The following is a 288,358-nucleotide window of genomic DNA, read 5'->3' as shown; positions in this document are numbered from 1 at the left end:
GTCCTTGCATCAAGCGGCTCCCCGAGGTAACCGTGAAAGTTGTGACAACATTTTATGAGCAACAAAATATTGAAACATTCATGCTTGCGGGAACGGTTAGTATCATCCCAAATTAGATAAGTCCTGAGTGTTTGTAGGTTACGAGGATGTTGAGAAGCGGGCACCCCAAAGCAGAAATACAGGGACAGATTTACAAGCCCCTTGCAACACTTTTACGCTGCCGTTGCGTCACTTTCGTGACTCAGCGGCGTTGTAAACAATGCGCCACGTTGCAAAACATTTGGGAGATGCGTCATGTTGAAATGCCCTGCGTCACATTATACCTGCATCAGGTATAATGAATGCAGGGTGGGCGTTCCCACGCAAGAAAACCTCGTAAAAGAGACGCAGTGAAATCTACAAGGTTTCACTGCATCACTTCTACGCCGCCACTGGCCCAAAACCTTGCACCTGCTTGAAGCAGGCGTAAGGAGTGATGCAGCACAATAGGAATAGGCATTCCTGAGCATTGCTGGAGTTGCTTCACACTTGTGACACGACTCAAGCAATGCTTTACCTTTACCCCAACAGATGCGTGACGCATCTGTCAATCGTTGCGCCACGGTGCGCTGCATTGTAAATGCAACATATCCATGGTGGCGCAAGGTTTTTTTGCTTGATGCAATGGAAGTGACGCATCTCTGTTAAAATGCAGAGTCTCTGAGTCCAACCTCCTCCAGTCTCCTGAGCAGTATCTGATGGGAACCGTGTCGAACGTGGCGGATAGGTCCAACAGCACCAGAATCGTAGAACGGCCCCTATATAGGGTCATCCTGATGCTATCGGTGACCACTAGTAGGGCTGATTCTGTGCTGTATTTAGGCCGAAAGCCTTACTGGGAAGGGTCAAGGCTACCCGTGCGCTCGACATGATTGGAGAAATGTATGTTTATATGCTTGTCCAATAACTTGCTCAGGAAAGGAAGGAGAGAGATGGGACGGAGATTAGAAAGCTCAGTCAGCGGGGCTTTGATGTTCTTGTGGATAGGCATGACCTGTGCTGCTTTCCATTCTAAAGGAACAAGGCCCTCTTTCAGGGAGAGATTAAGAAGATGCACAATGGAAGGGGACAGTTGACAAGCAAGGGAAGTTTTGATCTTGGCCGGAATGGTGTCCAGAGGGGAGCCTGATTTTACAATGCGAATCAGTGACTCTACCTCTACCTGTGCAGCTATCTGCGCAGGCACCACAGGAGGTGTGATGATTGTGGAATTTCTCTCTGACAAAAATATTTTGTCATAAATAAGCTCTATTTTCTGTGTAAAAAAAAATTCCGATGTCATTACACAATTCTTGTGTAGGAGCAACTGAGTTCTCACAAGCTTTGGGGTTAGTAAAGGACTGGAGGAATCGTTATAACACTTTAGGGTCATTATGATCCTGATCCAGTTGCAGTGCTATATGGGCTTTACGTGCCGCCCTGAATTTCCCATGGTAATCGGCCAGAGAGGCATAGAACCAATCTCTGTCTATCTCATTATGGGTAAGACACCATAATTTTTCGTTCTTCCTACAAAGTCGTTTCTGAACTCGATGTTGGGGGGTGTACCAGGCATTCTGGGGTTGCTAGGCAATGATGGGGAGAGATGTCAGTGGTGCTAACTGATCAATAGCCAGATTGTATTTGGCGAGGGCATCCTCTATGTTGTCTGATACCGAGATCTGTGGATCTACAAAAGAGGCTTGGAAGCCCTCCAGGGTGACTCTCTTCCATTGCCTGCACAGATGGTAGGTAGCAGGGCTAAGGCTATTTGTCTTCCTTGGTATCTGAATAGAAAATTCAATTGACGCATGGTTGGACCATGGCGGTGGCTGCGGGGATTCACAAGAAACATTGGAAGAGTTGGAAAAAATAATATTCAATGTGTGGCCGGCTATTTGCACAGGGCCCTCATTGAGCTTGGCTAAGCCCAATAAGGCTAGATCCGCGAGGAGTGTTCCTGCGTCCACATTAGAGGTGCACTCACTATGTATGTTGAAGTCACCCAGCAGTAAAGGATTGCTGCTCGCGATCACATGGGGAGTGATTAATTCAGTAAGTTGTAGAGAAAATTCAGTTCAAGGGCCAGGGGGTCGATATACAAGGGCCCCCTTCCAGCTCATTTGAGACAAGAGGTCTATGCGAAAGACCATAACTTCCACGGTCGTGTCACTTCGTTGTTCTAATATGGTGACCTTGATGCTTTCTCTATGTACTATCGCAATTCCGCCCCCCATCTTTAGTTGTCAATCCATTCGAATAAGCCTATATCCCTCAGGCAAAGTGAGGGTGATGGAGGGGACGGAGTGGGGCTTCAGCCAAGTTTCGGTCAGGAACCCAAGATCAGGCTGCACAGAGGAGAGGAGATCCCAAACCCCGGCAGAGTGCTTGGGAAGAGATCTTACATTACAAAATAGACTTCTCCACTCCAGCTGGGAGTTGATGGAGCGTTTACCTGTGTTGGTTATGGGGAGTCCTGAATTAAAACATTCAGAAATAGCAGAAGGAGGGGTAGAGGTTTGTATATTAACAGAGGCATAGTGAGTTGGTACCTTCTCGTCAAGAGTGCCCTGAAACCGGCAATTTAGGCATGAGAAAGGGCCCTCTGGGGATGGTCAGGTGTCAGACCAACCAGCGGGGCAGGGATTGGGTCTCATCTCCAACAACTCTTCAATAGAGTATACCAAGCTCAATGGGGGGCCATGGTCTGTCACAAATTGGCTAGGGTATCTGGTTCCTGGCGACTCTTGGGCGTGGACGGGCGCAGACAGGAGCAGACGGGCTTGCCTTTAGCGCGCTGCCGTCGCGACCTCTGCGCGCGTCGGCTGCACGTCGAGAATAACATCCGGTTTTATAGCGGGGGTTGTGCCAATAGAGTGCTAACTCCCTCTTTGTCGGAAGTGAGACCTGCCTCCCTCCACGCAAACGTGCTAGCCTCGCGGTGGACCGGTGAGAAATGGTCAAGAACAAGAGTGCAGGTAGGTGAACAGTTTAACTATAAAACATTAAGGCATAAAAATTTGTGCAGTCACTAAAGTTAAAAGGACAGACTTGTCAGCATTACATTCATGCCACACTGCCAGAGCACATCCGCTTTTACGTGTCCATTTTAAAAACCAGCACGTAAATAAAAGGCATTGTCATTTACAATGCCAACAGCCCAAACTCCTGCAAATGCGAGACCTATTGCATTGCAAATGCTTGTTTAACATTCTTTGTAGATAAACTTCTAACATCGGTATTTATGAGCCGGTTTACCATGCGTAAAAGTTATTTATGGCCTCACAATAGCTCTGCACCTAAATCCGCATTACTAGTAATCAGGGTTCAGAGGCAAGCACCACTTTTGATTCAGGTGGCGACATGCGGATGAAATGCTACGTAATATGTGAGTAACCTCCCCATCTCTTCAAAGCAGTCCCACCTGTGCTGAGCAGTGATGTCAGTTAGTAACTTGAGTAGCAGTTTTTGAGTAATCCATTTCAGAAAATTACTCAGTTCTCAGCTTTCTTGGTAAGGTTCAATCTACAGCTTCCCTAAAACCAGCAAGTTGACTCCAAGAAATTGTAGGCTGTAGTTTTGATAAAAAGTGGTACGTTTACTTCCTAAATCTGTAGGGTTGGCAGAAGTGCGCCCAGTGAAGTGAAATGTTTTTCTTGGTTCTCTTAAATTGGACATGCAGTCCGGAGTTCCTAGGTAGTGAGGAGAGCTTAGAAGCAGCCTGTGACCTCCTTGCTGCAGAACAACAGCACTCCCCATAACCACAACTGCACTATTTAACTTGGTCTGGAAAGTGAGCAAAGTTCTACCTTCTGACAGTAGATGGGCGTCAACGGCATATTTATCAACGTCTTCTCTGTGTCTCACTGAGCCCGCTTTCCCCTCCGTGACATTTCACCTCAGAGGCCGGGAGTACCACGGATATGCAGTTATTGGTGACGAAGCAAGAGCGGTGATCATCGAGTAACGGGAACCATAGAGAAGAGCAAAACAACTCAGCTTTGATGGGGTTTTATTAGGGATGAGGCGAGGCGGGCCGCCCTAGCAACGCAAAAAACACAGTGACTGGATGAGGCATATTGTTGACTTTGAATAGACAATAAATTGTCCATTGTTGGGTGAAAGTTGCTCAGCCTGTGGTTTTTATAATGCTGGTCTTTGTAGTTTGTCCATTCTTTATTTGTGTGTTTTTTGCAATTTAAAAATTTTAAACAGGGTATTAAACAGGCCTCTATATCGCAGAGGAGCTCAACACCCTAACGCTCTGCAAATGTTATAGATACCACGTACAAAGCACACCCTGGTGTTAAAAATAGCAATGTGTATGTACATAAGCGGCGTTCATTTGTGTTCATAGCACCCCTTGTTGTAAGCAGAACGGATATCGCTAAAGCACTGACTGTGTTATCCCGCTAGCATAGACCCATGCACACACGTACACGACAGCCATTCTAGGTATCATGGTCTCCTTGTTCACGATCAATCATCAGCCCCTTCCCTGACCCTGCAAGCTTCCCCCATGCACTCTGACCGCCCCCCCCCGCTCTCACATGTACAAGTCATGAGCCCTCCCTTCCCGCATGACTCTGACTCTGAGAATCACACCCCGCGCCGGACCAACACCTCCTTTCCTCCCATGAATACCCCTCCTTTGATGACCCCGACCTCTGAGCCTGAACGTCAGCACGGACCGCTGGTCATCCCTTAGCCCGAGGATACAGTTTATTGCCCACTACTGTATGCACTCGTCTCTCTTGAAAGAAGCCACTATTGATCATGGCCACCCCACCCCCTGAGATTCGATCAGGCACACACATTCCAATGGAATCAGCAGAACACTCAGCTGCGTGACAGCCCCTCCTATTGCATGGAGGATAAGGGCCCCTACTGTAGCCACGTGTTGGAATACCTTCATACTATACAAAGTGTTGATTGTAATAAAGGATGCCTGTGTGCCACAAACCTGTGTATAAAAGACGAAGCCTCAGAGAAACTTGTTAGAGCACCTCCCGAAGACACTATGCGAGTGTCCCAAATGACAGGCTCTCCTCATGAGAAATAAACCTTTTTCTTTGTCTTCCTGCTTCCAGTGCCCGTCTCTTTATTTGGTAATTATTCAAGATGGAAACGAAGAGTCGCCCTGCACCAGCAGCCTGGGCATCGGGTGCGATAGGGGCTGACTTTTCTACAATTGGCGTCCCAAACGCGGGGCCCATCAGCGACACGTGGATCCAGTGGGAGAGGTCCCGACGATAGAGTGAACGACTGCAACGATCGGAAGAGCTCCTGTCCGATAGACCCTCGTCTGACAGCCGATCATCTGAACTTCACTGATTCCGAACAGACCTCTCCCGAGTGATCTACGGTCCTGACTGGGAACCACCAGGAGTGCCGCGATAGCAACAGAGAGTAGAGGACGATCGGGCGCTGGAAAAGGGAAGGCGAAGAACTGTCCACATGGTCCGGTCCGGGTAAGGTCGTGACAAACAACAAATTGCGAAATTGATTGATTGATTGCTTGAAAATACTAATATTACTTATTGACTGTTTCTGAGAAATTCTCTATTTGCAAACAAACACAGAATCGCCATACTCTGTTTAGTCTTTGCAGATTGTGAAGGGTAGGCAACGCAAAACTTTAACACGTCGTGCCTATTCTTTTTTTCTCCCCATTGATTGATTGATTGAATCGAGCATTGAATTGTTCGAAGTTGGTTCTCTTAAAGGATCTTCTCTGCCTGCAAACGGGGAAGAATAGGAATATTCTCTCTCCCTTTTGCCGATAGTGAAGGGTAGGTAACGCAAACCTTTAACACGTCGTACCTATTCCATTCCTCATTGATTGATTGTTTGTCCAAACATTGACTGTTTGGAAGTGGTTCTTTTTGGAGGTATTCTCTATTTTGCAAACAAGCACAGAAGTCGCCATACTCTAGTCTTTGCAAGTAGTGAAGGGTAGGTAATGCGGACCTTTGTCCCCCGTTGTAATCTGTCATGCCTATCTACTCCCCACTGACTGATACGCCAGTCTCACCCGGACTATTTACTAGAGGTAGGTCATCTGGCCCGACCAGAGAGCACCCCTAGTGAAAAGGACATATACACTAATAACGAAGTGATCACTATAACCTGTTAACAGAAAACTTTAGCATGAAACAACCTGGAAAGAAAAGAATAGGAAAACGAAATCAGTAGGCCACTGATGAACATGAACTTTTATTTAAATAACGAACAAGGAAACGATAACAATACTTAATGATAAAACCTATTAATGTCCTAGAAACAAGAAACGTTAGAAATAAGCCCGTAATAAGAAACCTGAAAACAGTAAGAGAAACCAAGCGTGGCATTGCAACGGCCACAAGGCAACGAGGCTTCATCGCCCCTCACTGCCCCAAACATGTCTGTCCCACCGCCTGCCACGCCCAAATAACGGCAACCTGAGAAAGATACAAGTCAGCAGACATCCGCCCCCATTCTGGAAACTTCCAAAGTGCAACAAGTTTACGGCTACGCCCAGCCGGAAGCAACACATATAGGGCGGGTCCTGCTGCCAACAGTCGGCCAGGAGATCATCACGTAGGGTGTAGCGGGAGGAGAGGCCGACGGGATCCGGCCGCGGTGGCGGTAACCCTGGAGAGTCGCAGGTTCGACCCGACTCCCCTCTCTCTCCCGGGCTGGACCAACATCCATGAAGGGCCTGAAGAGAGGTCGGGGCCAAAGAGATCCGGCCAAAGCGGCTGCTATGACAACCCAGGAGAGTTGCAAGGGGGGGGAATGTCTATGTCCTCGACCCTTCCCTCTCTCTCCCAGTCCGGCCGCGGTAACACTGGAGAGTTACAGGTTGTCCCCCCCCCTCTCTCTCTCTCCCAGTCTGGGCCAGCATCCATGGAGGGCCCAGGAGTGGAGAGGCCACTGCACGAAAGGCCCAGGAGAGGCACCACACGCCAAGGCCTGCCCCACCGGATGAGCCAAGGAACCCGTTCATGGGGCCAGAGCAAAGGGCGTCCGGCCGCCATCCACCGGAGGCCCGCCCCCAAAAGACGGACGGGACATTTCTTCTTTCTTTAATAATGGTTGTGACAACCCTGGGGGGGGATGTCTTGCACATGCCTCCGACCCCCCCCCTCGTCCTCATCGCCTGGTCCGGCCATAACAAACGTCAAGTGAGATGCCGTGGGGTGCACTGGGAGGGAGAGGCGGTGCGAACAAGCCTCTCCCGCCTCCCCAGGTGGAGGCTTCCCGGCTGCACCCTCAGCACTCCAGGCGCCCGGAAAAGGGTTCTTCCACTGTGGCGATGCTGCAACGCCTCGCCCGGCAGGGTGGAGCCCGTCCGCTCATTTGACCCCGCGATCGCCGGTAGCCGCCGAACTTTCAAAATGGCGATCGACCTGACAAGAGCGGGCCCAGCATGAAGGAATGGTCCGGTCTGTTGTTGACTCCACCACCATAGTTCTCCACAACCTTGAAGATTCTAGAGGAGCCGCGGGAGTCCCCGACTCCCGCAGATACCCCCGATGGGGAATGACTGCCGTGATTGCCCACGAAACGATGGAAATGTAGCCGCAGGACGTCGGCGCTCCCATGCTGGCGCCAGCTTCAGTTTGAATGACTAAAACCCTGCAGACTACAGCTCGGATCAGTTCCGGTGAAAGCACAGTGTGACCCGGTAGGAACATTGTTGCCTCCCTCCCCTTTTGATTGATGGTTCAGACCACCGATCCTTTCTTTTGCCCTTTAACGGAACTTTTGGACTGCCAAAGGAAGCTCTGGGCCAACCACGAGTTAGTAGAGATTTAGACTATGCCTGATCTGCCTGACTGCACCCAAAATGGCGCCGATGCAAATGAAACTCTCAACTCCTTGTTGTACCCCGATTGTTCAGCCCTGGTGTCATGAGATATGTATGAAGGGTTTTTTTTAACCACATGAATTGATATAGGATGTGTACTGATTACATGTTCGGACAATTAATGGATTCAGGATGTGTACTGTCAGTTCGGGAAATGAATTGATATGGGACGGGTACTGGTTATAGGTTCGGACAATGAAGTGATATTGGATGGATACTGATTATGTGTTCAGACGGTAAATTGACATCAGATGGGTATTAATTGAACATTCGGACAATGAATTGTTGTTTAAGTTTTGCACATCTTGATTATTGAAAGTTGGAAGCCCAACACTTATGACACTCGCTCACACCGAAGTCTCGACATGATTTCATTGAGCTTTTCGCACTTTTTATTATGAAATAAACGACCACCGACTCCACTAAAGTTTTTACTAATAAAGTATCCCCACCTCTACAGTTCCAGTCTGCTCCGTGGCCGGCCCACGGGGTTGTAGGCCCATATTTATGCACCGACATTCTTATTAAAGATTTTTGAAAAAGCAAACATAGTTGTCACGTGTGAATTGGTAATTTTTGAATAAATGACCACTGTTTAAAGGATTAAAAAGTATAGTACGTAGAAATATTGCAAAAATGAAGGGTCCAAGTTTTCGTTGTGTGCGGTTTTTTTTTCCTTTTTGGACAGCCAAAAAGCAACCACTAAAGATCCTGGTGTTTAGCCTATACTTTATGTGCTGCCTGTATAGAAAGAGTCACACTAACGGTCCACCGGGGCTTAAAAACGCCCAGTTGGCAGGGACTGCATCCCGTGGAGATAGGCAGAGTATGCAGTAAGTAAAAGCCTTTCTGGGCTTATGCACGTTAATGTGTCTATCAATGTAGCCCCTGCCCCCCTTCTTTTTCCCTCTCTCTGCAGGTCACATCGGAATATCGATCAGTGCATGAAAACGATGATCTAAATAGACGAAGAGACGGGAAAAAGGGTTTGATTAGGGTACCTAACCGCAACAAGCAAACCATGACTATTTTCTCTCTCTGAACTTAGCACCTGGGAGGACAGCCTGAAGGGGAAACCGCAAAATATAACTTCGCTTGACACCCCGAATAGTACAACTAAAAATGACGTGCGCTAATGAATGAGCATCCTACAATTAATTAAATAGGGAAAGTTTAAGCAATATTTTGAGGTGAGGTACATTTAAAATCTACTGCATCCTTCTTCGCACCCTCCTAGACACGTAACTTCAAGCTGCCCCATTGCTCTCCAACTGACACCAACCATTGTCTCAGCCTGGACATGCATTTGCTGAAAATGACTCGAATAAACCACCGCAATCAGTAGCCCGACCAGGTTAGTTCATGACCAATTGCCAAAGGCATAAGTGTGTACAATCAAAGCCACCAGTAAGGGCAGCCGATGGTTAAAAGAGGAGAAAAAAAAGGTAAAAAGAGCTTAGGATGCCAAAAAATGCACAGCATACAGAAAAGGGATAATTTTGGCCAATAACTGTTTTATGTTTTGTCTTGGATTTTTGTGTATAATACATATACTGTCTTCCCCGTCTGAGTTTGTGTGTGCGTGAGGCATGAATCTACGTCATCCCTCTGCCTGTGTTTTCGTGTAACTTAACCCCTGTTGTTCTGTGTTGTGCACGCACTGAACGGTCCATTATTGTACACGTCTCTCTCTCTCTCTCTCCCTCTCTCTTTCTCTCCCCATGTCATACGTGTACCGAATGGACCATTTAGGGTGCGGTTTCTCTCTCTCTCTCTCTCTCTCTCTCTCTCTCTTTCTCTCTCTTTCTCTCTCTTTCTCCCTCTTTCTCTCTCTCTCTCTCTCCCTTTCTCTCGCTCTCTCTCTCTCTCTCTCTCTCTCTCTCCCTCTCTCTCTCTCTTTCTCTTTCCAAAAACCCCGTTTTCTCTTTTCATGTATAAAGACGTTGTGCCCCTCCGGCACAACACATTATTGGGTTTTCTCGAACGCAAAGGTGTTCAGCAAAAATTGACCAAACCCAAAACGATTGTAACTTGCCATATTACTACCTCTCCTTTCTGCAAAACGATAGAACCCGAGTTGGTAATGAAGGAAAGGACAGGTAAGACGACGGATGTCCCCTAATCTGGCCTTTTATAAAGGGAACTATAACGTCAATGGTCTTCTGTTTCTCACTTCGCTAAAAATGCAATTCCCAATGCACAGATTACTTCGCTCCTCTGCACTTAAATGTGGATGTCCAGAATACCCTACTTCTCCCGATCGACCCCAGCTCCCTGTCCAAAACGTCCCCTTTCCCCCGATTAAACACCAGCGTCATGTCATCTACCGTCGAAAGCGAAATTGATGACTTTGATTAACGTTCACTCCCCAAGAAGAGCATGTTTTACGTCCACCCCCTCCCCCCTTCTTCATGACGATAACGCCCCACTTACAAGTGTTAGCCGACCCCGAAGGGAAATGTAAGATTGTCGATACTTGGGTTAAAGGGAAGGGCGAGTCTCTACATGAGGACTCGATTTTGAGTTTGATATAATACACTGTGTATAAAGGTCCAATTTCTCTCCACGTCCGTCACGAATGAGCACCGAACAGAGTTATGAATTCCATAAGCAATGCACTCCTACAGACTCCATAAGTAACGACTTCTGACTGTGACCGATGAACTTATTCCCCACCTACATGGGATTGGGGACGGAATTGGGATGTATAAATGTCTTCTCCTGCCAGTTTTTCTAAAACTTGTTTTCTACCCATTCAAAGATTCAATCACCGGAGGAGAGGAGCTGGACGTGACGCACAGCCTGGCCACAGATCATGGAACACGTGGGACAGCAACCAAAGGTGGAGCCGCAGAGCAATGAGACGCGGGACGAGGCATAACTTTCAAACTCAGCAGATGGAGGAATGAAGGGCTGTCTTGAAGCCCTCGACTCGCTGACCCACTCGTGCCTGAAGTCCCCCGTCCCCTTTTGAGTCCGACTGTTGGGCTCGCCTGCTCGTTGTCCTTTGCTCCCTTGGTCCCTTGGTGTGTTCAAAGATCTGGCCCCACTCCGCCCTCTCTTCCCTCGGTTATTCAACAAACCCTTTCATATAAACTTTGACTATGGACTGGGATTTTGCCACGGAAAAAGAAAGACACGCAGGTGTCCAGCATGAGGCACCCCTAAGAAAATGAGTTAGGAAACAGGACTGTGATCTAACCGCAGAGGACTGATCGCACCCTGCAACGCGTAAGGATGATTCCGAGCTGGACTTATAGCTCCACCGCCGGTGCTCAAAAGCGCCAACGAAAAGAAAAACGGACTAACAGAGTCTACCAGTGGTGGCTCGTCGTTGAAAAGGGCACTTTCACTAAGACCCCCCTTTCCTGAACTTTCTACCTACCCCTTGAATAGTTGTTTACATCGAACTGAATTCCTCCCTCAATTCCTATTGCTTTCAAAAATGTTTTCGGTCACTCAAGTCCAAAAGTCTTATATAGCGCCTTTTACTGTATGTTGATGTTGTCGGAGAAAAAGTCTGAACTTGAATCTATAATGTTTCGGAAACCTCTTTCCTTAGACTCTGACTAAAAACTACGCCGATCTTTAGGTCTGTATTGAGAACCCAACAAATGTAAATTAACATGTATTGCATTCTGCCTATCGCATCGACTATGTAGAAATTGAACTTGCTTATGTAAAAAAGCGGCGACTGTTAAAAATAGCAATGTGTATGTACATAAGCGGCGTTCATTTGTGTTCATAGCACCCCTTGTTGTAAGCAGAACGGATATCGCTAAAGCACTGACTGTGTTATCCCGCTAGCTTAGACCCATGCACACACGTACACGACAGCCATTCTAGGTATCATGGTCTCCTTGTTCACGATCAATCATCAGCCCCTCCCCTGACCCTGCAAGCTTCCCCCATGCACTCTGACCGCCCCCCCCCCGCTCTCACATGTACAAGTCATGAGCCCTCCCTTCCCGCATGACTCTGACTCTGAGAATTACACCCCGCGCCGGACCAACACCTCCTTTCCTCCCATGAATACCCCTCCTTTGATGACCCCGACCTCTGAGCCTGAACGTCAGCACGGACCGCTGGTCATCCCTTAGCCCGAGGATACAGTTTATTGCCCACTACTGTATGCACTCGTCTCTCTTGAAAGAAGCCACTATTGATCATGGCCACCCCACCCCCTGAGATTCGATCAGGCACACACATTCCAATGGAATCAGCAGAACACTCAGCTGCGTGACAGCCCCTCCTATTGCATGGAGGATAAGGGCCCCTACTGTAGCCACGTGTTGGAATACCTTCATACTATACAAAGTGTTGATTGTAATAAAGGATGCCTGTGTGCCACAAACCTGTGTATAAAAGACGAAGCCTCAGAGAAACTTGTTAGAGCACCTCCCGAAGACACTATGCGAGTGTCCCAAATGACAGGCTCTCCTCATGAGAAATAAACCTTTTTCTTTGTCTTCCTGCTTCCAGTGCCCGTCTCTTTATTTGGTAATTATTCAAGATGGAAACGAAGAGTCGCCCTGCACCAGCAGCCTGGGCATCGGGTGCGATAGGGGCTGACTTTTCTACAATGGGATCTTTGATGACAAAAGAGGAGGCCTGCAGATCACAGGAGTAACGTGTATAAGGACACATCCACCGTAGGCCGCATCGATCGCTTATCTTTATGGGGCCACGTGTTTCTAATTCGCGTGGAGGTACGCACTGCCCCCGATCTCTTAAAGGAAATAAATTTTGACGAAACCAAGATTTTTTTCCTTGGAGCAGTCGGTGGCAGTGCGCTCCTCCATGCTAATTATAAACACATGGCCCCATAAAGATAAGAAAGTGCTTTGCGACAGCAGCAAAGCAGTTGAACCAGTCCTGATCGGAGGCGAAAGGGTGTCAACAAAAAACCCTAATTTCTAATGGCAGGCCACCATTTGTTTCATAAACAGTGACACAAGCCAATGGAAATGAGGGGCGGAGCTTCGAGTCCCTTTCTGAAAACTCCTCATTCACAAAATCTCTTGTCAAGCGAGCAGCGCTTTGCGCTGCAATACCAGGCAAGACCTAACAAGTCCCGGCTTCGGCTCAAAACCTTGTGATTTTGGGCAAGTCAAGTAATGTACCAGAGCTAGTTTGCTCTAAAAAAAAAATTGCCCAAAAAGTTCCTCGAGGTATAAAAGTTGTGTGCCTTCTGTGCTGTGCTTTCCACTCATTAAGTATTGGACAGTTAGTAACCAGGCAGGCCTTTTCCTCTGGGCTGTTGCACCATCTTCTTTCATTCCCTCAGAAGCTTCCCAGTCATGGCTACTTGTCTTCTGCCACAAGGACGACGAGAACCTCGACAGATGCCACTACGGTCGGTACCACGGAAGTCACCTCTTGAGCAGCCTGCTGACGCGCCCTGGGTCCAGGGCAGGCCCGCGGTGCACCGGGACACCTTTCAGCTGCAGCGGGCTGGGCAGAAGGGTTTGTTGCGCCGGACCGGGCGCTCCTGGGGACATATTTACAAGAGGGCGTTAAAATTATCGCCGCTTCGGCGGCAGAAAACTGCAGCTATAGCGGCGATAATGGGCTTGATAATAGGCTCTTGAGAATTCCAATAGAAGCCCATGTTCTGGTGTAAACCTGGGCTTCTATTGGAATTCTCTGGAATTCTCAAGAGCCTATTATCAAGCCCAGTATCGCCGCTTTAGTGGCAGTTTTCTGCCGCTAAAACGACGATAATTTTAACGTCCTTGTAAATATGCCTCCTGGCGTGTAGCAATATGCGGCTGCTCCCATTCCGATTTTTGTTTCAAGTTCATGATATTGATAGCTGTGTAGAAATCCAGCGCCCGAATAGTGTAGCAGAAAGAAATATCAGATATACCCTCCTGAACACCTATTAAACCTGTTGCTTTTTAGCCCATTTGGAAAGTGTGCTTTACTGCACCGCTTGGCCATGTTTCTTCCAACATGTTCTCGGCGGTACATCTTGCAGGTAAACATTTTTCGGGTCTGATTGCGGTTCCTCCTGTGGCTTCCGCATGTGCCAGGCTGGGCTAAATTCAAACTGGTTTACTGATGTCCCCAATTTTTGGCAGGTAGGAAGAAAAATGTTTTAATGTACTAAGTCGGCTTTGGTGATGATTTGTGCATTAACGTAGATAATGTAAATAAACAAATAATGAAGCGCACCTAGCATGTCACAGGCAGCACTGACATAGCTGCCAAGGTTTCAGATTGCTTATGTGTGACATTTTCATAATTTCTGTGTATTTATGAGTGACAGTCAACAATTATGAGTGACACTTTCTAGAGAGCTAAATCAACCAATGAAGAAACATATAAATATCAGAAATTACACCCATTTGTGTAATGATGATACGAAGTCGGAGCTGATAAGTAAGTCCGTACTTTATTGAAGTGTAGAGCAATGACACCGCAGGCGTCAGAACAGCACAACAGCTTTTCGCCAACCGTCACTCTCGCCAAGGTTCTAAGGTAGAACATATATACGTCATAGAACCTTGTGCGAGGGCTCGCGGTCAGGGACAGCTGGGGGCAGGTCGCGAGACCCAATAGGTATGTTAAGCATGGAAATATAAACACAACAATTTGAGCAACGAGCAGCTCTAAGATCATCTTAAAACTGCTGCAAAACACCAGCAATGGAAGGGCTGTAACTTCGCAGGAGTGCCGGGAATGATACATGAATGCCAAATTGCCGGTTTATTGAAGTTTAGAGGTGCACCACAGTTGCAGACTAGGGACCCCAACTATGGGCTCTATGGCGTCTCTACTGGGTATGAAGAGCAAACCCTGACCTCTCGAGTGAGTGGACATGTCCCTAAGGGTTACTTGCACTGACCCAGCTGTCCGTCTGCCGTCACATGCCAAGCTTCTTTTGTGGCACTCCTGTCCATGGTTGTTCAAGAGCTGCTGCACGTGCACCACTAACAGCAGTGACAAATCACCGACAGGCCAAGTCACACACAAACGAGCAGAATGGGGAGACTGGAGGAGGAACCACAAGGGAAAGAGACCGGGAAACGAAAGATTGAGCGCGGAAAGGAAAGGCAGAAACATATAATAAAGTATATGACATTAGGGTGTGAAAGTGCAGAGCATGAAAAAGGCAGCAAATAAAGAGAGAAAGGGCAAACAGCATGAATTGAAAAACAATTACAGATACATAAACCAAGGTCAAGAGATGGAAAAAGAGGATGGCGAAGAAAAAACAAAGGGAACAAAGCTAGAGAACAGAAAATAACAGCAAAATGAAAGAGCAAAGAGGTACAAATCACACAATACAAATACATGAAATGAGAGATTACAGTCATAAGGAAACCACGTTTAAAAGAGAGAAAAGGGAAACGAAAGGACATAGCAAGTGAAAAAAATGATACATCAACGTTGCAGGTTAAAATGTGAGTGGGAAACCACAGAAAGTTTTATGCAAATATTGGAGACTGCTGTAGGCACTAGGCCACCAGTACCTGGACGGATAAGGTACTTGGAGGTTATTTGTCGACTATAGATTTGTATATCTTGAGAATCACACGTTCCATTACCAGCCAAAAAGTTCACTGGAGTACTTACCACATGTTTTTTTTTTGCAGCTCTATGATGCAAGACTGTAGGGCCTGAATATCACAGGTTTTAATACCAACTAGAGTGCTCAGTGGGGTAACTCCCCTATTACAGCGATGTTTGTGCAACTTTGGACTGCAGGGCTGTAGTGCTTGCAAATCACAGGTTCTAATACCATCCAGACTGCTCCGTGGGGGCGATGTACCTTTGACAGAGATGTGTGAATAACTCTGGGCCCAATCACAGTAAGAGAGATCAAACCCTGCCCAGCCTCCGCCTCGCCCCTGCTCCACATCCTGCTCACAGAGAGAGGTCTTGTCAATCTTGCCTACCGTGCCCGACACCTGGAGTCTGACTGGACTTCAGTACAACCCGCGGCAGAAGCTCAGACTCTGTCACTACTCTTCATTCAGGTTGGTGTGGTGTAAAGATGCTGACATGTTCACGCATGTACCAGCGCTGCTGCTAGTCGCTTTCTGTTCCTCAAAACGGCACTGATACGAATGCAGACATGTATTATTCTCCCTTCTTCCTGGCTCTTACACATTTGTTTACTGGGCCAAGAAGTCAGCTCTGCCTGCTTTGTGAACAAGCATAAGTGCAACCTTAAGTGCTTAGCTAACGCCATTCCAAACACCAGTGAATTAATGCCAAGATGGCAATGAAAAAGCAATGGAGTCTCGGTACAAATGATGTCGATCAGAAGAACACTTTTCCACAGGGTAAACAAGCCCCTGGTGGGAAGGCTGGACACAAACTATAAAAATGTAAAATGTCAATGCCCCTCAATCTCCCAGTCCAGGCACACTATTCCTCACTCAGATGAATGCAGATGCAACTTTGTTACACCCACTCCTCTCTGTGTGATGGCTGTCTGGAAAGTATGCACAAACCCAATTGACTGTTCAATAAATTAAAATCATTACTGTAAAAACAAACGACGTATTAAAAAAAAAGAGACATACCAAATGGAGAAATTCAAGTTTTGGTTTAGTAAAATTCTCTCCCCCCCCCCCCCCCCCCGCACCCACTCGATCAACCAGCACCTAGGTTTGTAATCATTATCACGTGCCCTTGCGCAAGTTTATGGAGCCCCCAATAAAACATGTTCTATTGAATAAATCTATAAATCATTCTACTTAACATCTCATTAGAAACTTTTAAAAGCACAATCTTGATAGGGCTAATAAGGGGGGCAAGTTCCTCAGTGTTTATTGGGGGCCAGACTGCTTGCTTCCGCTGGATTTGCCATGCCCGTCGCTAGATTTTGGTTGCGTTCATTATCATCTTTTAGGGAGACCCTGATCCGATGCATGAATTTCCCCAGTCTTGCTAAGGTCATAGTTTTATTTTGGAAAAGCACAGCACTGATGCTTTGCTACAAGTCTTTATTCCGTTGGCGATGAAGATCGGACGCAAGAGCCGCCAACGTTCGTTGTACGGGTTGGGGCAGCGGCATAGGAGGTGCAACCAAGATTCCCTCATGTAGGAACACAGCCTGCAATTTTTGGTATCCCCCTGCGGACCCATGCGGGTTTAAAGTTAGCAATTCCTAGTGTAATTAGTCTCATAAAAAGTATTTTGCTTCAGACTTGTGGTGTGAGGGCCTCGCTTAGGTAGGGTTGGGCTTTTCCTGACATGTAGGAATTGTTCAATGGATCTAGGTGGGAGCTTGAGCGGAGAGACCTGGTGTCATGCTCAAAAGATATTTCATGCACTTGTCTATTGATCGCTTTTATACAAGCGTTCAGTGGGCTTACCGATGACTGTAGACTCACTTCCACACTCTTCAGTATATTGATAGCATTACCAAGGCTGGTGTGCCAGGCCGAACCTGGCCCTTCGAAAATGGATCTCAATTGATGTCTTAAGGAGTCGGCTGGAGCCCTTAAAAATCCTAAGATGTAGCTTTATGATCTCCCCTGACACATCAAATCTGGCCTCGCCAGACCTAGCTCCAATCTCAGCCTTGATTTCCTAGCTGACCTTGGGATGAGGAGCCCTGATTTATATGCTTTGACTTGGACTGAGTTTAGGAAGGCATCCAGTGACCCAGGGAAGGCCAGATGGCCGTTGCTGATAGCTGTGAACAATTTTGCTTTTAGGATAGCCAGTATTGGTCCAGCAGAAGGACGTATCAGGTGTTGGCTCAGTTGCTTTAACAAGTGTATAATATTGTTGGCCTTGGAGGTTTGATGTTTCAGATGGACGTTCTCCTTGGCCAGTTCTGAGAGCCAAACCCCCAGTAAGCTGTATGAAGCCACTGTGCTGATTTGCAAGTCTCCCATTTGCCAATGTGCTTTCCTTTTAAGATGGTAGCTCCAAAAATGATTACTTTGGTCTTCCCCTGGTTGACTGTCAAGCAGTTATCGTTATTGAAGCAATTCAGCGCAATTGGGGCTCTTTGTAGGCCCACCTTCGTATGGTCCATTATGGCTGTGTCGTCAGCATATTGTAACACCGGCAGCTTCACACTTCCTAGCCTAGGGGCAATTAAGTTGGCACCTCCCAGAGCATCCTCCAGATCTGCAGCACACAGGTTAAAAAGGATGGGGCCCAGCACACATCGTTGTTTGAGCCCATTATTTGTTGTCATTTTGGGAGACGCTGTGCCAGCGCTTGTTTTAACCCACACCCAAGTGTCTTAGTATAGGGATCAAATTGCCTTCAGGAGTTTAGCACCAGTGCCCATAGCACTGTGGGATCCCTAAAGCCAACAGGTGTCACTCCCACTGCAGACCTAAAGCTGCAGCAGCAAACACTGACAAACAGATGCACTTTAAAGAACAGGGCAAACCTCGGCCTCACAAGGCACAGTTATTTCGTACTGCAGATCCATATATTAGGCCACACACATCATACTGGTATTGCTTTCAATAACACTGTGGTCATAATTCACCAAACAAGTTTATAAAAGCCAATTATGTAACCATTAAGCCTTTCTTCTTAGGATAATTTCAGAAACCATTCGGCAATGTAATCACTACCACACGTGTTTATACTACAAATGAACCAGAGTGATCCATGAAGATGCCCGGTGACAAGCTCACCTGAAATCAATAACTTGTAACAGGAAAGCACCGCTCTGGAACCTCACAGCTGGATTTGGCCGCTGCAGTTGCCCTGATCAAGGCCCAGCAGTCAGACCATTTTCCAGATAACCTGATCACGGTGTCCAGGATGTTTACCAGGCTGGGTGCAGGAGATGGAAAACAAATCATTTACACAGGGTGGGAGTGTCTCATGGCTTTCTGTTGAACTGCAAGAACAGGGGGGGTTGGGTGTGCGACAGTTCCTGGGCAGAAATGCAGGCTGCAAGATGACTGTTGTCATGTTAGTTAGATTTTCCTCAGGCATCAGCAGAAATGACCAGGTGGTCGTGTGAAAGTGTTTGACACAAGATGGCAATGAAAAAGCAATGGAGTCTCGGTACAAATGATGTCGATCAGAAGAACACTTTTCCACAGGGTAAACAAGCCCCTGGTGGGAAGGCTGGACACAAACTATAAAAATGTAAATTGTCAATGCCCCTCAATCTCCCAGTCCAGGCACACTATTCCTCACTCAGATGAATGCAGATGCAACTTTGTTACACCCACTCCTCTCTGTGTGATGGCTGTCTGGAAAGTATGCACAAACCCAACTGCCATCCTACCTTAGACGTTGATTCGACTCAGGTTGCAAAGCACATAGAGTTATAAGCACAGAGAAATGCCCACTTTCTAAAAGTATTCAACAACAAAAATATTTTAATTTAAACTTTTTTAGGAAATACCTCATTCAATTTTTGAGTCAGAGCATAGGAAAGACCTCACATTTCCCAGCATTCAACATACATTGGAATTAGATTATTACAAAACAAACATAAAACGACTCAGTTATACACAAAAAAAATTAGAACAACATAAATTATATACATAATTGAACCAGCGTTCTTTTTAAGACAAGCAGCAACCAATGAGCGGATTATACGAACAATTTCTTTATCAAATATCGCTTAGGTAGGGTTGGGCTTTTCCTGACATGTAGGAATTGTTCAATGGATCAAGGTGGGAGCTTGAGCGGAGAGACCTGGTGTCATGCTCAAAAGATACTTTCTAAAAGTATTCAACAACAAAAATATTTTAATTTAAACTTTTTTAGGATATACCTCATTCGAATTTTTGAGTCTGAGCATGGGAAAGACCTCACATTTCCCAGCATTCAACATACATTGAAATTAGATTATTACAAAACAAACATAAAACGACTCAGTTATACACAAAAAAAATTAGAACAACAAAATTATATACATAATTGAACCAGTGTTCTTTTTAAGACAAGCAGCAACCAATGAGCGGATTATACGAACAATTTCTTTATCAAAATAACGAAGCTGCTTAACCACAGGGAACAATATTGCTGAAACTGGTAGGTGACAGACAATTAGTACTATTCCCTACACTGGACAAAATAATTCATTAAGTGTCCCTAGTGTGAATGGTGCTGACGCGTTTCGAGCCCCAATATAATTTTTAGAGTGCTCTTCAGGGCTTAGACTGGATACAATCTAGAAGGAAGGTCAAGACACATTCAGTATGAATTTCTAGCCTCTCCTGGATTTAATATATATATATATACATATATATATATATATATATATATATATATATATATATATATATATATATTACCTACTGGCGGTCGCCAGTAGGTATATATAGTTAGGATTTTTTCTCTATGGGTTTTTTGAAAATTCTATGTCTAATAACTTTGCCGTTTGTGGACGGAATTGGCTGAAATTTTCAGGAAAATGGCACATTTTGTTTCTGAGCAGCCTTTGAAAATTTGGGGGGGGTTCGTCAAGGGGGGGCCGAGAAAAAAGGGGGGTCCCAAAACGCGTTTTTCCCATGTTAATTTCCATAGGGCGGTTGGCCTCACTTTTAGCCCGAACGGCTGAATGGATTTGCACGAAACTTGGCAAAATTGTAGGGACTGGTAGCCCGATGTGCCTTTTGTAGGTCTCAATATATGTGCTCCAGTGGATTTTGAGAAATTAACGTTTAAAAAAAGATATATATCTGTAAGCGCGGACCAGGCAGCGGTCTGGTTCGCGGACTTTTCGCGCAACGGAGCTTTGTGAAGCGAAGGTGATTGGTTCTCCGGCGTCTGTCAACATTCCAAACAGTCCGTAGCGGCCGCCATCTTGTCTCTCGGTAGGATCGAGAGACAAGAGGAGGCGAAAGCGAAGGGGCAAATGACCATAAGGGGGAATAGTAGATCCTCGCTGACCCCCTAGGTTTGATGTGGAGGTTTTAAAAGGGCCCCGCGGGGCAAAAAAAAAAATAATAATAATAATCGAACGGCTGAATGGATTTGCACGAAACTTGGCAAAATTGTAGGGACTGGTAGCCCGATGTGCCTTTGCTAGGTCTCAATATATGTGCTCCAGTGGATTTTGAGAAATTAACGTTCAAAAAAAGATATATATCTGTAACAGCGCTCCGCTTCGCGTACTTTTCGCGTTACGGAGGTTTGCGAAGCTGATTGGTTTTTCGGCGTCTGTAAACATTCCAAACAGTCCGTAGCGGCCGCCATCTTGTCTCTCGGTAGGATCGAGAGACAAGAGGAGGCCAAAGCGAAGGGGCAAATGACCATAAGGGGGCATAGTAGATCGTCCCTGACCCCCTAGGTTTGATGTGGAGGCTTTGAAAGGTTCTCGCAGGGCAAAAAAATATATACCGTTTTTTTAGTTTTTTTGCGTGGAGTGCGCTCGGTTCGCGAACCGGGAAGCGTTCTGGGGAGCGTACTTTCTTGAAAATTAGTGAAAAAAGTTAGAGTACAATAATAATTGTGAGTGATCAGATGTAGGGTAGCTCTGAGAAGAGCTTTTGGGTTTATGGTACATTTAGGTACTTATAAGTAGGTACCAATGCACATTCTTAAATTCAGAGTGAAAACTCTGTTGCCCTCATCTGAGAAGTGAACTCCATCTCCTCTGTAGATATCTTGCATGTAGTAACGCAAGTTATTGTTGTACAGGGAGCCCATTCCATGGTCTCTCATGTAAGCTGAAACAGATTTGTTTACATGCTTCCTCGATTTCTCAATTTGTGGACAAAATTGGTTCGACCACCTCCATTTCTGTCTTTGGCATATATTTGAATATACCAAGGCAGTCTGAGGAAAAAGTGCCATCAATTGCTCAAAGGTGTCCTTTAAAAGCATTTCCAGACCTACCCCAGTCAAAGTGCCCAAATCATTACCTCCACAGTGCACAATTAACAGGTCAGGTTTTGGCAAATGCATAAAGGTTTTCACCAATGGTATCAATTGGTGACATTTTAATCCTCTGTGGCCAAACCACTTAATTTCCACATCTTGTAAATTGAGGTTAGGTAAATTCCTGTTTTCAGCGTACCTTTGAGCCCAATAGATGTAGCTATGTCCAACAATCCAGACAGAAAACATGGCGAGAGAAGGTTCTCCTGCAGTCAGATGAAGTGTGGCAATGAAATGGCAGTTGAAAAAATGAGAGTGTAAAATGAAAAAAACTGAGGAGTTTCTGTGTTAATGAAGCAGTAAGAGTGATTGGTGGATTTTGATTGCTGAAAACAGAAAGTTAGTGTGCATGGATGAGTTCGTTGAAAGATGTATTTTGAGTGGCGAAGAAAAAATCATTAAATGAAAGAATGCTTTGGATATGCAGGTGCACTGAGAGTTCAGAGTTCAATTGCAACATTGTTGTGTGAGAGGTCTTGCAAGAGGTGGTTGCTATGCAGAAAAAGCAGAGAGGGGGCAGAGGGGGGAAGGGTTTTGCTTTGAAAAAAAGTGAGGGAAGAGTTTTGATTGGGTGACATGAGAGATCTGTGTGAGGAATTACAGCATTTCTGTGCTTTTGATAGCTGCAGACTCTGGAGTGCATACCTTTTGCTCTGCTGAAGACAAATTGGTGTGTTTCTGAGACTGTTTTGAAACTGAAAGTACTTGCTAAGGTGAGAAAAAATTTCTTTAATTTAGATAGAAAATAGTGTGCTTTAAGGAGAAAATTATGAAGAAAGTTGTGTTTTTCAAATGTTGCTTTGTCTCAAGTGTTTCACAAATAGATTTTGTTTGTTTGAGAAATTGTAATTGGAGAAAATGTGAAGTATTAGTACTGACAGGGCTTTTATGTGCATAGGAGCTGTGGAGTGTTTTCAAATTATGACTTGTAAATCGTTTTTGAGAAAAAGCAATGGTTTTAATATTGATGAGAAGGATATAATGGTGTCTGCTTCTTTATAAGGTAATTGAGAGTCTTTCCCATTTCAATGTAAGAAGTTTGTCTGTGGAGCAAATTGCTTGTAAATATGCTCCCACCTGTGCATGGCAAATTTAGATTTTGAATGTTTCCGTTACATAGGCATGTTAAAGGTGACTGAAACATGCTGCAAAGGCAATCAAAAAATGCTTTTATGTGTCTTAAGGACATTTTAAGTCATTTCCCCATGTGCAGTGTTTTCAAATTATGAGTTGAAAATCGTTTTTGAGGTAAAGGAATGTTTTCAAAATTTATGTGCGCCATATGACCCCAAATTTTTTTTCAGGGGTGCAGCAGGGTGTTCTTGAGATACCCCTGCACCGTCGGAAAAATTCGTAATTTGCGATGAGGTAATTGCTAATCGCAAATTGCACCTTCATTCCTATGGGCCTCCTGCTGCATGGAAATGAATGGGTAATCTTGCTGAAATGCAAAGTCGAATCTGTATTTAAAAGGGTCTGCACCTCTGTACGGGTGTTCGCTATGTGAAGCACGAAAGTTTCACGGGCCGAACTCAAGGCCACCTCTCTCTGAGACAAAAGAGCTCTTATTCTTGCCATGCTGTTGAAATGTGCTCCCAAGGTTGGTATTTGTGGCCAGATTGAAAACTCCCTATGTTCATGTGTGGGAGGAAATAGAACATTTCTGCAGCAAATAACCCGTTCATTTACTGTTACGATAAAATGAATACTTTTAATTAACCCAGAACAATCTTCATTATTGAGCATCAAATAACTACCATTTTCCAAAAACTTGAACGTGGGGATGATAGCAGGAACTGGCGTGCCTTGCAACACGCAAGCCATATTTGGTCGGTGTTTGTTGCATGAACCGTGTAACTGTCTGTGCCTACACATTAGTGAATGATCTGGCGTCTCAGTGCATTCCTCTCCATTCAGATAAAGTTCTTGATCATCTTTGAAAATCTGTATGTGTATGGAAGCGACCAGACTTGATGAAGAAAACCACTACCTAAAGGTTAATAACGACCTATTGGTATATATTTCATACAATTTGAAAACTTATATAAAGCAAAAGGCAGCGTTATTAAACCGTGGATAAGGCACGTTGCCAAAGCAGTCAACCTTTTGGATTTATACTGGAAATGTTAAAGGAAGAATTACGGAGTAGGGCCTGTAAATCTTTAATAGACAACGAGTAAAATTACTCCAACCATCGTATTCCTCTAACTCCGGGATAGTAGGGGTGTTTAATTTTTTAGAAGTAGCCAATCCAAAGCATTTGGTCTGGGAAATTGTTTCATTCACAAACAACATATGTTTTGGGATGAGACATGCACGGTGGAAAGCCTCAGTGCCTTGTACCTGCCAGGTTCGTGAACCCCAAACTGATGTAGATCCTGGATATTTTTACTCTGTATTACGTTAGCATGGTCTCATTACTGGTTTAAACGCCATTTTTCCTTTTTTGTAACTTCTGCACACGACACTTAGTTGTTGCTTTAGCTTTCAGCCTACCTGCGTCAAGATCTATGCCTGCTTCAAGCAGGCGCAGGGTTTTGATGTAGCTTTGTCCTATCTGATTGTAAATGCGGCACACCGTGGGTGGCAGAGCAGCGGTGCACGTTAACTGGTGCATCCCTGGGGATGTGCTAGTTAATATAAATCTGTCCCTTTACATTTAATTATGTGCAGGGGACACAGAGTAGGTGAGGTTTATCCAAGGTTAAGAAGAGATGAGTCCTGTTCAGTGAAAAATTGGAGATAGGCTTCAGTATATTATATACTTAAGTAGTGTGTTAAGTTTTTGATGACTGTTATTAATTTACTGTTGGGTAATAGTGGTTAATAACATTTTTTATTATATTTTACCACAGATTCAACTGCACATTATTTCAAGATTTTAGGATGCCTAGCAAAGAAAGAGTAAGAAAGGCTGGAAAACGTCAAAGACAGCAGGAGCATGGAATATTGCAGCAGTCCTCTAACAAAAAGATTTGTCAAGTCACCAAGAAAGCACCGGGTAAGAGTCGAAAAACAGTCATAAGAAATATGTGTAGTAAAAAAAATATTACTACAGAAAATGTTTCACTCCAGAAAAGGAGACCGAATTCAAATGGTAAGGAAAGGCCAATGAGAAATGTTACTGCTAGAGTAAGAGATAACTCTATGCATGAAAGTAGAAGGAAACAACAGTTTAGGGATATTCGTAAACGAATGTTCCGCAACAGGATAATTGGGAATTTGTTAAAAAATATTAAGAAAGGTCAGCAGAAAGTGGTTTTTTATAAGAGAAAAAAAATAGTTGAGAAAGTTATTGATCAGGCATTTGAATTTAAACGTAAGTTATTTATTTTGACAATCAATAGAATTAGGAAGCTAAACAAGGTAATTTATGATTTCAAAAGAAATAGTAGATGGAAGAGAATAGTTAATCGTAGTAATTTTTGTGAAGTTTTTTCTGGAGAATGGATGCATAGTTCAAGCTCTGAGGCATTTTTTAATGAGGAGAGTTATTTCCAGGATAATGATTTGGTGCATGCAGTTGACACCAGTGGTCGAGCTTATGAAGTGAAAGATGGTTGTCCAGTTGAAAAAGAAAAACTTGTGAGAACAGAGATAGAAGAGGTGTTAGGTAATGAGGTTTTAGGGAGACGTCCTAAGGGTCCTGTGTACACCTGGAAGTGTAGTAGTATTTGCAGTGTACGACAGGATTCCATCAATTTGCTTTGTGATTTTATACGGTCATTTAGTAAGAAAAGTTTGAAGCAGAAAATGAAGTTGTTGCAAGAATTAGATCCTTGCAGAGTGAGAGAAGTGATAGGTTTGCATGGTCATTCACTGGCTTGTCTTTCCAGGAGAGTATGCCAGAGTGTTTTTCATCATTTCAGGATGCTAGCAGTGCATCATAATAAAGTGAGGAAATTAGTTAGAATGTTGTATTATGCTAAGAGTCCAGCAATTATGCTAAAACAATTATGCGCTGCTCTTTTGCATGGTTCTGAAATAGATGTGAAGAATATATGTGAAGAAATTGAGTTTTGTTACTTTGGAAGTAAAGAGGAGAATGTTGAAATTGACCAAGAAGAAGAGAGTAATGTGGAAGATAGTGTACAGGTTTCCAGTACAGATAATTTCCAGAGGGAAATTGCGACGTTTGAGGTGAAATCAAGTGAGAGGCCAAATTTCACTTGTGTGTGTTGTCGACGCACTTATTATAAGAATCAGACTAAGTTAGTGGATTTATATGGAAAAAGTGAAAGGGAAAATAATAGTGAATGGAAGGATTTTACAACATACTTGATGGTAGAAAATTGTTTTGATTTGGGATTGGATCAACGTGTGTGTACTTATTGTTGTAACAAATTAAATCAAAACCAGATGCCTGCTAGAGCAGTTCATAATAATCTGGAATTGGTTGAAATTCCTTCTGAATTGAAGGATTTAAATACTTATGAATCTATTTTGATTCAAAGTATCCATCCCTTTCAGGCTATTGTAAGAATGGAGCCAAAGACAGGGAAATTGCCTCCATCAGATTTACAGAGAGGATTAAAGGGAAGAGTTGTTTATTTGCCTCTAGATTTGAAGAAAAACATTAACACAATTGGAGTAGAAAAAGTGGAAGAGGAACCTCTGGTTATCTTAGTTAATGGGGTTCCGACAAAGAATAAGAAAATATGGCAAGATTTAGTAGATGTTAGGAAAGTCAAAAGGGCAACATTGTATTTGAAAAAATATAATAAATACTATAAAAATGTATATGTTGCAGAAGAGGAAGTAAGTGAGGAAGAGGATAGCGATTTGTGTGCTGGTCAAATTGAGAAAGTAGAACCCTGTACTAGTGAAGAAATATATGAACATTATAGTGTTCATCCTTTGCATTCCAAGGAAGTCATGGGGAATGCTATTGAGTTGTTTCAAATGAAACAAGCGAAAGGGAGTCCCATTAGTGTTTGGGAGGAAAGTTTGGAAGCTCGGTGTTTCCCACAGCTTTTTCCAACAGGTCAGGGAGGAAGATATGATGAGCGACCTCATCAAATTCCTGCTTCTGAATACCGGACTTTGCGATTGTATGCAGGAGATCCTAGGTTTCGACAATGCATTCCTTATTTGTTTCATCTCCTGTTTGAAAGCGATCTGTCTGGACTGTCATATGCAGTGAACCACATCTTGAAAAGTGGTATACACATGCAAAACATCTCGGCAAGTGACTTTATGGATAAAGTCAATGTCCAAGACAGTATTTTGGATTCTCACCTGATTAATCTCATGGCGTGTCAGCGTGGTACTAATGAGTACTGGTACCGTCGTCATGGTGATTTAAAATGTATGCTGAGGAACTTAGGAACTCCCACATGGTTCCTCACTTTGAGCTGTGCTGAGTATGGCTGGGAAGACTTACTTGAATTTCTACGAGAGGCAAATGCTAACGTAGAAAACATCGAATTCAAGACAACCGGAGAACTGTGCTCTTTGGATCCAGTCAATGTATGTAGGTACTTCAATCATAGATTTGAAGGTATGATGTCTTTCATCATGAATAAGAAGAATCCACCTCTTGGAGAGGTGTTGGATTTCTTCTGGAGGAAGGAGTACCAAGCAAGAGGTGCTCCTCATATACATATGTTGCTGTGGATCAAGGATGCACCTAAATTTGGAACGGATGCAGACGACTCAGTGATGAGTTTCATAGAACAGTATTCTACGTGTGCTGTTCCAAACGCAAAGGAGAAAAAAAGCCTAAGAGAAAAAGTTCTACGTTTCCAAAGCCATCGATGTGGAAAGTACTGTCGTCGTAAATTCCGGAACAAAGACAAGTTCTACACCAAATGTCGTTTCGGCTTTCCACGATCGGTGATTTCTAAAGGAAGAGTGAACAGTTTGATGTCTTCGCTGCGACATAATGTGATGAAGAAATCACCTAAAAACACATACAATTTGAAGAGGAACGAAGAGTCTAAGTACATCAACGACTACAACCCGGTGATTTTGTCCATGTGGAATGCTAACATGGATATACAGTTTGTGGCTGATAACTGTATGGCTGTGGCTAGGTATGTGACATCTTACATCACCAAAAAAGAGAAGACAGAATTGAAGGATATGTGGGAGGACATTTCCCATGAAAAGAGCCTCAGCAAGAAGTTGTACAGTTTCAGTCTGAAGATGTTGTCGCATCGAGAAATCGGAGCTTACGAATGTTCTGACCGGTTGTCTTCAGCAAGTCTCTATGCCAAGTCCAGGAGTATCGTTTGGGCGAGTGTTGGTCTTGCTGCAACGCGTAATCGAGTTCTGAAACCTGTGCGGGAAATTGAGTATTTGGCGGAAAAGGAGCCAAACAGTACCGACATTTTGAAGAGCAACATGTTGGATACATATTATCCAAATCGAAGCAGTCACCTCGAGAATGTTTGTCTGTATGAGGTTCTGCAAAATTACATATTCAAGAGGAACATCAAAGAAGATACTGAGAAAGGAGTGTATGCTGTAATAGGAAGTGAGGGATGTCTGGTCAAGCAAAGAAAATGCCACTTGATAAACCATCGAAAATTGAGTGGCGAATCTCGTGAAAAAAAGGAGTTTTTCTATTTAGCACTTTTGCAACTTTTTAAGCCTTGGCGTGCAGAAGAGGAACTGCTTGGAGATTTCCTCTGTTACGAAGACTCTTTCAATGCTGCCAAGGAGACCATAGAATGTCCTGCTTTTCCCAAATATGTAGAAATGTTGAATGTGGAAATTGAGCAGGAAGCAACGATTGCAGCCGAGATTGCCAGAGACAGTTCTCAGGACAGTCAGAGTTCTGCTTCATTGAGTCAGGATCCACTAGGAGGACCTCTTATCGAAAATGAAGCTGCCACTGCTATGAATGAAGTGGAAAGAGCCATGGCACATGCTCAGGAGGATGCGGTTAACTTAGAAGAGTTGGAAAGACAACTCAACGTTGAGCAGAGGAAAATATATGACGAACTTACCATGCAAATTGATCATGGATTAAGTCATGATAAGAAAGAGTGCTCATGTACGTCGTTGAAGCCTGTCCGACTGTACGTGAGTGGAGAAGCGGGAACTGGAAAAAGTTTCCTTATTAAAGCAATTTCATGTTATTTGCAGGAAAGGACAGAGTCATCGCTGTCTTGTGTTGTCACCGCTCCAACTGGACTGGCAGCACATAACATTAAAGGGATTACTTTACATCGTTTACTGATGCTGCCAGTGGAGCATGACAACAAATTAGAATATCACAAGCTATCTGGAGATGCTTGTTTTGAAGTTTCAAGAGTCTTGAGGAAAATGAAACTTCTTATCATTGACGAAGTAAGCATGGTTTCCAATGTTATGCTTGCCTTTGTGCATTTGAGAATGCAAGAAGTTCTCAAAACAGAGTATGATGTGTTATTTGGTGGCAAACACATCATTGTTTTTGGAGATCTTCTGCAGCTGACACCAGTGAAAGGGCAACCTGTGTTCAAAATGCTCACGCATGAAGATACCAGGAAGTGCTTAGGGAGTATTGGCAACGTCAATATATGGTTAAACTTCAATTATGCTGAACTGCATGAAAATATGCGTCAGGCAAAGGATGAAGTTTACAAGACTATTCTACAAGATGTTAGAATTGGAAAAGTGACCGAGCATGGGAAAGAAGCTTTACATGCACGATTACTGACAAATTTATATCCAGACGAAGATGTTGTGCCTGAGAATATTTTTCAGAAAGTTACTGAGAAAAAATCTGGAATATGTTTGATGCCAACTCTTGCAGAATGTGCCAAATTCAACAACAAAATGTTGCATTTAGAAAAGCAAGAGATTGTGAAATTGGAAGCTATTGACAGAGTAGAGCATATGGGATCAACAATTATTTTGTCTGAGAATCTGAAAACAAAATTGGATTCATTAGAGAAGAGTATATCTAAAACTGCGGGTTTTGAAAAGACTCTGAATGTGTGCTTGAACTGCCGTATAATTTTAAGAAGGAATTTACATGTTGAAAGAGGTCTGGTAAATGGATCAATGGGTAATGTTGTTGATTTTGTGAAATACAGAAATAGAGATGGAATTGAATTTTTAAAAATTAAATTTGATGGCATTGAGGAAGTACAGCTAATTGCTCGTTGTTCTGCTAGATTTTTGCTTGTAAAAGACTTATATGTTCGTCGTAAGCAGTTTCCTGTTTGCTTGGCATATGCGGTGACAATCCATAAATCGCAAGGTTTAAGTGTAGACTGTGCATTGGTGAATATTGGCAGTTCTGTGTTCAAGGAGGGTATGGCATATGTGGCATTGTCACGAGTTAGGACTTTATCGGGATTGTACTTGATTGAGTGTGATGTCACAAACATTTGTGCGGATCTAGATTGTGTTAAGGAATACAATAGGTTGAGAAGAGAGTATGCGCCACATTTGCCTCAGTATCCTTTGTTTGAGAAACGTGTGGTAGGCCGGAAACGAAGAAATGTGACCAATACTGGGGAGGTTGTAGCAAAAAGACGAAAAGTTGATGAACCTGAAATTATAAGCAGAAACAAAAAGGATTCTGTTGAAGATGTTGTTGGTTTTCAATTTGAAAACAGTTCTGGTGTCAACTGCTATGCTAATGTAGTGGTTAATGTTGTCTTTTCTCTAGAAACTTTAAAAGAACAGATTTTGGTCAATTCGGATCAAAGATTTTGCAGTTTGTTAAATTCTGTGTTAGAGAAATGTAGCACTGATAGAACAAACATAGAAAGTGTGTCTGAAATTCGAAATCTGTTAGACAGATGTTCAGGCCAAACACAATTCTCTCAAAATAGTCAGCAAGATTGTCAGGAGTTTTTAATGTATATGCTTGATGTATTGCATGATGAAGGTGTAGATGTAGATCACCTGTTTGGGCTTTCTTATCAATGGCAGCATGACTGCGAGAACTGTAGGGTATCAGCTACTACTAGTGTAGACTCAGAAAGATTTATATATTTAACTTTGCCAGACAGTAAATCAGTCTCTTTTAATAAGCTAGTAAAAGCCGCTGATCACAACATGGAGTGTAGCCAATGTAAATCTGAAATGATGTCCACTTTATTTATACGAACATATGGCCAGTATGTCATTTTAATGTTCCAACGATGTAGGCCTGATGGAACAAAATTGACAACTTTAATTAAAAATTTTGTGGCTTCACAGTTGTCAATATCAGGAAGGACTTTTGTAACTGTAGCAATTATATATCATGATGGTCCTTCAATAACATCAGGACATTATACAGCTTATTTAAAGTGTAGAAATGGCTGGTCATTCTGCAATGATTCTGTTTTAATTTTCAAAAAAAAATTGCCATATGACCTTAAAAACTCTTACCTGGTGTTTTTAAAACCAAAATTTTAGGGAAAGAATCTCGGGATGTGCTCTGAGGAATTTCAAGAAGTTCTCATGGCTCCTACACTATTTGGCTTTGAGGATAAGTGTAGTACAGAGACATAACTTTTTACCATAACACTGGACGTTATTGAGAAATACGTGCACTTTGAATGAGTTCAGAAAAACTATTTCTTTTTATAAGCTAATTGAAGCAGCGAATCAAAACATGGAGTAGAGGGAATGTAAGTCTGCAATGCTGTCTACTGTTTTACATTGCTTTGTGATTAAAAGTGATGTAGAGAATTAAATAATTGTACTAGTCATAAAGGTAGTGTAAGTCTGCTTCATAGTAAGCAGTATCAGTGTGATAGGAAATGTAGAACATGATTGAGCAAGAAGGGGAAGATATTACTAGTCCAGGATTGTGTAAATGATCTTCAACATTTTAATTCTGAAAGTTGCGGAAATGCGAAAAGACGGGATTGGCTTACAAGAAATCCAAGAGTTATACATGGCTCTGACACGATTTGGCCTTGTGGAATCGTGTGGTAGAGAGCGAGAAGTCATTTATTGTATGTAACATGTTTTTGAAAACGATGGAGGTTTTCTTTCAGAAAGTGGCGGGTTGAAAGTAATAACAGCACAACAGAGTGTAAGCTGTTCATAGGACATCCTTGGCAGTCATGGAAAGTAAGTTAACTTTAAGGAGTTCTGAATTCTGATTTGTAATGTATGGGTTTTTTAAACACAATCATTTTGATTGTGTTTTTTTTTCCCCGCTGTTATATGATGAATACCTTCAAGTCACTGTTTTAGTGAAATTTGATACATTCTGAGAACAGCAAAAATAAACCATTTAACATGTATAATTAATTCTGTTCTGTTTGCATTTATGATGTACATGTAGAACTGTGTAGGAGGCATGGAGAAGGTGAGGCTTCTGTCAGTGTCAAAGTTGTTGCATACAGTGCTCATATTCTACGTAGTCTTTTATATTTCATTACTTTCACTGTTTCTGACAGATCTAAAAAAATTTTTTTTAAAAGAACAGTAAGTATAAGGGAAGGAAACAGACAGTTATGTTAAAAGAAACACAGCTATAGGGAATAAACTAGGGATACTGTTACCCGCAATCCTCTGCTGATGATGTCACTGAGCATGTCATGAATGATGTAATATGTGACATCATCAGCAGTGGATTACGGGTAATAGTATCTCTAGTTTACTCCCCTATAGCTGTCTTTCTTTTAACATAACTGTCTGTTTCCTTCCCTTATACTTACTGTTCTTTTTTATAAAAAAAATTTTTTGGTTCGCTTCCGGTTCGCGTACCGGGGAGCGAACTGGGAAGCGAACTAAGAGAAATAGAGGTTGGCACAGTTGCAAATATTGTACCAATTTTTTTATAACGGGGAGGTAGTTCTGAAAAGAACTTTTTTTTAAATTGTTTTTGTTGTTTTATATTTTTTTTATTATTTTTCTGAAATTTTTTTTACTTTTTTTGAATTTTTCTGAACAGTTTTATATTTTTTTTGTTTTTTTTTCGGAGGGGGCAACGAAAACGATTCATTGTAAAGGGCTCAACAGGAGGAAGAAAACAAAAAAAAGAATTTATTGTTTGGGGAGTTTCGGACAAACATGAGCATGATTGTTAATAGCTCTGTTGATCAGAGTGATGCTACTTTCTGCGTAGCAAATGATTCCACTGCAATGTACGCAGACTTGTTTTACTTCACGAAATCTCGTTTGTATATTTGGCACCATCTCCCTGCCCTCTGGTCCCGTTACTTCCGGTACAACAGATCTTCTGGCCATAATAGGGAGATTATCTAGGTCGTCCTGTTCCTCTTCTTCCTCTTCTTGCTGAATTATAACTTTAGCAGGTGGTCCACTCTTCCTTGGATGTGGTGGAGGTGGTGGGGAAGCACCAGCTGAAGCTAGTAAAGAAGCCATTGCTCACTGGTAACAAAGGGTCTTTCTCTCACAATGATGAAAGTCAGAGTGAGGAAAGAAGGAGGGATTTTCACCATTTGGGAAAAAAAATAGTTCTCAACCAATGAAAAGTGTTCATTTTAGATCATATGACCTAGTCTTACATCATTAGGAAACCGAAAGTGAAATGAACCAATGAAAAGTGTTATTACCAAGTCACATGACCTGCTGTGTTTACGTTACGCGCTTTGCAGGGCCTCCCGGTTTGCTTCCAGAAACCTGTGCTTTGCGACTCGGTAAGCGTACGAGTTCGCTAACGTAGCACGTCATATGACGTATCACGCGACAACGCGAAACGTCATGCGGACGGGAGGCGTCACGATGTTGTTTTCTAACGCGGCAGTTGCGGGAAAGAAACGTTTACCGGCTCGCGGTCTATTTCGCGGCATCAAGGTCAGCTAACGGGAAGCTTCCCGATTCGCGAAGCGGGAACGAAGAAAAAAAAATATTAAAAAAAAAAAATTATTCATAAACATATAAAATATATTTTTGGATTTAAAGAAGAATACATTTTACAGCTACAGATATTAGCTGTTAAAAAACCAATGAAATTCACAGAAAAAACCATAGGTTATAGACCATATATAGTTAGGAATTAGCATTTACAAAACCTTGAAAATTCACTGAAAAAACCATAGGTTATAGACCATATATAGTTAGGAATTAGCATTTAAAAAACCTTATTTTACACACACAAAACCATTGAAATTCCATATATAGTTAGTTGCACTAACTATATATCGCGCACCCGTAATCCACTGCTGATGATGTCACATATTACATCATTCATGACATGGTCAGTGACATCACTGATGACATCACTGATGACATCTCAAATGACATCACTGATGATATCTCATTTGACATCAATGGTCACATCAATGATGATATCATTAATGTGACAATACAATGCATCTCCTCACACTTTAATATAACCTCTGTTACACCCAGTGTTAAATACAGAGTATAATTTTTGAAACCATTGACACACCAATACTAGTTACTACATACCCACTCACTGATTCCTACGTCTACACACACATTCACTCATTCACCCATACAATCATTCATACATACAATCACTCATCTTTACAACACTATCATATGCACTCATACACCTATACAGACACTCACACTCTGCCACTCATCCATGGAGTTACTCACACACCTAGTCAGTCCTGTAAAGAATCAATCACAGTTCCATTTTCTAATCTACACAGTTAAACATAGAGTACCTTACATTTTAAAACATATACTAACACATACTTACTCTCTTATAGAATCACTGATACAAGTACATATTGATCTGCACAGAGTCACACACCTCCCAGCCAGTCATACACACACTCAGTCTCCCATACAAATACTTGTGCAACCAATCAATAACCCATATAGCTACTTATATAGCTACTGATCAACACATGCAGCAGCTTGCACAACAACAGACATGCTGATGCACACTTTCAGACAGTTTAGTCACTAACCCGTGCATTTAGTAAGACGCATTTAATCACTCACTCATACAGTCAATCACGCACCTACTAAAACCTTCATTGAGACACTTATACATCCACTCATTCTTCAATATGTAAAACATATTTAAACTTTACAGAAACACATAATCACTGGATGTTGTCATCAGTGATGTCATCAGTGATGTCACTGACCATGTCATGAATGATGTAATATGTGACATCATCAGCAGTGGATTACGGGTGCGCGATATATAGTTAGTGCAACTAACTATATATGGAATTTCAATGGTTTTGTGTGAGTAAAATAAGGTTTTTTAAATGCTAATTCCTAACTATATATGGTCTATAACCTATGGTTTTTTCAGTGAATATATATATATATATATATATACAGTTACTAGTTGTACTTTTGGTACCTGTTTGTGTTTTTTCTCTTTATCGTATAAGGGCTGGGTCTTTATTCAAGAGAGTTTCAAATCTCTGTCTGTAAGAAAAAATGATACAATTATGAGTTTAAGCGCCCCTCATAATGGGTGGGGTAGCGCCCCTGATGTATAAACAAGCTAAACAACTAACATTGTGGCGCTTCTACCAACAGTCTGATTGATGATGAAGCCTCATAGCAAAAAGTTAAAGTGATTTGTTGCTCCCTTTTCCTTTCTCTTTCCAATAGGTTGTGTGTCCTTTCATGTTACATTCTAGAAACAATGAAGCAAACGGTTTGAGTCACGTAAAGTGATCGAGCGATCCACAAAAGCTTTTGACATAATCGCTTATGGACTTACTTTCACGAGCGCTTGTCCTGACTTGCTTCTGGTCCTCGCTTCCAACGGTTGTCACAATGACTTGCGGGTTCCAAGTAGTTTTGTACTTGACGCTGGTTATGTTGTATTCTGGGCCTTCGACATGTGGGAATGTCTTCCAATTGAGTTCTTTAGCTAGTTGAGCACTCAGTTCTGCCTATTTCTGACATCTCGTTCAAGCCGTTAACAGTGCTGTTGAATCTTGCAATTAAATACGCTACTTTTCGTCACAATACCGCCTCTGTGTCTCCTCCTTTGGGGCTCAGTTTAATTACACATAGGACAGTCCACTTGAGATCTTTCTTGCTATGGTTTTTTTCAATGAAATGACTCACCATTGGGGCAGTCAGTACGTTAGTTTTGATTCTGGAACAATGTTGCACAATCCGTTGTTTAATTTCTTGATTTGTTTTACCAATGTACATTCTTTCGCACGGGCAAATGATGGCATATATTACGTTTTTCGTTTTGCAGTTAGAAAAATGTTTCTGTGCCTGTTTTTAGTTGTCATGTGTGAACTCTGTTCCTTCTAATGTTGAGCCACACACCGAACAGTTTCCACATTTATGATAACCTACTATAGGTTTCAGATTCCATTGTGCACTTAAGTCCTGTTTTTTTTTTGCACAATAAGCAATCTCTGCCCGTACAATTTGTTGACCAATACTGGTATTCTTCTTCATGGCAAACAGAGGTGGTTGTAGCAGATGTTCCAGGTTCCGCACGAGGTGCCAGTTCTTCAAGGTAATCTGATGAAATTTCTTCGTATGCGGTCCGTAGGTGGATATGCAAACCAATTTATCTGACTTTTGCTTTATTCTTTTAGTTAGCAGACTTTCCCCTGGCGTGTACCACACTCGCTTCATTGCGTGTTTCCATAGTTTTTTGGGGTACCCTTGATCTCTCAACTGGTCACAAAAGGCCTTGGCATGTACTACAAAGTCTTCTTTTCGGGAACAGTTCCTTCTGATCCTTAATAGTCGTCCATAAGGCAAGTTTTCTTTAAGATTTCTAGGGGGGTTTTCCACCCTAGGAATCTTAAAGAAAACGTGCCTTATGGACGACTATTAAGGATCAGAAGGAATGCAATATGGTATTTTTATCTGTCGGTTTCTTATGCAGAGTAGTCATCAATTGATGAAGGTTTGGTTTACTTTCACATCGAGGAAGGTTAAACTTGTTTTACTTTTAGTAAGAGTAAATTGAATATCAGGATGTCTGCAATTTAGCCGTATGTGAAACCTTACCAGATCTTTGTCTGAACCATTCCAAAGACACCAGACGTTATCAATATATCGGTATCATTAGGTGAGATGTTCCAGATACGGCTTATGGTTATAGACAAATTTGTCCTCCAACGGGCCATGTACAGTATGGCCATTTCTGGAGCGATGGTACATCCCATTGCGTTCTCCTTTGTTTGCCAATAGTATGCATCTTCAAACTAGAAAAAGATCTTCTTAAGTGCTACTGATGCTAGTTGCACTATAAATTCTGTAAGTACAAGATGAGGGCATGTTCTTGATTCCAAATAGAATTCTATTACTTCCAATGCTTCATCCTGTGGAATTTGAGTATATAATGAGACCACATCAAAGGAGGCCAACCAATCCCAGCAATGATTGGCCTCCTTTGATGTGGTTTCATTCTCATTTGTGATAATCTAATTTCAATATATGTTGTTTGCAGGGAAATATGAGGTCTTTCCCATGCTCTGACTCAAAAATTGAATGAGGTATATCCTAAAAAATATTACATGAATAGTAAATAAATACTTCAGATCCTATGATTCACTGAAGGGCATGAGTCTGTTAAAATTGGGGGCAGCAATTTAAAATGACGGGCAGTTAAATTTTGTTGTTGAATATTGTGAGGCCTTTTCTAGCCGTCTTGGGCCAAATCCCTTTAACAATTACACTTTCTGAAAGTGGCATTTCTAAAATAGTAATAAAAAATCCACTTAAGTTTTTATTACCATTCTAAACATATCGAACATGACAACACTTCTCCTTTCTGATTAGAAATTACCACTGAAAAAACATATCAGGGAATTCCCAATGCAAATCTATAAAAGGAGCAGGCCTCACAGCAGTGAGGAAACAAATAGGCTGTTAGCCACTACCAGGAAATGCCACACAATGAAAGAACATGTCCTACCTTTTACCTACAGAGCACCCTGTCCATAGGGCTTCCAAAGGACTACCTTAAGGATGACCTATTTGTAGAAAAAGGGGTTCATGCATGTCAAGTAACTTTAAATGGCAATCAAGGTGGGAGTAAACTGCTCACGCAGGTGGCAGAGGCCTGAGACAGGTTTTAAAAGCAACTTCTGTGGGTGGCGCAGGCAGTGCTGCAGGCCCACTAGTAGCATTTAATTAATATGCCCTGGGCATATGAGATACCCCTGTACAAGAGACTTGCATGTCAATTAATTATGCCAAACAGGTGTAAGCCAATCATTCCAATTTTTAAAGGAGAGAGCACAAGCACTTTAGCACTGATTGTCAGTGGTAAAGTACCCAGAGTCCTAAAGCCAACAAAAATAGAGTCAGAAGACACATTGTTGGTGTCTAAAGCCCCAGGGGGTTACAGTTACTTTTACATCAATTTAGAGACTTCTGCTATATGCAAGGACTAGAGATCAATACCACCAAAATGGAATTTATGACCATAAACCCCCATAAATAATACAGGGGAAGGCTATCTTTGGAAGGGGCATCACTGGAAAGAGGAAATACATTTGATTATCTAGGCGTGAAATTATCTGAGAAAATGTGTTGGAAGCCCCATGTAACAAAGATGGCTCTGAAGCACAGACAGATAACGGGGACACTGGGGAAAGAACATCATTTCTCACTAAGCAAGTCGGTTGCTGCTGCTCTGCAGGTATACGATTAAAAGGCAGTTAGTTCCGCCTTGTATGGGTCAGAATTATGGGGCTTCAATAAATTAGAGGAGCTCAAGAGATCAGAGCACACATTTCTAAAAAGTCTGGTAGAGCTGCCTCAGAGCCCTCCACTCCATACCCTTATGCACGACATGGGTAGACGATCTATCTTTGACAAAGCCACCCTTCGCCCATTGTTATTCTGGGCTCGAATAAAGTCGACTCAGGAACTCGCTTCATACCAAAATGCTATGGCGGAACTAATCCCACTGGATATTAGCTGGTTGGGCAACATAAAGAGGCTTTTAACAGACCTAGGGTTGCAGGGCGCCTGGGACAATTCTAACCCATTTGTGCTTCATAAAAGTGTTTAAAGAGGCATTATTGGGAGTGGGTCACAGAGGTAGAGTGGCAGAGATCCTCCTGGGGGAGGTTAACCACAGAAGTCAGACTCAACAAACAAATCAGCCTTTTGGCACCCTACCTCGACTTAATACAAATACCACACGACAGAAAGCTATACATTCAGTCTCGGTTCAGTTCCCTCCCTCTGAACGACTCTCAATGTAGATGGCACAGCAATGCACAATATCAGCAAAAGGCGCCCATCGAATCTGTGGCACATATTATGTTTGCTTGCCCAGTTTACGCATGGCCTCGAATAAAATGGCAAAAATCGATTTGTAAACAAGTGGGCACACACAATTATCAGGAGGGCATACAAATTCTTAAATCAGATACAAGACCATTGTATGTCTGTGCTGTGGCCAAGTTTCTTGGCCTTTTGTGGGGTATCAGGAAAATGATTTAAGGTGGAAAAGTATGATGGGCAATGTTATTTCCCCTTGCATGTATATTGCACACTGTTTAATGTGCTCTTGATCCTATACTAACATCAGAGTTATGCCACATTTGACAGTTATTAATGAGCATGAGGCAGCACTGATTCAATTAGAACATCCTTTGGGCAGCTGGTTTTTAATATAGAAATTGAACGAATCAAGGAGATCCTATTATAATCGTAATATTGATGTATATATGTATTTTATATTAATATTTTGTAATACTTTTTTTATTCATAGACATACTGTTTTTATATAGCTTTATATATTGGGCATTGGTGTTAAACAGTGAATGTGGAAAACGTTTATGGCATGCATGCCGGAATAAAGTATATTTGACTTGACTTGAATATCTAGTAATGAGTTAGACATCACAGTAAAGTAAAGTAAAGTAAAGTCCACATTTGTAAAGCGCACAATCACCCGTAAGGGTCTCTAGGCGCTGGGGGGCCGTCGGGAAGATTAAGCGAGCTATTGCCCAGAGTCACATGGTGCTGGGCTAACCTGCCGCCGGGGCCGGGGATCGAACCGTCGTCCCCAGATTCCAGCGTCAGTCGCCCTGGCCGCGGCGCCACACCTCTCCACAGTGGCACATCTGCACAGGCAGATATGTCCTCACATAAAATATAAGCCTGATGGCTCAATTTAGATGTAGGGGGACTTACATATATTAGATGCAGTGACTTTGGCATGAGACACAGGAGTGTGTCATGTCGTATTTTTGCTCACGGTTTTTGCACCAAGTCGCGCAGTTTGCAATGGCAGTGTGTGTGAAATTTGTATGTGGGCCCCTTAGGGTGGCATAAAATATGCTGCAGCCCTTAGGGATCCTCTCTAGTACCCCTGTTCTAGGTGCCATTTACTAAAGACTTACAGGGGTGCTAAAGTCCTTTCCCAATTGTAGCACAATTAGACAACACCTTGTTTTTGGGAAGAACACTGTAACTGAGGCCAATACATCCTCAGTGCACTGTCAGAGTCGAAAATCAGCATCTAGTATCCAAAAGGAGGGCAACGAGTGTGGTGGGGGTAACTGCAACAAAAGATCAGTTCTATACACCTCCTTCCCCCAGCCAATAGAACAGAAGACTCACCCACAACCTGAGAGAGTCTTACTAGACTGTCAGGTGACGAAGAAAGTAAGGGAACCGGCTGCATTGTTGCAGGACCTTTTCTGCCACAGACACTTCTGTCCTGGTCACTGCCTATAGGAAATTGCCTTATTTTGCATGGTTAGCCCCAACTTTTTGCCTTATTCCTGATGTAATTTCGAACTGTACAAGCTCTGGATCCCTGCTCACCAGGTCACCAGTGTCAGCTCTCTTTCCCAAAACACTGTACCACGATTGGCACAACTTCAGCTACCTCTGTAAGTCCCAATTAAATGCTACCCCTGGTACCTAGAGCAGGGGTACTGAAGAGTGTCCTCTGGGGCTGCAGCATGGTTTTGCCACCCGAGGGCCCCTCACCAAGGCTATACACTCTGTTACTGCAGGCTGTAGGTCTTGGTGTAGGAAAATCTGAAGAGTCGACATGGCACACAGCGCTGTGTGCTATGCCACCCCGAAACTGCATAAGATATAGGTAAGCCACCCCTACTGCAGGCCTTTATCCCTAAGGCAGGATGCATATACCTTGTGCGTGGGCATGTCAGTCTAATCAGATGTACCCCTACAATGGCCAGTCCATACTGTGCCATGGTTAGTGAACAGGGAAGCCATAAAGAATACATGGGCTGGATAATTATCAGCACGAGATTCCCATCTCCACAATGGCATCACTGATTTCTAAGATGTTTGGTACCAAATGTCTTGCCTTAATAAATCCTCACTGATGCTAGTTTTGGATTTATTCATAAATTCACACGGAAGACCCTTTTAGAGGTTCCCCTAACACTTAACCAAACACCAGTGTGGTATCTGGCTGGAGTCCCACCTTCTCCAGGACAGGATGGTCTTCCTCGGCAGGAGGCTACAAAAGTGATGCTTCGTTTGAAATCCAACCCAGGAACACCCAGATGGGTGGGGGAGGCCAAGTCCCCTTTCCTGCTCCACTTTTGGCTGGAGGAAAGATGGGAAAATGAGTTTGATGATGAGGAGAGACCCCCTCAGCAAGCTCCACCCCCTAGGGCAGGGCACGGGAGGAGAGCTCCTCTCCTGAAATTTCACCATCTTAAGATGGTGAGAATACCTCCAATCAGGGCTAAGTAAATAGCCCATTGGCTGCTACCTGTCCCCCTTGTAACACCCCTAAATTCAGTATTCATGTGGCTTCCCGAGACCGTAATTTCAAATTCCCTGGAACAAAAGAAGACAAAGGAAGCAGATATGCTGTTGAACCAGGAACTGAGCCCTGTTGCAGAGGAAACTGGTGCCAAACCCTGCCAACTGTGAAAGGACTCACCAACTGTGGCCTGCCATCCCTGCCTGGCACCTCTGCAGCCTCCAAGAACCCCTGAGCCCTGCCACCCTTAGCCAATTGCCAGGGACCTCACTTTTGACTAGTGGTATTAGTCCCTGGCACACTGCAGTTAAAGACCGCTGGGGTGAAGACTGGCACAGACTGTGTGGATGCCATTCACCCCACCAACCAAAAGTTGCAGCAGCCAAGGCTTGTTGCCCACCAGACCGGTAATCTACCCCTACAACATGCGACCGGCATTGGAAACAAGCCTGATCTTTTGAGCCTGTATTCACTTTTTCGTGGCATCCAGTGCATGATAGCAGCAACTCAGGCATGACCACACCTTACCGCTGCCCTTACCACACCTGTAGCTGAATGCGGCTGGTGAAGAACCAATTCTGTATCACAAGACCTCCGTTATTGCTGATCCAGGTAACCCAGAGCTGCCTGCTGTGCCTGCGCCATGGGAATTCCAGAAATCTAACTCACCTGAATAAAACTTCCCCTGAACTCTGAGCAGCCGTTGTCCCACAAAACTCTGAGGCAGAGTGTTGCTTCCATCGTCCACGATGGTAAATGTGTTGGCGGCACTCTGCTACCTAACCCTATACTTTCTTCCCCTTGACTGCAAATGTCTCGGCCTGATGGTATTCACTGCTGTTGCTTAAAACCTGTAAGCATTTGTGTCTTGGACTGCATTTGGTTAAAAATCGACATACAACACAATTATTAACTGTGGACCAAAGTTCTTAGTTTATAAAAACAGATATATAGATATGAGTTTATTTTCTTTTAATTAGTCTAGGATTTATTCTTGAGAGTATGTCTCATTTATTGCTTCAGTGTGTGAAATCAAATGCTTAGCATTAACCTAATATGCGCCTAACTGGTGAATGGGCTACACACAGGCTTCTTTGGGTTCAGGGGGTCCTACTGCTGTTTTATAGTGGGGGCTACCACATTCTGTAGCAAACACCCTCCTTCTACTCTTTTTTTTCTTTTAGCTGAGGAGCCACCATCTCATACTTAACAGCTGCCTGACTAGTCAGGACTTCTTGTGGGGTAGGTTGTACTTCACCAGTCCCAACTATGGAGTCAGGTTGTCCTTGCCTAACTAGAACGTTGGCTAAAAATTGCCCTCCTTTCCTACACCTTTTCCTTCTTCTCTTCCTTTGGGGCCTACTTGGGCTAGTACTGGGCCAGTGGACCAGTACCTCTTTTGGGCCTAGACCAACCACTGGGAGGTCATTTCCAAGGAGACAATCAAGGGTGAGGTCTGTACTGACTACCACCCTCTGCCAACTAAGAGACCCAGCTATTTTTAGGGGTACTAAAGCCACAGGCTTACAAGTAACCTCCCCTGGGACATCCCTTACATGTCTAGTCTCCCCCGGTAAATACTGGTCTGTGGATACCAACCTGTCACAAACAATGGTATGACTGCCACAAGTATCCCTCAGTTATTTACAACAAGGGGTGGTGATGGACAGAGTCTCTGAATTAAGCAGAGTACTCTCACCCAGTCAAGAGATCAGGGCTAGATCCAACACCGTTTTTTAGCTCATTGCACCATCCCAGTTTCAGAACCCGGCTGTGAGCTAAAAAACGGTGATGGATCAAGCCCTGATCTGTTGACTGGGTAGGAGTGTTCTGATTAACTCAGATACTCTGTCCATCACCACCCCCTTTTTGAAATATTTTGGCCACCACAAGTGTGGAAGGGTATGCTCAGACATGAGTCCCTTGCTCACTGCACCATCAGGATTCAAGCAAGCCGGGCCGAAGACGGCTGTAATGCCAGAAACCGGTCCCCGGAAGCTTGTTTCCTTTCCAGTGAAGAATTGGCTTGGTAGTTTGGTCTGCCCTGTTCCCATGATGCACTGGGCCAGGGAAAGACTAATTTGCATATAGCCAGGTTCTGAACTGGGATGGTGCAGTGAGCTAAAAAACGGTGATGGATCAAGCCCTGATCTGTTGACTGGGTAGGAGTGTTCTGATTAACTCAGATACTCTGTCCATCACCACCCCCTTTTTGAAACAAGTATCCCTCAGGGCAGTGATTGGGATTCCATTTACCCCCGTGGATTGAAGTGTTTACTCCTTTCTGGAACCACCAGCTTACCATCTGGCCTAACTTCCCAGCATGTCCTTATCTGAGGACTAATCGGCTAAAGCTCCACTTACAACCCCAGTCCCTACCTTTTTCTTGGGACAAGCTGAGTCCCCTCTGTAGTGCCCAAACTGCTGACAATGATAACAGGGCCTACAGTGCATGGCTTTTTAATTGTAGGGTGCCTACTACTCTGTTTATACCTGGTAGTGGGGTGGGAAAGTACTATCCATCGTTTTAGGACCTGAGTCTTTGAAGGAATTTCTTTGGAGGACTTACCACCTCCTTCCTTCCTGCACCCACTTTCTTGGAATCTCCTCCTGATGCTTTTTGGGAATTCTAGTTCTCACCCATTTTTACGTTTTCTTAGCCAGCTCTCTGGGTCTAGAAAGTGATGTGTCTAGTAGATGCTGATGTAACTTTTCTGATATACAGTTTCCTAATATGTGCTCTTTCATAATAAAATTGTAGAGCCCTTCGTAGACCTGCAGAATGTTACCTTTTAGCCAGTCACTTAGAAGTAGAGAAGTTGAGAAGTCCACAATTTCTCCTCTGATCTGACTCAAGGTTTCATGAGTCTCCCTGAACATAATCCTGTACTCCTCAGTCAGGGTACCTTCATGAGGTCATAGGACTCAGCCTCTGCCTCACTCAGTGTCGGCAGTCTATCCCTGCACTAACCTGAGAACAGCTTCAAGAGTAGAGAGCCCCTGTGTTTCTGGTGTAACCTCCTCATTCTATAAGCCCTCTCAAAGGCAGAGAACCATTTGCATATATAAATATTTGGCTACTATCCCTTTGGGGATTTTAGGACCAAAGGTTTTACATCTCTCCCTGTTTAAGTTGTTGCTTCCACCAGAGATGGGATCTAGGCCCATTGCAATTATTTCCTTTTCTATGGCCAAGAGTTTGGCCTCTAGAGCTAACCCCCTTCCCTGTTTTTGAAGATCTGCAACTTCCTCATCTACTTCATCTGGGGTACAACCAGAAGTACTCCAAGTAGAAGTACTGTCAGTAAGCGAATTGGAATTTCCCTCTTCATCGTCACTGACATTTACTCTTCCTGTATTGTCTATATTTTCTTCACTAGCCATGGTCCTCTCATTCTCAGCCAGCAGGTTCTGTAGGCGAGATTCCGTAGGGTAAGGCCTCATGGCAAGGTCCCATGCTTTGCATAGTTCTTTAAGTTTGTACACCTTAATGTTTTTGTAAGGACCCAGGTTGAGCACCTGGGAACTACCCTCTGTATCAGACATGGTGTTTTAGAACAGTTGGAACCTTTTGACTAAGCTAGAAAAAATCTACCAGACTATATTTTTAAAAGGGCCTCACTACCTAGGATATGTTTTACATTTCTAAACAACAAGGACTTAACCAAGGCCATAGTAAACCAGATCAGAAATTTGGAAAAAAATAAAAAATAAAGCACTTCTGACAATCTAAAGTCAGTTGTGGATTCTTTATTGGAATCACAATACTGACAGACTGCTACAATAAATGCAAAGTTTGTATCCCATCGCTGCCACCAATGTGAGAAGCTGGCTGTTTATATAGTGGACCAAAAAGAGGTACACAGTCTTAAGAGTCCAGGCAATCCCCAAAGGAATTACAGAGGGACAAATGATACCACAAATGCTCCCTTTTGTGGTAGTGTGGGTGAGCAGTTAGGCATTCCAAAGGGTAGTGCTACCCATTTATTACACAAATAAGCAGTAAGTGAGACCACACACAATAAAGAAATCTGACACCAATTTATACAAATAACACATACCATTATATAAATTTAGGTACCAAGAGCATCAGAATCGGATAAGTACATTTCGAGTTATGAATTTGTAAATTTTTCAAAAATGGACAGATTTCAATTTTAGATGGGTAATGTTATCATATTGAGAAAAAACATGTAATTCATTCGAGCACTTAGCAGCAACTTACGGGACTGTTCTTCCGGAGATAAGGTGAGTATGAGACAAGATCCAAGGCCACAGCAACAAGTCAACTCGGAAGGCCTCTGGGGCATTCGGATGCAGCGGTGTTTCAGGCGTTGGATGTCCTATTCACTTCAATAGGAGAGCGGTCCAGTTACAAGGAGGCTGGAAGCAGGGACTGGGACACCCAACCGGGGGTACCCACAGGGTGCCCGACCCTTGGGATCCTCGGACATGTGGGGACATCGTTGGTCCACTTCTCCTAGGGCTATGGGGCTTGGGTACAGTGGTGTCTTTTGACATTAGGGTCTGGCACAGGTTCTCTCGTGGTTGGAGGGGGCCAGCAGAAAGAGGCTGCATGCATGCGGCAACTGTAAGTCCAGTTTGTGAAAACCCAAGCATGGGTTTGGCTTTTGTGGGTCTGAGGACCCTGTTGGCACCATCACCTCCTTTGGACTCGGGTTCTGGAGCACAGGTGGATAGGTGCTTTGAGGCGTCAGGTTGCAGCGGTCACAGACTCACATCTTGGTCTTTGTTCTGCAGAAGAGGGGCAAACAGGACAGATGGGCCACTCATGAAGTGGGTCTCACAGTCCTTAAAGTCGCTCAAAGTGCAGGTCAGTCTTTCTTGTCATTGGTGTCCGAGTTGGACACAACAAGCTTTGGCTGTCGCAAGGGGTGCAGTACCCCTGGTATCGGTTCTGTGTATCTCCGGTTTGTCCTGGTATCCTCTCACTCAGGGAGGGGACAGGTCTGCCCTTCAGGAGCACAGGCTCCTCTTCCTGGGGATCTGCTGCGTCGGCCTGGCCGGGAAGCGGCAACTCGGTGTACCGCACTTTGCATCTTTGGTGAATGTAGCTGCAGGGTGGTAGTCCTTTACTCCAAGGGAGTTTCTTTGGTAATTTGTGCAGCACTGGCAGCCCTCTGGGTTATTTGAGGTCTGCACAGCAGCAGGATGAGTCAGATGCTCCATGAGGGTGGGTGCAGCAGGCATGACGGCAGGGTTGGCACCAAGTCAGTCCTGCTCCTCAGTTCTCTAGTCAGCAGTCTTCTTCCTTGCCTCCTACTTTGGTTTCCATTGAAATCTGAAATTCTGGTAATAGGGGGTCAATTTAGATGTTAAGGGGAGTGAGGGGTAGTAGCCAATTGCCTACTCACCCTGGGCTCACTACGCCCCCTTAGATATGAGTTTATTTTCTTTTAATTAGTCTTGGATTTATTCTTGAGAGTATGTCTCATTTATTGCTTCAGTGTGTGAAATCAAATGCTTAGCATTAACCTAATATGCGCCTAACTGGTGAATGGGCTACACACAGGCTTCTTTGGGTTCAGGGGGTCCTACTGCTGTTTTATAGTGGGGGCTACCACATTCTGTAGCAAACACCCTCCTTCTACTCTTTTTTTTCTTTTAGCTGAGGAGCCACCATCTCATACTTAACAGCTGCCTGACTAGTCAGGACTTCTTGTGGGGTAGGTTGTACTTCACCAGTCCCAACTATGGAGTCAGGTTGTCCTTGCCTCACTAGAATGTTGGCTAAAAATTGCCCTCCTTTTCTACACCTTTTCCTTCTTCTCTTCCTTTGGGGCCTACTTGGGCTAGTACTGGGCCAGTGGACCAGTACCTCTTTTGGGCCTAGACCAACCACTGGGAGGTCATTTCCAAGGAGACAATCAAGGGTGAGGTCTGAACTGACTACCACCCTCTGCCAACTAAGAGACCCAGCTATTTTTAGGGGTACTAAAGCCACAGGCTTACAAGTAACCTCCCCTGGGACATCCCTTACATGTCTAGTCTCCCCCGGTAAATACTGGTCTGTGGATACCAACCTGTCACAAACAATGGTATGACTGCCACAAGTATCCCTCAGGGCAGTGATTGGGATTCCATTTACCCCCGTGGATTGAAGTGTTTACTCCTTTCTGGAACCACCAGCTTACCATCTGGCCTATTTTCCCAGCATGTCCTTATCTGAGGACTAATCGGCTAAAGCTCCACTTACAACCCCAGTCCCTACCTTTTTCTTGGGACAAGCTGAGTCCCCTCTGTAGTGCCCAAACTGCTGACAATGATAACAGGGCCTACAGTGCATGGCTTTTTAATTGTAGGGTGCCTACTACTCTGTTTATACCTGGTAGTTCGGTGGGAATGTACTATCCATCGTTTTAGGACCTGAGTCTTTGAAGGGATTTCTTTGGAGGACTTACCACCTCCTTCCTTCCTGCACCCACTTTCTTGGAATCTCCTCCTGATGCTTTCTGGGAATTCTAGTTCTAACCCATTTTTACGTTTTCTTAGCCAGCTCTCTGGGTCTAGAAAGTGATGTGTCTAGTAGATGCTGATGTAACTTTTCTGATATACAGTTTCCTAATATGTGCTCTTTCATAATAAAATTGTAGAGCCCTTCGTAGACCTGCAGAATGTTACCTTTTAGCCAGTCACTTAGAAGTAGAGAAGTTGAGAAGTCCACAATTTCTCCTCTGGTCTGACTCAAGGTTTCATGAGTCTCCCTGAACATAATCCTGTACTCCTCAGTCAGGGTACCTTCATGATGTCATAGGACTCAGCCTCTGCCTCACTCAGTGTCGCAGGCTATCCCTGCTCTAACCTGAGAACAGCTTCAAGAGTAGAGAGCCCCTGTGTTTCTGGTGTAACCTCCTCATTCTATAAGCCCTCTCAAAGGCAGAGAACCATTTGCATATATAAATATTTGGCTACTATCCCTTTGGGGATTTTAGGACCAAAGGTTTTACATCTCTCCCTGTTTAAGTTGTTGCTTCCACCAGATATGGGATCTAGGCCCATTGCAATTATTTCCTTTTCTATGGCCAAGAGTTTGGCCTCTAGAGCTAAACCCCTTCCCTGTTTTTGAAGATCTGCAACCTCCTCATCTACTTCATCTGGGGTACAACCAGAAGTACTCCAAGTAGAAGTACTGTCAGTAAGCGAATTGGAGTTTCCCTCTTCATCGTCACTGACATTTACTCTTCCTGTATTGTCTATATTTTCTTCACTAGCCATGGTCCTCTCATTCTCAGCCAGCAGGTTCTGTAGGCGAGATTCCGTAGGGTAAGGCCTCATGGCAAGGTCCCATGCTTTGCATAGTTCCTTAAGTTTGTACACCTTAATGTTTTTGTAAGGACCCAGGTTGAGCACCTGGGAACTACCCTCTGTATCAGACATGGTGTTTTAGAACAGTTGGAACCTTTTGACTAAGCTAGAAAAAATCTACCAGACTATTTTTTTAAAAGGGCCTCACTACCTAGGATATGTTTTACATTTCTAAACAACAAGGACTTAACCAAGGCCATAGTAAACCAGATCAGAAATTTGGAAAAAATTAAAAAATAAAAAATAAAGCACTTCTGACAATCTAAAGTCAGTTGTGGATTCTTTATTGGAATCACAATACTGACAGACTGCTACAATAAATGCAAAGTTTGTATCCCATCGCTGCCACCAATGTGAGAAGCTGGCTGTTTATATAGTGGACCAAAAATAGGTACACAGTCTTAAGAGTCCAGGCAATCCCCAAAGGAATTACAGAGGGACAAATGATACCACAAATGCTCCCTTTTGTGGTAGTGTGGGTGAGCAGTTAGGCATTCCAAAGGGTAGTGCTACCCATTTATTACACAAATAAGCAGTAAGTGAGACCACACACAATAAAGAAATATGACACCAATTTATACAAATAACACATACCATTATATAAATTTAGGTACCAAGAGCATCAGAATCGGATAAGTACATTTCGAGTTATGAATTTGTAAATTTTTCAAAAATGGACAGAGTTCAATTTTAGATGGGTAATGTTATCATATTCAGAAAAAACATGTAATTCATTCGAGCACTTAGCAGCAACTTACGGGACTGTTCTTCCGGAGATAAGGTGAGTATGAGACAAGATCCAAGGCCACAGCAACAAGTCAACTCGGAAGGCCTCTGGGGCATTCGGATGCAGCGGTGTTTCAGGCGTTGGATGTCCTATTCACTTCAATAGGAGAGCGGTCCAGTTACAAGGAGGCTGGAAGCAGGGACTGGGACACCCAACCGGGGGTACCCACAGGGTGCCCGACCCTTGGGATCCTCGGACATGTGGGGACATCGTTGGTCCACTTCTCCTAGGGCTACGGGGCTTGGGTACAGTGGTGTCTTTTGACATTAGGGTCTGGCACAGGTTCTCTCGTGGTTGGAGGGGGCCAGCAGAAAGAGGCTGCATGCATGCGGCAACTGTAAGTCCAGTTTGTGAAAACCCAAGCATGGGTTTGGCTTTTGTGGGTCTGAGGACCCTGTTGGCACCATCACCTCCTTTGGACTCGGGTTCTGGAGCACAGGTGGATAGGTGCTTTGAGGCGTCAGGTTGCAGCGGTCACAGACTCACATCTTGGTCTTTGTTCTGCAGAAGAGGGGCAAACAGGACAGATGGGCCACTCATGAAGTGGGTCTCACAGTCCTTAAAGTCGCTCAAAGTGCAGGTCAGTCTTTCTTGTCATTGGTGTCCGAGTTGGACACAACAAGCTTTGGCTGTCGCAAGGGGTGCAGTACCCCTGGTATCGGTTCTGTGTATCTCCGGTTTGTCCTGGTATCCTCTCACTCAGGGAGGGGACAGGTCTGCCCTTCAGGAGCACAGGCTCCTCTTCCTGGGGATCTGCTGCGTCGGCCTGGCCGGGAAGCGGCAACTCGGTGTACCGCACTTTGCATCTTTGGTGAATGTAGCTGCAGGGTGGTAGTCCTTTACTCCAAGGGAGTTTCTTTGGTAATTTGTGCAGCACTGGCAGCCCTCTGGGTTATTTGAGGTCTGCACAGCAGCAGGATGAGTCAGATGCTCCATGAGGGTGGGTGCAGCAGGCATGACGGCAGGGTTGGCACCAAGTCAGTCCTGCTCCTCAGTTCTCTAGTCAGCAGTCTTCTTCCTTGCCTCCTACTTTGGTTTCCATTGAAATCTGAAATTCTGGTAATAGGGGGTCAATTTAGATGTTAAGGGGAGTGAGGGGTAGTAGCCAATTGCCTACTCACCCTGGGCTCACTACGCCCCCTTAGATATGAGTTTATTTTCTTTTAATTAGTCTTGGATTTATTCTTGAGAGTATGTCTCATTTATTGCTTCAGTGTGTGAAATCAAATGCTTAGCATTAACCTCATATGCGCCTAACTGGTGAATGGGCTACACACAGGCTTCTTTGGGTTCAGGGGGTCCTACTGCTGTTTTATAGTGGGGGCTACCACATTCTGTAGCAAACACCCTCCTTCTACTCTTTTTTTTCTTTTAGCTGAGGAGCCACCATCTCATACTTAACAGCTGCCTGACTAGTCAGGACTTCTTGTGGGGTAGGTTGTACTTCACCAGTCCCAACTATGGAGTCAGGTTGTCCTTGCCTCACTAGAATGTTGGCTAAAAATTGCCCTCCTTTTCTACACCTTTTCCTTCTTCTCTTCCTTTGGGGCCTACTTGGGCTAGTACTGGGCCAGTGGACCAGTACCTCTTTTGGGCCTAGACCAACCACTGGGAGGTCATTTCCAAGGAGACAATCAAGGGTGAGGTCTGAACTGACTACCACCCTCTGCCAACTAAGAGACCCAGCTATTTTTAGGGGTACTAAAGCCACAGGCTTACAAGTAACCTCCCCTGGGACATCCCTTACATGTCTAGTCTCCCCCGGTAAATACTGGTCTGTGGATACCAACCTGTCACAAACAATGGTATGACTGCCACAAGTATCCCTCAGGGCAGTGATTGGGATTCCATTTACCCCCGTGGATTGAAGTGTTTACTCCTTTCTGGAACCACCAGCTTACCATCTGGCCTATTTTCCCAGCATGTCCTTATCTGAGGACTAATCGGCTAAAGCTCCACTTACAACCCCAGTCCCTACCTTTTTCTTGGGACAAGCTGAGTCCCCTCTGTAGTGCCCAAACTGCTGACAATGATAACAGGGCCTACAGTGCATGGCTTTTTAATTGTAGGGTGCCTACTACTCTGTTTATACCTGGTAGTTCGGTGGGAATGTACTATCCATCGTTTTAGGACCTGAGTCTTTGAAGGGATTTCTTTGGAGGACTTACCACCTCCTTCCTTCCTGCACCCACTTTCTTGGAATCTCCTCCTGATGCTTTCTGGGAATTCTAGTTCTAACCCATTTTTACGTTTTCTTAGCCAGCTCTCTGGGTCTAGAAAGTGATGTGTCTAGTAGATGCTGATGTAACTTTTCTGATATACAGTTTCCTAATATGTGCTCTTTCATAATAAAATTGTAGAGCCCTTCGTAGACCTGCAGAATGTTACCTTTTAGCCAGTCACTTAGAAGTAGAGAAGTTGAGAAGTCCACAATTTCTCCTCTGGTCTGACTCAAGGTTTCATGAGTCTCCCTGAACATAATCCTGTACTCCTCAGTCAGGGTACCTTCATGATGTCATAGGACTCAGCCTCTGCCTCACTCAGTGTCGCAGGCTATCCCTGCTCTAACCTGAGAACAGCTTCAAGAGTAGAGAGCCCCTGTGTTTCTGGTGTAACCTCCTCATTCTATAAGCCCTCTCAAAGGCAGAGAACCATTTGCATATATAAATATTTGGCTACTATCCCTTTGGGGATTTTAGGACCAAAGGTTTTACATCTCTCCCTGTTTAAGTTGTTGCTTCCACCAGATATGGGATCTAGGCCCATTGCAATTATTTCCTTTTCTATGGCCAAGAGTTTGGCCTCTAGAGCTAAACCCCTTCCCTGTTTTTGAAGATCTGCAACCTCCTCATCTACTTCATCTGGGGTACAACCAGAAGTACTCCAAGTAGAAGTACTGTCAGTAAGCGAATTGGAGTTTCCCTCTTCATCGTCACTGACATTTACTCTTCCTGTATTGTCTATATTTTCTTCACTAGCCATGGTCCTCTCATTCTCAGCCAGCAGGTTCTGTAGGCGAGATTCCGTAGGGTAAGGCCTCATGGCAAGGTCCCATGCTTTGCATAGTTCCTTAAGTTTGTACACCTTAATGTTTTTGTAAGGACCCAGGTTGAGCACCTGGGAACTACCCTCTGTATCAGACATGGTGTTTTAGAACAGTTGGAACCTTTTGACTAAGCTAGAAAAAATCTACCAGACTATTTTTTTAAAAGGGCCTCACTACCTAGGATATGTTTTACATTTCTAAACAACAAGGACTTAACCAAGGCCATAGTAAACCAGATCAGAAATTTGGAAAAAATTCAAAAATAAAAAATAAAGCACTTCTGACAATCTAAAGTCAGTTGTGGATTCTTTATTGGAATCACAATACTGACAGACTGCTACAATAAATGCAAAGTTTGTATCCCATCGCTGCCACCAATGTGAGAAGCTGGCTGTTTATATAGTGGACCAAAAATAGGTACACAGTCTTAAGAGTCCAGGCAATCCCCAAAGGAATTACAGAGGGACAAATGATACCACAAATGCTCCCTTTTGTGGTAGTGTGGGTGAGCAGTTAGGCATTCCAAAGGGTAGTGCTACCCATTTATTACACAAATAAGCAGTAAGTGAGACCACACACAATAAAGAAATATGACACCAATTTATACAAATAACACATACCATTATATAAATTTAGGTACCAAGAGCATCAGAATCGGATAAGTACATTTCGAGTTATGAATTTGTAAATTTTTCAAAAATGGACAGAGTTCAATTTTAGATGGGTAATGTTATCATATTCAGAAAAAACATGTAATTCATTCGAGCACTTAGCAGCAACTTACGGGACTGTTCTTCCGGAGATAAGGTGAGTATGAGACAAGATCCAAGGCCACAGCAACAAGTCAACTCGGAAGGCCTCTGGGGCATTCGGATGCAGCGGTGTTTCAGGCGTTGGATGTTCTATTCACTTCAATAGGAGAGCGGTCCAGTTACAAGGAGGCTGGAAGCAGGGACTGGGACACCCAACCGGGGGTACTCACAGGGTGCCCGACCCTTGGGATCCTCGGACATGTGGGGACATTGTTGGTCCACTTCTCCTAGGGCTATGGGGCTTGGGTGCAGTGGTGTCTTTTGACATTAGGGTCTGGCACAAGTTCTCTCGTGGTTGGAGGGGGCCAGCAGAAAGAGGCTGCTTGCGGCAACTGAAAGTCCAGTTTGTGAAAACCCAAGCATTGGCTTGGCTTTTGTGGGTCTGAGGACCCTGTTGGCACCATCACCTCCTTTGGACTCGGGTTCTGGAGCACGGGTGGATAGGTGCTTTGAGGCGTCAGGTTGCGGCGGTCACAGACTCACATCTTGGTCTTTGTTCTGCAGAAGAGGGGCAAACAGGACAGATGGGCCACTCATGAAGTGGGTCTCACAGTCCTTAAAGTCGCTCAATGTGCAGGTCAGTCTTTCTTGTCATTGGTGTCCGGGCTGGACACAACAAGCTTTGGCTGTTGCAAGGGGTGCAGTACCCCTGGTATCGGTTCTGTGTATCTCCGGTTTGTCCTGGTATCCTCTCACTCAGGGAGGGGACAGGTCTGCCCTTCAGCAGCACAGGCTCCTCTTCCTGGGGATCTGCTGCGTCGGCCTGGCCGGGAAGCGGCAACTCGGTGTACCGCACTTTGCATCTTTGGTGAATGTAGCTGCAGGGTGGTAGTCCTTTACTCCAAGGGAGTTTCTTTGGTAATTTGTGCAGCACTGGCAGCCCTCTGGGTTATTTGAGGTCTGCACAGCAGCAGGATGAGTCAGATGCTCCATGAGGGTGGGTGCAGCAGGCATGATGGCAGGGTTGGCACCAAGTCAGTCCTGCTCCTCAGTTCTCTGGTCAGCAGTCTTCTTCCTTGCCTCCTACTTTGGTTTCCATTGAAATCTGAAATTCTGGTGTAAGGGGGGTCAATTTAGATGTTAAGGGGAGTGAGGGGTAGTAACCAATTTGCTACTCACCCCTGGGGTCACTATGCCCCCTTAGATGACAATTTTCTTTGGGGAAAGGGCATCACTCTGTCTCAGAATTCCTAATTCCACCACACACAATATGGTGAAATGTCTAAAGTCAAGTTCATGTCAGATTTGGTCACCTTAGAGGTGTGCCCAGCCTGGCTGTGCAACACACCTTCTGCATAGCTAATGTTTCTGTCTGTCTAGGTGCCAAAGGGCTCTTGACAAACTCTATGAGAGAAGCCAGATTCACATTACAAAGGGAATGCACTCTTTAAAGCTCCCCTGCCTTGAAATGTTAATCTGCAGATCATCCTGGAGAGGCTGGGAACACACTCTGCCCAAGCAGGCTTGGTTTTTGAACACCTGAGAGCAAAAGCCCTCACCACACGGTGTCCCAAACTTGTCTCTGGTGGCAGCCTGGGGAAAACCAGTAAGTCAGCCACCGGTGGCTGGAATATTTTCAGCTGGCACCTCTAAGGTGCCCTCTGGATGCATGTATTAATACATCCAACACTGGCATCAGTGTGAGTTTATTAATACGAGATGTTTGATACCAAACATCCCTATTTTCAGTGAAGCCATCATGTAGCTGGGGAACTCGATTTCACCAGTGACCAGTACGATGGCTTCCCTACTCACCTGCCATATCTAGCAAGAGAATTAGACATCACAGGGGCACATCTGCTCATGCAGATATGTCCTCAAATAAAAAATAATGCACCCTGCCTTAGGACTCAAAAGCCATCTGTAGGAGTGCCTTACATATATATTAGATGTACTGACTATGGCATTATACACAGGAGTGTTTTGTCATGTCGTGTTTTCGCTCATGGCTTGCACCATGTCATGCAGTCTGCAATTTCTATGTTGGTCCCTTAGGGTGGCATATAATGTGATGCAACCCTTAGGGACCCTCTTTAGTAACTTTGCCCTAGGTAACTTGAGTACCATTTACTAGGAACTTTCAGGGGTGCTAAAGGCCATTGCTAATTGTAGTGCAATTAGGCAATACCTTGTTTCATGGAAGGAGCATCTGGCACTGAGGTCTGGTTAATAACCTTAGTGCACTGTCACAGTCGAAAATCAGCCCCTAGTAAGTAAAAAGATGGCAAACGTGGGAGGGGGTAACTGCAACAATTTAGGGTTAGGGTTCGGGTTCTCATTTGTTGATAGGACTAAAGCTGTGATTGGTTGATAATGATAAGCCTTCAATTGACTCTCTGGTTTAGGGCTAGAGTTGTGATTGTTAGAGTTAGGGTTAGTGCTAGAGTTCCCACTGATCAAAGGTCACCTGATCACTAAGGCTATTTAAACGTAGGGCTCATGGCATCTCAGTACGGATGTCGAGGCTTTGGACTGAGAGGACGAATACTACACCTTCTTGGTTCGGGTTGGGTCTGGTCCAATTATCCGCCACCACCAAACCCCATTCAGACCATTAAACATACAAACACAATCTCAGCAAATGACAAAACTCATTTCCAACAAAACACTGAATACACAATTAAATCTCCCAATAAACACTTCAAAACACCACAAAACACATCTGTATACCATTCTACATCTAATGCCTCACAGTGGCACCTTTACTCTCACTCAAACCCCTACTCTGACCTGTACTACTTTCAAACACGCAAACACACACACATCAGGAACACAGTACAAAAACACATTATATATAACCTTTATCCCCTCAAGCACACCCTCCATTTTCATACAAAACACAGCTCTACCCTCTACTTACTCCTACCACACCCTATCCCAGCACAATTAACCCTCTCTGATATCTCCCCCTCCTCTTTTTACCAAAAACACTCCTTACACTCCAATGCACCATAAATACTACCTCTTCATGCAACCAAATCAATTAGACACATTCATAACTCCTATAATCTCCTCTCACACATCACACACACACTCCACCAACACACATCACCACACCCTTTCCCCTGCAACATACACTCCCACCAGTACTTCAGAACCAAATCTTACACACAAAGTCACTACACAATATCCAAACATCACCCACCCACACAATTTCTTACTACTTCTACCATAAAATAAAAACACCCACTCCCCCTCATACCCATAGAAATAATACACATCCTAAACCGACTCTGCATACATATTTTCAAACATTTACAACATCAAACAAACTCCTCGAATGCATAACAATACCCATCCACTCGCCTTTCCTCCTTTGCACAATTTAGAGCATCATGCTTCACCACCACCTCTCACACATACACTGTGCACCCTCAACAAATGCAAACAGCATAAGCAGCACACTACGTGTTCACAACTTTGCATCTCCTTCTCTATTACACAAGACTACACCACAAAAACTAATACACAGCCCACCACATCAATCTCAACCACTATCACCACCTCCTGCACAGACAGACAAACAAAATGGTTTCTAAACCTGTTGGGCAAGGATAACAATATAGACAAACTCTACTGCTATTCCAATACTGTTAACAACATCACCAGTAGTCCACTTTTTACAAGCCCAAATGATACTTTTCGCTCTCTCAGAAAACAAACTCACAGAACCACCAAACCACAATCTACAAACTACCTACTAATAAATACACAATCTCTTTCTAAAAACAAGCCCCAAATCTACGACCTTTTCACTGACACACAACCTGACTTGCTCTTCATTACTGAATCATGGTTAGGGGATGACACTGCTCCAGTATTGCACAAAACTGTTTCTCACACATAATCGCATAGTCTGAAGTTGATGACAACAAAGAATTCCACGCACTTTGTAGAAATAAAAATGAGTATATTGCACAGAAGAAAAGTCCAGCCACAGTCTCTGCAAGATAGTCCAGAATAACTGTAGTCACAAACTCAGCTTTAACAATAAACACTCTAATGAGAACACTCCATGTGGGATGAGCTTGTCATGGAAACTACAGTGTTTCAAGCAGACACATGGGAAATGTTAAAGCATAACAAATAGAGATAATAACTCTAACTTTGCATGACCACATACCATTCCCCTTTACAAATAAATAAAGACTATAAACGCTGCACACAAACTATTTGTTATTCACTACGATTGTCAAATTGCAATTCCAAATGCGAACATCATCCTTTTTGGCCGGCCCTCTGGACACTTTTGTCACATTGCATGGCCTGTGCTGAGGATAATGTAGACAATAATACTGACAAAGAAAAAGGTAAGTAATCTACAGTGTAGTTTATTCCTTGATAGATTTATTCAAGGAGCCCATATCCCAGCGTCCCTCCAACTGTGCTGTCCTGTAACTGACTGACCAAACAGACAACGGTATGTCAGCACACAGGAGAACAGAACTTGGAACGGTGCTCAGAAGATGCACAGACCCATAGCACATGGAAAAGAATACATGGGGGCAGTTTTACAAGCCCCTTGTGACACATTTATGCCGCTGTTGCGTCACTTCTGTGATGCAGCGGCGGCGTAAACCATGCGCCATGTTGCGCCTTATTTACTACGTGATGCACCTGCATCAGGTTTAATGTATGCTGGGTGGGAGTTCCGTTGGAACAAGCCTTGGAATAGTGACGCAGTGAAATCTACAAGATTTCACGGAGTCACTTTTCCGACGCCGCTGCGTCAAAACCCTGCGCCTGCTTGCAGCAGGCGTAAGGCGTGACACAGCATGTTAGGTATGGGCAACCCCTGAGGATTGCTGGAGTTGCATCACGCTTGTGACACGAATCCAGCAACGCACCACCCTTACGCCATCAGATGCGTCACGCATCTGTTTATCCTTGCATCACGATGCGCCAAATTGTTAATGCGGCGCATCTGTGGTGGCGCAAGGGTAAACTTGCGTGACGCATCTTACCTGGCACATCCCTGTTGATATGCAGGGATGGGCCAATCTGCCCCTTGGTGTCCACCAACACAAAGCACAGCAACATGCACATGCAACTTCATATCATTACAACACCCAAGACACAACACATCTTCCCCTTTTTCAAAAAGATACCTAAACAAACAAAACAAAGCAAACCTTCCAAACTAAATTAGAAACAATTATGTGAATATGCAGGGGGTTTTAGACTCTCTACACCTGGTAGTAACTCCATCATTACAGACAGCCACATTTCAGTCCTTGAATTCAGAATACAGTTGCCCATACCAGTATGCATTACTATCTGCCCACCTTGACTGGTTCAGGCCAATTACAAACATCACTAGCCTATGCCTGCACATCACCTGCAGTCCTAAGCTGAAACTGCTGATTACCAGTAACACAAGGCTGTGACTGGCCCACATCCACAGAGATGCTATCCTGGATGGTAGAAATAACATCCCAGGTTGCTGTTACAGCATTTTGGCCCTTACAACAGTGCTCTGAAACTCATTTCAGAGCACAATATTTGTGCTTGCCCATTAAAGACCTTCCAATTGGGCAATAGAAAGTGGCACTTTAGACATTTTAAAATGACCATTAAAGTTAAACTCCACTTTAGACTTCTGAGGTCTCTTATCTTTCAACATGACCAAAGACCCCACACAGACATCCTCCGTATGCTCATATCTTGCCTTGTCATGGTGAACTACCATTCTTCTCTGGGCCTTGGTGACATTGGCTCAATTCTCCTCAAATCCACCGAATCACCCGAGAGAATATCGAAGGTCCGAATATCAACCTACAGAAATATCGACGCAAGAATATCGAAGTCAAGAATATCACCCTCCTATCTACATTGTGGTAAGTACAAAAATATTGTTTTGTTTTCTATTTAAGTTAAAAAAATAATGTAAAATAAAATGAATAATACATATAATTAAAATAAACAGTTACAAATATTTTAAAATGTTTAAAAGTTATAAATAATATGTATGTAAGGTAAAAAATAACATACATATAATATATAATTTATATACTTACTAATATTTTTAATAATTATTTTAACAACTTATAAAAAATGTAAATATCATCTAAATTATAAATACATCTATACACATAAAACAATAATATAATTAAACATTAAATTAATATATATAACAAATAAAAAACTGTATGTGTAATCTTTTTTAAAATTCATTATATATTACATTAACTAAAACAATACAAACAATATTACATAGCATTGGTAATAAAATTACTATTCCAACTCCAAATAGTGTAACAGTAGGGAAAATGTTGGATAGAGTAACGGTAAAAATTACTATTCCCACCCCAGTGGGTGCAACAGTAGGGAAAGTGTTGGATAGCGGAGGGTAAACATTACTATTCCCACTCCAGTGAGTGAAACAGTAGGGAAAGTGTTGGATAGCGTAGTAAGTTTAGGATTTTGTCTTAAGTTAGTTCTGTGAATCGGGCCCAGCATACCCAGCAACCAAAACACCAGCTTGAATTCTGGAACAAGAGCCATCTACAAAGTACGTTAGTTCACAGTCAGTTCCAGGTATGTCAGTTAGGCCAATAGCTTATTAACTTGTGCGATTGTGAAATCATGTGGCTTTCCTTCTGACTAGGAGGCATCAAAGAAGTAGCTTCAGTGTGGACAAGTGAGTAATATGAGAAGCAATCAACAAGATTACATACCATGACAATTGGACAGCAGACAAATGTTACAATTGTAATTGTGTTATATAGCAGTTACTGTCCCTGACAAGGCCTTGAAGTGCTATTTGGTGAGTAGCACGCTACTACATAACCCAAAAATGGAATGGTGGTGGATTAGTAGAGGAAACATAAATTGTTACTGCGAGTGGTGGGAGCAGCAGACTTTGAGTCTGTTAGCTGGGCCAATAGGAGAAAGGATGGATTGAGGATAGAAGAGTTTATAAAGGATTACTTGGGAATTCATATTCATATTAGTAAAAGAAGTTTGGGATGAGTGGGGCAACTTGTTAGTTGGATGATTATTATAAAGGATGAATAAAGGAGGGAGGAGTTTAGATTAAGTCTGAGAGAAGGATATTTTGGAAGAGGAATATGATGAGACATAGGGTAATGGTTTGAGATGGTTTTGGGAGATTAGGTGGCTTTTTTTCTTCTCTACAATGGGAGGAAAATATGTAAATATGTAGAAACATAACCACACTTAGGAGGTATACATAGATAGAGATTTTAATATGATATGCATATGGAAAATAATCAGGAAATTAAAAGTCCTATATTTTCATGTATGGATAAAGATTTACAAACTCAAGCTTTTCTGGTTTTGCTGTAAATTATGGTTTATTATTTTATTTTATTATTATGTTTCTGTTAATTTTCATTTGTCCCTCGATATTTCAATAGTGAAGCACTTATAGATACAATTGTTATAATCATATTTAAACATTGTGTTAGATATGTGTTATAAACATACACTCGTCATATTCTTATTTGTTATTGATATAATGATTTCTGTCTTAGAAAGCAACAGCCAACGCGTTTTGTCCTATAACATAGGACTTTTTCAGGGCATTTGTCAGTCTGAGGCGACCGAAATATAAGTAGATTGGTTTGAAGTGTTGTAAATTAGACGTTCTGAGCGTAGATGTATTTTAAAGCGGCATTCAAATCAATTGTCCGGCATAAAGTTCAGATGTCAGATTTCCATCTATGCTCAGAACGTCTTACTTACAACACTTCAACCCAATCTACGTATATTTCTGTCACCTCAGACTGAAAAATCCTCCTTAGTTATAGGACGAAACCTGTTGGCTGTAGCGTTCTAAGACAGAAGAAATAAAGAAGAAGAAAAATTTCTCATTCTGTGCTGCACTGAGCAATGATTGGACTTGTTCATCTCATGGTGGTGCAGCTCTGATTTAGTTTGTATGTACATTTTTCCCCAGTGAGGGAAGGGTCCTTGGACAGAGGCATCTTTGGAGATCTGCACACAAGATAGCTCAATACTTTGATTTCACTGGGGATTATTTGTGATTGGTGCCGCAAGTGCTCTTGTTTGGTCCACTGTCCATTTGTTGTGTTTCCACGTATATGCATCACTGGTGTCTTGTACATACTATTGCTGTACATTTGAATTTTGACTATGGTGATCGTGTAAGGAAAAGCCAGATCTTGAGTAATCTTTTGAAGATAAGAAGATCTGTGGATTGTATTTTGAATTAATTACATAGTTTGGCTGCTTGAACAGAGAGAGATGTTCCACCCATTTATTTTACTTGTATGCTGGAAGTTTGGTGTGGTACACCACTCTGAAGGGGAAGTCTCTTTATTGTTTGTGATTTTCTTTCTGATGAAAAGTGGTTCTGTTCCATGTATTACTTTGTGGGTAGTGGTTGGCAAAAGTTTTTATTCCGCTGCTTGTTTAGAGGAATTTAGTAATTCCGTGTTAGTCTGTGGAATTACTAAGAAATACAGGCATTCCGCTAGTGGACTTAATCAGCACTGCTGTGTTGCTATTATCTGCCTATCACCTGATAACTCCTTGGCCTATAAAACCCAGGAGGCCTCCTACACTCCAGCTTCCGCATTCCATTGTATCAAGACATTCCTTGAAATCTATGTGACCCCCATCAAACGTATGGCAAAAGATACTCTATTGGTCAAGTGGCTCTATCAGTCAAGTTCAGCAGGGAGTGGGCGGGAGTAAGGATGGAAGTGAGGCAGGTTCTAAAAGAAGCATCCAAAGGCGGTAGTGGAGCCCAGCCCCTGAGAGCGGAGAGTGTGGTGAGACCAGAGAGGAGCAACCCGGCTTCTAGTGGCGGTAAGTGTTGTTTGCGCAACAAATTTAACTGATTGCAGTGATGCTATGGCTTTGTGAAATTCCATCTACCCTTCAGCCAGCAACCATTTTGGTTGGGTCAGAGACCTAGACCGAGCAAATGTCGAAGCTGTCTCCCACACCTGGTATAGGCCACTACACACCTCTGGAGATGCTCCCTTGACTTGAGAGGTTTTGTGTCCCATTCTCCAGCGCCAAATTCAGCTTCCTTCCTCCCATAGCATCACTGATACATTAAAAGACTCCAGTGTCTTATCAACTACCTCTTTCCACCCCAGTTTCTCCACTGTTGCTTCTATATCGTCTTGGCTAAACATCTGCTGATGAGCAAAAGGTTGTTTGATACCATGGCTGATGGCGAAACATACTCCAATCCGCCAGCTGAGCCTGATACAAAATCTTAAACAAAGATCCAGGCAATCAAAACATTCTTAATGTCAAGAAAAATGTTTTCATTTTTTCCACCACATCCTCTTAAGGGGCTCCGTAAGAGTAGCAAACTGGCAAACAATCCAGGAGTAGTAATTGCTTTGCCCCGGGAAGAATCTTAATTCATCCTTATAACTATTTATTTATTTATTTTGCGGTATTTATAAAGCGCGACACTCATCCCAGGGGATATCACGGCGCTATGAACCAAGAAGGACTACTGAAGGCATATGCTGAAAGGTTATGTTTTGGGAAAGAGGTGTGTTTTCACTTTTTTCCGGAACTGAAGGTAGTTTGTGGTGTGTCTTAGGTCGGTAGGTAGGTCATTCCACCTTTTAGCTGCCAGGTAAGAAAAGGCGCGACCGCCTGTTCTGACTTTATAGATTCGTTTGGGTTTGGCTAGAGCTGATTGACTCGACCGTAGATTCCTGTTGGGAACATAGAACTCGATTATCCCTTGAAGAATTGTGGGGCCAGTTTTATGTAGAGCTCTGTGCGCATGGCTGAGCAGTTTGTAGGCAGATCTCTGGCGCATCGGGAGCCAGTGTAGTTTATTTAGGCATTCCGATGCTGAGTCTCGTTTGCCTTTATTGCAGACCAGTTTGGCCGCCTGATTTTGCAAGGCCTGTAGGCGGGAGAATAGTTGTTCATTCATCCCATCGAATAGTGCGTTGCCATAGTCTAGGCGGCAAACCAGTAAGGCCTGTGTGACTGAGCGTCTACAGTCCAAGGGTATCCAGGGAAATATCCCCGCGAGCAGTTTTAATATAGCAAAACCCTTGCCCCAGAGAGAGCGGACATGATCCTTCATGGACATGGCGTCATCCATGATGATTCCCAAATTTCTAGCGTGTTGTTTGGGAGTGGGGGCCAATCCCAGTGAAGGTGGCCACCATGTGGCATCCCACATACGTTTGGGTCCACCTAGGTTTAAAACTAGGAGCAGGCACTTCTCTCAGAGCTCTAACAATATCCTCCTTGGGTTTGATCTCTTGGGGAGTGTTACAGTGTCCCAGATGGTCAACAAAGTCTGTGAAAAACTCATGCCAGCGGTCAGAAATGCACTTTACCAGTAGATGCCAGTGGCGTAGGTTTGGGCGCAGTTTTGTTTCACAGGGTGTGTGGTACTGAAGCTACATTGGCGTTTGCTTCTAGAGGTCAATCATCCACCAAAAGAGTACAGTTTTAAGGTGAGGTACATACCTGGTAGAACCAATACCACAGACTGTTTGTCCAGACTCTCCATTAAGGAACAGATAGTGGAAGGTGTGGTGGAAATGTTTGGCAGTGACTGTGTTGTTGCTAGTGCAAATATGGTAACCAAGTATTGTAGTGTCGTGGGGATGAGCCTTGCATTCACACTGTGTTAAGTTGACATGAGCTTATTAGAAGTTTAAATGCCATTTTTCCTTTCTGCTGCCTTTTGCACACGGCACACATTATAATAAATGTTTAGAGTTTAGCAGAGTGTTTTGCTTCACACGAGATTAACATGTTTTTCTGTACTAGCAGCCTTGCTTGGTAAGCTTAGTCTGAACAGTGAGTGCCGAGGCCTTCAAGGTTATTTCAACACAGTGGTTGTTGTTCGAACTGACCAGCGCAAGTTCTAGACATAACATATATGCAGCTGTGGCCACCTCTGATTTTGGCGTGTTTAATAATGCACTGAGTAGGCATGCTCACACACACACTTGGAGAACATTCGTATGCTGAGAGCTTGTGCAGAATTTGATGTGATCCATTCCTGCTAATACAAGAGGTATGGGGCTGCCTATGTAATCCCAAAGAGCCATTCTGTAGATATAGAATAACCTACTAGCAAGGGAGGGTGAAATATAGGTATATTTTAAACCTGTTTCCATTTAGCATTATAACATGCTTTCTCCCTTTGTATTTTATGAAATAGTAACTATGCTGATAATCTTGTTGCTTATAATATGTCTGCTTGTATTATCTACGATACTGCGCATGAGAACACGGCATTAGAAATAAATATTTTAAACTTGCACGTGTCTTCATTTACTCCCTGTTTTGGACTGGTTTGTTAGTATAACGAAAGAGTATTCATGTGTTGCACCTTTCCTGAGGTAATCTAAGTTCCATGTTCTGGGTTGTCTAATCAATGGTGTTATGGAAGAGTCAATGAGACACTGATGCTAGTCTGGTAGGGGATGTTGGGTACTAAGTTGGGTTTTGGCACACCCTAATTCACTAAAGTTCCAAGTCTCTATGCACAGTTCTGTGTAGGAGCAGAATCCCTACTACATGGCGCCCCACGTGGGGCGGTCTTATTACATGACGCTTGAGTAGTACTTCGATCAGTCCTTAGCCCATTCACTATTGTTTCCAGTTATCAGTAGTGTTGGATTAACCTACCTATAGTTATATAGGTCTTTCAAGCTTGAATCTATCAAAACGGTTTCCTTTTGAATTACTACCCAGTTGTGCTACGTTGTTTTACATTGTACCTCTTCTTCTCTGTGTCGCTATGGCTAACGTTGACATACTGCAGCATAGTCGCCTTGCGGTCCGCAATCATTTGCAGGCTTTTAACGTTGGTTTAGAGGGCATGGCGGTTATTTTGTTGGTGAGTGCTGAGGTTGCTTACCAGTTTGAGATTTTCCACTCATGGGTGACATTTCCCACTGTGGAGGCCGCTACTCAGGTTTTTGAGACTTATACTCACACAGCCGTGCCCTTGGAGTATGTTCCTTATAGGACACATAAGATTCTGATTTCTGCATGGCAGCATGAGTTTGGTTTAATGGTGCCCTTCCCCACAGTGTAACTGCGATTAGATTGGGTCCTTTGTCCATTCCGGGTGCTTTTTGGCCGGTTTTGGCTGGATTCACCCCGCATTCTCGTGCGGTGCAAGTGCCCGTTGCTGAATTACGGCCCCTATATAACTCTGCAATCAGTGTTATCAGGGCCCTAGTTCAATATATTACCCGCAATTTCCAGGGCGGGCCCCTGGTGTTGCGGCGCTTCCTGCTGGACCGAGCGGAATGATGCTTAGTCCCGTGATGGTTAATGTGGTTATAGGCAAGCGTCCCCAAGATAAGGATGATAAGCCTTTTTGGCTTGCCAAGAAATTTGACCAGCTGGAGGCAGTTTTTCCTAATTCCACTCCCGTTGAGAAACACAGGATTCTTACAATTAGTTTACCCAAGGACTTGGTACCGGAAGCCGGTGACTGTGAGTCATGGAGTAGAATTGTTGGCACTCCGTCAATGGCTGTCCTTCCAACGGTCATTAAACGTGTTCAGAACTAACACGGACCTGAGGCTGCGGTTGAATTGGGAATGAGACTCGTAGGCACATTTGACGTGGTTCTCAATCTCGTCCTTTCTAATATAAATTGTGATGCGGTGAACTTTCAAGTGGCTAATGCCTTGCGCGATGTCCCCGATGTGACAAACCCCGACAGTTACCGTGAATTATCACAGCGGCATATAAGACCATTGGCTGTAATAATTTAGGTGTCAAGCCCTTTTCTGTCAAAGATAAAAAACAACCTCAGGGTTCGAAGTCTGAGAAAGACCTTCAACCCAAAGCTCCAAAGCAAAATTGGAAAAAAAATAAGAAACAGGGAAAATAACAACAGAAACAGGAGTCCCGTCCCACGTCACCCGTGCCTGCGGCTACTGAGCGCACTTATGATTTGCGCGATCACACTATGATTAAGTCACCTGATCGATTTCAGGTTCCTGATCAACGCTCTCCTCGTTCATTACAGGACACATCGGCCTCATTATCCGGTGGTGGAGGAAGCGGCAGAGGTCGGGGTGGCCAGCAGAGTCGCGACCAGCCCCACCCGAAAGACGGATAAGGCAAGAAGGACGATTCTACACAGAAAAGACCCCAGTTTCAGAAAAAGAAAGTTGCTGCTTTAACAGCAAGACATGCCACATGTAGTGAGAACGGAGCTTCGGAATCTGACATGGGCGCTGACGTTGTTGGACAGCACTGCGGAGATTACCATTGTGCGAGAAGCCCTGTGTACACTACTGAAGGTAACAGCGACTGACCAATATGTTGTTGTGGAGACAGCTGATACTAGAGTAGCTCCCCTGATAGGCTTTTTGAAATTGTCCTTTTAATTGCGGTGACATACAACATACAATAAAAGGGGTATTTTGGGAGAATCTTACAACTACCTATGACATTTTGATACGGTTTCGCATCAAATCTTGATCCAAAGGCTGAGGGAGGTTGGCATTGCAGGCGCCACTCTGACCTGGTTCTCTTTTCTTTCAGACAGGTTCTTCCAAGTTTCAGCACCCCCTTTTTCTTCGAGGATGCATCCCATCAAACAGGGGGTTCCCCAGGGCTCTGCCCTAAGCCCTACACTTTTTAACCTGTACGTCCTACCGCTGGCCTTGGGTTGACGATTGTGTCATATGCTGATTATACTCAGCTTGTAGTCGCCCTCTCCAATGGCTGCCAGGACGAAGCGGCTAAGTTTCAAAGTGGTTTAGCGGCTGTAGCAGAGTGGCTGACGACCAACTGTCTACAACTTAATGCCAGCAAGACCGAGGTCTTGCTGGTGGGAAAGGATCCTGAGCTATGGAGTAGGCATTGGTGGCCCTCCTCGCTGGGACCCCCCCCCTTCCAAAAAAAGTCGTGAAAAACTTGGGTGTGTGGGTTGACTCAACATTGTGTTTACAAACCCAAACTAAGAAGGTGGCGGCAACCTGTCTCGGTATTTTACGTTGCCTTAGACCCATTCTGTTTTTTATTCCTCTATTCGGCAGAACATCGTGCAAGCATCTGTTTTTTCTAGATTGGATTATGCCAATGTGGACCTCTGGGTCAATAAGACTGAGATCTTAAGACTTCAGAGGGTTCAGAATGTCGCCGTGAGAACGCTCCTTGCTATGCCAAGTCGTTGTTCCACCTCTAATATCATTCGGCTGCTATATTGGCTACCAGTGGAGAGACGGGCGGAGTTTAAATCCCTATGTTTTGCATTCAAGATATTGAAATCTCCCTCCTCTGGTATAGTGTCGGGTCTCCTTTCGCTTTACATTCCCCGGCGTTCTTTGTGCTCTGCTGGAAAAAACCTGGCCTTAATACCACGCCTGCAGAGGGTTCGCGCTGGTGATCGCTCATTTCGGGTACTGACTTCCAAGCTCTGGAATGGCCTTCTGTCTCATATCCGAAGCATGGATAATTATTTGATCTTCCGGAAAGCAATAAAAACCTATTTGTTCTCACTATAAGCTTTCCTCCCTTTCTTCCTTTGGTGTCCTTGTCCCCTGTCTTTGAACTGTGCTGGGATTTTCGTGCAGTATTTGTGTTTATTGTTTTTCAGCGCCGGGACGCCCCGTTGCTGGGCCAGCTGTGCGTTTTATAAACTATCTTAACATAACATTTTGTTAGCGGAGGCTGACTGGCCCCCAACTTTTGTTCTCGCAGCTCCGAGAGGGGTGGATGTAATCCTCCCTAGTTTTGCGCGCACAGTGTCTAAAGAGCATGCGCTGAATTTTGAAGAAGAGTGGGCTAAGGCCCTTGCACTGGCTTTGTACCATACTCACTGTGGTTGGGATAAATTTTCCCCACACCACAAGATTCCCTTACGAGATTCCCTTACGGTCTATGCCACAGCCTCAACCTCAATATCCTATTCAGTGTGAAGTTAAGGCTTCCGTTGCGGAAATCCTTGAACAATTGGAGTATCAAGGAGTGATTGAAACTTGTGTGTCACCGATGAATAACCCACTTTTTACTGTGACCAAGCCTGACGGTTCGTACCGTTTGGTATTGGATTACCAGCATTTGAACTCGCATTGCCGTACCTGTGCAGTACGGAATACTTACGGCTCTGCTTTAGTGGGTGGTCTTGTGCGTAAATGGTTTAAAACCACACTTGACATATCCAACGTTTTTTTTGCCAACAATTTGTCTGGTCTGAGTTCCCAGTTTACCAGTGTCGGCAAACAACGCCAATTTAAACGCCTGGCTATGGGCTACAAGAATAGTCCAGGCGTGTTTGCTGCCCGTATTGTCTCTCTTTTTGAGGGAGTCGACCCAGATGCGTGTTCGTATGTGGATGATATTTATCTCCCAGATGACGAAATATGGGTGCATCTGTGTCGCGTTGACCGCATAATTTGTTACTTTGCGGACTTCGGTTACAAATGCGAAGTCTCACATTGCAGAGTACACAGTGTTGTTCCTGGGCTATGAGCTCAACAATGAAGGTAGAGGGTTGGCCCCTCACTTCTTGGAGAAATGCGCACAGCTGCGCGCTCCTACAACACTGAAGAAATTACAATCCTTGCTGGGATTTTTGAATTTCGGGCGTACATACATTCCCGAATATGCCCAGCGTATCAAGCCACTGTATGCTTTGATACAACCTACTTTTACCAAATCGTGCTGGCTGCCTGAACATTCAGCCATTTTGCAATCTTTGCAGGTTGATCTGTTAGAATCTAAATTCTTACTGACTCATGATAACTACACCAACCTTGTGATAAGATTCATCTCCGGGGCGGTGGGTTTCACATACCTTACTTTTAACGAAGGTGACAGTACCTATCGCTTACAAGTCACACTTGTACACTTCGGCTGAAATGCGGTTTTAGTCTGTGGAAAAAGTTTTGACAGCAGTTCAAATGGCGATTCTAAAGGAATGTGCACTGTCGCAGGGAAAACGCATGTTGGCTGTTACCCCGTATCCTGCCGTAGAGGCAGTGACGAAAGCCAGTGTACCTAATTCTAAAGCTTTGCACCCCCGGTGGATACAATGGGCATCATCATTGACGTCTCCGGATGTCACGTTCATTTTTGACTCCTCATTACAGGAGTTTTAGCAGTATGAGTTTCTTCATCCTGCCCCGTTGACTATGCGGCCTTTGGAGGATTTCCATTGTATCATATACACTGATGGTTCAGCGCAAATGGGTCTAAGCACGAATACGTTTCAGCTTGCGCCATTGTGGTTGGTACCATGATGAATGATGAATTCAAGTCCGATGTAATACATACGCAGACATTAGGGGACTGTACCACCCAATTGGCAGAGCTCCGTGCTCTACTGCTTGCATTGGAGTACGCATATCCTGGTGTGACTACTCTTATTGTGAGTGACTCTTATTACTGTGTACAGTCTTACAGTGAAAACCTGTTCTTTTGGATTCAGAATGACTTTCGTGATTCCAAGGGTAGCACAATAAAACATAAAATGATCTGGGTCCGAGTGGCTGAACTTAAAGAGCAGCTGCCACTCGTCTATGTAATTCATACTCTCAGTCATCAGCGTGTGGGAGTTCACGCTGTTGGCAATAGTTTGGCCGATGAGGCCGCGAAAAAACAGCAGTTTTGGCATATTTGGTTGCAGCAGTTACACGTTCCAAAAGTAAGATTGATGATGATATCTTGGCAGCAATTGCCGCTACTGAGAAGGGAAGTAAATATCCTAAGGGGTTTCTGTAAAGATGACTCCAATGCAGAAATGATGATTTAAAGTTAGTCTTTAATGGTCAGAAGTAAAGAGACCTCCAGCTCCTTCCACAGCTCCCTCTGTACTGTCTCCTATTCAGACTATAACATTCTAAGCTCCTACCAACATGCTTACAGTTCTATGAAGCATAGATCCTAACACATCTTCCCCATTACAATATCAATTACAAACTACAGGATAAAGCAAATACAAAAAAATGAAAGTGACAATTAAGGGGAATGACATTTTGCAACATTACCACAACTCCAAGCAGAACCATCATTTAAGATGAGAACATTTTTTTTTACAGATTTCACTTGTTTAGGTCGTGAATATATTTACTTACCCCTTTTATGACAATACCACTTTTTTTCGTCACAACCCAATCACCAACATTTATGTCAGAATCTCTCACCCTCATTCTCAAATTGTATGAATGTGCAGATTCACACTGTCTTTTGACGACACCATCTTTCACACTTGAACGGTCAACCCAAACACATTCCTTGTTCTTCAGCCAACCCGGGACCTCCTTCAAACCTGGTTCACGCCCTTTCAGGGAAACAAAAGGAGAGATACCAGTGACTGAATGAGGGGTCACTCTATATGACCAGACCATCTTCTTAAGCTCCTCAGACCACGACAGACCATTCGCTAAAGATAACTGAATATTCTCCATCAACAATCTATTAATCCTTTCAACAAGACCATTTGCCTGTGGTCTAAACAACGCAACCTTCTCATGACAAATTCCCATACCATCCAAAAACTCCTTCATCTCTCTTGATACTAATTGCACACCATTATCTGAAATCAAAGTTTTCGGTATGCCCTCATTTAAAAATGTTCTTTCCATAAAATGTATCACCCTTCTAGTATCAATGTTCTCGGTAGACTCCATTACGAACCACTTTGAATGATAATCCACAAGGACCATTATAAATCTATTCTGAGCACCCAATTTAGAAATCGGACCTAGGAAATCAATTGCCAATTTCTCCCAGGGACGTGCTGGAAAATCAACACAGCAAAGAGGAGGTTGCCTAATTACTTTCGTCTTATCACTTCCAGCACATGCATGGCAATTCCTGACCAAATCATCTATTTCACCATCCATACCCGGCCACCAATATGATTCACGGATCCTTCTCTTAGTCATGTTCCTTCCCAAATGACCTTCATGCGCTATATTCATGATTTTGGACCGGAGATTACACGGTGGCACCAACCTGTTCCTCCTCCACAGCTTACCTTCAGAAACACTCAATTCAGCTTCTACATTAAAAAAACCTTTAAACGAATAGCATTGGAAGATTCCCTAGACCATCCACCAGAAACATTTTCCATAACCAAAGGAATTAGTTGATCATTTGCCATGGCATTCTCCCATTGTCCCTTATCAAATGCTAGAATTTCATCACAACTAATCACTGGATCATTGATTTCTGACTCACCAAAAACCAAATCTACAGGCATTCTAGACAGATAGTCTGCAATGACGTTTCTCTCTCCCTTCATATACTCCATTTGAAAGTTGTATTCAAGCACAGATAAAATCAATTTTGATATTCTTGGAGTGACATTTCCCTCCAAGCCTCTTCCTCCTTTGAACAAATGCACAAGGGGCTTATGATCTGTCCTTACTCTAAAAGGTAAACCCCTAAGGAAATACCTGAAATGTTTAATTCCCCACGTACAAGCGAGAGCCTCCCTCTCAATAACTGAATAAGAAACTTCAGCACCCTGAAGTCTCCTAGAGGCAAAGCCTATAATTCTTTCCACACCATCAGATATTTGAGAGAGCACAGCTCCAATTCCCACAGCACTCGCATCAGTGGTAACCAAAGTTTTGGCTTTAACGTCAAAGTGACCTAAAGTAGGAGCATGAAGAATTCCCATTTTCACACATTTGAAAGCATTCTCACAAGCTTCATTCCATTCGAAAACCACACCATTCTTCATTAATTGCCTTAAAGGCTCAACTACATCCGAAAACCCTTTAATAAACTTTGAACAATATTCAGCTAATCCCAGAAAAGATCTTAGCTGATCTTTAGTTGTTGGTGTAGGAGCATCATTGATTGCAGAAATTATACTTTTTTTTGGTTTAATGCCCAGACCAGATATCTCATGACCGAGATATGTTACATTATCTCGCTTCAACTGGCATTTTTCTTTTTTTATCGTTAAGCCATTGGTTTCCATGCGTTCCAAAACTTCTGTTAATATCTTATCATGATGATGACAATCTTTCCCAACTACTAATACATCGTCCTGAAAACACAAAACGTTGTCGATTCCAACTAGAACCTGCTGCATCACTCTTTGGAACACCGCTGAGGCCGACGCCAAACCAAACGGCATTCTGCAGTAACGAAACGCCTCCAGCGGTGTTACAAAGGAAGTGAGGTGTCTTGACTTCTCATCCAAATTTATTTGGTGGTAGGCTGCAGACATGTCAATTACACTAAAACACACACCTCCACCCATGGCACTTAACATTTCAGAAATGTTTGGTAAGGGTTGTCTATCAACCCATATATTCTTATTTAAATCGCGCAAGTCCACACAGAGCCAAATTTTGGTTCCACCATCCTTGGGCGTGACTACAATGGGGGGGAGCCACTCAGATGCCTCAATAGGTTCTATAATTTTCAGATCTAATAACTTATCTAATTCTTGTTTAAGAGGTTCCCTCATTAAGTGTGGTAAATTCCTTACTTTGTGAACTACAGGTATTGCGTTCTTTTTAAGGATGATTTTGTGAGAAAATCCTTTCAGCTTTCCTAACTTATCTGAAAAAACATTAGGACATTTTTCCATGACATCAGTTTCAAAAGTGTCAACACTTAGAACAGAAAATGAAGAAACTGGTTCAGCTGCATTGGGATTTAAAACAATTCCTACGTCCTTTTGGTGACGCCAACCAAGCAAGTTAGACCCTTGTTTAGTAAGATATACTCGTCCAAAAACCCTGTTATTTTGAAAAGTTATCACCATCCACTTGAGTCCTAGACTATCTATTGTCTTCCCACCATATACCACTGCTTTTATGTCTGGTGTACTCCAAGAGTCAACGTCACAATCATTCTCCCAAATCTCAACATATGCATCCTTGGACAATAAGGTATATAAACTTCCAGAGTCCACTAACATGTTAACATATCTAGTTTGAGGACGTTTAGGATCTCTACAATCAAAATTAATTAAGCAATGTGGCTTTTCAAGCTTATCAGTACTTTCTGTAGCTACATCAATAAGACATATAGGTTTCTGTGTGCAAGGACAATTTTAGTTCAAAATTAATCCATCTACACACAACATTAGTTTTTCAATATTTTCACAACAATCGTCAATCTCATTAATATACTGTGTTTTAGCGTTGCAAGCCTTAAGTCAGGGGTGTGGAATTTAATAAAATATGTACTTGTCCATGGGACAAGTAGCTTCATAAATCTACATGTCCTGTAACAAAATCCACTTGTCCCTTTGGTGCCATGTAGTGCGCCGTCAAATAATGGCTGCAATCTATTTATAGAAGAGCTCTGATAAAAGCCTCTCTGGTTATGTCAGGCAAATACTATAGAAGGATTTGAATTTTTGAGTTTTTCACCAGCTCTTCTCTAATCTTTTCCCATACTGAGAAAGGTTGGCAATTTACCCCTTGCAATGGCAGAAGTAAAGTTTCTTCCAGGGCTGGGAAAAATGTGGTTGGAGAAAAAGTGAACTTATAAACACTCAACAGATTTCCGCTGGGGCATATTCATATTTGCTCATGCTAAGATGCAATTCACAAATATTTTCTAGGACTACGGGTTCCTGGCCTACTTGAGGAAATTCATGTGAATACATGAAAAACGTAAATCTGCATTAATACAAGGACATATATCATGGGTACACTTTTGTGACTTTCCCATTGAGCCCCTAATTAAATCTGAGTTAACCAAGACCTTTTGTTTTTATTAAAATGCTATCTCTGCCTATCTGTGAGCTGGCATCCTTGTGTGTAACAGCATTCTGCTCTTTTACAAAGTAGTTTTGTTCAGTGCCAGGAATTTCTATGGCAATGTGGCCTTTATGAGACCAAATACTAGCAGTCTAGTATGAACGCGCTGGCATACAGCACCACGCCTACCTGATAATCCCACAGTAGAGAAAGGAGAATAGTGTAGGCCAAGTGAGTAACCAGAAAATTAAAATACCCCCCAGGTTGATCCAAAGTTCTTATGACACCAAGCAAGCGAAAAAAGTAATTGGAATCCTAGCCAACATAGCTCTCTTGTCTCTTCCATCTAAGCATCTATCCCATTCATCCTTTCACCCACTGATATCTAGCATTTCACCTTTACATTGGCACCCATTCATTCTTTTATCCATTATCCTTTCACCAATCTGTTCGTCCATCTGTTAATCTGTCAGTCCATCTGCTTATCCATATCCAAACCTACCCATCCATCTCCAAACCTATCCATTTCAACCATCCTGCCATCCTTTTGCTCATCCATAAACCCTCCCTTTCACTCATCTATCCACCCTCCCTTTCACTCATTCTTCCACCCTCCCTTTCACTCATCCTTCCACCCTCCCTTCGACCCATCCATCAATCCATCCTTCCACTCATCCATCCATTTATCCTTTACACTCATCCATCCTTTTGCTCTCTAATCCTTACACCCTGTAACCCATCCACTCATTCACCCTTTCCTTCATTATAACATCCTTTGTCCATCCACCAACCCCGTCACTCAACCATCCCGGTCACTCAATCATCCATCCATCCGTCTAGCCAGCCACATTTCCACTCACTCATCCTTTCACCCAAACATCCATTCATCTTTTCACATTAATTACAAATCTTTGTCTGCCGAGCTGCAGACAGAAGAGGCCCATCAAGAACTCCACCTCTACTGTAGCTACTAAAGGGGGCGTTCAGGAAGCCCCTGTTCAAACCTATCCTGCCATCTCCAAACCTATCGATCTAACTGATCCATCCCGCCTTCCTTTTACTCATCCATCCTTTCACTCCACACATCCTCCTTTTCGCTCCTATTCATCCACCCTTTCACTCATCCTTCCATTCATCCTTCCACTCATCCATCCACCCACCCCATCCATCCTCCTTTTCACTCACCTATCCACCTACCCTTTCACTTCCTCTATTTATGCTTTCACTCGTCCATCCACCCTTTCACCCGTCCAGCTTCCGTTTCCATCATATATCCATCCACCCTTTCAATAATCCCTCCATCCACCTTTACAATCAACTGTCCATCCATCAACCCTTCCACCCAGCCACCAACCCATCCATACATCCCCACCCACTCAGCCATCTATTCATCTACTCTCTCGCCCATGAATCCACCCGTTCAATACGCCATCCATCCTTTCACTCATCAATCCACTTTCAACCTATCCATCCACTCACCCATCCCTTCATTCACCCTTATCCTACCATTCTTTCACACATCCATCCTTACATCCATCCACTCATTCATCCATGCATCTACCCTTTCACTCCACTCATTCATCCATCTATCAATCCAGCCTTTCACTCATTCATCCATGCATCTATCCATTCACCCTTTCACTCATTAATGTATGCATCTATCATCCACTCTTGCACGTATTCATCCATGCATTCTATACATCCACCCTTTCACTTATTCATACATGCATCTATCCATCCACTCATTTATCCATACACCTATCGAACCACCCTTTCACTTATTCATTCATGCATGCATCTAAACATCAACCCTTTCACTCCTCTCATTCATCCAACTATACATCCAGCCTTTCACTCATTAATTTATGCATCTATCATCCATTCTTGCACGTATTCATCCATGCATTTATACATCCACCCATTCACTTATTCATACATGCATCTATCCATCTACTCATTCATACATGCACCTATCCATCCACCCTTTCACTCATTCATTTATGCATCTAAACATCCACCCTTTCACTCCACTCATTCATCTAACTATACATCCAGCCTTTCACTCATTCATCCATGCATCTATCCATTCACCCTTTCACTCATTAATTTATGCATCTACCATCCACTCTTGCACGTATTCACCCATGCATTTATACATCCACCCATTCACTTATTCATACATGCATCTATCCATTCACCCTTTCACTCATTAATGTATGCATGCATCTACCATCCACTCTTGCACGTATTCCTCCATGCATCTGTACTTCCACCCTTTCACTTATTCATACATGCATCTATCCACCCACCCTTTCACTATTCATCCATGCATCTATTCATCCACCCTTTCACTCACTCTCCCACCCACCCTTTCAAGTCCATTATGGGCATTTGTCTGCGGACCTGCAGATTGAAGAGGCCCATCAAAAACTCTACAGCTGCTGCAGTTGCTACAGCGGTGTGTTCACAATGCCCCTGGTGCAGGCACAAAGTGAGATGAGAGGCCTAGTGCAAGGACAGAATTAGGGGTGGCCTTAGGCCTGCATGAAAGCCCATGTGGAAACTAATGAGCTTTAATGTAAGCCCTCGATGACGTAAGAAATGAGAGGCCAAGGCGAGTGGGTCAGGGATGTCAGAGAGGGCGGCGGAGGGTGGTGGGTTAGCAGGTTTTGGCACCAGGTGTAAGATAAGGTGTACAGGAAATGCAAAGTGTCAAGGAGGGGGTGCATGAGAAGGGAAAGCAAAGTGATTTGAAGATGAGCAGGGATATTGGAGCCCTATGAGGCCCAGGAGTGGAGCAGAGAATACAAGACAGGGAGGGGTCATACAGTTCAAGTCAGAGCAAGGGGCCAAGAGGCAGAAAAAAAGCAGCCTCTTACATGCCATTGCTGGAGTGTACTGGAGCTGCAAAAGCTTGATGTGCGTCTCGTGCTTGATGAAAATAAAAGGACCAGGGGAGGGCCTGGAAGTCAAACAAGCTTTTGTTGTTCTGCTCTGGGGAAATTAAAGTGCAGGCCCCAGCTTTTACATTGACCCTTTCGCTGCCAATAAACTGCTCAGAGCAACTTATTTACTGGCTGTGACCTACAGGGTTGAACAGCTGTGTATCGTTTTACCATAAATCTGTCTACTTGTCCTTTGGACAAAATGCAAATTAAAACCTCTTGCCCTCCTAAGAAATCTAGATGTCTCGGGCGTCGGGAGATAGGAATTCCCCACCCCTGCTTAAGTATATGTCCCCTTTTTCCGCATCCTCTGCATATGGCATTTCTAGCTGCACAACGTGGACTGGATGCAATGTGTCCAGGAGAAACACATCTATAACATTTCACTAGACGCAAGTTATTTTGTTGGCTAAAATTAGCAGGACGGTAACCTGGTGGCTTATTCGTAGTTTTAGAAATGAACTTCCCAATATTTTTAAGAATTTTGGTTTCATCAACAGAAGCTTGTGTCTGAGAACACTTTGCACTAGATTCTGGTTCTTTCACTGTACTATCTTTTGATACAATAGAACTAGTGCATTTATCCATTTCTTTAATCCATAAGTCAGTATTCTCCAGACCCTTAACAATCTGAATTGCTTCTTCTAACGTACAATCTCTTATAAGCAGTTTCTCCCTCACTCTTTTATTGTTGGTGCATCTGACGATCTGATCACGAATTAGGGAATCTGTCAGGTCTTTAAACTGACAATTCAAAGACAAACCCCTTAAAGCTGCTACATAAGTCGCAATGTCTTCATCATGTTTTTGAGCACGACAGAAAAACTTATGCCTTTCTAAAACAGTATTGATCTTAGTAATAAACCTCTTTTCTAACATCAACATACTCATTTCATATACATTACTAGCTTGACCATCTCCCACACCCAAAGATATTTCAGGCAAATCTTCATACAACCTTCTACCTTCTACTCCCAAATTGTGAAGTAAAATTGCTTGCTTACGAACAGGACCATATTTGTCCGCACCAGAAGCTAAGACATAAGTTAAAAACAATTTCTTCCATTCTTTCCAAGGTATTGAAGGTTCACCAGGAGAAGGTAAAAAAGAAGGAGGCGTCGAATATGTTTGATCACCCATAACGATGGACAACCAAATAAAATCAAATAATTTTAACAGGAAAGGCAGTCAAAGAAGTAAAATCAGAAATGGAACATTTCTTGTAGTATAATGTTATAAGAAGTATAATGTTTCTTGCAGTCTTACACTCCTTCGGTACACAATTCTCCTTGCAGTATGCTGCCAGAAATGAATACTGTATTCAAAGTCTCAAAACGGATGTTTCCGAAGAGACGTTAATGGTTTTTGTTTGTTACCTCAAAAGTGGGTCCATATGGAATAAATACGAGTCGTGTTGAATAAGAGCCGAGGGAGCTTCAAACTACAAACTTGAGGATTACAAAGATGGCCGCCACGTATGGGTCACGCTAATGACGCTGACGTTCTTGACCCCACGAAGTTACGTGACGGAAATCAGCGACGTGACGTCCCAGCTAATGACGAAGGCTCCAGAGGTGAAGACTCGAAGAGTGAAGACTCGGTGATGGCAACGGGTAGTCAGCACGTGCAAGTGAGGCAGTGGAGGCTTTTAAATGATGCACCTGAGACGCGGCTGTATAAGTAAGGCAGCAGAGATTTTTTGAATGATGCACTTGATGCACTTGAACCGCGCTGAGCAGAATACCGTCAGTAGCACTCCAAAGCTGTACCACGAAGTAACCGCAAACTTAGGCAATAGATTTCGAGTATTAAGTATCGAAATATCTACTAATAGGAGAATTTAAATTTAAATTTAAATTCAGTTCCAATATGTTCAGAATTTACTCAGCAAACTCAGAACAGCAAAAAGGAAATGTACATACCGGCTTGATAACCACATTAGGAACGAAAATAGGAAGTCGAAATGGAGGAGTAAAATGTATACTACAGCAGAATCCAGTAGTATCATCCAGGGGTGGAGGTCACATCGTAGTCTCTGTCCCCTGCCAGAGTTCAAGGTCCTCGTCGCCAATGTAAAGATGACTCCAATGCAGAAATGATGATTTAAAGTTAGTCTTTAATGGTCAGAAGTAAAGAGACCTCCAGCTCCTTCCACAGCTCCCTCTGTACTGTCTCCTATTCAGACTATAACATTCTAAGCTCCTAGCAACATGCTTACAGTTCTATGAAGCATAGATCCTAACAGTTTCCTTCAAAGTATTCTTATCATTTAAGTCCTGATAAAGTTCCTTATGTGAAAATACTGGACGTTGGTGAAAGATTGATTCCCAATACGGACCACAGAACCACACTGAATACAGCTGCCCACGAGGGTGTTGCGCCTGCGCATGTGGGCGTATCGGCTACTGTTTCTCAGATGCAACAACGTTTCTGGTGGCAGGGGCTGTACAAACACACGCGTGATTAACCTTCGACTGCTACGCCTCTGCCCCAGACACGGTTGTACATTTCTAATAAACCACTTGGTTGTGTTTATTTAGATCACTGCGGTCCTTTTTACTCTGATACTGCTTATAAGTATATCTTAGTGGTAGTTGATTCTTGCACACGCTTTGTTTGGGTGTGGCCACACCGCAGCGCTGATTCGCGAACTGTCATGAGAGACTTGCGTATCTTTGTAGGGATGTTTGCCTGTGGCACCTTCCATTTGGATCAGGGTCCAGCGTTCGCCTCTGAGGGTATTAGTGTTGTGGAAGAAATTAACCGAGATTTAAAGCAGTCATTGACAGCTAGGGTTATAGGTACTGGCAGGAACTGGCTGGCCCATCTCAATAGCGTACAACGTGCACTTAATAATCTCCCTAGAAGGTCTCTGGGTGGGCGGACCCCATACGAAATGCTGTTTGGTATCAAAATGTTCGTCCCAGACCATAAAGGTCTAGACCAGGCGGCGGTAGCTGCCCCGATTGACGTAGATAGATAAACATTGTCATGTTTAACAGAATCTACAAGAGACGAGAGACAGTCTTGCAAAGGAACACTTGCCCTCCACATCTGATGCTGCGGTGCACATTCCAGTTGTTGGCTGGCTACCCCGAGTTGGAGAACTGGTTTGAGAGAAGATCGAAAACAAGAAAGTATTTGGTCCCTCATATCGAGCTCCAGCTCCTGTACTTGGCGTGCAGGGCACAAGAACAGTCATTTTACCACCACTTCCAGGTCGTAAGGAAAAAAGGTACATCTCCATTGAGAATGTCAAACTACACAGAGTGCCGATTCTTCTTAGTATGACACCAGCATTCTCCTGTCCATCTTTTTTGAGACATTGAGTTTTGGCCCCGGCTCCTTCAGATACCAGGCCTGACGTTGCCCTCGAGATGCCTGCAGTTTCCAGTTCTTTATTGAGTTCTCCACCAGATGCTCAGCTTGGTGAGACTGAATATACTTACCCCACAGACTTATTGATGCCTGATTTGCAAACTTAATTGGCTACAGAGTCCAGATTTTCATTTGACACTGACTCTAACACATCGAAGACCCCTTCAAAAATGTCAGTTTTTGCAACATGGTTTAAAAAAAATATTTTGATCCCACCTTGGACCTACATTTGGTTGGTGCTTTTTTTATTTATTTGTTCATGTCAATTGGATTTGTGGTGTATTTTTTCCGTCTTGTCAACGGATACTATGTTGAAGAAAGAACATGTATTCAACACATTAATGGAACATTGGCTCCCCATTCCTCATTGCATAGATTGAAGAGGGACCTGGCTTTTGTTAACATTACTGCTTGGCCCGTCTTAGATGGGATTGTGTGGGATGCTATTAGATATCAAATCCATGGACCCACAGAGGTTATTAATGCCCCAAATGTTTTAAGGATTTTTATGGGTGATGTGATTAAACAAAATGTACGTTCTGATTATTGGGATGTTCAGGCCATAGAGGCTTTGTTTTCTGATTTGAAATATTATGCTGCCTTTGATGCTGAAGATTTGTATTTAGATTCTGCAAATTAGGGTGATTTGTTTTGTTATCAACACTTTGGCAATCACTACCTGCATAAGGCTAACACCAGGAGAAATATGGTTAATTATACACAATGGGAAAATTGTCCCGCTCCTGTTGAAGGCAGCTCTTCTTCTCTTTTTAAGAGGTTGACTTACTTTACTGATTTTAATCAGTCATATCCCAATGCATTTTATTTTAAAATGACCGAGAAGTCCACTTCCAAGGTTAGACTTACCCACACAAAATTATTGTATTCGAAGTCCTTTCTAGACCAATTAGCTGTTGGGGGCTATGAACTGTGGAAGGATACTATTGATCTAAAATCTGTTTGGGGTTCTAAAAGTTGGCAAGTGCAAGGCACTGAGGCTTTGCATCATGCATGTCTAATCCCGAACCATATGTTGTTTTTGAATTCTACGATTTCACAAACAACTTGCTTTGGATTGGCTACTACTAAAAAATGTAATGCTTGAGCAGCTTATCGGTGCTCTCGCGATGATGTTTGGAAAGAAATGCTTTTGCTGATTCTGCTGGAAAAACGATGATTTGTAAAACTAAAACTGCTGAGGTTGCCTTGCATATTGTAATAACTGACTTATTTCCAGTACCAATGCTAAAAAAAGACGTATCTCACTTACAGAAGCAAGCTCGTGAGAGTGAAAAAACAAGCTTGGTTGTAGCAGAAATGTTGTGTGTGAGGTAATGGAAACCCCTCGAACTACATTGTCATCTTTACAATGCGATGGAAACTTTTTTGCTGAATTCTGGATTGAACATTGATTTGTTTGTTTTAACAAACACTTTTGGAGAAATGTCTTTTTTCTCGAAATATGCTATTTTGAGTCCCTAATGTGAGGCAGCAGTTTAGATGTTGATCTTTCTCCAGATTAACTGTCATTCCAACTGGAAGGCATCAGAGGGCGCAGCACCACCAGACTTCTGCTAGCTCCATCGGTCACACCAAAGGTAATGTTAACCAATTGCTGGCACAAATCTGCTGTACACTGTTCATCTCAGTGTATTGCTGGAGAAGTTGTTTCCAAACAATCCGGTAAACACAAGGAAATAAACGAAAAGCTGCTCTTTATTCTCCACAACATTGAAACATACAGCAAACATGATTTTCTTCGAGCCCAGCATTTTGTTTGAAACTGCACATTTAAACCTTCAAATGAACTCTTACCTGGTATTAAAACACAACAGAATCTCTGGAAACAAGAACACAATCTGTGTTAAACAGCCATCCCTTCTTATGTTCTCCATGTGAAAAGTTGAAAACCCCTGGGCCTCATTTACGAAAAGTGACGCATCACTGCGTGAAAACAGCGTTGCATCACTTTTCATTGCGCCCTCCTTGCGACATGCTGGATACGTCATATTTACAGTATTACGCATCATGTCGCATTGCTGGAGTGTGTCACGAAAGTGACGTAACTCCATCAATGGATCATTTCACATGGGCAAGTCCCATTCCATATGTACCTGTGTCAGTCTCACACCTACTGTGAGGCAAGCGTCAGATATTGACGCATTTGCGTCCTAGAAATGACACAGTGAAATCTTATAATTTTCACTGCGTCACTTCTACGAGGCTTACTTGCGTCAGAACGCCCACCCTGCATACATTATACCTGGCGCAGGTATAATGTGGCGCAGGGGTTTACAAAGTGACGCACCTACCTAGATGTGTCACTTTGTAAATATGACGCAACATAACGCATTTTTTACCCTGCTGGTGTGTCACAAAAAGTGACACACCGCGGCGCAAAAGTGAAGCAAGTGCTCATAAATAAGCCCCTCTGTTTTTTTTCCTCAGGGTAGCGTTCTCCTTCATCACTGACACCCAAACCTACAAACACCATTCCCATGCAGTAGCATTCTTCTAAAATGAGGGGTGCTGGTGTGAACTTTAAGCTTGGTGCTGGTTTAACTACAATTTTTCCAGAGTTCTATTTCTAGACACATTGTAACAACGGTTGCTTTGTTGTTTAAGATTCAATAAATCACTCATGACACTGTTCTGTCTGCACTGTAGTTTTGATTAAATTGTGTTATTAAATTGTGTTTCTGGTTTTTATTTAAATGCATTTCCATGTAAATCTTTCCTCTAGTTTTTTATGTTATAAATGACTTTCTTTTAATAAAAATCTGCACTACTTCTTTTCCTCCAACTTGTTCTGTTTTTGTTTTTCTATGAATTTACCTACTGCCATGGAGAGACAGCGCTGGGCCTGTGGTCCCACTGAATTTTCTACTCTCCAAACTGGCCAGGTTGTTCCATGGAGAAACCCTGTTGGTGGTGATGGCATGATTCACACTGCAGCAACACATTGGTATGTGCCCTTCTGTTCCTTTATTGCCCAAGGTTATTGCCAGTCCTGTGTCACTTGCTTCTCATTTAATGCTGAAAATATTACCTTCAACTTCATCGCCGACTTCATCGCTTCATCACTCCCCTCGCCACAGACTCCAACAACTACATTTTGCTTGGCGACCTCAAGTTTCATCTTGATTAGCCAAAAATGACATTAACACTACCAACCTACTCAACAGCAAGAACAACATCGGACTCACCCAACTCATCGAAAACCTCCACGCACACTGCAGGACACATGATAAATTCCATCTTCACCACCAGTGACCGCATCAGCTATATGCACCCACGGAAGTCACCTGGCCCGACCACTCCATCATTCACTTCAACGTCACCAGCTTATGAACCTCTCCCAGTCTGCTGAACTTTCCCCACCACAACTGGAGCAAAGTGCCAATGGACATATGGATCAACGCCCTCAACACCACCTATCTCTTCCAAAAACCTAGCCCAGAACATCAGAAACTTCAACAATTGGAATACCAACTGCACTAACAGCGTCGCTCTTGGCAACAACACCCACAGAAGGTCCACCAAGCAAGCTAGCTGGTAGACTGAAAACCTCTGAACCACTAAACAACACTGGAAAAAACTGGAGACAACTGGTAAAGTGATGGCGTACCAGCAAGGACACGACCGACAAGACCGCCTTCAAGACAGCCCTCAATCTCTGACACAAACAATTGAGGGAATTGAAGAAAAAGGCCTTTGCCGCAAGCATCAAATAAAGCTCCAAAAACAGCAAAAAACTTTTCAATATTGTCAAAGAATTCCCCAACTCCTTAGCTGCAACAAACAAAATTATCCCATCACAAGACAAGATCGTCAACATCTACAGGACTAACCCCAGCCCGCTACCCCCACAGGCATGCAACTAACCAAATTGAGCCAGTTTGCCCTGCAGGACATCGCCTCCATCATGAACTCGGCCCAATCAGCGGCCCCAACCGACCCTTGACCTCACAATATCTTCAACCTAGGCGCAGCCAGAATCAGCGCCTACTCACCACCTTGTTCAGCACCTCAATTGCCACGACCACCTTCCCTGAGATCTGAAAATAAGCCAAAGTCAACACTCTGCTAAAGAAACAATTGGCAGACCCCAGCGAACTAAACTACTACTGACCGTTCTCCCTGCTCCTGTTTCCGGTCAAAGTAATACATCTGAAACAGAATCTCCTACTCAACTCCTTCCAATCCGGAATCTGCAGCACCTACACCACCAAGACAGCCCTCATTGCTGCTACCGATGGCCGAGGAGAGACTGTGGCTCTGATCCTCCTAGACCTCTCGGCTAACCCTGGGCGTAGTGTGCGTAGTGGGGCTCCGCGGAGCTACGCGAAGTGGGCGCAAAACTACGCCCACCCGCGCACTCCGCGTAGCCCCACTACGCGCCGCCCGCCTCCCTCCCGCCCTCCCTAAATATGCAAATAAAAGGATTTAAAGGTTTTAAAAACACTTACCTGTCCGCCGCGTCCCCGGGGCTCCCTCTCCCGTCCCTGGAATCGCGCCGCCGCCATTTCGGATACTAATGCGCATGCGCGGGCGGCCGCGCATGCGCATTTCTCATGAGAAATGCGCATGCGCGGCCGCCCGCGCATGCGCATTAGTATCCGAAATGGCGGCGGCGCGATTCCAGGGACGGGAGAGGGAGCCCCGGGGACGCGGCGGACAGGTAAGTGTTTTTAAAACCTTTAAATCCTTTTATTTGCATATTTAGGGAGGGCGGGAGGGAGGCGGGTGGCGGCCGGCTACGCACCGTCTGCGGAGCACGCGTAGTGCCGCCTGGCTACGCCCGCTACGCAAAATGCGTAGGAGACGGCACTACGCGCACTCCGTGCACGGAGCGTAGCTGGCCGCCCACCCTTACTCTCGGCAGCCTTCAATATGGTCTCCCACCACACACTCATCACAAGGCTGCACAACAGAGGCATCCAAGGAGCCGCTCTTAGATGGATCTCCTCTTTACTCACTGGGAGAACACAAATAGTCTGCCTTCACCTGCAAACCCAAGGACATCATCTGTGGAGTACCCCAAGGATCCTCGCTCAGCCCCACCCTCTTTAACACTTACATGACACCTCTAGGCAGCAGCACTAAAACCCACGGACTCAGCATCATATTCTACCCCGACGACACACTACTCATCCTCTCCCTCTTTAAAGACATCACCAAGACCAACTTCCACAACTGCATGACAGACATCGCCAATTGGATGAACGACAACTGCCTGAAGCTCAATTCGGACAAGACAGAGGTACTGATTTTTGGAAACAAAAGCTCCCCATGGGACGCATCCTGGTGGCCCTCAGAACTCGGGCCTACTCCTACCCCCACTGACCACGCTACAAACCTAGGCATCATTCTGGGCAACAAGCTAACCATGACAACACAGGTCAACTCCATGTCCTCCTCCTGCTACTTGATACTCAACATGCTATGTAAGATATTCAAGTGGCTACCCAGAGCTGTAGACGCTCTATCACCCAGGCTCTCATCTCCACCCGACTAGACTATGGCCCTGCTGTCCACGCCGGGATCAAAGCTCACCTCTGATGACAATAAACCATACAGAACACCGCAACCAGACTCGTCCTGAAAGTCCCTAAATGAACCTATATGACCCCCTACTTCAGGAAACTCCACTGGCTCCATGTACAGAAAAGATGACAGTTCAAATTTCTGACCCGTGCGCAATAGAGGACCCGCATACTTGTATCACCGCCTGAACTCCCATCAGCCCACCAGGCAGCTCCGCTCCGCGACCCTTTTTCTAAGCCTCACCCCCCACATCCAAGATAGCAGATGTGGAGGTCGCTCCTTCTCCTACCTAGCAGCAGAGACATGGAACGAGCCACCCTTTCATCTACGGACCTCCCCACCTCTAGCAGATGAAAGCTGGACCGTGCCAGCACTTGGATTGCCTCACAGGTGACAAGAAGCGCTCTACAAATCTACTAATTGATTGATTGGTTGAAAAAGAAATCAATACGATCCCTGCTGCTCACCCTCCGCCTTGAGGCCCCTTCATGCATATCGAAGTAGATTGCATACAATTACCTAAATACACAAATGTTTTGTTTTGTGGTATGAGTGGTCTGTTTGTTCTCAGGATAGGTGGAAGCACACGCCTACGCCCACTTGCAGGCTGTCACTGTCAATCGGTTGCCACTAAGGTACTTTATCTGTAGGTTTGTAGTGCCAAGCCAGATCACTAGTGATGAAGGGACACACTTTCTCTGTGCAGTTGGACGGTGAGTCTGCAAAGCACTAGGAACAAATCCGCACTGCCATTGTGGCTATCAGCTCAAATCAGTAGGGAAAATAGAAAGGAGTAAAGTGACGCTGAAGACAGTGGCGTAACAAAACTTGAGGGGGCCCCCCTGCAAAATACATGGAGGCCCCCCCCCCTTGGCCCGGCCCACAACCTACCACTTTGCCCCACTTTGGATGGATTGACAGATTGGTGGGTGGACGGTGGTACGGATGAATGGATGCATGTGGGTGGATGGATAGATGGATGTGTGGCTGGGGATAGATGGATGGACGGATGGATGGATGAGCAGACGGAGGTACGGATTGATGGATGGATGTAGATGGATAGGTGGAGGTATGGATGGATAGGTGGAGGGATGGGTGGATAGGTGGAGGACAGATGGGTGTGTGCGTGCTGGGAGGACGGATAGATGGATTAATGAACGAATGTGTGTGTGGCTAGGGATGCACGGATGGATATGTGGCTGGGTATGGATGGACGGGTGGACTGAGGTACGGATGGATGGATGGATGAAAGGATGGGTGTGTGGCTGGGGATGGATGAATGGGTGGAAGGATGTATGGATGAAAGGATAGGTGTGTGACTGGGGATGGTTGCATGGGCGGACGGATGGATGGGTGGGTGGGTGGGTGGATGGATGGACGGACGGATGGGTGTGTGGCTGGGGGGGATGGGCGGACAGACAGATGGATAGATGGATGGATGAACGGATGTGTGTGTGGCTAGGGATGGACGGATGGATATGTGTCTGGGGATGGATGGATGGACGGATGGATGGATGGACAGAGGTACGGCTGGATGAATGACAGGATGGGTGTATGGCTGGGAATGGATGGCTGAATGGATGGACAGACGGATGGATGGATGCAGCAGCGGGTGATGCAGTTAAGCTCGGCGGGCGGGTGATGTTGACTGACGTTGGAATAGGATTTATTTATTTACGCTATTATATCGTCTATAGATCCCCGCTTCGGCGCTTAACTGCACCGGCCGCTGCAGGATGGATGGATGAATGGATAGTTGAATGGATGGATGAATGGATGGGTGGATGGAATGATGGGTGTGTGGCTGAGGATGGTGGATGATTGGTTGGGTAGATGGTTGGTTGGATGGAAGGTGAGTGGAATGGGTGAACTGGATTTGAAGGTTAGAATGCACATGACGTAGTAGGCAGTGGGACGTGACAGGACACTAGGGCCGGCTGGGGGTCTGATTTCAGAAGTAGGCATGCAGCACTGGTGGCTGGGAGGCAAAGAGGCGCCAGTCACAGACACTCCTCTCCCCAGGCCTGTAAGGGGTGCCACAGTAAGCAGACCCTTCCTTAAGCTTCTCTCTAGAGTATCGACACCCTAAAGGGACCACGGGTCTTTGCCAGACTGTCCCCGACTCATCAGTGAGTGGGGGCCTCATGCCACCCAGACTCGGCCTGTGAGTCTCTGCCCCTAAAGGCCTCTCCACAGCCTCTCTCCAGCACTCCTGTGAGCCGCCATTGTCCAGGTGAACAGCCCCCAGTGCCCACAATCAATGCCCCAATGTTTACAATCAGCCTTGCCCAGACCCCAGGCACCTGACCCTACCTCGTAAACAACGTGTTTGCCGTGCCAGCACTCTAGTACTCCTTGTTAGCCCTCCCCAGAGAGCCCTTTAGGAACCCTCAAACCACTTGTTATTCGTGAAGCAAACCCCTGACCTTGAATGTACCCAGGCCCGGTTCTAGCGGGAGGGCCAGGTGGGCCAGGCCCACCCAAGGTAGCCCCATGGCCCTCCTAAAGCTGATTTGCAAGCAGAAAAACATTGTGGTTTTTTTCTTTATGATGTCTTTGGGCCAGCGGCCTCGCTTTCTCATCCTAATTGCTTGATAAACATGATATGCACCAATGCCACGGGCTGCTTGAAGTGCCTGGAGACAGGCATGAAGTCAGTGAGGATTGCTGTTATCAATGAGCACATGTGAAAAGGAGGATAGCCTGTGACACTGCTACCAGATCAAAAGAGACACAAAAGCTCTCATCGCACAGTATTTAAGAGACACTACAGAGCCACAATAATCTGATAGTATTTTGCCATCCCATGGTAAGTAATTGAAAATGTGGAATTAGTATTTATATCTTAGTGTGCTTTTTGTGCTATTCTTAAAGTGCAGCACTATATACTGCAAACGGATCTATGACATAATATCGACAGACAGAATATCTACATACAAAAATATCGACACAAAAATATCGAAATCAAAAATATCGGAGTCATATCTTCATAAAGGTAAGTACAAAAATATCGAAAAATTTATATCGTAGTACAAAAATATCGAAATTAAAAATATCGTTTTTTTAAATGTATAAATAATAATGTAAAAATAATTTTAAAATACATAACATTTTACAAATATTAAATAAAAACATTAAAACATAATTAAAAAATTAAAACTAATACATATACATTTAAAATAAATTAAAAATGTAATAATTTAAAGTAATTTTTTTTTATTTCATTTAATTGATTTAATTTAAATATAAATTTATTTTATTTTTACCTTGTACGCCTGTACCCCAAAAACCCAAAACTGACCCTGAACCCAAAAAATACCCCTTTACCCAAAAACTGAAAACTGACCCTGAACCCAAAAAATACCCCTTTATCCAAGAACTAAAAACTGACCCTGAACCCTAAAAATACCCCTTTACCCAAAAACTGAAAACTGACCCTGAACCCAAAAAATACCCCTTTACCCAAAAACCCAAAACTGACCCTGAACCCTAAAAATACCCCTTTACCCAAAAACTGAAAACTGACCCTGAACCCAAAAAATACCCCTTTACTAAAAAAAAACCAAACTGACCCTGAACCCTAAAAATACCCCTTTACCCAAAAACAGAAAACTGACCCTGAACCCAAAAAATACCCCTTTATCCAAGAACTAAAAACTGACCCTGAACCCTAAAAATACCCCTTTACCCAAAAACTGAAAACTGACCCTGAACCCAAAAAATACCCCTTTACCCAAAAACTGAAAACTGACCCTGAACCCTAAAAAAAACCTTTACCCAAAAACTGAAAACTGACCCTGAACACTAAAAATACCCCTTTACCCAAAAACTGAAAACTGACCCTGAACCCAAAAAATACCCCTTTACCCAAAAACCCAAAACTGACCCTGAACCCTAAAAATACCCCTTTACCCAAAAACTGAAAACTGACCCTGAACCCAAAAAATACCCCTTTACCCAAAAACTGAAAACTGACCCTGAACCCTAAAAATACCCCTTTACCCAAAAACTGAAAACTGACCCTGAACCCAAAAAATACCCCTTTACCCGAAAAACTGAAAACTGACCCTGAACCCTAAAAATACCCCTTTACCCAAAAACTGAAAACTGACCCTGAACACTAAAAATACCCTTTTACCCAAAAACTGAAAACTGACCCTGAACCCTAAAAATACCCCTTAAAAAAACTAAAACATATAAAATTTAAAATATTATTATATTCTTACCTATACTTACGTTGTAATGGTATGCGTTGTAAAAGTTGCGTTGTAAAGGTTGTTTCCCCGGTGGATAGCGTAGGGGTAAAAATTTACTATTCACACTCCAGAGGGTGCAACAGTAGGGAAAGCATTGGATAGCATGGGGGTAAAAATTAATTCCCACACTACTCCCACTTTAACACACAACACACTACACATATAAAAAAGACAATTAATATAAATTTCAATTAATAAATTAATAACAATTAATATTACTAAATTGATGTAATTATAAATGAACTAAATAACACATATTAATTACTAATTAATTAACAATAAATACCAAAGAAAATTACAATCTCTTTAATTAATTACATTTAATTATATCACACCCTATCCCCCTATAAACACACAACCCACTACACAGAAATAAATCATATCATTTATTCACTTAATAAATATTAATTACCAATTAATTATTATTTAACAATAACAAAAAATTAAATATATTAGCACATTAACTCTAAATAATTTAATTACATAATTAATATTATTTAATTAGCAATGAATTATTAATTAACAATAACAACACATTAAATATATTAGCACATGAACTCTAAATAATTTAATTACATAATTAATATTATTTAATTATCAATTAATTATTCATTAACAATAACAATAAAGTAAATATATAAGCACATTAGCTGTAAATAATTTAATTTACTAATTAATATTATTGTTTCCCAATTAATTAATTAACAATAACAAAAAATTATATATATAAAAAAATTACTCTAATTAATGTAAACTAATTAATATTAATTAATTACCAATTAATTATTAATTAAAAATATGTACAAAATTATATTAATTAATTAACTAATTAATATTAATTAATTACCAATTAAGTATTAATTAAAAACAATATATATTAATTAATTAATTATTATTAAATTACTTCCCACCCTATTCCCCTATAAACCCACAACCCGCTCTGATACTAAAACGCAAAATGTAAACAAATTTACAAATTTTCAAACATACATTACAAAACATGTTTAACCACTTGGATGCTAAACCTATTTGTTGATTCCCATGTAATTTCCATTGAAACCAATGGAAACTCCATGACGAGCTGGGCTCGTCATGAGCGTCGAAGGGGTTAACAAACATATAAACAACACATTAAAATACATAACACTAAACAACATTTCGATATTATTAAATTCGATATTAGTAACATACATACCTTAAAAAAACGATATTCTGTCTGTCGATATTTTGGACATCGATATTCTTTACTATCGAAATTAAAACATCGATATTATTGTATATCGATATTTTAATTTCGATATTTTGTCTCACTACCACTGCAAATACCACATCCTTTGGCTTTTCTGAAGTGAAGACGTTTGACAAGTTTCACTAATACAACACAGATACAGCATTGACTGGGGCAGTGCAAGTCCGTATTAAACGGAAAAAAACACTGGCGGCTGTCCTGTGGCAGCACTGCCTACTTTTAACTTCCAGCGGTACACGCTGATGGCTGAGTCTAATATAATTACACCTCAATTATGGCACAAACACCACACATTGCGGGGAGCAACAGTGACTGAGTATTCGTTTTATTCTCTTTTTTTGTCATTTGAATAGATACAAATGGAATATAGCACTGCTCAAGCCCCTCAGATCATAAAGAGATAAGATACTCCTGTGGGCTAATGCACTTGCTTCAAAGATGTTCCTATAATCTGTGACTTAGTAAATTTAAATCTTGTCAGCCTTTCATTACTTACACAAGAGTGGGACAACCTGTATGTCCTTACATCAGTATAAATATTCTGAGCTTCTCAGTGTCTCTGATCTGGGTAAACACAGATATTTAAGCTTCAAATAAATCTGGTCTTTTGGGGCATATCAAAAGCTAGAACACATAACGCACTAATGTTGTCGATTAACTAGCATGGGATTGTGTCTTTTCAACAAAAGTCCTGAAAAACCCAGGTCAACAGTTTTCATACCTGTGGCTCTCTAGGTCAGGGAAGATTATCAACAATTATAGAATTTTGATGAGGAAATGGGGATGATGTGCAGAGATGGGAAATGGAGGAGGGTGATTAGAGGAGAATGTGAGGATAAAAAATTTGAAGGTAAGAAAAAAGGATAAAACAAAAGAATGGTAAAGAAAGAGATAGGTGAAATAAGAGTAACCGAGTGAGTAGAAGGCAAGAGAACACAGTTAACAGATGTTGATTAGAGAAGAGTATGAGGGTGATGAGTGTTAAACTAGAGAAGGTGAAGAAGATGGTGTTTGAGTTGGATGTAGGAAGATGAAAGAGGACTCTGGGAAAGCAGAATATAGGAGCAGGAGAATGAAGAGCAAATTGGGTGATGCAAGTAGACTGATGATTGGCAGGCATGTACTGGGAGTGGGTGATAAGATGGGAGTAGTAGGAGAGGAGTATAAAATGGTGAAGGTGGAAGACGATATAATGACAACAACCCCAGGCAAACCAAAATTCCAAAGGGCAATGGAAACCAGCAAATTAAAAATGACACTTTACTAAAAAACGATTTTTATAAAAAATCATCAGAGTATTTAATCATTTTCTTAATACAAATTACACAAAAAATGCATATATTTTCTAAAACACCATATACATAATAATTAAAACAGACATGAACATAAAATTTAAAATTTAAAAATGATGGTAAGGGTGAAGTAGTGACGGTTTCTTCAATGCGTTTCGACACCAAGTGTCTTCGTCAGGAAAGTACCATCATATAATTAATCTGAAAAATTGAACTTACGGCACTGCACCGTCAGGTTCTGATTTGTCTTAGTGATATTTGTGATAATGGGGCGAGCGTGTCAATCACTATGAAAACGCTAAAAATATTAGTACAGAGATTCCACTGTTAACGGGGCTGGTGGAAGTCGAGTCTGGTGAAAGATAAAAATGATGAGAAAGGAAGGTGATCAGAGATAAGGGACGTGAGGAAATGATAAGGTGGGGGGAATGGAGTGTGGTAGAACACAAAGAAGCAGAAGGTGATGGGAATAGGATATACTAGTAGAAGAAAGTAGGAAAAGAGGAAAGAGGAGGGGACAAGCTAATCACAATTTAGAAGAGACAGTTCCGTTTTGAAGCATTCACATAAGATGTATGTATTCTTGGGTTTCGCCTAGAATGCATTCTGCTCAGGGAGCTGACAGTCAAATATTGTTTGAGAAACTAGCCACCAAATTGAAGGACCACTTGTCATTCTCAGAAGTTGTAATCTTTGCACAGTGGGAAGCTAGGGGTTGAAACAGACCTATGTTTGAGGTTTTGGTTGGTTCAGCTTAGGTTGGCAACTTTGATTGATCATCCAATTGTTACTTCTCCTATTTGGAGTATATGTGCCGCAGTAGGCACTATCCAAAACGTTAAACGAAAGTTGCATAGGCTATTACTTCTTCTTTAAAACATGTATGGCTTTCAAGTGCTTGTAGATGTTCTGCATGCTCAGGAGCACACTATGTAAATAATTCAGGCCTTGCTGCTGCTGTCATTCCAAATTGTAAAGGCCACCAGTGAAGAACAGGAACAGGTGCAGGGCAGTAGGATTGCACACGTCCATGTGCCCACATACGTACAGCCACTATCCTCATAAAGCAGTAGGAGAGGGTGAGGTGGAGAGAGTCAATGTTGAGATAGATAGAAAGAAGAATAGGTGAAGCAGAGAGAAGGGAGGGTTATAGGTAGAAGAGTGAAGATGAGAGGGAGGAGGGTGAGGCAGAGGGAGGATAGCGAGAAAGAGAGCAGGAGGGTGACTGGTGAGGCAGAGACAGAGAGGAGGGTGAAGAAGAGAGAGTTGGGTGAGCTAGAGAGAAGAATGGAGTGGAGGTGGAGGCGCAGTCAGACCACGGAGAGGTGGAGAGAGGGGGGAGAGTGAAGCAGAAAGAGTGGCGAGTGAGATGAGAGAAAGATGGCGGGGAGAGAGAAGAAGGGGAGGTGGGTAGGTGAGCAGGGTGAAGTGTAAAGGAAGGAGGTTGAGGTGGAAAGAGAGATGGGTGAGGTGGGGAAAAAGGATCATGTGGTAGAGAGAAAGAAGCCTGATGCAGAGAGAACAGAAGAGATTAAGCACGTAGGTGAAACCTTAAGAAAGGTAGAACTAAAACTAGTGTACATGCTCTCAGCAGTAGGTACAGTATGCAGCTCAGCCCCCCTTCAAAGCCCCTCCAGCATGCCTGATCCCAACTCACTGATACCTGGGAAATGCTATGCAACTCCATTCATCTTCACGGCCCACCCATGCTTTCTCTTGGCCCTCCCAGATCCTGAATCCTGGAGCTGGACCTGAATGTACCCCTCGGGGCAACTCCTAGTGCCTGGAGTCAGCAGCCCCTCCTGTGCCCACTATAAGCCACGTCGCTTTCCCATAACCGCCCACTCTTGAATGCCTTCACCCCCAGCCCCAAGGTCCGTGAACACCCCACAGAGCCCTCGGCAGAACTATCACCCCAAAACCGTGAGCTGGTTCATCCTACCTCCCTCAAGTGAATTGCCATCAGTAGCCACCCACACAGGCAATACTCTGCCATGAAAAGCACACGGCGAGCCACTGGCAGAGCAGCTCTGCTCAACGGTGCTTGCTCTCGCTGGGTGAGGGGGCCCATGGAGCACGCCCCCCTCCATCCCCCGCAATGCAGGGACTGTGGGGGCCTGTGTTACGCCCCTGGTCCATAGTCAAACACTTACAGTAATCTTACTGTAATCATCCTTCCAGGCCTTCTGCAAGAGTCCATCACCCACTTCTGCAATTAAAAAACCCTGGCCTGGCTTCCTGTAGAATCAGTGGCTTCCTAAAATGTAAGAATAAATGGTTACTTACATTTCTTCAGAGTAGTGTCACCTTATCGCACTGTCTCTGCACAAAGAACAGAGCGTGCTGGTGCCTGCTGAATATCAGTACAAGCAAGGTGCATGTCTGAGGGGTCCCGGGGCCTCCTGCACCTGGGGTGGGGGGGGGGGTAACTCACAGAGCTCTATCACCTGTCTCTCCCTCTCAGCATTGCTTCTTCCTTTGAACTTCCTTTTGACCTTCTCCTAATCACTGCTCTGTCCACTGTTTCTTTCTGCACTCCAGCACTCTGATTCACAGATAAATCCTGGGGGGTCTTCCCTTCCAGGCCTCTGTACACAAGCAAGAAACAAAAGCTATTAATTGCAACTGTTTCTTTTTTGTGTGCAAGATCTTCAGAAAACTGCTTCCTGCCCAAAGAAAGGATGAAGCTGGTTAGAACTGGTGTGCATTGCTCAGGCCTGTGCTTCAGCACTCTCTTCACTGTGGGGGGAGGGGGCCCCTTCAAATGTAGGGAAGCCTGGAGCTGAAAACTTTCTCCAGGTCAAGTCAGCTCTGTGCTGCCTTTTATTTATGTATTTATTTATTTATGCGTTTTTATATACCGCGGACTTTACCCGAAGGCGTCAGAGCGCTTCACAATAGGAACAGAAAATTACAAATTAACAAATTACAAAAGCAGACGATAAGTTACATGAGGTAAAAGTGACAATTGTGAGCAAACAAAATATATGAGGTAGCAAACAGTGCATTACAGGAGGACAGAGTGACAAGTGTGCAGGTTACAAGAGAAAACAAAGTACAATTAGAGGTACAATACTGCAATACATGGCAGACACTGAGGCACAAGAACAAAGGTTACGTAGGTAATGGTGGCACTTGTGCAAGTATCAAAAGCAAACAAAATGTGAGAGGTAGCAAACAGTGTGTTACAAGAGAAAAGTGGCGTGTGCATGTTACAAAAGAGTACCAAACACAGGTAGAAGGATACTACTGCAATAAATGGCAGACACTCCAACCACAAGAACACACTGGGAAGGCACTCCCATAGTCATGGAGATTAGAGTTTTCAGTAATGGGAGGTCTTCCTTCAGATATTAGAGTGGGCGTGAATTAACTTTGGAGCAGTGCCCTCTCTGAGGCCCCCACCCCCATCCTTGTCCGGGACCTGGGCTTGTGGCTCTGACTGAAGAGAAACAATGTTGATACTTTGTTTCTATTCAGTCCACAGCGCATGCAGGCTGCTTTAGGGAGACAGAGTCACAGCTCTCTAGGAAAAGCTGAGGGGGCCCCGTCACCTACTGAAGACTGCCCCCCCCCCCCCACTGTGCGTGTCCTCTGTCTTCCAACACAGGCCTGTCTTCTCCTCAAGCTCCTTGCCTCATTGGTTTCACTTTCTTCTCTTGCTCTTCTTGCCTTTCCCCCGCTGGCATCTGTCTCCACTCCTTCGCTGTTTGTCCTACCCTTCCTCAGCCCTGCCAAGTGTCACGCAGTGGGCGTGATCCTAACGCATTTTTGAGGGGTGGTCCGCATTACCGCACTAAACCGTAAAGTCACGCATTTGTAGTGCTTCCTTGACACCACCGCCGGTGCAAGGAAGTAACGCTCTGGCCAAACACATTGAGCAAGCAGCACCGCGGATGGATCGCATGCTTCTCTGGCAGACTTTGCGATTGCCGTAGTGTGCAAAGTGAGTCTATTGATGAATGGCAGCTCAAGAATATGTGCTGACCTGGTGGCTCATTGCTGCAGCATTCATTATTAACACAGCTGCTGCGTGCCGGCCGGGGTTGGCATTCACGTGACATGGCGAGGTCACATGATTGCAAATAACAATGTATCATAACTGTCTCTGGGCGCGCAGCAGGGCAAGCAGTAGTTACTTTTTATTAGTTTGCCAAAGCCCGCCACGCAATAATTCTTTTTTGGTGCCTCCTCGATCATGGGCGCAAACACCGGCTTTCAGTGGACGGACCGCACGCACAGTCATAGAGGCAGAGATACAGGATCGGATTATTATTACAAAAGGTGCGGCTCAGCTGAGGTGAGGAGTACCCGCCACTCGGACCACCGCAGGCGTGCCTCAGCTTCTGTGAAGCTCACCCGGGCCTACCAGCGTTAGTGGCCTCGCCGTCCTGACCCAGTAGCTCGCTACTTTCGGCCTGCTAGGTGCTCTATGCATAGTGTTATAATTATGGTCCCGTGGCCTAGGGGTTAACCGACTCAGGCCGGGCTGCTGCCTGTAGCTGTGACAGTGTGTAGCAGCCTGGGGGGAAGGCGTCTGTTGCAGCCGGACCGTCTCCACTCGTCGCCTGCTTCAAGAAGTAAGTGTAAAATAAAACATAATTTATAACCTCTGACACCGTTAGACAATCGGTACTCTTAATAAAAGTGATGTCGCTTTGCTTTTTAGATTTACAGCAGCCGAGTATCAAGAAAGGTAATACTTTATTTTTAGGTTTGTCAGAGCGGAAGAAATTAAAGCGTTACACCTGCTCAAAATTTCGGTAGTGGCAGGCACACTTCGCCGGTTCCTTAACAGATAACCTGACCGTACAACAATAACTGACTTTGCTGAAATCCACAGAAGCATTCTTTTGTTCGCAGTGGCGTGGTGCACACTCTCAATGAGAGTGGTGCAGATCACAGTGAGTCCTCGTTTTGTTGAACAATCAGCTTAGCAGGGCACTCGGTGCTTCAGTTTCTGGTGTTCTCCAGCGGTTGTAACATCTTCTTAAAGCGCCTCGTTGCTCAAATTGATACAATTCTTGATATTTATATGTTTTTCTGGTCTTCATTGCTTGATTTTGCGTGCGAGAAAGTGTCACTCATTGTCATTGAAATGTCACTCATAACGACACTGAAATTATGAAAATGTCACACTTTGCAATCTGAAACCTTGGCAGCTATGCTTCCTGCTTCGTGTGCCTCTTCTCTTCAGTTGTGGGGCACGTTCAGAGGCCCGGGTGAGGCAAGGCCCGGGCCTGGAGACCAATGGTTTATAAGAGGCCGGGGACCCGGCCTGCGCACCAGCACGTTAAGTAATGAAAGAAGATGCCGTACAGTGCCTTGCTGGCTCTGCTCCGATTGAGGGGGCCCCTAGAGCGTGTGCCCCCCCCCCCACCGCGGGGGCTGCGGGGGCCTGTGTTACGCCCCTGGCTGAAGAATAAGATGGAGAGATTTGACAGATAACTCAGTTGAAGTGGCCAGGCACCTTACCCGAGCCTTATGGACTGAGAGAGATTCCCTCCCAGAAATCTAAGCTGAGCCTCTATGAGATAGTCACGGGCGACCCCCTGGTGCTCAGCACGAAACCCTGTTTCACCTTCGAAGTGTGAGTTACAGTTGAATGGTGATGCAGTGTCTCAATATTGCAGGAAGCTCATACAATGTCTCTACAGTTTCCGTTCTCAGATGCGAGAATACCCGAGTGTCTGACTGAGGCCCACCACTCCATCCACCCTGGTCATCTAGTGTATGTGCAGGTGTATCATAGGAAGACAGGCCCACTGGTATGGCCCATAACAAAGTCTTGCGTGTCACAAACCCTGAGGTCAAATACCGAGGTCTGGCGACATTTATCCATTTCCCCCACTGCGAGTGAGTTGTCCTGCTTAAGGGCAATGGTGCTCCCACAGTTGATCCAAAGTCTGGGATGGTCTCTCAACTACAGACTCATCATCCGTTGGGGAGCCAGAGCACTTGGACCCAAACGCTCTGCTTGCCTTCGCGTCTCAGGATGGTGCCTCAGCTGCCGCTCCTCATGACTGTCTCTGCTCCGAGTAAGTAGCCTTCCTTTCCAAAGAATAGGGTCCCACTGTTGGTCTAGCCTACTCTTTTCGTTGGCTATTAGTGGAATATATTCTTGTGAAGGAATGGGGAATTATTCCTAAATCAAACTGTGCCAAAGCTCACCGCTCAGCCTAAAAGGCCACTCTTGAGTATTGCTTCCGGAAAAATAGAGACAGACAATTAACTTTTCTTCAGGCTGGATCTATACCAGTCAATATAGAAGACAGTGCCCCTTTGAAAGTAGTGCTAGACAGTTTTAGTGACACTTACCTGCATATTTATCATCTTGGACAGAGACAGCCAGGATGTGCTGGAATCTCCCCCTTTTTTCCGGCCTTGAGAACTTTAACAACCCTTTTAATCATAATATGCCAGATGTAACTCACCTCGCACTGGCTGAATTAGGTTTTATTTGTACCTCCACAATAACAAACACATCCAGTATCTTCATTAGACATAGTAGTTGTGATTCAACTGTAGAGACCATTCCTTGAGTATCCTCTTCCCCATGGACTGTTGGTCTCCATACCTCGAACACAAGATGGTCATGCTGGTTTCATTTGCGGGTGATGAGCCTACCCTTGGTTCCATTTGGACTGGATGGGAACTTGTTAGCCAAGGTACATTGTGCCTGCCATAAGACACTTTGATGATCATCCCTTAGAACTTGTTAGCCAAGGTACATTGTGCCTGCCATAAGATACTTTGATGATCATCCCTTAGAACTTGTTAGCCAAGGTACTTTGTGCCTGCCATAAGATACTTTGATGATCATCCCTTAGAACTTGTTAGCCAAGGTACTTTGTGCCTGCCATAAGACACTTTGTGATCATCCCTTAGAACTTGTTAGCCAAGGTACTTTGTGCCTGCCATAAGATACTTTGATGATCGTCCCTTAGAACTTGTTAGCCAAGGTACTTTGTGCCTGCCATAAGACACTTTGATGATCATCCCTTAGAACTTGTTAGCCAAGGTACTTTGTGCCTGCCATAAGATACTTTGATGATCATCCCTTAGAACTTGTTAGCCAAGGTACTTTGTGCCTGCCATAAGATACTTTGATGATCATCCCTTAGAACTTGTTAGCCAAGTCATCCCTTAGAACTTGTTAGCCAAGGTACTTTGTGCCTGCCATAAGACACTTTGATGATCATCCCTTAGAACTTGTTAGCCAAGGTACTTTGTGCCTGCCATAAGACACTTTGATGATCATCCCTTAGAACTTGTTAGCCAAGGTACATTGTGCCTGCCATAAGACACTTTGATGATCATCCCTTAGAACTTGTTAGCCAAGGTACTTTGTGCCTGCCATAAGATACTTTGATGATCATCCCTTAGAACTTGTTAGCCAAGGTACTTTGTGCCTGCCATAAGACACTTTGATGATCATCCCTTAGAACTTGTTAGCCAAGGTACATTGTGGCTGCCATAAGACCCTTTGATGATCATCCCTTAGAGCGGTACATGGGCCGGAGAACCGTCTAGTTCACTTATAGATTCTTTGATGCTCTGTTTCCCTTGCATGGCGTGACTGTGGCACAAGATGAAATAAAAAGAAAGGCTGAGATTTTAGACAAGGGAGCAAATTCCACCAAAATAGTCTCCGCATTTGTTACAGAGCAGCTAGATGCACATACTAAACAGCTAGGGGAGTATTTACCAGCCCCATGTACTGCCAGTGTGTCACTTTTTATGATGCTCCAGCGGCACAGAAGGCAGACCCATATCTATGAGGCCATGTAAAGCCACTTTGTGTGACTTTTCTTGGTCTCATAGATAAGATTTAAGGAAATGCAGCACAATTAGCTGCGTTGCCTTACACTGTATCAGGGAAGTGTTGGCGTTGCAGTGGGTGTTACCAAGTAATACCCATGGGTTTTGACGCATTCCTAGATTTACAAGGATCTGTAAACCTGGGAATGCGTCAAAACTGTACGCCTCCCCAGGGCCGGCGTAATGGGAGAAATAGGTTTAATTCTCCTCGTTTTTTCCTCTATGAGTGCTGCATTATGAAAACACCTCTAAGGATTTTTTTTGTGTACCCCTTCCTGCACAAAATCAATCCTGCCAACAACACAGACACCTGCAAGGGTGTCTGCATTGGTGCAAGGGTGTCTGCATTGGTGCAAGGGTGTCTGCATTGGTGCAAGGGTGTCTGCATTGGTGCAAGGGTGTCTGCATTGGTGCAAGGCAGCCAAAATGATGCCAACACAGTAGGAAAAATGCGCCGTATATCATAAATACAGCACACTTCTGCCCTTTCCGCTCGACGCAGGGCAGCGCAGCAAAGTGACTCACTGCACTGCCCTGCGTCAAAAACTTGTAAATGAGGCCCTTAGTTCAGAAAAAGATGGCGGTCCAGGGGGAGTTTGTTCTATTGTAGGAACTGAGTGTTGCACCCATCTTTCCAAATGCTCTCTCAGTGTACACAAGCAAGTAGACTATATGAAGAAGTGTAAAGCATGTGCAGACGCTGAATTCCATATTTTTTCCTGGGTATTTCAGCAGTTCAAATCTCATGTAAAATACACCAACAATTTATAAGGGATGTATGACGTTACAACGCATACTTTTACAACGCCTACCTTTACATCGCAAGTTTTACAACGCATACCTTTGCAACGCATAGTGCTTTTAGGCGCTGGATAGTGAATAGTTTAATTTACTATTACAACTCCAGTCCCCGTGGATAGTAGGGAAGGTGTTGGATAGTACATTAAACCTATTCCCTATCCTAGAGCGCCCCCCAGCGCAATGCGTTGTAATAGTTTGTGTTGTAAAAGTTGCGTCGTAAAGGCACTGCGTGGTAAAAGTTGCGTTGTAAAGGATGTTTACCATTTATAAGTCCATCAGGCGGCAATTAAGTTCCACTTCATGCTTCATGTGTTTACTCAATCTTACATTCCCTAGCAGTTTTAGCTTTTTCAGGATGCCGTATTTCAGAAGTTATTTTCTTGTATCATACTGCTGTTGTATATTGCATACTTTGAACTGAGTCACTGCTTCGGCCTGTCCGTGTGGGCTGAGGGGTTATGCCCCCGTCTTTTTCCTAACAAGCATAGTCCCTACAGACTGAGCACATGGTTAGCCTGACAGACGTTCTTCTTGTTCAGGTCAGGCCGGGAGGAGCTAGACATGTGCTAAATGCCCAGGTCCCCGGCTGCTTGAGCTGAACTTTTCCAGGCTGAGGATTTCACAGCCCTGTGGGCATGACCACCTCATCCTGACAAAAGTGCCTTGAGGCCCTTCCCCTAGGGACAAGAGGGAGCATCACTGATTGCCTCGGGCCTGGACTCTTTATTTAAAGCCCAGAAGTGCCCAGGGCTGAGTGTCGATCAGTGACACCTCGTCACAGAGTGACGTGGGGTCAGTGGCCTCAATGACCCCCATCACACTCCGTGACAAGTGATGGACTACGGCCTTCCCTGACCTGCCTGACTCCTGCAGTAGCGGTCGCTCCTCCCTGGTTCTCTTGGGTATCGTAGCGCTTCACTCCCCACTGCTACTCCCCACTGCGGCCAAAAACGATTCTGTGCATTGCTCGCACTACCTTGCAATTATTGTGTGTTTAATTTGTGCCTGCTCAGTATTTTTAGCGCTTTATTTACTCATTGCACTGCTCGCATTGCTTATAAATTATTTGTGCCTGTGTATTATCATAGCGCTCCACTGCTCGCATTGCCCGCATTGCTTTATTATATTAATTAGTGCCTGATTTCACATCGTGCCTCAAGCTCGTCCTATTTGGCTTTTGTTGTTGCTGCCATTTTGTTGATGTGCCTCCAGCCCGTCTCTCCACCCCACTCCCGCCTCCCAGCTGCCCCTCCCTCCCACTGGTAATCAGGATCGTCCCATCCGGCAAAGCACTGTGACCTGCCTGACTCCTGCAGTAGCGGTCGCTCCTCCCTGGTTCTCTTGGGTATCGTAGTGCTTCACTCCCCACTGCTACTCCCCACTGTGGCCAAAAACGATTCTGTGCATTGCTCGCACTACCTTGCAATTATTTTGTGCTTAATTTGTGCCTGCTCAGTATTTTTAGCGCTTTATTTAATCATTGCACTGCTCGCATTGCTTATAAATTATTTGTGCCTGTGTATTATCATTGCGCTCCACTGCTCGCATTGCCCGCATTGCTTTATTATATTAATTAGTGCCTGATTTCACATCGTGCCCCAATCTCGTCCTGTTTGGCTTTTGTTGTTGCTGCCATTTTGTTGATGTGCCTCCAGCCCGTCTCTCCATCCCACTTCCGCCTCCCAGCTGCCCCTCCCTCCCACTGGTAATCAGGATCGTCCCGTCCTGCAAAGCACTGTGACCTGCCTGACTCCTGCAGTAGCGGTCGCTCCTCCCTGGTTCTCTTGGGTATCGTAGCGCTTCACTCCCCACTGCTACTCCCCACTGCGGCCAAAAACGATTCTGTGCATTGCTCGCACTACCTTGCAATTATTTTGTGCTTAATTTGAGCCTGCTCAGTATTTTTAGCGCTTTATTTACTCATTGCACTGCTCGCATTGCTTATAAATTATTTGTGCCTGTGTATTATCATAGCGCTCCACTGCTCGCATTGCCCGCATTGCTTTATTATATTAATTAGTGCCTGATTTCACATCGTGCCCCAATCTCGTCCTGTTTGGCTTTTGTTGTTGCTGCCATTTTGTTGATGTGCCTCCAGCCCGTCTCTCCACCCCACTCCCGCCTCCCAGCTGACCCTCCCTCGCTCCGCCCCCCTCCACTTTCTACATATGTCAGAGCAACAGACGCGCAGCGTTTACGCGCAGCGGACGCGCCCTATGCGCGCCGAAGGTGCGCCAAAGGTAAGCCCGTCTACGCCCGTCCGCGCCTGGACCGCGCCCAGCGCCAGACCCCCTGCCCCCCGCAAAACCCATTCCACCCGCATTACTTACGACACCGCAACCCTCTCAGCCCTTAACCCCAGCCGACTCCCAAACTGCTATATAGCCGCGCCTGGACACACCCATGGACCCTTCACCTGCCACTCCTGCAAGTTCGACTGCATCAGGACCCCCACACAAAATCCACATACTACAAACAGAGCTCCGACACTAACCACCTAAAGTGCATCCTGCTGAACACCCGCTCAGTCCACAGACACTCCATTGAACTCTGGAACCTACTCGACACCACATCGCCGGACGTCGCCTTCCTTACAGAAACATGGATGAACGCCTCATCAGCACCCGACATCGCCATTGCCATCCCGGACGCCTACAAGATCATCCGAAAAGATCGCACCAACCAAACAGGAGGAGGCATCGCTATCGCCCATAAGAACACCATCCGCATCACGACCAGTTCCGACGATAACCTCACTTCCGCCGAACACCTTCACTTCCAGATTCACACCGACCCCAAAACCACACTCAGAGGCACCCTCTTCTACAGACCACCAGGACCCCGCACACAATTCAGCGAAAACATCACTGACTTCATCAGCCCACATGCCCTCCCCTCCGAGAACTACATTCTACTGGGAGACCTCAACTTCCACCTGGAAAAGAAAAACGACAGCAACATCACCACCCTCCTAGACAACCTGGCCAATCTCGGACTCAAACAACTAGTTGACACCCCCACCCACCTTGCCGGACACACGCTCAACTCTATCTTCACCTCCAGCAAGCACATCTCCTTCGATCACACCACAGCTCTCCATTGGACGGACCACAGCTGCGTCCACTTCAACTACAAAAAGACCACGACCCACAACCCCACACAACCTATTCCTCGAAGAAATTGGAACAAAATCACCACCGACCATCTCTTCACATCGCTTCACCAAAACCCCCCAGCCAAATCATCGGACCCAAACCAAGCAGCCACTAACCTCACACAATGGATCACCCACAGCGCCGACGAACTAGCACCCCTGAAAAACCATCTAATCAAGCAAGGTAGCAAAAAAGCCCCCTGGTTCAACGATGACCTTAAGAAATCCAAGAACCTCAGTCGTACTCTCGAGAAAACCTGGAGAAAAAACCCAACCACTGACAACCTAGCCACCTTCAAGAACGCCACCCGCAAACACCACCAACTGATCAGATCCACCAAGAAATCAGCATTTAAGGATCGACTTGACATCAATGCCCAAAAGAGCAAGGAACTATTCAACATCGTCAAAGAATGTACTAACCCCACCGCCGGCACCAACGACATCACTCCCTCCCAAGATCTCTGCGACTCTCTATCCTCATTCTTCCACAACAAAATTGCCGAGATACATAACAGCTTTGAAAACCAGTCCGAAGACCAGTCCACTCCACCTACCCCCGAACCAAAACCGCACTCTAGCAACTTCTGCGCCTGGAACCCAATCACCACCGAAGACACCATCCGCCTGATGAACTCCATCCACTCAGGATCGCCTACCGACCCATGTCCCCACCACATTTTCAACAAAGCAGACTCCATCATCGCACCCCACCTCCGCGATGTCATCAACTGTTCCTTCAACTCCGCTACCTTCCCGGAAAACTGGAAACATGCCGAACTCAGCGCCCTTCTGAAGAAACCCACAGCAGACCCCACCGAACTTAAGAACTACCGCCCCATCTCGCTCCTCCCATTCCCCGCCAAAGTCATTGAGAAAGCCGTCAATAGTCAGCTCGTCGCCTTCCTCGAATCCAACAAATCCCTCGACCCTTCACAGTCCGGCTTCCGAGCCAAACACAGCACCGAAACCGCCCTCATCGCAGCAACAGACGACATCCGAACACTACTGGACAACGGAGAAACAGTCGCCCTCATCCTACTTGACCTATCCGCAGCCTTCGACACAGTCTGTCATAGCACCCTCATACAACGCCTCAGCAACGTCGGAATACAAGGAAAAGCATTGGACTGGATCATCTCATTCCTCGCCGGAAGAACCCAGAGAGTCCGCCTTCCCCCTTTTAAATCAGAGGCCACCGAAGTCATCTGCGGCGTACCACAAGGATCATCACTCAGTCCCACCCTCTTCAACGTATACATGAGTCCCCTCACATCCATCGCACGCCAACACAACCTCAACATCATCTCTTACGCAGACGACACCCAGCTGATCCTCTCCCTCACCAAAGACCCAAACACCGCCAAAACCAATTTACACGAAGGAATGAAAGAAGTAGCCAAGTGGATGAAGAACAGCCGTCTTAAACTTAACTAGGACAAAACGGAAGTCCTCATCTTAGGGTCATCCCCCTCTGCCTGGGACGACTCATGGTGGCCACCGGCCCTGGGAACCGCACCCATACCTACGGACCACGCACGTAACCTGGGCTTCATCCTGGACTCCTCCCTCTCGATGACCAGACAAGTCAACGCCGTCTCATCATCATGCTTCAACATCCTACGCATGCTCAAAAAAATCTTCCGTTGGATCCCCACCGAAACAAGAAAGACGGTCACCCACGCACTGGTCACAAGCCGACTGGATTACGGAAACACCCTTTACGCCGGAACCACAACCAAACTACAGAAAAAACTCCAACGCATCCAAAACGCCTCAGCCAGACTCATTTTGGACATCCCTCGGCAAGCTCCCATTTCCGGCCACTGGCTCCCTGTCAACAAGAGAATAACGTTCCGTCTCCTCACCCACGCACACAAAGCCCTCTACGACCTAGGACCCGAATGCCTCAACACGCGACTTTCCTTCTACACCCCCTCCCGCCAACTACGATCGTTCAACCAAGCCCTCGCCGCAATTCCGCACACCCACAGATCCACCATGGGGGAAAATCCTTCTCCTACTTAGCGGCCAAAACCTGGAATTCCCTCCCCACCCACCTCCGCCTTACACAGAACCACCTCTCCTTCAGAAAACAACTAAAAACCTGGATATTCGATAAGTAAAGCACCTCCCTCCCTCAAGCGCCTTGAGACCCTCTGGGTGAGTAGTGCGCTATACAAATTTTGGAACTTGAACTTGAACTTGAACTTCCCTCATTGGTTCATCAACTAGAAAGGGTAGGGCCAATAATCATTAAGGCTAGGCCTACTTTAACAATCAAAACACTACACTCATGCCAATACTGATCTCAATTCACCCTCTCACATCATGATCACACAAACCACTTGGTATGACCATATATTTTATTTTTTCCGGTAATTTATATCATACGTCAAAAACGTTATTGCACTAAATTACATTCTTTAGAACAAAACTAAAAAGACATGTCAATCAATCAATCAATCGAGAATTTGTAGAGTGCACTACTTACCCGTGAGGGTCTCAAGTCACTGGGGGACAAAAAGGGGTGGGCGCTACTGGTTGAACAGCCAGATCTGGAGTAGCCTCCTGAAGGTCAGCAGGTCTTGGGTCTGTCGTAGGCTCAGTGGGAGGGTGTTCCAGGTCTTGCCGGCGAGGTGGGAGAAGGATCTGCCGCCGGTGGTTGTTCTTCGGATGCGAGGGACGGTGAACAGGGCGAGGTCGGCGGAACAGAGCTGGCGGTTGGGGATGTAGAAGAAGAGTCATCTGTTGAGGTAGGCTGGGCCAGTCTTGTGGAGTGCCTTGAGTGCATGGATGAGGAGTTTGAAGAAAATCCTCTTGTTGACGGGGAGCCAGTGCTGGTTTCTCAGGGGGGGGGGGTGATGCGGCTGTGGCGTGGTACGTCTAGGATCAGGCGTGCATAGGCATTTTGAATGCGTTGCAGTCATTTGATGAGCTTGGCCGAGGTTCCAGCGTAGAGGGCGTTTCCATAGTTGAGTCTGTGGAGAAGTGTGGCTCAATGGTTAGAGCGGCAGACCCTGATGCAGAGGTCTGGTCCGGGACCAAGGTTCAATACCCGCCTCGGAGGGTCTTGGGCTCAATTTCCTCAGACCTGATAATTCTCGCCTCGGTGCCTATTCTAATCATGGTATTTACAACAAGGGGTGGTGATGGACAGAGTCTCTGAATTAAGCAGAATACTCTCACCCAGTCAAGAGATCAGGGCTAGATCCAACACCGTTTTTAGCTCATTGCACCATCCCAGTTTCAGAACCTGGCTGTATGCAAATTAGTCTGTCCCTGGCCCAGTGCATCATGGGAACAGGGCAGACCAGACTACAAAAGCCAATTCTTACACTGGGAAGGAAACAAGCTTCCGGGGACCGGTTTCTGGCATTTCAGCCGTCTTCGGCCCGGCTTGCTTGAATCCTGATGGTGCAATGAGCAAGGGACTCACATCTGAGTATACCCTTCCACGCTTAGGGTGGACAAAAATATTTACAACAAGGGGTGGTGATGGACAGAGTCTCTGAATTAAGCAGAATACTCTCACCCAGTCAAGAGATCAGGGCTAGATCCAACACCGTTTTTTAGCTCATTGCACCATCCCAGTTTCAGAACCTGGCTGTATGCAAATTAGTCTGTCCCTGGCCCAGTGCATCATGGGAACAGGGCAGACCAGACTACAAAAGCCAATTCTTACACTGGGAAGGAAACAAGCTTCCGGGGACCGGTTTCTGGCATTTCAGCCGTCTTCGGCCCGGCTTGCTTGAATCCTGATGGTGCAATGAGCAAGGGACTCACATCTGAGTATACCCTTCCACGCTTAGGGTGGACAAAAATATTTACAACAAGGGGTGGTGATGGACAGAGTCTCTGAATTAAGCAGAATACTCTCACCCAGTCAAGAGATCAGGGCTAGATCCAACACCGTTTTTTAGCTCATTGCACCATCCCAGTTTCAGAACCTGGCTGTATGCAAATTAGTCTGTTCCTGGCCCAGTGCATCATGGGAACAGGGCAGACCAGACTACAAAAGCCAATTCTTACACTGGGAAGGAAACAAGCTTCCGGGGACCGGTTTCTGGCATTTCAGCCGTCTTCGGCCCGGCTTGCTTGAATCCTGATGGTGCAATGAGCAAGGGACTCACATCTGAGTATACCCTTCCACGCTTAGGGTGGACAAAAATATTTACAACAAGGGGTGGTGATGGACAGAGTCTCTGAATTAAGCAGAATACTCTCACCCAGTCAAGAGATCAGGGCTAGATCCAACACCGTTTTTTAGCTCATTGCACCATCCCAGTTTCAGAACCTGGCTGTTTGCAAATTAGTCTGTCCCTGGCCCAGTGCATCATGGGAACAGGGCAGACCAGACTACAAAAGCCAATTCTTACACTGGGAAGGAAACAAGCTTCCGGGGACCGGTTTCTGGCATTTCAGCCGTCTTCGGCCCGGCTTGCTTGAATCCTGATGGTGCAATGAGCAAGGGACTCACATCTGAGTATACCCTTCCACGCTTAGGGTGGACAAAAATATTTACAACAAGGGGTGGTGATGGACAGAGTCTCTGAATTAAGCAGAATACTCTCACCCAGTCAAGAGATCAGGGCTAGATCCAACACCGTTTTTTAGCTCATTGCACCATCCCAGTTTCAGAACCTGGCTGTATGCAAATTAGTCTGTCCCTGGCCCAGTGCATCATGGGAACAGGGCAGACCAGACTACAAAAGCCAATTCTTACACTGGGAAGGAAACAAGCTTCCGGGGACCGGTTTCTGGCATTTCAGCCGTCTTCGGCCCGGCTTGCTTGAATCCTGATGGTGCAATGAGCAAGGGACTCACAACTGAGTATACCCTTCCACGCTTAGGGTGGACAAAAATATTTACAACAAGGGGTGGTGATGGACAGAGTCTCTGAATTAAGCAGAATACTCTCACCCAGTCAAGAGATCAGGGCTAGATCCAACACCGTTTTTTAGCTCATTGCACCATCCCAGTTTCAGAACCTGGCTGTATGCAAATTAGTCTGTCCCTGGCCCAGTGCATCATGGGAACAGGGCAGACCAGACTACAAAAGCCAATTCTTACACTGGGAAGGAAACAAGCTTCCGGGGACCGGTTTCTGGCATTTCAGCCGTCTTCGGCCCGGCTTGCTTGAATCCTGATGGTGCAATGAGCAAGGGACTCACATCTGAGTATACCCTTCCACGCTTAGGGTGGACAAAAATATTTACAACAAGGGGTGGTGATGGACAGAGTCTCTGAATTAAGCAGAATACTCTCACCCAGTCAAGAGATCAGGGCTAGATCCAACACCGTTTTTTAGTTCATTGCACCATCCCAGTTTCAGAACCTGGCTGTATGCAAATTAGTCTGTCCCTGGCCCAGTGCATCATGGGAACAGGGCAGACCAGACTACAAAAGCCAATTCTTACACTGGGAAGGAAACATGCTTCCGGGGACCGGTTTCTGGCATTTCAGCCGTCTTCGGCCCGGCTTGCTTGAATCCTGATGGTGCAATGAGCAAGGGACTCACATCTGAGTATACCCTTGCACGCTTACGGTGGACAAAAATATTTACAACAAGGGGTGGTGATGGACAGAGTCTCTGAATTAAGCAGAATACTCTCACCCAGTCAAGAGATCAGGGCTAGATCCAACACCGTTTTTTAGCTCATTGCACCATCCCAGTTTCAGAACCTGGCTGTATGCAAATTAGTCTGTCCCTGGCCCAGTGCATCATGGGAACAGGGCAGACCAGACTACAAAAGCCAATTCTTACACTGGGAAGGAAACAAGCTTCCGGGGACCGGTTTCTGGCATTTCAGCCATCTTCGGCCCGGCTTGCTTCAATCCTGATGGTGCAATGAGCAAGGGACTCACATCTGAGTATACCCTTCCACGCTTAGGGTGGACAAAAATATTTACAACAAGGGGTGGTGATGGACAGAGTCTCTGAATTAATCAGAATACTCTCACCCAGTCAAGAGATCAGGGCTAGATCCAACACCGTTTTTTAGCTCATTGCGCCATCCCAGTTTCAGAACCTGGCTGTATGCAAATTAGTCTGTCCCTGGCCCAGTGCATCATGGGAACAGGGCAGACCAGACTACAAAAGCCAATTCTTACACTGGGAAGGAAACAAGCTTCCGGGGACCGGTTTCTGGCATTTCAGCCGTCTTCGGCCCGGCTTACTTGAATCCTGATGGTGCAATGAGCAAGGGACTCACATCTGAGTATACCCTTCCACGCTTAGGGTGGACAAAAATATTTACAACAAGGGGTGGTGATGGACAGAGTCTCTGAATTAAGCAGAATACTCTCACCCAGTCAAGAGATCAAATCTAGATCCAACAACGTTTTTTAGCTCATTGCACCATCCCAGTTTCAGAACCTGGCTGTATGGAAATTAGTCTGTCCCTGGCACAGTGCATCATGGGAACAGGGCAGACCAGACTACAAAAGCCAATTCTTACACTGGGAAGGAAACAAGCTTCCGGGGACCGGTTTCTGGCATTTCAGCCGTCTTCGGCCCGGCTTGCTTGAATCCTGATGGTGCAATGAGCAAGGGACTCACATCTGAGTATACCCTTCCACGCTTAGGGTGGACAAAAATATTTACAACAAGGGGTGGTGATGGACAGAGTCTCTGAATTAAGCAGAATACTCTCACCCAGTCAAGAGATCAGGGCTAGATCCAACACCGTTTTTTAGCTCATTGCACCATCCCAGTTTCAGAACCTGGCTGTATGCAAATTAGTCTGTCCCTGGCCCAGTGCATCATGGGAACAGGGCAGACCAGACTACAAAAGCCAATTCTTACACTGGGAAGGAAACAAGCTTCCGGGGACCGGTTTCTGGCATTTCAGCCGTCTTCGGCCCGGCTTGCTTGAATCCTGATCATGGGTCCCAAACTGCAACTCTGGGCAATAGCTTGCTTAATCTCCACAACGGCCCCAACAGTACTGGGATGCCTGGCTTCACCTTGGGGGTGCCCAGGAGTGGACATTCCACAGGGAAAAACTAGGAAGCGCCGGGACACCTCCGTTGGAGGTAGCTGTCTGCTTTGCAAATGGCATTTACATTTACATTACTAACGAGGGCCTGGGTGACTGTTCTTCTTGTATCTGTCGGGATCCACCTGTAGATCTTGCGGAGCATGCGGAGGGTGTTAAAGCAGGAGGAGAAGACTGTCTTTCTTTATTATACAGTTAATAAAAACCGTAATAAACAGACATAGTAATGCATGTTAGAATAACATTTTTAAAATGTATAAAATCATGATCAGGTTCTTAATGCTAAGTGTTTATGCAATGCGGTTAAAATAATATTAACGAACTTCCCAGCTCTTGCTAGGGCCTGGGCTGAATTGTTGCTAAAACACAAAGTCGATGCTTCCCTACAGTGTCTCAGTGATTGTTCCGGAAAGACAGGGATCAGTAGGCAACATCGATCGGTAGCAAAGAATGGGCAGCAACAAAGCAGGTGGAGCCAGGACTCATGTATGTAATTGCAAAACCTGCAAATGTGCTGCTCATTCCACCAAGCCTACTGTGGGTTAAAGTCAAAGATTGCTAGGGCTAGCAGCCTCATGTATAATATTTTGTTGCGCGTCTGGTTGTTTGAGGGAGTAGGTAAAGTATAATTGAGGTTTCCCCTTGATATATGACTCATTCAAAGCGGTGAAAAGTTTGTTTTTGGATAGCCCGGCAACATCAGTCTGAAATGAAACTGAGATGATTTGTTTTGTTATTGTTTTTTTCCACGTTGACAGAGGGATAGTTGGGTTGGTGAGAGAGGTTGGTTCAATCTTTAATGTGGAGAAGGCGAGATGCAACTGATTATGCCAAAGAGAGTGTTCGTCCTTAAACGCAGCTTGTAGTTGCTCTTTCAGAGATTGACCTGGTGCTCGTAAGGTGTGTTTGTAGTATTTGATTAGGTCACCCAGGCAGTAGAGGTTTGCACATGTCAGGCCCAGCTCGAGTCTCAACCTCGACCTCCTCGCGTGCTGCGGAACGGAGAAGATTTTCTTATAAGCTTTTATTTGTAGGTTTCCCAGAAATACGTCAATTTTCCCGGGAAAGGCCAAGTGGCCGTAGGTCACTGCAGGTAGTAGTTTGGCCCGTAGCATCCTTAGGATTGGTGCGGCGGAAGGGCTGTGCAAGTGACGAATCAAACGCCTCAGGCTGTGAATGATCCCCATACCCTTAGGCCTTAAGTGTCTAAGGTGTGCTGCTTGATTTGCCCTAGCGTTGAACCAAACTCCTAAGTAGATGTAACTGGTACAGGTCGCTATTTGTGATCCCCCTGCTCTCCAAGTAAGATTTTTCTTTTTGTAGCTCCCAAAGATCAAAATTTTGGTTTTGGATTCGTTCATCACAAGATGGTTCTTTGTGTTATATTTATTGAGAGCAGTGAGCGATCTTTGCAATCCTATTTTCGTATGATCCATGATGATGATGTTATCAGCAGATTGCATTGTCTGTAGGCGCAGCCCGCCCAATTTTGGGGCAACCAGGGCTGCATCCGCCAGTTCCTTTGGTAGATCAGCAGTGTAGAGGTTGAATAGTAGCGGGGCAAGTACACAGCCTTGTTTTAGGCCGTTTTCAGTTGCAATTTTTTGGGATAATGTTTGTGCGCTGGTTTTAATCCTAACCCAGGTTTTGTGGTGCAAGGATGTCAAGGCTGAGAGAAGAGGAGAAGACTGCGTTGACTTGCTTGGTCATGGAGAGTGTTGAGTTGAGGATGACTCCCAGGTTGCGTGCATGGTCGGTGGGTGTCAGGGCTGCTCCCAGTGCTGTAGGCCACCAGGAGTCATCCCAGGCTGAAGGGTTGGAGCCGCGGATGAGGACCTCTGTCTTGTCCGAGTTCAGCTTCAGTCAGCTGATCTTCATCCAGTCGGCGACGGCCTTCATTCCTTCGTGAAGGTTGGATTTGGCGGTGAGGGGGTCCTTAGTGAGGGAGAGGATCGGTTGAGTGTCGTCAGCGTAGGAGATATGTTGAGGTTGTGCTGTCGGGTGACTTGTGCGAGCGGGCCATGTAGATGTTGAACAGTGTCGGGCTGTGGGATGATCCCTGGGGTACGCCACAGATGATCTTGGAGGCTTTGGATCGGAATGGGGGGAGGTGGACGCTCTGGGTTCTGCCAGAGAGAAAGGAGGTGGTCCATTCCAGGGCCTTGTCTCGGATCCCTGCGTCATGGAGGCGTGTGTGTAGTGTGCGGTGGCAGACGGTGTCGTAGGCGGTGGGGAGGTCCAGGCGGATGAGGGCCGCAGTCTCACCGTTGTCTAGCAGGGTCCTGATGTCGTCGGTGGCGGCGATGAGGGCAGTCTCGGTGCTGTGGTTGCTGCGGAACCCTGACTGGGATGGGTCCAGGATGCTGTTTTCTTCGAGGTATCGGGTTAGCTGTCTGTTGAGGATCTTCTCGATGACCTTGGCTGGGAACGGAAGCAGGGAGATGGGCCGGGAGTGCTTGAGTTCTCTCAGGTCCGCCTTGGGTTTTTTGAGTAGGGCATTGATCTCGGTGTGTTTCCAGTTCTCTGGGAAGGTCGTGGTGTCGAAGGAGAGATTGATGACATTGAGCAGGTGGGGTGCGATGGAGCTGCTGGCTTTGTTGAAGATGTGGTGCAGACGGGGAGCCGGAGAGGATTGTGCTCATGGTCTTGATAGTGTTATCTATGTTCACGTTGGCCCAGGCTGGCAGGGGGTCATGGTCGATGGTGTGCGGAGGGTCTATTGTGTTGCTGTCTGTTGGGGCTGTCGTGGATGTCAGCGATCTTGTGGTGGAGGAAAGTGGCGAGGGAGTCGCACAGGGCTTGCGACTGCGGGATGTCGTTGGTGTTGGAGCTGGGGTTGGAGAGTCCCTTTACAATGTTGAAGAGCTCCTTGCTGTTGTGTGCGCTGTTGTTGAGGCGGTCTTCGAAGGAGGTCCTCTTGGCAGACCTGATGAGGTGATGGTGTTTGCGGATGGCGTCTTTGTGGGCTACGAGGCTGTACGGTGTCTTTTCATTGTGCCGGTTCTTCTCTAGTTTCCAGCAGGTTTGCTTGGAGGCTAGGAGTTCTGGGGTGAACCAGCTAGCTCTCTTGCTGGTGTCTCTGTGGGTGGGTTTCTTCAGCAGGGCGAGGGTGTTGGCGCAGTCGTTAATCCAGCGTCTGAGGTTGTAGGCGTCGTAGTCGATATTGGAGATGTCAGTGGGTGGGCTGAGAGCAAGGTTTGCGTGTAGTTGGTCTTCGGTGACTTTGCTCCAGCAGCGGCGAGGGATCTGTTGGGTGTGGTGGTGTGTGGTGGGTTTCTGGAAGGTGAAGTGGATGTAGCGGTGGTCGGTCCAGAGGAGTTCAGTGGTGTGGCTAAAGGAGACGTGGGTGCTTGAGGAGAAGACGGGGTCGAGCGTGTGGTCGGCGGAATGGGTAGGTGTTGTGACGAGCTGCCTCAGTCCGAGGTTGGTGAGGTTGTTGATCAGGGTGGTGGTGTTGCTGTCGTTGTTGTTCTCAAGGTGAAAGTTCAGGTCTCCGAGGAGGATGTAGTTGGTGGAGGTCAGGGCGTGCATGCTGATGAAGTCGGCTATGGAGTCGCTGAATTGGGGTCGGTGACCGGGGGGTCTGTAGATGAGGGTACCTCTGAGGGTGGTGTTGGGGTCTGTGTGGATCTGAAAGTGCATGTGTTCGGCGGTGCTGAGAGTGTCGTCGGTGTTAGTCGAGACCCTGACGCTGTTCTTGTGGACGATGGCAATTCCTCCGCCGACTCTGTTGGTGCGGTCTCTGCGAGTGATCTTGTAGCTGTCTGGGATGGCAATGGCGTTGTCGGGTGCAGAGGAGTCGTTCATCCAGGTCTCTGTCAGGAAGGCGACGTCCGGGGATGATGTGTCGAGCAGGTCCCAGAACTCAACGGCGTGCTTGCATGCGGAGCGGGTGTTCAGTAGGATGCATCGGCGGTAGTTGAGGTTTTTCTTGACGGGTGGTTAGGCAGCTCTGAGACTTGTGTAGGTGCAGTTCGGGCAGGTGAAGGGACCATGTGTGCGTTTCGGTGCGGCCTTGAATCAGGTGTGGGTCCGTCCGGGATTGAGGGCGTGCAGTGTGCTGGCATGGTAGCGCAGCGGTTGTCGTGGCGGGTGTCTGGGCCAGTGGTTCTGGGGCTTGGCAAGGTCCAGGCAGGGAGGGGCGCAGACAGGCTTGCCTTAGGCACGACTTTGGCCCGCCAGCGGTGCGGATGCGCAGCAGTCACCATATATGGGTAGGTGGGAGGGAGGAGCAGCTGGGTCTTTCTGTGTCTTTCCTCCGTTTTCACTCTTTTTTTACCAATTTCAATCTTCCCCTTTCACTTCCCTCTGTGTCTTTCCTCTGTTCTCATTCGTTTTTCACTGATTTCAATCTCCCCTTTTTACTCTCCCTCTTTGTCTTTCCTCTATTTTCACTCTTTTTTTTTACTGATTTCAATCTCCCCCTTTTACTGTCCCTCTTTGTCTTTCCTCTATTTTCACTCTTTTTTTTACTGATTTCACTCTCCCCTTTCACTCCCCCTCTGTGTCTTTCCTCTGTTTTCACTCGTTTTTTTACTGGTTTCAATCTTCACCTTTCACTCCCCTCTGTATCTTTCCTCCGTTTTCACTCGTTTTTTTTACTGATTTCAATCTCCCCCTTTCACTCCCCCTCTGAGTCTTTCCTCCATTGTCACTCATTTTTTACTGGTTTCAATCTCCCCCTTTCACTCCCCCTCTGTGACTTTCCTCAGTTTTCACTCATTTTTTACTGATTTCAATCTCCACCTTTCACTGCCCCTCGGTGTCTTTCCTCCGTTTTCACTCGTTTTTCACTGATTTAATCTTCCGCTCTCACTCTCCTTCTGTGTCTCTCCCCCACTTTTCTTGCACTTATCACTGCCTCATTTTCACTCTTTCCTCTCTTTTTGCCTTTTTCTGCCCGTTTTTCCCTGCCGCTGCTGCCCTCGCTGGTCTTCTCCCTCAGCACGAAGAACGCGACCGGCCCAATCCAGCTCCCCTCTCCGCTCCCAGCTGTCCAGCCCTCCCCGACCCCTATTTAATGGCGGCCGCTACGGTAACAGGCGAGCAAGAACACTGACTCATTGTCAGTGAAATTGCTCTCCCCCTCGCAGCTCCGCCATCAAGTGAGGCCTTCCCCTAGCCCCTGCACTCTCGAGTGCTGGTGTTCGAGGCCCTCCTCCACCCGCAGATTTTACCTGTGCCTCATCCCTGGTGGTCAAGTGGACATCTGTCTCCTTTCTCTCGCTCCACTCTTTCTCTCCGTTCTCACTCGTTTTTCCCTGATTTCAATCTCCCCCTTTTACTCTACTTCTGTGTCTTTCCTCCGTTTTCACTCGTTATTACTGAATTCAATTTCCCCCTTTCATTCCCCCTCTCTGTCTTTCCTCTGTTCTCACTCGTTTTTCACTGATTTCAATCTCCCCCTTTTTTCTCCTTCTGTGTCTTTCCACCATTTTCATTCCGCTTTCACTCTGTTTTCACTCTTTTGTTACTGGTTTCAATCTCTCCCTTTCCCTCCCCCTCTGTATCTTTCCCCATTTTCACTCGTTTTTTACTGTTTTCAATCTCCCCCTTTCACTCCCCCTCTGTGCCTTTCCTCCATTTTCACTCGTTTTTTTACTGATTTTAATATCCCCTTCACTCCCCTCTGTGTCTTTCCTCCGTTTTCACTCGTTTTTTACTGGTTTCAATCTCCCCTTTTAACTCCCCCTCTGTGTCTTTCCTCCATTTTTACTTGTTTTTTATTGGTTTAAATCTCCCCCTTTCACTACCCCTCTGTGTCTTTCCTCCGTTTTCACTCGTTTTTCACTGATTTAATCTTCCCCTCTCACTCTCCTTATGTGTCTCTCCCCACTTTTCTTGCACCTTTCACTGCCTCATTTCCACTCTTTCCTCTCTTTTTGCCTTTTTCTGCCTGTTTTTCCCTGCTGCTGCTGCCCTTGCGGCTCCTCCCCCCCGACAACCCAACGCAACCGGCCTCATCCAGCTCCCCTCCTCTCGCCTGCCTCCCAGCGGTTCAGCCCTCCCCAACCCCTACTTAATGGCGGCCGCTGCAGGCAGCGGGCGAGCCGGTGGTAGGCCGCTGGCACGCCAAAGGCAAGCCAGTCTGCTCATGTCCGTGACCTGACTGCGACAAGTGCTAGGAGCCCTGGACCTCCACAACGGCAACGTAACGACCCAGCGACAATCCACGCTCTCAACCCAGGATGCAACTACAACTGCAAGCTAGCATCACCAGCCGACACTCACGGACCCTTCAGCGGTCACTACTGCAGGCAGACCTGCAGCACCGCCAAGACCACGGACCCAGCGAAACCCGCCTGCAAGACCACAACCCAATCGAAGACCCTGTATTGCACAATCCTCAATGTCCGATATCTCCACAAACATGCCACCAAAATATGGGACCTCCTCGACAGCACTACCGCGGACGTACCGTTCTTCACCGGAACATGGACCATCACCACCTCAGGACCGGACATCGCCATTCCACAAGGATACAAGGTCTCCAGGAAGGACCCCCCCCACCCACCCGGGAGGAGGAATTGCCATGGTCCACAAATCCAACCTCCGCCTGAGCACACTACCTGACGAGCCCACAGACCTGATGGAACTCCTTCACTTCAAGGTGCTGGCCAGCCCTACCACCACCTTCCGAGGAACCCTCATCTACCGACCCCATGGACCCTGCAGACTTTTCCCCAACTCCATCACGGACATCATCTCCCCGCATGCCATCGCTTACACCAACTACACCCTACTGGGAGACCTCACCCTCCACCTCGACAACCAACTGCACCCCAGCACCACATCCCTCCTGGACAAACTCCACAACATTGGACTCCGCCAGATCGTGACTGTACCCACGCACTCAGCAGGACACACCCTCAAACCCCTCTTCACAACAGGTAACTCCGTCACCTTAGCCCCACCTCCGAACTCCAATGGACTGACCACCGATGATTCCATTTCACCTTCAGAACACCCACCGTCCACAGACACCTGCACCTGCTCCCACGAAGGAACTGGACCAGAATAACCGATGACCAGCTAACCTCATCACTCAGCAACTCCACCCCAACCATCGTAGAAAACGATGACCCCAACACCGCAGCCCAAACCCTGCACAGATGGATCTCCGACAGCGCCAACACCATAGCCCCCCTCAAGAAACTAAAAAAAGAACAGCTCCAAGAAAGCCAGATGGTTTACCACCGAACTTCAAGAGTCCAGACGCATTTGCCACTTCCTCGAAAAGGCCTGGAAAAACACCAAATCCACAGAAGTCTACAACAACTTCAGAGCCTCCACCAACGCCCACCATCAAATCATCAGAAAAACGAGGAAAAATAGCGATTGAAGACAAAATCTCCACTCAGGCACAAAACAGCAAAGAAATCTACAACATCATCAAGGAGTTCGCCCAACCCACCAGTGAGTCCATCAACATGCCTCCCTCACAAGACCTCTGCGACAAACTCAGCACCTTTTTCCACCACAAAATCAAGAGCATCTACGACAACTTTGACAAAGACACCCAACACACTGAACCCTCACCAACTACTCCCGACACCCTGATGCCAGCGATCGCAACTGGACATACCTCACCACCGAAGACACTCTGAAGACAATGAAGTCAATCCAATCCGGGGCCCCGCGGACCCCTGCCCTCACCACATTTTCAACAGAGCTGCCGACACCATGCTCTGCCACACCATTAACCGCTCCCTGTCAACCGGCACGTTCCCCGACAACTGGAATCACACCGAGGTCAAACCCCTCCTTTAGAAACACTCGGCGGACCCCACCAACCTCAAAAACTACAGACCCATCTCCCTGCTCCCGTTCCCAGCAAAAGTCATCGAGAAAGCCATCAGCAGCCAACTTGCCACATTCATCGAAGAGCACAACATCCTCGACTCTTCCCAATCAGCTTCAGAAAAAAACGCAGTATGGAAACCGCCCTCCTTGCTGCAACAGATGACATCTACACCCTACTGGACAAAGGAGAAACAACAGCCCTCATCTTCCTCGACCTCTCAGCGGCGTTCAACACAGTCTCTCACCGCACACTAATACGCAGACTCCATGAATCAGTAATCTAAGACAAGACCCTCAACTGGATCCGCTCCTTCCTCTCTGGCAGAAAGCAGCAGGTCAGACTACCCCCTTTCCTCTCTGACCCTACACCTACCACATGCGGAGTCCCCCAGGGGTCCTCCCTCGGCCCAACACTCTTCAACGTCTACATGGCTCACCTCCCTATCCAGCTAACCCAATACCGCCAGACACAATTTTCGAGACGGCATGGAAGCCATCGCCAAATGGATGAAAAACAGCTGCCTACAACTAAACACCAACAAAACAGGAGTACTCATCATGGGCCCAAACCCCGACGCATGGAACGACACCTAGTGGCCCCCCGCCCTCAGAGGCCCGCCCACCCCCACGGACCATGCACGCAACCTGGGAATAATCCTGGACTCAGACCTCAAAATGGACCGCCAGATCAACTCCGTTTCGGCCTCCTGCTTCCACACCCTCTGCCTCCTACGTAAGACCTAAAAGTGGATCCCCCTTGAACACAGGACGACCACCACTCATGCCCTGGTAACCAGCAGACTCGACTGCAGCAACGCACTCTATGCCAGAATAAACAAAAACCTCATCCGCTAGCTACAGAACATCCAGGATCCAGCCGCAAGACTGATCCTCCACCTGCTAAGCCACTGCCACATCTCCCAGCACCTGCGCACACTCCACTGGCTCCCCATCGTAGCTAGAGTCACCCTCAAGATGCTAACCCATGCTCACAAGGCCCTCCACGGCACCGGACCAGCATACCTGAATAGCCGACTCAAATTCCACGCACCCCAAAGGACCCTACGATCAGCCCAGCTCTCCTACGCCATGGTCCCCCGCACCAGAAAGACCCGATCAGGAGGCCGATCCTTCTCCTTCCTCGCAGCTCTAGCCTGGAACTCCCTTCCGCTCCACCTGAGGTTCTGTGAATTCTGAACCCATGGGTTCCATTTTGTGTATGGCAGCCATTTTGTGTTTGCCCTCACATAGGCTATGATTGTGGCTGAAACAAGTCTTTTAAGGACATGCCGACCTTAGCTTGAGTTTGTGCTGACTCCTGTTTGACCTGAGTGAACTGACCCTGTTGCCTGAAGCTGACCTTGTTAAACCAGTTCCTGCCCTTTAGCTGATCAAGATTGAGGATCAAAGCACAGGACATTGTAGAGTTTGGTATGCACACACACACCCCTTATCTGTTTTCTGTTCCTTCTTTTATGGTCTGTTTATGATATGGGTTGTGGTCCTTTTATTATGGGTTTGTCCGGCTTGTGTAAGAAGGAATGTTAGGCATTTTGCATGCTTGCAAAAGCTAGGACTGCCCCTTACTTGTATGCTGAAGTTTGCATATAAAAGGCCTCTGTTCTCTGTATTCTTCAGACTACCTCATACAGTTGCTACGGCTTCTGTGTGACGTGGCCTCACTTATTACATTTAATAAAGATGACTTTTCATATTTTCAGCTTCTGTGCCAAGTTCTTTTTTATTAGTAAGTACTCCCTGAGAATGAAGATTACAGTTCTTCACACCTCAGACAGATAACATCGCTCCCCATCTATGCAAGAAACCTCAAAACCTGGCTCTTCGACAGGCCCCCCCCCCTTGATAGACTGGAGCCTGCTAACCCCTCCAACCCTCCCCCAGCACCTTGAGATCCTTATGGGTGAGTAGTCACGCTTTACAAATGCCTGATTGATTGATTGAGGGAGTCTTCCCTCCCGGAAAGCTGCAGTGAAGGTAAGTTTTGCGTTATGATGTTTCGTGCTAGCGTGTGTGCAGGTATAAATGTATGTATGCATTTGTGTGAATTTGACTGAGTGAGGGTTGTGAATGAGTATGTATGTGTGCACGTGCGTGAATGTATGAGAGTGAGTGTGTGTGTGGCTAATATGGCCGAGTCTCCTCCAGGTGCTTATAACGGGCCTCGATTGAGAGCTCTGAAGGCAGTGGGAGTTTCTCACAGTGCCTTGTCAGTGGCTCAAAAATGTGTTCAGAATGCATGCTCATCCATTCCTTGGCCTCTCTGCAGAGCGCACAGACGAAAGGTCACGTATTGCGCGTGCAATCGTGATTCTGTGCAAATGTACATGAAGGAGGTGCACAGTTGTCAAAATATTGACTAGGTAAAGGTAAAGAAGATGCAGTGCCTGCTGGTGAGTAGGTGCATTGTGTGTTTGAGGGAAGGAAGCAAATGAGGTGAGTGAAAAGTGGGTGAAGACGAGATAGAGCCGAGGGAAAAAATATGCAGAAGGACGAGATGTGGAGAAAAAGGGCGTGGGTGTCTAAAACAGAGTGAATATAAGAGGAGTGACTGAGACACACTGAAGACCACTCCCCCTTCCAGGTCCTCAGTAATGTTTAATGTTTCATTCTGTATCACAATTTCATAATTGAAACATCTTCAATATTATAATTGTTGTTCTTCTCCATTTGTCAGCAGCTATCAGCCGTTGACAAAGCCAATAGTCCCGACGGGTTTTAGGTGTAGGTCTGATGTATTATATTTAGGGCTCCCAGATTTACGGTATTTATTTTCATGACATTTCCGTCTGTATTTACCCATATTTATTTTTTGCTAATTGTATCTGCATTTATCCATGTTTATTTTGGTCTTTGCGAAAAAATCACACTGAAATTAGTATATTTCCACATTTATTTAACCGATAAATATGCACTCTGGCCAGATTTTAGTGCTATGAACACCCGCTGAAGTTAAATCAATGCACTTATATGAAATGCAAATTTCAGTATCAGCCCTGTATATATCTACTACTGTTAAAGTCTCTTTACTAAACTCACTTTCTTTTTTAACCCCCTCCCTATCACTCCACACAGTTATTGGCTTGGCTGTCATGGCAGGTAGAATTTAGAATTACTCGGAAAACACCCCAATTTCTGTTTTAATCCACATTAAAAAATAAATACAGGCATGAAAATAAATGTGTGCTGTCTGTGTTTTCTGTAAAAATCTGTAAAAACGGAAAACACGGAGCCCTAATTATATATCTGTAAAGAATACCAGAAGTCTCAGAGAGGCCCGGGGCCCCAAAGTCCTGGTCGGTTGGAATCACAGAAATGTAGTTCACCTGTTTAAACCACGTCCCTAAGTACAGAGCCCCACTTTTAGACACCCCACTTGCTTAACCCTATTAAAGCCTGGGTGGGCTGATGGATGGGTTGAGAAACAGATGAGTGGTTAGAGTGAATGGATGAAGGCCCACTGATAAAAAGTAAACGGGTGAATGAATGAATGGATGGAGCAGTGTGTAGGTTAGGAACTGATTCGCTGCCCAGGTGGATGAATAGATGGATTAAAAACCGATGAGTGGGGAGAGAGATCAGTGTATAGATGGTTGGTCAGGTGGATGTGTTGAGGGGAGCTGCTCTGCCTCCAGGCGCTGGCTGGGAGTTCTTTCAGCTGTGTGCACGGTTCAGGAGAGAGCCCCCCCCCCTGGTGAGAGGGGAGGGCGAGGAGCCCTGTGAATCTACAGGTTCCTCCAGCAGCCCGGGCTCTGCCTCCAGGCGCTGCCCGCCTCTAGGCGCTGGCTGGGAGTTCTTTCAGCTGCCCCTGTGCCCGGTTCAGGAGAGAGCCCCCCCCCCCCCCTGGTGAGAGGGGAGGGCGAGGAGCCCTGTGAATCTACAGCCTCCTCCAGCAGCCCGGGCTCTGCCTCCAGGCGCTGCCCGCCTCCAGGCGCTGTCTGGGAGTTCTTTCAGATGCCCCTGTGCACGGTTCAGGAGAGAGGCCACCCGCCCAGGTGAGAGAGGAGGGCGAGGAGCCCTGTGAATCTACAGCCTCCTCAGCAGCCCGGCTCTGACGTCAGGCGCGGCTCTGCCTTCATCCCTCGAGAGCTCAGCGCCTCCGTCAGTGAGCGCTGCTGCTCGGGCACGCACGGATGCCCACCGCTGCCCCCCGGAGCCGCGCGCCCAGCCTGGCATGAGCCACCCGCAGGTCCCTGGCAGAGCTCCCTGCCCCCGCTGCCGAGATGCTGCCGCTGCCAGTCCTCGCCCTGGGTGCCACCCTGGGCACCGGCGCCGCCCTGCTTGCCCTCTGTGGCATCCTCTTCGTGTGCCACTGCCTGCGGGCGAGGAAGGGGCTCTCGGACCCCGGCCAGGAGGAGGCGTCAGAGAGCCCCCGGGCCAGCGTGCTGCAGCCGAGCCAGCAGGTAAGAAGCACCCACATGCCCACTGTGGGTTCTGGGGGGGTGGGTGGGCAATGTGCCCATATTTTCAGGGACGGGGGGCTCCCGAGATGGGTGGCAGACACCTGTCTGTCAATGGGAATCTAAGGACCACCTTCAGGGATGGAGGGGTTCCCAAAAAGGGTGTCATACATCTGTCAGACATCTGTCTGTAAATCATATGCTAAGGACGAGGGCTCGAGGGCACCTAAGAAGGGTCTCAGACATCTGTCTGAACTACCTTCAGGTGTGGAGGGGCTACCGAGAAGGGTTCCAGACATATGTCAGTTATCTGTCTGTGTAAATAGGATTCTAGGGACTGCCTTCAGGGATAAATGGGATCCCGAGAAGGGTGACAGACACCTGTCTGTAATTGGTATTCTAATGACTGCCTTTAGGGACGGAGGGGCTTCCAAGAACGATGTGAGACATCTGTCAGACACCTCTCTGTAAATGGCATTCTGAGGCCCGAGCAGCTACAACATTTACTGAGTTGAAAGTTTTGTAAGCCCCCCCCACCCCCACCCACAAACAAGAGCAACAAAAGAACCTGCTGAAGCTGAGATGGAGAAGGCTGGTCTGACATTGTGTTGACCACAGAGCCCCCACCCCAGTGGACATCGTCCTGGCCTGTGGCACCTGCGAGATGCTGGTGCTTAGACTCAACCACAGCTCTGCCAGTGCACCTCACCCTGACCGCCAGCAACGCCATCCTTCACAGCGTTGACAACACAGCTCTGCCAGTGCACCTCCACCGTGACCTCAGCACTGACCTCAGCACTGCCATCATTCACAGCGTTGAACCCCACAGCTCTGCCAGTGCACCTCCGCCCTGACCTCAGCACTGCCATCATTCACAGCATTGAAACCACAGCTCTGCCAGTGCGCCTCCTCCCTGACCTCAGCACTGCCATCATTCACAGCGTTGAACCCCACAGCTCTGCCAGTGCACCTCCACCCTGACCTCAGCACTGCCATCATTCGCAGCATTAAAACCACAGCTCTGCCAGTGTACCTTCACCCTGACCTTCAGCACTGCCATCATTTGCAGTGTTGAAACCACTGCTCTGCCAGTGCACCTCCGCCCTGACCTCAGCACTACCATCATTTGCAGTGTTGAAACCACTGCTCTGCCAGTGCACCTCCACTGTGACCTTCAGCACTGCCTTCATTCGCAACGTTTAAACCACTACTCTGCCAGTGCACCTCCACCCTGACCTTCAGCACTGCCATCATTTGCAGTGTTGAAACCACTGCTCTGCCAGTGACACCTCCACTGTGACCTTCAGCACTGCCATCATTTGCAGCGTTGAAACCACAGCTCTGCTAGGGTACCTCCTCCCTGACCTCAGCACTGCCATCATTCGCAGCGTTGAAACCACAACTCTGCCAGTGCACCTCACCCTGACCTCAGCACTGCCATCATTTGCAGCGTTCAAACCACAGCTCTGCTAGTGCACCTCTGCCCTGACTTCAGCACTGCCATCAAAATGCATCGTTGAACCCACAGCTCTGCCAGTGCACCTCCATCCTAACCTCAGCACTGCCATCATTTGCAGCATTGAAATCACAGCTCTGCCAGTGCACCTCCATCCTGACCTCAGCACTGCCATCATTTGCAGCATTGAAATCACAGCTCTGCGGGTGCACCTCCACCCTGACCTGAGCACTGCCATCATTCGCAGCATTGAAACCAGAGCTCTGCCAGTGCACCTCCATCCTGACCTCAGCACTGCCATCATTTGCAGCATTGAAATCACAGCTCTGCCAGTGCACCTCCACCCTGCCCTCAGCACTGCCATCATTGTAGCATTGAAACCACAGCTCTGCCAGTGGACCTCCACCCTGACCTCAGCACTGCCATCATTCACAGCGTTAAAACCACAGCTCTGCCAGTGCACCTCCACCCTGACCTCAGCACTGCCATCATTCACAGCGTTGAAACCACAGCTCTGCCAGTGCACCTCCTCCCTGACCTCAGCACTGCCATCATTCCCAGAGTTGAAACCACAGCTCTGCCAGTGCACCTCACTCTGACCTTCACACTTCTATCATTCACAGCATTGACACCACAGCTCTGCCAGTGCACATCCACCCTGACCTCAGCACTGCCATCATTCACAGCGTTGAAATCACAGCTCTGCCAGTGCACCTCACTCTGACCTTCACACTTCTATCATTTGCAGTGTTGAAACCACAGCTCTGCCAGTGCACCTCCACCCTGACCTCAGCACTGCCATCATTGTAGAATTGAAACCACAGCTCTGCCAGTGCACCTCACCCCTGACCTCAGCACTTACATCATTCACAGCGTTGAAACCACAGCTCTACCAGTGCACCTCCGCCCTGACCTCAGCACTGCATTATTCGCAGCATTGAAACCACAGCTCTGCAAGTGCACCTCCTCCCTGACCTCAGCACTGCCATCATTCGCAGCATTGAAACCACAGCTCTGCAAGTGCACCTCCGACCTGACCTCAGCACTGCCATCATTCGCAGCGTCGAAACGACAGCTCTGCCAGTGCACCTCCACTGTGACCTCAGCACTGCCATCATTCACAGCATTGAAACCACAGCTCTGCCAGTGCACCTCCACCCTGACCTCAGCACTGCCATCATTCGCAGCATTGAAACCACAGCTCTGCCAGTGCACCTCCACCGTGACCTCAGCACTGACCTCAGCACTGCCATCATTCGCAGCATTGAAATCACAGCTCTGCCGGTGCACCTCCACCCTGACCTGAGCACTGCCATCATTCGCAGCATTGAAACCACAGCTCTGCCAGTGCACCTCCATCCTGACCTCAGCACTGCCATCACTTGCAGCATTGAAATCACAGCTCTGCCAGTGCACCTCAACCCTGCCCTCAGCACTGCCATCATTGTAGCATTGAAACCACAGCTCTGCCAGTGCACCTCCACCCTGACCTCAGCACTGCCATCATTCACAGCGTTAAAACCACAGCTCTGCCAGTGCACCTCCACCCTGACCTCAGCACTGCCATCATTCACAGCGTTGAAACCACAGCTCTGCCAGTGCACCTCCTCCCTGACCTCAGCACTGCCATCATTCCCAGAGTTGAAACCACAGCTCTGCCAGTGCATCTCACTCTGACCTTCACACTTCTATCATTCACAGCATTGAAACCACAGCTCTGCCAGTGCACCTCCACCCTGACCTCAGCACTGCCATCATTCACAGTGTTGAACCCCACAGCTCTGCCAGTGCAGTTCGCCCTGCCCTCAGCACTTCCATCATTCACAGCGTTGAACCCCACAGCTCTGCCAGTGCACCTCCACCCTGACCTCAGCACTGCCATCCTTCACAGCGTTGAACCCACAGCTCTGCCAGTGCACCTCACCCCTACCCCAGCACTGCCATCATTCGCAGCATTGAAACCACAGCTCTGCCAGTGCACCTCCACCCTGACCTTCAGCACTGCCATCATTTGCAGTGTTGAAACCACTGCTCTGCCAGTGCACCTCCACCCTGACCTCAGCACTGCCATCCTTCACAGCGTTGAACCCACAGCTCTGCCAGTGCACCTCACCCTGACCTCAGCACTGCCATCATTCACAGCATTGAAACTACAGCTCTGCCAGTGCACCTCACCCTGACCTCAGCACTGCCATCATTCGCAGCGTTGAAACCACAGCTCTGCCAGTGCACCTCCACCCTTACCTCAGCACTGCCATCATACACAGCGTTGAAACCACAGCTCTGCCAGTGCACCTCCACCTTGACCTCAGCACTGCCATCATTCACAGCATTGAAACTACAGCTCTGCCAGTGCACCTCACCCTGACCTCAGCACTGCCATCATTCGCAGCGTTGAAACCACAGCTCTGCCAGTGCACCTCCACCCTTACCTCAGCACTGCCATCATACACAGCGTTGAAACCACAGCTCTGCCAGTGCACCTCCACCTTGACCTCAGCACTGCCATCATTCACAGCGTTAAAACCACAGCTCTGCCAGTGCACCTCCACCCTGACCTCAGCACTGCCATCATTCACAGCGTTGAAACCACAGCTCTGCCAGTGCACCTCCTCCCTGACCTCAGCACTGCCATCATTCCCAGAGTTGAAACCACAGCTCTGCCAGTGCACCTCACTCTGACCTTCACACTTCTATCATTCACAGCATTGAAACCACAGCTCTGCCAGTGCACCTCCACCCTGAACTCAGCACTGCCATCATTCACAGCGTTGAAATCACAGTTCTGCCAGTGCACCTCACTCTGACCTTCACACTTCTATCATTTGCAGTGTTGAAACCACAGCTCTGCCAGTGCACCTCCACCCTGACCTCAGCACTTCCATCATTCACAGTGTTGATCCCCACAGCTCTGCCAGTGCAGTTCGCCCTGCCCTCAGCACTGCCATCATTGTAGCATTGAAACCACAGCTCCGCCACTGCACCTCACCCCTGACCTCAGCACTTACATCATTCACAGCGTTGAGACCACAGCTCTGCCAGTGCACCTCACTCTGACCTTCACACTTCTATCATTTGCAGTGTTGAAACCACAGCTCTGCCAGTGCACCTCCTTCCTGACCTCAGCACTTCCATCATTCACAGCGTTGAACCCCACAGCTCTGCCAGTGCACCTCCACCCTGACCTCAGCACTGCCATCCTTCACAGCGTTGAACCCACAGCTCTGCCAGTGCACCTCCACCCTGACCTCAGCACTGCCATCATTCACAGCGTTGAAACCACAGCTCTGCCAGTGCACCTCCTCCCTGACCTCAGCACTGCCATCATTCCCAGAGTTGAAACCACAGCTCTGCCAGTGCACCTCACCCTGACCTCATGCACTGCCATCATTCACAGCATTGAAACCACAGCTCTGCCATTGCACCTCCACCCTTACCTCAGCACTGCCATCATTCACAGCGTTGAAACCACAGCTCTGCCAGTGCACCTCCACCCTTACCTTAGCACTGCCATCATTCACAGCGTTGAAACCACAGCTCTGCCAGTGCACCTCCGCCCTGACCTCAGCACTGCCATCATTCGCAGCGTTGAAACCACAGCTCTGCCAGTGCACCTCCACACTGACCTCAGCACTGCCATCATTCGCAGCGTTGAAACCACAGCTCTTTTAGCCAGGGGCAATTCTGAAGGACTTGGGCCCCGGATATAGAAGCTCAGCCAATGTACCTCAATCTAACCCTGCAGCTGGAGTTGCCGATTGCCGGGCAGACAGTTCTACTCGCCCATGGTGCTCTTGTACATCATGCCTGTGTGAGTGAACTGCCCTCACCCCCTGCCTCGGTGTCAGTAGCAGGGACGAGACTCCATCCTTTTCACCTGGCCCCGCCTCCTGCGGAGTCCACCGAGGAGGCCTAAGAATAGCCCAGTTATGTTCCAAGAAGCACTGCCAATGTTTGTTTTCTGTCTAATGAAAAGATGTTTGCAAGCTTGAGTGATGCCCAGCAGAGGCAGCAGCCCATGGGAGCCGTACAGTGCACCTCGCCCTGCTGCTGTCCTGCTGCACCTGTGTTAGTATGTGAGTGAAGCCTCTCTCAATATATCCTCTACCTCCACTCTCTGACTCATCCCAAACACATCTCCAATATAACCCTGTCCAGACTCCTCCCTGCTCTATCCCTCCTGGGCTCACCTGAAACCTCATTTATGAGCTAAGATCTCCCAAACAAGCCTTTCTAAATTCTTCTTCCATGGATCCCTCCTTTGACTCATCCGACCGAGACATCAATTTACTGCTACGGTCTCCCTCATCCATTTCTTGAGATTCTCCTCGATTCATTCTCCCCTCTACTCGTCCCAAACCGCCTCCTACTGCTATGATCTCCAAATAAACAATTTCTAGACTCTTCTCTCCTCTAACCCTTCATTCTCCTTTTCAATCCAACTTACAGACCCACGTGCCCACTGCTCCACTTAATTCATAGTTCCCTATAGAAATTCACCACTAATCCTTTTTGGGTTCCGGAGTAGCGTGCTAGTCCCCAAAAAGCACTGCAGCTCCTCTTCAGGGGTAAACGCTATATAAATACAATTATAATTTATTTTCACACCACAAAACCCTCAAGTTCTTACCCTGTGTGTGTCTGTGCTCAATAGGCATAAGGGAGGGAGCAGTGCAGGTTCTAAAGGGGTAGCACACCTGGCAAGTGGGTGGGGAGCAGTGCAGGGTCAAAGGGAGGGAGCAGCAGAGGACCTGCAGGGGCAGCAGTGCATGGTGGGAAATCAAGTTTACAGAAAGCAGTACGACCAGTGTCCTAGCAAGAGTGCCATGGAGCCTGGCGCAAGCAATGAAAATGCGTTCAATGCCCCCTCCCTGCCTGGGTAGGAAAGACCACCATAATTGGAACGCATTAGGGCCCTCGTAAAGTGAGTTCTGGTGCCACTGCACCCCCTGCACTATTGATAGCTACGCGCATGAGTGCTTGCTGTCGGAACAAGTGGTGCAGGGTAACAGAGGTGCAGGCTTCTGTCACTCACAGAACAGTAACATCAAAAAATAAAGCGGAAGGTTCCCCTGGTTTACTTTGCACACAGGTTGGGGGATTATACTACATTTAAAAACAGTGGGCCTGTGTTTTTGGAAAAAGACTCTATTAAAGTCCAGAGTCATAGATTGGAAAATACCAATATCTGCACAGAACCTACTTACATTCAGGTCTTAAAACTAATAGCCACTCTTTAGCATGTGGAAAAACTTATATAACAAACACCATTCCAAGTGAAAATGATATACTTTGATGCAAAATAGACATCTATTTATAAACAGGTAAAGCAGGTAAGCACACCAGAAAAATTGAAAGTGATAACAAAAATTTATTAAAATACCTCCCACTAGGGGTTACACTCTAGAATAAAAACAATAAAAACCATAAAAAGGTCAAAGTACAAAGGGTCGACGCTGCGTTTCGGTGCAATTTTCAAATATGTACACCTTCTTCAGGACAACTTTGACAGTTTCATAAATAATCTGTTGATTTTCTCTTTTCTATCTTAAGAGAGACTTCCACAGTTCAATAAAGGTCGTCAGTGCCTTCACTCTTGCTCAATGGCTGATATCAGTAAAGGTGCACGGTAAAGAACCCCGGAGGAGCCACCAGATCTCTCAGATTCAATTTAGACGGTTGTATCACTCCTTTTTTGTCTTTTTGGTCAAACAGCTTTTTTCCTTTAGCGCTGTTTTCCGCGGTTTTTTGATAAAACCGGTCTCATGTAAGTCGGCCTCCCTGCTCCTCCGTGTTCCGCGTCATCCGGGTAAAAAAATGTTGGTGGCTCCTCCGGGGTTCTTTACCGTGCACCTTTACTGATATCAGCCATTGAGCAAGAGTGAAGGCACTGACGACCTTTATTGAACTGTGGAAGTCTCTCTTAAGATAGAAAAGAGAAAATCAACAGATTATTTATGAAACTGTCAAAGTTGTCCTGAAGAAGGTGTACATATTTGAAAATTGCACCGAAACGCAGCGTCGACCCTTTGTACTTTGACCTTTTTATGGTTTTTATTGTTTTTATTCTAGAGTGTAACCCCTAGTGGGAGGTATTTTAATAAATTTTTGTTATCACTTTCAATTTTTCTGGTGTGCTTACCTGCTTTACCTGTTTATAAATAGATGTCTATTTTGCATCAAAGTATATCATTTTCACTTGGGATGGTGTTTGTTATATAAGTTTTTCCACATGCTAAAGAGTGGCTATTAGTTTTAAGACCTGAATGTAAGTAGGTTCTGTGCAGATATTGGTATTTTCCAATCTATGACTCTGGACTTTAATAGAGTCTTTTTCCAAAAACACAGGCCCACTCACAGAACAGTAGCAGGACAAGTGTCTCTCTTTCATAAAACAGGTACCAATTGTGTTGCAACAACTGTGCAAGTTTCCCTTCCTTCTCAAAAGAGGCACCTGTTGAGTCACAACAAAAGGACAACTTCCCTTCCTTGACCAAAGAAGCACAGCATGGCAGTAGTGGTGCAATGCTCCGTACCCCACAGACTCAGCTGACCTGGGACACTACGTGGTAGCAGGGTTGGGGGGGCCAAGGTAGATGGGACACTTGGGATGTGACAAGCTCTTGACATAAGGATAAAGCTGTGCACTAACTACACTGCCATACAAATGGGCCAAGGTTGGAGGTGTCCTACTGGAGAGTGTCTGCCTTACATGTCCAGGCACCCGTCACTCGATGGAGATTCCCATTGTGTGTCAAGCATTGCCATACATTTTGTTGTCTGGGCATCATCAATAACATCCACATGCATTCTACTAATGCACCTCAGTCTTGACTGTCAACACCTCATGCAACCCACCAGTGCTCCACAGTGCTGACCTCTGGGGTCCTGCAGTCTCAGAGGAAGAGGTCCACCCATCATTCATGACTTTTTCAACCTTGTGTTATTCTAGCCATGGGACTCTGCCAATGTACCTCAATGTTTACTAGTACAATGACATCCTATTACAATACTGGGACCCATCACGGCTCCACCTGTGTACTTCCTTCCATCTTTAGCAGCATTTCCTGGTGGTCCAGAACTGATGCTGTTCTACCAGTGCATCTCTTTCCTTATCCATTTCTTGACCGACAACACCAACAATGAGACTAGCACCCGGTCTCTTTCTGTACGGTGCCCAGCTGTGGTTCACGGTCCTCGGTTCTGTTTCCATAGTTCTTCTCCAGGTGGTCTTTGGCCTGCTTCTCCGCCATGTGTCTTATAGAATCCAGTGGAAAGCTATTCTTGTGATGGAATCTTGTTCTCCCCTGATGGTATGCCCTATACAGTTCAATCTTTTTCTCATAACGATGGTGTCCATGCTCCCCTGCTTGCACCTGGTGAGCAGTTTCTGGTTGGAGGTGGTTCACGGCCAGAAAATGAATGAGATTCTTCTCAGGTTATCAATGTGAAAGGCTGATAGTTTAGTGATGTCGCATTTTGTCATCCGTCAGCATTCTGATCCATACACTTCCATAGACTTTTGACCTGCTTGCAGGCCGAGCCCCCTCCCCGACCGCCACTCAGCTCCACTTCCTGAAGCCCGTCACCACCTCCCAGCGCAAGTTCGCACCCGTAGTGACCACTGCTGCTGCCATTTTCCCGCCTCAAAGTTGACTTCCTGATTGTGCTGTACTGTTATTTCTCTGTTTTCTGTTTTGCCAGTGCTCATTTCCCGCTCTTTTGCCAGCTCTACACCCCCTCACCCCCCTCTTCCCTTCCGTATCCCCTGTCTTTTCCCACCATCCCCTCCTGAGGCCACGCCCCCTCACCACCCCGCTCCCGCCTCCCAGCTGCTCTCCCCTCCCTCTCCGCCTTAAATTGCAGCCCCCGCCCGGACGCGCAGCGGGCGCGCTAATGACGCACCAAAGGCGCGCCAAAGGCAAGCCCATCTGCGCCCATCCGTGCCTGGACCGCGCCTAGCGCCTGAACCCCTGGACCTCGCACATGCCACACCGCCAGACTCCGTTACGATGCCAACACCCTCCACGCCCTCAACAACGGCCGAGACCGCCGCTACTTCCAAGCTGCCCCAAAACACACCCACGGACCCTTCTCCTTCGACACCTGCAACTTCACATGCGACAGAACCACCAAACCCCCAAGGACCGAACCCTACCACCTTCGATGCATACTCCTCAACACCCGCTTCGCACGCAAACACGCCGTCGAGTTCTGGGACTTGCTCGACACATCCGCCCCAGACGTGGCCTTCCTCACCGAGACCTGGTGGAACGACTCCTCGCACCGCACATCGCCATAGCCATCCCTGAGGGCTACAAGATCCCCCACAGAGACCGCACCAACGGAATAGGAGGAGGAATAGCCATCGTCCACAAGTCCACCCTCCAGGTACACACTTGCGCAGACGACGCCCTCAACTCCGCCGAACACCTCCACTTCCGGATCCACACCGATCCCAACACCACCCTCAGAGGAACACTTGTCTACAGGCCTCCCGGACCACGGGCCCTGTTCAGCGACTCCATCGCCGACCTTGCCAGCACCCATGCACTTGATTCTACAGACTACATCCTCCTCGGGGACATGAACTTCCACCTCGAGAACAGCAACAATGCCAACTCCGCCACCCTGATAGACAACCTCGCCAACATCTGCCTCCGACAACTCGTCACCGAACCCACCCACGCGGCTGGCCACACACTCGACCCCATATTCTCCACAAGCACCCACGTCGCTTTCAACAACACCATCGAACTCCACTGGACCGACCACCGCTGCATCCACTTCACATTCAAGAAACCAACCACGCACCACCGCACCCAACAGCTACCTCGCAGCTGCTGGAGCAAAGTAACCGAGGACCAGCTGACCGCCACCCTCGCCCTGAACCCTCCCACCGACCCCTCCGACCCAGACGCCGCCGCCCGTAACCTCAGACAGTGGATCAAAGACTGCGCCAACACTCTTACCCCGCTAAACAAAATCTCCATCAACCACCCCAGCAAGAAAGCCGCCTGGTTTACCAAAGAGCTCCAGGCCTCCAAACACACACGCCAGAAGCTGGAGAAGAAAGGCTCCACGACCGCACGACAAACAGCCACGCTGTCCACAAGGACGCCATTTGCAGACATCACCACCTCATCAGAACAGCCAAGAGATCGTCCTTCAAAGTCCGCCTGGATAACAATGCACACAACTGCAAAGAACTCTTCAGCATAGTCAAGGAACTCCCCAACACCAACACCAACACCAACGAGATCCCGGCTTCGCAAGGACTGTGCGACTCACTGGCCACCTTCTTCCATCGCAATATCGCCGACATCCATAACAGTTTCGACACCCCGTCCGCCCCGACCACGACAGACTCCACCCCGAACGCTGCCTGCACCAACCAGCTGACCTCCTGGGCCCACGTCAACGACGACGAGACACCCAAAGTCATGAACTCCATCCACTCGGGATCACCATCAGACCCCTGCCCGCACCACGTGTTCAACAAAGCAGGCGCCACCATCGCACCCCAACTACGGAAGGTCATTAACATCTCCTTCGACACAGCGACATTCCAGGAAAGCTGGAAGCAGGCCGAAATCAACGCCCTCCTCAAGAAGCCCAAGGCGGACCACAAGGACCTCAAAAACTTCCTGCCCATCTCCCTGCTCCCCTTCCCGGCGAAGTTCATCGAGAAAATCGCCAACATACAGCTGACCCGCCACCTCGAGGACAACAACATCCTAGACCCTTCACAGTCCGGATTCAGAAGGAACCATAGCACCGAGACAGCCCTCATCGCAGCCACAGACGACATCCGGCGCCAACTAGACAACGGCGAAATATCAGCCCTCATCCTCCGGGACCTGTCAGCCGCCTTCGACGCGGTCTGCCACCGCACACTAAGAACACGCCTCCAAGAAGCCGGAATCCAGGAGAAGGCCCTGGACTGGAACACGTCCTTCCTCTCCGGTAGAACCCAGAGAGTCCGCCTCCCACCCTACCGATCCGAAGCAACCGACCTCATCTGCGGTGTACCCCAGGGCTCATCCCTCAGCCTGACACTGTTCAACGTCTACATGGCCCCCTTCGCACAAGTGGCCCGCCAACACGACCTGAACATCATCTCCTATGCCAATGACACCCAGCTCATCCTCTCCCTCCCCAACGACCCGCACACCGCCAAAACCAACCTCCACGAGGGAATGAAGGCCGTGTCCGAATGGATGAGGAGCAGCCGCCTGAAGCTGAACTCGGACAAGACGGAAGTCCTCATCCTCGGCCCCATCTCTTCTGCCTGGGACGACTCCTGGTGGCCAACCACACTAGGAACAGCATCGACGCCCACGGACCACGCACGCAACCTGGGATTCATCCTCGACTCCTCCCTCTCCATGTCCAAGCAGGTCGGCGCCGTCTCCTCCTCCTGCTACAACACCCTCCGCATGCTTTGCAGGATTTACAAGTGGATCCCGATCAAAACCAGAAGAACGGTGACCCAAGCCCTCGTCAGCAGCAGGCTGGACTACGCAGAAATCCCGACCAAACACCTACAGCAACTGCAATGCCTCCAGAACGCCTCGCCCCGCCTGATACTCAACATCCCTTGACGCAGCTGCATCACCCCACACCTAAGAGACCTGCACTGGCTCCCCGTCAACAAGAGGATCACCTTCAAGCTCCTCACCCACTCACACAAGGCACTCCACAACACCGGACCAGCCTACCTGAACAACAGACTCAACTTCTACACCCCCACCCGTCAACTCCGCTCCGCCAGCCTCGCCCTCGCCGCCGTCCCGCGAAACCACCATCCCGCGAAACCAACGAACAACCTCCGGTGGCAGATCCTTCTCCTTCCTCGCCGCCAAGACCTGGAACACCCTCCCCACCCACCTGCGGCAGACCCAGGATCTGCTCACTTTCAGGAAGCTCCTCAAGACCTGGCTCTTCGAGCAGTAGCAGCAGCCCCCTCCCCTCAGCGCCTTGAGACCCTCACCTCACGGGTAAGTAGTGTGCTTTACAAATCCAATGATTGATTGATTGATAAAAGAGAGTGGGCAGAACACAGCATTGCTAAAGCCTAAGGTTGGTGCTGGTGCTATACTGAGATGTGCGTGTATCAAGAAGGAGAGAGAGGACCAGAAAGCTAGTCCTTATCCCCCGGATTATGTGTTTGTAAATCAAAAATAGACTAGCTTAATTATTCAAGAGAAACAAAAAAATAAATTGTTTTAATTTATCAAGGACTCAAGTATGTTTCGTCACCGGTTAGTGGCACCTGGTAGGTGTGCTCATAAAGCCCTCACCCACCAACCTAGTTGGTGGCATGCTTCATCATCGGGCCCACCCAGTGACACCTAGCGTGTCCCGGGTGTGCTTCGACGCCTGATGACAGCGGAGCAGGTATGTCGCTGTGTGTGCGGTGAAGACTGTTATGGATCGTGAGTTTAAAACGGCTTGGCGGGGATCCCAGTGCCCGAGGGCAAACACACTTTAATGGCTGGGTCACCGTCAGCGGTTAAAAATAAGGCTGTTGGATGTTAGAGGCGAGTTACGACCTCCCACATCCTGGGATGTGTCAACATGTTTCAGCCAGTGCCTTATGACTAAGCTGGCTTTCTTCAGGACGGATAAAAGGGTGTGTGCAGTTAAAACTAGTGGGTGTATATTCAGACTATGTGTATACACGCCCTAAAGTGTTTTTCTATGTGTGAGTGGGGGATTCCCATCTCGAGAAAACACGCTAGTTTGTCAAGAGTGCTACTTCATGGTTTGAGAAGTGGCATGGGTTGACCAGAATTCTTGGTCAGAGCCTGCCGTAGACCTGTACTGCCTCCTTCGCTGCACCGGTCCTGAGATGACCTTTGCACATTGTTCAGCATCCTAAACTAGACTGGTGAAGTGTTTGGTATGTTGCGTGGCAGTGCACCTGATTTCTTCATATTCATTTTCAGGCCCTACTGTGTATAGATTTTGAGGTGAGGTGTCTTTTCTTGCATATTTTGGTGTGTTTCAGAGAGCTGGGCTAGGGCATCCGCATTGTCAATGTCCTCAAGTGTACAGAAAGGCCTATCTGATGCCTCTTGATTGATTTTATGTTGAATGTTGCTTTACCCATTCGATGACGAAGTTGAAAAGCAATCCTGACATCACACATCCCTATCTTACACAGGTCTAGACTTTGAAGCTGTACTCATTGTCTCCCACCGTGCAGGTAAAATTGTCATAGAAATTCCTGATGAGAAGTTTTGCCGCGGCATGCAATAGGCTGTCAGTATACGCCACAGCATGTCGCGGTAGATACAGTCAAAGACTTTCTCAAAATCAATAAAGTTGATGTATAGCTACCTATGCCGCTGCATGCATTGCTCTGGGATGTTGTGTGGAGTAAAGATCTGATCAACGCACCCTCCACCTTTGCGGAACTCAGCCCTTTCTTTCCTCAACTGCTTGTCCCTGGTATCAGAGATGCACTGTATAATGTTGTTCGCCAAGATTTTCCTCGGGATTGACAGAAGGTGATGCTTCACCAGTTAGTTAAAGTTCCCTTCTTTGTAATATTGATTATGATGTCTTTGTTCTAGTCATCTAGTATTTTCTTTCCCTCTGAAATCAATGTAAACAGTGGGTGGGGGATCTTGGCTGATGTTTCACAGGCTGCCTTGAACACTTCTGCCTTCACATTATCTTGGCCAGAAGCTTTTCTGTTCTTGAGAGAGGAGATGGCAGTGACAATTTCTTCTTTTTGTGGTGGGATGATCACATCCAAGACAGTCTCTGCTTCATGAAGGTCAGCTTTGCTTCTCAGTACTGGTCTATTCCAAACATCTTTGAAGTGCTCAGCCCAGCCTGCTTCCTGCTGTTTCTCTGATGTGATGAGTCTGCCCTGCTTATCCTTTATAGGGGTGTTGTATGGAGTGTTGCAAAAGATTTACCGCAGACTATCCTCGTGATCTTTAAGACCTCCCCCTGTTCCCTTCTATTGGAGGTCTCTTCTGCTTGGCTGGCAATGCTGTCCACACACGCCCACATGTCTGCTCTTGTCATTCTCTTGACTGCTCTGTTTACTTCTGTGTACTGTAGTTGGACCATCTTCTGCAGCCTCTCATATTTGGAGTCCATGTGTTTCCTTTTTGCTGCCCTTGTGTCTTCCATACCTTGCCCTGTGTCTTGTATCAACCATTCTTTCCTCTTCCTTGTCTTGGTCCCCAAGCATGTTTCCCTGCTCTTCACATATATTGAAGAGACCTGTTCCCAGTTTTTGTTGACTGTGCCTGCAGCCGTCTCTGGCTGATCTTCCACTTGGGGTGAGTGCTTGCAATGTTGAATACTCCGTCCATCATTCCCTTTGGTTTTGCTTTGTTCGCCCTAAGTTGGCAGGGTATGCCCAGATGTGGGTCCCTTGCTCACTTTGCCACTGGATTCAAGCAAGCCTGGCTGATTAGCCAGAAACTGGTCCCAGGATGCTTGTTTCCGGTCCAGGGAAGACATGGCTTGGCAGTTCGGGCTGGACTGTTCCCATGAGGCACAGGGTCAGACTGATTTGCATATGGCCATGTCTGAACTGGGGTGGCGGAGTGAGCTAAAGAATGATGATGGATTAAACCCAGAACAGTTGACTTGGGGTGAGTGCTTGCAATGTTCAACACTCAGTCCATCTTCCCCCTTGGTTTTTGTTTGTTGGCTCTAAGTTGGCAGGGTATACCCAGAGATGGGTCCCTTGCTTACTTTGCCACTGGATTCAAACTAGCCTGGCTGATTGCGACTGATTGCAGCTGATTAGCCAGAAACCGGTCCCAGGATGCTTGTTTCCGGTCCAGGGAAGACATGGCTTGGCAGTTCGGGCTGGATTGTTCCCATGAGGCACAGGGTCAGACTGATTTGCATATGGCCATGTCTGAACTGGGGTGGCAGAGTGAGCTAAAGAATGATGATGGATTAAACCCAGATTAGTTGACTGGGGGTGAGTGCTTGCAATGTTCAACACTCCGTCCATCATCCCTTTTGGTTTTGCTTTGATCTTCCATTATTACCAGTAGTTGAAACCTGTTTTCAAATGTGAGACAAATGCCTTCTTGGGCTTGGGGCAGCCTGAAGGGCTTAGTCGTTCTGGCAACCTGAGGTTCTATTTTTTTACAAGAGCTGCTACTGAAGGGAGATCACAGGTGCGTCCGCTCCCTTCCTCACTCTCAGGCCTAGCAGTGAGCGCCTCCAGGTACTGCTTATCATCATTCTGGTTTCTGTCTCTGCCATTGGGAGTGTACCAAGTTAGTTTGTGAATATCACCGTGGGGGAAGAGAATAATTCCTATGACCAGATCATTTGTGCGCAATACTGAAGGGGAAACATATTTGTAGGTGATTGTTGCACTCAATTGTCTTCTGTGTGCGTCATCATAAAGATGCTTTTATTTCAAAAATTAAACCTTTAAACTATAGAGGTTTTTTATTAACCATGCTATAAACAATTTGGCATGGGATGTTTATGACAGAAGAACACCTAAGCCTTGACAAAGGGCATTTTGATGATTACAGCACTGAGGCTCACTTACTCTCTACCGATGCACCTCAGTCCTGACATCCAGTACCTCCTGCAATCCCAGTGGCGGTACATTCATGCGTTCTACCAATGCGCCTCAGTCGTGGCCTCCAGGACCACGTGCAGCTCCCAGGTGCAAGACGTTCAAGAATTCTACCGTTGCACCTCAGTCCTGATATCCAGTACCTCCTGCCATCCCAGGTGCGGGACCTTTTTGCATTCTACCAATGCGCCTAAGTCTTGTGCTCTAGGACCGCGTGCAGCTCCCAGTGGCGGGACCTTCATGCATTCTACCAATGCGACTCAGTCGTGGCCTCCAGGACCACGTGCAGCTCCCAGAGGCGGGACCTTCATGCATTCTACCAATGCACCTCAGTCGTGGCCTCCAGGACCGCGTGCAGCTCCCAGTGGCGGGACCTTCATGCGTTCTACCAATGCCCCTCAGGCGTGGCCTCTAGGACCACGTGCAGCTCCCAGAGGCGGGACCTTCATGCGTTCAACCAATGCGCCTCAGTCGTGGCCTCCAGGACCACGTGCAGCTCCCAGAGTCGGGACCTTCATGCGTTCTACCAATGCGCCTCAGGCGTGGCCTCTAGGACCACGTGCAGCTCCCAGAGGCGGGACCTTCATGCGTTCAACCAATGCGCCTCAGTCTTGGGCTATAGGACTGTGTGCAGCTCCCAGAGGTAGGACCTTCATGCGTTCTACCAATGCACCTCAGTCGTGGCCTCCAGGACCGCGTGCAGCTCCCAGTGGCGGGACCTTCTTGCATTCTACCGATTCGCCTCAGTCTTGGGTTCCAGGACCGCGTGTAGCTCCCAGAGGTGGGACCTTCATGCATTCTACCAATGCACCTCAGACGTGGCCTCCAGGACCACGTGCAGCTCCCAGAGGCGGGACCTTCATGCATTCTACCAATGCACCTCAGACGTGGCCTCCAGGACCGCGTGCAGCTCCCAGAGGCGGGACCTTCATGCATTCTACCAATGCACCTCAGACGTGGCCTCCAGGACCGCGTGCAGCTCCCAGAGGCGGGACCTTCATGCATTCTACCAATGCACCTCAGACGTGGCCTCCAGGACAGCGTGCAGCTCCCAGTGGTGGTTCTTCATGCATTCTACCGATTCGCCTCAGTCTTGGGCTCCAGGACCGCGTGCAGCTCCCAGTGGTGGGACCTTCTTGCATTCTCCCAATGCACCTCACATGTGGCCTCCAGGACAGCGTGCAGCTCCCAGAGGTGGGACCTTCATGCATTCTACCAATGCACCTTAGACGTGGCCTCCAGGACCGCGTGCAGCTCCCAGTGGTGGTTCTTCATGCATTCTACCAATGCACCTCAGACGTGGCCTTCAGGACAGCGTGCAGCTCCCAGTGGTGGTTCTTCATGCATTCTACCAATGCACCTCAGACGTGGCCTTCAGGACAGCGTGCAGCTCCCAGTGGTGGTTCTTCATGCATTCTACCGATTCGCCTCAGTCTTGGCCTCCAGGACAGCGTGCAGCTCCCAGTGGCGGGACTCTCATGCATTCTACCAATGCACCTCACACGTGGCCTCCAGGACCACATGCAGTTCCCAGTGGTGGTTCTTCATGCATTCTACCGATTCGTCTCAGTCTTGGGTTCCAGGACCACGTGCAGCTCCCAGAGGTGGGACCTTCATGCATTCTCCCAATGCGCCCCAGTCCTCGCCTCCAGGACTGCGTGCAGCTCCCAGAGGCGGGACCTTCATGCATTCTCCCAATGCGCCTCCTTCTTGGCCTCCAGGTCCGCGTGCAGCTCCCAGAGGCGGGACCTTCATGCATTCTCCCAATGCGCCTAAGTCTTGTGCTCTAGGACCGCGTGCAGCTCCCAGTGGCGGTCCTTCTTGCATTCTATCAATGTGCCTCAGTCTTGGGCTCCAGGACTGCGTGCAACTCCCAGTGGGCGGGTCCTTCGTGCCCTTTACGAGTGTACCCCTGTTCTGACCCGCACAGTCCCTGCTCTTTCGGCAGTGAGACCCACACGCAGCTCAGACAATGCACCTCAGACGTTACCTGTAACATCCCTAGTCAACCCAATGGCAAGGTTGTGACCAGCAAAGTCGAAATAAAAATGTGCAGTGGACGAGTGCGCGTAGACCTGCCATGGAAGAGAAAATGGGGTCAGGAGGAGGGAGCGGCAGGACTGTTGCGCATTCTCTCCCCGCATTTGTGCGGCTGCCTTTCAGCTGTCAGCAGCGCAGGAGTGTTGTGGGAGCAATTATTAGTCTGTGCCAGATCCCTGCACAACCTTATGTAAGAGCAGCTGAGAGAAGCTGCTGTTCACTGTTGTGCCTCACGACCAGAGCTGTGCAGACTGCGCATTCAAGGCGGGGGTGGGTACAGAAGGTTGTGTGCCAGCAGGATGGACTCAACTCCCTTCTGTCTCCCTCTAGTGGCCACCACCCACCGGAGACCCTCTGGGGTCTGTTACAACTACAGTGGTGTGTGACATTAATCAAGCATAGTGCACTCCAGAAACTAAACCTCATCTTGGTGCTTAGTAAAAGTTGTCATAGTTACTCAGCTCAGTGGTACTTATTTGATCACCCTGAGAGGATGAATATCTCCCTCAGTCCTGCCAGGATTTGAACGTGTGATCTGCTGGGCGGACCTGTGCATCGTCACCCCACTGAGCTGTTCTGTCTTCTCTATTTAATAATTTGTTTGAGTTACAATAAAGCAAGCACTTATAATCATAGCCACACATTGCCAAATGCTTACAGGGCTGGCTTATAAATGAAAGTGCCTCGTCAGACTTTAATGGGTTTAAACACTCAATGAGTTATTATTTAGGCACTCTGTCACTGATCCCTGCTTTCAGCCCCCCTCTGACTTATTCTTACAGTCACTCACTTACTTACCCACAACAAAACAAACATACAAACTCAGCAATATATGCATAGTAAATGATAGATTGGACCAATGCCATCTGAGATAGCTTTTGCCAGTCAACCAATAGGGCATAAGACCTTTATTGTTAGTTTGTCACCATAACCAACCCAGGTCTACCGTATTGAACATGCGCTTTCCTGTATGGTAACCCCCAGACATGCAGCCCTAAAACTTTAAATATAAGCAAAATTAAATTTGACAAAACAAAATGCTATCTCTCGTCAGAGGGCCTGACAAGGGCTATCACAGTGTGAATCTTCAATCCCCACCGTTGGCAGAGGGGTTAACCAACACTAAAACCCTTACCCACATAGATAGTCTGTGAGATTCCATGTAACAAAATACATATCTGTTGGTTTTAATACAAAGTAATAGCAATCCGCCCTTAAATGCCTACTCACTTTAACATCTGCTTTTCGCAATGAATGCACCAGGCCTAGTGGCTTTGTCATGACTGTTTGTAATAAACATCTCAGGCCCACCACCTTGATCACTGGCTTGCCACTATAACCAACACAGTCCTGCTGTATTGGGCATGATGTTTTCCAGAAGCAAAAAGTGCAATACAAGCCGTCTGGCCAATCAAATGCAGCAATGATGGTTATTAGCATGTGGGTGGAGCCAAGGCCCCTCCCTCAGAAGGACTACTGAAACCTCTTTTTCTGTTCGGCACATGGGAGGCTCTGGACCAGTAGCACAGCATACTTAAAAATACACTTCCAATACAATGACATTATTTATTCAAAAGAAGTAGAATATCTAAAAAATAATATTACTGTAGGTCTGTCATTGAAAGGTGTCAGATGGATGAAAGAGTGCACTCTGTTGCTCTGTAATCAGATTTCAGGTCTGCTGATCGCGATCTTAGAGTAGGACATGGAAACGGCCACTCATGATCGACTCTTCTTGCTGTCCACACAATCGACAATATTTAGCACTGATCTGACTCCCATTCCAGCTTTCAAAAGCCTGTTGACTGGTGAAGGCCCAGTTCTGATAACAGCTCAGCTGTAATTACTTTCAGTGGTTGTTGATCTGCCTTGCAGATGGCAATTTTTAGACCTTGTTCATAATACATTTTGGAGTCATTCTATGTTGCTAATGGGGCCCTGCAGTCTCTTTCTTGGCTCCATTGAGGCAATCACTGAGGCACGCCTTTTATCCTCCTCTGAAATCCTTCTTTAGGGGTTTTCCACTGTTGCAGGGATTCTGCACAAACACAGAACTATGGGCAGGATTATGGAACCTCGGTGTATAGGGACCGAGTCATCCTACCACCTTAGTACCCATCGAACCTGGACTGTCTAGCTATACTCTCTCACTTGCTCTCCTACTCACTCACAGAGAAACAAATGATTAGACACCCCAGAACACAACACTCCCAGATCTCCCATGAATCGCAGTAACAAGACACACCCTTTTGCTCACCCTCTTGCACTTGTCCACAATAATATCTGACAGAGACACAAAACAGTTTAAAATATTTATTTTAACTAACGTGCCCTAACATGCAGTATACTTGCCACAACAAGCAGGAAAATGCAAAGTACAAATATAGTCAGCATAGCAGCCAATTCATAAATCATGAAGGGAGATGTCACCATAAAAAGACATTGGAGAAAAAACTATAGTGCCGAAACTCCCTCCCCTTGCTCAGAAGCAGGAATATTATGTAATAGAAGATCTATGGGCTTTGTCAGTAGACCCCATACCTTAGCCTATAGATGGTAGATCTACATCATAGGTGCTGTCTCGTTCTTCTCCCTGGAAAGGTTCCTCTTCAAGTGTGTGTCGCCTATATGTGTACCATACTAAAAATCTAAGTATGCTGTTCAAACAACAGCTGCATCAGTATGTTTTGTCTAAGTGTTGAGGTCAGGCCAGAACAAAATATCAAGGGGCCTTGTTGGTCGACTTTGCACATATGTTTTGTCAAAATCCCAGGAGCAAGCAGAGAATGAACACAGCGTTGAGCTCTCATGCGAAAGCAGTCATTGACGTTATTGCAACAATAAACGCGCGTAGTAACGTGCGCAAAGCAGCAGACAAGCTGCAACATGCTCAGTGAAAAACTTCTGTGTCCCTACGGGCCACGTGACACCACCGCAGAGTAGCTCATGTCTCTAGACTTAAACCCACCTCTGTGAAATATATACCTCCCCACCCTTTAATTATACTGTCTAGGTAGGTAGATCACTAGTGAACCAATAGTTCAATGATGAAACCCATTATGCAAATGATTTTGCCCCGCCACTGCATTCACAAATCCAACATTTTTCCCAATCCTATGGTTTGAATCAGCACAAAGCTGCAGATGCCTATGGCCTCCTTCCCTATGGGGCTTTCTATCCTAATTAGATTATATTTCTGTCCAATCCCCCTTACTGATGCCTCATAAACTACTATTGATCAATATTAGAGTAAACCCCATATTAAACAGCTGAAGAGCCAATCCTCCTAGACTCCTGTTAAACTGCACTAGCTTTAGTAATAATCATAAGCCATTAGCTCCGCCAAGCAAGTGATGGACTGGGCTACAGTCTAAGTAGGCGGGCTAAGCGTGGGTAGTGGGTGTAGGATCACACCTCTCCGGCTGTCAAGTACTATTCTGTATTCCATTCCAACTTTAGTCTTACCACCATGGGTTTGCACACTTCTTGAGAGTAATGCAGGCCAGCCACCTCGGGCTGCGATTGAGGCAGCTGTATTCTGAGGTCCTCAAGAATCAATTCTCTCTTCTTTGTTGACAGCGATGGCGGCCTAGGTCCTGATCACCAGTTATGGGAGAAACCAGGATTTTTTGCAGTGTCCCGCCACTTTTTGCCTTATTTTGACTACTAGATGCAAGTTTCTGGCTATGATTTTAACCAGGCCCAGGGTGTGTGCTTTGATTAAAAGTACATGGTAATTAGGTATAATTACAAATGGTACTGACAAGCTACCTGTAAATCCCTAGTATATGGTAGGGCTTGTAGGTTTAGAGGCCCAGTAGATTTAATGGGGCAGATTTATGTCGGACTTGCTCCACGTTTATACCGCTGTTGCGTCACGCAACAGCGGCGTAAAGGTGGCGCATCCCTGCGACCCATTTACAACGTGACGCATCTCGGCAGATGCGTCACGTTGTAAAGCCCTGCGCCACCTGTGGGTGTTCCGGCGCAGGGTGGGCGTTCCGGGGCAGGTGCGCCTCGCAAAAGTGCCTGCGTGAAATCTACAAGATTTCACGCAGGCACTTTTAGGCCAATGCTGCGTCAAAACCCTGCGCCTGCTTGAAGCAGGCGTAAGGCTTTACGCAGCATTGGACAGATAGGGCCCCCCAGAGCATTGCTGGAGCTGCGTCGTGCTTGCGATGCAACTCCAGCAATGCGCCGCCTTTACGGCACAGATGCGTCACGCATCTTTGCCGTTTTTGCCCCATGGTGCGCCGCATTGTAAATGCGGCGCACCATGGGTAGCGTAGCTGCGGCGCACAATAACTGGCGCATCCCTGGGGGTGCGCCAGTTATTGTAAATCTGCCCCAATGTATTTAAGTGTGCGCTACTGGGGTGCCTGCTGTCAATTTAAAAGCTGGACCTTCCTTGCAAGCAGGGTTTAAAGGTAAGTTATATGCAAATTTGACTAATGGGACTAAAGGTAATTGCAAAGTCTCAAATTACCTTGTTTTTACCAATAAGTTACCCCTAAGGTCTCACTATGTGCACCAGAGGTAGTGTGCCTTATAACAAAAAGAAGGGACATTATAAAAGATGTTGTATAAGCCCTGCTGAGGGAAAACTGGAAATTTCGTTTTCCCCCATTGTAGAATACTAGCTCCATAGGATACAACTGGAACAATTTATTTAAGTATAAATATTGGCAGGGGGCGCCAGAGGGCGCCAGGCAAGATGGCCGCACATATGTGAGGCTCCGTCAGATCGGATCGACATCCTACACTTATCCTGTTCATTCGCCTCGGTGAAGTGCCCAGTGCTGTGGCAAATAGCGGAGTACTGCTGGGTGCTCGATCTGCGCCGGTAATTTAACTGCACGGCTGAAAGTGGCGAGTGAGCTGCCGGCTGGAAATCCGCCATTGTGAAGACCGGGAGCGGAGGCTGTTTCCGAGGACTGCGACGGAGCGGGACCTTGGATATTAAGACTGCGGTGGCTTCCTGCTACTTGAACGTTGCCTCGGTGATTGGGACTGCCGGAGAGGAGCGGCCGGTCAGCGGTGGAGACAGCGTGACGGCAGGGCTCGGTCCGACTTCCGCCGGTTGTGGTGAGTGGGGTGGCGGCCTGGGATAGCCCGCGGCTGCGGAGGTGGCGCTGGGCCGTGCTAGGCCGCGCCGTGCAAACTGTGGCTGGTGGGGGCGGGTCGGGTCGGAGAGGGCCGGCGAGGGAAGCGCTGAATCAAGGAGTGTCTGCGGTCACCCCTGGCAGAGTGCTCTCTGTGACACACTATTTGGAAATCGCTTCTGCACTGCTAGATGTGAGCTGAGGGGCTGTGGTGCAAATAGCGATCACTACTACTTACAAGCTGCCATAAGGGATCAAGCTGAGACTGAGTGGGCCATGTTTTAGGATTGACGTGACTGGGGCGACTTGCGCCCGCTGTGGAAATAGGTGAGACCAGTGGATAAGAACACAGTGGCCTGGAGATACACGGTAGGCGCCTTAGAGGAAAGGACTGGGCCTGCGGTGTCTGCAGTTTGCAGTGGGGTACACGATCGAGACAACTCTAAACACACTCTCTGCTTTGGACCCCGGGGTGCCGTATCAAATTGTGCTGCCACTGTAGAGGACACTGCTGTGTGAGCCGAGACATGGGTAGAACTGAAAGAAATCAGCCTAAGTTGGTGTTTGAGGCGAAAAAGGCCCCCATGTCTACTGCGCAGGATCCACCGGTCTCTGACGCTGCTGGAGCAACGGGCGGTACGCCGAATTTGGAGGGGGTCCTTGTAGCTATGCAGAAGACACTGCAGTCCATTGAAGGCACTATGGAGGCAGTTAATCATAGACTGGATCACATGGCCACCCAATTTGATAGACAGAATGAGCGGATGGGGGAGGTGGAACAGAGGGTGTCTGCTACGGAGGACGGCTTGACCACAGTCACTACGAAAGTGTTTAACATGGAGCGTGTCCTGGCAGTAATACAGGCCAAGAACGAGGAGTTGGAAGGGAGGTCCAGACGCAACAACATCCGCGCCACAGGCCTGCCCGAGTCCACAAATGTGGGTCGCATGGAAGACTTCATGGAATGGCTGATCACTGACATTTTTGGTTCTGAACAACTATCTCGTGTGTTCATAGTGGAACGAGCGCACCGTTCTCTTGCTAAGAGACCGGTGTCTGGGGCGGCACCGGGACCAGTTAGTGCCCGAATATTGAATTATAAGGACAGGGACGTGATCCTTCGGCTGGTGCGAGAGAAGGGCACCATAGACTGGCAAGGCAGTAAACTGGAGTTCTATCCCGATTTTACTGTGGCGGTGCAAACGGCGAGAAAAGAATTTCAGGCTGTGAAGCAACTTCTCAGGGCCGAGGACGTCCCGTACGCAATGCTCTATCCCGCCAGACTTCGGATTGGTCCACCGTCCGATAATAAAATCTTCACCTCGTCCAAGGCAGCTATGGATTATGCGAAAAAGCAAAAGAAAAGAAAAAGAGACGCAAATGCGGCGCAGAACAGGGAAGAAGACATTCTGGAAGAGGCTGAGTGATCGGATGTCTCTGGACAGCACAGACATTGCCCGTTGTCTAGTATGCTGCGGCGCAGATGACCACATAGATGAACACTGTTCTCGAGTTTGGATGTTGAGACCTGCATGGTTGCTGTTTGCAGGCGAAGCCCGGACTGGAAGAGCGTACTGGGAAGGTTCTTTGTACACTGGTTAAGGGGATATGACATTTGAGTGACCTGTCATTGTATTTGTTTATGGTGCTTCATGATATTCACCCGCTGGAATAAGACTGGGTGTGCGTCATTCTGCCTCCTTTGTCGGAGGGATGGAACGTGGGTAAGGTCACTGTCTGACATTGCGAAGTTATGATTACTGCTGGGTGGCTGCGATTGACTTCAGGGACTAGTACCGGATTTACAGCAGTTGTCTTCCATTTTGTATTATGGGCCGTGGGGCTTGGTCCACTGGGGCGGAGGGTTGACTGTCTATTCCGATCCTCTTCTACTACACTCGGTAGTGGAAGTTGGGCACCTCTACGCCCCCGCTTATGGGAGTTCCCCAAGATATGCTCCGAATAGGGGTTTTGGTTGGGGGGTTGGGGGGTCGGGGAAGGCTTTGGCAGGTTGGGGGAGCTGAAGTGGGTGGGGGGAGGATGGGGGAAGTTCAAAGGTTTCAGATGGATACGTTGCTATGTGTGGGTATGTGCGACGGGGAGGGCTGTGATTTCGTAATAAGGATAGATGCTACGTGATACTCTCTGGATGATGAATATAATTCACTGTTTGCTGTGTTGCTCCTGGATTGACATTTACCGTTAGGGGGTGGGCTATGTGTGCAGGCTGATGGAATCTGACAGGAACGGACTTTATGGCTAGGAGTGGGCAGATCTGTTGGATAACATGGAATGTGCGAGGTCTGAACAGACCGCAGAAATCTAGACAAATGCTGTCCTTTCTTTCTAAACATGGGGCGCAGGTGGTCTTTCTTCAGGAGACACACCTCCGGGGGAAAGCAATTGAAGCCGTGGCTAAGCAATGGGCGGGAGTGCGAGTGGCGACGGACTACTCATCTTATGCACGAGGTGTCATGATTTTAATCAAGAAAAATGTGCAGTTTGATTTGATGTATAAAGAGGTTGATAAAGAGGGTAGATACATTATTCTACAGGGGAAACTATACGGCACATTAATAACGTTGGTGAATATCTATGGTCCGAATGTGGACGATCCAGATGTCTATGTTGATCTGTGGAACAAGGTGTGTGCCCTTCCGCCGTCGGCTATTGTATGTGGAGGTGATTGGAATGTGACATTAGACAAGATGCTGGATAAAAAGGATGAGAGACCGACTGTACATAGGAAAGCGGCAGATGCGGTGTGTGATGGAATGCGTGACTTTGGATTGGTGGATGTGTGGCGGTTGGGACATCCGGGCGTGCGAGAGGGCACTTGCTATACATCTGCTCATGACACTTGGTCGAGATTGGATTATTGGCTGGTTACCCGAGATATCAGTGGATGGGTCAAGTGCAGCGGCCATTTACCCAGGACACTATCAGATCATGCTCCAGTGCTAATGGAGGTGGACTGGCCGTCGCACACTCCGGCACCATTTTCATGGCGCTTAAACCCGGGGGTGCTGCACGATCTGGTACTGCGGGAGGACTTAAGAACCTGTATTGAAGACTTTTTTGATAGGAATGTGGGATCCGTGGAGAGTATGGGCACAGTATGGGAGGCGTTCAAAGTTACGATTAGAGGTGCGTGTATCGGTATGCAATCTGGGGTGCTTAAATCGTTGAGGAACTCTATGAGTAAACTGGAGGAAGAACTATTGGCATTGGAACGACAGCAGGAACAACTCTCTACAGATGCTAGGCTAGCAGAGATTCGAGAGAAAGTCACTGCTTATAACGAACTAGCTGACCACGAGATTAACTTTCTGTCCAAGCGTTCCAAGGCGCGTTACTACAGTGAAGGGGGGCGCGCGGGACGGGGGCTAGCTGATAGAATTAGAGAACCATGGGCGAGGCATTGCGGAGTTCAGGAAATAATTCATGAGGGCGACACTGTCACCAGTGCTGCGGGTATCCTAGATTGCTTTGCGCAGTACTATGAGCAGATGTATAGTTTCAGGAACACGGCTGCCGAGGAGGAATTGGCACAATACTTGGATGATGTCGCTCTAGTTTGGCTGTCCAAGGGGCAACAAGATTTTTTAATGCATCATATCACGGAAGAGGAGTTTCGGGATGCGATTTCTGCTCTGCCCAATGGCAAAGCGGCTGGCACAGACGGTTTACCGTCAGAATTTTATAAAGAATACGCAGATTTGTTGTTGCCGCGACTGGCGGCTGTCCTGGAGGACTCGTTGGAACGGGGACAGCTACCGGCCACAATGAGGGAGGCGCTATTGGTGGCGCTGCCGAAGCCAGGCAAGCCGCCTAACCTATGCGAATCATATAGACCATTGTCTCTAATCAACACAGACGTCAAGATTATAGCTAAAGTGCTGGCGACACGTCTGAGACTTATTCTACCGGTGATGGTCCTGCCTGACCAGTCTGGTTTTGTTCCCCTCCGCTCCACTGCTCACAACCTAAGGGCTTTGTTCGCGATTCTGCACCTTCTCAAACCGGAACTTCCCGCGGTGGCGGTACTACTGGATGCAGCCAAGGCATTCGACTCTGTGGCTTGGAGATATATGCTAGCGGTGCTGCACCGGATGGGTGTGCCGTACTTTTTCACGTCCTTAATAACTTTGTTGTACACAAAACCGATGGCGCGGGTGAGGATTAAAGGTCACGTGTCGGCGACGTTCGGTATTCAAAGGGGAACGCGGCAGGGGTGTCCTCTTTCGCCCCTGCTTTTTGCTCTTATGCTGGAACCACTGGCCTGCATTTTGCGGCAAAGGTATGCTGCCGCAGCGTTAAGGTTTCCGCTAAGGTCATTTGCAGTATCCATGTACGCGGATGACATGGTGCTGTATATCAGAGACCCAGCTCAGCATCTAGAGAGAGTATTGAGGGAGTTCATACGGTTTGAACTTTTTTCTGGTCTCTCGATAAATTGGAATAAATCCATTCTGCTGCCCCTTACTGACGCCACCATGCCCTTCCCGTTAGAATTTCCATTGGAATGGGCGGTAGACCCGATGCGCTATCTGGGAATCTGGGTGCACAGGGATTGTACTGAAGTCCTGCAGACCAATTACGGAGTGGCGGTCTCGAAATTGGAAGACCAGGTGCACAGATGGATTAGGCTGCCGCTATCATTTGCGGATAGGGTATCCATCATCAAAATGGTGGTGCTACCTAAATTTCTGTACTATTTTGTCAATGTGCCCATCATCCTGACGTCACACTTTTTTGCGCAACTGCAATCGTTGCTCATCACGCTGGCCTGGGCCGGTAAGAAGGCGCGGGTGAGATGGGATGTTCTAACGAAGCCGTACGAACTTGGGGGTTTTGCAGTATCAGATATGAAACTGTACTATCTCTGTGCGCAGGCACACTTTGCTTCTTATTGGATGTCGGCACCGCCATATACACCACATGTAGCGCTCGAAGCTAGTGCAGTCACTCCGCGACCACTGAAGGCCATGTTAGTAAATCGGTACTCTGTGTTTGAGAGGGGGGAGGTGGACATGGTACGCAGCACACACCGTGCTTGGCAAGAATTGGGCAAAAGGTCGGATAGATTGCCGTTGTATGCCCCGGATATGATGAGTGTGACATGAGAGTGGTTTACCCTTGCTAAGATTGTTGATGGAGTAACACGGACGGTTCATAGCGTTACCGTCTTCACGGTGTGATATTGAGACACGCCCTTTGTGTCGTTCTATGTACCTCACTGGAAGCACACTTGAATACGGCATTTGCTGGAGTCAGATCTGAAACCTGGGATGTTAGATGGGGGGGATGTTATATGGTTAAGTACTGTTGGGTTGCTTATGAAACAAGACTGCTTGCTAATTGAGTTAAAATCCTTACAAGATTCAGCTTCTGTATTGTCACCTGCTTTTATTTGTATACTTACTATGTACGGAGATGATATATTTTTGTAGGTGTTGGAAGACAGAAGTACTTTACGGCCAGCCCGCGTCTGGGTTGAAGGCCTATGGCTGTGTTCTTGTACTTTGACTAATAAAAGTCTTTAATAAAAAAAAAAAAGTATAAATATTGGCAGTTGTGAGCTAGAAATGTAATTCAAAGACTCAAACTAACAGTTATGATAAATCCAACAATGTGCCACTGCTAGATTTATAGTAACTATTATAGAAAATAAGTTATAGAACTTTCTTTTCTGTCTGCCAAAATCCAGCCTTACTGCTGCTCTCTCCTGATTGGCCAACCTCTGCCAGGCTGAGCCGAGCTGTCTTTATGAGGTGTGGAGTGGCCTGCTAGAGAGACAACGCATTTCCTATGGAAGGAGAGCTATAGTTGCCGAGACAAAAGGCAGGATAGGGTGGAGTGGCAAAACTGGTCTTCAAAGGAAGACTGACACTTCAGGACAGCATAGGCTCACCCCCACATACTTCACCCCAGTCACACAGGAGCTCCTGTAACAATATTAGTGAAGGAGCTGGAAGGGGAGTGTTAGAGAATCTTAACCACACCAACGGGTTGGCTTATCCAGATCGAACACCTCGAGGAGAAAGTTTCTCCATTTTGGATTTTGGAGGAATAGTGCTTTCTGGAAGAAGAAGATGCCACACTTTGGAGGAAGTGGTCATACCTGAGGGTGGCACCCTGCATTCCATTGGTGAGGGGTCCCCCCCCCCCCCGATTGACGATTGAATAAATATGGGAAAGCTCCATGGCAAATAACATGTGCTGCCTCAAGCAACAAGGAGAAGGACTGCCCTGCTGGAACCCAGATCTGCACCCAAAGGAATGCACTCTGAAGGACAGCATCTGCTGTAAAATATAGTACTACATTCCTTAGGACTTTGCCTGGCTCAACAAGGATTAAGCAGTGGACTCCCTGAAAGTTGCAGCTCAACAGAGCCCACCTGAACCATCCCCACCGAGAAATTTCCATCCTGGAGTGCGTAAAGGGGACTTTTAAGGATTTGGCCAGCAGCATTGTGGGAATTGTAGTCCCAACATCCCAAGGACCATCTCAGAGCTTCCAATCCTTAGATTGGAATTTTGGACAATTTCAACCCACAAGAGGAACTTCAGGAAGGCTTTCTAGAAGTTTGGAGCAACTTTTGTTAAAAGCTCTGGAAGTTGACCAGGTGCATTGTGGGAGTTGTAGTCCCAGACCCCAAGAGGCAAAATGACGCATCTGTACCCTTGGCTGGTGCTGTGGACCACTTTTCTGAATAGAAAAAACAGTTCTGGAATTAAGTGTAAAAGTATTAGGGGGGCGTGGCCAGCAGCATGGAGGAGTAAGACGTGCTTCGGCTCGGCTCCCGGCGTGTTGCACTGATCCGACGATTATACATCTCCAAAGCTTCCTAAAACAACTCCAATTTGTACCCCGACTGGCACTGAGACCTCTGCCACCAACTAGCCGAGTCCACTGGCGGAATTCGACCGGCAATCGGCCGGGAAGGGGAGATTTCCGAAGCGGTGCGGGCGCGACAAAATGGCGGATGGACACGATCCGGAGACTCGGCCCTAATTCCGCCCGAGCACCGGAGACTCCGTCGGAGGGCCTCTTCGGACGTTGGAGAGAGAGAGCAGGGGACGCCGACGGTGGAGGTCCGGGATCTCGCCGTCACACAGATATACCCCGCGAGTGCCGGCTGGAGCCGGGGAGGAGTCGATGTTGACACTGGAGCGGAGAGACCCCTGAGGACAGGCGCCTTGGAAAAGGGGCCCGAGCTGGTGGAGAGGACGGGCGGGCGGCCTTGCCGAAGAAGATAAGCGAGTTACTCCCGGTTCCGGAGGGGAGGGAACGCCCGGCCCTGGTCCTCGGGACCCCTGGGGGTCTTTCACTGAGCCGGCCGGCACCCCGCCAACGTCACATCTGGTCGGACGGTAGCCCTCCGACGGAGGACGAGAGGCCCGCCACGGCTCGAGAGCCCCGAGCACTATCGGACTCACCCTGCTATCCACGGAGCGCATGATGGGGAAAAATGACCGATCAGCCAGATCGGCCAGACAGGAAACCATCGAAACCTACGCCATGACGAGGGCGCAAAGGGAGATGCCCCGGAGCCTCCCGGAGACGCACATGGACAGGGCCATGTTGCTGGAGGCGATCCAGGCCTCTAGGACTGATATTAAGGACTCCAGAGCGGCACTTGAGACTAAAATAGGTGAGGTGGGTTCCGAGGTGCTGCTGCTACGCCAGGATTTCCGAAATCTCACCGAAAGGGTGACGACAGCAGAGGCCAGAATCAGCGGAACGGAAGATTCGATCACCACTCTCCGTAGGGAAATGGCAGAGCTACAGGCGTCTCATAGACAACTGCTCTGGAGGGTGGACGCCGCCGAAAATAGGGCACGACGGAACAACCTCAGATTTGTAGGCTTTAGGGAAGGAATTGAGAAAATGGATACTGCGGCCTTCCTGCGGGACTGGCTCCGTTCCACCTTCCCACAGGCCCGATTCTCTGACTGCTTTATCATTGAGCGGGCCCACAGGGCACTGCTGGCGAAACCGCCCGAGGGAGCGAGGCCTCGGCCGATAATTGCGCGCTTTATGAACTACGCCGACAGAGACGTCATTCTCAGAGAAGCGAGAAAGACAGGACTGCTCCGGTTTGAGAATGTGAATATCATGATCTTCCCTGATTACAGTCAGGATGTGCAGAAACAGAGGAGATCTTATGACTCTGTCAAGGCGAAGCTTCGAACACTCAACATCTCCTATATGCTGCTTCTCCCGGCGAAGCTGAAAGTTATGTACAAGGGGAAATCGCACTTCTTTAATCGTCCGGAGGAAGCATGGCACTGGCTGGAGGAGAGACCGCTGCTTCGAGAAGCGGAGGAAGAGGGCCGCAGAATCCGAACGGAAATGGCTGCTGAGAACTTTCGGAAGAACACGCCTGGGGTTAAAAGATCCCAAATCCCTAGAATGAGGCGAGGCTCCCACCCGGCGCCCTATCCAGACCCGCATGCTTCACGAAGAAGTGGAGGAGGCGACTGCGACGCGGTCCCCGTCGACCCCATGGGCCAGGGATCTGGTCTTGGGGGACGGGTTCGTCCACAGGACGCAAACACTGAAGGCTTGGACAGCGAACTCTTATCGGAGGCTGAGGAGCTAGCCGACCGCTCACCACACCCGTTGGCCGAGGTGATCCGTGAACTGAAAATGGGTGCATCCGGTGGATCGGAGGAACATGATGTGGAAACGCAGGACTCGCACTCATGAGGAAGCTTGGACCTTAAATCCGAACTAGCTGCATGCCGCTGCTAGTGCCGCGCAAGTTAAACCTCTTTTTGTATTTGGTTGCTTTTTATTGCCTTTTCTATTATTTAGAAGTACTGTATAAGGGGTTGAGCTGGTGCTCCTGTGGTCTTGCTTGTCTTCGGAGAAGCGGGACGCGCTACACAGGGTGTCGGTACGGACTATACCCCTGGGTTGAATCCTAATCGTGGTTTGAATTGGGATCCTGAGGGAGGGCGACAGACCTTCACCACCTGAAAGTCCAAACAGTTGAGAGTTCCAAGTATGGGCTGGAAGGGGGGGATTGGTAGGGAGGGGGGAGGATGGGGGGGAAATGTTGAAACAGTTTTGTTGGGGGGGTCATTGTTTGGGGGAAGGGGAGGGAAAGTTGGTTACTTGCAGTCAAATTCACAGGTGCCCCGCGCCGCGAGCCCACGCATTAGGCCATTCCCACGTGCTCGAAGATACCCATGGGAACACCAAGGCATTCCATGTGAGGGCCCGGACCGCCTATCTGGTGGGGACCGCCCGCCTGACCATTTCAGGATTTCAACATGCTAGCTGACTATAACACACAACGGGACACCCGGGGAGGGATTAGTGTCCTTTCGTGGAATGTGAACGGACTGGGCAGTAAGATTAAGAGGGGGCTGGTCAGCGCTTACCTGAAACGTGCTGCCCCGGACATCACACTCCTGCAAGAAACACATCTCAGAGGGACCAAATGCGGCTTCCTAGCCAGAGGCCGTTTTAAGCTGCTAGCACATGCGGGATACACGTCGGACTCCAGGGGGGTTGCCATTATTCTGAAAAAGACCACTCCATTTCTCATAACACGAACATGGACAGATCCCCAGGAAACGTATGTGGCAGTCAAGGAAACATGGAATAGGTGCACCTAGACTATTGTCTCAGTCTATGCACCGCCGAAACTACAGGCCCACACACTTAAGAAAGTAGCTGACATACTGCTGGACACAGCCGACACTATACAGGTTGTTGGGGGGGGGGGACTTTAATGACGTGATGGACGTCTCTAGGGACAGATCAAGTGCGGCCCAGAGGAAGGAGGCGCAGACACCATTGTCTCAATGGGCGGCCGGCCTAGGCCTTACGGACATGTAGAGATGGCTGCACCCTGAGGCGAGGGTTTACTCGTTCTTCTCGGGTGCCCATCGGGCCTTCTCGAGATTAGACTATGTCTTTATAGCTCGCCAACACCTGACGATACATGATGTAGCAGAATATAAAGCCAGAGGGGTCTCAGATCACTCGCCGCTTCTAGTCAGGTTAGGGGCGAGACGACAAGGGGACACAAGACATCTACACTTAACGGCTTGGGATCTGCAAAACCCAAATGTTATTCGGGGGCTGAGAGCGGACATTAAAGTATATATAGCCGAAAACCAAGGTTCAGTGGACTCGAGGGTGGTCTTCTGGGAGGCCTTCAAGACAGTGATGAGGGATAGGGCTAAGACTAGATTGGCAGAGGAACGAAGAAACTTGCATTCTGAGATCAGCACCATGGAACAAGGCATATTGGACTTGGAGAGGGAATGCCAGACCTCTAGAGACCTGGTGGCGATTAGGAGACTCACAGATAGACAATTACAATATAGAGAGCTGGTGACAGGGGAGGCGAAAACGCAGGCATTGGCCACCCTACATCGCCTATACGATGTGGGAGACAAATCCGGGAAGCTCCTGGCGTGGCTAAGCAAAAAGGAACGGGCGGAAAAAAAGTGTAAAAGTATTACATCGCGGGTGGCCTGAACTCTGGACTTTGCTCTGGTCCAGCGCTACCTTTTTGAACCCTTTGAGTGCTATTTGTTTCTAAGAGCTAGTTTTACTTTTAATCTTTAAAAAATCATAATTCAGCTTCCCTACATTGGCTTTTTGTCATTTGGGAATTTGTTTGTAAAAGCATACCCTATTTTTATAAATTGATGTTGGCTTTTGGTGTGTATTGTGTCTTACTTATTCAATGTAATGGTGTTTTAAAATGCTTTACACAGCTGTCTCCTACGTTAAGCCTGCCTGCTCATTGCCAGCTACCAAGGGCATAATTCATTGAGACCTTGACTGAACCTTTTATTGTGTTCTTATTACTGGTGGTTGGTACCTACTTATTGCTACTTTCCAGTACAGGGTGAGTACCCAGACCCAGTAAACAGGGGGAGTTACTTACCAGGTGTAATAAGTATCCCCTACTCTGAGTTTGAGCCTGGAAATGAGGAATAGTGTGCAGACTCAGGGGCAGATTTACAAGAAACTGACGCATCTGTAGAGATGCATCAGTTTTCCTGTGCCAGCCTGCAATACCCTTGCGCCACCATGTATTGCCGTATTTACAATACAGTACATAGGAGCAATGGTCCAAGAAAGTGAAAGTGCACTATGCAAAACACAACGTAAATACACATTCAAGACTGAGACAGAGAAAATTCGTTGCTCATGGTGTTTAATTCACACTGAGCATTGATCTGTTATTGACATTATTCACATAATAGTATATACAATGGTATCCTGGGGTGGGGATGAGTGGGGGAGACAGGGTAGGGTGATTGTGATTCAGGTGAAGGTAAGGTAGTGATTGAAAATGTGTGGTGTACATCAAAACAATATAACACTTAGGAAGCACGGGGCTCATTAGTCGAGCCTATTAATCACAGTTGACACCAATAAACGTTGTATAGCCATGGTCTCAATTGTTAAAACACAGTACTAAATCTCTGTTGTTCAAGCAGGCTTGGTTGAAAAATGTTGACGTTTCAACCCCAATAGATCAGTAGGCTATTGCAATCCTTACGACGGGGCCTTCATCAGAACTGTGGTGTGGGTGTGGGTGAGGGGATCTGCGTTGTAGCAGAGCTTGCTGGAACTTTCAAGTTTCCTGCGTGTCGCTGCTCTGAAAGGAAGAATCCGTGTGAGCGGAACAACCACACCACGGTCCTGATGAAGACCCCAGCGTAGAGATTGCAATAGCCCACTGATCTATTGGGATCACAATTGCGATGCAGCGGCGTACAACAACATTTGTTTTATTTATTTAAATGTTTACTTAGCTTTGTTCATCCATATTCAGGTGTTTACTACCCCCAACCCTGCCACTCCCCCGCCCTGCCTCACTGTCCACACGGAAGTCTCTCCACGAGCTGCTACTGAGCCCCACACGCCAGTCAGCTGCTCTGGCCGCTGCACCACACCTCAGTTATTGCACTGTTGAGTATCTATTGAGCCTGTTGTACCCCCACACTAAACTCCCTGAGAAGCCTGTTCACTGCTCACCATCACTACCATGAAGATTCAACTGCTTGTGGGTTGAATTTGGGCCAGTTTGCAGAACCACAATAGGATGGACATCAATACATCAGAAGCAAACATCCCTGGCCCTCCTGTCCTTGGCCCAATTAGCACTGCTTGCCCCGTCAATCGCCCTGAGCAGTTTCTCTCTTTTTCGGACACACCTTTCACGTTTCTGAATGGTGACTGCACTGCTAGAAATGGATGAATATTTTCAGGGCCTGAGCACCAGCACCTCCTTCATTTGTTTTCAGTTTTGGGGCATGTATGCATTACCTTTAACGGGAAAATTGCAGCAGTTTCAGTGGCTATGTAATACTTTTAAAGGGAAAGTACCATCACTTTTCAGCATGTTTGAAGGAGACAGTACCAGCACATCCAGCAGCTTCTTGATTCTCTTCATGGGAGAGTACCAGCAAAATGTGTGCTATACTTCTAATGAGAGTGCACTTCCACTTTTTAGCAAGTACATCATGCTTTTACTTGGAATGTACCAGCTATGACTCTATTCCTGTTAATCAGTGGTACAAAGAGGAGAATCTTTCTTGGGGTTTTGACAAAGGCGTAGCAGGATGTCCACATCTGAATCTCGTTGTTGATGGAAAGGTTTTGGTCAAACTAGGGGCCAGATTTACGTCACTTTGGGTTTGCGATGTCCTAATATTGATTCGCTATTAGGAAATCGCAAACAGCTATGTGCATCAGTATGTTTTGCAATGTTTGTGATTCCCACTAGGTTGCAATTGACCTAACACATCAAAGGCAAAATGTACGACCGGTTTTAGCCGTCGCAAATAGAAAATCGAGCCGTTTACGACAGCTAATAATTTTTGTAGAATGTACAAACGCTATTTTGCAAGTCGGTAACCTATTACTCACTTGCAAAATATAGTTTGTGAGTCGCTATTAGGAAGGGGCATACCAAGGGCATCCCTTCCTAATAGCAAGTCGCACTAGGATGTACTATTGTTTTGCAACCGCAAATGCGGGACAGCAGACTACCATGTCTGTGTTTGCTTTTAAGTAAAGCAATGGATTTAAAAAAATAAATGCAGCCTGTTTTCCTTAAAGGAAAACGGGATGCGTTTCAAAAAGAAAAATGTAAAGTTTTCTTTTGATTTTTTATGAGTAGTTAGCGTTCCATGGGGCCACTGCCTGCTCTTAAAAAATATTTTCTCATACATTCACAAACCCCTTCCTATTTGCAAATGGGTTACCACCAACTTGAAGTTGATGGTAAAATTGTGAATGTTTTGCAACTGTATTTCGGTCCCAAAATATTCACTCGTACCACTGCGAGTCGCTATTAGGAAGTGACGCCTTTAACACACCCGTTCCCAATACCAAATTGCGAACCAGTTATAGATTTGGTACACAGTAAAAGGCTTTTTCCGGTCACAAATGGCCTGATTCTATGAATTTGGCCATTTGTGAGCTGAAAAGGATTTGTACATCTGGCCCTAGGTCTTTCACTTCTCCGGAGTAGCAGCACTTCTCAGTAGTGGTTGCATACTTTTAATTGACGAGTACCAGCCTTACTTAGTAGTAAACAGGTACTCTAGGATAGTGAGTACCAGCACTTTTGTATTTCCATTTCAAGCACTGCCGCCCACACCTCTGTGAAGCCAAAGGTTTGGGAAGGCTCAGGCTGCCTACAGCTTTTCTGAAATGATGAAATGCAAGCTTGTGTTCAACAGTTTTGGCTGGCTACCTTTGAGCTTCCAGAAGTGGTTCTTGTGCATAGACCAACCAGGATGTCTTTGAGGCCAGAAGCACTGATTCCCCATCACGTGGTGGCGGGTGGACCAATTCACAGCAGTCTGCAGTGGGATACTGGCAACTTTTTCTATCAATTTTTCTGTCCCCAGGAAATGATCTGAAAACAGAGTTTGTTTGGTTATTTTCTTCCACAAAACAAAGAGCAAATGAATCTTACCCACACATACAGTCAGTGTCAGAACACCTTCTCAGTACTGAAGCATTTTATAAATTGATATTGCATTACATGGGGCCCGTGCCCCATAATGAAAATGCTATGAAGAAACAAGAAGTTGTTTTTGAAAGCTGTTTTGCTTTGAAGTAGAACACACATCACTTTCTGCCAAGCCAACATCTCCCAGATTGCCTCGAAAATTGGCTGCTAAAATTGCCTCTTTCATTATTAACTGGCTGTCTAGAAAAGTAAACAAAGCTCTTTCCTTGGTGGGAGCTGGATTTCAATCTTGCCTTCCTGGACTGATGAAGTCGTGTGCAGGGCTGCAGAAGCCATTACTGTCAACAGCGACACCCGGAAGTCCCCGATGGGCATGAAAGGCCCATCCTGATAATAGAGCTAGGAACTGTCCAATCCCCTCTATCTGGGGCCAACCTGGAATGAGGTCTGGCCCTGAGCCCCGCCATGACCCATAAACTCAGCCAAAGGGAACCCTGACCAAGACAATAGGGACCCTGCCTGAAAAAAAAAATAATGTGAGTGGCAGAATTTTAGAAAATCCTTATTGTTCTTAATCACAAGGTACCATGGTTCCAGGACAGACAACCCTAGGTCTCTAGGGCAATCAATAATGGTGATCTGCTACTTCTATGTGTGCTGCATAACGCAGCACACATAGAAGTAGTGAATAGCCATTATTTAATTCGTGTTTTTGTGAATAAAGGGACACCGTACTGCACAAAAACAATCATTAATGGCGTTTAGCTCTTTCTATGTGGGCACACATACAAAAAGCACAGACGGGGAGATAAAAAAGTATTTCTCCTCATTTTGCCACTTTTTAATTTTTATATATATTTATTTATTTTAGAGTGTTTTATAAAGCGTGCACATGACCCATGTGTATCAGAGCGCTGTGCATCACGTGGAAAGAGCAAGATAAAAGGTATTGACAGATAATCAGAGTAAAAGAGTCACAATGGGGTGTTGCAACAAATAGCACAATTAAACAACAGTCGGTCCATTAATATTCCATTAGGCTTCATTGTTGTATCCACTCCATGGTGGGTATTTCTAACGCCCACTCTTGCATGGCAATGGGTATTGGAACTACATTAGCTTCACACATCTTTGTAAGTCTGGGGCAGTGTCAAAGAGCAATGGGTATTGTGGTGGAATGCCCACAACAACACCTCATGCAGTTATCTGCGTGAAAGGGCACCATATTTTAAAAAAAAAGCCCCATTAAGTCATACAATGTGGCTTAACGCCGCTTTGTAAATATGGTGCAGCTCATTGCGCCACCAAAAAGTCGGTAAAAGTGACATTCCAGTGTCACAAATCCCTTGCAAATATGCCCCTCTGTTCCTAGAGTAACATTGCCTCCTGTAACTTTCTGGCAGTTGACATGTATGGCTATGTTATGTTATAGTAAAGCTATGGGGTTCATCTCCCATGTACCCTATAGTCTAGATTTCAAAAGAGACCCCCCATTTTACATATTCTGCTATTTCTTTAGGTAAAATAAAGATATATTATTGTGAAAGGAATACCTGCAATGATATGTTTATAGATTTTACTAACCTGGTTTATGAGTGCTCCCTGCTTTCTGTGTTCCATGCATTTGTTTACTTTCTATGGACAGAGAGATTCTGTATTTCATTTGTGATGTGGTTTGTGTCTCTGTGATCTCCGAGGGCTCACAGAGCAGCCCTTGAAACCTGGGACTGGTGTCCTGTGTTGTGCCCAGCACTGTGGCTGGTGGTGAGTGGTAACACATGCAGGTTAGCCAAGTAATACTTGCTGATCTGGTTGCTAGTGTAGCCATGAGTCTGGTCTTGACTCTAGGGAGGGCAGCCCCACTCCTTGCCCCATGGCCAATCATTCCTAAGTTTTAGTGCACAAGGCGTCTGCTCCAATGGTACTGGGAACTTGCGTTCCTTGCTACAGGTCCAGCTTACAGTCTGAGACAGTGGCCATCTGGTCACTCTGATGTGATGCTGCACATGGAATTGTGGAGTGATCCAGCCAGCGACCAGTGTATGTTCCTTTGGGGCCAAGTTCTGTCTAATGGGGGCATGCACAGTCACTGTGGCTCCATGGTCATTACATGGTTCCCATAGGATCCACTTGTTAAAGGTATCCATTCCAAACACTTGTACAGCCAATCCCTGACTTTTGCTGTGGCAAACCAATCCTAGCTACAGGAGAGCCCCAGATGTGAGAAAGTCAGGCAGCTTAAGGTGCTTAACCCCACGCGTGCGGCGCATTTTCCCGCTGTGCGCTGACTTTTGCGAAAACCCGCGGTTCATGACGAGCTCAGCTCGTCATGAGCGTACGAGAGGCGTAACTAATGACGAGCTGAGCACGTCATGAACGTACGAGAGGCGTAACTAATGACGAGCTGAGCTCGTCATGAGCGTACGAGAGGCGTAACTAATGACGAGCTGAGCACGTCATGAACGTACGAGAGGCGTAACTAATGACGAGCTGAGCTCGTCATGAGCGTACGAGAGGCGTAACTAATGACGAGCTGAGCACGTCATGAACGTACGAGAGGCGTAACTAATGACGAGCTGAGCTCGTCATGAGCGTACGAGAGGCGTAACTAATGACGAGCTGAGCACGTCATGAACGTACGAGAGGCGTAACTAATACGTACGAGAGGCGTAACTAATGACGAGCTGAGCTCGTCATGAGCGTACGAGAGGCGTAACTAATGACGAGCTCAGCTCGTCATGAGCGTACGAGAGGCGTAACTAATGACGAGCTGAGCACGTCATGAGCGTACGAGAGGCGTAACTAATGACGAGCTGAGCTCGTCATGAGCGTCGAAGGGGTTAACTGTGGCAGTGCCCTTCTTTGTTTGTGTTAAGACATCACTTTTATAACACCACGAGCTGACCTTGTACAACCTGAAAATGGAGCACACATAGGGGCATATTTACTAGCCCCTATGGCCACCACAATGTTACTTTTCATGATGTTGTGGTGGTCATAGGGGCTTTGTTGTCTTATTTGCAATGCAGAGTTAATCCACTTAACGCAGCTTAACGCTGCCTTGTAAATAAGGCCCCCTTTCACGCTACACTTAGCGTGAAAAGGGAGGGCAAGGGGTGTTGCTGTGGGTGTCCTACCACAACTCGGAGGGATTTTGATGCTGCCCTGTATTTACAAGAGTGTCGTAAATATGGGGCAGCGCCAAAATTAAGACCGGGGAAAACCTGGTCATACTGTGGTGAAACGAGGAGAAATGTTACATTTCTCCTTGTTTTTGCTGTTTCTATGTGTGCTGCACACTGTAGCACACGTGGAACCAGCAAAACGCCAATGATTGTTTATGTGCAGGAAGGGACACCTTCCTGCACATAAGCAATCGTTTAATACAAATGACATTTTGCAACTTCTATGTGTGCTGCATTGAGCAGCACACATAGAAGTTACAAAACATAATTTACAGATTGTTTATGTTATGGACCTTCTTGTAAATATGGTGCAGCCCTGCATTTCTAAAGTGATGGAGCTTGTTAATAGACTTCTTGGCTTACCGACACGCTTCGCCACTTTACTAGTAAATATGCCCCAAAGTCTTTCTGCCTTTTTGTGAACTCACAACACATTGTGTGCTCATTGGTGCTGCAGGCCAAGCAAAGAGAAAAGGTACATTAAGGTACCTGAGCTGTCATTTTGCAGCATCATCCAAAAAACATGGGTCTGCGTAAATAAATGAGGACCTCTCCAAAGGCAGGAGTAGCACCGCTCCTCTTGCACACAAGCACTCAACAAACATACCTTTACACTTGGGGGCAGAGACCTGAGCATGAGGATCATAGGCAGCCATATTAAAAGGATTCCTACCTCGGGTGGTCCCTTAAGTTCCTGCAGTGTCTATTACCCGGCTGAGGAAGATAAACTTACAGAGAGCCCGCCAGGGGACTCGCGACATGCGTCATCGCTGAAAGACAATCACCGGTAGAGCAAATAGGTCTGGCTTTAATATGCCTCCAAATGTAAAACAAATGTTGTTTGCATTCATCGTGTGCACAAATGTTGGGGCATATTATCAACAACTGGCGATATTTTTCGCTAAAGAAGCTTAGCGAATTTTTTTTACCGCCAAGCATCTCCAGATTTTATCACAGAGATAACGTGCCATTAGCAACGTTTATCTCCAATGCGATAAAATAACAGACGATTGCGGCGAAATGCGTGAATATCGCTGGAAAACCAGCGATATTCATGCATCATTGCCAATAGTGTCTTAGCCAGAATATCCACCTCCCATTGGATATATTGGCTAAGAACTGGTCTGAGCAGCCGTTAGTTTTTAGCGATATTTGCACTTAGCGTGAATTTTTTTATTGCTACGCCTGCCATGCTAATAGACGATAGCGACGTTGGCGACTGCTTTCAGTCGCTAACTGGTCGGGTGCACCCACTTTGCATGTCATTAGCGATAAATATCGCTGACATGCAAAGCGGACCCCAAACCGCTCGCTATCACCTAAAAGCTGTCGCTAATTGGGCGATGAAATTATCGCCGCTTTGCGGCTGAAAACGGCCGCAAAAGCGGCGATAATTACATTTCGCCTGCCTTGATAACATGCCCCGTTGTTTGTTACAAGCATGCCATACTGGCATTGCCAATGTCTGGAAAAAGGAGCAAAAATATTGGGCCCGATTCACAGAACTAACTTAAGACAAAATCCTAAACTTACTACTTTTGGTATTCACAGAAGTTAGGATTTTGTCTTAAGTCTGTCTTAAGACAAACTTAAGACAAAATCCTAACTTCTGTGAATACCAAAAGTAGTAAGTTTAGGATTTTGTCTTAAATTAGTTCTGTGAATCTGGCCCAATGTTTTCTGTCATGAATCAATATAGGAGAACAAAGGACGGAATGTTACAAAAAGCATAGTTTTATTTTAGTTTTTCTATTTAAAAGAATCCCTCAAGAATACCAATTGAAGCACCTACTAGAATGTGGAATGATACTTCCTCCGCTGATAGCATGATGACAAAGTAATACTCCTCTGGGTTCAGCAAATTTAAAGCCCACTGTCTGCTATTTTAAAGAATTTCACTCAGACACAGGCATTGTCAAGCTAGACCTAAAGAGGACATTTTTGCCTTACCCAAAGAGGCCATTATTATGAACAATTTAGCAGAGCCAAGCACTGATATTTGGGGTATTTTGTCATTCACAGACATACTACTTCGGGAGCCATTTAGAATATGTCGAAAGCTGTACATAAAATCAGGCGAAATTTGTGGAAAATATTTGCAGTGCATCTGACGCTCTTTTTCCATTGAGAGAAAAGTACTGCATTCCGTACTTAAGCGTTAGGCTGGTGCTAATTTTACACCAATAATTGCAGAACAAGAGACGAAAACAATACTTGCACATTTTGTCTCTTCATTTGTGGTAATGTCCTGATATCTGGGTGTGGCGACATCAGACATTCAATTCGTGAGTCCATTACTGAGGCGGTGCTCATTGCTCTAGAATGGCAATGGAGCTGTACAACATGTTGTTCTCAAAGTGTTTCCGCTGATGCCCTAAAAACTCTCCTCTTGCTCTGTAAAGAGTTGAGCTTTTCCCTGTTATCACCCAGTCACTCCTTGCAGAGTTCCTGATGCCAGGGGTCATTGATAGCTGCAGGGTGGGATAGAAATAGCAGGAATCTAAGGTGGGTACTCAAGGGTCGCCTTAGAAATGTGGACTCAGTGGGGGAATTGGTGATTTGACGGATGAGTGTTTGACCCATAGCCTTTCATCCTTAGGCTCCGCCTGCTCCTGGGCGAGCATTAAGGAGTAGAAGGGAGGTTGTAAGGTTCCATAAAGGGTAGCAAAGGACTTTCAGGGATCAGAGAAAAGCATTGTTAAGACGTAGTAGGTCTTGGCCCCAGTCCTTGTCACATGTAGAGGTTTTGCCGAGCTTCCTCTTCTCACACAGCCCGTCTCGCTGCGTGGCAGATGGGAATTTTTTGGGGTCCCAAATCCACCCTGTTTATACTCACTTTCCAGACACCAAAAGTAATTTAAGCTCTGGGTCTTTGAAGTTTTATGCTGTAGTTCTGCTTCTTTTGAAGTACATACTTCTCTCCCTATTCCTCTTGAACGGCCATCAGTCATAGCAGGAGAGGCTGATAGTCCCTCAACACGCCATGAGAGTGACTAAAGTTCACACCTGGATGTCAGCCTCAGGGATATGTGCATCAAAAGGTTAATCCTGGGCTTATGATTCCCTTATCAATAGCCTCTCCTTCTTGTGGTCTCTCACTGAATCAAAGAGCACCCTTTGAAGTGTACAGGAGGCGTCTCTCTTCTGTCTACCTGAGTGAGTCTCACCCAGCGCACAGGAATGAAGCAATACACAAAGATGTCTCGGGGAGTCCTCTACCTCCTTACGTCTTCACCAGGCAGGCCTGAGCTTCCATAAATGGAACCCAGGTACCTCCATGTAATGTCGCATTACAGGCACATTCACACTCGGTGCATGTACACCTGTTCACACCCTGGTAGCACTGTTACCACCATGTATTGTGCCACTCCAGGCACATATACATTGAGCACCCACATTCACTCTGAACCCACTGCTCAGTACTGTAGTATTTCTGCAGTGTGTCACTTTTAGGCACATATACAGCCAGAGCACATATTAACCTTATATACGCTGCACAACACTACATCGTTCATGTATTATACTTCTTAAGTTCAAAAAGAATTTTATTGATCAAGAAAAGGTGTCAATACAATAAATAAAAGTAATATAAAATAGAAGTATTAGTATTCAAATAAAGCATTGCATCAATATTAATAGTTAGATTGGGCTCTAGAGAGACAAATGAGGCTGAACAACAGAAAGATAATAAAATAAGCAATATTAAAACATGATAACAATAAAAAACAGAGGAGCGTTAAGGTCAGTCAAGGGGGTTTGGAGACTTCTTGCTGGGTGGGACATAAGTGAAATGAACGTTTAGCACATACATCAAGGTATAACGTTATAGGAAGCCACAAATTACTATGTTTCATTGCCATGTGAGGAGGAAAACAAACTTCTTGCAGTTATAAATACACCCAGTAAATACATTCAACATGCACACACTGCACAATACAGCTCTAACCCTGTGCTGTACCCATCCCAGGCACACACACAACTAGGCCTATCCAGAGCTCCGCAAAGTTACCAGAAAACTCCGCCAAAATCCGTGGAGTACCAAACTTGTCACAGCATATGCCCCTCAAACAGACAAACTATAGGCTATTGCACCCTTTGCAGGTACACTTTAGCACTTCAAGTTGTTCCACAGTACCCCCTGGAGTATTCCATACATCCCCCCTTCCCTGGGCAGGTAGATTATGGTGCCACTTACAGGTCGAGACTCGAGGCACATGTCACACACTCACACTTGGGCAGGCCGCTCTCTCTGCACAAGCTGCTTGGCTTGGGCAATGTCGCTGTCGCTGGCGGGTGGAGCTCCCCTGCTCTACCTGCCTCATTGGTAGCGCTCCGCAATTCCAGCACCCTAGGGGAAGAGGCGGCCCAGGCCGCGAACAGACAGAAGCCCATCACACTGGCGGCAAGCAGGTTCCCGAAGCCGTTGTCATAATATAGCCCGTAATTAAGAAGTTAGGGGCCGATTCACAGAACTAACTCAAGAAAAATCCTAAACTTACTACTTTTGGTATCACAGAAGTTAGGATTTTGTCTTAAGTTTGTCTTAAGACAAACTTAAGACAGACTTAAGACAAAATCCTAACTTAAGTCTGTCTTAAGTTTGTCTTAGGACAAACTTAAGACAAAGTCCTAACTTCTGTGAATACCAAAAGTAGTAAGTTTAGGATTTTGTCTTAAGTTAGCTCTGTGAATCAGGCCCTAAGTGCAAGGGTGATGGACACAGTTGGTGGAAGCCTCATGGGCAGAAGAGGAGGTTGCCACCAGTCCTTGCCAGGAATATGCAGTGCGGCCACGTGGTCATCTCTACATACCTTTGCTGATGATTACATGTTGGCTCTATCTTAGTCTGGGGAAGACCCTTTTGTTTCAGAAGTGTTCAGGGCCGCAATTCAGTCATTGTTGCATGCTAAATTAAACGTATTTCTATGCGCATCTCCCTTGTTGTTGGTGCAAATTATTTTTACTTGGTATATCCTGAGACATTTCAGGATTGGGACAAGCAGGACTATGATTCAGGGTAATGAAGATTACATGCAAATAATGATTACATTTCACAGGCCTTTAGCACCCAAACATTCTAAGATTTAAGGCAGAACGTGTACCTTACTTGTTCAAACACTGCCCTTTTTGAGAGTACCAGAAAAGTGTAACCTTCATTTTAAATGTCTTTTTCACTCATTCATGAAGGCCACTCCTCAATACCTGGAAAATATGCATGTGATTTACATTAATAAAATAAATTAAAACATTGGAACGTTGGAAGCTCCATTGAAAAGAATGGCGTAGCTCCGGGCTTATAATGGCTGGTATAAGCCTGGAGCTCCAACATTCCAATGATTCTTTTTGGCTGTGAACAAAGGCTTTAGGGAGCCTGAGGGGATTTCAATCCCCTCACGCTCCCTGAAACCTTTGTTTAATTTGTTAGAACATTCTGCCCTCTAGTGGCAGAATGTTCTAAGGGCTATACCGGCTATTAAAGTTCCGCTGCCTTGTTAAAGTCCCTCGCTTAAGGCTCGGCCTTTAATGCTGCAACGGGCCTTTAATAGCCGGTATGGCCCACTACGGCGGGCTACAAGGCTCTATTAGGCTTTTGATTTCGAATAATATTTACTTCGTTTTTGCAGAGCTCAGGTACTTAGAAGGCCTCTTCAGGGCACCAATAAAAATAAAACAAGAAGAAAAAATCTTTCAGTCCCCTGCAGGTATTTTTTTATATGAAAATATGCAAACAAATGTATATTGGCATGCATATATTATAGACATTGCTAAGTTTGTACGCCAACATTGATTCTAGTGCAGGATGTGATATGGTTGTGGCCCCCCTTCTTTCGATGAAGTGACACTGACGCCCATTGCTTGTCCTCATTTTTCCCTCTCCTACTTTTCTTAGGATTTGGGCCCTGCTTTCAATGCTCACGGGGTTGCATGTGTGGGCATCAAGCTCTGGTTGGTTTTTGCAGCACAGAATTAATAACTAAGGGGCATATTACCAAGGGCCTTATCGCCGCTTTAGCGGGAATTTTTCCCGCTAAAGCGGCGATAATTTTCTCGCCCTATTACCTAGCTGTCGCTAACACCAGTTAGCGACAGCTAGTAGGAGATAGCGATCATCTTGGGGCCCGCTTTGCATGTCAGTGAAATTTATCACTAATGACATGCAAAGTGGGCGTGCCAAGATGTTAGCGACTGGAAACAGTCGCTAACATCGCTATCTCCTATTACCTACTACTTTTGGAAATAATCGCGCTAAGCGCGATTATCTCCAAAAGCTAACGCCTGCCCAGAGCAGTTCTTAGCCATGTTATCCAATGGTAGGCGGATAACATGGCTAAGAGCATTTTCTCGGTAATGCATGAATATCGCAGACTTTACAGCGATATTCATGCATTTTGGCCGATTTTTATCGCTTAGGAGATAAACCTTGATAATTACAAGGTTTCGAAGCGATAAACATACTTTGGAACAGTCTCCCCCACCACATCAAGACAAGTCCCACTCTACTCACTTTTAGGAAACAACTAAAGACCTGGTGTCAGCCTTCCTCGGTCTAGTCCACAGCGCCGAGACACCCACGGATATTTACGCGCTTTATAAGTTGCATAAATACATAAATATAATTAATTTTCCATCTATACACCAAGGATCTGATACAAAATCCCGGTATGCATCACCACCCCCCAACTCTGCTTCAACTTAAGGAAGAATGGAAGCCTCCCCTCTTTAAAGAACATAAATCAGAATGCATTAACCATCCACCATGGTGTGATGTCATTGGAAAAGGTGTGATGTCACTGCTGTGGATGTGATGTCACTGCTTCTGGTGCAATGTCGCTGTTGTGGGTGTGTTGTTGCTTATGCGAGAATGATGTAATTACTGAGGGACTTAGGTCACTGCTGTGGGTGTGATGTCACAGCTGCGGGTGTTCTATCACTGTACCAGATATGATGCCACTGTTGCAGTTATGATGGCGCTCCTTTGAGTGTGATGTCACTTCTGTGGGTGTGATGTCACTGATGTGGGTGTGATGTCATTCACAAGGATGGGATGTCACTGCTGCAGGTGTGATCTAGCTGTTTCATGTGTGACGTCACTGCTGCAGGAACAGTCTGCTTCTGAATGAGGTACCAGACCGTGGCAGAAATGTATGATTTCTATTAATTAGAATATATGTTGTAGGGACATAGAAGTCACGTGAGATTGTGTCTGTTGTCCTCGACCCTGCTACATGTCCATCCTCAGGTGTCCTCTTGCCCCTCGTCTACTGTGACCACATCCGGCGCAGAGACTGCACTGCAGAGAGATGTGTTCCTTGCCTCCTTAAGATGCGTCTGGTGGAGCAGATGGAATCTCAGAGGAAGGATACAGATTTTATGCAAATGGCCTCATTAAATCCGCGCTTGCTGGAGGGGGCGGCAGAGCGGAAGATGAACAACGTGTAGAGAAGGCAGAGAATTTAAAGGTCGCCAGAATTAAACCGGTACCAGAATAACGATGACCTTCTGTGTACGGCCCCACCGGAAGCGCACTCGGGCAGCTTCTGGAAGAGGGAAAGGGTGAGCTGACCTCGATGGGTCGTGACCTCTGAAACGCGTCAGCTGACCTTCAACTCCCACAGCTGCCTCAAGGGAGGGGTGGAAGTTACCCCCCTTGGGTGCGGATATCTGCGTCTCGCAGCCACGTGCTCATTCTTACCCTCAGGCAGAAGGGGGATACTTTTCCCATAATTCCAGGGGCTGCCCAAGCTCCCCATTACTTGCAGCTATTTCCCCTTGTTTATGATGCTTCAATGCTTTATTTTCCCTTTACCATGTGCAAAAAAGGCAGATGGTTCAGGAAAAGGTGTCAGATACATCAACAAGTGGGATGCGACCTGAGGCCTTGTCCCCAGAATAGGACCCAGGACCGTTGTTTATATTTCAGGAAACGGCCCATTGCATGATGGGAGCTGTAGTTCTATACTTACAATAGGAGAATCCAGAGAACTGTGTGATTGAATGTGCTCCACGTGCCATGAAACCACTGAAAACCCAGGGAGCACACTCGCTCTTTTCTGCGTGTGACCGACGCAGGACTCAATAGTGTAGTTAGTGTGTGATGGGACCCAGTGGACAAAATCATACGGAGGAGTTCCATGGGTGGTACCGTGTGTGTTCCATTTGAATGTATGACGTTACAACGCATACTTTCACAACGCATACCATTACAATGAAACTTGTACAACGCAGGATCCATGACAACGCATGCCATTACAACGCAAATGCTATTACAACGCATGCCATTACAACGTAAGTATGGGTAAGTATTTTTTTTATTTTAACTAATGGGAATGTAATAGTAGTGTAAATGTTGGATAGTGTAGGGGTTAAAATTTCTATAATAACTCCAGGGGGGTGTAATATTAGGGTAAGTGTTGGATAGTGTAGGGGTTAAAATTAAATTAAATACTTACCCATACTTACATTGTAATGGAATGCGTTGTAATAGCATCTGCTTTGTAATGGCATGTGTTGTAATGGATCCTGCGTTGTGAAAGTTGCGTTGTAATGGCGGTTTCCCTTTCATTTTGGGTGTCCCCAGATTAACAAAACCATCTAAACCTGGGGATGCACCAAACTCTTCCGCCCCCCGAGGGGAGGGACAACGAGAAGAAATCACTACTTCTTCTAGTTTCTTTCTCTTTCTGTGTGTGCTGCAGTATGTGGCACACACAGAAAGAGGAAAAAGGCTCCCAGGATTGTTTTTTGTGCCGGACGATGTCCCTTCCTGTACAAAAACAATCCTGCCTACAACACAGGAACCACATGGTGCAAGGGTCCCGGTATTGGCGCTAGGCTACCAAACCGGTGCCAGCACAGGGGGAAAGGACAGGAATGCACCATACTGGATACATTTCTGAGAGTGACTGACAGTTTAGGGCTGAAAGTGCCCAGCCAGTCACTGTGCTTCATCAAATAGGCAGCATGGGAATTGACCTCAGGTTGTAGGCCACTGTTGTCAGTCACACTACTCTGCCTGTGTGAGCACGGGTGCAGTGCATCGTGCTCGATAAGGTAGGGCCAGAGTCCCATCCTCAGTTCTCTGATAGAGCCATGATAGGGCACTTGGTACACGATGACTGCTGTTCACTCTGGCTGCAGGTCTCAATCATAGGGAACAGACTTCTAAAGTGCCACCTTTCTCTGTGGCAGAAGGTGGCGCTGCGCACCTTCTCATTGATCTGAGCACAATGCCCCAAGGGCCCATTAAAGGATTGTGTATGCCGCAGTACAGTGACCCTTGGGTACACTGCAAATAAGGATAAAGGTGCACTGTGAGAGAAAGGCAGACTGAGAGAGAGGTGCTTTGAAAGAATACATTGGATGTCGCTAGAATGTAATACCAGGGTGCATGACATCTCATTACTTGGGTCCCAGTTCTGGAAGCATGGAGGGAAGTGCCTCTTTTGGACATGGTTAGCCCCCACTCTTTGCCCGGAAAATAATGCAACTTTGACTGGAAGTGCACAGGGTCCCTGCCAACCAGGCCCCTTGTGCCAGAAGCCCTTTACCTAAACTGTACTGTTAGATTTGGGGGTCTCTAGTTGGCACAGGTAGGTACTTGTGACAAATAGGGACCCTCTCCTCTATTTGGAGGGGATTACACTCCTAAAATAACCCCTGCTCACCCTCTTGGTAGCTTGGCACGAGCAGTCAAGGCTTATCTCAGAGGCATTGTTAGTTAAGCAGTTGTGACCACATACAGTTATCCAATGACAACACTACAAATGGACACCACACAGGTTTTATATAAAAATTAAGTATACTTTTTATAGAGTTACCACAAGACCATAAACAACAAAAATACACAATACTATTACTTTAGGATGGTAGATTAAGCTTAGTTCAGTGCAGTTCTTAGATGCGACACTCTGCGTCAATGTACCTGAGGTTGCGTTGCGCTTCCACGACAAGCAATGTCGCAGCGATGGGGAAAGCGGCAAAGTTCAGATACAAAGAAATAAAGACATGCAGATCTTCCAGATGCGACACGCTTTTCGGGGATGCGAGAAGTTCTGGGTTCGATGCGTGGACTGCAGCGGCGACACCCTTACGATGCAACAGCAACAGCTCCAGCAGTGACGCTCTTCCCGCTCGATGTGGGAAGCTTCCGCTCGATGCGACAACTACAGCGGCGACATCCAAGATGCGACGGCAGCAGCTGTGATGGCGGCGCGCTTCCCGGGGATGCGAGGTGCTCTTGGTCAATGAGGTGCAATGCGACAGTTCCAGCGGCGACACCTTCCTTCGGAGTTGCGTCGGCAGGCACAGCAACGGCGACACGCTCCGACCTCATTGTGAGATTCTTCTCCTGATGAGGTGCAGTGCGACAGCTCCAGCGGCAACACCCTTCTTCGGAGTTGCGACGGCAGCAGCAGCGATGGCAACACGCTTCCTCTTTGTTGCGGCACACTTCTCTCCGAAGCAGTGCAGTGCGAGGCTGTTGAGGTGGTCTATTTCCCTGCAGGGTATGGACTTTACGGTGGAACAACGCCCTGGTTCAGAACACGCCATGCTGATGGTCTGTCCAGATTTTTCCACCTTAGTGTAGAGAACTCCCAGGAGTTAGGGTAGTTATTCCCACTTTTCAGCTGGAAGGGACACGTGTTGGACCTGGCACCATTGGCGTGGGTCTCCCTTCCATTTCTATTGTTGGCTCATGTATTTTTGCTGGTATTAGATGCTTTGGGCAGTGCAAGTGCTCCCTATTGTAAATTGATGTATGAATCAGTGGTTCCATGTTTGGCTATTTGGTTTACTTGTCAGACCCTAGTCTAATGCACTGAGTGTGCCCAGGGCGTGTAAATCCAAATGCTGCTGGTGGGCCTGCAGCACTGGTTGTGCCACCCACAGAAGCAGCCTTGTAAAATGTGTCTAAGGTCTGCCATTGCAGAGCCTGCGCGCAGTCTGGTACTGTCATGCTGACTGCGCAAGTGCACCGACTTGCCAGTCCCTAAACCTTCCCTTTTCTTCATATCAGTCACCCCTATGGTAGCTCCAAGGGCAGGGTGCATTGTAAATATAAGGCAGGACAAGCCCTGGTGTGTGTGGCATGTACTAATAGTGAATTACAGCCATTTTAGTTTTTCACTATTGCAAGGCTACCTTTTCTCGATAGGCCAGAATGAGCTGTTAGATTGTTACATGTTTATAATCCTAGGGAGATCTGCATCTAGATGGGAGGGAGGAGTTGCACCTGAGCCTTGAATAGGGCTGTGCCTGCCTTCCACAATGCTGGCTTCACCCCCTGGGGAGTGGCTGATGTCTCTGCCCTAAACACTGAAAGAAGAGAAGGAGTCCTGTAAACAAAGTGCTCCAGGACTGTACTTGCCTTCCACAATGCTGGCTCCCCCTCCTGTGGGGCGTCTGATGTGCTTGCCCTGCACTGTGAAAGGAAAGGAGAAGTCTGGTAAACAGAGTGCTTCAGAACTGGCTTGAACTGGGCACAGGCCCCTCTCCCCTCAGAGAACAAAGGATTTTGGGGTATAAATATTGGGACCCTGATCCCAGGAAATTAGATCACTTCTGGACTACAAGAAGAAACCTGTACTGAGGAGAGGAACCTGAAGAAACTGAGGAGAGACTATGCAGCAGCAGCAGAACTGTTGGATCGCCTCCCCATGGTCTCAGTAACTGTCGCAACTCTTTGTTCTTGGACGCTTCCCATCTCTGCGGTTGTTTGGCCTTGTGAATTTTGTCGCAACTGCAAGTACTTTTACATAAATCACGAATCCATAGTTTTCTATGGACCCAGTATTTGAAACCTTTTTGTAGTCATATTCTTATTACATGTATGTTGGATTTTTGTTGTTCTGGTCTTGTTGAGTTTAGGTAAAAATACTTTCTTTTTCTAAACTGGTGTGGAGTGCATTTGTCATGTTATCACTGTATTACTGTGTGTTTTGAGTACAAATACTTTACACATTGCCTTTCACATTGCCTTTGGGATGTCTGTCTGCTCATGCCAAGCTACCCAGGGGGTGAGCAGGGGTTATCTAAAGTGTGTTTCCACCTTACCTTGACTAGAAGCAAGGGTCCCTATTTGGCCAAAGGTACCTACCTCTGCCAACTAGAGACCCCCATTTCTAACAACCTGCCACACCCAGAATTCCTGGGCCCTTTTATGCAGCTTTTCCCTAATTCCTGGCAGCTGTTCGGTGTCTCTGGGATGGGGAGAGTGACCGAGGCTTGGCAGGCTTCTCTGGCTGCTGAAGGAGTGGGTGAGGTCGAACCAACCGATATCTCTGTTCACTGCCAGCCCTGGATTCAGTAGTTTTACCAGGTACATTTCTTCACCTGATAAAACTGGGTTTAGTGTTTCTGCTCACAGTACTCCGGGCTTTGGGAACACTGGAACTGGCTAGGGCGATATGTCCTTCATTCCCTAGAATAACGGGCCAGCCAGCTTGTAATGAGGACAGTGGCGGCTCCTCCACTATGGCGGAGGAGCGTTGCCCACTACTTTCTCACAGCGCAAGAAGCAAAAACATGAAATGGTAATAACTTTTAGATATTACCATTGTATGTTTCTTTTGCAGGGGGGCAGGTGGGAGGTGCTACTCTGCTCTGCCTACAGAGCAGGGCAAGGGAGGAGTGGTTTGCCAACTCCTGAGTGTGCAATGCCTCTTTGGTCCGCTCTCTTGGGCTGCCCAAACCAGTCATGCGCACTATCCCCTTCTTCATGAGGGCTACATTGGAGCCTGTATGGCGAATATGCCCCCCTCTCCTGACGCTGGTTGAGCACTGTGTCGATCCGTGTGGAATCCTGAGCGCCCTGCTGGGTAGTGGGAGACAGGTCGTACCTAAGCATTCTACTAGCTAGATGATGGTGCAAGAGTGAGGTGACCTGAATGCAAAGAGGCCCACACTATAGAGTATTCTTTTAATGGGCATTTGTAAAACCAAGGGAGTAGCAAGAAAACGAAAATACCCCTCATTTTGAAGCAAAGCTCTCAATGCACCAAGCAAACAAAGCAAGTCATCACGGCCCTTCCCAGATGAGCTCTTGAGTCTCTTCCTTCCAAGCATCTATCCATTCATCCTTCCATCCATTTACTGATATTCACAATTTTACCTTTATATTCTGTCATTATTTTCATCTATCATTCAGCCTTTCACCAATCCATCCATCCACCCATCCATATCCAAACCTATGCATCCATCTCTAAGCCTGTCCATCTATCCATCTATCTATCTATCTCTATCTATCTATCTATCTATCTATCTATCTATCTATCTATCTATCTATCTATCTATCTATCTATCTATCTATCTATCTATCTATCTATCTATCTATCTGTCTATCCATCCATACACACTTTCATTCCATCCATCCATCCTTGCACTCCAACAATCCATTCATCCATCCACCCAGTCTTTCAATCATCCATCCCTTCACTCACTCTTCGACCAAACCACTCATCCATCCATCAATTTACCATTTCACTCATCAATCCATCCCCTCACCAATCCATCCACACTTTCACTCATCTGTCCATCCACCCACCCTCCCTTTCACTCAGCCTTTCTTTTACTCATCCATCTATCTACCCTTTAATCCTTCCAATCACCATCCTTTTCACTCATACATCTATCCATTCGTTCATCCATCCTTTCATGCATCTATCCATCATTTCACTCATCCAAACATCCTTTCATGCACCCATCCACTCATTCACTCCATCCATCCATGTGTCCATCCTCCCTTTCACTCATCCCATCCATCAATCCATCCAACCTCCTTTTCACTCATCCCTCCATCCTTTCACTTATCCAACCATCATTTCTCTCATCATCAATCCCCCTCCCTTTCACTCATCCATCTAATATTTCACTCATCCCTCCATCCTTTCATCCATCCATCCATCCACTCTTTCACTAATTCATCCATTTTCCTGTCATTTATCCTTTCATCCATCCATTAAGTTATTCAGCCATCCTATCTACTTATCAGCCATCTTTCACCCACCTATCCACCCAACCTTTCACTCACACATCCATCCTTACACTCACTTTCTCCCCTTTGCCTGCCAAGTTGCAGACAGAAGAGACCCATCAAGAACTCTACCCTCTGTAGCTTCAAAGGTTGTGGGTTCACGACGTCCCAGCATCAATATTTTCATTCATCCTTCCATCTACCTATTCATTCATCCATCCATCCATTACTTTGCTTGTCCATCCAGCCACCCTTTCATTCCATCCAACTATCTATGCACCCTTTCACTCCACCTATTAACCATCCATCTATCCATTCACACTTTCACTAACCCATCCACTCTTTCTCATCATCATTCCACACTTTCATTCATCCATCCATGCTGTCATCATCCACCCTCCCTGTCATTCATTCATCCATTTTTTCATTTATCCATCCACCCACACTTTTATCATCCATCCGCACCTTTCACTCATCCATTCATTCTTTCACTCATCCATCCTTACATCCATCTTTGCACTCATTGCACTGCACATACTGCCACAAAATTCTTATTGGCAATGGCCCCAAATATCTGATCTCAATGGTAAAACCCTACTTACCCTCATGCAATTGGAGCTCCGCAAGGGCCTACCTGGTGAAGGTACCCCGGGTGCAGAGGCCCATCTTTTAGCCACATGGCCGCTAAGATTTGAAGCTCTCTCGCAGCGCACCTGAGAGCTGAACTAGCTGAAAAGACCTTCTGAATAGGTCTTAAAACCTGGCTGTTTACGTCAGCCTACACTGTCACATGGTGAGTCTCCCATACCCGTTCTGTATTTCTGCTAGCCCGTCTTTAGATGGTTAGGTCAGGTCTTACCGTTGGGTGTAACCATGCGCTTTATAAAATGCCTTATTATTATTAATCATTCATCCATCCATCCACCCTTTCACTCACCAGCCACCCTTTCACTCAAACACCTATCTATCAGTTCTTTAACTCACTCAGCCAAATAACCACCCACGCTTTAACGATACTTAGTGCCTTTAGTGGCCTATCAAGAACCCCACCCCGCTTTCGCTGCTAAAGCGGGGTGTTCACAACTCACCTGCGTGAAATAGAAGGGTGTCTTGAGATCCCTACCAGACGTGGACCCTAAAGAATGGATGTGATGGAAAGGTGTTGTGCAGTGTGGAGTGTTGGACATGGAGGAGAAGGCCAACGGCTAGGCAGGACAGCGGAATACCCTGGTGAAGGAGTACAGCTTTGGAGGGCAGTGTTAACAAAAGGGTGGACTGCGGCAGCGGCATAACACAGGCCCTGACAGCCCCCGCGGTGCAGGGGGGGAACTCAGTACAGTACTCTGGCCTGACAGCTCCCGGTTAAATCCTGAATGGGGGCCGCTCCATGTACCTTGCAGGGGGTTCTCTCAAGTTTCATTATGCTACTTAACTGAGGTTGATCTTTAGTTGGAACTCACTGCAGCCTTTTTAGTGCATGTGTGGTGTGGGTGCCTTTTGTAGCTACCTTTCTTCCAAGCAGCAGGAGTTTGTATTCTTTGGAGGTTTGAAATATCCTTTGTTGGCAGACGATTGAGGAGGACATGTCTATGGTCAGTATAGAGCTGACTACACTGAGCACTAAAGTGTAGCAAGAACAGGACTCCACGTAGAAGGTGAAAAGCACAATGCTTACAGGAGTAAAGGAAGGTTCACAGTCAAAGTGCAAACCCAAGTGGTTTGTTTTCCCCACTGATTCCGGGTCGGTTACAATTGAGTCAGCCAAAGGAGAGGTGGGTAATGGGTCTACCAGTCCTAGGAGCTGCATCTCTCATTATAACCAGTTCCTGTGCATGCATGCCTGGAGGTCTTTTAAGCAATTTGCTACTTAGGGGCCTATTTATGAACGGTTCGAGCCGCCGGAGCGTCACTTTTTTTCGTGTTCCAGCGGCCCATTCCTGCACAAAAACAATCCTGCCTGCAATGGAGGCACCCTTCCACCATAGAGCAAAGGTGCCCGGTCTCATGTATCTATAGAGCCATTCGGCGGGACTCCACGGGGCTACTGGAGAGCCTGAAAGATAAATGGGAGGCAGATATTAGGAGTCCTATAACGGATAAGAATTGGGACAATACGCTGCTCAGAGCCACCAAGGTATCCCGCAACGCATGATTCCAATTAATTCGTTTTTATACTCTGCAAAGGGCATATATTACCCCTGACAGAATTAACCGCTATTTTAATCGGGAGGATGCGAGTTGCCCCCGCTGCCAGGAGGTAGGGGCTAGTTATATTCACATGATGTGGAGTTTCCCACGGATAGAGGGATATTGGCAAGAAGTGGTTCAGCCATGACTGAGAAGGAGATCCCATGCACCCCCAGTCATGTGCTGCTCAACCTATTCCCCCACTCCGCTAAAGGTCACGCCAGGTTCCTAGACCTGGCAAATATACCGTCAAAACGCGAACTCACCAGCAAGTGGAAGGCCCCGGCAGGTCCGGGGGTAGGCAATTGGAAAAGGGAGCTAGTGAAGTGGGCAAGCTGCGAACATAGAATACTGGTTCGGAATGCAAAGAGACGCATAGGATGACTGGAGAGGGCGCAGGCCTGGGGGGTGTTGGTAGACGACCTGAAGAATGAGGACCAGGAATCTGCACCTAACACGCCACAGGCAGGATCTCAACGGGCTAGCCCTGGTGGACTGGATCAAGGAGGGGCTGAGGGGGAGGCATGAGCGGGAGATAGCATCCTAGCATCCACATACCTCTGACCCTCTGGGCCGGTCACCCCACGCACCGTGCACACTCCCCGTGAGTAAGCCCAGGCTGCCCCCCGTTCCCGCCGAGTGCCGCCGCTGCCCGCAGCTGTGCTCCTGGCCCTCGTCCGCTGTTGCTGCATTTTGCCCTGTTTGCGCTGCGTTGTACTATCCCTGTGTTAATTTTGTTCTTAGTTTAATTTTGGTGCATTTCTCCCCCTGTTTGCCCCTTGTTGTATTAATTTTGTTCCTTGTTTAATTTTGGTGTATTTCTCCCTCTGTATGCCCCTTGTTGCGCCCAGCCCCTGCCGCGTTTCCCGCCACCTCCCCGCTCCCCGCCGCTGCCCCCCTGCGGCCCTGCCCCCTTCCCTCTGTCACCCTTCCCATTCGCCGCCCCGCTCCCGCCTCCCAGCTGCTCCTCCCTCGCTCAGCCCCCCCACTCTCCACATATGGCAGAGTGGCAAACGTGCAGCGTTGACGCGCAGTGGGCGCGCCAAAGGTAAGCCCGTCTGCGCCTGGACCGCGCCCAGCGCCAGGACCCCTGGCCCCCACCGACGCAAGAGGACCCGACAAACCTACGACGCCGCGGCCCTCAACGCACTCAATACCGGCCGGACCACCACCTGCTGCCGGGCCGCCCCGAAACGCTTCCACAGATCCTTCACCTACACAACCTGCAAGTTCACCTGCCTCCGAACATGCTCCGCACCCGCCAAGCCAAACCCCAGCAGCAACCTCAAGTGCATCCTGCTCAACACCCGCTCCGTCCACAGACACGCCGTCGAACTCTGGAACCTGCTCGACACAACATCACCAGACGTCGCGTTCCTCACTGAAACATGGATGAACGCCTCCTCAGCCCCCGACATCGCCATCGCCATCCCGGATGGATACAAGATCATCAGGAGGGACCGCGTCAACCAGACTGGGGGAGGCATCGCCATCGTTCACAAGAACACCATCCGCATCACGACCGACGCCGACGACACCTTCACCGCCGCCGAACACCTCCACTTCCAGATTCACACCAACCCAAAGACGACCCTCAGAGGCACCCTCATCTACAGACCCCCGGGACCACGCACACAATTCAGCGAAGACATCACAGACTTCATCAGCCCACACGCCCTCCCCTCCGCCGACTACATCCTCCTAGGGGACCTCAACTTCAACCTGGAGAACAACAAGGACCGCAACACCGTCACTCTGCTGGACAACCTCGCCAACCTCGGACTCAAGCAACTGGTCAACACCCCCACCCACTACGCCGGCCACACGCTTGATCCCGTCTTCTCATCCAGCAAGCACATCGCCTTCAGCCACTCCACCGGACTTCACTGGACAGACCACAGCTGCGTCCACTTCAGCTTCAGAAAAACCACCACCCGCAACAGGCTCCTCACAGAAGCTGGAGCAAGATCACCGCCGACCAACTCACCACCTCCCTCAGCCAGAACCCACCTGCCAGCACACCGGACCCCAACGAAGCAGCCCGCAACCTCACGCAGTGGCTGACCGCCTGCGCCGACGACCTCGCACCACTGAAGAACCCCCCCAGCCAACCCAGAAGCAAGAAGGCCCCCTGGTTCACCGACGAACTCAAGCACTCCAAGAAGACCTGCCGCACCCTCGAGAAAGCCTGGCTCCTCGACCAGACCACTGACAACATAACCACCCTCAAACACGCCACCCGCAAGCACCACCAGCTCATCCGCACCACCAAGAAGAAATCACTGAAGGAGCGACTGGACAACAACGCCCACGACAGCAAGGAACTCTTCAGCATCGTCAAGGAGTTCTCCAACCCCAGCACCGGCAACAACGACATCACCCCATCACAAGATCTCTGCGACTTCCTCGCCTCGGTCTTCCACCGCAAGATTGCCGACATCCACAACAGCTTCGGCGCACCATCCTCGCACCCTACCGTCGAACCAACGCACCCCACCGCTACCCTCCGCACCTGGACCGCGGTGACCACCGAAGACACAGCCCGCACGATGTACACCATCCACTCCGGATCTCCAACCGACCCCTGCCCCCAGCACGTCTTCAACAAGGCCGACTCCACCATCGCACCCCAACTCCGAGACGTCATCAACACCTCCTTCGACACTGCCACCTTCCCGGAGAGCTGGAAGCATGCCGAGCTCAGCGCCCTACTGAAGAAACCAACAGCGGACCCCACCGACCTCAATAACTTCCGCCCCATCTCGCTCCTCCCTTTTCCTGCCAAAGTCATTGAGAAGATCGCCAACAGACAGCTTGCCACCTTCCTCGAGACGAATGGATCCCTCGATCCCTCGCAGTCCGGTTTCAGAGCCAACCACAGCACCGAGACCGCCCTCATCGCAGCCACCGACTGTAGGAGAGTAGGGTCTGCAATCCTATGATCACCCAGATTTTTTGCTTTTTGCTGCACTGGTTTACGACTTTCCCTGGCTGTGGGCCTGCTAATCAGACCCACAGCCTAGCTGTTCTCTCTATCCAAATTGGCTGAATTGGCACTGGGCCCTCTCTAAGTCCCTGTACCCAGGGCTGAGGTGTACCCAGAAGTCTCCCAGGGGCTGAAGCACGTATTGTGCCACCCCTGGGCTGACTAACTAAACTGACACAACTGGCTGCACGACAGCTGGGGCAAGGTGGTGTAATCACCCTTTGCTTTAGATATAGTATACCTATATCTAACCCTAAAATGGACACACAGATCTCCTATCAGTCACTCCTATGGCAGGCCTTAACAATCCTGGAGGCAGAGTGCTTGGAATCGTGTGAGATGGTGCTCTGGCATGAGCTGAGCCTGTCTGCGGCTTTCGGGACCCATCCCTTAGCCGTTTCCATGATATCGCATACCATATACTCTTAAGTGCATTATAATCCTCGCGGTTATATGCCAACTCTGGTATCGCTTTATCAAAACATGTCGAGTAAGGTGTCATACGAATTGGAATACTAACCCCTCGCCAATTCTGGCGACGGGGTTAGCATTCCACCCTTCTAGAGGGACACGACATGATGGTAACCTGTAACCCCGGTTAAAGTCAAGCAGAGCCTTAGCTCCACAAAATGGATGCTGCCACCGAGACACAAGTCTGCCCTCCTGCTGCTGGGAGTCCTCCCAGAGCAGGAGATAAGGACAAAGGGTTTCCTGCCAGGGGCGGTGCCAGCACCGTCCCAGACAGGGTTTTGTGTATTCTAGGTAGGCAGGGCTTCAGAGGAAGGTGACTGCAAGTGGCACCCCGGTGCTCACTGTGCATAGGCCAGCTGAAACCAGTTCCAGGGGCACTCCAGCCCCTGGCCTGGGGAAAGCCCGCCAAAGGAGAGGGGTGTAACCACCCCCCTCCTGGTCCCACCCATAGGGCAGGACTTAGTCGCGTGCCAGCCCCCTTTTCCCAGATAAAGGTAGGAGCAGGCCCCCTTCCAAATTAGATCATCTTTGGAATCAAGACACGACTTTCTGCGAAAGGACTTCAAGATTTCCTTCTTCAAGATTCTCCCTTGTGACTAAGGAGTAGTCACCCTGCATCCGCAGGCACCAACAAGAACACTGCGGTCTGCTGCAAGTCCTTCCTCCGGAATCCGACTGCCCAGCTCGACAAGACCCGGCTTCCCTGGCCCCTCCGACCTCTACTCACCTCTACAGCCAAGCTGAGAACCGTGAGTGCGACGAGACCTCAAGGGACCGACTATTGCCAAGACTGCACGACTTCTTCACAGCAAGCCCGCCGAGTAATCTCCTGGCGAGTGCTTTGTGGTCCGAGAAGCCCCAACCCTGAGCAGCTCCAGCACCGAAGAGCAGCCCCCCAGCATCTCCACGATCGGCGTGGGGCCCTTCTGCTTTTTGCTGCTCACCGCGTTGTTTGGCTACTAGCCCGCTGGCTTGTGGCCTTCTGAACGACGCCCGACGACATCACTGCTGCTGGTCTGGTTGCTCCAGACTGGCTCTCGCTCCCTTCCAGAAGAGGAGCACCCCGGACCCTCCTGGTCCACTCAAGACGCCATTTTGAGTCCACCGCGTGGGCTTGAATTAGCCAAGGCTTTGTTGCCCAATCCTGGATTCTTCGACGCCGACAGCTTCATCCATCGTGGGACAGCTCGCCCCTCCATCCTGGTCGCCGACAACGCCTCCTGGTCCGTGAGATCTGCAGAGCACAGCGTCGCCCACTCACCTAGTCGAGGTGACTACCATCCGGTGCCCTCCTGGTGACCCCCCGAACTACTGGCTAGTAGTCACGAACTTGGTCCCCTCTGCTTTCAGGTATCATCCATCTTCCAGATCCAGGCTTGGATCACCTCGAACTCTCTTCACTGGTCGCCTGCCAGCATCTTCCTTCCAGGCTCCTGGTTCGTCAACGAGGATTCCCGACGTCTTTTGAGACCTATGCAGCTGCAGCCCCTGGGCTAGGTAACTTCGGCATTTCGGTGCCCCAGCATAGCCTCACTATCCAAGGGTCAGGATCCACTTTCGTTTTCTCCCTACCAGGTCGGGTTCGCCCGTGAACACTAACTTTACCTTTACTAGCTATCATAGACTTTGTCCCGCATCCCGCGCGAGAGTGCACACTCTGCACCCGAGTCCCCTGGGCCTCCTAGAAGTAATCTAACGATTCTATAGTTAAGTCCTAGCGATTCCAAAGCCTATTAGTACTGTACTTACCTGCTAGTAATTTCGCATTCCACTTTTAGAGTATATGGTTTTTCGTGCCCCTCGGGCATTTGTATATACTGTGCTAACTTAAGTATTTTCGTAAGAGTTTTGTTGTGTGCCTAGCACCCTGTCCTCATAAAGAGTACAGGGCTGTTGTGATTCTAATAAATACACTGTTTATTTTCATAACACTTGTGTGGTGTCCTTTCACTGGGTGTTCAAGGGGTAATGTGATGGTGAAACAGCTGGCTTAACACGCCCTCTAGAGTCTTAGCCTTAGACTGCTCGTATCCATGCTACTAGGATAGCTGGTCTATAAGGTTGACTTACAACCAATCATCAATAAGGGTTGTTTGGACTGATATATAGTGATCACTAGAATAGTGAGCACTGCACATCAGGCCAACTTCTCACATTGGTGAGCAGCGGTTGGGATTTGAGCTTGCTGTTGTTTTACCACACATATCCTAAGAATATTTTGTGAAAGATCACATAAGTACTAAAGGTACATATAACTTAGCTTAGAATACTCTGAGTTCTACTGAACCAGCTGTTGTAGCTCCTAGGGCCTAGCACACCCTAAACTACAACTCTAGCAAGGGATCAGTAGGCAAACATATAGTGTAGGTAAGTGCACCACTTACACCTCACTAGAAAAAGCATGTCTACCCAAGGAGAATCTACTGAGACTCCCCTTGTGGATGTTGACCCTCCACAGGTCAAATCAAGATATGCAGCTCTCAGTTTTCAGGAGATGAGACAAGTGTGTACCTCCAGGAAACTGAAACAGGGGTCTAACCCCACCATTCCCTTTTTAATAGGTCTCTTAGAGACTTATGATGCGAGAAAGCTTTCTCAACTAGATGGGAATATGCCAGCCTTAGAGGGTACCTCTGGAGATCCAGACCTCCCCAACATTGCCAATGCAGTTGAGGAGGAGGAGCAAGAGGAACTCTCTGGGGACGAGGTAGACAAAGGTCTTGAGGTAGTCAGAAGGCTAACTAGGGCCAACTTAGACTTGCTTGGGCTAGGATCTGGGGGACCCCCAGTACTGACCCTAAGTAGGCCTAACCTTGGAGTTAGGAGAGATAGATCTCTTTCTAGGGACTCCAATAGATCTCTGCACTCTAATGCCTCTTCTCAGAGGAGAAGGAACTCTCCCCAGAGGAGATTGACTTCCCCTCAGAGAATGGAGCATGAAGCTAGGATGAGACAGGCTACTCTGAGGATTGAAAGGGAAGAAATTGCCCTGGCCAAAGAGAAGCTTGCCTTGGCTAGAGAGCAGCAGATGAGTGGGTTAGCTCCCACTGGTGGCAGCAATCTCCCAAGAGATAGAGAGAAGGGTTTAGATACTAAACACTTGACAAAAATAGTGCCCCCCTTTAAGCAAGGGGATGACATCCAGAAATGGATGGCTGCTTTGGAGAGGGCCTGCACTGTGCAGGGCATTCCCCAGAGTCAGTGGGCAGCTATACTGTGGCTCTCCTTTGATGGTAAAGGTAGAGATAAGCTCCTCACTACAAGAGTGGAGGATGCTAACAATTACCAGGTCCTGAAGAATACACTGGTTGATGGGTTTGGTTTAACCACTGAGCAGTACAGGTTGCTGTTCAGAGACACCCAGAAAACTCAGTCTCAGGACTGGTCTGACTTTGTGGATTGTGCCACTAAGGCTTTGGAGGGCTGGTTGCTGGGTAGCAAGGTTACTGATTACACAGGATTGTATAATCTGATGATGAGAGAACAAATTTTAAACAATTGTCAGAACCAGTTGTTGCACCAGCACCTTGTTGATTCAGATCTGACCTCTCCCCAAGAATTGGGAAAGAAGGCAGACAAATGGGTCAGAACAAGGATCAAGCAGAACCAGAACCAGAACCAGGGTGGTCAGAAGAAAGCAGACCAGAAGGGTAATGTTAAGAGTGAACAAAATGACCAGAAGTCTTCACCAGGTCCCCAACAAACCAAAGAGGGTGGGGGTCAGGCTTCCCAGAAGAAGAAGACTCAAGAAGGCCAGTCAAAAAGGTGGTGCCAGTACTGTAAGAGTAAATCTCACTGGTTTAGTGAGTGCACCAAAAGAGGAGGGCAAACTCCTACCACTACAGCCCCTAAGGCAACTGCACCCCCTAGTACAGTCAGTAGTGGTAGTGCACCTCCCAATGCATTAGTTGGGTTAACCTTGGGAACTGAGGGGTCTGACAACTTAGTTGGCACACTCACTCAGGCTGTCCTTGTCTGTACAGGGGATATGGATATATCCCCTGACACAAGTCCCAATACTTTGGGCAAATACAGGCAGACACCTTTGATTAATGGCAAGATGGCTCAGGCCTATAGGGACACTTGTGCCAGTGTCACCATGGTGACACCTAACTTTGTGGACCCTGGACAGCTCATGCCAGGTACAGATTTCCTGGTGACCAATGCTAGCAACGTCACTACCAGTCATAGTATGGCGATTGTGGCTTTCTCCTGGGGTGGAGTGAAGGGTCAAAAGAAAGTTGTAGTCAGTTCAGACCTCCCAGTTGATTGTTTGTTGGGCAATGATTTGGAGTCATCACTATGGTCAGAAGTGGAGCAGAGGACTCACATGGAAATGTTAGGCTTGCCAGCACATGTGCTTGCTGTGACTAGGTCACAGGCCAGAAGATGCCCCACTGAACAGGTGCTGGATCCTGTAACTATGGACCAGACACCTTCCAAGAAGAAGAGCAGTAGGGTTAAGGCTTTGCCTTCCCCCTTGCCCCAGGTTGAGGATCAAGTCTCTGAGGAGGCTGATCTGAGAGAGCTGAGGGAAACTGAGCCTAAAGAGCTTGAACTTGATCAAGTTGAGTTTCTGGGCTCAGGGGGACCCTCCAGAGAAGACCTGGGGAAGTCACAGTTAGACTGCCCTTCCCTTGAACCCCTCAGACAGCAGGCTGCTGCTGAGGCTGCAGGGAATGCCACAGGTGCCCACAGGGTATACTGGGAAGATGGACTCCTGTACTCTGAGTCAAGAGACCCCAAGCCTGGTGCAACCAGGAGGCTGGTCATCCCCTTGTCTCTGAGAGGTTTCCTTCTCACCTTGGCCCATGAGATTCCCCTTGCAGGTCATTTAGGTCAGACAAAGACTTGGGACAGGCTTGTCTCTCACTTTCACTGGCCCCATATGAATGAGAATACCAAGGAGTTTTGTCGCTCCTGTGTCACTTGCCAAGCCAGTGGTAAGTCAGGTGGCACCACAAAGGCCCCCCTCATACCACTACCTGTGGTGGGGGTCCCCTTTGAAAGAGTGGGGATTGACATTGTTGGTCCAATGGAACCCCAGACAGCATCAGGGCACAAGTTTATACTGGTGGTGGTGGACCATGCCACCAGGTATCCTGAACCTATTCCCCTGAGGACCACCACAGCTCCTGTGGTGGCAAGGGCCCTAGTTGGAGTGTTCTCCAGAGTGGGTTTTCCGAAGGAGGTCGTTTCTGACAGAGGTGCAAACTTCATGTCAGGATATCTGACTGCAATGTGGAAGGAGTGTGGTGTGAACTACAAGTTCACCACACCCTACCACCCACAATGCAATGGGCTTGTTGAGAGATTCAACAGGACCCTCAAAGGGATGATTCATGGACTACCTGAAACTCTTAGGAGAAGATGGGATGTCCTGATCCCCTGCCTCTTGTTTGCTTACAGAGAGGTCCCACAGAAGGGGGTTGGCTACAGCCCCTTTGAGCTTCTGTATGGGCATCCTGTAAGAGGACCCCTGTGTTTGGTGAAGGAAGGATGGGAGAGACCTCTCAGAAAGCCTGCAACCATCATAGTGGACTATGTACTTGGTCTCCGCTCCAGGATGGCTGGGTATATGGAAAAGGCATCTAAAAACCTGGAGGCCAGCCAAGAACTCCAAAAAGCTTGGCATGACCAAAAGGCTGTCCTGACTGTGTACCAGCCTGGACAGAAGGTGTGGGTGCTGGAGCCAGGTGCCCCAGCAGCACTGAAAGACAAATGGTCTGGGCCCCACACCATCATTGAGCAAAAGGGAGAGGTTACCTACTTGGTGGACCTTGGAACTCCCAGGAGCCCTCTCAGAGTGCTCCATGTCAACAGGCTCAAAGCATATGTCGACAGGAAGGACATGAGCTTGCTCATTGCCACAGATGAGGGACAGGAGGAAGAGAGTGACCCTCTCCCAGACCTGCTCACTCAGAATCCTGATGATGGATCAGTAGATGGTGTTGTCTTTTGAGGCAGCCTCACTGAGCATCAGCAACAGGATTGCAGGCAAGTTCTGCAATCCTTCAGACATATGTTCTCTCTGACACCCAGCCAAACTGATTGGTGTACCCATGATGTTGACACTGGAGACAGTCTGCCTGTCAAGAGTAAAATCTACAGACAGCCTGATCATGTTAGAGACTGCATCAAAACAGAAGTGCAGAAAATGTTGGAGCTGGGAGTCATTGAGCCCTCAGATAGCCCTTGGGCTAGCCCAGTAGTTCTAGTGCCAAAGCCTCACACCCAGGGTGGTAAGAAAGAGATGAGGTTTTGCGTAGACTACAGAGGCCTCAATGCAGTCACTAAGACTGATGCCCACCCAATACCAAGAGCAGATGAACTTATAGATAAATTGGCTTCTGCCAACTTCTTAAGTACATTTGATTTGACAGCTGGGTATTGGCAAATCAGGTTAGCTGAGGAGGCCAAACCCAAGACGGCATTTTCTACCCCTGGTGGGCATTATCAATTTGTGGTAATGCCCTTTGGATTGAAAAATGCACCTGCCACCTTCCAAAGGTTGGTGAATCAAGTCCTCACTGGGCTGGATGACTTCTGTGCAGCATATCTTGACGATATTGCTGTCTTTAGCTCCACCTGGGAGGATCACCTGGTCCACCTGAGGAAAGTGTTAGAGGCCCTGCAGAAGGCAGGCCTCACTATCAAGGCCACTAAGTGCCAGATAGGGCAGACACAGGTTGTATACCTGGGCCACCTTGTAGGTGGAGGCCAGGTTCAGCCATTGGAGAGTAAAATACAGGACATCAAGGACTGGGCTCCTCCAATCACCCAGACTCAGGTTCGAGCTTTCTTGGGCCTGACTGGTTATTACAGGAAGTTTGTCAGAAATTATGGGTCCATAGTGACCCCTCTTAATGACCTGACAAGCAAAAAGATGCCAAAGAAAGTTCAGTGGACAGCAAGCTGTCAGAAAGCATTCAATGACCTAAAGCAGGCCATGTGCACAGCACCTATCCTTAAGAGTCCAGATTACTCCAAGCCATTCATTGTCCAAACAGATGCTTCTGAGTTGGGTGTGGGAGCTGTTCTGTCTCAACTGAATTTTGATGGTAATGATCAGCCTATTGCTTTCATTAGTAGGAGGCTGACCCCCAGAGAGAAAAATTGGTCAGCTAAAAAATTGGTCAGCTAAAAAACATGGCTCTTCCCTTAATCTCCCCCTCCACTGCCACCCCCCCTTATTTCAACTCCCCTGCTTTCAACTCTAGGAGTATGCTTCTTCAGCGCCAGGATACCTGCCAGGTGACAGCTGCGCTCTACAAATGTTTTAAATAAATAAAAATAAAGCTATTGAGAGGGAGGCCTTTGCTGTGGTTTGGGCCCTGAAGAAGCTGAGGGCCTACTTGTTTGGCACTCACTTCACCATTCAGACCGACCATAAGCCCCTCTTGTGGCTAAATCAGATGAAGGGTGAAAACCCCAAACTGCTTAGGTGGTCCATTTCCCTACAGGGGATGGATTTTACAGTGGAGCATAGACCTGGTACTGATCACAGCAATGCTGATGGTCTCTCCAGGTATTTCCACTTAGAACAAGAAGACTCACCTGGTCAAGGTTAGTTTATTGTCCCAAAGTTTGGGGGGGGGGGGGGTCATGTAGGAGAGTAGGGTCTGCAATCCTATGATCACCCAGATTTTTTGCTTTTTGCTGCACTGGTTTACGACTTTCCCTGGCTGTGGGCCTGCTAATCAGACCCACAGCCTAGCTGTTCTCTCTATCCAAATTGTACTCAGGTACTGAATTGGCACTGGGCCCTCTCTAAGTCCCTGTACCCAGGGCTGAGGTGTACCCAGAAGTCTCCCAGGGGCTGAAGCACGTATTGTGCCACCCCTGGGCTGACTAACTAAACTGACACAACTGGCTGCACGACAGCTGGGGCAAGGTGGTGTAATCACCCTTTGCTTTAGATATAGTATACCTATATCTAACCCTAAAATGGACACACAGATCTCCTATCAATCACTCCTATGGCAGGCCTTAACAATCCTGGAGGCAGAGTACTTGGAATCGTGTGAGATGGTGCTCTGGCATGAGCTGAGCCTGTCTGCGGCTTTCGGGACCCATCCCTTAGCCGTTTCCATGATATCGCATACCATATACTCTTAAGTGCATTATAATCCTCGCGGTTATATGCCAACTCTGGTATCGCTTTATCAAAACATGTCGAGTAAGGTGTCATACGAATTGGAATACTAACCCCTCGCCAATTCTGGCGACGGGGTTAGCATTCCACCCTTCTAGAGGGACACGACATGATGGTAACCTGTAACCCCGGTTAAAGCCAAGCAGAGCCTTAGCTCCACAAAATGGATGCTGCCACCGAGACACAAGTCTGCCCTCCTGCTGCTGGGAGTCCTCCCAGAGCAGGAGATAAGGACAAAGGGTTTCCTGCCAGGGGCGGTGCCAGCACCGTCCCAGACAGGGTTTTGTGTATTCTAGGTAGGCAGGGCTTCAGAGGAAGGTGACTGCAAGTGGCACCCCGGTGCTCACTGTGCATAGGCCGGCTGAAACCAGTTCCAGGGGCACTCCAGCCCCTGGCCTGGGGAAAGCCCGCCAAAGGAGAGGGGTGTAACCACCCCCCTCCTGGTCCCACCCATAGGGCAGGACTTAGTCGCGTGCCAGCCCCCTTTTCCCAGATAAAGGTAGGAGCAGGCCCCCTTCCAAATTAGATCATCTTTGGAATCAAGACACGACTTTCTGCGAAAGGACTTCAAGATTTCCTTCTTCAAGATTCTCCCTTGTGACTAAGGAGTAGTCACCCTGCATCCGCAGGCACCAACAAGAACACTGCGGTCTGCTGCAAGTCCTTCCTCCGGAATCCGACTGCCCAGCTCGACAAGACTCGGCTTCCCTGGCACCTCTGACCTCTACCCACCTCTACAGCCAAGCTGAGAACCGTGAGTGCGACGAGACCCCAAGGGACCGACTATTGCCAAGACTGCACGACTTCTTCACAGCAAGCCCGCCGAGTAATCTCCTGGCGAGTGCTTTGGGGTCCGAGAAGCCCCAACCCTGAGCAGCTCCAGCACCGAAGAGCAGCCCCCCAGCATCTCCACGATCGGCGTGGGGCCCTTCTGCTTTTTGCTGCTCACCGCGTTGTTTGGCTACTAGCCCGCTGGCTTGTGGCCTTCTGAACGACGCCCGACGACATCACTGCTGCTGGTCTGGTTGCTCCAGACTGGCTCTCGCTCCCTTCCAGAAGAGGAGCACCCCGGACCCTCCTGGTCCACTCAAGACGCCATTTTGAGTCCACCGCGTGGGCTTGAATTAGCCAAGGCTTTGTTGCCCAATCCTGGGTTCTTCGACGCCGACAGCTTCATCCATTGTGGGACAGCTCGCCCCTCCATCCTGGTCGCCGACAACGCCTCCTGGTCCGTGAGATCTGCAGAGCACAGCGTCGCCCACTCACCTAGTCGAGGTGACTACCATCCGGTGCCCTCCTGGTGCCCCCCTGACTACTGGCTAGTAGTCACGAACTTGGTCCCCTCTGCTTTCAGGTATCATCCATCTTCCAGATCCAGGCTTGGATCACCTCGAACTCTCTTCACTGGTCGCCTGCCAGCATCTTCCTTCCAGGCTCCTGGTTCGTCAACGAGGATTCCCGACGTCTTTTGAGACCTATGCAGCTGCAGCCCCTGGGCTAGGTAACTTCGGCATTTCGGTGCCCCAACATAGCCTCACTATCCAAGGGTCAGGATCCACTTTCGTTTTCTCCCTACCAGGTCGGGTTCGCCCGTGAACACTAACTTTACCTTTACTAGCTATCATAGACTTTGTCCCGCATCCCGCGTGAGAGTGCACACTCTGCACCCGAGTCCCCTGGGCCTCCTAGAAGTAATCTAACGATTCTATAGTTAAGTCCTAGCGATTCCAAAGCCTATTAGTACTGTACTTACCTGCTAATAATTTCGCATTCCACTTTTAGAGTATATGGTTTTTCGTGCCCCTCGGGCATTTGTATATACTGTGCTAACTTAAGTATTTTCGTAAGAGTTTTGTTGTGTGCCTAGCACCCTGTCCTCATAAAGAGTACAGGGCTGTTGTGATTCTAATAAATACACTGTTTCTTTTCATAACACTTGTGTGGTGTCCTTTCACTGGGTGTTCAAGGGGTAATGTGATGGTGAAACAGCTGGCTTAACACGCCCTCTAGAGCCTTAGCCTTAGACTGCTCGTATCCATGCTACTAGGATAGCTGGTCTATAAGGTTGACTTACAACCAATCATCAATAAGGGTTGTTTGGACTGATATATAGTGATCACTAGAATAGTGAGCACTGCACATCAGGCCAACTTCTCACACCGACGACATCCGAACCCTTCTCGACAACTGGGAAACAGCGGCAATCATCCTCCTGGACCTCTCCGCCGCGTTCGACACTGTCTGCCACCGCACCCTAGTCCAACGCCTAAGCAACACCGGCATCCAAGAGAAGGCACTGAAGTGGATCATCCCGTTCCTCGCTGGAAGAACACAGAGAGTTCGCTCCGAGGCCACCGAAGTCACCTGCGGCGTCCCGCAAGGATCATCACTCAGCCCCACCCTCTTCAACGTCTACATGAGACCTCTCGCAGCCATCGCACGCCAACACAACCTCAACATCATCTCCTACGCCGACGACACCCAGCTGATCCTCTCCCTCACCAGAGACCCCGACACCGCTAGAGCCAGCCTCCACGAAGGGATGAAAGACATCGCCGAGTGGATGAAGAACAGCCGCCTGAAACTGAACTCAGACAAGACGGAAGTCCTCATCCTAGGAACATCACCCACCGCCTGGGACGACTCCTGGTGGCCCCCAGCCCTGGGCACCGCCCCCAAACCAACAGACCACGCACGCAACCTGGGCTTCATCCTGGACTCCTCCCTCTCGATGACCAGACAAGTCAACGCCGTCTCCTCTTCATGCTTTCACACCCTCCGCAAGATCTTCCGATGGATCCCGGTCGAAACCAGGAAGACGGTCACCCAGGCCCTCGTCACCAGCCGTCTGGACTACGGAAACACCCTCTACGCCGGAACCACAGCCAAGCTGCAGAAAAGACTCCAACGCATCCAGAACGCCTCCGCCCGACTCATCCTGGACGTCCCTCGACGCAGCCACATCTCCGGCCACCTGAGGAACCTGCACTGGCTCCCCGTCAACAAGAGGATCATGTTCAGGCTCCTCACCCACGCACACAAGTCTCTCCACAACCTGGGCCCCAAGTACCTCAACGACCGCCTGACCTTCCACACGCCCACCCTGCGGCTACGGTCCGCTAGCCTCGCCCTCGCCGCCGTTCCACGCATCCGAAGAGCCACCGCTGGAGGCAGATCCTTCTCCTACCTGGCGGCCAAGACATGGAACTCCCTCCCCATCCACCTTCGGCTGACCAAAGACCACCTCACCTTCAGGAGACAACTCAAGACCTGGCTGTTCGAGCAGTAGCGGCCCCCCTCCCCCAAGCGCCTTGAGACCCTTCCGGGTGAGTAGCGCGCTATACAAGTGCTATGATTGATTGATTGATACACGGTCGGTTATATGAGCACGACACACGGCTTAGACGGATATGAATGAGACCCAGACCATGTATACAGCGGGAGGCAACTTGGCAGGTTCGTTGGCAGCAGCAGGGGAGGGGGGAGGGGGAGGCGGGGGGATAGTAGAGGGGGGAACTGTTAGGTTGTTAGCATTGCGGAGAATCAAGTACAGCGAGCACTGCAGAGTGTGGCAGGCAGTCATAGGGTAAGAGGAGGTATGGAGGAGAGACATGATGCCCGGCTGGGCTAGACACTTTGGAGGGCCTTGTGGACATTAAATGATTGGATAATAATGTGTATGTATACTGCTGATTAATAAATGGCAATAACATTTGTTTACAAAAAAGAAACATGGAGCAAAGGTGCCCACATTGGCGCTAGGCAGGAAATTGTGTGCCAGTTCAGGAGGAAAGGAAAGTAATGCATCATATTTCATAAATACAGTGCATTCCTGCCCTTTCACATTGGCATAGGGCAGAAAACTTGTGGTACTGACCTACGCCAATTCCTCATAAATGAGTTATTCATTTATGAGCTCCCTACTCCATCTTAACAGTGATGACAAGAGTGCCAGCCGGTTGAGCCATGTTCTGCATACAAGTGCTCGCTAGTGTGCTAGCAAGTGGGGCCATGTTCCGCATACAAATGAAGATCAGTGTACACACCAGTGGAAGAAGTATTTGCGGACAAGGTTAAGCGAGACAGCCATACTGTCTGGTACCCTGTGGCTGATGATGGAGGCTTTAGACAAGAAGTGACCATCTTAACTAGCTGGGAACAACTGATTAGGAATCCTGTATAAGTCTTCAGTCCCTTCTATGTCCGTGCTTGCATGAGGCATATAAGCATGCAGTTGAAGGTCATTGTCGGATGCACAGGAACGGCAGAGGAAAATCATGACCTTAGTCCAGTGTGTTGAGTACTTCTTCTCTGATGTTGAGGGCACAGTGTTTCCGTTTATAGCTGTGCAGAGAGCCTGGACCAGAAGCCAAGTGGCCCATCATTGACTGCAGGTATGGGGTGAGTTGGTATGCAGGTATGAGGTGAGTTGGTATGCAGGTATGGGGTGAGTTGGGCAGTTACCAACATGTATAGCCCCTTTACAATGCGCAGCGGGTAGAGAATGATCTATAGCTGAACAATCTGTTGTGATCTAGCGAAGGGCCATATTAGTTAACAGCGAAGTATTGATGATGTTGGAACATTTACAACTTTAATAGCTCAGATGTCAGTTTGGGTGAGTGACATGTTGAAGAAGAAAGAGCTAGTAGCAATGCCCTGGGATTATTCAGGTGTGAAACCCAACAGCTTTGCTTGTTGCATCCGGCATGAGGCTACAGGTGAGATGTCCGCTTTCACTGAATCAAAGCCGAGAAGGTATGAGATCTTTGTGCTTGGACCGAGGCTAACAGTTCCTTGTAGGCTTGAACCAGGTCTGGGGTGGAGACTGGTGCTCCCTCCCTTTAGGTTTTCAGGTGGGCCGTGTGGGTACTGATGCCGATGGACTTAAACATCGAGAGTGGAGCCGCGCGGTCACCTGGGACTGGGATATATCCAGGTGTTCCTCCAGGGCAGTAGACCATTGTGTCAACAGTTGGAGTTAATCTGTGCACCAGCTGTTATTTTAGCTTTTATTATGTTTTGTTCTTGGTAATCTGAGAGGGGCTAGGGGCTATTGAGTGATGTCATGGTGTAGCTCTTAAGGGAGACCCGAATTTTATTGGAGGAGGAGGACGTTCCCAAGAGAGTATGATTGAAGAGGTCAGGGTTGACTTTCCTAATTTCTTCTTGTAAGGGTTGGTTCAAGTATAAGGGCTTGCTTGAGCTGGAGACCATCCTCTCTGATACTTTGTTCTCTCTCTCTCTCTCTTCTGTCCACCTCCAGTTTAGAATTGAGAAGACGACGGAGCCCATCCAGCCGAAAGCCCTGCTGAAATTCCCCAATATCTATAGCCCAAAGCTTGCGTTGACCTTACCAGAACTAATCAATTGCGCTGATATTAGGAAGAATCCAGCACCTGAGACTCTGGTTCCAGCAGATGAGGACATCAATAATGGGAAACCCGCGAAGACCCAAGGACCGGCAGGGACGTGTGATCCACCATCGAACAGTAGGTGACCTCTGAACCTTTCCAACAATTAGCACAAGCCACAAGACTTGGCTGTACCCAAGTTTGTTTTCTAACTTTATCTTTACTGGCATTATGTTACATATGACAGTGACGGAAACATGTGGGGCAAAGTGATGTTTCAGAGCCCATCTCCAGTGGCATGATTTGATTTGATTTGATTTAGGATTTATATAGCGCACGATTGCCCGGGGGCGTCTAGGCGCTCAGCGGATAGTCAACCTGTGGAACTCTCTACCCTCACATATCAAAACGGCTCCTACTCTCATCTGTTTTCGTAGGGCATTGAAGACTTGGCTCTTCAACCAATAGGCTTGTGCTTACCACTGTATCTTAAAGTATCATACTGCGCCTAGACACCCTTGGGTAGTAGCTGCGCATTAAAAATTCCATAAATAAATAAAATAAATAAACCTACATCTGGATTATGAATGTGGAATTTAGCTAGAAAATAGCCAGGTTTTCAGTAATTTCCTGAAAGTGAGCAATGTTGGGCTGTTCTTAATCTCTGTTGGGAGTAAACTCCACTGTTTCACTGTGCCTAGAATGAAGCTTCTTCCTCTCCAGCGTGCTTTCTTATATTTGGGTGTCTGAAGAAGTCTACTCTGGGATGAACGAAGGTTTCTAACAGGCTGGCACGAAGAAAAATGTTGTCTCAGAAACCTTCGTCCAGTACCCTGCAGAGCCGTGTAAACTAAACCAAGGGATTAGAATTCTGTCCTTTTTATCATGGGAAGCCAGTGAAGCCATGGTTTCTTTAAGCCATGGGCAATAGGCATGAGAAGGTAATAATGCAAGGTGGCATTGCTCAGTTGTAACCCCCAAGTGTGCCCGTGCTCGCGGAGATGGTGTCGGATCGTGGGCCAGCTGTGCCGGCCCCATCCATCTTCAGTAGGGAGGTGCATGTATAATGGACTGCAGTCCCAGTGGAACCCCAGACTTCTAGTGGGGTAACTGATAACTGAAATGGGGGGCACGGGTGGGGAGAAAAGTGAGGAAGAGTGGGGGACCTCAAATAGAGGACAGAAAGAGGAGTATTGAGAAAGTAGGAAAAAGCCTTTAGGGACCACATGGAATGCAGCACACTGTGAAGTGCAGACATGCATGCTTTTATGTCATGTGATTGAGACTTCTGTGCTATGTATCCTCGAGGGGTTTAACGCATGTCCCCAAACCAGTGCACAACTCCTGAACTGTCCCTTTGGCTCAATAGTGGGTATTAATATGTGAAGAATCAGTCAATGCAAGGAAAAGTTGAGATGGGTTATTCTCCAGGGACATTGCTCATTGTCTGCCATCCCCCCAAGCTAAGACTAGTCTTTTAACCCCATTCTTTAGGGATCTCCCCCGTTTAGGGAACACCCAGTTTACCTCACTTTATAAGAGTCATCCAAGTACTTTGAAGGCCAGAGTGGAGTGGATTCCTCCAGCTTTTCTGCTGCACGCTGCCTACCTTTGCCCCTCTGTATTGCCATCTCTTGGAATTTTCTTGAATGGGTCAGCGTTCCCCTTTTGAATGTTCCTAGGAGGACAGGGGGTACTTTGAGTTTCTTAAAGCAACAGTGCCAGTTTTCTATTCTAGGGTTTGCAGCCTATTACCTAACAATGTCCCATATTCCTTTTCTTTTTCCTTTTAAAAAGGTTGTTAAGATTTTCTATGGTCACCTTTTTATAGTGACGCATTTCCATGTAACTGGCATCTTTTTAAAATGGAAATTCAATTAAATATGGCCATTTATAGCCTTCCTTATTCTGCAAACCTACATATAAAGTGCTATGGTACAAATTCTTATAATAATAATAATAATAATAATAATAATAATAATAAAATAATAATAATAATAATAATAATAATAATAATAATAATAATAATCCACATTTGTAAAGCGCACAATCACCCGTAAGGGTCTCTAGGCGCTGGGGGCCGTCGGGAAGATTAAGCGAGCTATTGCCCAGAGTCGCATGGTGCTGGGCTAACCTGCTGCCGGAGCCGGGGATCGAACCCTGATCCCCAGATTCCAGCGTCAGTCGCCCTAGCCGCGGCGCCACACCTCTCTCTGTATACTTTTTAAAGTGCACCAGGATCGGACACATGTGGGCGTGACTATTCAGTGCTTTGATAAGGATTCCCCTTGAAAAGAACTAGGATTACAGGTTGGTATTTTTCCTTTCTCTGCCCACATGAACTCTCACCACATCATCAGATATCAAGCCAGACACCCGCCTCACACCTCATTTTTTGGTATATAAGCGATATATAAGTGAGACACTACCCATCACTCACTTTTCTGTGACCAGAGCCTAATGTTGCAAGCAAGAAGGACCTCAGACATCTCATCTACTCTTCTATGTCGGACACAACACACCCATGCACGCTGGTACTCCAGATGGGTAACAAGTGCAACTCTATGTTTCTGCACCTGCTTGCAACTCTGTCACACCTGCATGTTCCATCACATGTGAGCCATCAAAATCCATCTACCTTGAGAATGTATAGGTGTACAGCATGCACTTAACACCAACCATGCACATAGACACGCAGTAGGATGATAGAGTATCTCAAATCGCTTCAACACTTCTCTACAATCTAAGCATACCTATTTGCAAAGTCCTGATGGAAAGAATGCGTTTGGTGCCACTCAGATCCTCACACATTCTACAACTTTTCCAAACTGGACACTTCACAACCACACACTTTACAGGCCAAAGTCAATGGCTTTAATAAACATTGAACCAGGTGAGTGCAACATGACCACACTAGTGATAGGAGTAAACTCCGCCACCCCAGTTCAGACATGGCCATATGCAATTCAGTCTGACCCTGTGCCTCATGGGAACAGTCCAGCCCGACCTGCCAAGCCATGTCTTCCCTGGACCGGAATCAAGCATCCTGGGACCGGTTTCTGGCATTACAGCCGTCATCAGCCAGGCTTGCTTGAATTCAGTGGCAAAGTGAGCAAGGGACCCACGTCTGAGCATACCCTGCCAACTTAGGGCGAACAAAGCGACACCAAAGGGGATGATGGACGGAGCATTATAGCAAATCAAACACTCACCCCAGTCAACTGATCTGGGTTTAATCCATCATCATTGTTTAGCTCACTCTGCCACCCCAGTTCAGACATGGCCATATGCAAATCAGTCTGACCCTGTGCCTCATGGGAACAGTCCAGCCCGACCTGCCAAGCCATGTCTTCCCTGGACCGGAAACAAACATCACTTTGTTCGCCCTAAGTTGGCAGGGTATGCCCAGACGTGGGTCCCTTGCTCACTTGGCCACTGGAGTCAAGCTATCCTAGCTGAAGACGGCTGAAATGCCAGAAACCGGTCCCAGGATGCTTGTTTCCGGTCCAGGGAAGATATGGCTTTGGCAGTTCGGGCTGGACTGTTGCCATGAGGCACAGGGTCAGACTGATTTGCATATGGCCATATCTGAACTTAGGGGTGGTGAAGTGAGCTAAAGCATGATGATGGATTAAACCCAGATCTGTTGACTGGGGGTGAGTGTTTGATTTGCTCAAACGCTCCGTCCATCATCCCCTTTGGTATGGCTTTGAAGAAGAATACCCACTGGCCAGTTGTGTATTCAGTCACAGGCGACGTCACAGCTGCGCTGAGAGGGAGCCTGGGAGCTGAGAGCAGGCAGGAACACCCCTCCCTGCCAGGGGACTCCAAAACGGGCCCTCCAAAAAAACAATCCTTGTTATCGTTTAAACGATGGTATTTTGCACAATACTCCCTTAAAAGGCGTCCAGTTTACGAGCAGTTCTGAGGTGAAACGTCATGATGTACTGTAGTATTCCGGGGTCGGGCATGTACCAGGGACCGCTGCTTCCCTCCATCAGTAAGGCAGGCGCGTGCTGGGGCACAGGGACTATCAGTGCAGCAGGTGCAGTGACACCAGGGACTGAGCGGCCCACTGCACCCAAATTATAGCTCTTTTTTTGCCACCACACAAAGTGATGGGGGAGTGGGGGCACACGAGGGAGGCTGCAGCTTTTTTGGGGGCCGCTGTGGGGTGGCCGGGTGGGGGGTCTCCCTGGCCTCATATGGTCAGTCTGTCTCTGGTTTCAGGTAGACCTGGTTTCTTCTTCGTCTTTCTTCTGCTGCTTCATTTCCATCCGTCCCTCCGCAGTTGGGAACGGAATACAAATAGCTCCGGCTCCCCCCGTACGCCCCCCCCCCACCCCCCCACCCTCTGCTCGTGCAGCGCTCCGGCTCGGTGCTCCTCGCCCCCATATCTCGTCTCCGCCGTCCAGGAAATCTATTTTTATCCGCGGTGCTGAGCAGCCGGCTGGGCCCTGGCACAGCGCCCAGAACCGAGCCCACGTCCTCGGAGCGCAGACAGCGCCGCGGCTCGTCTCACCGGGCCCAGGACGTGACCCCCGGGACCGCCAGAGCATACATTACAAGATAACAAGGTTAGGTATGGATCCGGGCTTTTTATAGCCGCACACATCCATCAATGGCCGCAGATCTGTTTATAACTCCGGGCAGAGGGCTCGCAGGCCTCGGATGATGACATTCGAGCCCATCACAGGCGCAAATCAGCTTGCAGCTGAAATGCTAACACCTTTTGTGGATTACAAGAGAGCAGTGCAGAACAACCCCCACTGTAAACAATCCGTGCACAGCAGGGAGTCCACAGACCTTCATGTTTCTCTGCAGGAAATTGCTGTGAGTGGCAGCTGACAGAAGTTTCTTATTTTTGGTTTTGTTTTTGTCTCGTTGGACCTTGAGGGGGGTCACCCCTTCTCTGGGGATGCTGTGGCTGTTACACCTTGTTCTGTCTTCGACTACCTGTCTCCTGAACATTTGTAAAGCGCTCTGACACCTGCAAGGGTCAAGTTCGCGCTATATAAAACTTTAGAAATAAGTTAAACTCTTCACCAGCCCGCCTACATGTGAATGCATTACCTACTCTACGTCACATGTGTCTGCTACACTTGCTTTGCATGTTACATGCTGTCGCGCTTCCCCTACAGAAGACACAGGAGCCTTACTGATGGCAGGAGACACTTCTTTATTCACCAGTGTCTACCTCCTAACTAACTGTTCTCCCCCTTGCTTCCTTTCCTCCCCACGCCCCTTCCTCTGCTGCCTGTCCTGTCGCAGACAGGGATCAGGCAGTCACGTCATGACATCTCCCCCTTTTGTACAAAGTCTTACTGTGTCTTAGATTACTTCAATGAGACGCTCCGGCCGTCTAGTTTGTCGTCTGGGTCGATCAGCCTGTTCTGGTGTCCTGATTCGGTGAGGTGTGTCCTAGATCCATGGCGGTTTCCTGTGAGCTTCTGGGTTATCCACTCATCTTCAGTTTCTGAGGCGACCATGATTGTCCCTCGGGAGGTGACCGTGAAGGGCTCAGCTTTATGGCGGCACTCCGTCTTCTTTTGTGGCTCTTTTCGATTGACGCTCGATCTCTTCTGTGAGTAGATGTTGTTCTGGTTCTCTTCCGAGCACCCGCATATAATTCTACTTCCTTTTGTCTCGTCCGGTCGAGGGCAACACTGTCCTCCTGTTCAGAGTCATGCATGCCAGCCGGTAGGGCACTATCTGACAGGGTCATCCTAGTTTTGTTAGGGGCCTCATCTGCTGCCTCTGGTTGTCCCGCCCCGAGACTGGGGAACCTTTTAGCTATCTGGGCATGGACCTCTTTCTCTCTCATCAGATGATGATCTGTCGCTGTCACCACGCCCGGCCTTCCTTGCGGAGTGACTGGATAGCCTTTTCCCATCCAGTTGGTAATGCCACTTATGTCTGTTTTCCTTCTGTAGGCCCTTCGAGTCAGCCTCGCTGATCCCATTAGGGGTGACAGTATATTGCTGATGTCTTGATATACCTGCGGCTGACATGACATGTTGTCTTGTGGGGTGAGTGGGTATTCAGAGACATTGGTGAGAGCTGTGTCGCTCTGGATAGGAAGAATGTTCGGTGGTTCTGTGGTGTGTTCGAGTGGTTGATGCCATGGCCATTGTCGGGACCATGACTCGGTCGACCTGAGAGATCGGAGAGACATGCTTTCTGAATCGGAGGGGTCTTTTGTTGATGCTCTTTGGGAACCTTCCTTTGAGGGCGTCTTGAATGGTAGATTTCCGAAACGGGTAGGCCATGACAAGCTGCTCCTCGAGTCAGAGTTATCTTTCGGATAATTCTCCGGGTACCTTTCTCGAAGTGGCTTCTGTGCCATCTCACTGGGGAGGTTGTTTGACAACCACATGTTTGTCCGTCTTGTGCGGCTTGCTTCTTCCTCCCGCTTGTCTTGTGGGTTGACATCTGTGTTACGGGTGTGACCGTGTATTGATGTCCAGTGTTGGCGTGACTTGTCCAGTCCTCTATGGTTTGTCATTCTTGCATCTTTGTTGGGCAGGCTGTCATCTGGTCCATTGGTGCAGTCTGTCCCACTTGACACGTCCTCTGCTTCAGAATCGTTTTCACCATGTGTTGAATGACTCCTTGAGGTTGAATCACTCCTTGAGGTTGTGTCAGTGACGCTGTCGCAATCCTGGGTCATCTCAGTCTTTTGTGTTGACTCAGAGTATTTCATGTCACTTTGTCTCTCCCGCAGTCTGGTCTCTGGTCTGCCTTCATCCTCCCCGTTTCTGGCTTTGTTTGCTTCTTGGGTTTTATTTACAGACATGAGAGATATCTTTTTCCTGGTACCTTTGTGTCTTGCACTCGGGTGCACTTCTTTTGATAATTCTCTTGCTTTAACCCGCACTCCAACTTCGGCCTTCCTGATGATTTCCTCTAGCGACCACTGCCCTCGAAGAATCTTGCGCTTTGTGTTAGTATTGGAACAGCCTTCAATTACCCGGAGTCTAATTGCTTCCTCATTTGAGAATGTGTTGAAATGGCAGCATTGTACCAGGCTTTTCAGCCTTGTGATGAAGTTTGGCAGAGATTCTCCTGGTTCCTGCTGGGCTGCATTGAAAACTATGCGTTCATGATCTACGTTTTCTTGTGTGTTGAAGTGGATGCGTAGCGTCTCTTTGAGGTGTCTATATGTCTCTGTGTCCTTTGCTGAAAACGTCCTGACTAGGCGTCGGCCTTCGTGACCCAACAGCTGACGTAGTAATAATAGACAGTTGCTATCTCTTTGCTCGCCGGTTGTTTCGAGAAATGCATCTAGTGATTCTAGCCACCGGTTCCATCTGGGACCCAAACTCCGGCCACTGGACTGTGTCACTGGGGGTGGTATTCCAATGCAGGGTTTAGATTTACGTGCCTCCTTTCGCACTGACATGATGGGGGCAAGGCCTCGTACGCCACTGTCAGGTGTGTCCACCGGTTTGACCTTCCCTTTTCACTACCAACCTGGCTCGGTGTCCACCCTCAGCGTGACCGGCTCAGTAGACCTCAGTGAATTCCATATGGCTGATACTCAGCTGCAGCATGCACGGCTCGTGTCTCAGGGGTTTCTGCTTTCTGTAATGTAGCGTGCTGGCTGCAAGTATTTTGTGTTTCCTCAGCGCCGGTACGTGGCGATGTCGCTATCTTGTTCTCATATACCTTTTTACGACTAGTGCAGGTTACCAGTCACTTAATTGACGAACGGAAGCTTCCTCGATTTTTGTTTATTCGTGTTTCCAGGTCATTCATGTTCTTGATTTCCTTTGATTTCAGTTGCTTACGTTCACGTGGTGTTGGAGGTTTACCATGGGACTTGTACTTGCTCAGGCTTTGTTGCGTTTGACACTTGCATGGGCTGGGGCTTGTTGCATTCGCAATTGACGTTTGCTTGTGTGTGTGTGACATTCAGGACGTGCGGTTGCTCGTGTTTGTTTACATGTGAAACTTGCATTTGCTGGTATTCGTTCACATTTGGAATTTGCATTTGCTTGTGCTTGTTTCTATTTTCGATTTCACCCGTGCTGGTATTTGTTGCGTGTCACTGTTGCTTTGGCTCGTGCTTGTTGTCGGAATACCTTTGATTCATTGCATCCTTTGTTACTTGTGCTCGTGTTTGTTTTAGTTCAATTCTTGCATTTGCTAATGCTTGTTATGTTTGTCGTCGCCTTGCACTTGTCAAAGTTTGTTCACTATGGCTCTTGCACTTGGCTGTGCTTACTCCCTGAGATCTCGTCTTTCGCGAGATTTAGCTCTTTCCCTATGCTGCAGGCATTCGGCACCCATTCACAACACTCACCAGGTGCAGGGGGGCCCTTTCCTGGGCGCAGAGGCTGCTAATGTCTCCACAACTGTGGCGAATGGTACAAGGGTAACTGGGGTGAGCTCGCAGCATCACGTCCGATGACTCACGCTTCAGGGGTGAGTTCCTGATTCTTCCGCGCGCAATCGCGCTTCCTCAGCGTTATACTTAAGAAAAGGTGTGCACAGGATCTAAATGTCCATTCAACTGGCTAAACATCCGTAGCCTCGTAAGCGAAAGGCATCTGCTTTGTGTTTCTACAAGATGGACATCGTTGTCCTTGAGGCAGCGCTCCTTCTGGGGAGGACTTTTATTTTGATACACCCCGACCAGGTCTGTTCAGAAAAAAAGAAGCCGCAGGCTGCCGTGTTAATCGCACTGCTTGTCTCCTGGTGGGTAGGAGGCTTCCAGGCAGATAAAGCCCTCCAGACAGGCAGACTTAACGTGAACCTTTGAATTCACGAGTTCCTCAGCACTCCACGCAGCTTTCCGGCCACGGAGCTTCGGACCAGTATGGGTCATGCAGGCTGATTGTTGCTGGGCAGGACTCACCCTCTCATTCACGATCGGTGCAGCTGCTCGTCGGGTGCTTCCCGATTTTCGCGCCGTTTCCGCGCTGATTTTCACTTTGGCCACACTTCTGGCTGATTGAGGCGTCGCACGCCGGGCGTCTTCTTCACTTAGGCAGGCAGCTTGGTGGAGTCCACCGGATACCGCTTTTGGCAGCAATCAGAGGCAGCGTGTGAGCCCTTCAATTTTCGCGCTCCACACGCGCCGCTCCGACACAGGCTGCAGGCTCTCTGTTCACGGCCGCTTACAGGCGGCAGGGGTTTGAGCGATGTGGGTGTCTGAATGACCATCCCACCCTCGTCGCCAGTGTCGCGCTTCCCCTACAGAAGACACAGGAGCCTTACTGATGGAAGGAGACACTTCTTTATTCACCAGTGTCTACCTCCTAACTAACTGTTCTCCCCCTTGCTTCCTTTCCTCCCCACGCCCCTTCCTCTGCTGCCTGTCCTGTCGCAGACAGGGATCAGGCAGTCACGTCATGACATCTCCCCCTTTTGTACAAAGTCTTACTGTGTCTTAGATTACTTCAATGAGACGCTCCGGCCGTCTAGTTTGTCGTCTGGGTCGATCAGCCTGTTCTGGTGTCCTGATTCGGTGAGGTGTGTCCTAGATCCATGGCGGTTTCCTGTGAGCTTCTGGGTTATCCACTCATCTTCAGTTTCTGAGGCGACCATGATTGTCCCTCGGGAGGTGACCGTGAAGGGCTCAGCTTTATGGCGGCACTCCGTCTTCTTTTGTGGCTCTTGTTCGATTGACGCTCGATCTCTTCTGTGAGTAGATGTTGTTCTGGTTCTCTTCCGAGCACCCGCATATAATTCTACTTCCTTTTGTCTCGTCCGGTCGAGGGCAACACTGTCCTCCTGTTCAGAGTCATGCATGCCAGCCGGTAGGGCACTATCTGACAGGGTCATCCTAGTTTTGTTAGGGGCCTCATCTGCTGCCTCTGGTTGTCCCGCCCCGAGACTGGGGAACCTTTTAGCTATCTGGGCATGGACCTCTTTCTCTCTCATCAGATGATGATCTGTCGCTGTCACCACGCCCGGCCTTCCTTGCGGAGTGACTGGATAGCCTTTTCCCATCCAGTTGGTAATGCCACTTATGTCTGTTTTCCTTCTGTAGGCCCTTCGAGTCAGCCTCGCTCATCCCATTAGGGGTGACGGTATATTGCTGATGTCTTGATATACCTGCGGCTGACATGACATGTTGTCTTGTGGGGTGAGTGGGTATTCAGAGACATTGGTGAGAGCTGTGTCGCTCTGGATAGGAAGAATGTCCGGTGGTTCTGTGGTGTGTTCGAGTGGTTGATGCCATGGCCATTGTCGGGACCATGACTCGGTCGACCTGAGAGATCGGAGAGACATGCGTTCTGAATCGGAGGGGTCTTTTGTTGATGCTCTTTGGGAACCTTCCTTTGAGGGCGTCTTGAATGGTAGATTTCCGAAACGGGTAGGCCATGACAAGCTGCTCCTCGAGTCAGAGTTATCTTTCGGATAATTCTACGGGTACCTTTCTCGAAGTGGCTTCGGTGCCATCTCACTGGGGAGGTTGTTTGACAACCACATGTTTGTCCGTCTTGTGCGGCTTGCTTCTTCCTCCCGCTTGTCTTGTGGGTTGACATCTGTGTTACGGGTGTGACCGTGTATCGATGTCCAGTGTTGGCGTGACTGGTCCAGTCCTCTATGGTTTGTCATTCTTGCATCTTTGTTGGGCAGGCTGTCATCTGGTCCATTGGTGCAGTCTGTCCCACTTGACACATCCTCTGCTTCAGAATCGTTTTCACCATGTGTTGAATGACTCCTTGAGGTTGAATCACTCCTTGAGGTTGTGTCAGTGACGCTGTCGCAATCCTGGGTCATCTCAGTCTTTTGTGTTGACTCAGAGTATTTCATGTCACTTTGTCTCTCCCGCAGTCTGGTCTCTGGTCTGCCTTCATCCTCCCCATTTCTGGCTTTGTTTGCTTCTTGGGTTTTATTTACAGACATGAGAGATATCTTTTTCCTGGTACCTTTGTGTCTTGCACTCGGGTGCACTTCTTTTGATAATTCTCTTGCTTTAACCCGCACTCCAACTTCGGCCTTCCTGATGATTTCCTCTAGCGACCACTGCCCTCGAAGAATCTTGCGCTTTGTGTTAGTATTGGAACAGCCTTCAATTACCCGGAGTCTAATTGCTTCCTCATTTGAGAATGTGTTGAAATGGCAGCATTGTACCAGGCTTTTCAGCCTTGTGATGAAGTTTGGCAGAGATTCTCCTGGTTCCTGCTGGGCTGCATTGAAAACCATGCGTTCATGATCTACGTTTTCTTGTGTGTTGAAGTGAGTGCGTAGCGTCTCTTTGAGGTGTCTATATGTCTCTGTGTCCTTTGCTGAAAACGTCCTGACTAGGCGTCGGCCTTCGTGACCCAACAGCTGACGTAGTAATAATAGACAGTTGCTATCTCTTTGCTCGCCGGTTGTTTCGAGAAATGCATCTAGTGATTCTAGCCACCGGTTCCATCTGGGACCCAAACTCCGGCCACTGGACTGTGTCACTGGGGGTGGTATTCCAATGCAGGGTTTAGATTTACGTGCCTCCTTTCGCACTGACATGATGGGGGCAAGGCCTCGTACGCCACTGTCAGGTGTGTCCACCGGTTTGACCTTCCCTTTTCACTACCAACCTGGCTCGGTGTCCACCCTCAGCGTGACCGGCTCAGTAGACCTCAGTGAATTCCATATGGCTGATACTCAGCTGCAGCATGCACGGCTCGTGTCTCAGGGGTTTCTGCTTTCTGTAATGTAGCGTGCTGGCTGCAAGTATTTTGTGTTTCCTCAGCGCCGGTACGTGGCGATGTCGCTATCTTGTTCTCATATACCTTTTTACGACTAGTGCAGGTTACCAGTCACTTAATTGACGAACGGAAGCTTCCTCGATTTTTGTTTATTCGTGTTTCCAGGTCATTCATGTTCTTGATTTCCTTTGATTTCAGTTGCTTACGTTCACGTGGTGTTGGAGGTTTACCATGGGACTTGTACTTGCTCAGGCTTTGTTGCGTTTGACACTTGCATGGGCTGGGGCTTGTTGCATTCGCAATTGACGTTTGCTTGTGTGTGTGTGACATTCAGGACGTGCGGTTGCTCGTGTTTGTTTACATGTGAAACTTGCATTTGCTGGTATTCGTTCACATTTGGAATTTGCATTTGCTTGTGCTTGTTTCTATTTTCGATTTCACCCGTGCTGGTATTTGTTGCGTGTCACTGTTGCTTTGGCTCGTGCTTGTTGTCGGAATACCTTTGATTCATTGCATCCTTTGTTACTTGTGCTCGTGTTTGTTTTAGTTCAATTCTTGCATTTGCTAATGCTTGTTATGTTTGTCGTCGCCTTGCACTTGTCAAAGTTTGTTCACTATGGCTCTTGCACTTGGCTGTGCTTACTCCCTGAGATCTCGTCTTTCGCGAGATTTAGCTCTTTCCCTATGCTGCAGGCATTCGGCACCCATTCACAACACTCACCAGGTGCAGGGGGGCCCTTTCCTGGGCGCAGAGGCTGCTAATGTCTCCACAACTGTGGCGAATGGTACAAGGGTAACTGGGGTGAGCTCGCAGCATCACGTCCGATGACTCACGCTTCAGGGGTGAGTTCCTGATTCTTCCGCGCGCAATCGCGCTTCCTCAGCGTTATACTTAAGAAAAGGTGTGCACAGGATCTAAATGTCCATTCAACTGGCTAAACATCCGTAGCCTCGTAAGCGAAAGGCATCTGCTTTGTGTTTCTACAAGATGGACATCGTTGTCCTTGAGGCAGCGCTCCTTCTGGGGAGGACTTTTATTTTGATACACCCCGACCAGGTCTGTTCAGAAAAAAAGAAGCCGCAGGCTGCCGTGTTAATCGCACTGCTTGTCTCCTGGTGGGTAGGAGGCTTCCAGGCAGATAAAGCCCTCCAGACAGGCAGACTTAACGTGAACCTTTGAATTCACGAGTTCCTCAGCACTCCACGCAGCTTTCCGGCCACGGAGCTTCGGACCAGTATGGGTCATGCAGGCTGATTGTTGCTGGGCAGGACTCACCCTCTCATTCACGATCGGTGCAGCTGCTCGTCGGGTGCTTCCCGATTTTCGCGCCGTTTCCGCGCTGATTTTCACTTTGGCCACACTTCTGGCTGATTGAGGCGTCGCACGCCGGGCGTCTTCTTCACTTAGGCAGGCAGCTTGGTGGAGTCCACCGGATACCGCTTTTGGCAGCAATCAGAGGCAGCGTGTGAGCCCTTCAATTTTCGCGCTCCACACGCGCCGCTCCGACACAGGCTGCAGGCTCTCTGTTCACGGCCGCTTACAGGCGGCAGGGGTTTGAGCGATGTGGGTGTCTGAATGACCATCCCACCCTCGTCGCCAGTGTCGCGCTTCCCCTACAGAAGACACAGGAGCCTTACTGATGGAAGGAGACACTTCTTTATTCACCAGTGTCTACCTCCTAACTAACTGTTCTCCCCCTTGCTTCCTTTCCTCCCCACGCCCCTTCCTCTGCTGCCTGTCCTGTCGCAGACAGGGATCAGGCAGTCACGTCATGACATCTCCCCCTTTTGTACAAAGTCTTACTGTGTCTTAGATTACTTCAATGAGACGCTCCGGCCGTCTAGTTTGTCGTCTGGGTCGATCAGCCTGTTCTGGTGTCCTGATTCGGTGAGGTGTGTCCTAGATCCATGGCGGTTTCCTGTGAGCTTCTGGGTTATCCACTCATCTTCAGTTTCTGAGGCGACCATGATTGTCCCTCGGGAGGTGACCGTGAAGGGCTCAGCTTTATGGCGGCACTCCGTCTTCTTTTGTGGCTCTTGTTCGATTGACGCTCGATCTCTTCTGTGAGTAGATGTTGTTCTGGTTCTCTTCCGAGCACCCGCATATAATTCTACTTCCTTTTGTCTCGTCCGGTCGAGGGCAACACTGTCCTCCTGTTCAGAGTCATGCATGCCAGCCGGTAGGGCACTATCTGACAGGGTCATCCTAGTTTTGTTAGGGGCCTCATCTGCTGCCTCTGGTTGTCCCGCCCCGAGACTGGGGAACCTTTTAGCTATCTGGGCATGGACCTCTTTCTCTCTCATCAGATGATGATCTGTCGCTGTCACCACGCCCGGCCTTCCTTGCGGAGTGACTGGATAGCCTTTTCCCATCCAGTTGGTAATGCCACTTATGTCTGTTTTCCTTCTGTAGGCCCTTCGAGTCAGCCTCGCTCATCCCATTAGGGGTGACGGTATATTGCTGATGTCTTGATATACCTGCGGCTGACATGACATGTTGTCTTGTGGGGTGAGTGGGTATTCAGAGACATTGGTGAGAGCTGTGTCGCTCTGGATAGGAAGAATGTCCGGTGGTTCTGTGGTGTGTTCGAGTGGTTGATGCCATGGCCATTGTCGGGACCATGACTCGGTCGACCTGAGAGATCGGAGAGACATGCGTTCTGAATCGGAGGGGTCTTTTGTTGATGCTCTTTGGGAACCTTCCTTTGAGGGCGTCTTGAATGGTAGATTTCCGAAACGGGTAGGCCATGACAAGCTGCTCCTCGAGTCAGAGTTATCTTTCGGATAATTCTACGGGTACCTTTCTCGAAGTGGCTTCGGTGCCATCTCACTGGGGAGGTTGTTTGACAACCACATGTTTGTCCGTCTTGTGCGGCTTGCTTCTTCCTCCCGCTTGTCTTGTGGGTTGACATCTGTGTTACGGGTGTGACCGTGTATCGATGTCCAGTGTTGGCGTGACTGGTCCAGTCCTCTATGGTTTGTCATTCTTGCATCTTTGTTGGGCAGGCTGTCATCTGGTCCATTGGTGCAGTCTGTCCCACTTGACACGTCCTCTGCTTCAGAATCGTTTTCACCATGTGTTGAATGACTCCTTGAGGTTGAATCACTCCTTGAGGTTGTGTCAGTGACGCTGTCGCAATCCTGGGTCATCTCAGTCTTTTGTGTTGACTCAGAGTATTTCATGTCACTTTGTCTCTCCCGCAGTCTGGTCTCTGGTCTGCCTTCATCCTCCCCATTTCTGGCTTTGTTTGCTTCTTGGGTTTTATTTACAGACATGAGAGATATCTTTTTCCTGGTACCTTTGTGTCTTGCACTCGGGTGCACTTCTTTTGATAATTCTCTTGCTTTAACCCGCACTCCAACTTCGGCCTTCCTGATGATTTCCTCTAGCGACCACTGCCCTCGAAGAATCTTGCGCTTTGTGTTAGTATTGGAACAGCCTTCAATTACCCGGAGTCTAATTGCTTCCTCATTTGAGAATGTGTTGAAATGGCAGCATTGTACCAGGCTTTTCAGCCTTGTGATGAAGTTTGGCAGAGATTCTCCTGGTTCCTGCTGGGCTGCATTGAAAACCATGCGTTCATGATCTACGTTTTCTTGTGTGTTGAAGTGAGTGCGTAGCGTCTCTTTGAGGTGTCTATATGTCTCTGTGTCCTTTGCTGAAAACGTCCTGACTAGGCGTCGGCCTTCGTGACCCAACAGCTGACGTAGTAATAATAGACAGTTGCTATCTCTTTGCTCGCCGGTTGTTTCGAGAAATGCATCTAGTGATTCTAGCCACCGGTTCCATCTGGGACCCAAACTCCGGCCACTGGACTGTGTCACTGGGGGTGGTATTCCAATGCAGGGTTTAGATTTACGTGCCTCCTTTCGCACTGACATGATGGGGGCAAGGCCTCGTACGCCACTGTCAGGTGTGTCCACCGGTTTGACCTTCCCTTTTCACTACCAACCTGGCTCGGTGTCCACCCTCAGCGTGACCGGCTCAGTAGACCTCAGTGAATTCCATATGGCTGATACTCAGCTGCAGCATGCGCGGCTCGTGTCTCAGGGGTTTCTGCTTTCTGTAATGTAGCGTGCTGGCTGCAAGTATTTTGTGTTTCCTCAGCGCCGGTACGTGGCGATGTCGCTATCTTGTTCTCATATACCTTTTTACGACTAGTGCAGGTTACCAGTCACTTAATTGACGAACGGAAGCTTCCTGGATTTTTGTTTATTCGTGTTTCCAGGTCATTCATGTTCTTGATTTCCTTTGATTTCAGTTGCTTACGTTCACGTGGTGTTGGAGGTTTACCATGGGACTTGTACTTGCTCAGGCTTTGTTGCGTTTGACACTTGCATGGGCTGGGGCTTGTTGCATTCGCAATTGACGTTTGCTTGTGTGTGTGTGACATTCAGGACGTGCGGTTGCTCGTGTTTGTTTACATGTGAAACTTGCATTTGCTGGTATTCGTTCACATTTGGAATTTGCATTTGCTTGTGCTTGTTTCTATTTTTGATTTCACCCGTGCTGGTATTTGTTGCGTGTCACTGTTGCTTTGGCTCGTGCTTGTTGTCGGAATACCTTTGATTCATTGCATCCTTTGTTACTTGTGCTCGTGTTTGTTTTAGTTCAATTCTTGCATTTGCTAATGCTTGTTATGTTTGTCGTCGCCTTGCACTTGTCAAAGTTTGTTCACTATGGCTCTTGCACTTGGCTGTGCTTACTCCCTGAGATCTCGTCTTTCGCGAGATTTAGCTTTTTCCCTATGCTGCAGGCATTCGGCACCCATTCACAACACTCACCAGGTGCAGGGGGGCCCTTTCCTGGGCGCAGAGGCTGCTAATGTCTCCACAACTGTGGCGAATGGTACAAGGGTAACTGGGGTGAGCTCGCAGCGTCACGTCCGATGACTCACGCTTCAGGGGTGAGTTCCTGATTCTTCCGCGCGCAATCGCGCTTCCTCAGCGTTATACTTAAGAAAAGGTGTGCACAGGATCTAAATGTCCATTCAACTGGCTAAACATCCGTAGCCTCGTAAGCGAAAGGCATCTGCTTTGTGTTTCTACAAGATGGACATCGTTGTCCTTGAGGCAGCGCTCCTTCTGGGGAGGACTTTTATTTTGATACACCCCGACCAGGTCTGTTCAGAAAAAAAGAAGCCGCAGGCTGCCGTGTTAATCGCACTGCTTGTCTCCTGGTGGGTAGGAGGCTTCCAGGCAGATAAAGCCCTCCAGACAGGCAGACTTAACGTGAACCTTTGAATTCACGAGTTCCTCAGCACTCCACGCAGCTTTCCGGCCACGGAGCTTCGGACCAGTATGGGTCATGCAGGCTGATTGTTGCTGGGCAGGACTCACCCTCTCATTCACGATCGGTGCAGCTGCTCGTCGGGTGCTTCCCGATTTTCGCGCCGTTTCCGCGCTGATTTTCACTTTGGCCACACTTCTGGCTGATTGAGGCGTCGCACGCCGGGCGTCTTCTTCACTTAGGCAGGCAGCTTGGTGGAGTCCACCGGATACCGCTTTTGGCAGCAATCAGAGGCAGCGTGTGAGCCCTTCAATTTTCGCGCTCCACATGCGCCGCTCCGACACAGGCTGCAGGCTCTCTGTTCATGGCCGCTTACAGGCGGCAGGGGTTTGAGCGATGTGGGTGTCTGAATGACCATCCCACCCTCGTCGCCAGTGTCGCGCTTCCCCTACAGAAGACACAGGAGCCTTACTGATGGCAGGAGACACTTCTTTATTCACCAGTGTCTACCTCCTAACTAACTGTTCTCCCCCTCGCTTCCTTTCCTCCCCACGCCCCTTCCTCTGCTGCCTGTCCTGTTGCAGACAGGGATCAGGCAGTCACGTCATGACACATGCTATTACTAAACTCTCTGTACATGTTACTGTTAAAGGTCCTTTATATGTTACAACCACTCCCCTTATATGTGATAAGATACTGCTAAATTCTGTCTCACCTTACATGTCATGGCTACACTCAGTCCCTTTACATGTTCCACATTACTGCTACTTGTCCCTTACATGCCACCTTCCTTCCCTGGTTACCCCCCTGTGTAGCAAGGCAGTCTCTTTAGGTTAAAATTATCTGTATGACATCCTTACTTACAGAGGCTTAGGCGCCTCTCTTCATCCATTGGTCTGTTGCTGTGTCATTCAGTCTCGCTTCCGCCCACTTCAGCATTCCGCGTGGGGCAATGGGCCTACTTCGACCTCTGGCTGACTTCACTTTCAGCGCCTCCATTCTGTTCTTTCACAAGGAGCATTTCCACACACAAGTGAGTTCCCTGCAGCACCAGTGTTTATGTTGTGCTAGAGCAGTGTGTGACCTGCAAAAAGCACCAGGTGGGATCACCCCGTCACTGCGGTGAATCCACGCACTTCACACTTTGAGGCCAATGTGTGACCCAGTGAAGGGCACGCTGTGAAGTGAAGCAGCCTGCACCTTTGTGAGCCCCTGCATCCTAGCCCGATAACAATGTATCTCAACTCTCCCTGCACCATTATCTGAACCAAGGCCCAGATTTCCTAAGATATGATGCAGTGCAACGCAGCTACACCCAGCTGAGCTGTGTCAAATGGAGAAGGCAGGAACGCACCTTATTTACTAACATATGGAACATGCCTGCTCTCTCTGCCCTGGTGCACTAGTGACTGTTCTTTGCAGGCAGGAGCCGCTTCCTGCACGAAAGCAACCATCTAAAGCCCTTTCCTCTTTCTGTGTGTGCTGCAGAATGCAGCACACGTAGAAAGAGGACAAACCAAGGAGACATAAATACATTTCTCCTCATTACGCCTCACCTGGGAAGGCATAGCATTTTGACCGATTCCCAGGTTTGCAAGTGTTAGGTAATCTGGCAACGCGCCAAAGTCCACGGAACGCCTTCTCAGCCCAGAGTAACGCGAGGCCGAGACTTGCGCTTCCTTGCGTTACTCCAGATTTCGCGTGCCAAGCAGAGCCACGCACGGCGTCCCTGCGTGCTATAGTAAAACTGACTTAAGAGCTTGTTCTGCCATGCGTGACGCAAGAGCGATGCTAGCCCTTTGTAAACCTGGACCCAAATGCGTTAATATTTACATTTGCAGTAAACATTGTCTCCTTACTCTCCCTGGGCATTGCCTTGATCGTGCATGCTCAACACGTGTGAATTGTACCCCGTGCGCTCCAGTACCTTATGCTTTGAGCTGGGACTTGATTGTGTCCGGAGAGCCTTACGCCCCATCAAAGTCTCAACGCTCAATGGGCTGCCGCTTATAGGAGGCGACAAGAAAGCTCTTATATTTATGTGGGTGCACCAGGATAAAGGGAGAGGCGTTTCTCACTTAGAGAATTTGTAACAACTCTTTATGCATCTTAATACCAAAGGGTGGCTCCTGGTGACGTGGGTTTGCATTTGCCTTTGTAGATCTCCACAAGGACATCCACAGGACTGAGAGTCTGGACCCTGAGCAGCGGACCAGCAGGAGCCCGGTCCCCAAACTACACTTTTCGCTAGTCTATGACCGTGAAAAAGCAGAGGTCACTGTGGCCAGTCTGGAAGGTAAGGTGCTCCTCTGTCTGTATCAGGTGATCACATAAATGTAAAATGTTAAATGTAAATGTTGTAGTACGTGTATAGCGCCCGAATCACCCAACATGGGGTCTCTCTGGCGCTTGTACGAATACCGCTGTGGAACCCTTCCTGGCTTTTCCCTGTGAGGTGCCCACTCCTGGGCACCCCCAAGGTGCAGCCAGGCATCCTAGCGCTGTGGGGGCCGGTGTGGAGGTCAAGCAAGCTATTGACCAGAGTTGCTGAGTGGGACTCCATGATTAGAACAGGCACCGAGGCGAGAATTATCACGTCCGAGGAAATTGAGCCCAAGACCCGCTGAGGCGGGAATTGAACCCTGGTCCCGGGCCAGACCTCTGCATCAGGGTCTGCCGCTCTAACCATTGAGCCACACTTCTCCAGGAATATGGGAATATGTTCAGCACTTCATGCAGTTAATGCATTGTATCCTTGTCCTATCACTACAGACTGTATATTAAAATATCAATGTTGAAAACATTAACCATGCATTGATAGGCTGGCTTGGTTCTTCTCACCATCCACCCTGTTTATTAAAATCCCAGCACCTCTGTTTTACACTCTTCGACCTTAGGTCCCATTCTGTTCTCTTTGTCTTGTTTTATTGATTGGCTTCTTGCCTTTGTATGTATGTATGTATGTATGGCATCTATAGACCATACCCTATAGATTGAGCAACACACAGGTATGGGAGAAGGTGGGTAAAAAGCTAGACACCCATAGCAAGACAAGGGGTCTACATAGGATTAGAGAGTTCTAGAGAGGTTTGGTGTGGAGAGGGGTAGTCAGAGGTGACATTGGGTTCGATGAGATGCTGTGAGAAGCAACAGTAAACCTCCTCCAGCTGCTATGATCTCCAAAGAAACATATTCTAGACCCTTCCTTCTTCTATCCCTCCGCTATCCTTTTTTAATCCAACTAACAGACTCACATGCCCACCACTCAAATTAATTTCATATTTCCCTATACTAATTCACCGCTAATCCTGTTTGGGTTCTAGAGTAGCGTGGTAATCCCTGAGAAGCACTATGATGCCTTGTAAGGGGTAGCAAGCGCTATATAAATGCAAAGCCCTTCCTCATCTGTCCCTTCCACTATCCTTTTCAACCCACATAACAGACTCAAATGTCCACCCACAAATACATTTCTAATTTCCCTATACTCTAACTCACCACTAATTCCTTTTGGGTCCCGGAGTAGCGTGCTACTCGCTGAAAAGCACCGCGACACCTCGTCAGGAGTACTAAGCACTATATAAATGCAATTACAATTACAACTGTCAGTTCTGGTCTGGGATGACATTCTTGATTTTTGATAAGGCAGGAGAAGGCATGCTTTCTGGTGTTCGTTCTCCTTGTTGCATCGCTTGGTTTTTAGTCTGGTCAAGTTGCTTGTCTAGGAGCTTTAGCACTTGTTTCGAATGTGATGCGGCTGGCTGAGGGCATCAGTGGAGTTCTCCCAGAGTGTATGTGATCCTTTAAAACTTAACGAGACCCAAAATAAGGCAGGCTACTGTATAGATGTCAACTACAAGACATAACGCAACACAGCGCAAGGAACTATGTTGTGTTACTTTCTTTACAAAGCCACGTAAGGCGATGCACATAGCCTCTTGCTTGGCTCTGAAAATCCCATTTTGGGACTTGCGTTGCCTTGCAACGACTTGTGTCATGCAACGACAACACAAGTCCTTAGTAAATCTGGCTTTTGATCTCTCTCGCTTGACATTGCCCTGTACTGAATGTAATGATCTTTGCTACACTGAACCAATCTGGAAATTGCCTCCTATGAACAGGCACATGGCTTGTCAGCTTGAATGCCTGTTGAGGGCTGTGAGAATGCCATGTGTGTACATGTTTATGTGCTATATAGTGATGCTTGTTTGACCTCCACATTTTAAGGCCCTTCTTGATGCTCCAATGATTTCTGGGACGCGAGTCTGTCTGATCTACTGTGAATATAATACTAACATACCCAATGCCACCCATCTCAATATAGACCTTCTGATGTAACGCGCTGTCTCTTTTCACTCAGCAGTCAATGGAATACTGGAAGGCAACGAAGAGGCGCTCTGCGACTGCTATGTCCTTGGTAGCCTGTCCACCAGCACTGGCAAGATTGAGGCCCAGACTGCACTCGTGAACAAGAAGGGCCATGTCGTCTGGGAGGACACACTACTGTTCCCTCTGGCAGAGCCAGAAAAGCCAGAGGCATTGCTGACTTTAACCCTCAGGAACTGTGACAAATTCTCCAGGCACAACACTGCTGGGGAGATCCGGCTGAGCTTGGCCAACGTGGAGGCCGCGGCGGGTCCTGACCACTGGGTGGACCTGAAACCTCCTGGACAGGTACTTGGCATGGGCAGGAAGCTCCCATATTTATTTATTTATAAAGTTATATATAGCGCGAACATGATCCCGAGGGATATCAGAGGGCTTTACAATTGTGGGGTAAGGAAGGTAACAGCAGCAGTACATGTGTCAAATAGGAATACAGACAGAATCACATATCAAAATAGAACTCACAGGAGAAGAATGGTTACAAGTACAAGGGGTCAGCAAAATAATAAGAAAATAATTGGTACATAGCGATATGGGTGGGGGAGCAAGTGCATTGAGAGAGAGGAAAGAAAAGAAAAGGAAATAGCATCCAGCGCAGGGCTTAAAGGTTTAAGTCCAACGCAATAGAGCAGACGATCCATCAACCCATTAAGGTAAGAACTTGTTCATAAGGAATCTTTTTACTTCCAATTTGAAGGCAACCTTGGAGGAGATTCTGTGGGGGTCATTATGATGACGGGCGGACTTTGTCCGCCCGTCACCATAGTGCGGAACGGGACCGCCCGCCATAAGGGCGGGGGTCCCGTGGGAGGAATTAGGATGTGCCCGCCACAGTGGCGGGCACATCCTGTAGTTTTAGCATTGTGTGCACCGCCCGCCACAATGCTAAAAATGCTTTTTTGCATTTGCATATGCAAAGCGGCAGGCACCGCGCGGTGCCTGCCGCTTTGCATATGCAAATGTGGGGGGGTACCCCCCATGTGCCCCCCGACAGTGGTGTCAACCTGGGGGCCCTGCAGGGGGCCCCCGCAGCAATCCCCGCCTGCCTTTCCGTGGCGGCATTGCCGCCGCGGAAAGGCCTCTACTTAGTGCCATTGTAATATGGCTGGCGGTGTCCATTGGACACCGCCACCATATTAATCCATTATTGCGACCGCGGCGGTAAAGCGGCGGACAGTCTTTCCGTCCGCCGCTGTCCCCTCCGCCATCCTAATCTGGCGGAGGGGAAAACAAGAGTGCTTGTCGGGCGGATTGCCTCCGCCAGGGTGGCGGTGGCCACCGCCACCGTGGCGGAGGCAATCCGCCCGACATCCTAATGGGGCCCTAAGTATTTCCTTTGTTTACAGATCAAACATGGTCACCTTAACATGTCTAGCAGGGTGAATTAGTCATTCATCTTAACAAGCCCTGATGGGCTCTCACCCAGGTCCAGTGGCCCTTTCTCTTCCAGTGACGTCACGGGGGGCCCCAGAGCAGACCCTCCCTCTCAGCGACCCCCTCTGAGTGAGATGAGGTGACTCCGAGAGAGACTGCTATGAGAGGCCTGTGGCTGCAGAATCTAAGCACACTCCTGTGAACCCGGAAGTACATGAAGTTTGTTGCTTCAAACCAAGATTCAGTTTGTGTGAGAAGAGACAGTACAAGGCTAGGAGAAAAGCATTTAAAGGGGGTTTTCAGGCCTGCAGCATTTGGGTTCAGAAGGGATGATTCCTAAACTATTTTATGCCTCCAGGTAACACTGAAATGCACGAATTTATCCATCTGTAGAGCTAAATCTCAGGTCCTGATTTATAAACCAAGGGTGTGGCAAAATTTACACCGGCAAATGGAACTTAATATAACTGAAAATGTGCAACTAGCACTGCATTCAGGGGCAGTGGGAGTAACACGGGTGTTCACAGGCGGAAGACTATTGGGAAGGTGCAGAAAACTCAGGAGCCAGTGTTTACTGATGTTTCATGCAAAGCAGTAAAGTACCGAGTTTGCTTCATCAAGGGCCCTTATGCCAACGCAGACCTAAACCTATGAAGATTATTATGCACTACAGCTGGCATGCGCTTTTGGGAGAAATGAATACACTTCTCCATGTGACCTTCCTGACTTCTCAGAAGCGGTCGCTCCTCACGCTGCTCCCTGCCCTTTCATTGGTATCGTAGCGCTTACTGCCAAACTGCTCATTGCCTTTGATTTCAATTGCGCACTACTTCCTGCAATTTATTGTGCCTGATTATATCGTTTTCGTAGCGCTTTACTGCTAGACTGATCTTCACTTATTATTCATCTGTGCACTGCTCGCTTTGCCTACTTTAATTTTTTGTGCCTGATTGTGCCGGTGCCACTGCCCATTTAATAGCGATTTTCAGGTTGTGCCCCAATCTAGTCCTGTTTCACTTTTGGCTTGCTGCCATTTTGTTGTTTGTTTGTTGTGCCTCCCAGCCCGGCTCTCCACCCCGCTCCCGCCTCCCAGCTGCTCCTCCCTCGCTCCGCCCCCCCACTATCCACTTATGTCAGAGCATCATACGCGCAGCGGGCGCCGCAAGCGGGCTGAAGGTGCGCCAAAGGTAAGCCCGTCTACGCCTGTCCGCGCCTGGACCGCGCCCAGCGCCAGACCCCCTGTCCCCCGTAAAACCCACTCCACCCGCATAACGTACAACGCCGCTACCCTCTCTGCACTCAACCCCGGCCGTCTCCCAGACTGCTACCAAGCCACACCAGGACACACCCATGGACCCTTCACCTGCCACTCCTGCAAGTTCAACTGCATCAGGACCCACACCAAATCCACAAACTCCAAAGAGAGCCCCGTAACTAACCACCTGAAGTGTATCCTGATCAATACCCGCTCAGTTCACAGACACGCAACTGAACTTTGGAACCTACTTGACACCACATCGCCGGACATCGCCTTTCTTACAGAAACCTGGATGAACGCCTCTTCAGCGCCAGACATCGCCATAGCCATCCCAAACGGCTACAAAATCATCCAAAAGGACCGCATCAGCCAAACAGGAGGAGGCATCGCCATCGTCCATGAGAACACCATCCGCATCACGACCAGTTCTGACGACCCCCTCGCAGCTGCCGAACACCTTCACTTCCAAATTCACATCGACCCCAAGACCACACTCAGAGGCACCCTCATATACAGACCACCTGGACCCCGCACACAATTCAGCGAAGACATCACCGACTTCATCAGCCCACACACCCTCTCCTCCGAGGACTAAATCCTACTGGGAGACCTCAACTGCCACCTAGAAAAGAACAACAACAGCAACACCACCCCCCTTCTGGACAACCTCGCCAATCTCGGACTCAAACAACTTGTTGACACCCCCACCCACTATGCCGGGCACACGCTCGACCCAATCTTCTCCTCCAGCAAGCACATCTCCTTCAACCACGCCACAGGACTCCATTGGACAGACCACAGCTGCATTCACTTCAACTACAAAAAGACCACTACCCACAACCAATCCCCCGCAGAAACTGGAATAAAATTACCACCGACCAGCTCTTCACATCGTTTCACCAAAACCCTCCTACCAAATCATCGGACCCAAACCAAGCAGCCATCAACCTCACACAATGGATCACCGACAGAGCCGACGAATTAGCACCCTTGAAAAACCATCAAATCATACAAGGTAGCAAAAAAGCCCCCTGGTTCAATGATGACCTCAAGAAATCCAAGAAGATCTGTCGCACCCTTGAGAAAGCATGGCGAAAAAACCCAACCACTGACAACCTGGCCACCTTCAAGAACGCCACCCACACAACACCACCAACTGATCAGAACCACCAAGAAATCAGCATTCAAGGATCGATTCGACAACAACGCCCACAACAGCAAGGAACTATTCAACATCGTCAAAGAGTTTACTAACCCCACTGCCGGCACCAACGACATCACTCCCTCTCAAGACCTCTGCGACTCTCTAGCCTCGTTCTTTCACAACAAGATCGCTGACATACATAACAGCTTTGGCGACCAGTCCACCCCACCCACCTCCGAACAAAAACCCCCCACCAACAACCTCTACGCCTGGAACCCAACCACCACTGAAGACACCATCCGCCTGATGAACTCCATCCACTCAGGATCGCCAACCGACCCTTGTCCCCACCACATTTTCAACAAAGCAGACTCCATTATCGGACCCCATCTCCGAGATGTCATCAACTGCTCCCTCAACTCCGCTACCTTCCCGGAAAGCTGGAAACATGCCGAACTCAGCGCCCTCCTGAAGAAACCCACAGCAGACCCCACTGAACTCAAGAACTACCGCCCCATTTCGCTCCTCACTTTCCCTGCCAAAGTCATTGAGAAAACCGTCAACAATCAGCTTGCCGCCTTCCTCGAATCCAACGGCTCCCTCGACCCATCACAGTCCGGCTTCCGAGCCAAACACAGCACCGAGACCGCCCTCATTGCAGCAACAGCTGACATTCGAACTCTACTGGACAACGGAGAAACAGCCGCCCTCATCCTACTCGACCTCTCCGCAGCCTTCGACACAGTCTGTCATAGCACCCTTATTCAACGCCTCAGCAACATCGGAATACAAGGAAAAGCATTGGACTGGATCATCTCATTCCTCGCTGGAAGAACCCAGAGAGTCCGCCTCCCCCCTTTCAAATCGGAAGCCTCTGAAGTCATCTGCGGCGTTCCACAAGGATCATCACTCAGTCCCACCCTCTTCAACGTATACATGAGTCCCCTCGCATCCATCGCGCGCCAACACAACCTCAACATCATCTCATACACAGACGACACCCAGCTAATCCTCTCCCTCACCAAAGACCCAAACTCCAACAAAACCAACCTACACGACGGCATGAAAGATGTGGCAGAATGGACGAAGAACAGCCGTTTAAAACTGAACTCAGACAAAACGGAAGTCCTCATCTTAGGATCATCCCCCTCCGCTTGGGATGACTCATGGTGGCCACCGGCCCTAGGAAACGCACCCAAACCAACGGACCACGCGCGCAACCTGGGCTTCATCCTGGACTCCTCCCTCTCAATGACCAAACAAGTCAACGCCGTCTCATCATCATGCTTCAACATCCTACGTATGCTCAAAAAATCTTCCGTTAGATCCCCACCGAAACAAGAAAGACGGTCACCCATGCACTAGTCACAAGCAATCTGGACTACGGAAACACCCTGTATGCCGGAACCACAGCCAAACTACAGAAAAAACTCCAACGCATCCAGAACGCCTCAGCCAGACTCATCCTAGACATCCCCCGCCAAGCTCACATTTCTGGTCACCTGAAAGACCTCCACTGGCTCCCCGTCAACAAGAGAATAACCTTCCGTCTCCTCACCCACGCACATAAAGCCCTTTACAACCTAGGACCCGAATACCTCAACACGCGCCTGACCTTCTACACCCCCACCCGCCAACTACGATCGTCCAATCAAGCCCTCGCCGCGATTCCACGCATCCAAAGATCCACCATGGGGGAAAGATCCTTCTCCTACTTAGCGGCCAAGACCTGGAACTCTCTCCCCACCCACCTCCGCCTTACACAGAACCACCTCTCCTTCAGAAAACAACTAAAAACCTGGTTATTCGAGAAGTAACGTACCCCCCCCTCCCTCAAGCGCCTTGAGACCCTCTGGGTGAGTAGTGCGCTATACAAATTTTGAACTTGAACTTATGTCTGCAGCTTCTTCAAGATGGTGGGAGGTGTGTCACAATACTATCAGCTAGATTCATCAAAGTCCCGTTTTGCGAGTCTGCAATAGCGATTCATAAGGAATAGCTATTAAGGACTAGCAAAACAGGATTCATGTAGGAATTGCAAAAAATATTGCGATTCCTACATCTTCCTTATTTGCCATTAGCAAATTGCTAATCGCAAATAAGGATTAACTCCCCATTCATTCCTATGGGCCTAAGGCCCATAGGAATGAATGGGGAGTTATTCCTTATCGCAAATAAGGATGCGATTTCAAGGGTGCAGGGGTGTCCAAAGGACACCCTGTAGCACCCCTGAAATGCAAATGTACACATGTGTTGCGCACACACATGTCCAAAGGACATGTGTGTGTGTAACATGCAACTTAGAAAAATGCACTGAAGTGCATTTTTCTATGTTTTCTCTATTTACCACGAAGTTACAATTCGTGGTAAATAGCGGCCAAAAATTGCGAATTCGCAAATTAAAATTGGTTAATGAATTGCATTTAAGAAATCTCAAATAGAGATTCCTTAAATGCAATTCCTCGCAAATATGCGATTTCGCAATTAGCGATTTTTGCATTTGGGATGATGAATCCCAAATGCAAAAATTGCACTCACAAAGGGACAGATTCTCAGAATCTGGCCCTTTGCGAGCCGATTTTTCTTTCATGAATCTACCTGAAGGTATCTTAGTAGGTCAGACTTTGCAACACAATCTGTGGGTGTCTGCGCCGATCTGCCACATTAACACCCGCTTGACACAATATTACACACAGAGAGGTACTTGCGCTGGCAAAAGGACACCTTTTCTTGGCAAAACATCTTTTGCCCTGGGTAGTAAATAGCATTTTCCACTTTGAGTCAATTTGCGTTGGCGCAAAGCCTTAGTAAATCTGGGTCATAGAGACTTATCTTTGTCATAGTCTCAGGGTCTCTCAATATCCTTTAACCCATTGGCACATGGAAGCTTACTGCTAAAAAGATTAGAGTAATTTGCACCTTTGAGTGCAAAAACTTCTCAAACACTCATTTTAAAACCGTTACATGGAAGGTTTTCTCCAAAGTAAGAGAGCTACCCATATGGAAAAATAAGACTATAGATTAAAAGTGCATTTGCACAGCAGTTAATCCGGAAGGAATAAGCACCAAGGCAGTGTATGTGAAAATCCACAATTTACATAGATTCCAATGAGCACTTCTGTGGTGAATTGCAATAAAGTTGTTGTCACCACTCGAGTGTAAGAAAGTCCCTAGTATACAGTTTTCCCTTCATTTAACCCGTTAACCGCGGCGCAAAATACGCCGTGGTGCGGGCGTTCTATTGCGCGGGTGGGGCCGCGTCGGCCAATGGACGTGCGCAGCACTACGGAGGTAGTGCTCGCGACGGCCGTACGCGCGCAGCGAACGGTTTAAACATACTGCTCGTAGCTGGACTTCCTGGGGACATCCTTCCCCCCATTCCGCCTACCTCCTACAGAGCTTGCTGTGAGCGCACAGCCTTGATTGGGACTAGTGGGGAGTCCAGGCAGCATAGGTAGGTACTTCTCGGCCAATGCTCCCATTAGGATCTCGGGCTGCTCCAGGGAAGTGACCACTTCGGCGTCAGCCCCAGTCACTACCGCCTGCTGAGGGTGCCCTGCAGTGGTGTGTGCCAGCCGTGCCTCACCTGTGTGTATCAATGAGTTGGGATTCTGCACCAGGCGCCGGCCTTGGTCGTGGTTGGCAACTTGGGTGCTGGGTCGTCGCGGCTGGCCAGTGCTTCTGACCTAGGGGGGCCCATGGTGACCCTGGAGTTTCTTCACTGACTCCTTGGTGCCCTTATGATGTCTGGGCAGATATCTGCCCAGAGACAGTCGGTTAGTGGCTGCTGACTCAGGCGGCTGGGGGGCGCTGATTGGGATTGTCAGCCGTTGACTTAGTCAGCAGCCTTTGTCTTTCTGCTTTGCTGCCTCCTCCCCTGATTTCTTATTTTTCGCCTTTCATATCTTCTGCTTTTCTGTCACTTTCTTTCACTTACTGCATTTTCCTGCTTGAATGTCACTTTCTTTCACTTTCTCTATTTTTCCTCTTTTCACTGTTATGCTTTTTCCACATCATCTTCCTGCCGCTGCTCGTCCCTGCCTCCACCAGCGCCACTACCCACTGCCCATGCCACTGCCAGTGGCACTTCCCACTGTTCCTGCCTCCCAGCTGTCCAATCCTACCCCTCACACTACTTAATGGTGGCCACAGTCCAGTGGTGTGCTGAAGACACCTGGACCACACCCAGCACCACGGACCCTGGTCCTCGACCATCCACCACTACCACACCAGCACCCTCCATGCCCTCAATACCGGATGTCACTCCGCCTTCTGCCAGACGTTGCAGAATGGCTCCCGGGGCCCTTTTTTCCTACTGAGACTGCAGCTGCACTTTCATCTGCCACTGCATGCCAGCCTCACCCACCGCATAACCGACAAACACCAGACCTGACCATCTCAGCTGTATCCTGCTGAACACAAGCTCCTTCCACAAACACCCCTTGGAGTTCTGGGACCTACTTGACTCCAACATTGCCTTCCTCATGGAAACTTGGATGAACTCCACCTTCACCACAGACATCGCCACTGCCATCCCAGATAGCTATGAGATCATTCACAAGGACTGCATCAACAAGCCGGGTGGAAGCATCGGCATCATACACAAAAGCACCCTCCACCTCACCACCCAAGTGGACGACAACTTGACCAACATGGAGCACCTCCACTTCCAGGTCCAGACCAACTTGAACACAACCCTCCGCGGCTCCCTCATCTACAAACCTCCTGGACCCCGTCCACCTTTCAGTGACTCAATCATTGACTTCATAGCACCTCGATCTCTCGCCTCTACAGACTACATCCTCCTTGGCGACCTCAACTTTCACATGGACATATAACGCGTATATATAGTATAACTCAAAAGACTTCTCCCATAGCGTCCTACACGTCCAAGAGCAGCTGGGAGGTGGATATGGAAACGTCCATAACGGATCAACAATGGTCTTTCTGTTGTGAGCAGCTAGAACACTTATCTCCGAATTACAGACTCCGTTTGATCCATTTTAACTATTTGCATAGGGTGTACCGCACACCAGTGCAACTAAATCGAATGAATCTCAGGGTGGACACAACTTGCTGGCGCTGTAGATGTGCGGACGCAACATTCCTTCACTTAGCATGGGCCTGTAAAGAGATAGCTAATTTCTGGCTGGAAGTACTCAGGCATATAGGCGAAATTGCGGACATCTTGATCCCACCCACCCCGCTGGTGGCACTGTTAGGCTATGTTCAGGAGATACCGGTAGTCTCTCGCAGGTTGGTAGCGTTGCTGCTGCTCTTGGCTAAGCGACAAGTGGCAGTACACTGGAAGAAGGAGAGACCGCCTACTGTTGCTGGCTGGCTACAGACTGTTACATATTGTAAGGATCAGCTAACCCGCTACTGGGATCTAAAGCCCTGTCGCTCCAGGCCAGTTGATATCTGGGAACTGTATGCATTGTGGTTGACGGCAGGAGGCGCAGATATGGCTGTGGCTATGGATGGCTGAGAGGTGCGTTGTGGTGTATTTGCTACAGAGGAAAGGCCTGATGGGGCATATACGCTGCTTATTGAGATATCTGATATACGTGACCAGTTCACTGACAGTAGAGTCCTGGTGGATATGTGTAAATGCAATGTATATCGGCAGATGTGTGTAGTTTAGGGGTTGGGGGAAGTTCGGTATTCTTTTTTTTTTTTTTTACATTAAGATTGCAAATTGGACAACAGAGTACCGCAATCTATACATCCACTTCTTTTATCCCTGTTCCACAAATTTAATTTGTATGATGCTTTGATTATGTATACCATACGCTGCCGAACCCCCGGGATGTCGGAGTATCAGCTGTGTTTCATATTGCCATATAATAATTTTGACGCTGCCGGCCCCCGGGTTGTAGGCTTATTGCAGCTGTGTTACCTTGTGACCGAAATAAACATTGTTAAAACTAAAAAAATAAAAACTTTCACCTGGACAACCTCAACAATAAGAGCACCACGTCTCTGCTGGAGAACACCTTGCCACCGGCCGACTCAAACCACCGATCACCTGCTTAACCCACTCAGCAGGACACACGCTTGACCCCATCTTATCTACCAGCGACAACTTCATCACCAGCCACACCTCCAAGCTCCCTTGAACCAACCACCTCTGCGTCCAGGACTCCTTCACCAAATGCCCCGTACAACACCACACCCACTGCTATCTCACAGAAGTTGGAACAGGTCACAGAACAGTTCACCACTGCCCTCAGCAAAACCCCTCCAGCGACATCCGCGGATGCTAATGCCTCAGCACGCAACCTCCATCGATGGATCTCCAACTGTGCAGACACACTGGCTCCCCTCAAGACAGCCCCAGGCAAGCAACACTCCCGAAAAGCCAGCTGGTTCTCTCGCCCTTCGTGAGTCCAGGCGCACCTGTAGATGGCTCAAGAATAGATGGAGGAGCAGCAAGACCCAGGAAGACCACTCAGTCTTCAAAACCGTTGTCATCACACACCATCACCTCATCAGAACAACAAAGAAAGTGCCCTACGAGAAAGGAACAAAGTCAACGCACTCAATAGCAAGAGCTTTTAGCTGTGGTAAAAGAATTCGCAAAAACCAGCACAGACATAGGAGACATCCCATCCCCCGAAGACCTCTGCAACAACCTCAGCACCTTCTTCCAAAGCAAGATTAAAGAGATCTACACCAGCTACAACAGCCTCGATACCAAAGACCCTCGCACCCACCCCGCAACCACCACACCCAACAACACCGGACCCCATCAGACCCTGCTCAGCTGGACTCCCCTCATCTCTGACGACACCCTCAAGATCATGAAGAGCATTCACTCTGGAGCACCCTCGGACCCCTGCCCTTACCACATCTTCAACAGAGCCAGCACTTCCATCACCCGAGTATTCTGCTGCACCATCAGCTGCTCCATCAACTCTGCCACCTTCCTAGAAGACTAGACATACGCAGAGATCAACCCCTTACTGAAGAAACCCTCTGCCGACCCAACTGACCTCAAGAACCTCAGATCTATCTCCTTCCTCCCTTCCCAGCCAAGGTCATCGAGAAGGCCATCAACGCCCAACTTTCCAAGTTCGTTGAAGTGAACCACATCCTGGACCTCTCCCAATCCAACCTCCAAAGCAACCACAGCACCGAGAAAGCAATCCTCAATGCCACAGACAATATCTGCACCCTCCTTGACCGAGACAAAACTGCAGCCATCATCCTCCTGGACCTCAAGGCCGCCTTCAACACAGTCTCCCACTGCACCCTATGCACAAGACTCCAGGATGCCGGCATCCACACCAAAGCCTGGAACAGACCCGCTACTTCCTCACCAGTCGAAAACAGAGAATCATACTACCTCCGTTCCACTCTGAACTCGCAAAGATCAGCTGCAGAGTGCCTCAGGGCTCCTCCCTGTGCCCCACTCTCTTCAAAATCTACATGGCCCCACTCACAACCATTGTCAAGAACCACGGGCTCAACAACGTCAACTACTCTGATGATGCCCAGCTGATCCTGTCCCACACCAACGAACACACAGTCGCCAAGAACAACTTCCACAACAAGATGAAGGCTGTTGCTACCTGGATGAAGGACAATTGCCTTAAGCTCAACTCTGAGAAGACCGACGTCCTCCTCCTGGACTCCACCTGGAACAACTCCTGGTGGCCCTCAGATCTTGGATCCCTGACATACCCACAGACCAAGCACGAAACCTTGGAATCATCCTGATAGCCACGCTCGCCATGAACAACCAGATCAATGCTGTATCATCAACCTGCTTCCAAATGCTATGACTGCTCCGAAGGATCTTCAAGTGGATTCCAACCGAGTCCAGAAAGACAGTCACCCACACACTCATCAGCAGCAGACTCGACTACAGCAACGCACTCTACGCCGGCATCACCCAGAAACTCCTCAAGATACTGCAGAATATTCAGAATGTGTCCACCAGATACATCTTCAATATCCCCCGCTGCAGCCACATCACCAGCCACCTGCGAGACCTCCACTGGCTCCCAGTCAACAAAAGAATCACCTTCAAGCTCCTCACACACTCCTACAAAGCCCTACACGACACAGGACCTGCGTACCTTAACCACCACTTCTCATTCCACGCACCCACCAGAGACCTCCGGTCCGCCCATCTGGCCTTGGCCAGCGTCCCACGTATCCGCAAGACCATGGATGGAGGAAGGTCCTTTTCCTACCTCAGAGTAAAGAACTGGAACACACTGCCTCTCCATCACTTCAATCACCCTCACTGCTTCGATTTGGGAAGGACCTCAAGACCTGGCTCTTCGACTGAACCACAGTGCCTTCGGTGAATCAGCAGCACCCCCACATTCCACCTGCCCCCAGCACTCTGAGACCCTGATGGGTGAATAGTCATGCTTTAGATGTCACCTGATTGATTGATACAGAAAGTAGTTGATAACAACCAGAACCCATGATGATTATCAATGTGGAAAGGGAAGTAGACTTTCAGGATGTGCATGCCTCTTTGCACATCCCACTTCACACTCTTCTAAGCCTGGAAATAAATTCAAGGTTGTGAGGGTATGTCCACCGCTCTTCATGGCCAATCCTGGTCTGACGGATAGGTCCTTTTTAAAACTATCCTCATGCTTCCTTCCAGCTCTCTTTTTAGGATAGGGTAGAAACCAGGAGTCAAGATGACCTGTTAAGCGAAACCCCTTGGGTGGTCTCGCCTCTTCCCCCTCTCTCAGTGATCACGATCACTGTTTTACCAATCTTACCTGTTCCAATGATTCCTGTCCTGGAACCTTACCTTGGGTTGAGTGTAATGGCGTTCCCACGGCTGGCCATTTAATGGGACGGGCAACCCTAAGGTCAATCAGAAAGGGGGTTGGATGGTGATGCTGCCCATTGGGAGAAATGCGCCCAGCCCAGGGTGGTGTCCAAACCCACTCAGAGTTATAAGAATGGACTGATGCAATTTTTTTTTTTTTTATCTCCACAGCAGGGTTAAGGATGGTGAAAAGTTTGAGTTGGGCTAGCCCACCAACCCTGAAACTTTGGGTTACATGCCTCAGATCTGCTGCATTTTCAGCTACCCCACCATGGGTTTGTGTCTCTTCAGCTCACAGTAGGAAATCCACACAAATGTGGAAAGGAACCTATGATTCTAGTGCTGTAGTGAGGATGCCACAGGTTCTTAAGAGAAGGAGCCTATGATTCTATTGGTGTAGCGAGGGTGGGGCGCTACAGGTCTTTATGGAGAGAAACCCAAGATTACAGTGGTGTAACAAGGACGCCACAGGTCCTCACGGAAGGAAGCTTTGATGCCACTGTTGTACTGAGGGTGCAGCAGGTTATCATGGGAAGGAACCTATGATGTCATTAGTTTAGTGAGGGTGCTACAGGTCCTTATAGGAAGAAACCTATGTTTCCATTGGCGTAGCGAGGGTACTACATGTCCTTTGCAGTGCTTAATTCATTAAAGACTGAATGGCGGTGCCCAAAGCTCTGATCAGTAGCCTGTGGCTGGTACACTTAAATGCCAGCGCGCACAATACCAAAGTTGTGTCATCTACAGTTCACCTGAGGCGTCTGTAAACCACTGCAGATGTTCCCTTCCCCTTTGTCTCACTCCTATAGGTTTCTGCTTTCTCCCTTTGTGATTTTTCTGTCTCTCTTCCTCTGCCTTTCGGCATCATGTGTTTTTCCTCTCTTGGGATCGGTAAATGTCTCATGCAGTAAAATAAGTGCTGGTCCCCAAAAGTAAGTGCTGGTGGCCCACACCGGCAACTATCAGTTCAAATTAAGCAATGCTTGTGTGAAGGAACCTATGATGTAATTGGTGTAGTGAGGGCACCACAGGTCCCCATGGGAAGAAAGGAAGAATTTCTTAAAAGAAACACTGATCTGTGGACCTTCAGAAAGTCTTTAAAGACATGACTCTTCAAACAGTACCTTCACTTACTTTAGAATAAGGATCGATTCTCCTATCTGGTTCAGGACCTGGGTACCTTCGGGTATTAAAGCGCTCTATAAATCCTCATTTCATTTCATTTCAAACCAGAATGTTTATTAATCATCTTTGTCTCTTCCACTGGGGAGGATGGCGGGTTGCTTATGATTGTTAGGTAGTAGCCGGAAAATTAAAATAGTCCCCACTTTGAACTAAAGCACTGATGCCACCAAGCAAGCGAGCAAGTGAGCCCAACCCTCCATAGAAGAGTTCCCTTGTCTCTTCAACCCGAGCATCTATCCAATCATTCTTTCACTCTTCCATTCACCTGCTGATATCCACTATTTCACAGTAACATTCTGTTATCCATTAATTTTTTCATCCTTCATTCAATCTTTCTCTCTTCCATCATGCCATCAATCCATCTATCCACTCTGCCATCCACCAGTCTGTCTTTCCATCTACCCACCCTGTCATCCACCCTACTATCCATGCACCCACTCATCCAGCAACTCTTTCATATCCACTGATCCATCCATCCACTTTGCCACATCCATTCTTCCACTTATCCATCCATCTCCCTGCCATCTATCCATCCACTTTACCATCCGTTCACTTTTCCATCCTTCCATCCAGTTTGCCACATTTCCATCCATCCATATCATCCATCCATCCATCCATCCATCCATCAATCTAATTATACACCTATCCATTCACTCACTTATCCACCTATCTCTATACTTTGCCATTATTTCACCTACCTATCCACCTATCCATTTACTGACTCATCCATCCATTTATTCGGCCATCCTTTTACATGTCTATCCACCTATCCATTTATTCATCCTTTCACTCACTCATCCATCTGCCCACGTATTCCTACATCCACTCTTCCATCCATCCTTTCACAATTTCTTCCATTCAACATTCCTGCCATCGTTCCCTCTGGTGTTTACCCATCTTTCGTTCTTCTCTGCTCCTTCTTGCTCTTCTATTAACACTGTATTCCTTTATAGTTTTAATTATCAGCTTTTGTCTGTAGAGGTGCAGGCAGAAGAGGCCCATAATGAACTCTGCCCCCACTGTAGCGTCTATGGTGGGGGGCTCACACCTCCCTTGATTTCAATGGCGATTCTCCTTAGAGCTAGAATAACAATTAAGAAACCATTCTTCTCCTCACGGGGATCTCCATTGATAATCATAAACACTGAATAGGGTAGCAAGCACATTCCTACAAATGGAAGAGAAAAAGATGGACCAGAGATGGTCCTAAGTAAAAAAAATCCTGAGGGAAGCCTGCCCATCTTGAGCATCTGTTCTAGCATCTGAGTCCGAAGAATAGTGTCTCGAAAAAGTGTGAACAGATTTCCATGTAGCTGCTTTGCAGATTTCTGCAACAGGAATATTAAAGTAGCCTTTGATGCCTTCCCTCTGGTAGAATGGGCCTCTGGTCTGCCAGACAGATTTTTATTTGCCTTTTAGTAGCATATTAGGATGCAATAAACTACCCACCTGGATATAGACTTTGGATGTGGCCAAACGTGTTCGGACTAGATCATAATTTACAAACAGTTGATTGCTCTTACGTTTATCTTTTGTTTTATCTAGATAACATTTTAAGACCCTTCTCACATCCAAAGTGTGGAGAGAACTTTCTGCTGGAGTAGAAAGAAAGTAGGCAAATAAATGTTTTGATTAATATGAAAATCCGAAACAACTTTGGGCAAGAATTTTAGATAAAATATTGTATATGGTTTATGGGTACATAAAGCATGCATCTCACTAACTCTACATGCTGATGTAATGGCAACTTGGAATGCAGTTTTCCCAGAAAAGTGATCTAATGGAGGAAAAGCGTAGAAAAATATGTTGGACCAGTCAATCCCTATGGCATTCCCCAATGTCCCTGATTGAAAAAACCTCAATTCGAAGTTTGGGCATTTTTTGTTTTCTGCAGTTGTGAATAGATCTATGTGAGTATAACCCCAGGTGCAGAAGATGTCGTGAACAATGATGTCGTTTAGCACCCACTCGTGATTCTTTTGAAGAATCCTGCTAAGGGAGTGTGCTTGTGTATTCTGGATGCTCGGTAGATGAGCTCAGTGATCCTCAGGTTTCTGGCCAGCAACCAATTCCATATTCTTTGTGCGTCCAGTGATAAGGCTCTGGTCTTTGTTCCCCCTTGCTTGTTCAGATAGCAGATTATTTCCTTTGTGGACTATGGCCAGTTGTAGGTAGGCTATTACCGGTCGGTAACGGCCGAAACCGGCCGTTACCGACTGGTAATAGGCTTTCCAGATGTAGGAGACTAAAAAAGAAGGATTCGGTAATTTACCGAATCGGTAATTTAAGGAATCAGTAAATTACCGGATTCTTAAATACCGATTCGGTAAATTACCGAATCCTGATATGTAGGGAGCACTCAAATGAGTGATTTTCCCATTTTAGGATTCGTTATTTACCACCAACTACAAGTTGGTGGTAAATAATGAAAACCTTTGACAAAGCATTTATTTTGCTTGGCCAATAGTGCCATGTTGCAGACATACATGCCCCTTAGGGCATGTATGTCTGCAACATGTGCACTCATACACAATTGAGGGGTGCAACAGGGTGTCAAAGTGACACCCTGCCACCCATCAATGTTTTCCCCCTTTTACCGAATCGGTAATTACCGAATCTTAACGACTCGGTAATTTTTAACCTACATACCATTTTCCGAATTTAAAATACCGAATCGGTATGATTCGGTATTTTAGAGTCGGTAAAATTGAATTACCTACATCTGGCCCTATGTTCCCTGAGTTTGAAGGTGATCCATGTGTGCTCCCCAATCTAAAAGAGAGGCAGTGGTCACTATTGTTTTAGAGGGAACATCCTGGTGAAAAGGCATCCCTTGATGGAGATCTTTCGGTTGACACCACCGTTTGAGGGATTGCCTCGCTTTGAACATGTGATATAGTCTTCCCAGTTGCCTGAGTATTGACTCCAATGGGCCTCGAGACACTCTTCTAGAGGTCTTATGTGAAGATGGGCATTTGACATCAGAAATATACAAGATGCCATTGAGCCTAGAATGGATGACACTTTCCTCACCGTTGGATGAGAACATTCATGAGAGACTGACATTTCAGACGTATGGATAAGTCTCTCCTCCAAAGGAAACACTTCTGCTTTTATGGTGTTGAAAGCTGCTCCTAGATAATGAAGAGACTGAACTGGTGACAAGGTCTATTTCTGGTGATTGATATGAAGACCTAGCTGATTGAGAGTAAAGACAGTGATTTGATACTGATGTTGTGCTTTTTGTTGCGTTGGTGCCTTGATAAGCCAGTCGTCTAGACATGGATAAACAAATATTTTGAGAGTAAAGACAGTGATTTGATACTGATGTTGTGCTTTTTGTTGCGTTGGTGCCTTGATAAGCCAGTCGTCTAGACATGGATAAACAAATATTTTGAATTTTCTGAGATGTCCAGCCACCACTACCATGCACTTTGAAAAAATTCTAGGGTATGGTTTGAGGCCAAAAGGAAGTACTTTGTACTGGTAGTGATCGTGTCCTACTACAGATCTTAGGAATTGGCATTGCTTTCTGGATATTGGGTTGTGAAAGTATGCATCCTGGAGATCTATGGAACAGAGCCAGTCTACTTAATCAATCTGAGGATTAATAGGTGTAATGTTAGCATCCTGAATTTGTTTCTTCGTATCCACTAGTTTGTGATTTTCAAATCTAGTATGGATTGCAATTCCTTTTATTTTGGGCTTTTCTTTTTCACAACAAAATAATGGGATTAAATCAATGTTCCTCGTCGATTGAGCGGTACGGGCTCCACTAAACACCAGAGGTATAACGATGGACCCTTCCTAATGCCAGCACCTGACTACCTTTTTCCCCAAAATAATAAATAGCCCAAAAATAACTAAAGGGAATTGTGTGCACACTGACTGACACCCATCGTTACTGTGCCTATTCCTTAAGGAATCCAAATACAAGTCAAACAACCGCAAAGGTGCACCACAAAGAACAAGAAACAGATTCAAATGTTATTGATGAACAAAAAAGAATGTTTTTCGTCAACGAGATGTTGATAATCTTCAAGTATTCTTTATTTTCAATTATTCAATACAACGTACAGCCGACGCGTTTCGTCCCAAGCTGGGACTTCTTCAGGGCTGTCGGTAAAAACATACAAGCAAACAATTACTCTAATGTATACATAGGGTAACAGACACTGAAACAACATAGACAATTACAGACCATTTTAAAATTGCTAAAAAATAGGCATTGGAGCTTGTACAGACAAACAAAATAGGCCCACAGCAAACATGATGGACAAGGGCCTATATGTACATGGGGGGTTATATACAAATAATTATATATACAATATTTACATTTATAATGGAATGAATCCTTACACAGACACTGAACATTTTATGCTGACAGGGAAAACTTAATGGATACTAAATGTATCGCTGGAAATTCATTAAAAAAACGCTAACATAGCTCAAGATGTATCTGCTGAACCAACTATTTTATGTATAGGGGATTCTCAAGGCAAGGGGAACCAGAGGCCAAGACGTAGGGCACAACAAGAGTCGGACCAGGAGTAAGACACAGTATGGTGTGAGGGATTAGCTCAAAGGTGTATCCAAAGTGTACTAACACTGAAAACTGGATTGAGGGGAGGCAATATTTGAAACCCTTCATTTCACAGACCAACAGTGGTTATCATAGTTACCTTTTATAAGTGTGGTCTGTCCCTTTTTAGAATGAAATGTGCAGAAAACAAAGAGTCCGGAGAACGTCTTCCCAGATTCAATATTCCATTGTGCAGTCTGGTATGTATATTTTTTTGTTTTTTCATTCAGTTTCGGACAGACAGAGTTGAACCTCCAGGGACAAAAAAGGAAAGGAGAGACGGGTCAGATTCAATAACTTACAAGGTGATGGGGAGACTAGGGAGATCTGACGTTTAAAAGTACGGACAACTTACTGTATACTCATATACTTGTTGAGGACAAGGATTTGTAGGGTTCATGAATATAGAGAAAGGATGATCTCACAACTTAATATGTTTATAGCTCTTTTTCACGTTCTGAAAGACATAAGGGATATGTATAAAAGAATTTACATTAGTGGATGAAAACTAAGGATAGGAAGGGAAACAGCCTTTTCAACAGAAATGTTTACCTGTAGTATTTAACGGAGTACCAAGGGACAAAAAGTCCTATAAGTCCCTGGGAAGAGGATGTGGGCACTGTATTCCAGTAGGCCTGCCAGGTGAAGAATAAACAGAAAGGGTGTTTGCTGTTAGTATAGCGAAACTTAAGGGACCATGGATCTATATTGAGTGCCCTTAGGTGTGTCAATACCCATAACTTGCATGAACAAGCCTTTCTTAGATAGCCAGCTAGTTTATTTCATATATGGAAGGTTTAGAGACATATTCTATAGTTCAGTACTGAAAAGCGATCTATCACCTAGTTGGAGTGTGGGCGCACAGCTGAGATGGCTACTCCTTTCTGAAAAATATACTTCAGACCAGCAATTGGATCTACAGAGAATAAAATCTGAGGGCCAATCTAGTTTTAACAAAGTGTTGAGTCTAAGGCTCATCAAGTTAAGTAATCCTTCCCCTTGGTTTTTGGTAATAGGAATGCCCAAAATACAGAAAAGGGCCTAGGACCACTATTGAGGCGAATGCTAATCAAAAAGAATTGGAGCATAGGGCAGATCCAAAAGCCACTAATGGTTTTAGACCTACAGTCTTACCGTTCGTATTAAAACAGCCGGAGCCCATCCACAAAGCCTTCGTCCCGCCGAAACACCCGCAAGGACGCTGTGTTCGAACTTACTGATTCATGCATGTCCTTATATACAGGTGTTAATCGGAATTAAGCGATAACACCTGAGATTTTCGCGCCGAAAAACCGAGCGAAAAGTAAAGGCATTGCGCTATTGCCTTACGCAAAACAAGTGGTGGCCATCTTGTAGTATGTTTAGAAAAGCTGGATTCCCCTGTATTTACTGATCCCCTAGTACATGATTGCGATAAATCACCACTCCTGACATTCGATAATCTGTTAATCCATTATTCCTGCAACTTGTTTGATGACCATAATTATCGGTACCCGAATGAAAGTGAAATATCCTTCACCGTATTTCGAACCGATGTGAAGGTAAAAACACATAACGAGCGACGCCAACCCCTGCGCCTTAGAATTTGTATATTAACATAACAAAAAGAGCATGAAGAGGTCACGAGCAGAGTGTATCTTTTGACGAACCATAGAATACAAGCCAGAGAGTTCCGTATATGGAATATGGCAAGTCAGGAAGAAAACGGCGGCCATCTTAGCCTATGTCTCTGTATCTGCTGCTTCATGAGAAGTCTGTATCGTGGAGCATTTATCGGAGTGATACGATTCTTAGAGCTAATAAGCGTTTCGAGTGAGAGCCCTCCATGAAAGTAGCGGATTTGCCGAAGATAAAGGAGAAAAAAATAAGTTCAAAAGGAAAATGTCTAAAATGTATTTAAAAACGTGTAATAATGTAGAGTAAACATAAGGGAAACAAGTGCCTATCTAGGTTCACTTTCACAGGGAGAGCTTACGTGAACGTGATAATTAATTAAGATGAAATATATACATAAGTAGATGCCGAACAGCGATGATTACGTGATCTGTAGACGGCCGTCTCAGAGATAAACGTAATCTGCCTAGAGCCATATTTACCCCTTAGGTTACAAAGAAAGGGGCGTGCGTAGAACTCCTAACAAGAAAGTCCACATATATACGTAAACAGTTGCCAACATGGGTATTCTTGTGTGTTGAAATTGTTCTAAGTCACTTAATGTATATTACTCTTCCCCTTTTTTAATGGTTTTTATATTTTTATTATTTAACATAGTGTGAGTATATCACTATTGAGCTGTGCTATGCCCAGATTTTCTAAAAGGAAGCAACTTTGTCGGGTAGCTCTCTGCGCAGTGGTCCTAAATTTCTTTTTTTTTTGGCTTAAAGCTGGAGACTCAAAAGTCCAGTGTATAATTCAAGGGATCAAGAGAAAAGGATATGATACAGAAATATGATGCAAAGGGGGTATGACTAATTCAGGAAGTGGTGTAGCTCATCCTCAGTATTGTGACCGAGTTCAATGCAACGTAGTCTACATATCCAACCCGCTTCTCGTTGTCTCAATGCAAGTTCCCTATCTCCTCCTCTTGGGTGGATGGGTTGGTGATCAATGCCTATAAACCACATGTTATCGGTGTCTTTATGGCATTGCTGCATATGGAAGGTCATAGGGTGTCTCATATCCCCATTACGTCTTGCACGCACGTGTTCCTGGATGCGGATCTTGAGGGCTCTCTTGGTACTGCCAACATAAATTTTGTTGCAGTCACACCCCAATATGTAAACCACATATTTGGTGTTGCAGTTAATCAGGAAATCTATTGTATAATTTTACTTGGTGTTAAAGCAGAAATTCCTGGTTCTGTTTCTCCCTAATGCACACATATTGCAGTCACTGCATGTATAGAAACCCTTGGTAGAGGGCGTAAGCCAGTTTGGCCGTCTGTAAGATTCTATGTAGCTTGGACAAAGTATGTTATGGAGGTTTTTACCTCTCCTGTAACATATTTTAGGTGTCCTAGAGACCAATCCCTGTAGGCTTGGTATGTCTGCAATGTAGTGCCAATGTTTTCTTAGGATATTGAAAACTTTGCTACTTTGATCTGAGTACTGTGTACTAAATGCGGGTGGTCTGCTGATATCTGTTCGTTTGGTTTTTGGTGCTAGGGTGCTATGTCTTGATATGTGTAGAACTTTTTTGTTGGCCTTCCCAAGGGTGACCTTGGGGTAGCCCCTTTCCAGGAACCTTTGTTCCGTTTCTTGGATATTTTGGATGAAAGTATCCTCCGTGCTGCAGTTGCGGCGCATCCGGATCATTTCCCCGTAGGGGATATTCTCGATTACATGTCGGGGATGAGCACTCTCATAGTGTAGGATACTATTGCAGGCAGTCGCCTTGCGATGAGTGCAGCTATGAATCTTATTATCCTCTATGAAGAGTTTTACATCCAGAAAGTCAATAGCATTCTGCAGAAGAATGTTCACTTCTGATCTGAACTTCTGTAGATGTTGATTGGCTGATTTTGATGGAATATTTGGTCTGACTGGTGAATAAGAGACAATAACTATTATGCACAATATTTAGTGCTCAGACGTCGTTTGTGATAGATTTCCACCCTCTTGGAAATACTCCCCCCCACTGGAGGAAGAAGGGGAAGCAGAGGCTCATTGTTTGGAGCCTGCAGGAGGCTTTAGCACATTGATGAACACCTCTTGCCTTCGGTTGGGACCTTTGATGATATTTTAAAGTCCTTTGTTGATGCAGTTGGTGGTGTCCTAGAAACACTGAAGGGTTTGACCCCTCGGTAGATAAAAACGTTTCTTGTAAGGGTGTTTTCTCTGTTCATTACTTTTTTCTAGACCAACTGAACCTATGATGCGGCTGGTGTAGCGAGGGTGCCGCGGGTCATCATGGACGGAACCTATGATGCGGCGGGTGTAGCGAGGGTGCCACGGGTCATCATGGAACGAACCTATGATGCAACTGGTGTAGCGAGGGCGCCACGGGTCATCATGTAAAGGTACCTATGATACAGGTGGCTTAGCGAGGGTGCCACGGGTCATCATGGAAGGAACCTATGATGCGGCTGGAGTAGCGAGGGCGCCACGGGTCATCATGGAAGGAACCTATGATGCGACTGGAGTAGCGAGGGCGCCACGGGTCATCATGGAAGGAACCTATGATGCGGCTGGAGTAGCGAGGGCGCCACGGGTCATCATGGAAGGAACCTATGATGCGGCTGGCGTAGCGAGGGCGCCACGGGTCATAATAGAAGGAAGCTATGATGCGGCTGGAGTAGCGAGGGCGCCACGGGTCATCATGGAAGGAACCTATGATGCGGCTGGCGTAGCGAGGGCGCCACGGGTCATAATGGAAGGAAGCTATGATGCGGCTGGCGCAGGGAGGGCACCACGGGTCATCATGGAAGGAACCTATGATGCAGCTGGTGTAGGGTGGGCGTCATATGTCATCATGGAAGGAACCTATGATGCAGCTGGTGTAGCGAGGGCGCCATGGGTCATCATGGAAGGAGCCTATGATGCACCTGGTGTAGCGTGGGCGTCATATGTCATCATGGAAGGAGCCTATGATGCACCTGGTGTAGCGTGGACGCCATAGGTCGTCATGGAAGGAACCTATGATGCAGCTGGTGTAGCGAGGGCGCCATGGGTCATCATGGAAGGAGCCTATGATGCACCTGGTGTAGCGTGGGCGTCATATGTCATCATGGAAGGAGCCTATGATGCACCTGGTGTAGCGTGGGCGCCATAGGTCGTCATGGAAGGAGCCTATGATGCAGCTGGTGTAGCGTGGGCGCCACAGGTCATCATAGAAGGAACCTATGGTTCAGCTGGTGTAGTAAGGGCGCACCACAAAAAGATGATGAACGGAATGTTGAACATTGTCAAACATTCACCCCCAGACACAGATCTGGGTTTAATCCATCGTTATTTTGCTCACCACGCCACACAAGTTCAGACATAGCCATATGCAAAGCAGTCTCGAACAGTCCAACCTGAACTGCCAAGCCAAGCCATGACCCACGTCTGAGCATACCTTTCCCACTAAGGGTCAAAATGCAACACAGAAAGATGATGGACGTAATGTTGAACATTGTCAAACATTCACCCCCAGTCACAGATCTGGGTTTAATCCATTGTTATTTTGCTCACCAGGCCACCACCATGGGTCATCATGCTAAGGAACCTATGATGCAGCTGGTGTAGCAAGGGCACCATGGGTCATCATGTGAAGGAATCTATTATTTTTAAAATTTTAATTATTTATTTATTTTAAAAGTTTTATATAGCGCTGGCTAGACCCAGAGGTATCAGAGCGCTTTACATGATCAGGATAGTATAGGGCAAACATGGTATAAAAAGCATAATAACAAAGTAAAAAACAACATAATTAGAAATCACGAAGGAATGACACAGGAGCTGGAGCAATAAAATACAGGTAATATGGGTAGAGTGCAGTACAGGAAGAAGGACATATATTACTGAAACAAATATGGTATGGTGAGGTCATCATGTGAAGGAACCTATGATGCAGCTGGTGTAGCGAGGGAGACGCGGGTCAACATGGAAGGAACCTATGATGCAGCTGGTGTAGAGAGGGCGCCGCGGGTCAACATGGAAGGAACCTATGATGCAGCTGGTGTAGCGAGGGCACCACGGGTCATCATGGAAGGAACCTATGATGCAGCTGGTGTAGCGTGGGTGCCATAGGTCATCATGGAAGGAACCTATGATGCAGCTGGTGTAGCTAGGGCGCCATGGGTCATCATGGAAGGAACTTATGATGCGCTAGTGTAGCGAGGGCGCCACGGGTCATCATGGAAGGAACCTATGATGCGGCTGGAATAGCAAGAGCGCCACGGATCTATTATGCGGCTGGTGTGGCGAGGCGCCACGGGTCATCATGGAAGGAACCGATGATACAGCAGGTGTAGCGAGGGCCTCATGGGTCATCATGCAAATAAACCTATGATGCAGCTGGTTTAGCGAGGGCGCCACGGGTCATCATGTGATGGAACCTATGATGCTGCTGGTGTAACGAGGGCGTCACAGGTCATCATGGATGGAACCTATGATGTGGCTGGTGTAGCGAGGGTGCCACGGGTCATCATGGAAGGAACCTATGATGCAGCTGGGGTAGCGAGGGCGCCATAGGTCATCATGGAAGGAACCTATGATGCAGCTGGTGTAGCGAGGGCGCCGCGGGTCATCATGTGAAGGAACCTATGTTGCAGCTGGTGTAGCGAGGGCACCACGGGTCATCATGGAAGGAATCTATGATGCAACTGGTGTAGGGAGGATGCCACAGGTCATCATGGATGGAACCTATGATGCAGCTGGTGTAGCGAGGGGGCCACGGGTCATCATGTGAAGGAACCAATGATACAGGTGGCGTAGTGCAAGCGCCATGGGTCATCATGGAAGGAACCTATGATGCGGCTGGTGTAGCGAGGACGCCACAGGTCATCATGTGAAGGAACCTATGATGTGGCTGGTGTAGTTAGGGCGTCATAGGTCATCATGGAAGGAACCTATGATGCAGCTGGTGTAGAGAGGGCGCCACGGGTCATCATGTGATGGAACCTATGATGCGGCTGGTGTAGCGAGGGCGCCACGGGTCATCATGGAAGGAACCTATGATGCGGCAGGTGTAGCGACGGCGCCACGGGTCATCATGGATGCAACCTATGATGTGGCGGGTGTAGCTAGGGTACCACGGGTCATCATGTAAAGGAACCTATGATGCAGCTGGTGTAGCGAGGGCGCCACGTGTCATAATGGAAGGAACCTATGATGCAGCTGGCGTAGAGAGGGCACCACGGGTCATCATGGAAGGAACCTATGATGCAGCTGGTGTAGCGAGGGTGCCGCGAATCATCATGGAAGGAACCTATGATGCGGCGGGTGTAGCGAGGGTGCCACGGGTCATCATGGAAGGAACCTATGAATCGGCTGGTGAAGAGAGGGCGCCACGGGTCATCATGGAAGGAACCTATGACGCAGCTGGTGTAGAGCGGGCGCCACGGGTCATCATGTGATGGAACCTATGATGCGGCTGGTGTAGCGAGGGCACCACGGGTCATCATGGAAGGAACCTATGATGCGGCGGGTGTAGCGAGGGCGCCACGGGTCATCATGGAAGGAACCTATGATGCAGCTGGTGTAGAGCGGGCGCCACGGGTCATCATGTGATGGAACCTATGATGCGGCTGGTGTAGCGAGGGCACCACGGGTCATCCTGGAAGGAACCTATGATGCGGCGGGTGTAGAGCGGGCGCCACGGGTCATCATGTGATGGAACCTATGATGCGGCGGGTGTAGCGAGGGCGCCACGGGTCATCATGGAAGGAACCCATGATGCAGCTGGTGTAGCGAGGGCGCCGCAGGTCATCATGGAAGGAACCTATGATGCAGCTGGTGTAGCGAGGGCGCCGCAGGTCATCATGGAAGGAACCTATGATGCAGCTGGTGTAGCGAGGGCGCCGCAGGTCATCATGGAAGGAACCTATGATGCAGCTGGTGTAGCGAGGACGCCACAGGTCATCATGGAAGGAACCTATGATGCAGCTGGTGTAGCGAGGGCGCCATGGGTCATCATGGAAGGAACCTATGATGCAGCTGTTATAGCGAGGGCGCCGCGGGTCAACATGGAAGGAACCTATGATGCAGCTGGTGTAGCGAGGGTGCCACGGGTCATCATGTGATGGAACCTCTGATACATGTGGCGTAGCGAGGGCGCCATGGGTCATGGAAGGAACCTATGATGCAGCTGGTGTAGCGAGGGCGCCGCAGGTCATCATGGAAGGAACCTATGATGCAACGGGTGTAGCGAGGGCGCCACGGGTCATCATGGCAGGAACCTATGATGCGGCTGGTGTAGCGAGGGCGCCGCGGGTCAACATGGAAGGAACCTATGATGCAGCTGGTGTAGCGAGGGCACCGTAGGTCATCATGGAAGGAACCTATGATGCAACGGGTGTAGCGAGGGCGCCACGGGTCATCATGGAAGGAACCTATGATGCGGCGGGTGTAGAGAGGGCGCCACGGGTCATCATGGAAGGAACCTATGATGCAGCTGGTGTAGAGCGGGCGCCACGGGTCATCATGTGATGGAACCTATGATGCGGCTGGTGTAGCGAGGGCGCCACGGGTCATCATGGAAGGAACCTATGATGCGGCGGGTGTAGCAAGGGCGCCACGGGTCATCATGGAAGGAACCCATGATGCAGCTGGTGTAGCGAGGGCTCCACGGGTCAACATGGAAGGAACCTATGATGCAGCTGGTGTAGAGCGGGCGCCACGGGTCATCATGTGATGGAACCTATGATGCGGCTGGTGTAGCGAGGGCGCCACAGGTCATCATGGAAGGAACCTATGATGCGGCGGGTGTAGCGAGGGCACCCCGGGTCATCATGGAAGGAACCCATGATGCAGCTGGTGTAGCGAGGGCGCCGCAGGTGATCATGGAAGGAACCTATGATGCAGCTGGTGTAGCGAGGGTGCCACGGGTCATCATGGAAGGAACCTATGATGCAGCTGGTGTAGCGAGGGCGCCGCAGGTAATCATGGAAGGAACCTATGATGCAGCTGGTGTAGCGAGGGCGCCGCAGGTCATCATGAAAGGAACCTATGATGCAGCTGGTGTAGCGAGGGCGCCATGGGTCATCATGGAAGGAACCTATGATGCGGCTGGTGTAGCGAGGGCGCCACGGGTCATCATGGAAGGAACCTATGATGTGGCGGGTGTAGCGAGGGCGCCACGGGTCATCATGGAAGGAACCCATGATGCAGCTGGTGTAGCGAGGGCTCCACGGGTCATCATGGAAGGAACCTATGATGCAGCTGGTGTAGAGTGGGCGCCACGGGTCATCATGTGATGGAACCTATGATTCGGCTGGTGTAGCGAGGGCGCCACGGGTCATCATGGAAGGAACCTATGATGCAGCTGGTGTAGCGAGGGTGCCACGGGTCATCATGGAAGGAACCTATGATGCAGCTGTTGTAGCGAGGGCGCCGCAGGTCATCATGGAAGGAACCTATGATGCAGCTGGTGTAGCGAGGGTGCCACGGGTCATCATGGAAGGAACCTATGATGCAGCTGGTGTAGCGAGGGCACCGCAGGTCATCATGGAAGGAACCTATGATGCAGCTTGTGTAGCGAGGGCGCCACGGGTCATCATGGAAGGAACCTATGATGCAGCTGGTGTAGCGAGGGCGCCATGGGTCATCATGGAAGGAACCTATGATGCAGCTGGTGTAGCGGGGGCGCAATGGGTCATCATGGAAGGAACCTATGATGCAGCTGGTGTAGCGAGGGCGCCGCAGGTCATCATGGAAGGAACCTATGATGCAGCTGGTGTAGCGAGGGCGCCGCAGGTCATCATGGAAGGAACCTATGATGCAGCTGGTGTAGCGAGGGTGCCGCGGGTCATCATGGAAGGAACCTATGATGCAGCTGGTGTAGCGAGGGCGCCATGGGTCATCATGGAAGGAACCTATGATGCGGCTGGTGTAGCGAGGGCGGCGCAGGTCATCATGGAAGGAACCTATGATGCAGCTGGTGTAGCGAGGGTGCCGCGGGTCATCATGGAAGGAACCTATGATGCAGCTGGTGTAGCGAGGGCGCCGCGGGTCATCATGGAAGGAACCTATGATGCAGCTGGTGTAGCGAGGGCGCCGCGGGTCATCATGGAAGGAACCTATGATGCAGCTGGTGTAGCGAGGGTGCCGCGGGTCATCATGGAAGGAACCTATGATGCAGCTGGTGTAGCGAGGGTGCCGCGAATCATCATGGAAGGAACCTATGATGCGGCGGGTGTAGCGAGGGTGCCACGGGTCATCATTGAAGGAACCTATGAATCGGCTGGTGAAGAGAGGGCGCCACGGGTCATCATGGAAGGAACCTATGATGCAGCTGGTGTAGAGCGGGCGCCACGGGTCATCATGTGATGGAACCTATGATGCGGCTGGTGTAGCGAGGGCGCCACGGGTCATCATGGAAGGAACCTATGATGCGGCGGGTGTAGCGAGGGCGCCACGGGTCATCATGGAAGGAACCTATGATGCAGCTGGTGTAGAGCGGGCGCCACGGGTCATCATGTGATGGAACCTATAATGCGGCTGGTGTAGCGAGGGCGCCATGGGTCATCATGGAAGGAACCTATGATGCGGCGGGTGTAGCGAGGGCGCCATGGGTCATCATGGAAGGAACCCATGATGCAGCTGGTGTAGCGAGGGCGCCGCAGGTGATCATGGAAGGAACCTATGATGCAGCTGGTGTAGCGAGGGCGCCGCAGGTCATCATGGAAGGAACCTATGATGCAGCTGGTGTAGCGAGGGCGCCGCTGGTCATCATGGAAGGAACCTATGATGCAGTTGGTGTAGCGAGGGCGCCATGGGTCATCATGGAAGGAACCTATGATGCAGCTGGTATAGCGAGGGCGCCGCGGGTCAACATGGAAGGAACCTATGATGCAGCTGGTGTAGCGAGGGTGCCACGGGTCATCATGTGATGGAACCTCTGATACATGTAGCGTAGCGAGGGCGCCATGGGTCATGGAAGGAACCTATGATGCAGCTGGTGTAGCGAGGGCGCCGCAGGTCATCATGGAAGGAACCTATGATGCAACGGGTGTAGCGAGGGCGCCACGGGTCATCATGGAATGAACCTATGATGCGGCTGGTGTAGCGAGGGCGCTGCGGGTCAACATGGAAGGAACCTATGATGCAGCTGGTGTAGCGAGGGCGCCGCAGGTCATCATGGAAGGAACCTATGATGCAGCGGGTGTAGCGAGGGCGCCACGGGTCATCATGGAAGGAACCTATGATGCGGCGGGTGTAGCGAGGGCGCCACGGGTCATCATGGAAGGAACCTATGATGCAGCTGGTGTAGAGCGGGCGCCACGGGTCATCATGTGATGGAACCTATGATGCGGCTGGTGTAGCGAGGGCGCCACGGGTCATCATGGAAGGAACCTATGATGCGGCGGGTGTAGCAAGGGCGCCACGGGTCATCATGGAAGGAACCCATGATGCAGCTGGTGTACCGAGGGCTCCACGGGTCATCATGGAAGGAACCTATGATGCAGCTGGTGTAGAGCGGGCGCCACGGGTCATCATGTGATGGAACCTATGATGCGGCTGGTGTAGCGAGGGCGCCACAGGTCATCATGGAAGGAACCTATGATGCGGCGGGTGTAGCGAGGGCGCCCCGGGTCATCATGGAAGGAACCCATGATGCAGCTGGTGTAGCGAGGGCGCCGCAGGTGATCATGGAAGGAACCTATGATGCAGCTGGTGTAGCGAGGGTGCCACGGGTCATCATGGAAGGAACCTATGATGCAGCTGGTGTAGCGAGGGCGCCGCAGGTCATCATGGAAGGAACCTATGATGCAGCTGGTGTAGCGAGGGCGCCATGGGTCATCATGGAAGGAACCTATGATGCGGCTGGTGTAGCGAGGGCGCCACGGGTCATCATGGAAGGAACCTATGATGTGGCGGGTGTAGCGAGGGCGCCACGGGTCATCATGGAAGGAACCCATGATGCAGCTGGTGTAGCGAGCGCTCCACGGGTCATCATGGAAGGAACCTATGATGCAGCTGGTGTAGAGCGGGCGCCACGGGTCATCATGTGATGGAACCTATGATGCGGCTGGCGTAGCGAGGGCGCCACGGGTCATCATGGAAGGAACCTATGATGCAGCTGGTGTAGCGAGGGTGCCACGGGTCATCATGGAAGGAACCTATGATGCAGCTGTTGTAGCGAGGGCGCCGCAGGTCATCATGGAAGGAACCTATGATGCAGCTGGTGTAGCGAGGGCGCCGCAGGTCATCATGGAGGGAACCTATGATGCAGCTGGTGTAGCGAGGGCGCCGCAGGTCATCATGGAAGGAACCTATGATGCAGCTGGTGTAGCGAGGGCGCCGCAGGTCATCATGGAAGGAACCTATGATGCAGCTGGTGTAGCGAGGGCGCCATGGGTCATCATGGAAGGAACCTATGATGCGGCTGGTGTAGCGAGGGCGCCACGGGTCATCATGGAAGGAACCTATGATACATGTGGCGTAGCGAGGGCGCCATGGGTCATGGAAGGAACCTATGATGCGGCTGGTGTAGCGAGGGTGCCGCGGGTCATCATGGAAGGAACCTATGATGCGGCAGGTGTAGCGAGGGCACCACGGGTCATCATGGAAGGAACCTATGATACATGTGGCGTAGCGAGGGCGGCACGGGTCATCATGGAAGGAACCTATGACGTGGCGGGTGTAGCGAGGGCGCCGCGGGTCAACATGGAAGGAACCTATGATGCAGCTGGTGTAGCGAGGGCGCCGCAGGTCATCATGGAAGGAACCTATGATGTGGCTGGTGTAGCGAGGCCGCCACGGGTCATCATGGAAGGAACCTATGATACATGTGGCGTAGCGAGGGCGGCACGGGTCATCATGGAAGGAACCTATGACGTGGCGGGTGTAGCGAGGGCGCCGCGGGTCAACATGGAAGGAACCTATGATACATGTGGCGTAGCGAGGGCGCCATGGGTCATCATGGAAGGAACCTATGATGCAGCTGGTGTAGAGCGGGCGCCACGGGTCATCATGGAAGGAACCCATGATGCAGCTGGTGTAGCGAGGGCGCCACGGGTCATCATGGAAGGAACCTATGATGCAGCTGGTGTAGAGCGGGCGCCACGGGTCATCATGTGATGGAACCTATGATGCGGCTGGTGTATCGAGGGCGCCGCAGGTCATCATGGAAGGAACCTATGATGTGGCGGGTGTAGCGAGGGCGCCACGGGTCATCATGGAAGGAACCTATGATGCGGCTGGTGTAGCGAGGGCGCCATGGGTCATCATGGAAGGAACCTATGATGCAGCTGGTGTAGCGAGGGAGCCGCAGGTCATCATGGAAGGAACCTATGATGCAGCTGGTGTAGCGAGGGCGCCATGGGTCATCATGGAAGGAACCTATGATGCGGCTGGTGTAGCGAGGGCGCCGCAGGTCATCATGGAAGGAACCTATGATGCAGCTGGTGTAGCGAGGGCGCCATGGGTCATCATGGAAGGAACCTATGATGCGGCGGGTGTAGCGAGGGCGCCGCAGGTCATCATGGAAGGAACCTATGGTGCAGCTGGTGTAGCGAGGGCGCCACGGGTCATCATGGAAGGAACCTATGATGCGGCTGGTGTAGCGAGGGTGCCATGGGTCATCATGGAAGGAACCTATGATGCAGCTGGTGTAGCGAGGGCGCCGCAGGTCATCATGGAAGGAACCTATGATGCGGCTGGTGTAGCGAGGGCGCCATGGGTCATCATGGAAGGAACCTATGATGCAGCTGGTGTAGCGAGGGCGCCGCAGGTCATCATGGAAGGAACCTATGATGCGGCTGGTGTAGCGAGGGCGCCATGGGTCATCATGGAAGGAACCTATGATGCAGCTGGTGTAGCGAGGGCGCCACGGGTCATCATGGAAGGAACCTATGATACATGTGGCGTAGCGAGGGCGCCATGGGTCATGGAAGGAACCTATGATGCGGCTGGTGTAGCGAGGGTGCCGCAGGTCATCATGGAAGGAACCTATGATGCAGCTGGTGTAGCGAGGGCGCCATGGGTCATGGAAGGAACCTATGATGCAGCTGGTGTAGCGAGGGCGCCATGGGTCATGGAAGGAACCTATGATGCGGCTGGTGTAGCGAGGGTGCCGCAGGTCATCATGGAAGGAACCTATGATGCAGCTGGTGTAGCGAGGGTGCCATGGGTCATCATGGAAGGATCCTATGACGTGGCGGGTGTAGCGAGGGCGCAGCGGGTCAACATGGAAGGAACCTATGATACATGTGGCGTAGCGAGGGCGCCATGGGTCATCATGGAAGGAACCTATGATGCGGCTGGTGTAGAGAGGGCGCCATGGGTCATCATGGAAGGAACCTATGATGCGGCTGGTGTAGCGAGGGCGCCGCAGGTCATCATGGAAGGAACCTATGATGCAGCTGGTGTAGCGAGGGCGCCGCAGGTCATCATGGAAGGAACCTATGATGCAGCTGGTGTAGCGAGGGTGCCATGGGTCATCATGGAAGGAACCTATGATGCGGCTGGTGTAGCGAGGGCGCCGCAGGTCGATCATGGAAGGAACCTATGATGCAGCTGGTGTAGCGAGGGCGCCGCAGGTCATCATGGAAGGAACCTATGATGCAGCTGGTGTAGCGAGGGCGCCATGGGTCATCATGGAAGGAACCTATGATGCAGCTGGTGTAGCGAGGGCGCCGCAGGTCATCATGGAAGGAACCTATGATGCAGCTGGTGTAGCGAGGGCGCCATGGGTCATCATGGAAGGAACCTATGATGCAGCTGTTATAGCGAGGGTGCCATGGGTCATCATGGAAGGAACCTATGATGCGGCTGGTGTAGCGAGGGTGCCATGGGTCATCATGGAAGGAACCTATGATGCGGCTGGTGTAGCGAGGGTGCCATGGGTCATCATGGAAGGAACCTATGATGCGGCTGGTGTAGCGAGGGTGCCATGGGTCATCATGGAAGGAACCTATGATGCGGCTGGTGTAGCGAGGGCGCCGCAGGTCATCATGGAAGGAACCTATGATGCAGCTGGTGTAGCGAGGGCGGCACGGGTCATCATGGAAGGAACCTATGATGCAGCTGTTATAGCGAGGGTGCCATGGGTCATCATGGAAGGAACCTATGATGCGGCTGGTGTAGCGAGGGTGCCATGGGTCATCATGGAAGGAACCTATGATGCGGCTGGTGTAGCGAGGGTGCCATGGGTCATCATGGAAGGAACCTATGATGCGGCTGGTGTAGCGAGGGTGCCATGGGTCATCATGGAAGGAACCTATGATGCGGCTGGTGTAGCGAGGGCGCCACGGGTCATCATGGAAGGAACCTATGATGCGGCTGGTGTAGCGAGGGTGCCGCAGGTCATCATGGAGGGAACCTATGATGCGGCGGGTGTAGCGAGGGCGCCGCAGGTCATCATGGAAGGAACCTATGATGCAGCTGGTGTAGCGAGGGCGGCACGGGTCATCATGGAAGGAACCTATGATGCAGCTGTTATAGCGAGGGTGCCATGGGTCATCATGGAAGGAACCTATGATGCGGCTGGTGTAGCGAGGGTGCCATGGGTCATCATGGAAGGAACCTATGATGCGGCTGGTGTAGCGTGGCCGCCACGGGTCATCATGGAAGGAACCTATGATGCGGCTGGTGTAGCGAGGGCGCCGCAGGTCATCATGGAAGGAACCTATGATGCAGCTGGTGTAGCGAGGGTGCCATGGGTCATCATGGAAGGAACCTATGATGCGGCTGGTGTAGCGAGGGCGCCGCAGGTCATCATGGAAGGAACCTATGATACATGTGGCGTAGCGAGGGCGGCACGGGTCATCATGGAAGGAACCTATGATACATGTGGCGTAGCGAGGGCGGCACGGGTCATCATGGAAGGAACCTATGATGCAGCTGGTGTAGAGAGGGAGCCACGGGTCATCATGGAAGGAACCTATGACGTGGCGGGTGTAGCGAGGGCGCAGCGGGTCAACATGGAAGGAACCTATGATACATGTGGCGTAGCGAGGGCGCCATTGGTCATCATGGAAGGAACCTATGATGCGGCTGGTGTAGAGAGGGAGCCACGGGTCATCATGGAAGGAACCTATGATGCAGCTGGTGTAGCGAGGGCGCCGCAGGTCATCATGGAAGGAACCTATGATGCGGCTGGTGTAGCGAGGGTGCCATGGGTCATCATGGAAGGAACCTATGATGCGGCTGGTGTAGCGTGGCCGCCACGGGTCATCATGGAAGGAACCTATGATGCGGCTGGTGTAGCGAGGGCGCCGCAGGTCATCATGGAAGGAACCTATGATGCAGCTGGTGTAGCGAGGGTGCCATGGGTCATCATGGAAGGAACCTATGATGCGGCTGGTGTAGCGAGGGCGCCGCAGGTCATCATGGAAGGAACCTACGATACATGTGGCGTAGCGAGGGCGGCACGGGGTCATCATGGAAGGAACCTATGATGCAGCTGGTGTAGAGAGGGAGCCACGGGTCATCATGGAAGGAACCTATGACGTGGCGGGTGTAGCAAGGGCGCAGCGGGTCAACATGGAAGGAACCTATGATACATGTGGCGTAGCGAGGGCGCCATGGGTCATCATGGAAGGAACCTATGATGCGGCTGGTGTAGAGAGGGAGCCACGGGTCAGCATGGAAGGAACCTGTGCTTAATTTGTTACACAATTAGTGCAAGGGTTGTCCTCGGGAGGCCACTGCAGCTTGCACCACACGTTGCCCCCGCCAGCGCTGTCTTCTTGTCATAGTACTGATGCTGAATTCATAACAAGGATCAAAGCTGTTTCAGTTCCGCATTCTAAAACTGGAGAAAACTGCACTGTTTCCATTCCCTACTACGCATAAACAGTGCAAAAAGAAAGTAAATTCCGTTGTGTTTTTTCCGTTGGTGCAGAAATCTTCATGCACTCTGTATTGGAGCCAACTTCGGTGACCCAGTTTTTACACCCGCAGCAACTTGTACCTGTTCCCTTTTGCACGAGGACACATTTGATGTCTCCATATTGGGCAATTTGGACGATGAATGGGGCCTGACACTGAGTGGAAGGCTGCAGCCCCAGCCTGGGGCGTCTGCAACAAAAAAGTTTTGAAAAAAATAAACCGATGCAGTTTGACGCGCCACGAGGCGCCCCCGCGCCGCCGTGAGGCGCTGTGTCCCACGGTCGCTTCCTTCCACAGGCAGCCGCCGCCGCCGTCGCCCCGTGTGATTCACGCTTCCTCCTTTCTTCGAAGCCATCAGTTTTCAGCTGCGTGGATCTCGTTTCCAACCCACTCAGGCTGGCAGCGAGTGACTGACGTGCGGCGGGCGACGGCTCACTGACTGGAGAATGTGCAATGTGCCCCAGCCCTGCCAACCTGCGCACGGACTGATGCCCCAGAGACCGGTGGCATCCGTGCATGGGTTCAGAAGGGAGGTGAAAGGTGGGGTGGGGCGGGGTAATACTGAGCCTGTGAGTACTGTAAACCAAGTGGGTACTGCAGAGCCTGTGGGTACTGCTGAGCCTGTGGGTACTGCAGAGCCTGTGGGTACTGCAGAGCCTGTGGGTACTGTAAACCCTGTGGGTACTGCTGAGCCTGTGGGTACTGTAAACCCTGTGGGTGCTGCAGAGCCTGTGGGTGCTGCAGAGCCTGTGGGTACTGCTGAGCCTGTGGGTACTGTAAACCCTGTGGGTACTGCAGAGACTGTGGGTACTGTAAACCCTGTGGGTACTGCAGAGCCTGTTGGTTCTGCAGAGCCTGTGGGTACTGCAGAGCCTGTGGGTACTGTAAACCCTGTGGGTACTGCAGAGCCTGTGGGTACTGCTGAGCCTGTGGGTGCTGCAGAGCCTGTGGGTACTGTAAACCTTGTGGGTACTGCAGAGCCTGTGGGTGCTGCAAAGCCTGTGGGTACTGCAGAGACTGTGGGTACTGTAAACACTGTGGGTACTGCAGAGCCTGTGGGTCCTGTAAACCCTGTGGGTACTGCAGAGCCTGTGGGTACTGCAGAGCCTGTGGGTGCTGCAGAGCCTGTGGGTACTGTAAACCCTGTGGGTACTGCAGAGCCTGTGGGTCCTGTAAACCCTGTGGGTACTGCAGAGCCTGTGGGTACTGCAGAGCCTGTGGGTACTGCAGAGCCTGTGGGTGCTGCAGAGCCTTTGGGTGCTGCAGAGCCTGTGGGTACTGTAGAGCCTGTGGGTACTGTAGAGCCTGTGGGCGGCCCTACACCAGCTACAAGTTGGCAGAAACAGGCGAGACAGCGCTTTAACTTTCTCTTTAAATCATTCTTTATGAATTAATGTGAAAACGGTTTTATATATTTTTTCTTTGATTTCAATGATTTTTAGAATCAGACAATAAAGATTTCATTATTCCGCTTTACTTTCCAGCTAGGCCAGTCACAGCCAATGGGCCTTCCGCGGCGGCTCCCTTTCACAAGGCTGGGAGCACTTGTGTCTGAAGGGATCACAAGTGAACATCCGGGCACCCTCGTGGCAAACTCAGACAGACTCTCATCAGAGGAGACAAAGACACACGACCAGTCACTCCACAGAGACACACGACCAGTCACTTCACAGAGACACGCGACCTGTCACTCCACGGAGACACGCGACCTGTCACTCCACAGAGACACAAGGAGTCACAAAGACACGCGACCTGTCACTCCACAAAGACACGCGACCTGCCACTCCACAGAGACACGCGACCTGCCACTCCACAGAGACACGCGACCTGTCACTCCACAGAGACACGCGACCTGTCCCTCCACAAAGACATGCGACCTGCCACTCCACAGAGACACGCGACCTGTCACTCCACAAAGACACGCGACCTGTCACTCCACAAAGACACGCGACCTGTCACTCCACAAAGACACGCGACCTGATCGTCACAAAGACACGCGACCTGAACTTCACAAAGACACGCGACCTGTCACTCCACAAAGACACGCGACCTGTCACTTCACAGAGACACACGACCTGTCACTCCACAAAGACACGCGACCTGTCACTCCACAGAGACACGCGACCTGTCACTCCACAAAGACATGCGACCTGTCACTCCACAAAGACACGCGACCTGTCACTCCACAGAGACACGCGACCTGTCACTCCACAAAGACATGCGACCTGTCACTCCACAAAGACACGCGACCTGATCGTCACAAAGACACGCGACCTGAACTTCACAAAGACACGCGACCTGTCACTCCACAAAGACACGCGACCTGTCACTCCACAGAGACACGCGACCTGCCACTCCACAGAGACACGCGACCTGCTACAAGTTGGCAGAAACAGGCGAGACAGCGCTTTAACTTTCTCTTTAAATCATTCTTTATGAATTAATGTGAAAACGGTTTTATATATTTTTTCTTTGATTTCAATGATTTTTAGAATCAGACAATAAAGATTTCATTATTCCGCTTTACTTTCCAGCTAGGCCAGTCACAGCCAATGGGCCTTCCGCGGCGGCTCCCTTTCACAAGGCTGGGAGCACTTGTGTCTGAAGGGATCACAAGTGAACATCCGGGCACCCTCGTGGCAAACTCAGACAGACTCTCATCAGAGGAGACAAAGACACACGACCAGTCACTCCACAGAGACACACGACCAGTCACTTCACAGAGACACGCGACCTGTCACTCCACGGAGACACGCGACCTGTCACTCCACAGAGACACAAGGAGTCACAAAGACACGCGACCTGTCACTCCACAAAGACACGCGACCTGCCACTCCACAGAGACACGCGACCTGCCACTCCACAGAGACACGCGACCTGTCACTCCACAGAGACACGCGACCTGTCCCTCCACAAAGACATGCGACCTGCCACTCCACAAAGACACGCGACCTGATCGTCACAAAGACACGCGACCTGAACTTCACAAAGACACGCGACCTGTCACTCCACAAAGACACGCGACCTGTCACTTCACAGAGACACACGACCTGTCACTCCACAAAGACACGCGACCTGTCACTCCACAGAGACACGCGACCTGTCACTCCACAAAGACATGCGACCTGTCACTCCACAAAGACACGCGACCTGATCGTCACAAAGACACGCGACCTGAACTTCACAAAGACACGCGACCTGTCACTCCACAAAGACACGCGACCTGTCACTCCACAGAGACACGCGACCTGCCACTCCACAGAGACACGCGACCAGCTACAAGTTGGCAGAAACAGGCGAGACAGCGCTTTAACTTTCTCTTTAAATCATTCTTTATGAATTAATGTGAAAACGGTTTTATATATTTTTTCTTTGATTTCAATGATTTTTAGAATCAGACAATAAAGATTTCATTATTCCGCTTTACTTTCCAGCTAGGCCAGTCACAGCCAATGGGCCTTCCGCGGCGGCTCCCTTTCACAAGGCTGGGAGCACTTGTGTCTGAAGGGATCACAAGTGAACATCCGGGCACCCTCGTGGCAAACTCAGACAGACTCTCATCAGAGGAGACAAAGACACACGACCAGTCACTCCACAGAGACACGCGACCAGTCACTTCACAGAGACACGCGACCTGTCACTCCACGGAGACACGCGACCTGTCACTCCACAGAGACACAAGGAGTCACAAAGACACGCGACCTGTCACTCCACAAAGACACGCGACCTGCCACTCCACAGAGACACGCGACCTGCCACTCCACAGAGACACGCGACCTGTCACTCCACAGAGACACGCGACCTGTCCCTCCACAAAGACATGCGACCTGCCACTCCACAGAGACACGCGACCTGTCACTCCACAAAGACACGCGACCTGTCACTCCACAAAGACACGCGACCTGTCACTCCACAAAGACACGCGACCTGATCGTCACAAAGACACGCGACCTGAACTCCACAAAGACATGCGACCTGTCACTTCACAAAGACACGCGACCTGCCACTCCACAGAGACACGCGACCTGCCACTCCACAGAGACACGCGACCTGTCACTCCACAGAGACACGCGACCTGTCACTCCACAGAGACACGCGACCTGTCACTCCACAGAGACACGCGACCTGTCACTCCACAGAGACACAAGGAGTCACAAAGACACGTGACCTGTCACTCCACAGAGACACAAGGAGTCACAGAGACACGTGACCTGTCACTTCACAGAGACACAAGACCTGTCACTCCACAGAGACACGCGACCTGTCACTCCACAGAGACACGCGACCTGTCACTCCACAAAGACATGCGACCTGTCACTTCACAAAGACACGCGACCAGTCACTCCACAGAGACACGCGACCAGTCACTCCACAGAGACACGCGACCTGTCACTCCACAGAGACACGCGACCTGCCACTCCACAGAGACACGCGACCAGTCACTCCACAGAGACACGCGACCTGTCACTCCACAGAGACACGCGACCTGTCACTCCACAGAGACACAAGGAGTCACAAAGACACGTGACCTGTCACTTCACAGAGACACAAGACCTGTCACTCCACAGAGACACGCGACCTGTCACTCCACAGAGACACGCGACCTGTCACTCCACAAAGACATGCGACCTGCCACTCCACAGAGACACGCGACCTGTCACTCCACAGAGACACGCGACCAGTCACTCCACAGAGACACGCGACCTGCCACTCCACAGAGACACGCGACCTGCCACTCCACAAAGACACGCGACATGTCACTCGGTAGAGACACACGACCTGTCATTCCACAAAGACACATGGGTCCACAAAGATACGCGACCTGTCACTCCTCAAAGACACACGACCTGTCACTCCTCAAAGACACACGACCTGTCACTCCACAAAGACACACGACCTGCCACTCCACAAAGACACAGGAACTGTCACTCCACAAAAATACACGACCTGTATCTTCACAAAGACACGCGACCTGTCACTTCACAAAGACACGCGACCAGTCACTCCACGGAGACACGCGACCTGCCACTCCACAAAAACACACGGGTACACAAGGACACACGACCTGTCACTTTACAGAGACACACAAACTTTCACGCCATAAAGACATGCGAACTACCATTCCCCAGAGAAACGTGACCTGCCACTCCACAAAGACACGTGACCTGTCACTCCACAGAAACACGCGACCTGTCACTTCACAGAGACACGCGACCTGTCACTCCACAGAGACACAAGGAGTCACAAAGACACGTGACCTGTCACTTCACAGAGACACAAGACCTGTCACTCCACAGAGACACGCGACCTGCCACTCCACAGAGACACACGACCTGTCACTCGGTAGAGACACACGACCTGTCATTCCACAAAGACACATGGGTCCACAAAGATACGCGACCTGTCACTCCTCAAAGACACACGAACTGTCACTCCTCAAAGACACACGACCTGTCACTCCACAAAGACACACGACCTGCCACTCCACAAAGACACAGGAACTGTCACTCCACAAAAATACACGACCTGTATCTTCACAAAGACACGCGACCTGTCACTTCACAAAGACACGCGACCAGTCACTCCACAGAGACACGCGACCTGTCACTCCACAAAGACACGCGACCTGTCACTCCACAGAGACACACGACCTGCCACTCCACAAAGACATGCGACCTGTCACTTCACAGAGACACGCGACCTGTCACTTCACATGGACACGCGACCTGTCACTCCACAAAGACACACTACCTGTCACTTCACAGAGACCCGCAACCTGTCACTCCACAGAGACACGCGACCTGTAACTTCACAGAGACACGCGACCTGTCACTCCACAGAAACACGCTACCTGTCACTTCACATGGACACGCGACCTGTCTCTCCACAAAGACACGTGACCTGCCACTCCACAGAGACACGCGACCTGCCACTCCACGGAGACACGCGACCTGCCACTCCACAAAAACACACGGGTACACAAAGACACACGACCTGTCACTTTACAGAGACACACAAACTGTCACTCCATAAAGACATGCGAACTACCACTCCACAGAGAAACGTGACCTGCCACTCCACAAAGACACGTGACCTGTCACTCCACAGAAACACGCGACCTGTCACTTCACAGAGACACACGACATTTCACTCCACAAAGACATGCGACCTGTCACTCCACAGAAACACGCGACTTGTCACTCCACAGTGACACGCGACCTGTCACTCTACAAAGTCACGCGACCTGTCACTCCACAAAGACACGCGACCTGTCACTCCACAAAGACATGCGACCTATCACTTCACAGAGACACAGGACCTGTCACTCCACAAAGACACAGAACCTGCCACTCCACAAAAACACACGGGTACACAAAGACACACGACCTGTCACTTTACAGAGACACACAAACTGTCACTCCATAAAGACATGCGAACTACCACTCCACAGAGAAACGTGACCTGCCACTCCACAAAGACATGCGACCTGTCACTCCACAGAAACACGCGACCTGTCACTTCACAGAGACACACGACATTTCACTCCACAAAGACATGCGACCTGTCACTCCACAGAAACACGCGACCTGTCACTTCACAGAGACACACGACATTTCACTCCACAAAGACATGCGACCTGTCACACCACAGAAACACGCGACCTGTCACTCCACAGAGACACGCGACCTGTCACTCTACAAAGTCACACGACCTGTCACTCCACAAAGACACGTGACCTGTCACTCCACAAAGACATGCAACCTATCACTTCAGAGACACAGGACCTGTCACTCCACAAAGACACAGAACCTGTCACTCCACAAAAACACATGGGTCCACAAAGACATGCGACCTATCACTCCACAGAAACATGCGACCTGTTTCTTCACAGAGACACGCGACCTGTCACTCATCAGAAATACGCGACCTGTCACTTCACAGAGACACACGACATGTCACTCCACAAAGACATGCGACCTGTCACTCCACAGAAACACGCGACCTGTCACTTCACAGAGACACACGACATTTCACTCCACAAAGACATGCGACCTGTCACTCCACAGAAACACGCGACCTGTCACTCCACAGTGACACGCGACCTGTCACTCCACAAAGTCACGCGACCTGTCACTCCACAAAGACACGCGACCTGTCACTCCACAAAGACATGCGACCTATCACTTCACAGAGACACAGGACCTGTCACTCCACAAAGACACAGAACCTGTCACTCCACAAAAACACATGGGTCCACAAAGACACGTGACCTGTCACTTCACAGAGACACGCGACCTGTCCCTTCACAAGTTGTAAAGAGACAAACAAATATTTTGAAGCAGTTTTTGTCACTCTCAAGCTCTGTCTTCAGGACGTGTAGGTCTTTGAATGCATCTATTAGCCTAGGGTGTATCTGTCGGTGTGATTGCACCTCTATGAAAGAATTATTACAACCTTTATATATATTGACGGGATTTGAGAAAATTCACTCAGGGTCAATAATTAAACACAAGGTAGTCAAAAACCTAAATCTAGGCGTGTGCACCAGAAATACATATTTTTGTGAGAGAAAACCTGAGAAGGCAGATTTAGTGGTCACAGCTCTTAGGTTGTAAACTAGAAGACAATTTGAGAGTTTGCACTTCGAAGTGGCAGACAATTTACCTGACATTCAATTCTAACCTGATACAATTCACCCAGGCGTAAGTCAAACCACGTTTAAATTTACACCAGTCGCTACTAAACACTTCAGAGTAGGGAATATCTACATTCACAAATACTGATCCATCCCCCCAAAATGCAAATTAATGAAAAAGGTAACCCCCGCATCAACCACAGATATAACAGTTACTTGGCATAGCTTCGTAATTACTCTAGGCACGTACCATATGAAGCGAATTGCAATTTTCAATAATCGTTTTCACAATTCCCAATCCCATGTACAACCCACACTTCAAAAGTTGAATCTTGAGGCAGGAGATCATTTCTTTAATTAATCTTTAAGTTTTACTAATGCCAAAGAAGGGCACAAAACCACATAGCGAAGAAAATATTTAACTCACATCTTAAAGTCAGAATTGACGAAATCTTATATAACTAACAACACAGTAACATACCCAAGAACACGTCTTATAAATATATATATAGCATGTCCAACATATAACACATACATTTATCCAATTATTTCATATAGATATGTTCTTAGCCTGAGACATCTGATGGCCCTGGGAGGTGTGTGTTTACAATTACATCCTTCTTTATACTTCGACAGTCCCACTTTTTTTTTATATAATAAAATATTTCAGTCAATTTCTTTATTGTACCTCATACACTAGGCTGACACGTTTCGACCTTTATTGGAGGCGTAAACCATAGATGGAGGTATTCCTCAGGGCTCTGAACTTCAATGTAGGAATTACACAAAAACAAAACACTACTGCATATCAGTTACTGATGTTTATATTTAGAGTATGTCAGAAATCTGAGGGTAGAGAAAGTGCATACCCTCCCAAAAGAATACCTTTAATTTCATCTTTCAAAAACATAGGATCAGTTCCATCTTGATTTTTACATCAAATGATAATCCTTTGCTCAGAAGATTTAGCTCATCAATATACAGCTTTCTTTAGTAGATTATAGATTGGGATCAAGTTTGATTACCCCATCTGTAGGTTTTGCCATCTCTTTCCACTGCTTCTGCCATGGCCTCTCCCTATAAAAAACCTCCTGGATGTCCTGAACACCATTCGCAGCGGGCTCGCAATCACTGGAGCTATCTGAATATTATGAGGTATCTGAGAAGCGGATACATTTTTCTTGTGCTCAGCCCTTAATACTGTTAGTGCCGGCTAGCGCAGGTAAAAGCTGTAGGGCGGTGAAGCGGAGCAGGGGGCGTTTGGTGGGGTAGTGGAGTGCGACATACGATGCCAAAGGTGAAAGAACAGAAATAAATAAAACCACATACATACCTTGCACTCGGAGATGCGGCGAGCGTAAGGTAAGTGGTTTTATTTATTTGCTTTGTGAGCCATATAAATGTCAGTAACAACACAGCCTTTTCTACAATCATATAAAGGAACCCAGCGATACAAGTTAAAAAGATCATGTTTCTGTGTTTTCCATCCCACAAACATATTTTTATAAAAGCAAATGTTGCATAAATCTCCAAAACCTCCTACACAGGGTCAGACTTGCTTCCTGCAATATGGGGGTGGTATTAAAACGTGTCCCTGGGTTTCTTTGCGCAGCAGGGCCTGCCCTTGGGGAGGCTGCCACGGGACCTGGCATGGAGACGGGTGGGTATATTTAGTGCTCACTGATGCCAGGGTGACAGGGGTCCTCGACTCTCTCAAGCGCCTAATATATAAAATAACAATGCCTGGGTCCAAAGATTTTCTCAATAGCTCGCCCCTGGTGCTGCCAAAGGTTGTCTAGTGTTGATTCTACCTCATGGCTCTTTCATCCACTGCAACACACTCCCTGTTTCTGTATCTCACTTGTGCTGCTTCTTTTTCATCCCTGCTTTCCCCCTTTGTCATTGTTTTCCTCTCTTTTTCTTCTTCTTTCTTCCTTCCATTTCATTTTTTTCTCTCTTGGTATGGTTCATAGTCTTATGATGAAAAATAAGTCCTGGTCCATAAAAACGAGTGCCGGTGGGCCCGACATGCAACCAACGGCTCTAGACTGAGAGGAGTTGGCCGAACGGCTAGGGCGGTCAACCTCGAATCTGGGGAACCCAGTTCGAGTCTCGGCAATGACGCTGAACATCCTATGATTCTGGGCAAATCACTTAAGCTCCCAGTGCCTAACAAAAAAAAAAAAAAAAAAAATGAATGTGTCCTCATGTAACGCAACTGGTGCTATGTAAAGCTCTCTGATACCTGATACCTTCAGGTCAAGTTCGCGCTATATAAAACTCTGTAAAACAAAAAAGGTAACTACTGGCTCTCTCTTAAGCCAGACAAGTGTATCCTCAAATGTGAGTTACAGTCACTTACTCCCGAAGGCACTCGCCCTAATTAAGCTGACTTGATAGACCAGCTCTGTCTGGCACTTGAAGTGCTGTGCCGCAATTAGAGGCGCTGTGAACTGTGCAGCAAAGTGTGGATTTGCTTCAGGAGCAACCTCCTGAGAGGAATACCCTGCGAAGACAGCTAACGGCGGATATTAAATAATGCAGCAGGAAGGAGGCGGCGGGAGAGGAGCAGTGTGCTGCTGAGAACTGGGGCACGCACTCCTCAAAGCTGCTGTTTTTCGGCTGCCTCTCAATTATGAATTCACATGTCAGAGTCCACTGCTCTGGGGGGAGGCTGGAGCTAGATGTCGAGAAAATTCAGCATGGCTTCCTGCTGCTCCCAAGCGTGGAAACAAGTACCACACTCCTTTACGAGATAAAGTACCCCCTACTGTACATTATAAGGATATTGCAAGTCACAGAAGAGTTCCATGATAATATAGCTCAATGGTCTGAGACCAAAGGACCACTGCCTTTATTAGGTAATGGAACCCATTGGGAGGAAGAGCATTTAGCATTTTGCATGTGTGCATCTAGCTACACAGCAGTTTATTTCAGTGTCACGGCAGGTGGGCCAGTCATCACTTTCATTTCTACATTCCTTACATGCTATTCATGTTTTTTTACGTTTTTTGTTTTAAACGTCAACACAACTTCGACAACAGCTTTTTACTATTTATTACTTTTAATACTTATTTAATATGATTGCAAAACATTATTTATTAATTACAATCTACCCAAAGTCAGACCATTGGTTTTGCCAGTGCTTTTTCAACATGCAGCTTTAATTATGCTCTGTGACCGTCCTTTCACCCTGACTGCGGTTTCAGCAGGCATTGCGATGTCAAAATTAAAGTTGCGCGGCTACCCTAGTCATCACAAAAATAGCCTGCAATAAGAAATTAGAGATGGACATTCGCTCAGGGATTGCAGGTTTCCATGTATTATAAAGTAAAAATGATAATTTATTGTTTAGTTAGAGGTTTCACCAAAACTGTTACATAGAATATTGTTTCTATACAGGTGTTCAAAGCCGAGATCTGAAGATTTCTAAAGCGCATACTAACCCTGAGAAAAGCACTTCAGTGTCTTCTCAGGGCTAGTAAGTGCTGAACGCAATTACAATCCGTGAGCTTTACCCCATATATTGAGGTGGACCTTTTTATATCACTGGGAGGTGAAGTTATATTTAGTGTGCACTCAAGGGAGCCCGGTTCACAAGAATTTTGGTGAGATCAGGGTCACATAATCATGAATATAAATTGACTATAGATTGGAAAAAATTGCAGGAAGACATTGAGTGCCCAGACTTATTTACTTGTTTCTTGCTTATTATCCATTTTATGACTGGACAATATTGTTAATTTGAATGCTAAATCTCTAATCCTGCTCACAAGGCCTCATCTGGTCTCTGCCACTTCTACTGTTCAGTAGTGAGTGGTCAACTTTGAAAATGACGGGGCATAGGGCATGCCCAGAATTCCAGTCAATCAACCAATCAGGGAGTTTAAAGCATGCTACTCACCCGTTAGGGTCTCAAGGTGCTGGTGGGAGGGTGAGGAGGGGGGGATGCAGCTTCGGTCAGTCGAAGAGCCAGGTTTTGAGGGTCCTCCTGAAGATTAGCATGGTAGGGGCGTGTCTGATGTCGATCAGAAGCTCGTTCCAGGTCTTGGCCGCGATGTAGGAGAAGAATCTTCCTCCGTTTCTTGCTCTGCGGATGCGCAGCTGTTCAGCGAGGTCGGTGGATCGCAGGTTCCTCTGAGGTAGGAGGAAGGAGATTCTATCATTGAGATATTGGGGTCTGGTGTTGTGGAGACATTTGTAGGCGTGGGTGAGTATCTTAAAAGTTACTCTCTTCTCGATGGGAAGCCAGTGGAGGTTTTGCAGGTGTTGGGTGATGTGTTCATGTTGAGGGATGCTGAGGACGAGTCTGGCTGCGTAGTAAGGTAAAGCTCTTCTAGAAGGGTTTGGGTGGTCTCTCACAAGAAATCTTTTTGTATAAAAAGGGGCGACAAATAGTGCATTTTAATGTATATTTTTCACATAAATGTGCTAAGCAGCAATAGGATATGAACGTGCATTCCAGGAAGTACCCTCAGTGTGTGAGGGCTTGATAATTGCCAGGGATTTCACCTAATTTAAGAATTACTTCCAGATTGCACCAAAAAGTATTTTGTCGGCGCTTCTTATGCCAAGAATAAAATATAATATGTCAGAGCCAGAATTTTGCCATGGATGCACACATAGGTGACTAAAATGCATGAAAGATGTGACTCAAAAGAGGGAGGTAGTACAAACTCCTTAGCTAGATTAGTTCTAGGTCTGCACAAAAGAACTAGGATGACAGATCCGCACCGAAAAACTTTGTGGCTCCCCATAGGTAACAGAAGCCTATACAAATACATTATTAAAAGCCTGTGTCATAATGCATAGTGATAAGAAAGATAACTACACAGAGGATATGCTTTCCAGACACCTCTATCAAAAATTTGATGTCTTCCTCACAATTTCTGCTGGCCATCTCCAGTTTTAAGAAGCCAGAATCGGGGGACGGATGCTTTCAATAGTCACATCGAAAGCATGGAATAAAATCCTAATACACCTCTGCTCTCAACCTGACTTGAAGCTCTTTACAAAAGAGCTCAAAACATATTTGTTCAATCTCGAAATGTAGCAATGGTACAGTTGCAGTAGTAGTTGCATCAATGTTACAGCCCAAAACACAGTTTCACAAGCACCCAGATAACTTGTTTTGAGGTCTGTTTGTTTGCGCTATACAAGACATTAACATTAACAATTCTGAACATAGGAGACTGAGGGCCATATGTATGAAGGCCAAATGGGTTCGCAAACGCCGAAATTCGCAGAATTTCGGCGTTTGCAAACCCATTTTCGCAAAATGGTATGTATTAAACAATTTGGGTGCAAAATAAGGAATCGCAAAATTTGCCATTCCTTATTTTGCGATTGCATTTAAGGAATTGCAAATTTTGCGATTCCTTAAAAGCAATGTATCAAGGAAAAAAGAAATTCCAAAATGCCCTAAGGAATCGCAAATTAGTTGCGAATTCTTTAAAAAAGCATTTTTTAAAAAAAACAAAGGTGCCATGTGACGCTCATACATGCCCTTAGGGCATGTATGTGCGCCATATGCGCACGCATGTCATTCTCAGGGGAGCAGCAGGGTGTTCTTGAGACACCCCTGCACCCTTGAAATTATTCTCAATTTGCGATTAGCAAATTGCGAATCGCAAATTGAGATTAATTTCACATTCATTCCTGTGGGCCTCCTGGCCCATTGAAATGAATAGGAAATTATTCATTAATTGCGATTAGCAATTTGATAATCGCAATTAAGGAATTTTAAGGAATCGCTAAACAATAGCCAATTCCTACATACATACCATTTTGCGATTTCTAAATAGCGATTCCTTAAAAATCGCTATTTAGGAATCGCAAAACGGAATGTTGATACATATGGCCCTGTGTGTCAAGCACTCCTGTTCTCCTTACTTTCCTCTGCAGTCTCTCAGACCCTCATTTACAAAGATTTTGGTGTAGGGCAGAGCCACCAACCTTCCTGCTGTGCTGTACTACGGCAAAAGAAAAGGGCAGCAATGCGTTGTATCTATCAGATACGACGCAGACCTGTCCTCTTTCCCTGCGCTGGCCCTCAATTGCCTGCCTTGCGCCAACGCAGTCACCCTTGCACCATGGTGCAAGGGTGTTTGAGTTGTAAGGATGATTGCTTTTGTGCAGGAAGGGGACCTTTCTGCAACAAAAAAAAACAATCAATGGAGGCATTTTCCTCTTTTAATGTGTGCTGCTGAATGCAGCACTCATAGAAAGAGGAATAAACAAGGAGAAACAAAGTTATTTCTCCTCTTTGCACTTCCTCTGGGGAGGTGTAAGCTTTTAACGCATTCCCAAGTTTAAAGTTTGTTGTAAATCTAGTGATGTGTCAAATGGCATGGGTGTTACAGGGGAGCACACACTGTGATGCCCATGGCACTCCTCCCCATCGTAGTGTGAGGCAACGCAGCTACTTGCGCTGCATTGCCTCACTCCATATCTACAAGGCCACGAAAACCCACGCCGGGTAATAAGAAAAAATTTGTTAAAAAAGAAAAAAAGTTGAGAAAAAGAGGAGAAATAAAGAGAATGAAGGAGGAGAACAAATCAAAATGTAAGAAGGGGAAATTGGAGGAAAAGGAGAAAGTAAGGTCTCTTCTGGCACACTCCTTTAAAGAGTAATGTATAGAAGTAGCTTGGATGATTTCATGAGAGTTGTCATCAATGATGTAATTTGAGATGTCGTCGGTGATGTCTTAAAACATCTCATGAGTGATGAAATATGTGAGGTTATAAGTAGTGCATGGCAGGGGCACAAGTTATAGTTAGCGCTGCTAAATATAACTGGGGAATTTCTGTGTTTTTTTAGTTCAAAACGTTATTTTGGTACTGACATATTCACCTAACTATAAATTCACTTTAATCTTTGTATTTATGAGTGAATTTTTAAGTTTTAAAAAAAAATGTAATTTAAAATATAATAAAAATTGCGAACGATAACGTCACTCTAACCTTTGCTTTTTCTGTAAATGTCTAGGTTTTATTTTTAACGTAAAGTAACATTCTGTTACTATACTTAAAGCCAAAACCCTGCCACGCATGGCCAAGGGCCGTGTGTGGTGGGAGGAAGGCCATGTGGCCGACGCTCCCTGGAGGCAGCCTACCCCTTGCAGGCTGGAAGGGTGAACTGTGGCATTAAAAACATGTTTTCAAACGGAGGGGGGCCACGTGGCCCCGCTCCCTGAGCCTTATTAGACCCTGGGAACCCCATCTCCGGAGCCGAATTTGAAGGGGAGGTGGTGTGTGCAGCCCCCATCCCAGAGCCTTAATAGGCCATGGGGACCCCATTCTCCAGGGCCAAATTCAATAATTAAGGGTACAGGTGTGCACCCTCTCTGAGCCTTCTTGGGCCCTGGGGAGCTCATTCTCAAGGCCAAAGTTTCAAAAACGGGCCCAATGGCCCCCCTCCACAAGCATTATTTGGCCTCGGTGACCCAATCTCCCGGGGTCAAATTCCATTAAAAAAAGGAAGGGGGCCACTCAGCTACTTTTGTCCCAGGGCCACATCATCTAGGGTCTCTCTAAATTGTATGTAGCCCCTTTGTCCACCTAGGGCACCCACCAAGCAACACTTATATTAGGGGGAGCGGCGTGTGGCCACCCTATCCCAGAGCCTGGTAAAGCCAAACAACAACACCCGGGGCCAAATTGCGTAGAAAGGGGAGGGCGGGCTCCAAGGCCCACTCCTAGACCCTTATTAGGCCCATAGACCCATGCTATGGGGCCAACACCAATAAAAGAGGGGAGGAGTTGTGTGCCCCCTAACCCGAGCCTTATTAGGCTCCTGGGACCCCATCCCCGGTGCCAGATTTCATAAACAAGGGCAGGGGGGGCCACGTGGCCCTACCACATGAGCCTTGTTAGGCCCCAGGGACCCCATCCTCTGAAGTCAAAGTACATTATTAAGGGGAGTGTGGCGTGGTGCCCCCCTTTCGATCCTTCCTGGGCCCCAAGGATCTCATCCACAAAGCACATGATGGGGACTTTAGGGGAGGCCCCATTGCCCCGCGGTCCCAGCCGGGCCCCCCAAATAGTGCAGGAACCAATATTGTACCTGCTGAGAGGGAGCTGCTGATTTAGGAAGGTGAACAATATCTGGTGCATTTCCATGCCCGCAGGCATGCAGAAATGGGAACCAGAACAGAAGTCTGCTTTCAACCGACGGGAGCATGTTTGAGTCTCCCACCAGCTAGGAGCAGACTTGCCGTCCCTGCCCGCACTACACCAGGTATGTTTTCTCCCGTTTCGCAGGAGATTTAAAAATGCTCTCGCCAGACAGGAGTTAACACATGTTCGCCCACAAATTAAGACCACTCGCTTTCTTATAGCATAAAAGGTCACTTTATTCAGGATATATGAATTCCCCATCAGATAACCGCTCATTGATAATATAACATGAAATTTGGCAATTGAAATCGAAACCATTTTATTTTATTAAAATCTGAATTTATGCCGAAACCATCAAATATATATATATTTTCTTTTCTTCAAAACTTACCATAACTTCCCCAACATTTTCTTCCATCTTTCCCCTCAATTGTTCTCTAGAAGTCCCCCTAGCTAACTAATAACTGGAGAAGCCCGCTCTAGACTTTTCCTCCCCGAGGTTTTTCTGCCACAAGAAATCTGTTATGGGAATCACGTCCTGAAGTGGCAATATACGATACTTAGAACAACATCAGTACATATATACAATATATACTTTCGAACATACGCTCGTATATATATATATATATACATAACACTTATCACCCCTTGTATTTATTCATTTATTTATATTTCACTTTCTTTTTTTTTTTTTTTTTTAAGGGTGGGTGGGTGGGATTTCGCTAGAAGAGCAAAATCTCTGACCTTAACCTGCCTGTGCCTAATCTCCTCACAAACTACGTGCTAAATGCCTGCCCTGACGCTCCCTCTCTACCTCGCGCCTGGACTGTTCCATTATGCGCGAAAGCCGCAGGGGGAGACGTCTCGCGCCGCTCCCCCTGCGGATCCATTCTGGCAGGGAAACTACTGTGTCCGGACGGTGGGCTCCCTGGGACAGAGCCACTGAGCTGGCCGCGGGAGACGGGGCCCGTGGCTTTTTTAGGCTCGGGGGGGGGGCCGCAAAGACCCCTCTCTTTGTATAAAAAACAATTAATCGCCCTGAGGGGATGGGAACCCCGGGGCCTAGAAAGGCTGGGAGAGGGGGGCTGCGATATTGCCATCAATGATGTCATAGAAAATGTCATGAGTGATTTAATATGTGAGGTCATAAGTAGTGCATGATGGGGGCGCAAGTTATAGTTAGCTCAGCTTACTATAGCTGGTGGATTTCTGTGTTTTCTTTAGTTAAAAATGTTATGTTGGTACTGACATATTCACCTAACAATGACGTCACTTTAACCAGTGAATCAGTGAATGAATTTCTAAGGGTTTTTGAATGTCAAGCAAAATATAATAACAATTTCTAACTAAAATATCACCATAACATTTATTTTCCAGTGAATATCTAGTTTTTTTTTTTTTTGCTTAAAGAAACATTTAGTTACCATACTTATAGACAACTCCTGCCATGCATGGCAGGGGAGCAAGTTATAGTTAGCAGTGGAGATTATAACTGGTAAATTTCTGTGTTTTCTATTAGTTAAAAATGTTAACATATTCACATAATTCTAACTTCTATTACTTTACCCTTTTTTTTTTTTACCAGTGAATCCTAAAAACCAAAACAGTGGCCCCCCCTCCGCAAGCCTTATTAGGCCCTGGGGATCCCATCCCCCATGGCCAATACTACAATGTAAGGGTAGGGGGCCGCTGACCCCCCCCTACCCGAGCCATGATATGGCCATCATTACATTGTTCGTTGTAGGAAGAGAAACGGATTTAAAGCCTGGTCCGAGCAGGCTGGAGCGTTTTCAAAGCTCCCGCCTGCTGGGAGCGGACTCAAAAATGTTCTTGCCAAGCAGGAGTAAACACGTGTTTCCCTGCCCATGCTGGTGTGACATAACATGTAAGCCTGCCCTGGGGTTTGGGGACCCCGGGGAAATTAATGGCTCTGGCCCTGGGAGGGGGCAGTGTGACCCCCCCTCACTTAATAAGTTTCTCTTGCAGCACACTGCATTGAATGCATCATAAAATGTACAAAGAACAGTGATGAACAGTATGAATTATATTGGCCCAAGGCGCTGATTGATAACAATGTATATAATTTCACATGTATCAAAGTCTATCTTCACTTGTGGTTGGAATAAATGTCCCATGGTGTTATTTTAAATATAACTATCGAGTGAATATGGCACCCATACCCGTGAACAAGCAGCGGACGCTGCAAAACTCGTCAGGTGATTGAGCCGGATTACAATTCAACAAGGAAACAAATATGGGCTTCAGCGTGTTGCTTTGTACAATCTAAAGAACAACTGTGGACTGGATTGACTCGGGGTTGGCAAACCCCACTGTGGCTCGCCGTAACTAAGTTGGCGCCGGTTTGTTTTCGTCATTATTGCTGGGATATATATATATATATATATATATACATACATACATGTATCTTCCTGTCAAGGAAATTGTTACAATTTTGCCCGAGTGGGTAATTTTTTTTAGAAAACTCCTCTTTAGAAATCCCATTCTGCCCAAGTAGGCAATATATCACTAAAGTCCATACAGTACAGTTCTTATATCTCCTTATAAACAACGTGCCTTCTTTAAATCAGTGCACTATAATTTGACCTTCTTATGTCGGCCAAAAGGATATATAGGTTCTTATGCATTCCTTCCTTCTTATTTTTCCTCTATTTCACCCACAATATAAAAAGACAGTATTAGATCAACTTGACATAAATGGTATCATCTTAAACCATTAAACATTTGTTCTCCTAGACTTGCATCGAACATTTCTTACTTGGCACCCAGCAAATTTGCTTGTGCATCTATCCCAGATGCACTGCTAGCTCTTTGTCTCTGTTCAGCCCTGTTTGAAACATAGTTTCGTATTTGACTATCATGTTGGACTCTAATCTGCGTAGTATTTGTGTTCTGTTGCCTCCCCTTTCCAGAGCCCAAACCCCATCCAATACGCAAACATTTAACAAACTTGTGTCCTTATTGTGTTTTTCTTTGAAATGTCTAGCTATTGGGTATTGTTTGTCTTCATTTGCAAAAGCCCTTACATGTACTAAAATGCTACTTTTTTGCTTTGTGGATTGTACTGCCGGTGTAATAGAGGGAACATGGACATTTCAAGCAATATACACAGAAATCAGAGTTACATGTCATATGTTTTCTTATGATGAAGACATTTTTCCTCTCAGAGAGTTTTACCTCCTTGCAGCTAATGCTGTTTTTACAAGCCTTACATTCACTAAAGACATTGAACCCTTGTATGCTACTCTTGTTCTGTTACTCTTGTATAACACAGTTACCCAGCACAACCTTTAGTGATGCACACCTCTTAAAGGTGACTTGTGTGTGATTACCTACTGATTTCGATAGGGTTTCATCTATTTTGAGCACATTCCAGAATGTAGTTAAATTCTTCTTTACTTCCCAAGCTTGGGTACTGAACTCAGTTATAAATCTAACTGGTTGCTCCTCCCCAATCTTGATTTTCGCTATTGATAAATCCACTATCTTTACGTTTTTCAACTTATTACACACCTGGTCAATTACTTTAGGCAAGTATCCCCTATCAATGAATCTGCTTCTCATTTCTATTATTTCTTCATTGAACCCCTCCTCTGAACTACAATCAATTTCTTCTCGCTCCGAGTAGTTCTCCATCAGGTATGCTTTTGATCAGGCTTTTGGGATGACAACTTTCCGCTTGAAGTATGCGGTTTCCTGCTGTTTTCTTGCAGAAAAGTTCACTCTCTAACTTGTTATTGAATACTTTAATCTTGATATCGAGAAGTTCAATTTTGTTTGAGTGTATGTGACTTGTGAATTTCACTTTAGATTGTAGTCATTCAGTAAATTGACTAATTCATCTGCTTCTTCCCTTGTTTCATTCCAAATGCAGAATATGTCATCTATATACATCTTATCCAGAGGACTGGTTTTAGATGATACAATTTAGGTCATGTTGATACTGTCTTTTTATATTGTTGGTGAAATAGAGGAAAAATCAGAAGGAAGGAATGCAAAATAAGCTATAAATCTTTTTGGCCGACATGAGGTCAAATTATATTGCACTGATTTAAAGAAGGCGAGTTGTTTATAAGGAGATATAAGAACTGTACTGCATGGACTTTAGTGACATATTGCCCACTTGGGCAGAAAGGGATTTCTGAAAAGAAGTTTTCCAAACAAAATGCCCACTGGGGCGGAATTATAACAATTTCCTTGACAGGAAGATACATGTATAAATATATTAATTAATTTTATCCATTAGATATCCTTAATTTCACATCGTGAATGATATACCGTATAAGCTGATACACTGCAATGAATTATGCCTCTAAAGAGCATAAGAATATCTGGTTGTGAATAAAATTTGGCAAGAAAGGTAAATTCAATGGATGTATGACGTTACAACGCATACTTTTACCACGCATACCTTTACAACGCGGTTTTTACCATGCATACCATTACAACGCATAGCGCTTAGAGGTGCTGGATAGTGGTAAGTATAATTTTCTATTCCAACTCCAGTCCCCGTGGACACTAGGGAAGGTGTTGGATAGAAAATTAAACTTATTACCTATCCTAGAGCGCCCCCCGGCGCTATGCGTTGTAATGGTATGCGTGGTAATGCCTGCGTTGTAATGGTAGTGCGTTGTAAAAATTTCATTGTAAACGTTACATACCAAATTCAATAGTGTTTAAAGATGGCCACCATCTAAAATGTTGTATATGAGTATTCTGTGCAGATCTAGCTCTATCGTGGTGGGAGGTAATTTGTTTTTGAGGTGTAATGAGGTAAACGCAATTGACCTGTGACTAAGAAGCAAAAGCTTAAAAAAGCGTTGGGCATTTTTCTTTTGTTGCGTGAAAATAAAATAAACACGCTGATGTTAATCGTTGAAAGCAGGCCACATAGGGCTGTCTCCGCACTCATGTAGTCTCAATCCAACGAGCACTGGACTTACATAATGACAGCTAGCCTTTCCTTCCCTTAAAGGAGTTTGAGTATCGTTCCCATGAGTTCAACCCACACTAAGTAGTAAACATTGTCTCCAGCCCCACTTCTTGATGGGCAGTAACAGCTGTTAAATTCTCGACGAACGTCTCCCAGTATATTCCCATTCAGAGGAAACTCGTCCTCAGACATTAATATGGGTGGGGAGCAGAATTTATATCCTCACCCTGATCTGGAGCAACACCCTCAGTCAAGAATGACTGCTGAGAGAAACTAATACCTGGCTTCAGGAACTTGCATTTATGGAGGTGGAGTATTAGGCTGTGCTCTTTCTTTGAGTGACAATGACGTGTGGAAATATTGTTACTGATGTTTGTGACTCTTGTTAGTTTGGCTAGGACCTCTTGAATGATATTCTAGAAGACCTTGGCACTACATCAGCCTATTTCTGACTTTAAAAGATGCTTACAGCGCCAATTGCAGAATCAACTTACACTTAGTCCTGCTTCCCTTTCTGTTTCTAGTCAGGCTGACACCAAATTCGTTGGAGTTAATGACTGAATGACGTAATGACTTGATGTCTTAAGTACGAAGCAAAACTTTCAACCTGGTCCCTGTATTCAACCCAGAGTGCAATGCGGTCGGTCTTAACATTCAACTTTCACCCTGTCTAGTATGACCAGATAACTGCAGTTGGCATTTTGTACTCTTTTGACAATATTTTCAATTCAGACTTAAAAAACAAAATCCAGATCTACTATTTTGATTTTTGTTGTTTTGGTGTCATTTTATTTATTAGAGTTTACTCTATTTTTCTAAATTGATTTGGGATTTTTCTTGTGTTCTATTTTGAGTTTTATACTGTTTGAGTTCTGTATAAATACTTTCCACATTGCTTCTAGGTTAAGCCTGACTGCTTTATGCCAGAAGAGAGTTAAACTCTGGATTATTTAGTCTATTCTGTGGTTCACCCTGACAAAGATTGTGATTATCCTTTTTTTTCAATTTTTTTTATTAAACTTGCTCATTACATGCCATCAAGGTAAACAGCATTTAGCAGTTGTAGAAATAATCACATAGTATTATCGGCATTAGATCAATTTTCAATGTTACAGTACAATCAGACGTTTTATTTGAAGTCGTAGATTTAAGTGTCAAACAACAGATGTCATATCATTTACATTTCAATACATCGATTATAAGAACCACCATCTTTCATGAGGTTGTCCTCACTCAACGTTTAGTGCCCGATAAGATTGCCATGGGTTCCATAATTTCTTCCCATTTTTTGATGCATCCCCTACTGCGATATACTCCTTCCTCCGCCCTCTGGCACCAGTCTAAGTCTTTCTTCCAGTTTGCCACCGATGGTGGGATTGCGATCCCCATCCCCGCGCAATGTTAATTTTTGGTTACTCCCTCTGGTACTGCCAACCATATTCGAGCATGTCTGGGCCAGTCTTCCTCCCCTTGCATCATAAGCAGTAACCCCTTCGCCTCAGGCGGGACCTCCACTGAGAGTTCTTGTGATATGATCGCAGTTACTTCCTCCCAATATCTGCGACTCTGCGTGGACATTTCCAAAGGATGTGAAAAAAGGAGCCCTCCTGCCCACATTCCCTCATGCACAGGGGTCTCCTGTCCTTCCTATTTTGTGTAATAAACTGTAAGAATAATATGTTCTATGGAGAATTTTAAACAGTATTAGTCTAAATTGTGCCAGGATCGCTATTTCTCAGGTTCCCTGAAGGGCTTCCCATCCATTCCTCATCTGTAATGTCACCTAGGTCGTCTATCCACATTGCCCCAAGGGGTCCGGGGAGTTATTTAGCAACATTTTATAGATCAGTGAGACTCCCTGTGTTTGAATAGGGCTTACTAATACACAGTCTTCGAGGGGGGAGGAATCAGGGAGAAAGCTCCCCTCCTGGATGTGCACCCTGAGCGTGTGTCCAGTCTGTAACAGTGAAATGTCTGGGACGTTCCTAAATCAAATTCTTATTTTAGGGCAAGACCACTGACTCATTGTCAGTGAAATTGCTCTCCCACCCTCGCAGCTCCACCATTAAGTGAGGTGCCCCTGCCCCTGCACTCTTGAGTGTTGGTGATCGAGGCCCTCCTCCACCCGCAGGTTTCCCTGCGCCTCATCCCTGGTGGTCCAGTGGACCTCTGTCTCCTTTCTTTCTTTCTGCTCCTTTACTCGTTTTTCTCCCCTTTCTATCTTTCACCTTTCTGCACCTCTGTTCTTTTGCGCTTTATTTCTGCCCATTTCCCTTTCTCTCCCTCTGCTCCTTCACTCGTTTTCACTCGTTTTTTCCCCTTTCTATCTCTCACCTTTCTGCACCTCTGCTCTTTTGTGCCTTATTTTTGCCCATTTTCCCTTTCTCTCCCTCTGCTCCTTCTCTCGTTTTCACTCGTTTTTTTACCCTTTCTATCTTTCACCTTTCTGCTCTTTTCTGCATCTCTGCTCTTTTGTGCCTTATTTCTGCCTATTCTCCCTTTTTTCTTTATCCCTTCTTTCCTCCCTTTACCTTTCCCCACCGCTGCTGCCCCGGCGGCCCCTCCCCCCCCCAGCACGACGTCCCAATCCAGCTCCCCTCCCCACTCCCGCCTCCCAGCTGTCCAGCCCTCCCCGACCCCTACTTAATGGCGGCCACTGCGGGGACAGGCGAGCAAGACCACTGACTCATTGTCAGTGAAATTGCTCTCCCACCCTCGCAGCTCCACCATTAATGAGGTGCCCCTGCCCCTGCACTCTTTAGTGTTGCGGGCACGCCGCTGGTGCACCGAAGGCGCATCAAAGGCAAGCACGTCTGCGCCCGTCTGCGACCCGTCCGCGACCAGCACCTGGAACCCTGGACCTCCGCCCCGCCAACGCTACGACCCAGCAGCACTCCACGCACTCAACCCAGGCTGCAACAACAACTGCAAGCTAGCATCACCAGCCGACACCCATGGACCCTTCAGCTGTCACCGCTGCCGGCACACCTGCAGCACCGCCAAGAACACGGATCCAGCACAACCTGCCCACAAGAACACAACCGAACTAAAGACCCTGCAATGCATCCTCCTCAACGTCCGATCCCTCCACAAACACGCCACAGAAATCTGGGACCTCCTCGACAGCACAACCCCAGACGTAGCATTCTTCACCGAAACCTGGACCAACACCACCTCGGGACCGGACATCGCCATCGCCATCCCCCAAGGATACAAGATCTCCAGGAAGGACCGCCCCATCCACCCAGGAGGAGGAATCGCCATCGTCCACAAATCCAGCCTCCGCCTGAGCACACTCCCTGACGAGTCCACAGAACTGATGGAACACCTTCACTTCAAGATACTGGCCAGCCCCACCGCCGCCCTCCGAGGAACCCTCATCTACCGACCCCCTGGACCCCGCGGACGCTTCGCCAACTCCATCACGGACATTATCTCCCCGCAGGCCATCGCATCCACCAACTACACCCTGCTGGGAGACCTCAACTTCCACCTCGACAATCAACTGGACCCCAACACCACATCCCTCCTGGACAACCTCCACAACATTGGACTCCGCCAGATCGTGACCGAGCCCACGCACTCAGCAGGACACACCCTCGACCCCCTCTTCACTACAGGAAACTCCATCACCTTCAGCCACACCACCGAACTCCCATGGACCGACCATCGTTGCGTCCACTTCACCTTCAGAACACCCACCATCCACAGACACCAGCACCTGCTTCCACAAAGAAACTGGACCAAAATCACCGATGACCAGCTCACCTCCTCACTCAACAACTCCACCCCAACCATCGCGGAAAACGATGACCCCAACACCGCAGCCCGAACCCTGCATAGATGGATCTCGGACAGCACCAACACCATAGCCCCCCTCAAGAAAAACAACAATACCCGTGCCAAGAAAGCCAGATGGTTTACCACCGAACTTCGAGAGTCCAGGCGCACATGCCGCCGCCTCGAAAAGGCCTGGAGGAACACCAAATCCACAGAAACTCACAACAATTTCAGAGCCACTACCAACACCCACCACCAACTCATCAGAAATACGAGGGAAAAAGTGATTGAAGACAGAATCTCCACCCACGCACACAACAGCAAGGAACTCTTCAGCATCATCAAGGAGTTCGCCCAACCCACCAGCGAGTCTACCGACATCCCTCCCTCACAAGACCTCTGCGACAAACTCAGCATCTTTTTCCACCACAAAATCAAGAGCATCTACGACAACTTCGACGAAGACAACCAACACACTGAACCCTCACCAACCACCCCCGACACCCGGAAACCAGCGATTGATGACTGGACACCCCTCACCACCGAAGACACACTGAAGATAATGAAGTCAATCCACTCAGGGGCCCCCATGGACCCCTGCCCCCACCACATCTTCAACAGAGCCGCCAACACCATCGCACCCATCCTCCGCCAAACCATCAACTGCTCCCTGGCGACCGCCTCATTCCCCGACGACTGGAAACACGCCGAGGTCAACCCCCTCCTAAAGAAACCCTCAGCGGACCCCACCGACCTCAAAAACTACAGACCCATCTCCCTGCTCCCGTTCCCAGCGAAAGTCATCGAGAAAGCCATCAACAGCCAACTCGCCACATTCATTGAAGAACACAACATCCTCGACTCCTCCCAATCCGGCTTCAGAAAAAACCACAGTACGGAAACCGCCCTCCTCGCCGCAACAGACGACATCCGCACCTTACTGGACAAAGGAGAAACAGTAGCCCTCATCCTCCTCGACCTATCAGCGGCGTTCGACACAGTCTCCCACCGCACCCTAATACGCAGACTCTACGATGCAGGAATCCAGGACAAGGCCCTCGACTGGATCTGCTCCTTCCTCTCCAGCAGGACGCAGCGGGTCAGACTCCCCCCTTTCCTCTCGGACCCCACACCTATCACCTGCGGAGTCCCCCAGGGCTCCTCCCTCAGCCCGACGCTCTTCAACATCTACATGGCTCCACTTGCCCCCATCGTCAGAACCTACGGACTCAACATCGTGTCATATGCAGACGACACCCAGCTCATCCTCTCCCTATCCAACGAGCCCAACACCGCCAGACGCAACTTTCGAGAAGGCATGGAAGCCGTCGCCAAATGGATGAAAAACAGCTGCCTACAACTAAACACCAACAAAACAGAAGTACTCATCATGGGCCCAAACCCCGACGCCTGGAGTGACACCTGGTGGCCCACCGCCCTCGGAAACCCTCCAACCCCCACAGACCACGCACGCAACCTGGGAATCATCCTGGACTCCGAGCTCAAAATGGACCGCCAGATCAACTCTGTCTCATCCTCCTGCTTCCACACCCTCCGCCTCCTTCGTAAGACCTTCAAATGGATCCCCCTCGAACACCGAAAGACAGTCACTCACGCCCTGGTCACCAGCAGACTCGACTACGGCAACGCACTCTACGCCGGAATAAACAAAAACCTCATCTGCAAGCTACAGAACATCCAGAACGCCGCCGCAAGACTGGTCCTCAACCTGCCAAAACACTGCCACATCTCCCAGCACCTGCGCACACTCCACTGGCTCCCCGTCGAGGCGAGAATCACCTTTAAGATGCTCACCCACGCACACAAGGCCCTCCACGGCACCGGACCAGCATACCTGAACAGCCGACTCAAATTCCACGCACCCCAAAGGACCCTACGATCAGCCCAGCTTTCCTACGCTGTGGTCCCCCGCACCAGAAAGACCAGATCGGGAGGCCGCTCCTTCTCCTTCCTCGCGGCCAAAGCATGGAACGCCCTTCCGCTCCACCTCAGACAGACAACATCGCTCCCCATCTTCACAAGAAACCTCAAAACATGGCTCTTCGACAGACCCCCTCCTTGATGGAATGGAACCTGCACCCCCCCCAACCCCCCCACCCCTAGCGCCTTGAGACCCTTACGGGTGAGTAGTCGCGCTTTAACAAACTCCTGATTGATTGATTGAGGGATTCAAAGGAAATGAAGGCTCCATTTCTCCACACAACTCCTAAATGTTCAATGCCTATTTTTGCCAATTTTGAGAAACCAGTCAAGTTTGAGACTTTTGTCAACCTGTCGCTATGCCAGAGAGGAGTCATGGCTGTGAATGTTTCTCAGCTTCCTACGTGAGCCTTGGCTTCTCTCCTGCACTTGACCACAGTGGCTGTATGAATAGGAAGGGTCTTTTTCTTCTTACAATTGTATAGTATGGCTTCTTAGTTATTATCCGGCATTGCCTCTCTATCGACCCTATATGTAGGTTCATCCCAGTCAGAGTACACCCAACCATTGATCACCAGCATCTGTGAGGCCCAATAGTACAATTTAATGTTTGGAATTGATAGGCCCCCATCATAGATTCCTCTCTGAAGTTTCTTTAAGGGGATCTGCGGGGCACCCCTGTTCCATAACAATGTACGGAGCTTTTGATCGATTTGGTTACAGAAGATCGGGGGACAGGGTGGGGCGTGTTTTGCAATACATACAGGAATCTTGGATAGGGACATCATCTTACATAGGGCAGCCCTTCCCATTAAAGTGAGAGGGAGAGCCCGCCAAGATTGTTATTATTTTTGAAGCAGGTTCTCTCCCCCTTCAACAAATTATCTAAGTTTTTGATTAATCTTATTAATAAATGTAGTTTGCCAGCATATCAACTGCAGTGATCCGGAACTACACTACTTTAAAAAACATAGTACTAGCATCAACGTTCTCCTAAACTCTGGTGTGCCCAGCAGTACAAAAGAAATGTCTGTGCCTCAAAAATTGCAGCTGCCCACCTCAACAGCAAGAAACATATCTCACATATGACGTAATAGAAGCACAGGCGCTGTCCACTATACTGCCCTTCAAGTGAACCTGGGAAATCAACCCCATCAACAAAATTGGGCCCACAACATAACCAGTAGTTTTCAAATTGTAAATCTTGAGCTAGGTTCATTGGCGGCATTGGATTTTAATATGCCTTGCGTGGTTTCAAAAAGGTGGCATGGAAGGTGCTATAACACTCCGTTCTGGAAAAAATGGCCACAAAGCTACCAAAAGCGGGCAAAAACAAAACAACCAAACAAATCCTTTTCTACAGAGTGGGCAACAGCATCACTATCTTTACTTGTGAACATACACATAAAGTAGAAAAGTAAAAAGCAAACACAAAGTAACAGCCACAGAGGCAATATTCTTTGTCAACCCCACAATCAAACCCAAACCTTATAGCTTGCTGCCTCATTATTTGATAAATAACAACCCCGGGCAAATTAAAAATCCATGTAGTTTGGTTACTACCAAATTCAGAGATGGAGAGTCTCAACTTAAATCTGTTCTTCTATTGCAGGATGGAGCTGAGACCAACAGTGACACCACCTCTGGTGGAGAGGTTCTACTGTCCATCAGCTACCTGCCGGCAGCAAGTCGTCTCATTGTGGTCCTCATCAAAGCGAGAGATCTTCCTTCCAGTAGGCTCGATGATCTCCTTAGCAAAGGCAAGTATGGACTTTTGTCCCTGGGTGGAGCTATGGTGGGCCCGACGTTCCTCACTTCCACAAGACATATGAAAAGGAACACATTGACCACTTTTATTATAGTGCATGTGACACACTGCAGGACATACACATACTCGGCCATAAGACGGGGGAAGGTGATGGAGCCGATACGATCTACTACGGGGATATCCAACCTTGATCCGAGTGGACCTGATCGATGACCCACTTGTGGGATAATCAGTTAATCAGTATGTAAATGTAGACTGACTGCATTTACATTTATCTCATGGACCTAAACATCTGACATTGACCGGGCACTTTACACCAATGCTGGGCTCTCCTGATCCAAGTTTAATGCACCATTTTATCATTATGTAGATGTATCAGTCGCATCCACATTGGTCATTGTTTGGTGAGTGTTGGATGACTTTTGTGAAACAGTGGAATGCATGGTGTGGAAGTGTAGCAGCGGACATTCCTGGGGCTGCAATGGGCTTGTGTTCCTGTCAAACTACTGTTCAATAGGAAACAGCGCTGGGCTATATGCAGGTCCTAGAGTTGCACTCACCCACTCTCCCAGCCTGGGTTAAGGCTGATGGAGTAGTGTACAATGACTTGACTGACAGTTGTTTCTCCCTGTCTCCTGATGTAGACATGTCTGTGAAGGTGACCTTGAGGCACTTGGCTCTGAAGGTGAAGAAGAAGCAGACGAAGCGTGTCAAGCAGAAGATCAGTCCGGTATGGAACGAGATGATCATGTTCGAGGTACCTCAAGAGCTCCTGGGTTCCTCCAGCGTGGAGCTGGAGATGCTGTGCCAGCACACTCCGGGTGGGCCCTACCATGTGCTGGGCCGCTGCCACCTAGGATTGCAGTCCGTGGGCACAGAAAGGAACCACTGGCAGGAAATGCTGAACAACCCCAGGAGACAAATCGCCATGTGGCATCAGCTTCACCCGTAGCTACAGTTAGGGCAGATGGAGCCCTTCCCATGCGAGCTCAAAGATCACCTCGAAGCCAACATAGAGACTGCCCCCAAAACAAGAATAACAAATTAAATGTACCTGCTCACTCATTAGTAACATGGGTTAAAAACAGTGGCCATGGACACAGCTTTAAGTAAGTGCTCATGGCAAAACACGCTAAACGCAGTATTATACAACGGTGTGAGTGGGATATGCACTTCTCAAAGACCACCTGGGCACCACCATCCCGTAGGATCTCCTTACCACCATATGAAGGCTCCTTGGGTTCAAGGGTTATTGTGCACTACTAACTCATGGTTGCTGCACTAGGTCCATGACATTTATCCAAAATCACTTTAAACTGGGTAAAGTGCACATACACCCCCTTGAGCTGGGACGGCCTTGGTGGCGTCTGCATCATAAGTTCATGAAAGCCGCTTTCCCAACGGCGTTAAAGGAGAACTGCTGGGTTATTATTAATACTTACCCTACAATGTATGTATTTACAAACTGAGCCATTAGCCCTGTGTAGGACTAAGTTAGTAAAATTTATGAACTAAAGGATCCTATGGGGCAGGGAGTGGGTGCGTAGTAAAAGAGCGTAGAACATTTGTGCCACTTATGGTATGGCTGAGTATCTATATGCACTTAAGAGTTACAAGTATCTGGTATGACATAAGAGTGGGGAGAAGTTGGCTCTATTAGCATGAATGGCCATGGAAAGTGTACATTACTAGTCTCTTTCACTTTACTTTCCCTCTGCTTCACTACCTTATTCATGACCACCAGGAGCCTCCCAGGAGGCAACAAGGAGCAGAGGTTTCAAAGGCAACCCTTGGTAGGGGGCTTATAAGAGCACTGCCTTGTGTCTAATGAAGGGTACTCAGGCCTTGCAGGTAATGATGGGGCCTAATCCCAAACTAAAGAGGGATGTAAAAGACCAGAGGAACAACACATCTTCTTCAAATCATGTCCTGCTCCAGCACATTTCTATAGCACTTTAGACTGATGTGTAGTCGCTCTAAGAGCAGAGAAGGATGTCACGCACCATGCATCAGTAACGTGGAAGCAATAATATTGGGACACAAACTATCACACGAGAAAGGATTTGAAACCAGTGAGTCTCTGCACACTAGGAACTTTAAAAGTAAAGGAATAATTGGACAAATCGTCCTCTAGCTAGAAGACTAGATCTGAGTAAGACCCTCACCCGGCATGGAAGCGAATGGGCCTTGCTTGAAGCCCATCCCTTTAGCTATTCGACTAGATCCAAATAAGGCCAAACATGGAAGAGAAATGACCTAGTTGGAGGCCATCCTCTCTGCCTTGGAACCAGGTTATAAATGGTAATCTCAGAAGCCCCCTCCCCTTGTGCCCGCCAGAGGGCTCAGATCTCAGAGGCAGAGGAGCAGTACTCAACAGTAAAGAACACAGACACCTAGTGTTAAAGATTTGCACTCATACTCAAGGCGAAAACCCTTGAATAGGAGAGAGTTCACGACTGATGGATATTCCCTCAAAGTAGCCAAATAAACAAATGAATATCTCAGGCCAGTATCTAGAGCTTCCTTCCACCGTGATCAGACAGGCAATGAGGCACTCACACAATCAATGGCAACAGAGCACAAGCGGACAGCCACAGACTCCTAGGCTGACTGAGCTCAGTGTTGTCTAAGGCAGTGGCCAAGAAGCAATAACCATGCAGTTGCCATCTGAGTGTGCAGTCACAGTCTGAAAGCGCAGTTGCATTCTGAGAGCGCTGTCGCGGTCTTGGAACGCAGCCACCATGTGGCAGCAGGGAAGGCAGCGAGTGGCAGAGTTATAGTGTCAAGGGAGTTTGACAGGACATAGACGACAAAACGCGGAGTTGGCCAATGACTGCACTGGAGTACAGCATCTCCTTAGACATTGCATCAGTATTAGCAGGAGTTTTTTTTTTTAAAGCACAGAATTCAATTCCATATTTGGGATCACAAATATACTAGAGGCTAACAAAGTTGTGATGTTTCAGGTGATGGCATTGCAGGTATCAAGTCAGGTGGGGTTAGCGAAGCATATGTTTCGAAGTGACGATTAACAACGTTGTACAAACTACGACTATGATTGGCCAACCTTGTAACAGAAACGACTATAAAAGTAATAATAAAATACTTTGAAATAAAAAAAAAAGGGGTACGCCTCTAACCTAAAAACTCAGACAAGGTACTCGTATGAAGGATTCCAGTGCAAGATTCCGTAAAAATGACTTAGCTAGAGCGATATATCAGGCGAGATGGCTTGCTACTTTTCCCTTTACATCAGTAGAAGAATTAAAAAGTCAAGTCCTGTGTTAAAGCACATACAGCTCCATCAGGTCATATTTGGTGGATGCAAGCACTATTTCACAAGCACAACCCAAACACTGGTCTCTGGCCACATTTCTCAGGTCTTTGCAGCTCTGCAAGTGTCCACAATGGTGGCGTAAGCCAATGATCGAGCCGCGCAGGCGTAAGGGATAATCACGAGTGCTGGTGGAGAGTTCGCCAATGAAGAATTTTAACACTATCACCAATAATCAGAGGATTTCCTGGTATTGCCCAACTCTAAATCGGGCATTGAGCAATTTATGAGAAACAGAACACACAAATGAACATAATACCAAGTCATTCATTACATATTACCAAGTACTGGCAGGCACAAATGCAGGGAGAGAAGACCAGTGTCACATGGCTGGGATCCTAAGTCCATCATTGTAGGTTTCTCATCACTCAAGGTCCCAGACGTCCAGCGACCGCTTCCTTCTCTCTAGATACCAAGCGAGGACCCTTGGTGATCCTTGGACCACCAGTCTTGTCTCTCCATGTCTTCTCTGTCACATTCCTCTGTTGGCAACAGATTCTGGGCTGCAGCATCATTGGTCCTTAAGACAGTACAGCTAGAGCACCTCCTAGCAAATCTAAGGAAGTGCTACCGTGCAGTGACCTAACGCTAAAGAAAATTGACAAAGACCAGTCATGAAAATCGCAATTATTGTCCAAGTTCTACTTGGCGTAGGCAGGAAGAGACAGTCATTTGTGTTTTCTTTTGGGGTTAAGTAACTCATATTGCAGATCACTTGAGTCAAGCCAGTGCATTAAAATCCAGACGAGCTTCATGCGTCTGGGTCTACGGCTCATGCGGTATATACCCCTGGGATCCAGATCTGGGCTACTGGGCTGGAAGACCTAGAAGAACTGCATCTCGAGAGGAATCGCTGGATCCAATGGAAGGCAGTTTGTTGTCCAATGTCCTCATGACAGATGATAGGCTTATACAGCAGCTGGTGCTGGGTCCCCAATTCCCATCTCATTGGTGTTGTGATACACTGTTTGCATCATTGCATGAACTTTGAAGTAATGATCAATGTTTTATTAACCAAACTCTGAACTGCTATCTCTGCCAGGGGTTTTTATAACATCTAACCTCTGAGTTGGAGTGGTCAAATGCAGACATATTTATTCTCACCATTCGAGGCCTCATCTCCTCTAGGGATCCTGTCGATATTTCCAGCTAACATTGACCATGTTTGTATTGTGACAATCGAACACTCGTCAGCACATAGAAGCGCAGTATTAATGTGACGTGTTAGCATATCTAGGTCTGTGTTGATGAGAAATTCCTTCAGAACAATAAATAAAATCCAACTGTGCCTGGTTATGCCTTGTTCATTTCTTTATGGTGTTACTTCTCTCCTTCATCCCTATTTTTCTCTTTTCTCCTAGCCAAACTACTCTAAAATAACCTTCAGCTGCTATCCCTGAGTCGCTAGAATAGGGCTGCAGTGAAGGATCCTTTTTTAGCACAGTAACAATTTCAGGGATGGGCACATTTTTGCATGCTCAGATGGTGCCCCAGAGAACAGAGCTGGAGATTATGTTAAGATTCCTTTTAGAGGGCATGGTTACCTTGCTAACTTCAAGAGACAACGTGAATGGACCTGCTCTGGGTTCAAGCAATAGGAGGAGATGGAGCAATAAGCTAGGAAGAACAGGCTTTTCACGTGTGTCTGCAAAAGAGATGTCCCAGCAATGTCACACAACTTGCATGTTGAAGACTTGTGCTAACTAGGGGCATGAAGGAGATCTGGCACTGCACTGGTAGAGAACAAGGAGATGCAGGGCCGGCTTCAGGGCGGTGCAACCGGTGCAGCTGCCCCTGGCGCTGACCTCGAGGGGGGCTGTGCTTGGAAATCATACAAATAACTTACAAGTTTAAAAACACCTGCTGCAGAGCTCCTTGTGTGACCAGCAGTTTTTAGGTAGCAATACAAATGTCAAGATAACTCTGGTGATTAAGGTTTCTGCTGCAGAGAGACAGGACTTTTGTCCAGTGGCAGCTATGACTCAAAGTAGTGCAGCGGGTCAATATGCCTGCTGCAAAGTACATGCACCATGCCGATCACAGGACTGTATTTTATGTGAAAAATTTAGTGTGTTTTTGATTTTCTCACAGAGATCATTTTGCTATTTGCAGCTCATAATTTGCAATGCTAATATAATACACCGACGTATGAACTGTCATCAAAGAACTGAATGCAAACTCCAAGGTCTAGGTTAGAACATTTCTGAGTCTTCCATTATCCTAATGTTGCTAAAAAGGTTTGTTTGGGTAGAAATACATTCTTCTTATTATTAGTGGCTCAGTCAGGCCAGCATAACTTGTGAAACAGGAAACGAGCGTTAAGTGTCCTGAATGTCTGATCCGGGGTGGACAGTGGATTTTTATCAGCGATTTACCGGGAGACCCGGCCATGGAGGCTGGATGAACATAGGTGCCCAGGAACTCTTAGCACTTGGACTCAGGTATGCAATGAGGAACTCTCAACCCTATGGAAATACAGCCTCTGATGCATGGCAAGGTAGCACGCGCAAACAGAATTCTGGAAACGCAGAAGAAACCAGTAAGAAGCATGTTGAAGTCCAGGGTCTGTTACTGACCACTGGCATTATCAAAACAGGATTGAGCCACCTAGACGTAGTAGATAGACAACCTATAAGAAACACCTCCAAGAAACCTTAGGTGAAAACACCAGAATTTGACCAAAGATACAGTTTGAGAGGTAGAGTGAGCTCAGAATCCCCCAAATCTTGACTACGGGATGCTAGATAGAGAAGGAACCATGGGAGCCTCTTGTGGTTCAAGACCAATGTTCCACGTTGGCGAGATGAGCTGGGTCTGCTTCAAGGGTACGTTTGAGATAATTATACAAATATGTCAGTTGTGTGTATTCCATGATTCGTGATCCAGAATTGCCAAGCGGATTCTATGAAGGCAGTGAAACCTGTTGTTGGATTGGGCATTAGAAGAAATGTGAGATGATTATTTGTTATTGACATCAAGGAAGGGAAAGACAAGTAACACCCTATGAAGTGAGTTCAAGATGACATGGTAGGTGACAAATGAGGAGTTGAGGCAATATCACCTTAGAAGACTAAAAAATGCATTCAGGCGACCAGAAACACATCAAGGGTCTAAGAAGCAGATGGTCAAGTAATGAGGTATTGAGTAGGTGGAGTAGAATCAGTCAAGATATAAGAGCCTATTTAGTTAGAGAGAACTCGGACCTGGGCCTGCAGTCTGTCTCCTGTACGTGTCCGCTAACAACCCTCTTAAAGAATTTGTTATGTCAGGAAGCTCCATGAAGTAAATATCATGAGTAAAAGGTACCCTATCAAAGGCTCTTACCTTCTGGAGTAGAAGTTGTAGAAGCCAAACTGGCTGTCCCAACATTAACATGTTACAGTGACATGCACTTTGGAAAGTAGCACCAAAGTCCAGAATATCTTAAACAGAATAGGAGGACCCCAGAAAATTGAGGTTAGTGCAAATGTATTAGATTCAATAGTCTTAGCTCAACGCCTACGCAGGCATCCTCAAGTTACACACATGTGGCGTCAAGTTAAGTAAACCTATACTCATCTTGTCAATATTTCAGTCCTCAGTATTTTGGCCACTATACTGGTAAATCAATAATCTCTGAGTCTAGCCCTATCACACCAACATCGATATTTATATCCAGTTAGGTTAATATCATATTACAAAGAAACCACAGTAGTTACAACAAGAATATTTTTAATTATAGTATCTTTCTCCAAGTCTAGCGAACACGTGTTTTGTCATATGGGGTCAAAACCCACGACT

General features: G+C 47.4%; 1 protein-coding gene across 1 annotated transcript; it reads left to right on the top strand.

Moving 5' to 3' along the window:
• Positions 1–123,186: 123,186 nt before the first annotated feature.
• On the top strand, positions 123,187–285,866 carry SYT13 (synaptotagmin 13). Its single transcript, XM_078684368.1, has 6 exons — positions 123,187–123,518; positions 196,881–197,106; positions 216,008–216,142; positions 218,204–218,517; positions 281,089–281,236; positions 281,889–285,866. The coding sequence occupies exons 1-6, from the start codon at positions 123,339–123,341 to the stop codon at positions 282,194–282,196; spliced, it is 1,311 nt and encodes a 436-aa protein (XP_078540494.1). The 5' UTR covers positions 123,187–123,338; the 3' UTR covers positions 282,197–285,866.
• The last annotated feature ends 2,492 nt before the right edge of the window (positions 285,867–288,358 follow it).

The sequence above is a fragment of the Lissotriton helveticus genome, chromosome 3_2 (genome assembly GCF_964261635.1).
Source record: "Lissotriton helveticus chromosome 3_2, aLisHel1.1, whole genome shotgun sequence".
NCBI classification, from domain to species: Eukaryota; Metazoa; Chordata; class Amphibia; order Caudata; family Salamandridae; genus Lissotriton; species Lissotriton helveticus.
This window is presented reverse-complemented; position numbering and strand designations above follow the sequence as displayed.

Coding starts and splice junctions, on each gene's coding strand:
- SYT13 (XM_078684368.1), top strand. CDS start 123,339: ATGCTGCCGCTGCCAGTCCTCGCCCTGGGTGCCACCCTGGGCACCGGC. Junction 123,519..196,880: donor TGCTGCAGCCGAGCCAGCAG/GTAAGAAGCACC, acceptor GTCCACCTCCAG/TTTAGAATTGAGAAGACGAC. Junction 218,518..281,088: donor ACCTGAAACCTCCTGGACAG/GTACTTGGCATG, acceptor CTTCTATTGCAG/GATGGAGCTGAGACCAACAG.